The sequence below is a fragment of the Pleurodeles waltl genome, chromosome 6 (genome assembly GCF_031143425.1).
Source record: "Pleurodeles waltl isolate 20211129_DDA chromosome 6, aPleWal1.hap1.20221129, whole genome shotgun sequence".
Lineage (NCBI taxonomy): Eukaryota > Metazoa > Chordata > Amphibia > Caudata > Salamandridae > Pleurodeles > Pleurodeles waltl.
In genome coordinates, this window is record NC_090445.1 from 76,147,214 (window position 1) to 76,435,571 (window position 288,358).

At 44.2% G+C, this 288,358-nt stretch overlaps 1 protein-coding gene across 1 annotated transcript; it reads right to left on the reverse strand.

The window, feature by feature from the left end:
- Window positions 1–77,036: 77,036 nt before the first annotated feature.
- On the reverse strand, window positions 77,037–211,911 carry LOC138301862 (E3 ubiquitin-protein ligase TRIM39-like). Its single transcript, XM_069242354.1, has 8 exons — window positions 211,203–211,911; window positions 200,018–200,113; window positions 157,586–157,816; window positions 123,774–123,796; window positions 123,052–123,164; window positions 120,930–120,956; window positions 93,155–93,727; window positions 77,037–77,844 (listed from the first exon to the last, which is right to left on the reverse strand). The coding sequence occupies exons 1-7, from the start codon at window positions 211,614–211,616 to the stop codon at window positions 93,183–93,185; spliced, it is 1,449 nt and encodes a 482-aa protein (XP_069098455.1). The 5' UTR covers window positions 211,617–211,911; the 3' UTR covers window positions 77,037–77,844; window positions 93,155–93,182.
- Between the last annotated feature and the right edge of the window lie 76,447 nt (window positions 211,912–288,358).

A 288,358-nucleotide genomic window follows, 5' to 3' on the forward strand; every position in this document is an offset into this window, starting at 1 on the left:
TGCCATGGCAGTTCAGGACTGTTCAGCTGTGCTTTGCCATGGCGGTCTCTGGACTGTTCAGCGGTGCTTTGCCATGGCGGTCTTTGCCCTGTTCAGCGGTGCTTTGCCATGGCGGTTCAGGACTGTTCAGCGGTGTTTTGCCATGGCGGTCTCTGGACTGTTCAGCGGTGCTTTGACATGGCGGTCTTTGCCCTGTTCAGCGGTGCTTTGCCATGGCGGTTCAGGACTGTTCAGCGGTGCTTTGCCATGGCGGTTCAGGACTGTTCAGCGGTGCTTTGACATGTCGGTCTTTGCCCTGTTCAGCGGTGCTTTGCCATGGTGGTCTTTGCCCTGTTCAGCGGTGCTTTGCCATGGCAGTCTCTGGACTGTTCAGCGGTGCTTTGACATGGCGGTCTTTGCCCTGTTCAGCGGTGCTTTGCCATGGCGGTCTGTGCCCTGTTCAGCGGTGCTTTGCCATGGCGGTTCAGGACTGTTCAGCGGTGCTTTGCCATGGCGGTCTCTGGACTGTTCAGCGGTGCTTTGCCATGGCGGTCTTTGCCCTGTTCAGCGGTGCTTTGCCATGGCGGTTCAGGACTGTTCAGCGGTGCTTTGCCATGGCGGTCTGTGCCCTGTTCAGCGATGCTTTGCCATGGCGGCTCAGGACTGTTCAGTGGTGCTTTGCCATGGCGGTCTGTGCCCTGTTCAGCGGTGCTTTGCCATGGCGGTTCAGGACTGTTCAGCGGTGCTTTGCCATGGCGGTCTCTGGACTGTTCAGCGGTGCTTTGCCATGGCGGTCTTTGCCCTGTTCAGCAGTGCTTTGCCATGGCGGTTCAGGACTGTTCAGCGGTGCTTTGCCATGGCGGTTCAGGACTCTTCAGTGGTGCTTTGCCATGGCGGTCTCTGGACTGTTCAGCGGTGCTTTGCCATGGCGGTCTTTGGACTGTTCAGAGGTGCTTTGCCATGGCGGTCTTTGCCCTGTTCAGCGGTGCTTTGCCATGGCTGTTCAGGACTGTTCAGCGGTGCTTTGCCATGGCGGTCTCTGGACTGTTCAGCGGTGCTTTGACATGGCGGTCTTTGCCCTGTTCAGCGGTGCTTTGCCATGGCGGTTCAGGACTGTTCAGTGGTGCTTTGCCACGGCGGTTCAGGACTGTTCAGCGGTGCTTTGACATGGCGGTCTTTGCCCTGTTCAGCGGTGCTTTGCCATGGCAGTCTTTGCCCTGTTCAGCGGTGCTTTGCCATGGCGGTTCAGGACTGTTCAGCGGTGCTTTGCCATGGCGGTCTGTGCCCTGTTCAGCGGTGCTTTGCCATGGCGGCTCAGGACTGTTCAGCGGTGCTTTGCCATGGCAGTCTGTGCCCTGTTCAGCGGTGCTTTGCCATGGCGGTTCAGGACTGTTCAGCGGTGCTTTGCCATGGCGGTTCAGGACTGTTCAGCGGTGCTTTTAACATGGCGGTCTTTGCCCTGTTTAGCGGTGCTTTGCCATGACGGTCTTTGCCCTGTTCAGCGGTGCTTTGCCATGGCGGTTCAGGACTGTTCAGCGGTGCTTTGACATGGCGGTCTTTGCCCTGTTCAGCGGTGCTTTGCCATGGCGGTCTGTGCCCTGTTCAGCGGTGCTTTGACATGGCGGTTCTGATAAGGACATTGGTGTGTGGCATGACGTTCTATACACTGGACATTGGTGTGTGGCATGACGTCTTCTACACTGGACATTGGTGTGTGGCATGACGTTTTATCATTGCCCAGCTGGGCTGTGGCAGCCGGAGCCCTCCAGGGCACTGACTCCGGTGGTGGGCTCCCCGCCCAGTGACGATACTTGGGCCCTCCTGGGCTGTGACTCTGGCGGTGGTCTCCTGACCAGTGACGATACTTGGACCCTCCTGGGCTGTGACTCTGGCGGTGGGCTCCTGACCAGTGACGATAGTGGGGCCCTCCTGGGCACTGACTCCGGCGGTGGCGGTGGTCTCCTGACCAGTGACGATAGTGGGGCCCTCCTGGGCTGTGACTCTGGCGGTGGTCTCCTGACCAGTGACGATAGTGGGGCCCTCCTGGGCACTGACTCCGGCGGTGGAGGTGGTCTCCTGACCAGTGACGATAGTGGGGCCCTCCTGGGCTGTGACTCTGGCTGTGGTCTCCTGACCAGTGACAATACTTTGGCCCTCCTGGGCAATGACTCCGGCGGTGGCGGTGGTCTCTGGACCAGTGACGATAGTGGGGCCCTCCTGGGCTGTGACTCTGGCGGTGGCCTCCTGACCAGTGACGATACTTGGGCCCTCCTGGGCTGTGACTATGGCGGTGGTCTCTGGACCAGTAACGACGGTGCTGGCGGTTGTGTCTCGACCGCCGGAAATGATGGCGCACTTCTCCGCCGTGACACTCACAACAGGCTGGGCAGACTTCCTCTGGCCCTTCCCCACCTTTGGTGGAGTCACAGCTGACTCTCCAATCCCCTTTGAACCCATGTCAGTTGTTTTGCCACCAGGAGTCTTAACACGGTCCCGTCATCCACTCTCCAATTTTAGAGCCTTTACAGGGGGTGGGCTGCCAGTGCCTTGGCTCCGGGTCCTACTGCCTGCCCTGGTGGACAGTGCACTCCAAAAACCTTGAACAGGCACCACTGGTATTGGAGGCTTTTTGGCTGAGGCGCTACGACGGGGACTGATGAATTGGAGGGGGATGGGGGCAAAAAGGTAAACTTTACAGAGGGACAGTTTCTGACGAACAGTGGGATGGGTAGCTGGAGGGGGTCTGGGAGTGGAGGAAGAGGAGGTGGTTGTCGGAGGTGTCACTTTAGGTGTTTTGGGTGCAGGTGCAGGTACTGGAGGCTGTTGTGAGGTGGATGGATGTTGGGTGAGTGATTGGCGGCGTTTGTGTACTTTGGGAGGGGGTGTCACAGACACACTGGGAGAGGACACAGGGGACGTGTAAATGGCAGTGGAGGTGATGAGTGCAGGTGAGCGGCTTGTGGTGCTGGGTGTCCCGGTGCGATTCATGGTGCCTGTAGATGTGGTGCATGCAGGTGTGTGTGTAGACGACACTGGGAAGGGAGGAGGGAGAAGAGGAGGAGGGGGACACAGTGGAGGCAGTGGAGGTTGTTGTGTCTGTATGTGGCTGAGGCTTGAGTGAGTGCTTGTGGTGTGTGTGGTGCCTATGTTTGCTTGAGCTACTTGTGTGTGTTGACTTGTGTGCATGCTGGTCTGTAGGTGTGCTTGGGATGGGCTGGGGTACAGAAGATTGGGTCTGGGTGGAGGAAGTTGGAGGGGGGAGACTAGACATAGGGACAATTGCTGCCATCAGTGCTGAGGCCAAAGATTGCAGGGTTCGCTGAAGGACAGCCTGACCAGAATGAATGCCCTCCAGGAATGCATTGCCGTGTTGCAACTCTCGTTCTACACCCTGGATGGCATTCACAATGGTAGACTGCCCAACAGTGAGTGACCTGAGGAGGTCAATGGCCTCCTCACTGAGGGCAGCAGGGGTGACTGGGGCAGGGCCTGAGGTGCCTGGGGCGAAGGTGATGCCCACCCTCCTGGGTGAGCGGGCACGGGGAGAATGCTGAGGGGCTGCTGGGAGGGCGGTGCTGGTAGGGGAGGTGGCGGCTGTACCTGTAGAGGTGGGGGGCACAGATGGTGCCGCCACCACAAGGGAGCCCACATCGTCAAACGAGTCCGTGTCGCTGCTTGGTGATCCAGTGGCCAACGTGAAGCTCCCCTCGCCCTCCGTCCCACTGGTGCATTCAGAGTCCGTGGTGTGGCCCTCCATGGCCATGTGGGATGCAGCTCCCTCGTGCTCCGGTGCCACTCTACCTCCGCCTGTTGATGCTGATGTACAAAAGGACAGGGAGAGCAGACAAAGTGGGGGAGACAGAAGAAAGAGGGTTTTAGTGCATGGCATACCACTACCGTTGGCGGACAAGACAAACGCAGCTGCCCCCTGCATTACGCCGTGCTCCTGCCCTCTGCACATGCAATTTCTGGGATATGGCCTATATGGCAATGGTGGACATCGGCGCACATGGATGCCACAGGGGCAACTATACCTCGACTTGGCACTCTGCTGAGGTGGGGTAGAGTGCCACATGGCCTACATTACGGAGGGGCCTTGCCTACCGAACTCGCCCTGGCCTAGGGACACCCACAGCCCACCTCCACCACCCAGACACCTCCACTGCACGCAAAGTCCGCAGAATGAGGTTGTACTCACCCCCTTGTGTCTGCTGTGATGCCCTCAAGCGCCCATCCAACTCCGGGTAGGCCACCGCCAGGATCCGGAACATCAGGGGGGTCATGGTGTGACGGGAACCCCCCACGTTGGGAGGCCATCCCCAGCTGAGCCTCCGCCGTCTTCTTGCTGCAGCGGCGACTGTCCTCCCATCTCTTACGGCAGTGGGTGCCCCGCCTCTGGTGGGCCCCCAGGGTCCGGACCTCCTTGGCGATGGCACGCCAAATGTCCCTCTTCTGGTGGGCGCTGACCTACATGACATGCACAAGGAAAGAGGAACAGTCATTACCAACTGCACCGTCGTTGTGAGTGGCCCCCTCCCTACTCTGGCCATGTGGCCCATTCATTCCCATGCATTAATGTTCTATGGACTCTGCCCCCTTCCCTCTTCCAACCAGCCCTCTCCACCCAGGCCTAGCCCATCCAACGTGCTCCCTGTGTACTAACCTGTTGGTCTGGAGGACCGTAGAGTAGCGTGTACTGGGGAGGGCCCTGTCTACCAGTTTCTCCATCTCCTGTGCTGTGAAGGCAGGGGCCCTTTCCCCAGACGCAGCAGCCATTGTCGCTTCCAGACCGAGGTCACAGCAGCACTTGCAGTGTAGGTCCTCTCCTGTCGAAGGTCAGGTATCTAGTGATTGAACAGATAGAAAATGGCGGTCACGTCTGCGGCGGTCACGTCCGCGGCGGTGCGCATCATCACAGCCGGCGCACCTGTTCATTGGCTCCTGGGACCCATAGGGTCCAATGTTAACCAATGCAGCATTGCGCCGCGGTCTACGACCGCCTACCGCGACGGTGTGTGACGCCAGCGCTGTTACCCCACAATCCCATTGTCCCACTTTAGAGGTCAGGCAGCCGCCATTTCAGGGGCCCACATGGCTTCATTTACTACTGCGTCACACATAGCTAGGCCTACACTCAACACACATACAGGAAGGGTTTTGTGAGTGGTGTAGTCTTGTGTGTGTCTGTGGGTACATACCTGGAGGAATTATGACTGGTTCTTCGCTGTTGTCCTTCGTAGGCACCGTCTGCTGGGACATATGAGAAGATGGCGGAATCCTCCGGTGTACCAACCGCTGGTGGACCTGTTGACAATGGAAGAGCGACATGTCATCGTAACCTACTGGTTTGACCGTACCACAATCCAGGAACTATGTACCCAGTTGGAGCCAGACCTGATGTCACCAATCCGCCATCCGACTGGAATCCCCCTTGACGTGCAGGTGCTGTCAGTGCTCCATTTCCTTGCAAGTGGGTCTTTTCAGACAACTGTGGCCATGGCATCAGGGATGTCCCAGCCTATGTTTTCCAACGTGTTGTCCAGAGGGTTGTCTGCCCTGCTGAAACACGTAAGGAGATACATCATTTTCCCTGAGGTGGAGGATTTGCCTACAGTGAAAGGTGACGTCTATGCCCTTGGACATATCCCCAACGTCATAGGTGCTATTGATGGTACCCATGTAGCTCTGGTCCCTCCCCACAGGAGTGAACAGGTGTACAGGAACAGGAAGAGTTATCATTCCATGAATGTCCAGATGGTCTGTTTGGCAGACCAGTACATCTCGCAGGTAAATGCTATGTTCCCTGACTCAGTGCATGACGCCTACATCCTGCGGAATAGCAGCATCCCTGATATGATGGGTCAACTCCAGAGGCACCGTGTATGGCTATTGGGGGACTCTGGTTACCCCAACCTTTTGTGGCTATTGACCCCAGTGAGGAATCCCAGGACCAGGGTAGAGGAACGGTACAATGAGGCCCATGGGCGGACTAGGAGGGTGATCGAACGCACCTTCGGCCTCCTGAAGGCCAGGTTCAGGTGCCTCCATATGACAGGTGGATCCCTATTTTACTCACCGAAGAAGGTGTGCGACATCATCATCGCCTGCTCCATGCTCCATAATTTGGCTTTGCGACGCCAGGTGCCTTTTCTGCAGGAGGATGATCCAGATGCCGGTGTTGTAGCAGCTGTGGAGCCTGTGGAGCCTGTGGACAGTGATGAGGATGAAGCTGATGAAGAAGACAACGACAACAGGGAGTCAGTCATACAGCAATATTTCCAATGAGACACAGGTGAGAACATTTTCATTTTTAGCATCACATTAACTTTCACACGTCTACCTCTATCCTGTTTTTCGATTTGAGTCAACATTTGGTAACTGAGTTGTACCCTTCCATTACAGTTTCACAGGTGTGGTTACCTACGTGTCAACTGCTTGCATCCTTCAAGGGCTTGTGATGTGTGACATAGGTATGTTAGCTTTAGAATGGTACACCCATTATGACTCTGTCATTGATAATACATTTTTACGTAATCACAGACTGACTCCAGATTGTTTTGTGTTTCAAGGGTGTTTATTGAAGTGCTCAGAAATGGGAGTGGGTTGTAAAATGAGGATGGGTGATGGTGGAGGAATGTCCATGGCAGAGTCCAGTCTATTAGTCTCACAGGTGCACTGCCCATCTGGGCATAGGAAGTGGAGCTGGGGCAGTTAAAGTATGGACAGGGTAACAAAGTGGGATGGTGGGGGGACAATCAGGGTGGTCTCATTTCCTGGCGGGGGTCTTGCCATCTTGCTCTGTCCTGTTCCTGGATCTCAGGGACCGCTTGTGTGGTGGTTGTCCATCTGCAGGGGGTGGGGTGCTGGTGTGTTGGTCCTGTGGCGGGCGTCCTGTCCACTAGCGCCGGCGGAGGTGGTGGGCATTTCATCGTCCTGGCTAGTGTCAGGGGCCCCTTGGAGTGCCATGGTGTCCCTCAAGGTCGTCTGTATGTCCTTCAGCACCCCTACGATGGTGCCCAGGGCGGAGCTGATGGTCCTGAGCTCCTCCCTGAATCCCAAATACAGTTGCAGGGTCTCCTGCAACTTGTCCAGGACCGTCGCCATCGTCTCCTGGAAGTGGTGGTATGCTCCCATGATGGAGGATAGGGCCTCGTGGAGAGTGGGTTCCCTTGGCCTGTCCGCCCCCTGTCGCACAGCAGCCCTCCCAGTTCCCCTGTGTTCCTGTGCCTCCGTCCCCTGGACTGTGTGCCCACTACCACTGCCCCCAGGTCCCTGTTGTTGTTGGGGTGGTGGGTTACCCTGGGTGCCCTGTAGTGGTGGACACACCGCTGATTGACCTGTCCTGGGTAGGGAGGTTTGGGCCCACTGGGTGGGTGCTGTGCTGGTGTTACCAGAGGGTGGAAGGTCGGTGTTGGTCTGTGCCTGTGCAAGGGGAACCGACAGTCCCGAGGCCCACGATGGTCCGGGCTGGTCATCAGGATCCAGTAGGGGAGAGCTGCTCTCGTCACTGTGGGCCTCATCTGGGGGTGGAGTGGTGTTGTCTGGACCCTCTGGTGTGGTGACGGTCCTTCGGGTTCCTGCAGGGGCATAAGAGCATGATTATTGCATGTGTGTGTGCAATGGTGTGCAATGGGTGGGTGTTTGTGTACCCCTGTGCAAGCATTCCTGTGTGTGGGTTTGTGTGGTGATGGTTGGGGGGTGTACTGGGTATGTGCAGTGGGCATGCTTTAGTGAGGGGTGTCCATGCTTAGTTGTGTCATGCAGGGCTTGGTGTTGGGATGGGTGGTTTGTGTCATGGGTACATTAGTGAGGAGTTGTAGTGATAGGGGAGGGTGTGAGGGAGGGTGTGTGTGATAGCATGCAGGTAGGGTGGGGGATATGCTAGTTAAGAATTGACTTACCAGTGTCCCATCCTCCACCGACTCCTGCGAGGCCCACAGGATGCAAGATGGTCAAGACTTGCTCCTCCCATGTTGTTAGTTGTGGGGGAGGAGGTGGGGGTCCGCCGCCAGTCCGCTGTACCACGATGTTGTGCCTGGAGACCGTTGAACACCCTCCCCTGTAGGTCGTTCCACCTCTTCCTGATGTCCTCCCTATTTCTTGGGTGCTGTCCCACAGTGTTCACCCTGTCCACTATTCTGCGCCATAACTCCATCTTCCTGGCTATTGATGTGTGCTGTACCTGTGAGCCAAATAGCTGTGGCTCTACCCGGACGATTTCCTCGACCATGACCCTGAGCTCCTCCTCGGAGAAGCGGGGGTGTCTTTGGCGTGCCATGGGGTGGTGTGGTGATGTGTGGGGTGGTGTATGTGGTGATGGTTGTGGTGAGTGTAGAGGTGTGTGGTGTTTTGTGTGTGGATGTTGTGTGGGTGATGGTGTTGTGTGCCTCTGTGTAGTGGGGTTGTCTATTCTGTGCTCTCTCTCTGTTGCCTTCGTGTCTAATTTCTGGTCGTAGGGGTTTGTGGGTGATGTGGGTGTGTGTTTTATATTGTATTGGGTGTGTGGGAGTGTTGTTTGTATGTGTATCAGGTGTGTGTATTTATAATTGTCCAATGTGGCGGTGTTTTGGAGATGTGTGTGTATTTTGAGCGCGGCGGTGTGTACCGCCAATGGAATACCGCGGTTGAAAGACTGCCGCGTGGATTCGTGGGTCATAATAGCATGGGCGTGTTTCTGTTGGCGTGGAGGTGGAGGATTTGTTTCCGCCAGTTTATCACTGACCTTTGGTGTGGCGGTGTTGTGTGGGTGTCTGAATTTCGGCGGATTCCAAGATGTGGGTCATAATAGCTGTGGCGTAATGCCGCGGCGGCGGCGGTGTATTGGCGGTCTTCTGCGCGGCGGAAAGCGCCTTTTACCGCCAATGTTGTAATGACCCCCCTAGTGTTGCAGTACTTATTGTTATGGTACTCAGTTTGGGTTTTTGGTAATGCAGTGTTAGTAATTGTGCCAACAGTTATTATTATCCAAGAAGAGTGCCTGAGCATCCCAGTGTTCTTCTACCGCTCCTGTGCCCATATCAGAAAGAGAGATTCAGTTTCAAGGAAGGTGAGTCCACTAACTCTACTATCACTCTGTCAACAACTACCTGCCCCCCGAAGATACAGGGTGCCTGGCTGGACCGGCAAGATGTGGCAGTGTTTTGTCTCTTTCTCTTCCACTCCCCCTTTCTTTTTGTGACACCTGCCGGGGTTTCTGTGTCCACCATGAAGTGCCGAGAGGTGTTCCAGGAGGTTGGGGGGCATACCATAACCCCTGCGGACATTCTGCTTTTCAGGTGAGTGGCCCCGTCTCAACATAAAGCCAAGCCACAGCATACAGGGCTGCCTGGGCGATGGATTCTTCAATGGGTACTTACAAAGGTTTAGTACAGGCTTTACCAGCTGATCAGGATGCTCCATCTTTATTAGATTTAACTAGGGCCTAGCAGGATTACAGAAGCAAGTTTCCTTAAACCAAGAGAACCTGGAATTGCACACTGAACTACAGCGGTATAAACCACAAGACACCCCCTGGGGAGGAGTCAAACTAAAACAAAGATCTCCAGTACTACAGGCCCCTCGGTTTTATCCGTCTAATCATGTTCCTAGACCTGATTCAGGCCCAACGACTTCCACCACACAACCCAGGTAATGGTCACAACACCAACCCCTGTGCCCTTAGCTCCTCCAGAAAGGTTATTTGGAGATAGTGCCAAGTTCAACATTTTAAATAACCAGTGCCAGCCACAGTTTTTGTGTCGGGCAGCTGCATTCCCCAACGATGCTGCAAAGGTAGTTTTTATTATTTCTTATTTGGGAGGCAATCCAGCTAATTGGTCTATTCCGCTGGTGGAGCGCAATGACCCTATACTGTATGATTTCAACCGGTTCAAGGAAGCCTTGCGGAAACTGTTCGCCAAACACCTCTTCGTGCAAGGCAGTGACAATGAGTTGCTGAATTTGCGCCAGGGAAACAAGGATCTACTGTCCTATATCACCTCTTTCAATCAGTTGGTGGCAGAGACTGAGTGGCCCGAGGAGGAGAGGACCTCCCTCTTCTAACGTGGCCTTCAGGACGATCTCAAGGATGTTCTAGCCCAAATTGTGGAACCTCCTACAGAGTGTTCCAAGTTCATTGACCTGGTGGTACGATTGGATCACCGCTTGAGTGAACGTTAGGGAGAAAAATTCCGGGGTGGCACACGCTTAGTGGTGCTCAAAACTGAGAAAAAGGAGTCCTCCATTCCCACTCATGATACACCTGAGCCCATGCAAATTGGCAGTGTGCGGGGCCCACTATCTAAGGAAGAGAAAGAATGTAGGAAAAATTGAAACTGGGTTTATACTGCGGTAAGGCAGGGCATTTTGCTCCGGAATGTCCTAGCAAGCCTACTGCTCCAAAGAAAGCCATCAGAGCGGTAACAGGGCCTGAATTCTCTCTTCCTGACCAGGCGGAAAACTAATTGGTTCGATAACTTCTGAGACCATTTTATTGAGCGCTTCTTTCAATATGGTCACACATCTTCTGGCTAATACCACCAGCTTAGTACCTCGACATCTAACTCTTATTGTGACGTTAGTGTTGTCCCCTCAGGTTCGTAAGGTCATTCCCATATTGCTTGACTCTGGGGCTACCGGAAACTTTTTAGACTTGGGTTTGGCTAAATACCCTAAATATTACGACTGTCAGAAAAGACGTCCCTGAACCAGTCAGAGCTGTGGATGGCTGAGAATTGTCCTCCGGGCTTATCGTTTATCAAACAACACCCTTGTCCATGCTTTGTGCAAACAACCATACATAACAGATTCAGTTTGACCTCATAGATACCCCAGTATTTTGAGCCATTTGGGGATACCCTGGCTTCAGTTACACAATCCCAAAATTGACTGTGCAGCAAGGACAATGACATTAGACTCTAAACATTGCTGCCACTCCTGTTACCAAGACAAACCATTACTAGTGACACCCTTGCATTGTGGGTCAACACATAGTACGGCTATCAAGCCGGACGACACACTGGCCATTCCTGCACTGTATAAAGACTTCCATGATGTCTTTAGTGAACAGAAGGCCACCCAACTGCCGCCACATAGGTCATACGATTGTCGTATAGACTCGATCACAGGGGCAACGCTATCGTGTAGTAGGGTATATGCTCCTTCTGAGCCTGAGAATCGATACCTGCGAGACTACCTGGATAATCTATTGGCTAAGGGTTTCATTCGTCACTCAACGTCACCAGTCTTTGTTCTTCATGTCCAAGAAGAATCGCGAGCTGCGCACCTGTATAGATTATCGCGCAGTGAACAAAGTGACCATAAAAAAATCGGTATCCACTTCCGTTGATCCCGGTACTTTTAGATCAGGTACGTCAGTTGACCATTTATACGAAACGCGACCTCCAGGCGCCTACCACTTGATCCGAGTGATGAAGGGGAATGAGTGGAAGACGGCGTCCCAAACTAAATTCAGACTCTTCGAGTACACAGTGATGCCCTTCGAGTTGTGTAACGCTCCTGCAGTGTTTCAATTTTTCATCAATTAAGTGCTGCAGGAGTTTCTGGATATCTGTGTAGTGGTATACATAGACAACATTTTGATCTATTTGTCTTCCACTGAGGAACATATAGGGCATGTAAGAGCGGCTTTACAACAGCTCTGTGAGAATCATCTCTTCGCCAAGCTGGAAAAATGTGTTTTTCATGCTACAACTGTAGAATTCCTGGGATATGTGATCACTCCCGATGGAATTGCCATGGATAGGTCCAAGGTACAGGCCATCCTGGATTGGGTAGCCCCAAGATCCATCAAGGAAGCGCAACAGTTTTTGGGCTTTGCAAATTTTTATCGGAGATTTATACCCCACTTTTCTACTGTGGTATCACCCATAACTCGTCTCCTACGAAAGGAGGTTAAGTTCCTCTGGGATGCAGAAGCTGAGGAACCTTCCAACATCTTAAAAACACATTCACTGAAGCACCCATTCTCCATCATCCCGACCCGGCTCAGCCATTTTTCGTAGAAGCAGACACTTCACAAATGGCAGTGGGTGGTGTCTTGTCCCAACAAGATCCTGAGTTTGGGCCTTTCCATCCAGTAGCTTACTTCTCAAAGAAATTGCTACCCGCAGAGCAAAATTACATGGTGGCAGAGCGGGAACTTCTGGCCATCAAGCTTGCCTTCCAGGAATGGCGTCACCACCTACTAGGAGCTAGACACACCGTAACTATTTACATAGATCACCGTAATTTACAGTTTTTTCAAGCGACCAAGGCCCTGACACCTCGCCAATTACCCTGGCTTCTATTCTTTAACGAGATTGACTTCGTAATCACCTATAAGCCCGGTGCTACACAACAAAAGGCAGACACGTTCTCTAGGATGGGTTTCTCCTCTGATGTTGCGCTAGAACCAGTCAGAAGCATTATACCCCCAGAAAAAATTGTGGCTGTGTGCACTTCCCAAGAGTTCCTTGAGAAAATACGGGTAGCCCAACACAAGGTTCCCTGTTCAACTGATGTGTATGAAAAAGAGGGCTTAGTATACCATGCTGATCAGTTGTACATCCCTACCAAAGAATTACGGGATACAGTGTTACATTGGGGACATGAAAAAGAAAAAGATGTTAGACCTCTGTTAAAGATGGTTTTGGTGGCCCGCCTTGTGGCTCAGAACAGGAGACCAGCTACGCTAGCCCTTGGAGTCATCTCTGAAGTTCAGGGTGCAGGTGGTAATGCAGGACTCTACAGCAGGACTGGCCTCTAAAACTTCCAAGCAGGCTCCAGGCAACAAAGCAGTCCCCCAGGCACAACAGAAGTCTGGTAGAGTGCACAGCAGGTCACAGAAGCAGGCAATCCACTAAAAGCCCATATATAGGTCCAGTAGTGAACTGAGGAGAGGGTTTCAGAGCCCTGTTTGAACTCCCTGGTGCCTTGCACCTAGAAGTTGTGTAAAATTTCCAGAAGGGTTCACTGAAGTTCCAGGAATGTTCTGCCTCCCCTGCCCTGGCTCCTCGCTGGCTGTACTGAAAATATAGGGTCATTAAGCCTGTTGTGTTGCAAAAGAGTTCAGCCCATTCAGCTACAAGTGTGGCTGTGCTTAGCTCCTCCCCCATCAAGTCAGTTAATGGCCCATTCAGGCTCTGCTAATCCCACTATTGTGTGACTGTCTGGGGTGAATTCACAAAGTCCCAACTGTCAGTTTCACCCAGTCATGTGACCTAGGCAGACTGCAGGCACAGAGGGCTAAGGGCAGGAAAATACAATTTCTAAAAGTGTCATTTTCAAATTTGTAATGAAAAATCTGACCTTACTATTAAAGAGGGTTTTTGATTACATGTTCCTAGATACCAAACATGATATATCTACAACCTCTTATTTACGCATTACAACTGAATCCCCAATGTTCCCCTACGGAGAGGTAGGCCTCACAGTAGTGAAAAAACAACTTTGAGGGTTTTTCAGTACTAAGACATGTAAAACCTAAATGTACATGTCCTACATTTTAATTACACAGCACCCTGCCCTGTAGGCTACCTAGAGCCTACCTTAGGACTGACTTATATGTAATTAAAGAGAGTTAAAGGCCTGGCAAGGGGTTTTAATAGCCAAGCCAACATGGCAGTGGGGCACTGCTTTCAGGCTGCAATAGCAGGCCTGGGAAACGTAAGTGGGTGGCACAATAAGTGCTGCAGGCCCACTGGTAGCATTTAATGTACAAGCCCTGGGTATATGGCATACCACTCTACAAGGGACTTACATGTAAATTAAATATGCCGATTAGGTAAATGCCAATTAAACCATGTTTTAGGGGAGAAAGCATAAGCATTTTAACACTGGTTAGCAGTGGTAAAGTTCACAGAGTCCTAAAGCCAACAAGCACAAATCCAGCATGAATTAGGAGGAGGAAGGCAAAATGTTTGGGGGCGACCCTGTAGATGGGGCCATTTCCAACAACTATCCACGCCCAGATATCAATGTAACCTACCATTCTCAACAGTGTATTCCCACGATTATAAAGAGGCCCAAAACATGTTTGAAAATACCCCTCTAACACAAACACTTGCTCGTTTTGAAAGTAGTCCTCTCATGTTTGAAGATTCACCTAATACTCAGAAGCTGATGTTAAATGAGAGAAATGTTCATGGCTCAGAAATGCTACATACCCTCAAGATTTCTTTTTCTTTTTTTTTTAAATCAATCTTACAATTATTGAATAAAACAACCTTTCATTCTGACCATGTACTGGTACTGGAGTTCTTATCTGGAATCCTTTTGGTAATAATACTGATTTCTTTAAGAGCTCCTTAACTAACACTAGCCCCTCTTGGAGTCATCAGCAAACTAATTGAGAGTAAAGTCAAAAGTGACAACGACAAAGAAGCTCCAGTAAAAAAAAACATCCATAGGCAAATGCAGAAAAAAGAAAAAGTGTCTGGTCTTGATCAAATTTATTCTCTCAGAAATCTTTTCCCCTCAATGGCTCCTATCATCACAGAGCAGAAAGTTGAGCCATAGTTGCCTTCTACCTCTTCACAGCTGGTAATATAAATTATTTTTTCCATAATATTTGCTGCAGGAACACAAAAGGGTGTTCAGATCCCAAAGGGAGTTCAGAAAAAGTAATAGGTTTCAGCACAAGTGGAGCTGAAATCCCTTCCAAGAAATGAAAAAAAAGAAAATGCAGTGCGAGCACCAGATCCCCCCAAAATTGTAGGCGGATTAGGTTTCCTTGGGTTGTAATAAAATCTTCAAATCAAAAACCCAACAATAATTCTCATTCGGGTGCGCCTGGCACCTCGGCTCGGTAATAGTGATGGTAGCTCTTGTAAAAACAAAGATACCTGAAATTAATCTGCCAATGATAAAATCTAGTGATAATACTTTGAACTCAATAGCTGCACCCTTTACAACTGAGTAAGTATCAAAGAGCTCATCTGGGCCGATTATATATAACTTGGCAGTCCAGATATGGCACCTTTCTTCAAATGGATTACAAACTGACCATAGGCATCAATCAAAGGACCAATAAGATCTATCATGCACGGATGATTGTTGCTTCATCTTTGCAGGGGTTGCTGGGCCTTTAAATAGGATAAAGAAACTGAAGATATAACATATGTTTCCTCCATTGAAATCCGTTTCCTCTAGGAAGATTTTTAGAGTTCTTTTCCTTGATATCAGAGACCTGTCATACAGAGGAGTGACTTTTTGGTTCTACTTAATTCCTGAAATTATTTGGAAACATTAAGATTTTTAGAAAGAATTAGTGTGATGCATTATTGGTAAAAGGTTTAAATAACTCTTTGGTGCATAAAAAAGAGGTAGCGTAGTCTGATGGGCTGGTGTTGAAATTGGGGGATGGAGAATTTCTCTGAAACTGGCTGGTCTAGCCAAAACAATGCAGTTCCTAAGGTGGTGGAACTCTCAGGACCATACAAATTTATAAGAACTGTAGCAAATAATTTAGCGTCCCAGGTCTCAAATTAGAAGCACGTCTGATCATGGCTTCTAGTATCATTGGTATCCTGTAATATGGACAGGCTGGACTCATTGAAACTAAAGATCTTGAGGTTACAAAAACCTTCCGTTATTTGTCTTCAAGAAACATGGACTACTGCTGATTTCAAGGTAGAATCTTATATTTCCCATTGCCCAGCCTCCCATGCTTCTCAGGACCATTCAGAAGGAGGGAGGGGGTGGCCATCTTCCTGCGTCTTTGTACAGTTTTAAGTGATATAAGGAAATGTTTTATATATCCTGTAATAGTACACTTAAATATATCTACGCATGAGCAACTGTTGCATTTTATTTCTCACCCTCCTCTACAGATATGTTTTATGATGTTTACATTTTTAAGGGATTTTTACCTGTGTTTTAAAACGTGTGTGCTGCTTTATTAAGTGATTAGCTGGGATGAGTACAGATGAGTACAGATGTATTATTATATTATTATGTATTCTGTTGTTGACCTCATCAGAGATCTGTATCAATAAACATTTGAAATTTAAAAGAAAATGTTGTAGCCACCAGTATAGGATTTATTCCCTTGCCATGGATAAAAGAAAAATAGTTTGAGAAGCAGGGGAGGGATACCCTGACGCCTAGGCACTTGTGAGTGGGACCCAGAGTGGGCCAAAATTAGAAAATAAAATTGTACTACAGAACTCCCACTGGACCAAACATGGCTCTTCTATGAGGTACCATGGCAATCTAGCAGCTGCTCAAGCATCCACCCCATGGTTGTGCAGTACCATGCAAGCTTCACTGTGGAAAGCTTGCAGGTTACTGCAGTATCACAAGAGTGTAGCTTGAGTGCCAGTACCATGGTACCTTGTTTTTACAAAAATAATAAAATATGTGTAGAAGTCTGCAGGGATTGGCTTCCAACAAGGGATTGTGCTTGGGTTCTGCCCAGAGGCCAGGCTCTGTTGCCAACCCCAAACACACAAAAGATGATAGGAGATTGCTTGCAATAAATCTAGCCATTGGCAATAGCTTAGGGTGGCATTCCAAACCATCGTTCCTTTATCCACTATGCCATCCTAGATTAGACTCAGGCATACGCAAGTTGGTCTTGACAATGCTCCCATAGGAACAGTCCAGCCTGTCTGCCAACCACCCGTCCTTATGGTTGCATTGGGGTTGACCTGGGGCCTGGTCAGAAGCCAGAGTCAGTGGGGGGAAGCAACCTTCATGTAGTGTGGCTCTATCTTGGGAGCCCGAGCAGGGTTGGGCGCATGGCTTTCCCAGAGGCCAAGCCCTGTGGGCACCACTCACTGCACACAGCCGAAGGCCGTGAAAATCAGGGAATTAGCTTCCCACAATTGGGTTGAGCTCAGGGCCTGACTCGAGGTTTAGCCCAGTGACCAACCCCGCTGTGCTCCGCTGAAGGCAGTAAACAGTGGAAAGTTGATTAAGTAATATTAAAATAAAACAGAAATTCATTGAAAACAAAACAATGTTTAAAGTGAGGTTATAGGTAGCTTTGGTGATAAATTCATAGCTTACATTGAAAAACCACTAGAAGTTCACTTAAAAACAAGGGTTAAAGTGACATTTTAGTTAAAATAACATTAAAATAACCTATCATTTATACACCAAGAGCTAAGTAGAACTTGTGTCTCCATCATGCACTGCTTTTCATTTCACAATTTACATCAGATATGCCCTGTTAAATTACATCATTGATGACATCACTGATGACTTTGTCCATTCATTGTTACAACATCCTATAGGGTTTGTGGGATCGAAGTAATTCAACATGGTACAGCTGTGGCCAATGTTATGTCCACCTCGATGAAATGACCTTCTTAAAGACTTCACATGAACCACGATTTTAAGTAAAGAAGTTGATAGATATGTGTTTGACACTGAAAATACACCTTTTGCCTGCACAGCACTGTAGTTTGGTACAATCCACTACACACATGTCTGATGGCATACAATCTCAAAGACATGCTTAAAATGCCAGTGTGAGATAAACCAGCTCCAAGTAAGACACTGCTACATTCTACATTATTCAACAATCTGCAGTGCCCCAAAGTCTTCAACAAGGTTTTGGAAAGAAATAAACATCTTCACTACACAGAATGTGCCTATATTACTGTTTTGCTAATATTTAAAATGGACACTAACCCAGATATCTACTGGTGGGTAATCTGTTGTCAACAGAAGCTTTGGCCTTTCACCCACATCTTTTAGAGCAGGCTTTGGCTATATGCTACAACGTACCTTGAAACATTCTTCTGCAACCCACTTCAGGTGCGCTCAGTCTTCACCTTCTTTAACATGGAGTAATACTTGCACCCTAAACTTGAGTGATTTGGAAATGGTGCACCATATCGATTTCACCATGCACAACCACCCTGGCTACCATCACTTACACTACTTCCAAGGAATGCACCCACACATGTTCAGAAAGTAACTCTATGCTGTATAGGACTCTGGTGTTAAGTGATACCATCAATGATCTAATTTATAATGTCATCAGTGATGCCATTAACATGTATTGAGAGATGTAATATGTGAGGTGATAAGCAGTACATTGTGGGGGTTCAAACTTATAATTAGCTCAGCAAATTCTAACAGGTGAATCTCAGTGTGTGTTCAGTTTTAAACATTAGCTTTATGTTACTTCAACACCCTACTATACCATCACTTTAATCTTTAGGCTTTTCAGTGAATTCCTAGAGTTTTTTTTAAAGAAAGCTAAGCTCTTAGCTCAGCGATTTTGCCTTTTGCTTGTCAATGAATAGGTCATATAATTCAATCCTGATAGCACCTAAGAGCCCTGCACCTCCCTCTGGGTTCCCAGTTTCTGTCAAACTCGCTCACAAATGGCCACCCTCACTGAACTTTCCTATGTGGCATCAGAGGCTGGGTCACATGCCTAATGTCACCAGCTTAGGGCAGCTGATCCCTTGCACAGTCACACAGCCCCAAACCCTCCTACAATATATACTGTGTTATGCATGACCATATACAACAGTTAAATCACATAAAGGCTACAGTCAGAGTGTGCAAAAGTTAAGACTTGTGCATGAAGCTACAGTTAGGACAAAACCTGTTGATAGTCTACATGGGAAACAAACATTCCAGAGATTGTGTTTTCGAACAAAAGCTTTGTATGCTTAACTAATCTATGAAGGGATGCAGAATGTTTTAGTGGGTCACCCATTTCTGAAAATATTTGCAGGTCAGTCAAAAGTTCTTTTCTGCTCTTTGTTCAGAATGCTTCAAAGGAAGGTGAAGGATTTTATAACTGTTCTGGCAACAGCATGTTGCTCAGTGCAGCCCCAATCTGAGAGTTCAGTTAGCATTTATTTTTACGTAGAGCAACTCTCGGTAGTCTATTGCCTCATCTCCTTGCCTTTCTAAGTTTCTGTGCTCTCTCTCATCTCTCCACATAACTCTGTATCTGAGCAGAGACCTCTCCCCTTTCCTAAAAATGGATCTCATAATCCTGCAAGAAGCACACAGCAACTAAGTCCCAGGATCCTGACAAGCACTCGGTGTCGAGTGGCTCCCCAATCGAAATGTGCACAGATATTAAATATTTTGAAGCCCTTCCTAATTCATTCACTGTCACAAACACAGGCCAACCCTTAGAAAACAATCTCAACGAATACTCTCCAAAGATAAATGGCTGCATCTCCCAGAAGCCATTAAAAACACAAACCTAGCATCTGAAGGTGTATTTAATTCAGAAGGCCGACAACATTGTCCTATAGAAAACCCAGTTTATCCAAAGAAAGAAAGAAAAAGAGAAAAGGGATATAGACCGAGAAAGGGAGGACAAAAATAGGAAGAAAGAGACTGAAAGGAGAAGAGAATAGGGAAAAAAAAGAAATAAGATCAGAAAGCAAGGAGAAAAAAGAAAAAAACAAATTTTATTAAAAGACGCCCATTAAAACAATAGATGCAGTTCAGCCCATGCTGTACGGATCCTTAGACAAAACTCACAGAAAATTCTTGAACATTCGTTTTCCCAAAAGTTGGGAAAAAGCAATCGGTTTCACAGGAAAAAAGAAAAAGGACAATGCATAAGGAAAAGAAAGATACAAAACAAAAGGCAAAACAAGAAAGCAAGGAAGTAGACAAAGAAGGAAATAGAGAAAAAGTGTTAGGAAGAAAGGAAAGAAAGAAAATACACTAGAAGTTAAGAAAAGAATGCTAAACGGACAAAGAATGAGAGAAAAGAAGGAAAGGACAAAAGAATAACAACGAAAAAGCAAGCTAGAGAAAGAAAAGAGAAATGGAGTAACTGAGAAATAAAGAATGAATAATAAAGAAAGATTTTTGAGAGGAGGGTAGGCTGCAGGGTCCTGCACTGCCAGCTTTGCACCTCACAGAACTGACAGGCAGTTATGTGCAAGCTACTCAGAAACAACCACTGAGCAACATGTAGTGCACAATCGACCTGTCGGAGACCCCTGTACTAAACACACGCTTCAACATACGCAGCCACATATATGAACACATGCTCAGACATACACATGCATGCACATCCACACAAGCAACCTCTCACCTGCTAGCCAGCACCTCTAGAACTGGTGTCTCCAATCACCCTCCTCCTCACTTACTTTATCAGGTCTGTTCCTCTTTCCAGTCTAGTGCTCCGATGATCTGGGCTTAGGACCACAAGTGAGGCAGGGCTGCATGGCAGTGGTCTTGTGCTTGTGGGAGCGTAGGACACATCTGGTTCCAGAGCCCTAATGTAAGCCCTCTGAAGAGCTTGCAGGACAGCCCAGGTTACCTTCTCACATTTGGGCTCCAGGCTCTATTTTCATTTATGTTTTTCACAAACACTTTCAAACGTTCAGGTGCATGACAATAAAGTAAAGGGGCACAGCTCCTGCTACGTAAACTGCACCTGGCCCAATAACGTAGATGAACCAAGCCTAGATGTTCAGAAGATGGCAGCACAGAGACAGATGATGGGTGCTTGGTGGAGTTTCATATGTGCACCGGATGCTGAGAATGCAGCCTGGCACGATTTCCTCAGATACCAGGGGTAAGAGTTAGGGTACAGCAGATAATTAACTTTAGATACCGGGGGTAAGAGGTAGGTTAGAGCAGATAATTAATTTTAGATACCAGGGGTAAGAGTTAGGGTACAGCAGATAACTAACTTTAGATACCAAGTGTACGAGTTAGGGTACAGCAGATAATTGACTTTAGATACCAGGGGTAAGACTTAGGGTACAGCAGATAATTAACTTTAGATAACAGGGGTAAGAGGTGCAGTACACCAGATAATTGACTTTAGATACCAGGGGTAAGAGGTAGAGTACAACAGATAATTAACTTTAAATACCAGGTAAGAGTTAGTTACAGCAGATGATTAACTCTAGATACCAGGGGTAAGCGTTAGGGTACAGCAGATAATTAACTTTAGATACCAGGGGCAAGAGTTAGGTTACAGAAGATATTTAACTCTAGATACCAGGGGTAAGAGTTAGGGTACAGCAGATCATTAACTTGAAATATCAGGGTAAGAGTTAGGTTACAGCAGATAATTAACTCTGAATACCAGGGGTAAGACTTAGGATACAGCAGATAAGTAACTTTAGATACCAGGGGTAAGAGTTAGGGTACAGCAGATAATTAACTCTAGATACCAGGGGTAAGAGTTAGGGTACAGCGGATAATTAACTCTAGATACCAGGGGTAAGAGTTAGGGTACAGCAGACAATTAACATTAGATACCAGGGGTAAGCGTTAGAGTACAACAGATAATTAACTTTAGATAACAGGGGTAAGAGTTAGGGTACAGCAAATAATTAACTTTAGATACCAGGGGTAAGAGGTACGTTACAGCAGATAATTAACTTTAGATACCAGGGGTAAGAGTTAGGGTACAGCAGATAATTAACTTTAGATACCAGGGGTAAGAGTTAGGGTACAGCAGATAATTAACTTTAGATATCAGGGGTAAGAATTATGGTACAGCAGATAATTAACTTTATATACCATGGGTAAGAGGTAGAGTACAACAGATAATTAACTTTAAATACGAGGGTAAGAGTTAGGTTACGGCAGATAATTAACTCTAGATACCAGGGGTAAGAGTTAGGGTATAGCAGATAATTAACTTTAGATACCAGGGATAAAAGGTAGGTTACAGCAGATAATTAACTCTAGATACTAGGGGTAAGAGTTAGGGTACATCAGATACTTAACTTGAAATACCAGGGTAAGAGTTAGGTTACAGCAGATAATTAACTCTAGATACCAGAGGTAAGAGTTAGGGTACAGCAGATAATTAACTCTAGATACCAGGGGTAAGAGTTAGGGTATAGCAGATAATTAACTTTAGATACCAGGGATAAAAGGTAGGTTACAGCAGATAATTAACTCTAGATACTAGGGCTAAGAGTTAGGGTGCAGCAGGTAATTAACTTGAAATACCAGGGTAAGAGTTCAGTTACAGCAGATAATTAACTCTAGATACCAGGGGTAAGTGTTAGGGTACAGTAGATAATTAACTCTAGATACCAGGGGTAAGAGTTAGGGTACAGCAGAAAATTAACTTTAGATACCAGGGGTAAGAGGTAGGTTACAGCAGATAATTAACTCTAGATACTAGGGTAAGAGTTAGGGTACAGCAGATAATTAACTTGAAATACCAGGGTAAGAGTTAGGTTACAGCAGATAATTAACTCTAGATACCAGAGGTAAGAGTTAGGTACAGCATATAATTAACTCTAGATACCAGGGGTAAGAGTTAGGGTATAGCAGATAATTAACTTTAGATACCAGGGATAAAAGGTAGGTTACAGCAGATAATTAACTCTAGATACTAGGGGAAGAGTTAGGGTACAGCAGATAATTAACTTGAAATACCAGGGTAAGAGTTCAGTTACAGCAGATAATTAACTCTAGATACCAGGGGTAAGTGTTAGGGTACAGTAGATAATTAACTCTAGATACCAGGGGTAAGAGTTAGGGTACAGCAGATAATTAACTTTAGATACCAGGGGTAAGAGGTAGGTTACAGCAGATAATTAACTCTAGATACTAGGGTAAGAGTTAGGGTACAGCAGATAATTAACTTGAAATACCAGGGTAAGAGTTAGGTTACAGCAGATAATTAACTCTAGATACCAGAGGTAAGAGTTAGGTACAGCAGATGATTAACTCTAGATACAAGGGGTAAGAGTTAGGGTATAGCAGATAATTAACTTTAGATACCAGGGATAAAAGGTAGGTTACAGCAGATAATTAACTCTAGATACGAGAGGTAAGAGTTAGAATGTAGCAGATAATTAACTTTAGATACCAGGGGTAAGAGTTACAGTACAGCAGAAAATTAACGTTAGATACCAGGGGTAAGCGTTAGAATACAACAGATAATTAACTTTCGGTACCATGGGTAAGAGTTAGGTACAGCAGATAAATAACTTTTAATACCGGGGGCAAGAGGTATGTTACAGCAGATAATTAACTTTAGATACCAGGGGTAAGAGTTAGGGTACAGCAGATAATTAACTTTAGATACCAGGGGTAAGAGTTAGGGTACAGCAGATAATTAACTTTAGATATCAGGGGTAAGTCTTAGTCTTAGGGTACAGCAGATAATTAACTTTAGATATCAGGGGTAAGAATTATGGTACAGCAGATAATTAACTTTATATACCATGGGTAAGAGGTAGAATACAACAGATAATTAACTTTAAATACGAGGGTAAGAGTTAGGTTACGGCAGATAATTAACTCTAGATACCAGGGGTAAGAGTTAGGGTATAGCAGATAATTAACTTTAGATATCAGGGATAAAAGGTAGGTTACAGCAGATAATTAACTCTAGATACTAGGGGTAAGAGTTAGGGTACATCAGATACTTAACTTGAAATACCAGGGTAAGAGTTAGGTTACAGCAGATAATTAACTCTAGATACCAGAGGTAAGAGTTAGGGTACAGCAGATAATTAACTCTAGATACCAGGGGTAAGAGTTAGGGTATAGCAGATAATTAACTTTAGATACCAGGGATAAAAGGTAGGTTACAGCAGATAATTAACTCTAGATACTAGGGGTAAGAGTTAGGGTGCAGCAGGTAATTAACTTGAAATACCAGGGTAAGAGTTCAGTTACAGCAGATAATTAACTCTAGATACCAGGGGTAAGTGTTAGGGTACAGTAGATAATTAACTCTAGATACCAGGGGTAAGAGTTAGGGTACAGCAGATAATTAACTTTAGATACCAGGGGTAAGAGGTAGGTTACAGCAGATAATTAACTCTAGATACTAGGGCAAGAGTTAGGGTACAGCAGATAATTAACTTGAAATACCAGGGTAAGAGTTAGGGTACAGCAGATAATTAACTCTAGATACCAGAGGTAAGAGTTAGGTACAGCAGATAATTAACTCTAGATACCAGGGGTAAGAGTTAGGGTATAGCAGATAATTAACTTTAGATACCAGGGATAAAAGGTAGGTTACAGCAGATAATTAACTCTAGATACTAGGGAAAGAGTTACAGTACAGCAGAAAATTAACGTTAGATACCAGGGGTAAGCGTTAGAATACAACAGATAATTAACTTTCGGTACTGATGAAGCAGAAAATGAAGGTTTTGATTTATTGAAGCGTAAACGTAGTGTGAAATAATCATGTGTGACTTTAACCGAACTAATAAAAATTGTACGGGGACAAAATGTGCCCTCAGAGTAGTTTGCCATCATTTATACGCGAGCTTTATATAACGTGGTGTATTAGAATTGCACTAATCCGACATAATCATAAACGTGTACTACGATTTGCTTGTTTGAATTGCTTTAGCTTAGCATGACTTTAGCGGAGGCTTTGGCCTAGTTGCCCGGTCTCACGGTTTAGATGCTCGTATTTTTCCACTGTGCTAATAAACGTGTATTTTTGCTTGAAGCTGTACTTTTCCACAGAAACCGTTCACATGCTTATCTTAAAGTTTCGTGCCAGCCTAGCATATTTTCTCCTTACTTCAAGGTCGATTTGCAGGTGCGGACAATGGAGGCTCTGAAAGTGAGCTAATTGGTAGACAATGTTGCAACTTGCGTACCCATCTCCAAGGATAATGTATGCTTAAGTAAAAGGCTTGAGAACTGTCGTTTTTGATTGGTCAATTTGAAGCTAACCTATGAACCCTCCAATGGAAGACCCTACTGGACTTGAACTGTTGTCTATAAAACCCAGGTGCACGAGAGGAAACGCTCTCTCTATCATCGGACATCCCGCCATTTTGACTTCGTAGCTATTATGGCCCACTTTGCTGCTACGCCATTTTAAGAGACTTTGATTTTTTCTCTAATCGAGAGAAAGAGACTTTAAATGATTCTTGCCCTAGAGACTTTAACTTTGATTTGTCCCTTTGCATGAAGTAGTAGTTTTACCTTGCCGCCGTGAGGCAATTGCCCCGTCCACCCCTGCCCCTTTGTCCCGTCCCGTGCTGATCGAAACGGTACCCATGCTGACCGAAGAACGGTACCTGTGAGACGAAAACTTCCTTGATTGCTGATCGTAATTGGTAAATATGAAAGGAAAATTGTAAAATTGCATTGTGTTCCTTTTAGGTAACCAACTGCTGATTTTGACAAGGTCCCTAGCTAGGAGTTTTCTAAATTAATGTTGCTAAATTGTTTTCGCATGAAGTCCCACATGCCGATGCTAATTTGAGGACAGATGAGGATTCCATATGTTGCACGATGCAATTTGAGATCTTGTTATGCTGACTAAATGTATGCGATTAGTTCATTACAGATTATCGTATTAGTGATTTGCATTGCTATTATCGAATGCCTTGTGGTTCAAATGCTACATAGACTGCACTTGTTTCGCCGTTATGGACAGCTATTAATGTTCATTTACGTTTATCATTTGGTGTTGAGACACATATATATTGTGCTAGCTTTGCTAATATAGGGAAATAAAATTCACTAACTTTGAATAAACTGGTGTGGTTATTCCTGACTGAAAGGTCAGGGTTCGCCGAAATGTATTCTGGATTAATTGTTAAGTGTTATGTCGAACGAGGTATTGCTTATGTTCGTTATTGATTATTGATTTGATGCAATTGATTGATTAAGAGTACAGAGAGTTCCCACTTAGTCAAAAGATTCATCGGCCTAAAGAGCGTCCGAATACAGGTGAAATTATTAGTACGGACCGCTCTATCAGTAGATGGTAGCAGAGGATGGTTTCGTCTTTTGGGACCCTGTATTCTTAAAGTACATGGTGTTGAATTAACGGTTACGCATTTTTGAGACCCCATTCGAGAAGTTAAGTTAGATTTTTCTTGGGTAAAACAGATTGACAGAATGATGATGGGCTAGGTCCACCGCGACTTTCCTGGGATCTCGGAGCTTGCGAATGGAGAGAATGGAGGTGTGGAATCGGCGTTGGCGGTACTAGTGATGGTATGAGTGAAGTTAGGGTTTTGCGCTTGCACAGCTTATTGCCGCAGATTGTGTGAGAAGGTTGCGAGGATTTTTTTTTCTTTTTTAGAGGATAGCGGAGGTGCGACTCCGAGTGTAGAAGTAGTGAAGTCGTCGAACTTCATAGAGATAGCGGAGGTGCGACTCCGAGTGTGAGAGTAGGGAAGTCGTCGAACTTCATGTGCGTGTGGCGCTTCGTGCATAAAAAGGTCCACGTGGTTGTTGTTGTTGAGACGGGCCCTGCGAGGTCAAGAGACTCCGGAGTATGTTGATCCATGTTGTGGTCTGGGCGGTTTAGTAGGTTGATCGGGCGTGGTCAACGAGTCGGTACGTGTGTTAGGGAGTGAAAGGAACTTCGACTTCGGGCTTTGACAAGATTCTAAGTGCACTAGAACAGATCATTGACAAGTTGAGAGTAGGTCTGCGGGTCAGATTTGCTTGCGAACGTGGGGACTGAGAAAGACGGAATAGCGGCCGAGGCTAGTGAAAGGTCCCTAAGGTCCTGAAGCGACTGTGTTACCCTTCCTGTAGTAAACCGACAGATCTGTTTTATTTTTTGGTAGCTCGCGATACATGCCAGAAGTTGTTACGAAAAGAGGTGAATGAAGGAGGACTAGCCGCGAGGCTTTGTCAGCCGCAGTGTGTGTGTGTGTGAGTGTGACGTCACTAGGAGCCGCGCTGGGATAGGTTGGTTGTAGAGAAGGGTAGCGCACGGATTGGACACAGTCCGTGGGGCTCGATTGGAAGGGGAAAGGCAAGCGAAGAGTATTCCGGGAATTAAAGTCACCTATTGATTACAAACTTTGTTAAATAAAAGACGAGAAAATGAAATTCTTTAAAGCATTTAGGAGTGCGATGAAGGGGGAGTCTTACATTAAAGCGAGCGTAGGAGAGGAGACGCCGCCCGAAGGTACACCAGCTTACATTGTAATGGAAGAGAAGGGGGTAGCTCCGTGCCTTTGGCTAAAGCAATGGCACAAGTTGACAGAGAAACATGGGAGCGTAGCGTTCCCGATACATGGGACATTCAATATAAGGATTCTAGAGAATTTGAGATTCACGATGTACGACATGAAGGTGCCTCCAAGGCCGGCACAGTTTGAGGCTCTAGCGATTTGGGAACTAATGGCCAGACAGCAACAGCAGAAGAAGTTTGAGACCAGGATGAGAAAGGTAGAGAAGACACTAGCGGACGCTAGGTGGGATAATGCACAGAAGGTGTGGAGGTCAGATGTATTGCAGGGGATAAAATTGTTTCCCGCAATTACTAAGGAAGAAGAGGAGACAGGTAAGAAAGCTACCTGTAAGACAGACAGGAAGTGTTCCAAGGGTAGAGAGGACGAGGAAAAGTTGAGAAGAGAAGAGGAGTTAGAGGATGAGGAGTTAATAATGCAATTGCTGAACGACCGTCCACCACCTTATGCGGAGGATGGACAAGGTCCAAGTACCAGTTCTGCCCCTCCGGCATCGGTACAGAACAGTGAAACCCAGAGTTCAGGAGCATCATCGGGATCTAAGGACCCGAGTTTATTGTTCACCCCGCAGATACCGCAGGTTAGGAGAATATATCCAGATGTGCCCGTGTTGAAACCAGCAGAAAATTATCAGCCGCAGATGCCAGGGTATTACAGCAGCGACAATAGTACAGGAATGATTATGGACCCAACTGTAAGGGGAGGACAGAATGGTTATAACCAAACAATGGGACAAGTTGAATCAACTCAGTTTATGCTGCCCCAGAAGCAGATGCAGGGAGGAAACGCACATGCTCAGATGACGGGGAGTCAGATGGGCATGCCGGCAATGATGACCCATGGTGTGGGCATGAACATGCCACAGAACATGGGAAATGGACAAAACCCAGACGCGATATCACTACCCATTACTGTAGGTCCACCGGTACCTCTGTATAGTCAGCCTAACTTGGGTCCGAGCAGTCAGGGATCAATGCTGCAGAATGGGACCGAAAGGAGGTGCATAGAAAACACTCCAGGGATAACTCCGATAGCGGCTCAGCCAACTGGGTCTGGGTCCTTGATGGAGTTTAGTCCCGTATGTGCTCAGTCAACACTGGTGAGGTCGAGCCCCCCACTGATAATACCTCTAACATCGAACACTGAAAAGTTACCTCAACCATCAATGGCAGTCGATGTGAACGCCACGGTGATGGGGGTGAATGCACAACAGTTGACACAATGGTTCAACAGTCTGAATTCCACACAAAATTCAGCCAGTGGGAAAGGAGAAGACTATATGAATAGGGTCAGGTTGAACATGGAAGCACAAGAATTGGTGGAAGGGACCATGGGTGTGAACAGGTTAGAGTCCTACACGGAAGAAGAGCTGAGGTATCTATGTCCCAGGATTACGAAGGAAGTGAACAAGGTACATAAGAGTCTGCAAGAAGCAGCGGACAGAAACGGGGTTGACATAGACAAGACAAAACACTTGAGCAGAAGCTACAGGTTGGATTTTGGGGCCACAGATTTTGAACACATGAGGTCAGCAGGCATGAAGGCGCACCTTAGAGAATTGTTGCAGAGTGCACAAGTGTGGAGGTGTTTAGACAAGTGGGAAAGCAGGTGGGTAAAGAGAAAGGAAAAGAGGAGGGACAGCGCTACAGAGCACAATGAGAAAAGACCACAGAGCAGCGAGACAGTAACCATGTTACCAATGAGGGAGACAGCAGGGGGAAAATTAGTACATGTACCATGGCACAGAAGCGACATTCAGTCTTTTACGGACGACTTTCCCAAACTGAGGGAGAAACCGATTGAATGGTATCAACAGACTGATAGGTTTGTGAAGCTTGCAAAATGTCTCTGGGAAGACCTGAATACTCTCTTTGAGATTGTGGTTCCAGCAGATTTGTGGGAGGATTGCAAAAGAGCGGTAGGTTGGCCGACAAGTGAACCAGAGAGAGACAGGGAGACGGGCGCACCATCACCTATGGTGATGGGCTTGTACTATAAGGTGATTGAGCATTTGAAAACGAAGGTTCCTGCGAAAAACGTGGATTGGCAGAAGATTGATCGAACTGCCCAAGAGACTAAAGAATCGATTCATAGTTACTATGAGAGGTTGTTGAAGGCGTTCAAGAATTACAGTGGCACGGAAACAATTGAGGCGAAGGACATGCTCCATTTTGTGTTTAGATTTGTGGAAGGGCTGAGGCCAGAGATAAGTCAGATGATAAAGTCGCATTTGATTTGTTGGCAATCGAAACCGATTGATGAGGTGTTGAATTATGCGAAATACTGTAGCGACGAAATCGAAGTGAAACAGAAAAAGTTGAAAGAGAAGGTGATGATGATGCAGCTTAAGGCAGCTCAAACAGGTTTGCAAGGTTTGCAGGGTTTGCAAGGGATGCAAGGGTTCCAACAGCAGGTACCGCAACCGCAGCCGCAGTTGCAGGGAAACATGGCGTTTCAGCCACAGGCCAGAGGCAGAGGCAGAGGCAGAGGCAGAGGAGGTTTTGCGAATAATGGTCCGGATTTGAACACTGTTGTGACGGGTGTGCAGGCAATGAAGAAGGTGATGCCGTGCCACGTGTGCGGAATAGTCGGTCATTGGAAACGCGAGTGCCCGATGGTGGTGCAGGAAGGTGCAGGTGCAGGTGCAGGTGTAGGTGTTGGTCAGCAAAACAATGATGTCAATGCATTTCAGACAATGAGGGGACCGAAACTGAGAGGTCCAAGCCCAAATTTTCAGACCGTAAATCAATTGCAGGGATTGCAACCTATGCAGCCGCAGCAGATGCAGATGCCTCGTATGCAGATGACGCAAATGCAGCCGATGCAACAGCAGTTACCTATGGTACCTAATCAGCAAATGCAAATACCCTTGGCACCAATGAGTCAGCAGCAAGTGATGGTTCCTCCACAGGTCTCGGGTCAGGTAATGAGCACAAATGGCACCGTACAACAGTTCCCATTACACAGTGAGAGTGGAATAAACAACGTATGGGAGAGTGAAAGTTCAGGAGAAGAAGGAGATTGTGTGCTTGCGGCATCCTTGGAAGTTGATCAAAGGGGTCCGTACGTAGAAGGAAGAGTAATGGGTCATCGTGTCTCGTTCTTGGTTGACACGGGAGCCACCCGTTCAACAGTTAAGAGCAGTGAAGTACCAAATTTGCCACTCTCAGGGAGGACAGTTCAAGTGGTGGGAGTAGCAAACAGACATCTGACGAACACAATTACAGATCCGGTACCAGTCAGCATCGGTAACTATCAAGGGGTACATCAGTTTGTGGTATGTGACTCAAGCCCGATAGCACTGTTAGGGAGAGACCTATTGTGCAAATTGGGTTGTTCGATCATGTGTTCGAACGAAGGAATAACAATCCAGACGAGCAGTGATGGGGAAGAAGAGGACAGTGTAGAGGGGGATGAGGTGGAAACTGTCGATGAAGAGTATCCTCTGATTTGTCTTTTCCCGATGATAACTGAAGAGGACATCCCGGCTGAATTACGGGAAACAGTCGGAAGGGAAGTGTGGGATATGACAGGGAAAGAGGTGGGATTGATGAAAGGAGTGGAACCAGTGAAAGTGGCTGTAAAGCCCAATGCAATCTTTCCCCAGACCCCACAATACCACATGCCACAAGATACCCTCATGAAAGTCGCTCAACTCATTGACGAATTTGTAAAGCAGGGGGTACTGAAAGAAGTGTTAAGCAGTCCATGTAATTCACCAATAATGGGACTAATAAAGCCGAGTGGAAAGGTCCGACTCGTGCAGGATTTGAGGAAAATAAATGACATCATAGTCAAGTGCTGCCCTGTCGTACCGAATCCAGCTGTGATAATGTTTTAAATTCCTTGCGATGCCGAATGGTTCTCAGTCATCGATTTGTCACAAGCATTCTTTTCTGTGCCTCTTCATGAGGACAGCCAATTCCTCTTTTGTTTCAAATTCCTAGACAGAGTATACAGTTGGTGTCGAATTCCTCAAGGGTTTTCTGAGTCACCGTCAATCTTCAATCAAATTCTAAAGAAAGATTTGGAAGAATTAGAATTGCCATTCGAGTCAACCCTAGTACAGTACATCGATGACTTACTGGTTGCATCAAAGACAGAAAGTGGCTGCACAGCCGATACCATTGCTCTGTTGAATCATTTGGGAAGGAATGGACATAAGGTGTCTCCTTCCAAATTGCAGTTCTGCCAGAAGAAGGTGAAATACTTGGGTCACCAGATAGAGAAAGGGTCACGGAGAATAATGAAGGAAAGAATAAGAAGCGTACTTCAAATGAGTCCACCAAAGACAAGGAGGGAGGTGAGGAAGTTTTTGGGAATGGTGGGTTATTGTCGCCAGTGGATTCCCAACTTCTCAACTCTAGCAAAGCCTTTACTGAAATTGACCAAGAAGGATGCCTTGGATGAAATTGAGCTGAAAGGAGATGAGATGGATGCTTTTGTTGAACTGAAGGAATGCATGTGTAGGGCTCCAGCTTTAGGTATGCCTGACTACACGAAGCCTTTCACATTGTTTTGTCATGAACGTGATGCATGTTCTCTGTCTGTCTTGACCCAAGCCCATGGTGGCGTAAACAGACCAGTAGCGTATTTTTCAGCTACTTTGGATCCGGTCGCAGCAGCACTCCCAGGGTGTTTGCGCGCCGTAGCAGCAGTTGGTATCAGCCTCACTCAGAGTGAAGGAATAGTGATGGGACACCCAGTAAAAGTCATGGTCCCTCACTCAGTTGAGATACTTTTGACCCGCTCCCGAACGCAGCAAATGACTGGAGCAAGACTCACAAGGTATGAAACGATAATTCTGGGCTCACCGAATGTGCAGCTGAAAAGGTGCACTACGTTGAATCCAGCAACCTTGCTTCCTGGAGAAAATGCCGAAATTGAGAACGCTGAAGACGTCGAGCATGACTGCCTTCAGGTGACTGAATTTTGCACAAAACCTCGACCGGACATCAAGGATACCAAGCTTGATGAAAATGACCAAATTCTTTTTGTAGATGGTTCATGTCTAAGAGACGGGATGGGGATTTTAAAAGCAGGATATGCTGTATGTACTGTAACAGGGGTCTTGGAAGCGGGATGGCTTCAAGGAGTCTATTCTGCACAAGTAGCAGAACTTGTAGCCCTTACAAGAGCATGTCAACTGTCTGCATTGATGAAAGTCACCATTTACACGGATAGTCAATACGGGTTTGGGATTGTGCATGATTTTGGACAACTATGGTCACAAAGAGGTTTCCTGACTTCTTCAGGATCCCCAGTGAAAAACGGGGAGAGAATAAGGGAATTGTTACACGCCATTCAAGTGCCAGCCGAAGTTGCAGTGGTAAAGTGTAGTGCCCATGCAAAAGGACAGGACTATGTGTCTCTGGGAAATGCATATGCGGATCAAGTCGCAAGATTTTGTGCCTTGAACTGTATATTACTCAGGGATGATTGGAATACGATAAATGAGCCAGAACTCGAACCGGCTGAAGCATTTGCCTTGAAGGTCGTAGATACAATAGATGAACTAAAAGCATTACAAAATAATGTCAGGGAGGATGAAAGAGAGTCCTGGATTAAATCACAATGTATAAAGAGACAAGACGAGTTATGGGTTTCACATGAGGGAAAATTTGTTTTGCCAAATGGTCTCTTATCACAGCTTGCGCGGTTCTATCATGGGCAGGCTCACCTAGGGAGAGATGCCATGATAAGATTGTTCAAAACTGATTGGTTTAACCCCAGATTTCGTCAAGCTGCAGAAGCAGTTTGCCATCGATGTGTCACTTGCCAGCAGATGAACCCAGGAAAGGGAACAGTTGTGAACTCGAGCCACATTGGTAGGGCAAGCGGGCCTTTTAGTCGTATGCAGATGGACTTCATTGAGATGCCTGTGCATGGAGGTCTAAAGTATGTGTTGGTGATTGTGTGCATTTTTAGTCACTGGATTGAGGCATACCCCACACGTAGAAATGACAGCCTTACAGTTGGCAAGCTATTGTTGAGAGAGTTAATACCACGTTTCGGATTCCCGATCTCTTTAGAATCAGATAGGGGAAGTCACTTCAATAACGAGGTGATAAAGTTACTTTGCGAAGCGCTGAACATTGAGCAAAAGCTGCACTGTAGCTATCGCCCTGAAGCATCAGGACTGGTGGAGCAGATGAATGGTACACTGAAATCAAGAATGGCGAAAATATGTGCATCGACAAATTTGAAATGGCCTGACGCATTGCCCTTAGTGCTAATGTCAATGAGAAACACTCCTGATAGAAAGACTGGATTGTCTCCGCATGAAATTCTCATGGGCAGGGCTATGAGACTTCCTGCAGTTCCCGCAAACGCGCTTTTGAATATTACAGATGATATGGTGTTAGACTACTGCAAAGGACTGGCTGACGTGGTTCGCTCTTTTTCTCACCAGGTGGAAGCGACCACCTTGCCACCGATCCAAGGTCCAGGACACGCACTGAAAGCAGGTGACTGGGTCGTGGTAAAGAAGCACGTGAGAAAGTTGTGTCTGGAACCCCGTTGGAAAGGCCCTTTCCAAGTGATCCTGACGACAACTACCGCTGTGAAGTGTGCGGGGGTTCCCAACTGGATTCACGCCAGTCACACAAAGAAGGTGTTGTGTCCCACAGATGAGGAAGTTGAAGCGCTGAAACTACCAGTGCCTGACAAAGCAGTGCTGAGTGCTGAGACAGAACAGAACCGAACTGAAAGCGAACAGGCAGAAACTGGAGAAAAAGAGATATTCTCTGAAGACGAAGACACCAACTCGCTTGGGGAAGACCAAGGAGAAAGTTCAGACAGCGACGCAGAAGCTGAAGGTGACAAACAACCTGAAGCAGCTGAGGGTAGCAAAAAGCCTGAAGCAGCCGAAGGTGACAAGGAGCCTGAAGCAGCTGAAAGTGATAAAGAGCCTGACGAAAGTAACGGTGACGAAGGGCTCGAAAAAGTTGAAAAAGCAGGAGAGCCTGATCAGAGGAGGGCTTTCCCAGAAGCAGACGATACAGAGAAGGAAAAGGAGAACGTGATTGATTCCCCGGAAGGAGGGGACGAGGCAGAACAGAACGAAAAGGTTCAAGCTTCCACAGAAAAGATTGCAAGTCCATCAAATGGACACGGTGCAAAGAGGAGACTGAGTATATCACCAATAAAAGAAAGGGGTAAAGAAAGTTTGAACGAAGGAGGAAGGCCAAAAGTGAAAGAGAAAAGAAAGGAAGTGACTGTCGTGGAACAATCGTCAAGTGAGGAAAAAGACTTGACAAAAGAGGAAAGTGCCAGCGAGGCAGAGTCGAAAAGAGAAGCAAAATTGAAAAGGAAAAGGATACCAAACAGGAGATATTCCGGTCCTGAATGGGCATATGCAGTCAATGACGATTGGACTGACGAGTTTGTATCTCTAAGCATCGAGAACGAAGAAGAAGAAGAGATACCAATAGAAAAGAAAAGTTTCATAGACTCTGTCGATTGAAAGAATAGTAAATGATATTGCTTGCTACAATCTAACGTGAAAGAAACAACCAGCTGAGACATTGCTAAACCGGATGAGACTTGCTAAACAGATAAAGACTGTGTTATTGCCGAATTGAGACAAATGCTGCTAACCGATAAGTGACTGGCCTCTTGAAGAAGACGGTGTGAACATTGCGCTCGTTCAGCTTTGAATTGCTAAATAGTTTCATTTATAGGTGCTTCTAGCTCTCTGATTCTATACAGATCATGACTAGGTACGCTACGCAAAACAATAGAAAGAAATATTGTAAATATGTGTGTATAGGCTTGGTAATTACATGTGTACTAATAATAATGGCAATTGTGCTTGAATGCATGGAAAGGGTGAGAGTGAGAATATTGAGACTTCTACTTTTGCTCCTGTTACTGTCACTGAACTAACACCATTGAAAAGACTAGCATTGGATGAGAGGCTCTTGCACGATAAGAAAGAGCTTTCGTATAACGTTTTCTATCGCTTGCTAACAGAATATGTTGAGACTATGGATGCGAAAGATTGTTATGTGTGTACACAGATACCGACATCAGTAAAGGAAGGGGTAATTTATCACCACATGCCTCTTACATATGGGATTACATGTAGTATAGTAATGTCTAGGTTTTATGGTCAAACTAACATACAGTATTTTTATTCGAATTATGATGTTACTTTTGCTTATGTTCCTATAATAGCGCAGCTAAGCCAGATTGCTAAAGATTGGGATGCTAAAATAATGAGGGAATTTTTCGAGCCAATGCAACCTTTTGAAACGGCTCATGCTCATAGGGAGAACCTTACTTGCTCAGTCTCTGCAGTAGAAATAAGCTTTTTAGATCGCACAGATGATAGAAGGGCACAAATGAAGGCGAAATTAGAAAAAGAGCTACATAAGAGGACTTCAGTAGATAACTATGATTTTGCTGCTATAAAGACCCAAGGGAAAATAGCTTTAGATGCTTGGCATGTAGGGAAATTTTGTATATATCGAGGTGAATCATATTACGACAATATTTTTGTGGGAGCGAGTGAGTGTAAACATACGTTTATTTTTAAGGCCAAATGGACATTCATGATGAACGGACTTGACCCTGTCATTCCAGGTGTATATTACATTTGTGGGTATAATGCCTATTATCGTCTTCCAAAGGGATGGTGGGGGAGATGTTATTTGGGTATAGTATTCCCAAAGGTTTATCAACTGGATGACGTATCGATGATTCAAAAGACATCTGGATCCCATCGTATCCAGAAAAGAGAGACCGCAGCTGCTGTGGTAGGGGATATATTTGGAGCCATGATTCCTTCATTGGGAGTTGTGTTGAATTCCATCAAGATACGAAAGTTGTCTACTATAGTGGATAACATGTTGACAAAGTTTTCAGGTGCTATAATCCTGATAGATGCTGAACTTGCAGCGGAAAGAGCTATGACTCTTCAAAATAGGCTTGCTTTAGACATTCTTTTAGCAAAGGATGGTGGTGTTTGCAAAATGCTTGGTGCACGACACTGTTGTACCTATATACCTGACAATAGTGTGAAAATTAAAACTATGCTTGCTAATCTAACAAAAGAGAGTGCAGATTTGAAGGAACTGAAAGAACCAGGAGTGTTGGAGAAGGTTGGAAAGGGACTTGCTTCAGTGGGACATTGGATTGGGGGAATTTGGAATGGAATACTATTGAAAATAATAGAAGGAATATTATTAGTAATAATTTGTGTATTTGGAATTTGGGGAATAAAAAGGGGAATAATAATGATTATGGAAAGAATTAAAAGAAGAAAAGAAGAGAAAATTATGAAAAGAATGGCAGAAGAATACAAAGCGCAAACTAGGGGAACCAAAAGAAAATGGGAACAGACAGAATTTTAATGGAATAAAATTTGTGGGCATGATTTGGTGTGATGACAAGTAGTCATCAGAGGAGGGATTGATGAAGCAGAAAATGAAGGTTTTGATTTATTGAAGCGTAAACGTAGTGTGAAATAATCATGTGTGACTTTAACCGAACTAATAAAAATTGTACGGGGACAAAATGTGCCCTCAGAATAGTTTGCCATCATTTATACGCGAGCTTTATATAACGTGGTGTATTAGAATTGCACTAATCCGACATAATCATAAACGTGTACTACGATTTGCTTGTTTGAATTGCTTTAGCTTAGCATGACTTTAGCGGAAGCTTTGGCCTAGTTGCCCGGTCTCACGGTTTAGATGCTCGTATTTTTACACTGTGCTAATAAACGTGTATTTTTGCTTGAAGCTGTACTTTTCCACAGAAACCGTTCACATGCTTATCTTAAGGTTTCGTGCCAGCCTAGCATATTTTCTCCTTACTTCAAGGTCGATTTGCAGGTGCGGACAATGGAGGCTCTGAAAGTGAGCTAATTGGTAGACAATGTTGCAACTTGCGTACCCATCTCCAAGGATAATGTATGCTTAAGTAAAAGGCTTGAGAACTGTCGTTTTTGATTGGTCAATTTGAAGCTAACCTATGAACCCTCCAATGGAAGACCCTACTGGACTTGAACTGTTGTCTATAAAACCCAGGTGCACGAGAGGAAACGCTCTCTCTATCATCGGACATCCCGCCATTTTGACTTCGTAGCTATTATGGCCCACTTTGCTGCTACGCCATTTTAAGAGACTTTGATTTTTTCTCTAATCGAGAGAAAGAGACTTTAAATGATTCTTGCCCTAGAGACTTTAACTTTGATTTGTCCCTTTGCATGAAGTAGTAGTTTTACCTTGCCGCCGTGAGGCAATTGCCCCGTCCACCCCTGCCCCTTTGTCCCGTCCCGTGCTGATCGAAATGGTACCCATGCTGACCGAAGAACGGTACCTGTGAGACGAAAACTTCCTTGATTGCTGATCGTAATTGGTAAATATGAAAGGAAAATTGTAAAATTGCATTGTGTTCCTTTTAGGTAACCAACTGCTGATTTTGACAAGGTCCCTAGCTAGGAGTTTTCTAAATTAATGTTACTAAATTGTTTTCGCATGAAGTCCCACATGCCGATGCTAATTTGAGGACAGATGAGGATTCCATATGTTGCACGATGCAATTTGAGATCTTGTTATGCTGACTAAATGTATGCGATTAGTTCATTACAGATTATCGTATTAGTGATTTGCATTGCTATTATCGAATGCCTTGTGGTTCAAATGCTACATAGACTGCACTTGTTTCGCCGTTATGGACAGCTATTAATGTTCATTTACGTTTATCATTTGGTGTTGAGACACATATATATTGTGCTAGCTTTGCTAATATAGGGAAATAAAATTCACTAACTTTGAATAAACTGGTGTGGTTATTCCTGACTGAAAGGTCAGGGTTCGCCGAAATGTATTCTGGATTAATTGTTAAGTGTTATGTCGAACGAGGTATTGCTTATGTTCGTTATTGATTATTGATTTGATGCAATTGATTGATTAAGAGTACAGAGAGTTCCCACTTAGTCAAAAGATTCATCGGCCTAAAGAGCGTCCGAATACAGGTGAAATTATTAGTACGGATCGCTCTATCAGTACCATGGGTAAGAGTTAGGTACAGCAGATAATTAACTTTTAATACCAAGGGCAAGAGGTATGTTACAGCAGATAATTAACTTTAGATACCAGGGGTAAGAGTTAGGGTACAGCAGATAATTAACTTTAGATACCAGGGGTAAGAGTTAGGGTACAGCAGATAATTAACTTTAGATATCAGGGGTAAGTCTTAGTCTTAGGGTACAGCAGATAATTAACTTTAGATACCATGGATAAGAGGTGGAGTACAACAGATAATTAACTTTAGATACCAGGGGTAAGAGGTAGAGTACAACAGATAATTAACTTTAAATACCAGGGTAAGAGTTCAGTTACAGCAGATAATTAACTCTAGATACCAGGGGTAAGTGTTAGGGTACAGTAGATAATTAACTCTAGATACCAGAGGTAAAAGTTAGGGTACATCAGCTAATTAACTTTAGATACCAGGGGTAAGAGGTAGGTTACAGCAGATAATTAACTCTAGATACTAGGGTAAGAGTTAGGGTACAGCAGATAATTAACTTGAAATACTAGGGTAAGAGTTGGGTTACAGCAGATAATTAACTCTAGATACCAAGGGTAAGAGTTAGGATACAGCAGATAATTAACTTTAGATACCAGGGGTAAGAATTAGGGTGCAGCAGATATTTAACATTAGATACCAGGGGTAATTGTTAAGGTACAGCAGATAATTAGCTCTATATACCCGGGGTAAGAGTAAGGGTACAGCAGATAGTTAACGTTAGATACCAGGGGTAAGCATTAGAGTACAACAGATAATTTACTTTAGATACCAGGGGTAAGAGGTAGGTTACAGCAGATAATTAACCATAGATAACAGGGGTAAGAGGTAGGGTACAGTAGATAATTCACTTTATATACCAGGGGTAAGAGTTAGGGTACAGTAGATAATTAACTTTAGATACAAGGGGTAAGAGGTAGGTTACAGCAGATAATTAACTCTAGATACCAGGGGTAAGAGTTAGGGTACAGCAGATGATTAACCTTAGACACCAGGGTTAAGAGTTAGAGTGCAACAGATAATTAACTTTCTTCAGACTTTTTCCAGCTTCTCCTGTTGGGGTGTCAGCAAGGTACCTGTGCTGACCGCTACCTGTTACTGAACTAGAGAGCCAACAAACTGCACTACTTGCACATGTTCAGCACACCCTTCTCTCGAGTCAGTGGGAGACCTATCTGAAGCTGAAAACAACTATCTGATTCTTTTATAATTGGTTTGCTGAGAAGCAGTAGAGAGACATCTGCGCAGTACAATACTATCACAGACACTGAAGCATATGATTCATTACTATCAGTTGCATTTTCATGCATGCGTTTTTTTGATCTTCAGTTTTTTTTATCTATAGTATTAATAAAAGAGGTTATATGTATGAAATTGGTAGATTTGAACACGTGCATTATACATCTGTCTTTAATTACTAACATGTATGGCCCCGGCCACAGAAGACAGATCATATTGTCTTTAGGCTATCATTGAGGCGTGATTGAGGATGGATAATGTAGGACATCCAATCACCATAATCGCGACTGATCAAAGACTTAAACTGGAAATTGTTCTTGCTTCCGCATTTATCAATCTCTGTAGGGGATTACCTGGTACAAGGGTCTCTCCTAACTGAAAAATGTACCAGGGCAATGACATATATTCAAGAAGCCATTCCTTTTTTTTATTATCATAGTCCATGTTTAGTAACACATGTTTTAACATGTATAGCCCTAGAAGTTGAAGTCAATGCTTCTAAAAGATCATGGTGTACAAGACATCTTTACCTTCTCTTGGATTTCAGTAATTTCTGGTGGCGGTACAGAATCTGCTGATATGTAGATGGTTCATGGCATTTCAGTGGTGCAATCTTATGGTCTGGTTTAGGCTGGGTAGTCGTACCCCAAGTCTGCCTGTGTTACCTCGCTAACCCAAGAGAGAACTGTTAGCATCAGAAGCCTGCATGGCTGTTACTACTTTGGGACCAAAATCTCTGTAATGGCAGAACACACTAGCTATTGTAGGATGCTGAAACTGCTGCCACAAATGAGGGGACGGAGAATGTCACACAAAGTACATGGACATTTCTACTACTATTAATTTTAAATATCCATGACATTCCGGGAGTTTTCACCTACGAGTTCAAAGCTATTATATTGAGGGGCATATTTAAGAAAAGTGGTGCTGTACTGTATGCAGCGCCACTTGTCTTGCACCCTCTACCGCCACCATGTGCGAGCCGCATTTAAAATATGGCGCACCATAGCGCAAGGGGCAATAGGCTCATTTTCATGACGCTATTGATGTACTCTGCAGGAGTAGCGCCAAAATATTGGTGCAAAGGGGCCCATTATAAATAATGGAAGCCTGCTTTTAACGCCAGCTCTGAGCAGGTGTTAAAAGTGCTGTAAAAGATTACCTCAGGAAATCTGTTCAATTTCCTTGCACCATTTTTTCAGCCCCCCTAACAAGGGAACACCCCCTTTGTATACATTATGTCTGGCGCAGGCATCATGTAGTGCAAAGGGTTACAAAGTGGCGTAATGCATGCATTGCGCCACTTTTTAAATGTGGCGTGAGGATTTTGGCTTTGTTGGGCCACATTAGCCATTTGAAGGCCATCATGGTTTTATGTGGAGGGTCTGCACAATAGTGGTGATGCCAAAATGACCACTGATCCCATGCGGCTGCCATCTGTCTTTTTTCAAGTGCCATTACCACCCACCTCTGAATCAATCTTAAGGGTTAAAGTTGAGGTTGTGTTGCATCTCTTGTGTAAATAAGTTCTGATCTGCCATCTCCCTGGCCTCCATTGTTGCGAATCCTGCATCAGACCTCAATGAGGAGCAAATACCATTTGAACTGTAGCCCCACACAACCAATTGAACATTCCTGCAAGAGTGCTGTTACATAGATTACTAACAGCTCCATAAAGGTTCTGGGATGTAGTGGTAGTGATTAATGAGTTAAACACCCAAGGATCACTAGAAACAGGATACATATGCATTTTGACATTTATTTTAAAATAGTTATTTTAAAAATCGTGAATCTAGTGCACATAACATCACGGAAGATAACATTTAAAAGCAGCTAATCATTTCATGAACAGTGAAAACAACAGGGAAAATTTGTAACATCATTCTCCCAACGTGTAGCCCCACTCTCACCCCACCCCCACTGTGCTATCTGTAGGCACTATGGTAGCTCTAGCAGAATCAAAAAATATGCAGAGTTTCAGAGGTGGTGCACAAGGTTTAATAACAAGGTTTATTATCTGTTTGCAATAACAAGGTTTATTATCTATTTGAAATAGGTTGCCAGCTATTCTGAGCACAGAGGCAAGGAGATGATTGTGTCTGTTCGACAATAAAACAATACTATCCTGGCACCAGGCAGTGCACCCAGAGCCTCGCATGAGTACAGCAGCTTCGGTTAAAGCAGGTCATCTGGATGTGCACTCTTGGTGAAGTTTCTCAATGGCCAGTCATATATGAAAAGAGTCATCCCTAGGGAGTACTGGATGATGCTCCTGGTGATGGGGGTTCTCGGTTCTTCACACAGTCCATTAGCGTTTCCGAGCCCTGGCTATATCTGGTAATACTCGTCCACATCTAGCTTCTCGGAGTAGCACTGCTCTTTCAGTTCTCTTTCCATGCACCCACTTGGGGACCCCCTGAGGCCTTCCAATTCCTGGTAATTTCCCACTTTGCAAGAATAAAGATTAGATCCTGAAACCTGTTTGTGGCTTTGGTTTTGGTGGTGTGTGGGAACCAGCTCAGTAAACAGTATTCTGGATTGCATGAGACCTCTCTGTCGATAACCACTGCAAGTACACCAGTGACTTCCTCCCAGTAGGCAGTGAGTATCGAGCAAATCCAGAACATATGTATGAATTCTGCCCCCCTTCTCCATACCTCAGGCATGTTGCACCCACTAAATTAAATTATCTATTTATTCTTCCGGAAGGGAAGTACGCCTTATGTAGTATGTGGAAATTTATGACTTTAAACCGGGCGTTCCTAGATATTTTGGGCCCCCTTACAAATATGTCCACTCAGTCTCTTCCCAGTGTGTTAATTATTTTATTTATTTATTTGCAGAGTTTTATGTAGAGCAAACATGACCCTTTAGGGTGTCAGAGTGCTGTACAAGTATCAGGTCATACATAAAGGAGAAAATACAAATCACACTATTAAAAACCAATACATCAAAGCCTTTTGGAAGAGCCATGATCCCAAGGAGTCCACATGAAAAAGATCCAGCTGAATGACTATAGATGATTAGAGAAGGAATCTATTCATCAGAATCATCTTCACATCCTTTTTGAAGGGGGTGTAGGAGGGGTTTGTCCTAGTTTCTGGAGATAGAGTGCCAATATTCTAGGGGCTAGACCAGAGAAGGATCGGTTGTATGCCTTTTTTTTTAAAACTTCTGTGGCTTCAGCAGTAGGGAGTTAGAATTTCTTGAAGAACGACTACTTCCAGACAGTTCAACTTTGTTGGCCAGGTAGACAGGAGAGCTGTAATGAAGGGCCTTATGGGACATACAAGCTATCGGTAGCTGGATTCTGGCTTCAAAGGGGAGCCATTTTAGATGGTTGAGGTCAGGCGTAATGTGGTTGAATCTTCTGGATCCTGTGGTGAGCCTGGAAGCAGAAATCAATATCGCTCTTAGAGGAGCCAACTTTACTTTGGTTAAACCAGCAAGAGTAGTGCTTCCATTATCCAAATGGGAGATAACCACAGATTGGACTGCTAACTGCCTTAATATGCTTAGATGACAGTTGGCTCCCCTAGTAGTGGCACTGATATGATTTTGCATATTCAGGTGTTTGTCCCAAGTAATACCTAGTGATCTTGTGGAATCTATCACGGGAGGGGAACAGTTGAGACCAGTGAGCTGCTTGAGGTATTCTTCTATGTGGGCAGAGTGATTGTGCAGAGTGATCAAAAGGAGTTCAGTTTTGAGGGCGTTGAGCAGAAGGTGATTGCGTGTCAGACATTGTTGGGTTTTCTGTAGGGTGCAATTGAGCAGTTTGATATCATCATGGGAGGCGATTTTCAAATACAGTTGTGTGTCATCAGTGCACATGTGGTAGTTAATGTTAGAGGGATTCAAAAGATCGGTAAGACTTTCCATGAGCAAGTTGAATAAAGTGGGTGAAAGTGTGGATCGTTGGAGAACACCAATCAAGACTGGTGTGATGTCCAATAGGGTTTGATTGACCATGATTCTATTTTGTGCTCTGTTATGAATTAAACCATTTTAAGACGGGACCAGATACCCCCCTCCTTTATTAAGAAGGTCTATCAAACTATCATGTTTGACCATAATGAAAGCTGAGGAGAGATCAAGTGGAATAAGCAGACAGGCTTCATTCTGTCATTCTCAGGGTGCCATCAACAATGTGTGTTTCACCAGTTTTAGTGCTATCAAATCAAATCAAATCATTAACATTTATAAAGCGCGCTACTCACCCGTGCGGGTCTCAAGGCGCTAGGGGGGAAAGGGGGGGTTATCGCTGCTCGAACAGCCAAGTCTTTAGGAGTCTCCGGAAAGCGGAGTGGTCCTGGGTGGTCCTGAGGCTGGTGGGGAGGGAGTTCCAGGTCTTGGCCGCCAGGAAGGAGAAAGATCTCCCACCCGCCGTGGAGTGGCGGGTGCGAGGGACGGCAGCAAGTGCGAGGCCAGCGGAGCGGAGGGGGCGGGTGGGGACGTAGAAGCTGAGGCGTCTGTTGAGGTATTCCGGTCCCTTGTTGTGGAGGGCTTTGTGTGCGTGGGTGAGAAGACGGAAGGTGATCCTTTTGCTGACTGGGAGCCAATGCAGGTGTCTCAGGTGGGCGGAGATGTGGCTGTTGCGGGGTACGTCGAGGATGAGGCGGGCCGAGGCGTTTTGGATGCGTTGCAGGCGGTTTTGGAGTTTGGCTGTGGTCCCGGCGTAGAGGGTGTTGCCGTAGTCCAGGCGGCTCGTGACGAGGGCGTGGGTCACGGTTTTTCTGGTAGAATGACCCGTTCTGAAGCCTGATCGATGCCGATCAAGGAGTTGAAATTGTTCAATGTGGTTACATAAATGTATGTGTACATATTTCTCTAAAAGCTTTGCTAGAGTAGGGATGTTGGTGCTAGGGTGGTATTTGTTGAGATCTGATAGGTCCACATGTATTTATTTTTTTAGAATAAGGGTGAACTGTCCTATCTTTAAGCGATCAGGAAAAATGCCTGAGAAAGAGATACATTGACAATCGTGGTCCAGAAAGAGAGTATGGAAGGGCCAAGCTGTTTGATGAGCTTGGCAGGTTGGGGGTCATTGAAGTGGTTGGAGGGTTTTATAGATGTTAGTATTTTGAATAAAGCTGCATTATCAGGTATTTTGAAGGTACTCTAAGCTGTCACGATTTGCTCCCTGTGCTCTAAAGCCCACCACTAGGAGGCTGAATTTTGGGACTTTCCAATACTCTAATAAGGCCATCTCCTACATACATATTCTGACTTCCAGCCATTCGGACCCTCTTTGGAAACTACCATCCATTCCCAATCCATGCAGGGTTACGTGGAAGCCGGCCTGCTCTTGCTTGGAACTCCAATACCTATAATTCCCTAGTCACTGCTTTGTGTCTACTCCTAAAGGCCAAGAATGGGTGGAGGAATTCAGCACACCTGTGGCTGGCTGCTGCTGACCTGCTCACACCTGATGCATGTGATTACTGTGAGCTCATTTAAACCTCAGCTCCTTTCAGTCCTGTGTTGGTCATTGTAGCTGCTTTCTGGTGAAACAGACCCTTGTTTCCTGAAATTTCTGAGCTGTGGTTATCCCTTGTTTTCTGAAGTTTCAGGGCCTTAGTTATTCCTCACTTGTTTCCTGAGCTTTTGTTATTCTTATTTCCTGAGTTCTTGAGCTAGTTATTCCATGTTCCTGTTCCTGAGCTGTAGCTATCCTTGTACCTGTTCCTGAGCTGTAGCAAATCCTTGTTTCTGAACTAGCACTCCCTGCAGTACTACTTGTCTCCTGAGCCACAACTATTCCTTGTTACTTGTATTTTTGCTGCCTGCAGTGTTTCCTGGTTTCTTTGATTCCTGCACCAGCACTCCTTGTGCTCCCTTGAAGCCTCTCCTTCTTTAGTTTCCTTTTCCCAATCATTGCCTTTCTTTCCATTTCTTTGTTCCAGTTCGTGCTTTGCTGTTTTCCTAATGTCGTGCTTTTAGTTTCCTTGCATGTTTCTTGCTTCTGCCAAGTGTGCCCTTTGTTTCCCCCTTTTTCCTGTTAAGCACTCCTCCTTGCTAGTTGCTCATCTATTGTGGATGTATTTAGTTCTACTCCCTTGCTGTTAAAGCCTTGTGTATTCCTGTTTGATCACAGGGATCCGTGAGCTCAGCTGATAACCTAGGTGGTGTTTTTTTGTCCACTGTGAGTATTGTCTTTCAGTTACTTTTTTAACATCTCCATATGGATCAGCTATACAGACCCTGCCTTTGCATGTTTATCCAATATATGGGTATTAGCAGTCAGAATCTGTAAGAGCAATTGTGGCTGAGGAACTTACTGAGCATCAGTTTTACAGTGTGGAGCTCCTGAGGGCTTTACCCCACATTCCCTTTATTGTTTATCTTCTTGTGTGTATATATACATCTATATCCTGCACTTTCGTCCTGGGTGCCACATTGCCTCTTGAATGTCTGTTCTTTCGGAGCCTTATCTCTCTTATTCCCTTGAATAGAGGTTCCCTTTTGGATCTCCTCTTACTCTCTGTAATCTTGGGCAGCTTTATACCAGTATTCTGCTTCCTTTGTCTTTCCTGCCACCAGTCTAGCCAACACCCCCAACAGTTTCTGAAGCAAGTAGCCTTGTTTTTAGTAGTATATCCAGAAAGAGGAGCTCTAGCCTGGTGCTGTACAGGAAGAAAACTGGTCTGGGCCTGGGGTAGCAGAAGCTGTGAAGCGAGAAGCAACTCTGATTCAATCCTCTTATTTTTTTATTTTTTATTTTTTTATTGTTAGAACACACAGCGGGTTACATGTTTGCAACACAAAAAACATGAGTACATCAATGTTGTCATACAGGAGAGAAAACGCATTCTAATCAATAATAATCATAGTTTGTACTTTGAGAGATCTCATATAAGATTCCTTATTTAGCTAACATATTCTCGGGGCCCAAGAGCCATGCAGAAAAGGGTGCCCAAGCTCTAGTGAGTCTTTTACCGGCCGCGGCTCCTTTTAGTTCATACAAGCTATTCTCCAAGTGATACATAGATAAAAGCCGTGAAAGCCATTGATTAAATCGTGGGGGGTCTACATCACACCACAAAGATGCTATGCAGCTGCGAAATACCGACATTGCTATGAACAGGAAGTATCTATCTCGACTATTACAGACTGAATGATCAACTCCCAGCAAAACCATTTGAGGTGTCAAATAGATAGCCTGTTTCAAGGTTTTCTTCAATATATCGGATATCCCGGTAATCAAACTTTCCAGTTTTTCACATTCAAAGAACATATGACAGAGATCTGCTTTCGGGCAACCACATCGTGGACACATGATTCCCACCGTTTTACCCCAGCTCGCAATCTTAGCAGGTGTGTAATATAGATTATACAATACCATAAAATGTTGAGCTTGCGGGCCCGCAGACAATAAAACAGTCCGTGCCATTTCCATGGACTCACAAATCTCTGTCTCTTTAGCTCCAACCCGTCCTTCCCATTTTTTGACAAGTAAAGCCAGGTCATCCTGTATAACGTTTAAAAGCAATGGATACAGGTTTTTAATGCCGCAGCTAGTGGGGTGTTGTGAAGCTTCCATTAGCTTAATCTTGTCTGTGTGCCAACCTTGGGTCATACTAGTTAGTAAAAAGGCTCTAATCTGTAAAAAAAAATTAAAATCTCTTTTTTCCAGCGCGAATTCCACGCTCAGTTCCTCAAATGATTTGAAGTGGCTGCCAGAATGGAAAAGGTCCCCGACTTTAAGAATGCCATGATTACTCCACCTCAAACAATAGTGGTCTTCAAATATCGCTGGAAACGTAGGAGTAATCCACAGGGGAGTGTAGTAGCAGATTCGTCCTATACCTATCTTACGCTTAACCTGAGTCCATACCTTAAATGCAGCATAAATTACCTTAAATTTAACCTTTTTGTAGTAGCTGGGTTCCAGAATCCGCAGAAAGACTGCATCTGCTTCTTTACCCAAAATCAGGGTATATATCGAAGGGAGAACATCTTGCCCGGATCTATCCGTAACATAAAGTGTCTGTGCATACTGCAGCACTGCTGCCAGATAATAAAGTTTAAAATTGGGATGTGCCCACCCCCCTTTCTCTCTTGGAAGAGTCATATCGTGAAAAGCCCGGCGCAGCTTTGTTTAGGACCAAATGAAACTATTAACCAATCCTTCTATTAGTTTGAACCAGTCTTGCCCAATCTCTAGGGGGATTGTTCTAAAAAGATAGAGTACTTTGGGTAAAAACACCATTTTAATCACGTTGCAGCGTCCCATGAGTGACAAGAGTAGATTGTTAATGCGAGCGAGATCTTTCCTAGTCTTCGTTAAGATCGGGCCATGTTTATTTTCACCACTTCGTCAAGGTTTGCTGTGAGTTTAACACCTAAATATTGTACCTGTGTCAGTACCTGTTCATCCTTAAAATCTACTGATTCATTCACCAACATTTGGCATTTACTTTTGTTCAACAAGTAGCCAGATCTTTTCCCAAACTGCAGGGCTTCCTGCTCTATTTCCAATATAGCAGTCCTGGGGTCAATGGTCACCACCGCAATATCGTCAGCATATATTAAGATCTTAGTACACCCCCCTCTCAATGAGACTGGAATGATCTGATCATTCCTGATCATTCTCCTGATCAGGGGGTCAATATATAGCGCGAAAAGCAATGGTGAACACGGGCACCCTTGTCGCGTACCTCTCTGAATACTGATTGAGGTCGACTTTAGCCCGGCAACTTGTATCGTAGCCGTTGGTTTGTGGTAGAGCTGTTGAACTGCTTTAACAAACCCAGGGCCGATGTTGTTTTTACGCAGGACGGCCCATAAAAAGGGCCAATGAACCCGATCGAAGGCTTTTTCTGCATCTAACAAGATTACTGCCATGGGAAGCTTGACTGTTGCACTGACGTCAAGTAACATGACGACTCGTCTTATATGATCTGCCGTGCTCTTCCCCGGGATAAAGCCATGCTGCCATGGAGATACTAAACCTGAGATTACCAAACTCAGGCGGCTAGCAAGTATTTTAGCATACATTTTGGCATCGCTATTAATTAGAGAGATTGGGCGATATGAACCAGGCTGAGTGGGTTCCTTGTCCTTTTTCAGAAAGACTACTATCTTAGCCTCCCCCCAGGAGGCCGGTTGAGGAGCCCCTGCTTGTACTTTGACAAATAGGTTAAGCAACTGTTTACATATCTCCACAAAAAAAACTTTATAGAATTCTAGTGGAATTAAATCCCCCCCTGCCGCCTTCCCGCTTGCCAGGGCGCGAGTTGCTGTATCCAATTCTTCCAATGTCATAGGTGCTTCTAGAGCTGCCTTATCTTCCTCTCTTAACTGGTCTGGTATCTCATTGCCCATAGCATCGATCCCTTCCTCTTCTTGGGGCTGTTCTTCCTGAGTATATAATTTTTGATAGAATCGTCTAAAGACTTCCATGATCTCTGGACCGTTGTGTACCATCCGGCCCTCTTCATTCACTAAACTTTTAATGCTCCCAAATACCTGCTTTTGTCTAATTCTTAAGGCCAGCTGTTGGCCCACTTTGCCACTATACTCATAGCATTTCTGGCGATATACTAAGAATTTTGCAGCAACCTTATCCATAAAAATCTTGGTGGCTTCTGCCTTAATGATATTCACCTCACACAGAATGTCTGAGATCTCTACTCCGCTGCAGATCACCTCCCCTAGTCGCTGCTCTGCTATAACCAACTTTGTCTGAACTAATTTTAACTGATCCATGCGTATTTTCTCCTTTCTTAACCCATAACTCAGGGTTTCTCCTCTGACAGCAGCTTTAAATGTATCCCAAACTATCTGGCAAGAAGCAGAACCCTGATTTATCTTAAAAAATTCCGGGATCCATTCTTTCATTTTTTGGATATACCCTGGATCGGCTAATAGTGCCCTATCAAATGTCCAAGATCTAGGCTGCAGGCCCTTTCTCCCAATCTCCATAGCCAAAACCAATGGGTTATGGTCTGATATGCTTCTAGGAAGTCTGTTGACCCTTATTTGGTTTTGTAAAGAGGCTGTCACAAAAAAAGTAGTCTAACCTGACTAGCTTCTTATGCGGGGCAGAGAAAAAGGTGAACCCTGAATCCTGCGGGCAACACAACTGCCAGGCGTCGATCAAGCCATGATTAATGGCCAATGACTGAAGTGCCCTAAAAACTTTATTCTTTCTACCCAGGTAGAGTGTTTGTTCCTGAATGGCTTCTTTATTATCTAAATGTATATTGAAATCTCCACACATTATAATAGGCGTTGCCCAAGTCGTAAGTTCTAAATTAAGCGATTCCAGTATCTCTGGATCATCTGTGTTGGATTCATAAATAGAACATAGAGTAAACCTTAGCCCCTTAACCGAACATTCCAACAGAACCAGCCTGCCGAGTTTATCAGCAAATTGTTTATGTATAACCAAAGTTCTGATCCGAGTTAATATCGCGACCCCGCTAGTCGTTGTATGTTGTTGTGTAAAAACCGCTAGATTCCACCCATAAAACTCCATTAGCTGCTTTTGTGTACCTGGAATATGTGTTTCCTGCATACAAATAATATCGACATTCCATGACTTAAAAACCTCTCCTACAAGCTGCTGCTTTTTGTTGTTATTGAGCCCACAGACGTTCACTGTGGCAATACGTGTTTCACTTTCCTGCCCCATTTTTATGGATGTTGAACCTTCTAGCTCCCCTGTATGCCCCATTCAATTTTGCTGCTTTCACGACCTGCCCCCTTTCCCACTGATAAGAGCCATCCCCACTCCCCCTGCTGTGTGTCCCATTATCCTTTTTATCCCTGAGACCCCCCCGCCCTCCTCTAACCCACCCCCCAACCCTTACCCCTACAAATGGAATCGCCAGGCTCCTGAGCCTGTAAGATGGTATTTGCCAGTCCCGTTAGCCCACCCATACGTAAAACACCTTCACACATCTGTGGCTTGCCAATCCGTACCCGCGGCCCCTCGTCTTCACCCTCCCAATCAAAACCCTTGGCCAAAAACAATTTTTAAAAAAGGCAAAAAAGAGATACATAGATACAAAGAGAGAAAAATAGGGGAGTAGAAAACGGAGAGAAGGGGGAGTTTGCCTACCCCAAATCAGTATCACATACATTTACATATAAACGGCTATTTACGGCAATCCATCCCCCCCCTTCTCCCGTACCCCCTGCACTTGGCCGGTTTTCAGTTGCTGTACATATTCCCCTGCCTTAATTTCTGAGAGAAAAAATCTTGTAGTTGTTTTATAAACAACTTTTAGACGTGCAGGGCTTAACAAGAAGGCTTCCGCCCCCAACTCTTGGAATTGAGCAATCATCTGCCTGAGTCGCCACCGTCTCTCTACAGTGGCATGTGCAAAGTCTGGCCTGCTAAAGAATGATACACCTTCCACCATCACCTTTGAATTGGGGCGAGCCTTTTCAAACACAGCCTGTCTTAATAAAAAATTACCAAAATACACTATAATAGCCCGTGGATAGCTCTGGTCTCTACCAGTAGAAGTCGAGGCTTGTTTTTTCCTCATTAACGGAAAACGGTGTGCTCTCTGAATCTCCTTTTCCCAATCCCACCCGATCAGGTCTGGAAATGCTTTCTCGAAAAGTGAAACTATGTAGGCCCTAGTATCCTGCCCCTCGAGGTCCTCCGCTATACCCAAAATCCTCAAATGATTCCGCCGCTGGCGGTTTTCCACATCTTCCAGTTTCCATTGAATATCCGAGATATGCTGCCCTTGTGTCGTCATCTGTGCTGTTGCTGCTCTAACTTCAGTTTCCAACTCCTCGGTTCGAGTCTCCATGGTGGCAATGCGTACACCAATGTCCTGGTAGGATTTAACCACTTTTTTAATGGATAGTTGTAGCTGTCTGTTTGCTGCTTTCATTTTCCTGCTCTCCCTCTGAGCCTGTTCATGATTCTGAACCATTGTCCTGTAAATGAGATCCAACGAGGGAGGCTCTGCAGGGCCACCCATAGGAGGGGGCACTAGAATACTGCAGGCCGAATCGCTTTTCGAGAAAAAGCCTGTTGGGTAGCCGTATAATCCCACTGCATTTCACCATCCTCCTCTTGAGGCTTAAGCGGGTCTCTCCTAAACTTGGCCCCTGAACTACTCCTAGCCTCAGTTTGCTCGACTGATTTTATTCTGCATGTTGAGTAGTTAGATACCCAGATACTTGCTGCGGAGCTGCTCTCAATAACTGAATCTGTTAAAGGAATTTCCTCATCTAAATCTGAGTCCCTAGACTGATCGGAGAGAGAAAAAAAGCTTTCTGCTGTATCGAATGGCCCCTGGTCACTGTTTGGTGGTTTTGCCTCTTTCCCCCTCTGGACTGAAGCTGGTGGGATAGTCTCATATATCGTTGAGCACTTGGCCATACCCTCAGCCTGTTGCAGGTTTAACTTGCTGCTTAAGGCGTGAGGTTGTACTTCACATTTCTCTGGATTAGACTCCTGAGGCCCCTGATTTGACTCTTTGGGTTCCTGCTGAGATAGCTTATCACACCCCACCAGGGGGCGGACCACCACCTCCCCACTATTTCCTGGACTTATACTAATAGTCTATCGGCTGGGTGGCTCCCTCCCCCCTGCATCGCATATAGGAGTGAGTATTTCAAGAGATATAGGTGCAACAGGTACCTGCTCATCATCGACTCCTGGCACGCTGGATTGCGGGTCACATGCTGCCTTTTCCGTGGACCTTTGCTTAAGCCGCATCATGCTAGTAAATATTGTTGGAACCGAGTTCCTTGCATCTTTTTCCATATCAGTTGTTTTCTGCAGGCCCCCTTTCACATGCAAATTGCTGTGCTCTTTCAGACCGGGTACCGGTAGCTTTTTGTCCTTTCTGGTTCCGCCTGGGTCTTGGTTCTGCCGTGCCCGTACGGAGCGAGGGGTCCTGTTCAACTTCGGCGCCATCCGGACGTCCCGCATGCCAACTACTATTGCCAGGAAACGGCGGGGTTCGCGCACGGTCGGAAAGAAAAGGAGCGCGGTCCTAGGGCGAGCGCCGCGCTCGCATCTTCTTGCGGGGCCCTCCGGTGCTTGCGCCCATGATCCTTGCGGGAGCCACCAGAAAGCCGTAGAGCGCCCGCAGCGGTCCGTGCTGCAGGCGCGCGGCATCCGCGGCTTTTGCGGGTGAATGGAAGCCGCGTGCAGTCTGGGGATGGGCTAGAGCGGTAGTGGCGATCAGCCGGAAAATCCGTCCGCCATCTTGGATTCCCCTCTTTGTTTTTTCAATGAAATAGGCTGATAACTCCGTTTGGCAAGGATCTAGTATCCACTGAGTGTTGGATAGATTTGCATTTACTTGTTTGATAATTTCAAATAGGTTTTGTGTCTGTTTGTGTTATTGTCTAATTGCTTCCTGGAGTATTCAGCTTTGGAAATTTGGATGTGTTTGTTGTACGCACTTCTTATTGACCTTAGGTGCTTGAGATGTGTGATGGAGGGAGAGCTTCTCTATGATCTCTCGGCAAGCCTTAATTTGTGTCTTTCCTCATTAAGACTCCTGTTGGACCAGGGATTTGAGTGTTGTATCTATATTCTTTTTAACTGCTTCTGTGCAGTCGTATCATGTAAGTCAGACATGGATTGTGTGTAATGTTCAGTAAAATCATTCAAATTTGTTATGTTTGTGGGAGGCTGTAGGATGATGTTGCTAGCCCAGGTTAAATCAGACAGATTAATATTTTTCAAGTCTCTGGACCAATGTTTGTATTTGCTTGGTTAGCCCTTTCTAGTTGTCATCTTCTCCAGGATCAGGAAAGAGATATGGAAGTGGTCTGACCAGTCACAGGGGGGTTATGGATTGAAGTTGAATAGTCTTGATTTTTTAGAAGATTAGATCAAGGGTGAAGCCTCTATTGTGTGTTGGGCTAGTGCATGGCTGGGCAAGGTTGAGGTCCTTCAGAAAGGCTTTGAAGGTGTTCAGTAAGGTGTCATTAGAGTAATTCCAATGTATATCGAAGTCCCTGAGGAAGATATAGTTGGTGTGCTGGTTTGAGTTAGAGGAGATGGTCTCCATTATTGTTAAATGAAAGGTAGGTTGCTTCCCAGGTAGTGGTAAATCGTGTGGAGTTTGCATACTATCTTGTCATTGCTCCATATTGTGATACCTAGGTATTCACAAGAGGTCATTGGTATAGTTTGTGAAAATTTCAGAGTGACCATGGAGCGTTAAATGCATGCAAAGCCCCACCAGCTCTTCTATTTCTGTGCCGTATTCAGTTGCATCACCATCAACTTTTCTTTCAGCTTTTTCTGCTTCAATTCAATGTCTTTGGTACATTCCCTTGCATACCGCAAGAGCTCATCAATGGGTTTGTTCTGCCAACACATCAGGTGCTGCCGAATCATTTTGCTAATGTCTGGCTTCAGTACCTGCACAAACCTGAACAAAAAAGGACCCATATCCTTCGGCTTTATGTTCTCTGTAACACTATGCTGTTTGAAAGCTTGTAACAATCTCTCATAATATGCATGAATACACTCTTTGGTTTCCTGTGATGTCCTGACAATTTTCTACCAATCAATATCTTTCTGTGACACTTTGTTCTTCAGGAATTCAATTACCTTATAATACTTGTTCATTGCCCCTTCAGATGGCACCACTGTTACTGGATCTTTCTGATGTTCACATTCAGGCCAATCAACACTTCTTTTGTACTCAGCCCACAAGTCAGCTGGAACCACAATGTCAAAGTATTCAAATCTTCCCACAGGCATTTTGAAAGTTTCACAAATCTCTCTGTCTGCTTATAGCACTGCACTGGCTTCTTACCTAATCTTGGGTAATCATCAGTGAATGACAATATTGCACTCCTACTCCAGGGTACACGCGCATAATCTCCACCTGGTATTTCTCTTATAGGCATCATTTTTACATTGTCCTCATCTTGATTTGCTCCTGCCGGGGACAAATTCTGCTTAGCTTTTGTCTGATCCATCTTCTTTGCCCATCTGCCTTCTTATTTATCGAACGTTCCCCATGTTTGAATGAATGTAATTAATTCCTTAACCTATAATGAAAATGCAAATGATCTCATGTTAATAATGTCTTTGGTGCTAAACTCTACTCTGTAACTTCTCTTTAGGGGTTTAGATTTTAATAAGTCCACTTCTTATTGCTCAGCCAATTCTGCTAACTTATCATAAGCCTGTCCTGCTCCTTGAGTAATGCCCTTACACATGAATCGCAATTCATCTTCTGTGTACGTTTCCAATTGAGCCATGTCTAATGTTCCCAAAATTAATTTGTTTAATTCTAATTTCAATCTTAGTACATTCACTGTCCGGTCTCTCTCTAGTGTCTCTTTAGAGCTAACGTTGCCATTTGTCGCCATTATTGATTGTTTATGTGCAGGAAGGAACACCTTCCTGCACCTAAACAAACATTCACATCAACAAAGCCACCCTTGCACTATGGTGCAAGGATGCCTTGTTGGCGCTAGGCAGCTAAATTAGCGCCAGCGCTAGGGAAAACACAGGTGTGTGCTGTATTTTAGTAAATACGGCACATCCCTGAGTTTCTAAAGTATTGCAGCGCTGCCAATTTTGGCACAGCACCACTTTATCATAAATATGCCCCAAAATGTCTAAATGTGTAATTATTTTAGAGGTGCCGAACTCATCCTAATTCCCTTTATTTTATGAAAATTATTTTTTTTTTATTTTTCTGATTGTTACAAATATCACTTGTGATTTCTGTTTTTTCACAAGCGATCAAAAGCACAGGTCCCTTACAATAATGTTAACAGTTGCAGCTTAACAGATTAACTTAATGCTTGGTATGCACTATGCAGAGGAACATAAAGGGGGAACTCTTTACACATGCACTAGATACAGAGAATGGAGTCTGCTGCTGGTTCCACTGAGACAAGGAGCAATGGACATGCTGAATAGCCAGAGCACAGCAGATTGGTAACTTTGGGTCTGTTGTACAAAGGGGTTTTGTCGTCACAACGCCTCCAATTCTCAAAACAGAGGGCCATATTTACAAGGCCCATGGTGCATGGTGGTGCAGCAAGTACCTTGCTGCTCCACCCTAAGCCGTCGAGAAAGTGCAAAAATGCACTGTATCTACAAGATACCATGCATTTCTGTCCTCTCCGCCTGCACTGATGGACAAATTGCTGTCATGCACCAACGCAGGCACCCTTGCACCATGGTGCAAAGGTACCTGCATTGTGGGGATGATTGTTTTTGTGCAGGAAGGAACACCTTCCTGCACAAAAACAATCAATGGAGGTGATTTCCTTCTTCTATGTGTGCTGCAAAATGCAGCACACATAGAAAGATGAAACTACGGGGAGAAATAAAGCTATTTCTCTTTTTCACTTTGCCCCTCCTGGGGTGGCGTAGGCTTTTGACTCATTCCAAGCTTTACAAAACATTGTAAATCTGGGAATGCGTCAAAATCCATGGATGTTGCCTAGGAAAGCCTCCCTGAAGCAAAGACAATGCAGCGGCTTGCGCTGCGTTGCCTTACTCCATGTCTACAAGCCAATGTCAAGCCACACAAAGGGGCTTTGCATTGCCTTGTAGATATGGGCGTACAGCCTGCACCACAGATGCATCACAAAACGTGACGCACTGGCAGTGCAGACTGCTTGTAAACACGGGCCACAATGTGTGGCCACAAACCTTTATTTTAGACTTTGTGATTTGGAATGGAGTATGGCCACAGTCACAAACCATTGATCACTTACAGATGCCACAGTTGGGGTGGTAGCTCATTCATGAGTAGAAAGCTGTCCCAGTGGTTAAGCTTCCCCTTCGGTATATTGTGACTGTTGGCTTCAGCATGAGGTGGCATTTATTAATTTATTCAGGGGACAATTACAAGCTAAACCTGACTTCATTCCTAGCAGAAAATATTTTTAAATAAAATGAAAATGACTACAGTGGGGCATATTTACCATTAGTTCACGCAACACAACACACCAAGGCAACTTGCTGTGTTGTATGAGAGGGATAGCACAGAAATGTGCCATATTTACAAACATATGAAGCATTTCTGCTCTCTCCTTGTGCTGGCGCACTCTTTGCTGCCTAGTTATGCAGGTAGATTTGTTTTTTTTGTGGAAGGGACATCTTCTAGCACAAAAATAACCCTTAACAGCATTTCCCTCTTTTCACGAGTGCTGCAGAATGCATAATTGGATGGTATCAATTTGTCTAATATATAGTTTGCATATTCATGGAGCCATGTTTATATGAGGCATATCAAATCTAAATGTTTGCCAGAATTTCATAATCTCTACGCTGTGTTTGTATGTATATTGAACTTTGCATAAAAGGGCTTTAATGATGTTGTCCTGCCTGCCTGATATTTCCTGCGATTTACAAATTTAAATGCAGTGAGTGGACAAATCTCAGTCTGACCTGTACAGAGAGTCAGACTGTAACATTGTCTTGGTGGCCGCAAAGGAAGGAAAATAAGTAATATTGGCTAAGAAGCTATTGTCGAGAGTAATAGTACAGGCCAGACAAGAAGGTACCTTTAACACTGTTGACCTTCTCTTATGGCACAAAGAGCGTATGGGTGCAGACAGGATTGCCTACGACACAACACTGATGTGGACACACAGCACCCATGTTTTAAATACCTTTGGATGAAAAAACATTCAACTAGAGTGCTACTTGGAGAAGTGTGAAGAAAAATCTAAGATGGCGCTGCCTGATACAATAGTAGCAGCAAACTCGGGAAAACAGATCCGACTTGTTGAAAAAGTTTGAGCAGAAAGACAAGAACTAAATAAAGCGAAATACATTAGAAAACAAATCAGACAAATCAAAAGCTTTGCCAATCAAAAGAGTCAAATTGACTAAAAAGCCAAAACTGTGAACAAAGCAACAGGCAAACTAAAGATGTGATGATAAACATCCTGGGTAACGGACAGCAGACCAATCATAAGCTATTGTAGCAGGGAGCTTAACAATTTCTGCTGGCTAATTAATAGTCATTAGTTATGCAACCTCCTGCAAATTAACATTTTGTAATTCAACAATGCAAAAAACAAAGAGCAGGTCATAAATCTGTCAGTGGGGGAAAACCACTAAGCTGCGACCAGGTCATTAAGTACACCCTGGGACCTTATTTGTGGTACTTTGCATCTTGTTGTTTGCATGAGAACTGTGCTGGCAGTTATTTGTTACTGACCTTCTAAACCATTGGTGACCCCACTAAGGTGCAGCGGCAGCCAGGGCAACGGGAAAGCCGCCGTGGCATGGCGTGACTTAAAGGATTTCAGTAACACAGAGGTCCCAGGTTCATAGAAATAACAGGCAATTTCAATAGGTCAAAATACTGTCAAAAAAAAACAAAAAGGCTCTTGTAGTGAGCGGAACATGGTTTGGACAATCAAATAACCTTGGTTGATTCCCTACTGTTACTGAGTGGGAATACCGTTATGTGGTGGTTTGGTAAAACTGTCTATCAAATGAACACTAGGGTGGAAAAGTTTTGATGGAAACAGTGTTATATTTCTTTATATATATGTGGAATTTTGATAGGCATAATTGATGGAAGTGTTTAAAGGGTGTTTCTAATACAGTGTTTCCAATGCTTTTTAGTGCTATGAGCCAATTTTTAGAACACACTTTCACGACCTACCTAGCTTTAATGGATATGCAGCAGGTGAAATTGTTTAATGCAATAACAACAATGGTTTGTAGACATAGCTTTGACCACATCCTTCGACACTGGACGGTGGCCAAGATATTGATCTGCCCATGAAAGTGGCAGATGGGGAACTGCACTGGAGTTTGGAGCTGAAACATTTTTCAAAGTAGGGTGCTAGACTGTGACATCCATTCACTAAAATCAAAAGGTTTCTGAAAAAATCTTGGTGTTGCTACCAGTGATTTTAGAAAGTTTGAGAAACCCATTCTGCAGTAACATTTGAGACTGATACCATAAATGATGTCACAAAATATGTAATGAGTGATGTCATATGTAAGGTCATAAGTAGTGCATGGCGGGGGTGCAAGTTATAGTTAGGTGAATTTTTGTGTTTAGCTCGAAATGTTGATGTTGTCACTAACATATTCACCTATTACTTCACCTTTAACCTTTGTTTTTTGAGTGAATTTCTACTTAAAAAAAATAAAAATCATATTTTTATCACACCTATAGGTTACTTTAACCTTTGTTTTTTTTAGTGAATACATGAATATATATTGCAGTTTTTCTATAGCGCGAACACAACCCAAGCACATTGGAGCATTTTACGTGAGCACAAGATTACATTACACAAGGTCAGATGAATTTTATTATAAACACAGAGATTAAGTGATTTGTCGAGAATCAAAGAATGTTGAGCCAACACAGGAGCTTGAACTTACTTCCCCAGATCCAAAGTTGGTAGCTCTGGCTGTTAGGCCACATCCACAATTCTCCCTTTACTTGTGAAAGTCATACACAAGTGGTATGGTTGTGTGTGATCACGTATAGTCAGCACATGGTCGGTTGGAATAGATTTCTGAAGTTAAAAACAAGAGCATCAAATACAGTCACCAGGAGTCTAGCTTGGGAATACTTGCAAGGATTTGTTTTAAAATTGGACTTGGGGACATTGTTCAGCACCTTTGTACTGGTGCACAATCAGGACTTATCATTTTAAATATTTGTTACACACAGACAAGGACTTTCATGACCCATCAAAAATCGGCTCACAACCCCGCATTTGCACCCCGACCCCCTGTTTAGGAAACGTTGTTCTAATACAGTGGATACATTTTTATAAGTACAACTGGCACTATAAATATGTCCAAGCATTCTCTCGGTGTAAATCAACCCTGATTTATGGTGGAGTCAGGACACTCTCTCTTTCGCAATATACCCTGAGATCCGGCAAGATTTCTTAGCAATTCCAGGGTCTATGCCTTCTCAGCTACAATGAGCAATACGGGGTGCTTGTAAAGATCCCAGTGGCTGCACTAATGAAGGAGGTGAGAAACAATGGTAAGAGTAAGGGATTGTGTTTAAATGAAGAAGATGCATCTTCACCTCAAGGAACAAAAAGAAACAGCACCAGTGAGACAAATCCGTAACTCATATACATGCTTCATCTGAGGAACTTCCAAAGTTAATGCAGATTACTTTTCCTCAGGATACATCTCTATAAAAGCCTCCAAGGCTTCTTTTGTAGACATCATATCACCACTGGCATTAAACACGTCTGCTGCATTAGCCGCAAGGGATAATATAAGTCTATGAATGCCTTTGATACTTCCTTGTTGATGTCTTCCTCAATGGCACTGCAGACCGCATCATGCCTAGTACCACTAATAATGCAGCATATGTCACTGCTCTGGGTGCCAGTCTCCGGGGGTGTCCAGGAAGTGGATACTCTTAAAGTGAATGTAGAGAAGAGCAAGTTTAAGATGTCGCTCAGTGACCGCCTGTTTAGAGGTATGCTCCCTAGACGACTTATCGTGTATACATTCTGGCCCTTATATAATGTAGTTATGTGTGGGGGATGAACGTAGGAGTTCACTGTAGGCAGCTGCTGCCTATTGAGGAGAGCCTACAGCAATATCCTACCTGCTTGGTGAATAAACTGAGGTTTTCTGAGAGATTCCCTAAACTGCCTTCCAGAAACACGAGTCATCCTTTCTCAAGCTCATTTTGGCCGTCAGACAAAAGCCATATTTAGATGCAGCACTGTGTTATCAAACATAGAGAAAATCTTGTTATATGTTCTGCACAAGTGGAAACTAACCTATGTACTATTGGTGCAACCCGTTTCACGTTTGCGCCTAGGAGGAAAACTAGGTGGCACAAAACACACTCTACTGCCAATATCCTTTTATTTGGAGTTGCCACAATGTCAGTTGTATTCCAGGATTCTGGAACACACTCGCCCATGGCCATACTTTGAACTTAGAAGCCACTTCACTAACCTTCTATAGCAAGGGACATAATCCATATTCCACTGTTCCTTTACTGTTGTCAAGAATAGTATTAAACAAACTTAGCTTTCTCTAATTGAATACCATATTAAAGAGTTAATGCCAGACATAAGAAGCTTAAAAACATGCTTAATTGACCTATTAATGATTTTAGTTGTGTAATATTTTTCTGGTATTAACAGAGCCAGATAAAATGCAGAACAGGACTGCCAGATTTAAAAATTTGACCATTGTTTTCCCTTTTGGACCAATTTTGATCTGGTCTGTTTTTGCTAACCTGAATAGAACGGTACCTTAACCAGTTTCTCACTGTACTCCGACTCCTAGGTTATTTGGTCATTGTTGATTTCCACTCCTCCAGCATCAGGCGGACATCTGGTCTGTATTTTTTTTTTTTTTTTTTTTTGCATTAGCGGCTTCAGAACCAGTCACCTCTAGGTTTTCAGCAACCCACTCCTTGAACTCGGTGATCCATACTAAGTTTTGTAGATTTGTCTCATGCAATGTGTGTGCAGACCGTAGAGCTCTTAACAGAGAGGAATTAATTTCATCCTAAAACATTTTTTTGCACAACAATTATGGCTGCCAGAGTTGGCTACTGATCTGGTTTGTTCACGGTCGCCTGACTAGATGCACATCTCATCTCTCTGAGGTAGCAGGCTGAGAAGTCCCAAAAAAGTGCAATGGATTTCCAATCTCAATCAGTGTAGCTTCCTCATTTAAGGTGAGGGCAGTATTTTCCCATCAGATTTGTTCGACAGGAGAGTGACTGATCATCTGCATGACAAGTTGCATTCACTAATGCCTTCTTTAAGTACAAATCAAACTTTTGGCTACCTTGGCATACCGCTCAATATCCTTAATCTGCTGCAGATCAATTATTGGTTGGAGATCAGCTTAAAAGATGAGGTGTGGTTAGTTACTTCGCCAAGGATGTGCTGGCTGCCGCTCTGCTGTTCGAGGTATTTTGAGACGTGTGACCTTACATGGCCACAAGCTTAAATTTCAACAGATCTATTTTCTTCCTTGGTGCTGGATTGACTGTTGTCTCCCCCGCCCCCCAACATGGTATCTTCAGAGATTTTTCACCTACAGGTGCCGGTGATTGTTGCAAGTGCTGCGGCATCTGTCTTTGATCTGTGATGTTGCTCTTCTTCAACATGAAGCTCAAAGCTGGTCATTGCACCTCCCAGTAAATATATAGGTTGTAGCTTATACTTCAGCCTCTGACAGCCGTGCACAGACCTGAGGGCTAACGTGAAGTACAGTGTGTGTGTGTGTGTGTGTGTGTGTGTGTGTGTGTGTGTGTGTGTGTGTGTATATATATATATATATATATATATATACACACTCTTATTTGTTTGAACTTAATTATATAGTATTAAAAAAAGCAATAAAAACAGACTAAAACTTATAAAAAATCTCAGACTGAAACACGATACTTCGCAACAAGGAATCAAGTGTGGCATGTAGGTTAACACCTGTACAGTATGAGATATCGAGTCAGAACAAGTTGCTTTCTCCAGATTACGCCTAGGTGAAATAATGGGGGCAATCTTGTTGCAACAGCAGTCAGCTCTCATGCTAAATTAATAGTGTGTGCGTGCAGAGATGGTAATAGCAGCATTGTTGTACAGTACGCTGGAGCACCATCCCACGATCATCGGCTTCCTTTTCCATATGTCTGCCACGGCTACAACATTGTCTTTTTGGAGGATTATTCAGGACTGGAAATGGTCACATGTAAGAGAAGCACAGAGCTAGAGTTAGGTCCGGGGTTTCACCAGGATTCTGCAAACCTGGCTATCTGTTCCACTAGGGTGATGGGCAGACACACAGAAACCAAGGGAAGCTGTTATGTGCATCCTGGAGCCCAGTAACTATCTAAGCAACAGGTAAATTAGCTTCTCGTGCTGCCCCAGCCTTCCAGGGACAATTTAGGCTTTACAACAGTGGCATTACACTAGAGTTAATGGGGTGTCAGATGCGGTCCCTGCCCAGGTGCCATGCAGGTAATGTTTCTCAATTACTTTAAGAACAAGTTGCTTAGTGCAACCCTGAGCTTTTCTTCTCCTCTATGTGTTTTCCCAGTAGCCTCGTCCTTAAAACCACAGTGATCGCTTTAGATTACTCTTAATCCTCCAGATGCACAGTGCTAGATTCTGCTGCAGCGAGTTTGCACCCAGAATACATCTTCATTCCCCATAGTGGATTTATGCCGCCCAAGCAATAGATGGGATGAGAGTGGAAAGCAAGTAAATAAAATGGTGGGAACATGTAATTTTACCTGTATTATAAGGGAGGGGTCTTCTGCCCCTCTCCCTCAAAGGATGTCCAGTCCTTCCTAAATGTGCTCATCCACCAAACTGTGTGCAGTGTAAGCTATGAGTGGATCCATGTACTGTGTATATAAGGTTGCCTGCAAGAGCACGGTACCTGAAGCACAAGATGGTAGTTACCTGCTTAAAGACGAAGGCCGGCCTGGTCTTCCTCATCGTTGAAGCAGGCCATGCCCCTTTCTCCAGTTTCAGATAAATACTGGTCCTCAGATTCCATAACTTTGTATGCATTCTGGACTCAGAGAAGGTCCTCTCTAGTATCAGCCAAGTGTTGCCAATAAAGCATCAACAGAAGTCTGTTGCTATTTCCTAAAAGCTGGGAATAAGCCTAGGAGTCGAGTACAGCACCTCCTGTGCTTGTGTGAGGACGATGTGGACTATGTGACAAAAGGGAAGAATTATGTTCGGGAGAACTAGGACGCATGTCTGTCAATACGTACTTCTGTTAATGTGTATGAACTATGATGAGAAAGAACATGGCTGTGAGTTACATTTTTCTATCAGATTTGAACTTGGTTCATTGTAACAAACACACTATTTTCTGATGTTGAAAACATCACTGAAGTGAGGAAATCACAGAACTCGCACTGAATCCTTAGAAGAATTTATTGGGGTGAGAGAGCGTAGTTTAAATACTACATATACTAAAAGTGAAATGTTTAATGATGCTGCATAGAAAACGACAATAATTAGTGTTCTGCTTAAATATGCATTTGAATTACGATTATAATGTGTGAGGTCACCAATATACGTGAACTAACAATAATGAGTAAGAACTGTTCATGTTATGGTTTTATATTAACATTTACGATATTGCATTTGTATTAAAATCTTATAGGCCTTAAGTTAGAGTGAGTTGTAGAATTAGCTGCCTAGCTCTCATATTAAAGCATTTTTCTCTGTTTTTCAGTGTGCTGACTCGCAAAGGGCCATGACCCTGCATTTTTTCCTTTTCTTCATTTCATGTATCAACCTAAATTCCATTCTCACTCGCATGCTCGTTTTTTAGAATGAGTTATGTACCAAAGTTGAAACAAAAGTAGATTAATGTAATGTACAAGGACGTTTAACCATGGACAAAGGAAACTCATGACCCAAGACGACGTGCCAAGGAGTGAAGTAACCCCGGATGTGCCACCTCCGAAGGCGTCAATTATGAAGACCAATCAAAATGTTATGGATTATCATGGGGTAACAATTGAGATTACCTAATGCTTAATTTGATAGGTTAAAGTTAGTGGGGTATAGTAAATGTCCAATAGAATTTTGGGGAAGGTATCACGAAAAAGGGATAAAAACCCATGTCACAGAAGGGTCGTTAAAACTAGGTAGGGAATGCTGTTGATTTCATCTAGAAACTCTGTCACTCTGTTTGGTAACTTGAGACTTAATAAACCATCCTCACCCATAGTCTGCCCCTTTACGCTTCTCCTCCTTATGAGGGAAGTGTCCCCTGTCTTTTAGACCAAGTTAGACTGATGGCGATTTGACTGATGTCCTGAAGACGAAGACTGATCCTGTGTGCGGACCTAATCCTTGGAGGGTAATTATGACAATGCGATATGTAATTTGTCTGTTTGCTTTTCCTTTCTAGGTACCAACTGCTCATTTTTTGATTAGAGACCATAGTTAGATGTTTTCTAAATTGATGTTCTAAATTATTTTGCATGAAGCCCAACATGCTGATGCTAATTAGTGGATAGGACAGGAGATCACTCTGACTGACGCAAATAAACAAAAGACTGACGTTGCACTATGCTGAACTGAGGCTTACGTGATATTCATTGTATTCTGATCTATGTTTACGCCGTGCTATGTTCTTATGTTTGTGATTCTTGCACTAATGAAATCTTATCGCAGTTGTCATATTGTGACTATGCTCTTATGCTTCTTGGTTTTGAGATTGACTCATCTGCTCGTAGATTGTAATCAATAGGGAATAAAACTCATAAAATTTTACCAAAAGGTGTGTTTATTCATGGCTGAAAGGTCATGGTTGTGTCGACAATTTGATTAATGTCTTTAACCAAAATAAAGTGTATTGTGGTGGTGAATATTGATGATATTATTGATATATTGCTTGACATATTGATCAGTTATCTTGTCCTAAGGTGTCTCACCACTGGGTCACAAGATACATTGGCCTAAAACGAGTCCTAATGTGTATAAATTAACATAAAGGGACGCGTTTACAGTTCTGGTAGCAGAGCGACGGTTTTGGCCCTTGGGGGCCCTAGGACGGAGAATTATTGTTTAATTTGTTTTTCTGTGATAATGCAAATTGGAGGTCTGATGGGTTTCTAAATTTGCTATGACTTTCCCGGGATCTCGGAGCCTGCCTAAGTGAGTTGGGGATGTTCTCGGCCCATGATGTGTGGTTTCGAGTTTTGCGCTTGCTAAGCTTATGCCTTTTGCGGGTGATTGAGAGATTTGTGTGTATTTAGGTCAAAATGTGTATTGTTTAGTAGGAGTAGGCGTACTCCGCAGTATGAGAGTAGGGAAGTCGGCGTACTTCATATGAGTGTGGCGCTTGGTGCTCAAAAATTATCCACGTGGTTGGTTGTTTATGTACGGACCTGTCGTGGTCTAAGACTCCGGAGTATATTGACTAGTGTAGGAGACACTTGAGTTTATGTTGTAATCTGTGCGGTTTAATAGGTCAATCGGGCGTGGTTGACAAGTCAAGTTTGAGTAGATGCATGTGTGAAACCTTCAAAGGAGATTTGGCAAATTCTAAAGTGCACTAGGACGAGCCATTGACAAGTCGAGAGTAGAGTTTGCGGGTCGAATTCTGCTTGCGTATGCAGGAGCTGATAAGGAGAAAGTAGCGGCTGAGGCTTCAAGTGAAATCTCTGTAAAGTTCTGAAGCGAATGTATTACCCTTCCTGTAGTAAACCGACAGATTTGTGTTGTCATTTAAGGTGCTCGCAATAAGTTGCATTAGTTTGTGTGGGTTCAGTGAGGAGTGGACAAGCCGCAAGACTTTGTCAGCTGCAGTGTGTGTGACGTCAGTGGTGCCGCGCTGAGATAGGTCGGTTGTCGAGAGGGGTCGTGCATGGATTGGCTGCCGTCCGCGAGAGGCAATCGGTTGAGAAAGGTGGGTGAAGAGTGTCCTGGGAACTAAGTCACTTCTGATTAAATACAAAACAAGAGAAAACCGCAAAATGAATTTTGTCAAAGTATTTAAGAGCGCTCTGAAAGGAGATGCATATATTATAGCGACTGAGGGGGAACCTACACCACCTGAGGGTACTCCAGCTTATATAGTTATGGAGGAGAAAGGTGTCGCGCCATGTTTATGGATGAAACAGTGGCGCAAATTGACAGAGAAGGAGGGATGTTTGGCATTTCCAGAATATGGAACATTCAATACGAAAGTGCTAGAAAACCTGAGATGGATGTTAAGTACCCAGAAACCACTTCCAAGGCCAGCACAGTACGAAGCTTTAGCAGTTTGGGAACTAATGGCTCTTAAACAGAGGCAAGAAAAGTTTCAAAGAAGGCTGAGAAGGGTAGAAAAATCTTATGCAGAGGCTAGATGGGATGACAAGAGTAAAATGTGGAGAAGGGGAATAGTCGATGGAATAAAATTGTTCCCAGCAATAGCACAGGGGGAAGAAACACAGGGAAAGAAAGCCTCCTGTAAGACAGATAAAGACTCAGGCAATTCTAAAGAGAATAAAAGACCTTGGGAAGAGGAAGATGATTCAGACGATGAGGAATTTATGGATAGGTTACTACATGATCGCCCGCCACCTTATGCAGTGAGCGATAGTACTCCAAGCACTAGCATGGGTCCTGGGAACCAGACGCAGGAAAAGGGAGTTGCTGATACGGTACAGACTAGTGATACGGCTTCGATACAGAATGGTGTCAGTGTACCCACTGCACCAGACATACCGATACAGTTGCAGCCTCCACCGCAGATACAGAGAATCTACCCAGACGTTCCAGTACTTGAGACTACTACAAATCTGATAGTGCCGCTAGACCCGATATACACGAAATCAAAGTTAGTACAGATTGAGTCAACTCCGAAATTATTGTCCCAACCGCAAGCACAGTTGATACCAGGGTACAACCCTGTAGCTGGTCCACCATTAGTACCTGTCCCGGGTGCCTTGGAACAGACCTATGGAGTTATTGCTCTACGAAGTCTGGGATCAGGTCAGACACCTGCTGCCATATCATTACCAATTACTGTCGGTCCACCGGTGCCATTGTATGCGCAGGGTAAAACTGGTGTATGTGATCAGGGAGTGATGACTCAAGACGTGATAAGAGGAGGGTCTATGGGAACTCCCCAGATAATGGCCCCAGGAGAACAAGTGGTTGAACAGCCAAGGTCTTTAATGGACCTTAGTCCAGTAGGAGCACCCATCGAAGCAATGCGTCAAGCAGGATAAGGAGTTTTAACTCCACAGACAATGAGTACAAACACCTCGCATTCACCAATGATACATGCAGGGAACATCTCATTACAGGGTTTCACAGTCCAACAGCTAAATGAATGGTTAGAAAAGACTTATACTTCCCAAAAGGCTGCAGTGGTTACAGTAGAGCAAGAAAAAGAAAAACAAGACGAATACCTGAACTTTGTAAGATTAGGGGCAGAAGCTGCCGAGTTAGTGGAAGGAACAATGGGAGTGAACAGACTGGAGTCGTACACGGAAGCAGAATTAAGATTTCTGTGTCCTAAGATTACCAAGGAGGTAGGCAAGGTGCATCAGAAATTAGCGAACCTGGCAGATAAATACAATATTGATATCGGAAATACTAAACATCTGAAAAGAAGTTACAGATTGGATTTTGACTCCAAAGATTTTGAGCACATGAGGTCTGCGGGAATGAAGGCACATTTGAAAGAATTGTTGCAAAGTGCGCAAGTTTGGGGTGCGCTGGAAAAATGGGAAGGCAGGTGGGCAAAGAAAAGAGATAAGGAGAAGGGTGACAGTCCAGGGTCTAACCAAGCTAAGGCATCCCCCGATGTGGATTCAGTAAAAATATTACCCATGAGAGAGACAGCTGGTGGTGTCTTAGTCCATGTACCGTGGTCCAGAGGAGATATCCTATCTTTTACTAATGATTATCCCAGACTGAGAGAGAAACCGAGTGGTATCAGCAAACAGATAGGTTTGTGAAACTGGTGAAGTGTCTCTGGGAAGACTTGAATACCCTGTTTGAGATCAGTATTACGCCTGATTTGTGGCTCGAGTGCAAGAGAGGGGTAGATTGGCCGACGAAGGAGCCGGCAAGAGATAAGGTGACCGGGGCACCCTCTGAAGAGGTGATGAAGTATTATCATAAGGTGATTGAGTTTTTGAAGCAAAAGGTGTCGCCAAAGGTGACTGATTGGCAGAAAATCGACCGGACCTCTCAAGAGGTTAAGGAATCAACGGGGCCCGAAAATGAGGCACCAAAACCTGAATTTTCAGAACAATCTAGTGCAAATGCAAGGGGTACAGCCCATGCAACATATACAAATGCTGCGTTTTTAGTCAGTGCAAATGCAACCAGTACAACAGCAGATTCCTATGGTACCTAGACAGCAAATGCAATTACCAATGGCTCCGATGGGACAGCAACAGGTGATGGTTCCTCAACAGGTCACAGGTCAGGTAACAAGTCAAAATAATACAGTACAACAATTCCCGTTATGAGGTGAAAATGGAATGAATGAAGAGTGGTCAGATGATAGCTCAGACAGTGAAGAATGCAGGCTCGCAGCATCCTTAGAGGTGGATCAGAGGGGCCCATATGTGGAAGGAAAGGTGATGGGTTATAAGGTCTCATTCCTGGTGGACACGGGAGCCACACGCTCTACAGTCCGAAGTGCAGAGGTTCGGAAATTGCCACTTTCAGGGTGTACCATAAGAGTGGTTGGGGTAGCAAACCAGTATTTGACAAATCTGATTACAGATCCAGTGCAGGTTGAGATCGGCAACTTTCAGGGGCTACAAAGGTTTGTAGTCTGTGACTCGAGTCTGGTATCCCTACTGGGAAGGGACTTGCTGTGCAAGACAAAATGTTCAATTACCTGTTCCAATGACGGAATCGAGGTACAGACAAATAGTGATGATGAGGGAGATGAAGGACAGTTTTTATAGAAGACACAGGAACAACTAATGAAGATTATCCTTTAATTACTCTGTTCCCAATGCTTACCTTGATTGATTTGCCTGTCGAGTTACAAGGGACAGTGACAGAGAAAGTATGGGACCTGACCGGAAAGGAAGTAGGACTAATAAAAGGGGTGGAACCAGTTAAGGTCCAGATAAAGCCAAATGCGGTGTTCCCCCAGGTGCCACAATATCATAGGACACAAGACGTTCTCATCGAAGTATCGCAAATAATTTCAGATTTCCTCAGGCAGAGAGTCCTGAAAGAGGTTTTGAGCAGTCTGTGTAACTCTCCCATAATGGGTTTAAAGAAGCCCTGTGGAAAAGTTCGAATTGTACAGGATTTGAGAAAAATAAATGAAATTGTGGTAAAATGTTGCCCTGTGGTGCCCAATCCAGCAGTAATAATGTTCCAGGTTCCCTGTGATGCGGAATGGTTTACTGTCATAGATTTGTCACAGGCCTTCTTTTCGATACCTCTTCATGAGGATAGCCAATTTTTGTTCAGTTTCAAATTCCTGAATAAGGTATATAGTTGGTGCAGAATTCCTCAAGGGTTTTCTGAGTCACCGTCCCTCTTCAATCAGATATTGAAAAAGGACTTGGAATCCCTGGTACTGCCTTTTAATTCAACTCTTGTGCAGTATATTGACGATTTGCTGATTGCATCCAAAACTAGGGACAGTTGTAAATACGATACCATTGCATTACTGAATCATTTGGGAAAAAATGGGCATAAGGTGTCGCCCAGGAAACTACAATACTGTCAGAAAGAGGTGAAATACTTAGGGCATTTGATCGAAAGAGGTTCCAGGAGAATATCAAAGGAAAGAATAACAGCCATCTTACAAATGAACCCCCCCAACAACAAAAAGAGATGTCAGGATGTTTTTGGGAATGGTGGGTTACTGTCGCCAGTGGATACCCAACTTCTCGATCATTTCAAAACCTTTGATAAAACTGACGGGCAAAGAGATCAACGATGAGCCATTCACCATAACCTTGTCTAAGGAAGAACTTGTGTCATTTATGGAGTTAAGAGAATGCATGTGCAAGGCACCAGTGTTAGGAATGCCTGACTATATGAAACCTTTTCTGTTGTTCTGTCATGAACGTGATGCTTGTTCTCTGTCTGTCTTAACACAGGTCCATGGAAATGCAAATCGCCCTGTAGCATATTTTTCAGCTACCTTGGACCCTGTCGCAGCAGCCTTACCGGGTTGTTTGCGCGCAGTTGCAGCAGTTGGTCAGAGCCTTACACAGTGTGAAGGCATAGTCATGGGATACCCCCTAACAGTAATGGTTCCACATTCAGTTGAATTTTTTTTTGACTCGAACTAAAACTCAGCACATGACAAATGCTCGTCTCACTAGGTATGAGACAATCATATTGGGGTCACCAAATGTTTCTCTTGAACGGTGCACTGTATTGAACCCGGCAACTTTACTTCCTGTTGAAAATACTGAAATAAAAAAAATGAGGAAGAATTTGAACATGATTGTCTTGAGGTAACCGAGCTATGTACCAAACCTCGCCCAGACATTCAGGACACACAGTTGAAAGAAAATGACTGTATCATGTTTGTTCATGGGTCCTGTCTAAGAGATTCTGCTGGAACACTGAGAGCTGGCTATGCGGTATGTACCATAGCTGTTATTGTTGAAGCCTCCTGGCTCGAGAGAGTGTTTTCCGCGCAAGTGGCAGAATTAATTGCCCTTACTAAGGCATGCCACGCAGCTGTGAATCTAAAGGTTACTAACTATACTGACAGCAGATACGCATTTGGAATCGTACATGATTTTGGCCAACTTTGGTCACAGAGAGGTTTCATGACCTCTTCTGGTTCTCCTGTGAAAAATGGTGAACAAATAAAGGATTTGTTACATGCAATTCAGTTACCTCTTGAAATTGCCGAGGTGAAATGCAGTGCTCATATTAGATCACAAGACTTTGTGTCCATGGGAAACGGCTATGCAGATCAAGTCGCAAGGTTTTGCGCATTGAACTGTATATCGTTCAATGAACAATGGGAACTGTTACCGCAAACTGAAAATGACACATGCTTGAACCTTGCATTACGAGCGGTTGACACGTTAGAGGAGTTGAAAACATTACAGAGTCGTGCAAGCAAGGAGGAAAAACGCTCTTGGCAAAGAATGCAATGTGTGCAAAGGGCCGATGATTTGTGGGTCTCAGAGGAAGGGAAATTAGTCTTGCCAAACAGTCTTCTATCTCAATTTGCCAGGCTATACCATGGACAGGCTCACCTTGGAAGAGATGCAATGATCAGGTCATTTAAAATTGATTGGTTCAACCCAAAATTTAGACATGCCGCAGAAGTTACCTGTCACAGGTGCATCATCTGTCAACAGATGAATGCCGGAAAATGAACCGTGGTAACTTTGAGCCACATTGGGAGAGCTGGCGGTCCATTCAGCAAGATGCAAATGGACTTCATTGAAATGCCTGTTTGTGGAGGATTGAAGTACGTGTTGGTGATTGTGTGTGTTTTCAGTCACTGGATTGAGGCATACCCTACACATAGGAATGACAGTCTTACAGTTGCAAAATTATTACTTAGGGAACTGATACCAAGGTTCGGGTTTCCGGTGTCTATAGAGTCAGATAGGGGCAGACACTTCGACAATGAGGTGATTAAACTCCTGTGCGCCGCACTTGACATCGAACAAAAGCTGCATTGTAGCTACCGCCCGAAGCATCAAGACTAGTAGAACAAATGAACGGTACTTTGAAATCGAGAATGGCAAAAATGTGCGCAGCTATCAATCTGAAGTGGCCAGATGCATTGCCCTTAGTGCTGATGTCAATGAGAAACGCCCCAGACAAGAAAACGGGATTATCCCCCGATGAAATCCTCATGGGTAGAGCTATGAGATTACCAGCAGTACCTGCAAATGCTCTAGTGAATATTACAGTTGATATGGTGTTGGATTACTGCAAGGGTTTGGCTGATGTGATTCGCTCTTTCTCTCACCAGGTGGAAGCTAACACATTGCCACCGATTGGCAATCCAGGCCACTCTCTACAAGCTGGTGACTGGATGGTTGTCAAGAAGCACGTGAGAAAGTCGTGTCTGGAACCACGTTGGAAAGGGCCATATCAAGTAATTTTGACAACTACTACTGCTGTAAAGTGTGCAGGAGTCCCAAACTGGATACATGCCAGTCATACAAAAAAGGTAACATGTCATGCCGAAGAGGAACTTGAAGTTTCCGGCACAACAGCCTCAAGAAGAGAAGTCTCAGGGCCAGAAAACAGTCAAGAAGGAACTAAGACTGCCGGAGAGCCCACTGAGAACAGCCTCGTCCCTCAAGCAGTGAATGAGTTTGAGAGAGGTGACAGAGTGCCTATCTCAGTAGAGGCAGCAGGAGAACTAAATCAAGGAGAGGTTCTCCCAGAAGCAGACAGATACGGGTTAGAACTCGAACCCGGTACAGACCCAGAAGAAGAAGAAGGAGAAATAATAGAGAGAAATCAGAGCGTGCCAGAGTCTCTTGAGCCAGCTGCAGGTCCATCAAGCGAAAACACCATATCACAAGAGGAGGGTGCTGTCCAACGTCCTGAAAAGACACACCAAAAGAAGACGCATAAGGGTGATAACTGGCCAGAGAAAACACTCTTCAAAATAAGAGACACACCAAACGAAACAATAACAGAAGAGAACGACACTTCTCGAGTGGAAGACTTAAGCGAAGGAGAACAACAAGGCGAACAAAGGCTGAAAAGAAAGAGTCGCAAACAGGAGATATACAGGTCCTGGATGGGCGTATGCTAAAACATCTGAGTGTCAACAAGAATTCCTAGCATTCTGTTTCGATCGAGAAGTACCAGGCCAGTATTATGGTACCTGAACTAATTTAAAGAAAAAGTTTGGTCAAAAATTGAAATCTGAAAATTGAAAGAGAGACTATATAAATAACCGAAAGTGACACTAGAACCGGAATTGACTTTGAGAAACCTGATTATGACAAACTGCTAATCTGATTTGACAAAAGGGGTCCTGGAGAGAGTGAAGACGCTGTAAATACACGCAGAAAACAAGAGAATATTCCAAATCATCCTTAAGTTGATTGTTAGTCTATCTGATTCTATACAGACATGGCTTATAATAGAAGTAGTAACAAGGGAAGTAAGGTGTGTGGTTGGTTAGGACTTATAATAGGTGTTGTGTGTGCAATAATAATTGTGGGAGTGATTGTGGGAATGCCATGGATAGAGAAAGAGACCATTAATGCTACTTCAAAACCTGAAACTACAACACTAACACCATGGGAAAGATTTGAGCAGGATGCAAGACACTTGCATGAGGGAACTAATTCAAAGGGGGAACTTTCTACTAATGTCTTCTAACGCTTACTAAATGAGTATGGGGAAACTATGGATGCGAAAGATTGTTGTGTGTACTAAGATTCCTTCATCTGTGCAGGAGGGAGTTACTTATCATAGCCTCCCCCTAACTTATGGGATTAGTTGCAGCTTGCTATTAACAAGGTTTTATAATCAAGAGCATGTGCAATATTTCTATTCAAATCTGGATGTTGTGTTTTCATTTGAGCCTGTGATTGAATTCCTGAATAAGTTAGCGAAGGAACATGATATAAAAATAGTTAGAGGATTCTTTGAGCCAACACTTACATTTGGAACTGCTTATGCACATCGCAATAATTTGACTTGCTTATTATCACCTGTTGAGAAAAGCTTTTTAGATCACACTGATGATAGACGCAAAGCATTGAAGGAGAGATTAGAAAAAGGATTAGAAAAACGCACATATGCAAATGATTATGCTTACACTGCAATCAAGACACAAGGCAGACTAGCTATAGATGCATTACATGTAGGTAGGCTTTGTATATATAGGCCGAAATCTGAGCAGGACAATTTGTTTGTGGGAACGAGTGAGTGTAGACATGTGTTTTTGTTTCAGAGTAAATGGACTTTTATGTTGAATGGACACGATCCAGCGATCCCCGGGATCTATTACATCTGTGGGCTTAATGCTTATTACCGTCTCCCTAAGGGATGGTATGGGACATGTTATTTGGGAATAGTTTTCCCAAAGATTTACCAGATTGATGACTTAAAGCAAATACCTAAAACGTCTGAATTACAACATCCTAGACAAAAACGAGAATCAGTGGCTGCTGTCATTGGTGATATATTTGGAGCAATAATCCCTTCAGTGGGGGTTATCTTGAATTCTATGAAAATCCAAAATTTGTCTACTATTGTGGATAACATGCTGACAAATTTTACAGGGGCTATACTCCTGATGGATACTGAACTTACTGCAGAAAGAGCTAGGACTCTTCAAAATCGGCTTGCTTTAGACATTCTTTTAGCAAAGAGTGGAGGGGTCTGCAAAATGCTCAATGAGCATCATTGTTGCTCATTCATTCCGGATAATAGTAAAAAGATTAGAGGTATGCTTACTAACCTTACTAGAGACAGTACAGATTTGAAGGACTTGAATGAACCCGGAGTGTGGGAAAAGTTTGGAAAAGGAATTGCCAGAGTTGGGAGCTGATTTACCAATATTTGGAATGGGGTGCTTGCAAAAATATTAATGGGTCTACTAATTGTTTTGGCCTGTTTATTAGGATTGTGGGGGGCATGCAAAATCAAAGACAAAATCAAGAGAAACTGGACTAAAAGAACCAGAAGAAACGAAGAAAGTGAAAGGGAGAAAATGTTCAATGAAATTTGGGAAAGTTCACATAAAGGGCAAGATGTTGAAATGCGCATTATAAGCAAGGTGAAAAATTAAAGGTGAAAGGTCAAAGGGAAAGGTTGGTGTGATGACGAGCGTCATCAGAGGAGGGACAGAGCGTAGTTTAAATACTACATATACTAAAAGTGAAATGTTTAATGATGCTGCATAGAAAACGACAATAATTAGTGTTCTGCTTAAATATGCATTTGAATTACGATTATAATGTGTGAGGTCACCAATATACGTGAACTAACAATAATGAGTAAGAACTGTTCATGTTATGGTTTTATATTAACATTTACGATATTGCATTTGTATTAAAATCTTATAGGCCTTAAGTTAGAGTGAGTTGTAGAATTAGCTGCCTAGCTCTCATATTAAAGCATTTTTCTCTGTTTTTCAGTGTGCTGACTCGCAAAGGGCCATGACCCTGCATTTTTTCCTTTTCTTCATTTCATGTATCAACCTAAATTCCATTCTCACTCGCATGCTCGTTTTTTAGAATGAGTTATGTACCAAAGTTGAAACAAAAGTAGATTAATGTAATGTACAAGGACGTTTAACCATGGACAAAGGAAACTCATGACCCAAGACGACGTGCCAAGGAGTGAAGTAACCCCGGATGTGCCACCTCCGAAGGCGTCAATTATGAAGACCAATCAAAATGTTATGGATTATCATGGGGTAACAATTGAGATTACCTAATGCTTAATTTGATAGGTTAAAGTTAGTGGGGTATAGTAAATGTCCAATAGAATTTTGGGGAAGGTATCACGAAAAAGGGATAAAAACCCATGTCACAGAAGGGTCGTTAAAACTAGGTAGGGAATGCTGTTGATTTCATCTAGAAACTCTGTCACTCTGTTTGGTAACTTGAGACTTAATAAACCATCCTCACCCATAGTCTGCCCCTTTACGCTTCTCCTCCTTATGAGGGAAGTGTCCCCTGTCTTTTAGACCAAGTTAGACTGATGGCGATTTGACTGATGTCCTGAAGACGAAGACTGATCCTGTGTGCAGACCTAATCCTTGGAGGGTAATTATGACAATGCGATATGTAATTTGTCTGTTTGCTTTTCCTTTCTAGGTACCAACTGCTCATTTTTTGATTAGAGACCATAGTTAGATGTTTTCTAAATTGATGTTCTAAATTATTTTGCATGAAGCCCAACATGCTGATGCTAATTAGTGGATAGGACAGGAGATCACTCTGACTGACGCAAATAAACAAAAGACTGACGTTGCACTATGCTGAACTGAGGCTTACGTGATATTCATTGTATTCTGATCTATGTTTACGCCGTGCTATGTTCTTATGTTTGTGATTCTTGCACTAATGAAATCTTATCGCAGTTGTCATATTGTGACTATGCTCTTATGCTTCTTGGTTTTGAGATTGACTCATCTGCTCGTAGATTGTAATCAATAGGGAATAAAACTCATAAAATTTTACCAAAAGGTGTGTTTATTCATGGCTGAAAGGTCATGGTTGTGTCGACAATTTGATTAATGTCTTTAACCAAAATAAAGTGTATTGTGGTGGTGAATATTGATGATATTATTGATATATTGCTTGACATATTGATCAGTTATCTTGTCCTAAGGTGTCTCACCACTGGGTCACAAGATTCATTGGCCTAAAACGAGTCCTAATGTGTATAAATTAACATAAAAGGACGCGTTTACAGGGGCACAGCAAGAGCATCCTGTCTTCAGGCCCGACATCCCGTAACTGACAGAACAGAACATACTTAACCCTCTACCCACAAAGTAGTCCATGATATCACAAAATCGTGCAGCACAACCCAGTCACCACAAACATCATCTGAACATTGCTGTTCATGAAGATAATGGCAGGTTAGAACTGAAGTTACAAATGTAAAGTTATTAATTATAAGGTTGCTTTACTTTACCTACCTCTAAACCGAGTGATCTTGAGGTGGTCTTTACTTATCAGTATTCTAATTAGTCTTATGCATGTATTGTATGTTGTTTTGTATGTTCCCTTGAGAAGGGCGAGATTGTAAGCTTTTATTAGTTCTTCTGAAAATGTCCATTAAGACCTGTCTAACCCAAGGAAAATGTCTAAATTCTTATAACCAGCCTCCTCCCACTCAAACATACTGCAAGTATTCCATATTAGCCTTTGAATCGAAACGCAACTCTGAAAAATTAGAGCCTTGAATATTTATATTCCATGTGTTCTACAATGTAGGGCTCAGGTTCATGATTCTTTAGGTCGAACCTGCACAAGCTCTGGTTTTTGGTCTTACATTGCGCTCATTGTCTGTTTGATGTCACTTGGAACTCTAAGGTGAAAAACCTCATGTTATTATCAGCTACACTTTTATGTTGTCCTGGAGTGGAAGGGAGCAGCGTTTGAGTTCCATTACTGGTCTCGTGTGAACAAAGCTCTGTTTCTTCATCAAACTCAGGTACATTTTAATTAATTTAACTCTTGACTGCCCAGAAGTGGACACTTGTTGTCTCGATCACTGTTTCCATTTTTGTCGTGTTTGTTAAACTCAGCTACTCGGCTATTGCACTGCACTGAAAGCCATCATGTGGGATCTATTTAGAACAGACAGAGGGGAAATAGACCTACGCAAATTCAGATATTCTTAAAAAGAAAATATATCCCTGAAAAAGTACCAGAAATAGCAGTGCTGTAGGTAAAACACCATATCACCACAGAATTGGGGAGAAATCAAATAGGATAACAAAAAGGAAAATACAGAATACTCATTACTCCTTGCAGTAAGAATAACCACCAATTGATGAAATGCAGAAGGTAGAATAAACTTTTTTTTATTGTTTTACCTTAATTCAAAGTGAAAAAGTGCTAAAGTACAAAAACAGTGGGAGCAAACCCAGTCCACCACATTTCATCCAAATGCATTAGCTTTGTCAAAGTCATGTGATAGAGCTCACTAGTTGCTTAATTTGTCATGTGCCAAAAATGTACAGAATTTTCCCATTTAGAGAATCAAACAATATGTAGACATATAATATAAAAATATACAGCACTTCATCTTTAATAAAAATTTAAAATATATATTAAGAAAAAATAAACACTTCAAGTTGCATAATACATGCTGTTCCCTGCAACACACCAGACAAAATTGGCACTTTGATAGGAAACTTTTTTTTTATATTCCAATATAATCATATGTGTATAAATACAACCTCTTACTCAACTTCAACAATAATCTGGAATTGAAAGTGCCAAATCCAATATAATTGAACATGGAGCAAAGTTATTACTATGATGCAGAGCCACCTTCATTTAAAGTTCTACCATATGCCTACAGTGATTATTAATAGCAAACACACTCCATTAGAATTCATAGAAAGTATACATTTCAACTGAATGAAAAAAATACTCCACTAAAGACACAAATTCTTAATTTACAAAAAGGAAATTCATAATTTACAAAAAAGGAAAAAGAAACAGGAAGAATCAATTTGACCAGGAGACTCAGTTACAATATCATCCTGTGTTTTTCTTGTAATAAATAATTCAGTCCATCATTTGTATTAAATCCAATATGTTTTGGAGTAGATAACATTTTTATTCTAATAGTCACAACTGCAGCGATCCATTTCCACCACTGGGACGATTTTGGGTGCAGACTCCTGCAAAAGTAAGAGCATTATGAGCATTATTGAGGTAGGACTTAAATTGTGCAGCAAGTTGATACCTTTTATCATCTCTTCAAATGGAGCTAATATGTTTAGTAGTCCTTAGTCCCAATTGTTGAGTAGTTCTCCCCATGTATAGAATTTGCAGGGTCACTGGAGAACATACAGCACGTTACAGTATGTTAACGCACAATTCAAATTCATTAAAATTTTATTTTTTTTGCATTAGGCCCTACGGCTATATCAAATTTATGGACACCAAAAATCACACAGTATAATTACCACATTTGTAATAAATGTTGTCAAGCTATGTTGATCTGCAATTAGGTGATAGAAATATGTTGTTAGTCTTTTCATAAGAAATCCGCTTTCATGTATGTGATACTAGGATCTGTAGGTAAAAAAATAAAATTGTATAGGATGAGCCATTAATATCTTCCAATACATCTTTAAACTTCCATGCAATCTAAAAATCCCCGTACAGTATCATTGTAAATCAGGATGGCTCATTCTCTTGATACTTTTGTATGCTGCATATTTTGGTTTTCAAAAATAATTTCTGTCTATCCTTGAGTCAATTTTATGACTGGCTTTCTAAATTATTTTATTGGAGTATCCTTTCTTAAAGAAGACAGAGTCATCAGCTACCTTAAGATATTCTTCAATACATGTACAATTACACTTTGCACATAAAAATTATCGATATGGAATAGCTCTAATTATGATCTGATTGTTGTTCATCAGGGCTACATATTGAAGAGGTCTGTCCTCTAAGGAAGTCCAAACTAGAAAATGATTATCAATATATCAGATCCACTTAAGCATGTTCTTCCAGCTCAGAGCCCCAGGCATAAGTCTTCACAAACTAACCAATCATTACGTTGATGCAGGAAGGTACAACAGTACTGCAGAACAGTGCTGGAATACGGATGCAGTAGATGCTGCCAAACCCCTGTATCATTTGGTAGTAGTTTACATGACAAATGGAAATGCTGATGCAAAATAAAGCATAATTATGTAAATGTGGCATCTTTAATGGTTTATTTTTGCAGCTTCTGGTGTGAAATCACATTTCAGTGTAGTTCAGGGAATAAGTTCATGCTTTGATCACGTAGATCTGTCTCCATTTGTCTATCTCTAAAGTGAAGCTTTAAATTAGTGGCAATCTTGTCTGTGTTGGGTAAAGGATGAAAGAAGGATGTTGTGTCAATGGCTAGACCGCACATGTAAAAAAGCACAAGTAGCTTACGGTCTAACTCTTACAAATATTTCTAGATTTTGATCAACATTTGAAATAATAATGGTCAATTTCAAAGCGTTCTCGGAAGACTTGTAATGGAGTCAAAACCAATATAAATTACCTGTATTTTGTTTAATACGCAAGCCTACAACTACTATATATTGTTGCTTATTTAATATCTTATTGTTTCTGTTCAAATTCATAAAATTACAGCTCCCATCAGAGGCAACGATAGTACATTAATGGCATACAGTGTCAGTCATCTGCACTCTGATGTGGTGCTATTTTAATGTTTGATCTTGGAATGACCATGTTTGTTTCCAAAACTATTTTTTTTAAACTACGCAATTCCCTTTTTTTGAGTTACAAATTTTGAATGTTGATAAAAATATCTATACTGAAGTATTTGCCTCTCCCTCTAATGTATTTTAGGTGCTTACATAACCGGCAAAAGAAACAACTGAACTGTGACACCATATTTGTCCACCCAAATACTAATTAGGGGTCCTCTAGTGGTACTTTTGGTGTCGGTGGCAGCTTGCCCGTTTGGGTGTTTTGGCATCTCCCACCTTTTTTCCATTTCAATTCGAGAATGTGAAACCGAACTGTGAACAGAGTCAGACTCACAGAATAAAATAAAAGACCAACTGTGCCTGTCGGCTAGGTTGGTGAGACAACTGGACAAGCTGACGTACATTTTGCAGATTTAGAACACTAGCAGGCAGTGCTCTGTTTCTGGGGATGCGGGGCATCAAAGGACCATCACTGATCACTAAAGGAGTGCTGCCTGTGAGCATTCTTCACCACTTGCAAGACAGCACAGAACAGTACCTAATCAGGCCCTGCACTGTCAATCATACTGTATGCGTCACACCAGAATTGCCTAGTAGTGGGGAAATATGACCGGGCTGAACAGCCCATGGATCATCTGAGGCTCTGGGAGGGAGACCGAGAGAGACCGGTGAAGTAGAGAGGCCAATGCAGACTTCACCAGAAGGGACGTAAACAAAACAAAATGATGGAGATGGAGGAGGAGGAGGAGGAGAAGACAAAAGTGGATTGGGGTGATAGTTGTCAGTGAGGTGTGCGCACCCCTTTGAAGTATCTGTATGCAGCTGGTAGTCACAGCCTCTGCATCTTCTGCTGGAGACACGAAACTGCCGGACAGACTGCACACCACGGACAAGGCATGTCTCTGACAGTGACTTGAGTAACCACAGAAAGTCTGGTGCTAGTTATGGAAGTGATGAGCAGAGGAAGGTGGCCCTGAATGTATTTTCATCATGAGCTGAATCATCCTTCTCACCAAAGTGGCAGGCTTCATCAAAGGGCATGTTCAGAGAGTCTTAGCCATCACTGGGAAAACTGGTGGCATGAATCCTATGGCAACACAATCCTTAGTGTCTGAGCCTGACCCCAAGCTATATGCAGCGCCGCTCTGACTATCCTGTACACTCTAGTCATAGGAGTTCCTGAAGTCCACACTCAAAATCTCACTTGCTATACACCAGATGGTATTTGTGTAGTGTTCCAACAGGTACACAGTGTTCAAGGACTTAAGAGAATAACCAGAGGATGAAAAAACTCATGCCCAATCTTATGGGACTGTTAGTCAGAGCCTTAATAAGTAAACTTACAAGGAGACGCGTCTAGGTCGACAAACCTTTGGACCGTGTTTGGAGACTTTCCAGTACGAAATATTTTCTCACATCATCAACCAACAATATCAATAAATAATCAAGGACAATCACTAATTAATGAACATTCAATAAGAATCGAAAATTGAACGCACCATCACCTTTCAGTCATGAATAACCACACCAGTTTAATTGAGTGTTAGGATATTTATTTCCCTATTTAGTTGCAATCTGATATCATGTCTATTAATCTCAATAGCAATAAACTCAGCAGAAAACACTACCGATCAGCAATCAGAGCACATCTTAATAAACGCATAGACTATATTCATTCAATATTTATGCACATCATTAATATGAATCAACTTAGCAGCGTCTCATTAGTACATGAATCAACAAAGCAAGATCTCAATCATTTGTCTATTTGCACAAGGTATTAGTGAACGCCTTAACTAACCTCAAATTAGCATTAGCATGTTGGGCTTCATGCAAAACATTTAGTGAACACGAACTTAGAAAAAAACATCTAAACTAAGGCCTCTATCAAAATAGCAGTTGGTACCTAGAAAGAAAAGGCAAACAGACAATCACAACTTGCATCGGATAGTTACCAATCCAACAGATCAGCAAGCAGCGTCAGTATTCGTCCTCAGGACATCAGTCGTTTCACCGTCAGCAGAGATAGGACGGGGCAAAGTCTTTAGCATTAAGGCAAAGCAAAGTCTCTTTCAAGACTCATAAGATAGCATAGCTAGGGAACGGTCACTTCCCTCGGGTAGAGGAGAAGTTAGCATCAGGCAAGGATGGGGTAGAGGATGGGTTTAAAGTATTTCAGAATAAACTCAGGAGAGTAGACAAAAGTGTCCGGAAAAGCGGCTCGAGTGGAACGGGGAAATAGCAGAAGAGACGAAGGGATGATTTCTTCTTGGGTCACATTGTTAAATCAAAAGTTTATTATTCAAAAGAGAACATAAGAATCAAGCATGACCCAACAATCAACAACTGCAACAGGCAAGGGTGACACACCTCAGCTAAAAAGTGGGGCCCCATATCGTCAAAGAAGATCCTCTGCCTGTGTTCTTGGAATGTAAATGGCCTCCTTTCTAAAGCTTTGGACCATGACTTCATCCAATACATCAGCACCTTTGACATTATACTAATGCAGGAAACTTGGCTGGATGACCATTCCACTTGTAGTGCTATATGTGCTTCATCACCCCAGCAACCAGGAAGGCTAAGTATGGTCACCCGCAAGGTGGCCTGGCCACTTACGCCTCTTTGGCACTAACAGTCAAAGTCACCCCTTTGCTCTCCACTTGCTTCTACCAATATTGTGAGAATTACCGCCATGATGAGTATGCCCACAGCAGAGATAGTTCTCGTAAACACTTACCTTCACCCCAAACTAAAATCTAGTGATGCCAATAACCTAGTGCTCTACTCAAGAGTTATATAAGCAGCGGTGGTATAGCCGATATGGCCGATATCGTCTCAGGCGATTTCAATTTGCATCTACTAGGATCCTCCACAGACGAAACCTCAAATGCCCTTTCCAGTGCTTGTGACTTTCCTATATAGGGGGTCAACAAACACGGCCGTCTCACAAAGATCAGCAGGTCTTTGCTCAGTGGCTTGGAATTGTTACAGCAAAGATCCCTGAACAGCAGATTTATTGAGGACTAGCCTCCAGTAGCAAAATACTTTTCTACCACAGCCTCTACCACAACTGACTACACGTTTGTCACCCTTCCACTATTCAAACAAGTAGCCTCCTACCATCTAGGCAACAGGAGCAAGAGCGACCACTGCCCACGGGAAATATCTATCATCCTGGGGATAACCAAAATTGAGAAAATGAGTACTGCACATATAATCACTTTCACAACAAACTGCAAATGGGTCAAATGTGGGCAATCAAACATGGATCTTGTCACCGAAGTAGCAATGGATCTTGCACTTATATTAGAAACAATGACAGCAAAGTGCAGAAATGGGAACAACTCACAACCAGGCTTAGTGGAATTTTTGCGGAGCCAATCACAGACAGGCGACTGGCACCTCCCTCAGCCTTAACACACTTGGCACATGCCCACAGGACAGCACTATGATACTCAGAGAAAAATTAACTCCAATGTAATGAGTCTCCGTGGCAACCCTGGCAATCCAGAGCTTCTGGCAACCTTAAGGCACCACAGTCAGTCACTTAACAAGCTCAAATGGGCAATCAACAGGAGTCACAGTGAAGACTTGTGGGCCAGGCTACACTCGGACGCAAGGAGAAATGACAGCGTGCGCTTCTGGCATACAATATGCAACCTTACGTGCCCATATCACGGCGACATTACATCGCATATACAAGAAGCTGTCTGAGCCCAACATCTTGGAGTCAATTCCTATGGCCAGACATCATTACGCATGGCCACACAAAGCATGACTTTGCCAGGAACTCTTCTCCTACACAGGCCCTCATTAAAGACCGCGCTTACACTACTCACTGACTCAGTTACTATTAAAAAATCAGATAGCTAAGGGCAGCAGAGAGGGCGCCCCCCGGGCCCCAACAGACTTCCGCCTGCAGTCTTCAAGCATAACAGCCCCTCCTGGGAAAAGATTTTTGAACATCTCTACCTGGAAATAGGTCTGACAGGAACAATCCCACAGTCCTGGAAGGGGTCCATAATCTCCACCATCTTTAAAACTGGGGACAGGTTTGCTCCCTAATACCTATCGTCTGATTGCCTTAATTGACAATGACGCAAAAGTACTTTGCAGGTCTGCTATTGGATCATCTGCGTGCATGAACTACTGAAAAAGGAATATTCCCCATGATCCAAACAGGATTTTCTAAACAGACTGGCACCATCACAAACATCATGGCCATTGCCCTCTTAATCGACAAAGCTACAACACTGAAACGTCAGCTCCATCTATGCTTTGTTGACTTCAAGGCTGCATTTGACCAGGTGGACAGGAATCTGTTGTGGAAGAAGCTTGAAACCTGGGGGCTCACATATCCACTCCTACGCCTGTTAATAGCCCTTCACTCGGATACATGGGTCCAGATAAAATTGGGTACAAGCACTCATCTTTCAAGGCGGATACCCACTACCAAAGGTTTAAAACAGGGTTTTGTTTTGGCCCCCACACTGTTCAATCTATATTTAGCAGACATGGTGGGCTCACTCACCCTCACAAACTTGCACCCCCCAAAAATCGGGGACCTGGAACTACCGTGCCTTATGTACGCTGAAGACGTCGTACTGATCAGTCATACAGAAATAGGCCTTCAGAGACTATTAAACACTACTCAATATTACTCAGCCACTAATGCCTTGACATGGACAAGGAAAAACATGAACATTGTCAATTAGATCTAAGGCACCCTCGGGAGCATGGTTTTGGGGTAACACACGACTTGCTCAAACAGACAAATATAAATATGTTGGAGTCGTAATCGACAAATCAGGGAACTTTGTGCATCAAAGAAAAAGCCTAATAGGAAAAAGTCTGGCCATAGCGCTATCCCTAAAAAGACTAAACACTTATCTGAATGGGCCTTCATACACCCCCCTCCTAAAAGTGCTAAAAGCCAAGCTCCTGCCCACAATAACATACAGGAGCTAAGTACAAAGAGGCAGGGATTTAGACATCTTAAACCACGATGTCAGCAAAGTCTACCGGAAGATCTTCAACATCCCCAGATTCACCTCTCCCGCCCAACTGAGACAGGAGTTTGGCCTACTGAACCAATCCCTGGAACAATGCGGTACATATATAAACTTCTGGAGCAAAGCATGTGGTGCCACCCCAGACACTCTCAATTACTATGTGGCAAGAGCTCGAACGTAAGAACACCTCCCCATTCAGAATCCACTTAGACGATTCACTTAAGACCGGGCTCACTGACCTTTGGAGGATCCCAATCCCACACAGCGCCTTTAAGGAAGAAGTTGGGAAATCAATTAGGCTTTAGTCACTGCTGGAGGACAAAGCAGCCTTCTCACAGAGGTCTCATGCATGAATGACTTTGCTCACCTACATGTCTCTGGCACCACAGTCATACCTAGGCCAGGGTTTCTCGAGACGAACAAAGGAGCAATTCTTAAAGTATCGTCTTGGTCTTTTACTACTTGCTTCAAATGCAGCCCCTTGGCTGAAGGACGTAACCAAGTCTATCTGCCGCCTGTTTGGCGAGGACACAGAAGTTATCCTGCCTGTCCCGTGCTCATATAACCGTCTTGCACTGGAATTAAAATCCGTTATAAAGAACAAATTCAACAAAAAAGGCATACGGACATGCAGACAAGCAGTGATGGCATGCTTCGCACCTGGTGACCTGCAGCTGAACTGTGCCTTAGTGAAGTTTTTATCACTGTTGACGCAAAAGCAATATTTAACATAATAGCACTATCCTCCCTGTGACTCACGAGCTCATACGGAGCACATATCAAAATGACTTGAGAATGTGCATAACCCTTTGATGATGATTAGCAATGCATTTCAAAAGTTATTTCTTCTTTTTACTTTTTTTTTTAACCTTTGTTATGGTTTTAAGTAACTAAACAATAAACCTTTGCTACTACTACTACTACTACTTATGCGAGCAAGCGGTTGAATGTTGGTTCTTTGGTTGTAGCGCTAGACAATGTAAAACACAAATCAACCTAGCACGATTAACACTCAATAGCAAGGGTTTCTCTGCTACGATATTTTTAGACATTCCTTTAGAAGTATCGGATGTATTCGAAATCTGGACGTTAGAGTAAATGTCTTTAGTGTGCCAAATAAATGCTTGTCGTTCTCGTTTGTTTGTACTCGTGGTGCCCAGTTCTTACTGAACTTTTTAAGTAAAATTACTTTTAAGTCAAAGGTGACTTAAGAGCCCTCCGATTTGAAAAAAGGGTATCTTGCGCTGTGTGCACACTGCTCCTGCAGGGAGCACTCGGGCAAATGGTGGATGAGGTGCAGGAATGACAGGAATTCACAGACCGCAGAAAACTCCACTTCCTGCTCCTTTCAAACAAGGGAGCTGAGCCAGGAGAGCTCCTGAGGGATGGAGGAGGAGGAGAGTGAGGAGGTGGAGGGGTCAAACCTGAAAGAGGGCCTGGAGCACCGGCTAAAGAGGGCACTAGCAACTTTTCCATCCCATTCCCAATCCGGGTTGTACTAAAGAGTACCTCTCAAATTGCCACTCTTTCCAGATTAATAAAAGTTTGCTTCATAGTTTGCATAGGGAGCTTAGTGTTTTTGTGAGATAGGGGCCACTGTTAAAGCCAATTAAGTGTTCTAGGGCATTAGCTTTCTATATGATCCCCGTTTGTCTGACATGTTTCTGCACACAGCCCCAGGGAAGCAGGCTTTGCTGCAGCAGTTTGCTTCATGCAAAAAAAAAACAAAAAAAAAGTCTTGGCGCCTGTTCCCTCCGTGCCTACAAAAAAATAAAAGATGGTGAGAGGCTAGAAAGTCCTTCCCATGGACGACCTTGAAGCAACAGGGTTCAGGACCCTTGATAATGATACTGATCAGGTCAGACATACTACTGGGTTGAACAATTAAGTCACTCAATAGCAATTGTGTACCCAAACCAGCCTGAACAAGAGCTGTGCTGAGCTGCATCTGCACATAGCCCCAGAGAAGCAGGCTCTGCCGCCGCAGCTTGCTTCAAGCAAAACAACAAAAAAAAAATGTGGGCATCAGTTCTCCCCAAGGCTACAAAAACTCTACTAACACTCAGAGCAAAAAGAAACCGGTTTTCAAAGATCACATTGGATGAGCATAAAAAATTAACAGGCAACACAATCACAGGCAGGGATAGCGTCAGATGAGCACATAGCAGATAAAAGATTTATAGGCAACAGCAAACACGGGCAGGAAACTAAGAAAAAAATAGTCCCCCAAATGAACAAAAACATAGAAGCGTAAACCTACCTTTAATTGGGAGGTGCTCTGTGGAAGGAAACAAAACACAAAAAGGAGGGACAAAAAGAATGATTAACCAATAGCAAGCAAGCATAAGGACAATCAAAGGGATTTAGAAAAAGGCAACAAGTGGGACGTAAGCCAACAGAGTGGATACAGCATGTTTTGAAGAAACAGTGCATGAGCTGCCTAGGCTTGACCTAAAAAAAAAGGACTTCAGTCCTTCTGTGGAACTATCTTTGGGACAAGGTAACACGAAGGGAGTCATGTTGAAGTCTATACTCCTATATATTAATTGTATAGAACAGTGGTTCCCAACCTGTGGTCCAGGGACCCCTAGGGGTCCCCAAAGCCTCCTCAGGGGGTCAGCGCCTGCTTAGAAAATTAAATAATATAAACAGATTAGGGCCCCAGAATTCAGTAATGACTCAGTGGGGGTCGTCGGAGTCCAATAATGATTCAGTGGGGTTCCCCGGGTTCCAGTAATGATAAAGTGGGGGTCAACATAAGTCAAAAGGTTGGGAACCACTGGTATGGAATGACATGGGGCAAGCTCTTGCCAAAGTAGACTCTGGATATATAATCAGAGTTGGGACTGGCACCACTGGAACTTGGGCCTGCAACAAAGCAAGGTTACCTAGAACAGCTTGTGCAAAGGCATTGAGGTGTGGTCTGTCACCGGCAAAAGAATAGCCTGAGGCCTAATAAGGCCAGATGACACCAGGGAAGTCCAACTGGAGGCCCTAACAGATTCCGGGGGGACGAAAGACACACCAGAGAGATCCAAACCACTTTAAAAAGCTTCAGCATGGTTTCCTTGAAAGCTTTACACTGCTTTGGAGTTGGATGTGGCCAAGGAAACTCACTGTGCATTATTTCCAGTTCCAGAATGGCCTCCAAGCCAGGTGACAAAGCCAAAGTCAGCGCTTAGGATAGCCACCTATTTGACTTTTCCCTAAAGTGTGAGCATTGGGGAGGCATCTAGCTTCGCTTGGACATCTCTTGTTTGTGTACTTACCCAAGAATGACTAATGTGACCAGCAAAGACCTCACAGCTTGGAGATGGACAGATCCCTACTCTTGTGTTCTGCAAGGTTGAGTGTACCTGGTGGCCTTCAGCTGCATCAAGGAGCATTCCTTCCAGTACCTGCAGATGTTGTTAGTGCAGAGGCTCCTCAAATACTAAAATAGATGTTGTATTAGTCAATGAATTACATCTACCATGTCGTTTTGTGAAGAGAGTTCCCTGTAGAGTCTTGGGAAAGTTGGGGAAAACACTGAACAAGCAAAGTGGAAGCTGAGCTCTGAATGCAGCTTGAAGGATGATGAAAAAGAGGAACTGACATCAAAGCAATGGGGCAGTGATGAGTGGCTGTGCTATGCCATCTTGTGGTGGGACAGAAATTGGTGGTGCCATCTGCTGAAATGCAGGAGCTATTGCAGTATGTTCCAGATCCAGTCTAGGGAGACTCACCCAATACACATCAGAGACATCTATTATGAGTCTGTAGTAACTTGGGTTTCTCCACTTTGCCACAATCCTGTTATCATTTCCCCACTGTTTGAGATAGCCCAGCATTACTAGCAAGTTGCTGAACCCCCCTGAACGTGCAACTTATGCTCCAGCATACCATCTTGATTTCGGCATTATTAAAGCGGTCCACTGCTGCATGCAGCTCTTCAGTTCTAGGGACTATTGGATTCCCAACACACAGATTGTTCCATCACTTAAAGGAAAATGTTACTTACCCGGTAAGCATCTGTTCATAGTGTGTAGTGCTGTAAATTCACATACTCCTGCTATCTGGTGTTGGGCTCGGACGCTTAAAGTTGTTTTTCTACAAAAAAGTCACTAGGGTCACAAGATGTAGTGTGGCTCCTCTTTGAGTGTATGGCGCATGGGCACCAATAACATGTTAGATTGTTTTCACACAGTGGGCAAGAATATGTAAAGAACGTCAACTTAAGTGTTGTGCTTCAAGTGCAATACGCAGTGAAATACAGTAATTAAGAGATCTGCAAAAGACAGACTTCCAGGGGAGAAAGGCTGGCACATGTGAATCTACAGCACCACTTGGTACGAACAGATGCTTACAGAGTAAGTAAGATTTTCGTTTGTAGCATGTGTGGCTGGAAAACAAACTTGCTTACCAAATACTGTAAAGCTGTGCCCTTTAGAAGCTGTGGCTAGCGTCTGGTTGATACAGATGTCTGAAACAAGGTTCTTAGCCCCGTCTGGCCCACCACAGCCTGCTGACACAATGTCCACACAATATGGCTTGGTAAAGGTGTGTAGTGTTGACTAAGTGACTGACTTTTCCACTACAGGGATGTTCCCTTGGAAGGCCATGGACGCACCCTTTTTGCAAGTGGAAAGCGCTCTGGGTGGAGCAGGTAGAACCCCCCTTTGCTTTATGGCAGCAGGTTTAAATATATTTGACTATCTACCCAGCTATGCATGCATTGGAGATGGGAGGCCCTCTCATGGGCTTTGCAAAGGAGATTAAAGGGCTGGTTTGATTTATGCAATAGCTTGGTTCTATCAATGTAGTACATAAGAGTTTTTGCAACATCTAATGTTTTCAATCTCTTTACTCCAACACAATGTTGTTAAGGAATAAAGACTGGCAACGATATGGCTTTAGTGAAGGTGGGAGGATCACACCATCTTAAGGAGGAGATTAGGACTGACATGTCCTTGTGAATATGAATACAGGGCTCCTAAAGGGCGAGCCCTTGCAGTTTATTAATGTGTCTAAGTGAGGTAATGGCCATCAAGAAAGCCACCTACAAGGAAAGACACTGAAGGGGGCATGAGTGCAGATGTTCAAAGGGTGGGGCCTTAAGACTGGAGGATAATACCGCAATTCTACACAGGAGCAGGAGACACTCTAGTAGATCTAACCACTGAAGTTTGAGCAGATCACGATATTGGAGGGACAAACTGAGCTATCTTTGGGGTGCCCCAAGGTTGGAAGTACTTGTCTAGGACTTGAGTTGGGTTTCCACTTATGGACTTGTTGATGCATCCTTATGAGAAGGTCTGCAAAGTTCTTATCCCCAACCCCTGGGAGATGTTCCAATGTTCCCCATGAACTGAATGCCAGGGTGGAGAATCAAATGCCAAATCCCCGGGGCTAACTTAGATAGCTGAGGAGAGTGTGTGCAGACTTGCTTCTGTATGATGGTCATGTTATCACTGGTCTGTATTGTGACCCATTCTCATCATTGGACCATGCCACCGTACGAGGTCACTGACTTGCAGCCTCTAAACCTAAGAAAGGGACCTCTAATCTCCGGTTCCATGTGGGTTGTATCATCATCCAGAGGCCTGCAAACTACTGAAAAGCGGTACCACTACTGTATGAATCTAGTGTCACGACAAGCCCCATATTCAAGAGGTATGCCTAGATGTGAGTCTCACGATCACTGTGTAACAGGACCGGGGTTGCATGTGTTCTTGTTTAGAGGGCACCTGGCCTTGCACTTCGTGCTGGTTTGCCCATTGGAGCAGGACCAAAGCTGGACTGAATATGGCTTGTTGCTCTCCGAAGTGGCATAGTGGCCAAAAAACACAATGGCCTTGAATGTGCGCCAGAGTAATTACCAGTCGCCGATATTAATTAAGCATTCCACCCATCACTTTTTCGTTTTCCTCAGTGCAATAGTCCATCCCTGCCACAAATCTTGGACCGCCATAGCTGGCCTCAAGAAGGGAGCTGTACCACAGCTCCCACAGAAGGCAGCTGTGAAGGAGTCCGATAAGCCAATCCCTTTTTAACACTTAGAAAACAAAAGCATATGCAAGTTAGCTCGAAGACTTTGCCTCACTTTTAACATTATCATCTTTAACCAGTGGATAAGTGAGCAGTAATCAAGTCTATGCAATAACCTTCTGCAATTTCTTTTTGAATTATAGTATCCTATATGCAAGAGGCAATACACTATTTTAGCAAAAATCATGAACCAATTTATGCATGAGTAATGTATACTAACAAGATTAAGGGGGTTATTCTAACTTTGGAGGAGTGTTAATCCGTCCCAAAAGTGACTGTAAAGTGACGGATATACCACCAGCCGTATTACGAGTTCCATAGGATATAATGGACTCGTAATACAGCTGGTGGTAAATCAGTCACTTTTCTGTCACTTTTGGGACGGATTAACACCTCCTCCAAAGTTAGAATAACCCCCTAAGTATCTTGTGTCTTTGTGAGATTCCCTAAGGTGAGTTTTTACAGTGGCTGAAACACATTAATTCCTAGGAATCTACTGTCTTTCTTTGATGGGTATACATTTTTCCTACCTGATCCAGTAGTAACTCCAAGTACGTTTCTTACCCTCACAATACATCCCATGTAATAACTGTGCTTTATTGGGAAAGGTCAGATCAATGGGCTCTGTACTTCAGTGTTGCCAAAACTTGGCATTCTTAGGTTGGACCGTAGCTCCACTTCTCCACAAATAACTCTCCAACCTAGGAATGCAGTTGGCTCACCATAGTTTCTGCTTGCTGGGGCATGAGACACAAGCGTGCATCTAGGCGGGCTCAGCTTTGAGACTCCTCCCGGAAGAAGTCTGTGAGAGGAACCTGGGTGCGCTCTGAACTTCTGAGCTACCACAGGAGCCACGTATCTGAAGGCTTCTTTAGGGAAACTGGAAATAAAGACATTTCCTGGCTTTAACCCCTCACTGCTGGCAGGCACACATCTTACCCTTACCAAACTCTCAACTCTTCAACTGGTAAACATTCTTCTGCCCCAAAACCAGCACCAGCCGCAACAGATCTCACTCTACTCTGACACATTCTCATCACCAGAGACAAAACCTTATTTTGTGCCTGGATCCCTGATCAGACAGAAATTCAGTTACGCACACATACGCATCGCTCCCACGCTACACATGAAAGTGTCAGGATTACCAACCTCATGAGGGTTACACACAGTTCCTTTACTATGTCAGAAGTGACAGTAAACTACATTAAACTGTATATAATAGTGACTACTTATGAATAAGTACCTCCAATCCTACATTTTAGGGATATTGTAAGTCACAAATGAATGCCATGACGTTCCAGACAGGGCCTGCTTTAGGGCGGGGCGAGCAGTGAGGCCGCACCGGGTGCTGACATGAATTGTGGGGCGCTGACCTAGGGGGTGGGGGGAATAACGCTGTGTTTAGAATTATCTTAGAAACTTGCAATTTAAAAACACAAATGCTGAAAAGTTCCTTGTGCGTCCAGCCTACAGGAAGCAATTAAAATGTCAAGATACCTCTTGTGATTAATGTTCCTGCTAGGGGGAGGGATGGGAGTTTTGACTAGAGGCAGCTTTGACTCACCACAAACTAGCGTAGCGGGTTAATATGCCTTCTGCAAAGAACAGAACTATGTTTTATGTGGATAGCTGAGTGGATTAGTAAAGTCAGCATTTACAAGTGCTTTAAAATGAATGAATGTGTGTGAAAGGGGGGGATATGGAAAGATGAGGGGCACATTTACCGGGTGGTAGTGAGGGAATCTGAAGAGGAGGTCATGGGGTGGAGGACGGGCCGCCAAAAAAGACCAACGCACAGGACGCCACCAGCGCTAAAGCCGGCCCTGCTTACAAAGGCAGATATTTAACTTGCGATATGCTTACAGTGAATGATTAAGTGTACTCTTTGCGTATCCTTTTTGCTTGACCTGTTCTCAGCTATTTTCCTTTCCCTGTCTTTCTCTCCCCCCCACCTCCAGAGGTTTGGCACTGTTTTCTCCATTCCACCATATCCAATGCTGTTAGGCCTCTCACTGTAAAATACCCCCGTCTCGTACCCAAATATATTTATCATACTCCACCCCTCTGTCCCTCGACAGCGCCCCTTCTCCCGTTAAAACCACCTTTCCCAAAAGATGCCAAATGGCACCAGGACATGGAGTTACCTTTAGCTACCCCTATGTTTTGAGCCAGTTTGACTCTGCATTCTCTTCTTCTTGAGATATTAAAACTAAACTGCATGTCCCACAGTGAAATTTGCTGTTAGATTCCAAAAAGGACTGGCAGAAATATCACACAAGACAATTATTCCTGTTTTAGAGTCCTCCACACCTCTCCGTGTCTTGCTCACCCGTCACATTCCTTTCTGATTACTTACCACTAGTTTGTTTTTCTCACTTGGGCCAACCGGGAAAGATTTTAGGACGGGCTCCCTCTATTCCTTCCTCTATTCCCTTGAATGATTTTTTTCTGCATCAACTACTGCTAGTAGGGCAAATAAACTCTGCTTTTGTGGTCACCTACTTTCTTACCTCAGAACTTCTGAGAGAAGGCAGCAGTCCGCTCTTGGCCTGCACGCAGGACAAGGTCCTAGTGATCCCACTGCTCATTTGTAAAGACAATATACACAGATCACGTACCCAATGTTAGTGACAGTAAGTTACATTATACACAGCTCCTTTGTCTGATGACTGTGGTAAGATTACAGCCTCTATACCGGGTACAGGGGGCAGCCCTCCACTCGGCTACCTTACCTGATATTGCCAACAGACTTGCCCGCTCTCAGTCCCATCTGGTCACAAGTAAGATCCGCACTGCTCCTGAATTTCTTCTTCCATCAATGACACTTTGACTAAAGACTCGCCGCAGGGTTGGGGGGAAAGAGGCCCCCATGAAGGTGAAGAGCAGAGACCGGTCATCCACATTGTACACTGAGAGCCTGCCCGCCTCATAGTCCAGGAAGAGACCCACAGCCCTGGGGGGCACACGTGGGGTCAGGAGGGTAGACGGGGAGGTGAGAGCTTTGTATTTACCATTTCTGAGCCACACTGTCCAGAACCCATTCTCAGGTAATAGTTTAATCTTCCCGTTCCTGCTCACAGACGCAGTACACACACCCAATGTCCAGCAAGGTTTGTCGCCCACCTCCAACTCCCAGTAATGCCTCCCTGAGCTCAGCCTCCCTCTCCCCATGAGAAATATGACAGGGCTGGGTTTCTGAGGTGTATCTGGCAGTTCTGGTGTTTCGTCTCGAAGCCTCACGCTCCTTCCATCTTCAGACAGTATGAGTTCCTGGTAAGCAGTATCAGCATCCAGCGTTCCCCCAGCTGTAAAACAGAGAGAAGCAGAGATCATAGCTCAACCAATCACAATAGAAATCAGGACTCAACATCCAATCAAAGCAGCTATCAGAGTTCAGCAAGCAGACAAACGCTGCACCAAATACCACTTACTTAACCAGAAAGCACTCACAGCAAGCTAACGACAAGAGCGTAAAACCTCAAAGTTGTAGATATTCACATTTTGACCAAATAGGAGACATTATCTAAAAAGAAAAATCACAGCATTCCCCACACTTCGACTTCTCGCCCAGTTCTTTATTTGTGGATTTTGTTTAATCAAATCACGAAAAACATTATCTAGGGCTGAAAATGTTAGTAGAAGGCAAACACCATATTAGCACTTGGATGTAAATCAGGAGGACGGTTTGATGTTTCATAAAATAATACCAACAGAATACTAGATTCAAGTAACAAAAGTAAAGGAGGACTCCACGTTTATTATGAAAATAATGAATATACATACAGATTGGCAATTATAGGATTTTACAAAATACATGTTAAAGAATGCTCAAAAAGATAGATAAAGCCCGTCAGCACTCCCTTTTTCTGTCCAAACATGCCTTTAGTCAACTACATTTCCCCAGTTTCCCAGTGCAGCAATATTTTCCTCGCCCAAACTCTTCACTATAACCACTTTGTAGGTCTTGCTCTGCTGACAATAATACAGTTTTCCAGGAAAAAACACGCATTGTTTAAAAAAAGAAGAACAATTCATGGGTGAACAAATGGCACAAACAAATGGACTCTGGCTTATGGCGCCCATGGCTAAATGACTGTCCTTAGTTTAGGTCTCTCTGTTATTTATCTTTTTTGATGCTTTTTAATGTTAAATTAATCAGTGTTACAAGCATCAATTTACGGGTTGTAAAACATTGTGAAAACCTTTTTAAGTTTTTTCACAGTGTCGATATCGAGTCAGACCTATTTTTAACATTGCAATTGATATGACCATTTATTTTTAGTGGACTAATATCTCATACACTAGTAAATATTAATTGCATGTTATCACATTATTACTTATATCAAAGGGGAGAGACCAGGTCTTTCGGAGGGCCTCACTTCCTGAAATTCGCCTAGGCAAACCTATTATTTTTTTTCTAAGTACTCTAACCCACTATGGTTTTATTACAGTGGCATCCATCATCGAGTCCTCGCTACAGACAAAGGAGTGCATATAGACGGGCTCAGCTTTGAGACTCCTCCCGGAAGAAGTCTGTGAGAGGAACCTGGGTGCGCTCTGAACTTCTGAGCTACCACAGGAGCCACGTATCTGAAGGCTTCTTTAGGGACACTGGGAATAAAGACATCTCCTGGCTTTAATCCCCCACTGATGGCAGGCACAAAACCTACTCTAAACATTCTCCTGCCCCTCAGCATCTGTGGCAACAGATATCACTCTAATTCAGGACTATGATTATGCTGCTCTTTTTATGCTTAATTTTTTTTACAGCAGCCAATCAAAAGACTTTATTCAAAAAACTACATTACCTAGTAAAACATACTGATCACATGACCAAATATAGAGTATCCCCCCTATAAAACCTGGCGACATGAATACACGTCCTCTTTCTTTGCTGCTCCGCAGCCAGTTAAGTCACGATTTTTTTCCTTGCTTAATTATTTGCGTGTGATTTGTTTCGGGCCTTTGGATCGCGCTGTCAATCGTGCTGTGTTAGCATAACCTTGATAATTTTCTTGTTCTCAGGAGGAGCGCTATGGCCTCCATTATTTCTTGTGGAGCGGGAGGGAGCTGATCGCGGCCACGATCTTGGTTGGCCGCAATCCAAACGTTCTAGTCCTTCGGGACTTTCTGCAACGCGCGCGCATGTGCGTTAATGCCGCGTATATTTCAAAGCGGTCAGGAGGCTTGGCAGACCGTCGGGCGGTGCGCTTCACCACTTTCTGTATTATTATTCAGCCCAAGTGTGTCTGTTCCCTCCTCTCTGCAGTTTGTTGGCTCCTGATGCCCTGGGACATCCGAGTGTGTCCAGTGTAGTAAAATCTGGCATAGGCTCTGCCTAGAGCGTTTGCAGGTGTCACATTTTCAAGCATAGCACGCCTGCAGGGGCCACACTCCACCTTGATCATAGCTTTTGGCTATTTTTTTAATCAAAATTTCTGGGTGATTCTACCTTGATCAGGCATTGTGGCCCAATAGCAATATGACCCTTATGAGGAATATGGAGGCGAAGATCAAGAGTTTGGACCTTCGTTTGAAGACAGCTCATCGAGGCGCTCGATTCTAATGTGCAGCTCTCAGTCAATAAGGCCTAGGCTAAGGCTTTAGGCCCTCTGACACCTCATCTTAAGGGTTTTGCGTGCCAGCAAGGCTGGCTTCCACCTCTTCCCGCCACAGAGTCCATTCCTCAATCGGCCAATCCATCTGGGGGCAAGGCTAGAGGGAAGTCAAATGGGAAACGTTGGCACTCTGATGCCTTCAAACAATTTTCAACTTTTATCATGGAAGAATATGGATATAGCCATTCAGAGCCCCAGGTTTCAACTTCAGATGATGCTTTCAATTATCCAGACCCAGTGGGGTCAGACTCTACTGGTGACTCATCAGATAGGAATCAGGATGACGCTCCGGGCCCTAGTAAGAAAAAGTGTCAGGATCACGGATCGGACCCCGGTCCAAGTCCTCCTAAGGTTATTACTTTTGATCCCACCGAGATTGTGCACCCCAGGTCCACCAATTGGTCTACCCTGCTGGAGGTCGCTAATTATGCCCAATCTCATCTCCAGCAGGGCTTCGACAGAGGTCAGGGCGAGGCTCCGCTCTGAATGCCCCAGACCGGACCTGGCCAGAAAAGTCTTAGATACTCCAGAGGTGGACCCGACAATGGTAAACTTAATGAATAAGTGGGCCAAAGACCCCAAAAAGGGTCTCGACAGAGCCTGGCGGTCATGCCAGGTTAAGTTACTAGATATGTCAGGACCTCTAACCAAGATCCTAGAACTTGGGTTTCAGGCTAAATACTCTGGTGCAGCTGTCAACCCAGACATCTTGATCGGTTGGGCACAACGCACAGTCTGCCTGTTGGGTAACACCAATGTGTCAATGTCAATAGAGAGACAGAGATCTATCCTGATGCGCATTGACCCTATACTTAATGACTTGGCGTCCTCCAAATCTGGTCCTGTGGCACAGGGTCTCCTTTTCGGAGGTCCTTTTGTTAAGGATTTGGCAAAATTTGCAGCAACCTATAATACCCCAGATAAGGCACATTTGTTGCTGAAAAAGGTCTTTTGCAATACCCTTTTTGGAAGGTCCAGATGATTTACGGCCCATTCGTCAGGCTGTGGATTCTACCAGGGTCCCCCACAAGAGAATTTCGACCGCTCCCACAGCAACTGGCAAGACCAGTCAGCTGACCAGATATTCTACCCCTCCCGTCCTCATGGAGGACGTCAACAGTTCTGCAGGGGCTATGGCAGAGGCCAAAAGAGAGGCTTCCAGGTGTCAGGATACTCAGGTAAGCATTTTACCTTGTTCAGAACTGATATGGGGGGGGGGGGAGGATTCAATACTTTGTGAACAATTGGATACGGCTGACCCAGGATCCCTGGGTTCTAAAATCCGTTTGGGGATACAAACTGGAATTTTACAGTTCCCCGGTTCAGGGCTCTCTTCCCCTGTTTTTTTCCCCTACATGATCAAAATCTCATAACAGAGGAGATTCTCGTGCTGCTCCAGAAGGATGCAATCCGCCTGGCAAGTCCACATCCATAGGGTTTCGTCAGCTCCATTTTCTTGGTCAACAAACGGGGAGAAGGTTCTCGTTGAGTGCTCAAACTCAAGAACTTCAACTCTTAGGTAGTCTATAGGCACTTCAAGATGGAAGGTATCCATCTCCTCAGAGACCTACTTCAAGAGGGTGACTGGATGGTCCGTCTGGATCTAAAGGACGCTTATCTGTTGGTTCCTATTTTTGCTCCCCAGAGGCGCTTTCTGCAGTTATTCTGGCAGGAGCAATGCTACGAGTACAAGGTCCTTCCTTTCGGTCTCTCATCTGCCCCATGGTGCTTCACCAAACTGATGAGGCCAGTGGTGGAAGCGGTTCGTGCCAGAAGCATTCAATTAATAGTCTACCTCGAAGATCTTATTCGGATGGCCTGGGACCCTCTTACGGTTACGCAACACCTGTCATGGACAGTGTCAGGATTCGGGACCAGCGCGGTCGCAAACCATGGTGCGGTTCCAGCAATGCCCCCCACGAAGATCTCCTGAAAAAGGTACTCATATGTGGTGCCATCTCATACCACAGATCGCGCTCTTCTCGCCATCCATGTGGTAAGTCTCATCTGCCTGGTGGCCGTACTTGATGGTGGCTACATTGCCCCCTTTCTAAAGCGCTCTCATTCACTGGGACTTCAATTCCCAGAAGCCTTCAGCAGTAGCCATTTCTAAGGGTGTGGCTGCTCTATAAATACCAGCCACACCCAGGTTCCAGTGCTTACTATTTTGGAACCTTCCAGTAGTTAAGATCATCGCTGATTTCCCTCTTCTGCCTGAACCAAGGATTCCTGTTTTAGCGAGTTGGACAAACTCGCTCCCAGTGAGTTCGTTCCGACGGGGCTTCCCCACCGGCCTTTCCAAGTTCCTTGTTGAATAGAGATAATTTGTTTCCGCTTCTCATTTGATCTTCGGAGACGAGCGGCTTGCTGTTACTTAGTTTCCGCTTCCCCTCGGACTCTGGAGATTAGCGGCTTCAGTGAAGATAATAAGTATCAAGGCTATTCTAACTTTGTTTCATTATTATTACGCTGCAATTACTCTGCGATAATTTTCATTGTAAGGTTGTGATGTTAACCATTTATTATCAGACTCATAATTGTGTGTGTGTGTGTATAATTTTAAGAGAAATTATATGCTATTGTTGAATGCTTATTTGAACGTTCTTTTGCACATTAAGAAGATCGTGTATTACTTTCTAAAAGAAAACTGAATGTTATTTTGTGGCTGAGTTGCTAATTTGATTTCCGCTCAAGAAAGAATTGTATTATTCCTTTTGAGCTTCTGGCATACGCTCTTGACAATAATGTTTGGTGATTATAATTCACAGTAATGGTTTTGGTCTGGAGTGCCATTATTTGGATTTTTGTCCATCTCTAGGGAATTTTAATTTATTGCTGTTAAATTGTTAATACTAACACAAGCAAGAGTGTTCCATTGTAGGACGTTTTATATATATGATAATTATTGATATTTTTTTCTTTGCAAATAACAATCTTCCTTTTCAGATCACTCTCCTAGCTGTTCCCTTCCTAATTCTCCCTCCCCCCCGCCTGGCCACTCCAATCATCAGTGCTATAACGGCATCTGAGTTGGTGTTGCCGGGAGGTGGGCCCTTGATTAGCGACGCACAGATCCCGAGGAATTGGGCCGTGACAGACAGTTCAACTGTTTGTTTGTAATCAATCAACCAAAGTCCTGTCTAGTCCCATCCCAGCTGATGGAATTCTTGGAGTTCCAGATAGATTCTGTCTTGTCCCGACTGATCCTTCCTCAACAAAAGATTCAGAACATCAAGAGGGAGTTGAGGTCTGCTTTACAAGCCCAGACAATATCTTTGAGATCAGTGGCTTGGACTGTAGGTCTTTTGGCCTCATCCATCCAGGCAACATTCCCGGATCCCCTTCATTACAGAACACTTCAGCGTCTGAAGATTTGGCACCTGCAGAAGGGATTAGCGTATGCTGACCAGATTCAGCTGTCACAGGAGGCCCGGATGGAGATTAATTGGTGGTTGAATCACATGGAAGCCTGGAATGGCAGGGCGATTTTTGGCAAAGCCCCGGAAGTCATTCTAGAATCGGATGCCAGCAGGTGGGGCTGGGGTGCCAGGTGCGGCTCCCTCTCTATGGGAGGTCATTGGTCGGAGTCAGAGCTTCAACTCCACTTCAACTGCATGGAACTGCTGGCCGTCTCTTTTGCGACCAAGAGCCTTGTCCCCTGTCAGGACAGATTGTTGCATTCTGTTGAGAATGGACAACATTTCGGTGGTACGTTATGTCAACAGACTGGGGGGTACGAGATCTTGGATGCTACAGAGAGATCCAAGGATCTATGGCATTATTGTCTTCAACATTGGATCTCTCTCATATTGAAATATCTGCCGGGGTCCACAAATGCGGTGATGGACTGGTACTCCCGTCATCTGCGGGATTTCAATGATTGGAGATTACACCCACGTACCTTTGCTCTTCTCAAACGTTTTTGGGGTCCATATTCAGTGGATCTGTTTGCGTATCGGCTCTACTGACATATTCCTGCCTTTTTCAGTTGGCATCCTGATCCAGAGGCGCTAGCGATGGACGAGTTCTTACAGGATTGGTCCACCCTCATTGGTTATGCCTTTCCACCTTTCAGCATGATTCCCAGGGTCCTCGCCCAGGTACGTCTTCAGAAGGTGGACCTGGTGTTGGTGACATCTCTGTAGAGGGCTCAAACATGGTTCCCCTTGATTCTGGAGATGTCATTCAATTCCTCATCATCAGAATCTGTTGCTGGACCCAGTAGGCCTTCCGCATCCGCTGATTCTCTTGGAACAATTACGGTTGGTGGCCTGGAAGGTTTCAGGGGTAGATGGAAAGTGCAAGGCATTTCATCACAAGCTTCGGCGTACATCGAACAATCTTGGTCCAACAGTACACACAAACGATATGCTTCGGCATGGCAGAGATGGGCTAATTGGTGTGGCAAAAGGGGTATGGATCCCTCCCAGGCAGAGGTGTGTTTTATAATAAATGTACTGTCCTCTTTAGCTGAAGTAGGGCTTGCTTATTTAGATCAGTGAATAACTTCAGATCCGCTATTTCGGCAGGTCATATCCAGCTTATTGGTAAACCTGTTGGAGAAGATCCTTTAGTGTGCAAATTACTCAGGGGCATTCGATTTTACACGCCTCCTCAGCCAAAATATACTTCTTTATGGGATGTAGATATTGTACTTAGATTTTTTAAGTCTTGGCCTGATAATCAATATTTGTCATGCAAACAGTTATCGAGCATGTTGACTATGTTATTATGCCTGATTTCCTGTAAACAGGTCTCAGATGCGTGAGCCTTGGATCTCAAGGGTAGACTTTTTTTCTCCAGAGGGAATATCTTTTTCTGTGTCCAGGAGAACCAAAACTAATACGAGTTTGATTTCTTATCCGTGTTTTCCCTAGGATTATAAGTTCTGTGTGGTACAGTCTCTTAAGGCTTATGGGGAGGCTACCTGCGAGTTCCGTTTAGACCCTCAGGGGCAATTGCTCATTGCCTTGCAAAAGCCATTTAAACCGGTTTCCTCTGCCACTCTGGCCAGATGGATGCATTGGTTACTCTCTGAAGACTGTATTGATGTTTTAGTGTTTGGCACTCACTCTGCAAGAGGCGCTATGGCTTCAAAATCTTTTTCTCTAGGTTCCAGTTTGAATGAAATCATGAAGGCAGCAGATTGGTCTTCTGAGTCTACTTTTAAGTCTTTTTACTACCAACCAATTGTGGATAAAGCATCAGTGGTGGTTGCACAGCTTTGAAGAAGCATAATCGGAGCCTCCGGTCCTGACATAGAATATAGAAGTTTCTAGCTATTGCGTCAAGAATTTTCAATTCCATTAAGGACACGGAGTCGAGGATAATCCCACCAAAAGGAAATGTTTACATACATCGTAAGGTGTAAGTATAACATTTCAAGTTCTTTGAGTGTTGCAAGTGTTAAGTCCCCCCCCCGCCAACCCCCTTCCCCCTTTGTTATGGCATTTATGTATGGGATTCTTTTGGGGAGTAGTTTTTATGGCTTTTCCTCTATTTATTCTAGGCAATGAGCAGAAACAAACTTGAAGTTTGTAATGGGAGTTCTTTATTTTCCTCGCAGTCCTTCAGTATGGAGTCAGTTTTCCATGATTTCAAGAGGATCTGGTTGGGCCTGGTTTGGGCCTCCGTCGGTTAAGGATGTCTAAGACTCTGGGACTGTTCGTGTTTGTTTATCTCACTTGAGGCTTTTCTGAGTATTCAGTTTCAAAGAAAGAGGACTTGTATTTATGTTGCCAGGTTTTATAGGGGGGAATACTTTATGGTTGGTCATGTGATCAGTATGTTTTACTGGGTAATGTAGTTTTTAGAATAAAGTCTTTTTATTGCCTGCTGTAAAAAATAAAGCATAGTAAGAGAAGCATAATCCTCACCTCCATGTCCTTAATAGAATTGAAAATTCTTGACGCGATAGCTAGAAAAGTTTATATCCTACTCCCAAATGTAAAATTGTCTCAGGGTACCCAAATTCACTAGTCCAGCTTTTTTTCCCCATACCCCCAACAGGTTTAAAAAAAAAAAAAAAAGGTTTGGAGGCTGTTAGAGCAAATTATGAACTCCGCTTCAAAGAACAGTTTCATCCTCGATATGCTCGCACTGGGTCAATTGGATTTCATCAGAAGTAGATATTACAGCCCCTACTAATATTTTCTTTTCTTAAAGTAGTAAGTATATTCCTCTAGTTAACACACTTAAAGGAAACTTAGATTATGGTGAAGTTGGGAATGTGTAACTAGAGATTAGTTTTGTGTTTCAATATCACTCTTGATCAGTTACAGTTTAAATACTTTAGGCCACATTCACAATCTGCACTTTTTAATACATATAGTAGCAGTACTCGTAATACAAAAAGCTATTCGCAAACCTACAGGCTTCTATTATCTTTTCCACACAAAGATCTCCACCACGTGTTAGGAGATTTGCTCATAAGTAGGTATACAATATAGTATTAAATGTGGGTGGAATCTTGTTGAGTGACTGGTAAATGGGTATATACTTACTCCTAAAATGGAGAGGTTAAGGAGTAAGAAGGGATTTATAAATGGATAAGAAGGGGTTTAAGAACATTGCTATTCATATACTGCAATTCTAAAAATTAGTATGGCTAAAAAGGCTCCTAAACAGTTGTAAATATCCTCTAGCTCAGCCTTGGAGTAACTCAAGCACTGCACATGGCCAATCTCAGGCACTGCAACTCAATCCCATAGAAAATAATGGAGTAAGGGACTATAAATGCCACCCCCCACCCCCCCAAATAGAATATCATGTTATTAAATAGCATTATTTCAAATTTTAAATTGTAGATATTATTTTAGTTTAAAGTTTAATAATTTGTTACTTAATATTTATATTACATGATTATAAAATATAAAACTAATTTCAAATGATATTAAACTTTAAAACTTTGGTTTAAACATTTTAATTAATTCTGTACATAATCGTTTTAATATGTATGAAAAAAAAATTCTGTATGAATACAATTTTTTCAAGTTTAGAAAATGTATCTAATTTTTCCTGTACTTTGCGACAGGTGGCTTCTTCCTATATGTGAAAGGTTTGCACTTGGAAATGGTGAATAGCCAAAGAGTATAAAAGTTAGAGAAAGATGTGAAGAGGCCCCTTTGTGTTTCTCTATTACAATTGTCTTTTTACTCTCGACTGTCCTTCCTTTTTTTTAATGATGAATTTTCATTACTATTGAATTAGATAAAACTGAAACGTGTTTGCAGACATATTAGGAGTTGTTTATTTAGATGTGTGTACTCTTTGTTGCAATAGCCACACAGCGACAGGTGGACACTATGCTTGCGAAGAAAGTGGAGGGCTGTGGACACGAATGGGAGTTTTATGTCCAGAGAGATGAAGGCTGTGCATGGTTGCTTTTCACAGATTAGTGCTGTGCGAATGTATGATGGAACAACGAATGCTGCAACCACGCATGCCTGAACAACGCGGTCGGAACAACGACCGCGTTGTCACCACAAATGCCTTTACTACGCATTCCTTTACCAGGATTTTTTGTTGTAAAAGCATGCCTAGTAAAGGCATGTGTGGGAAAGGCGTGCGTGGTTATAGCATGCGACCCCCCCACCTGCCTTAAGGCCGAGAAGTACCCCACCCATAATACTAAAACTACCCCAACCCACCACCCCTAAAACAAAACTACCCTGGATACCTCCCCACCAACCCTGAGCCCTAAACCCTTCCCAGAGCTCACCCACCCACCCAAAAACCAAACTACCCCGATCCCTCCCACCCCCAAAAACCAAACTACCCCAATCCCTCCCACCCCCAAAAAACAAACTACCCCAATCCCTCCCACCCCCAAATAAAAAAGTACCCTGCCCCTACACCCCCAAAGCCACCGCCCCTAAAAACAGAGCTGCCCCAATCCCCCGCCCCTAAAAACCAGCTCTACCCAAATACCCCCTGTTAGAAATGGGTTCTATGGTTGGCAGTCAGGTTACCCCGTGTCCAAGCAAGGATCCTCACTCTAGTCAGGGTAAGTCACACACAATCCAAATTATCCTGTGCCCACCCTCTGGTAGCTTGGCACTGAGCAGTCAGGTTTTACACATTGCCTTCTAAGTTAAGTACTTGTGCAATAAACCATACAGTAACACAATATAGCACCACAAAAAATACACCACACAGTGTTTAGAAAAAAAAAATATATCATATTTATCTGGATATTTGCAGGTCAAAACGATCAAAAGATGCAATAAGAAAATGTAAAGTTATCACTGAAAAGTGATATAAAGTGTCTTAAGTCTTGTCAAAGCAAACAAAGTCTCTTTCAAGCACAAAGTACCTGGTTCGCGTGAAAAATCTCCGCAAAGGGCCGCAGAGGAGGAGAAGCGGGGAAACAAAGGGGTGTGCGTCGATTTCTCAGGCCGCACACGGTCGATGCGTTGTTTAGTTTCCACGCAGGGATGGCTGAGCATCGATTTCCGGTGCTCGGTCGTGGATCCTCTTGGGGTTGTGGGGTTTTCAGACGCCCCGGGATCTGTGCGTGGAATCCTGGGCTTGTGACAAGCTCTGCGTCGTTCCGGTGGGCGGTGCAGGGACATTTCTCCCTCACGGCAGGCGCTGCGTCGATTTTCCCTCTGGAAGTCTGGCGCCGTCGTCCCAGGTCAGCTGTGCGTCGATCTGGTGGGCCGTGCGTCGAAGTTCCGGTCGCACCGCAGGCGCCGTGTCGATCTTTTCCTTGCGAAGTCGAGCGCATCATCCTGGTTCGACGTACAGGAATTTTTCAACGCAGGACAGGCTGTGCGTCGTTTTTGGCAAGCTGTGCATCGAATTGTTGCCGCACAAGGAGTCCAGTTGCAAGAGAGAAGTCTTTTTGGTCCTGAGACTTCAGGGATCAGGAGGCAAGCTCTATCCAAGCCCTTGGAGAGCACTTCTTCACCACAGCCAGGGAGCAGCAAGGCAGCAGGGCAACAGCAAGGCAGCAGTCCTTCACAGAAAGCAGTCAGGTGTGTCCTTTTGGCAGCCAGGCAGTTCTTCTTGGCAGGATGCAGGTTCTGGTTACAAGTTTCTTCTCCAGGAAGTGTCTGAGGTGGTAGGGCAGAGGCCCCGTTTTTATACCAAATGTGCCTTTTGAAGTGGGGGAGACTTCAAAGAGTGGCTTAGAAGTGCACCAGGTCCCCTTTCATTTCAATCCTGTCTGCCAGGGTCCCAGTAGGGGGTGTGGCAGTCCTTTGTGTGAGTGCAGGCCCTCCACCCTCCCAGCCCAGGAAGACCCATTCAAAATGCAGATGTATGCAAGTGAGGCTGAGTATCCTGTGTTTGGGGTGTGTCTGAGTGAATGCACAAGGAGCTGTCAACTGAACCCAGCCAGACGTGGATTGTAAGGCACAGAAAGATTTAAGTGCAGAGAAATGCTCACTTTCTAAAAGTGGCATTTCTAAAACAGTAATATTAAATCCAACTTTACCAGTCAGCAGGATTTTGTATTACCATTCTGGCCATACTAAATATGGCCTTCCTACTCCTTTCAGATCAGCAGCTACCACTTCAACAACGTATGAGGGCAGCCCCAATGTTAGCCTATGAAGGGAGCAGGCCTGACAGTAGTGTAAAAACTAATTTAGGAGTTTTACACTACCAGGACATGTAGACTACACAGGTACATGTCCTGCCTTTCACCCACACAGCACCCTGCCCTAGGGGTACCTAGGGCACACCTTAGGGGTGACTTAGATGTAGAAAAAGGGGAGTTTTAGGCTTGGCAACTACTTTTAAATGCCAAGTCGAATTGGCAGTGAAACTGCACACACAGGCCATGCAATGGCAGGCCTGAGACAAGGTTAAGGGGCTACTTAAGTGGGTGGCACAATCAGTGCTGCAGGCCCACTAGTAGCATTTAATCTACAGGCCCTGGGCGCATGTAGTGCACAGTACTAGGGACTAAAGTAAATTAAATAGTCCAATTGGGTATGATCCAATGTTACCATGTTTAAAGGGAGAGAGCATATGCACTTTAGCACTGGTTAGCAGTGGTAAAGTGCGCAGAGTCTAAAAACCAGCAAAAACAGTGTCCAAAAAGTGGAGGGAGGCAGGCAAAAAGTTAGGGGTGACCACCCTAAGGCTGTCCGGTCTAACACCCCCTCAAACAAACTACCCTGACCTCCACCACCCAAAACCCTTAATCCACCCCCACCCCTAAAAACTACCCTCAACCCTGCCCCAGCCCCACTTACCTGACTGCGTCGTCCTCTCCCGATGCACTCTCCCTTTTTCTCTGCCTTAACCACGCATGTGCGTTGTTCAGCACATGCATGGTTAAGGCAGAGAAAAAGGGAGTCGTAGTTAACGCAAGCGTGGTTCCGCAATGTACCAATGTACAATGTACAATGTAGGTCGTTGTTCCGGAGTCGTCGTTCCGGATGTTCCCTGTGCTGTGCAGTTAGTACATAGCTGCTCAAAGTTGAGGGACATTTTACTCCATAGATATATAGGTGGGATATAGAATGAAGCAGAGAGTTAATGGCAATGAAGAGTAGATGCCCGTGTGAAGAGATGTGCAGACAGTAGCTCATTGGGGACTGCCCATTGATTGGAGGGCGTGAGTAGAGAAGGGAATTGATCACAGAAGGTATAATGACTGTAAATGAAGTAGAGGTATGTGTTGATTGAAGGACTTCATCACAATGTTGGCTGGTTAGCATGTAGATGGATGTTCGGGGACAATAAGGCTGAGCAGAGTGGATTATTGAACAAGTAGAAACTGCAAAAAAAGATGTAGGGACATAGAGGGGACTTTAGCCTTCAAAGGGAGCTTAGGGCTCTGCACAGCTAAGTGTTGCACAGGAATTGAGACTGTGCACATATTGGGAAGAGGGGCTAACAAAAGGATTGTACAGTGCTGTGTCCAGAATGATGAGCTGTGCAGCTAGCAGAGAACATTCCTGAACATAGAGGACTCTACTTTGAGTTGAGGACTGTGCAGATTGTGGTGGGCCGTGAAGCGCAAAGTGTTGTTAAGAGGTTAACCAAAGGAGAAGTGTTCACAGGTTTGAGGGCTGGGTAGAGTGCAGGTTTTACAGTGTACGCAGCCATGTGCAAAGTGAGGATCTGCATAGTGTGGAGAACAGTCAAAGGTGTGGAGAAGTGTGCATCAGGCAGAGCAGCGAATAATGAGGATATGTTGTAGGTGCATGCCGTCTCTACAAGATGGTGCAAATGGTGAATAGCTGGGAGGAATGTGTATGCTTAATTAAGTGTATGGCTGGGTATATGCATAGAATGGGGGTGCAGAGCGTGGCCTTTGGGAGCTGTGATGCGGTGGAAATGGACTGCAGGCCACAGAGTTAAGTAATTGGTAAAGAGAGGTGGGAGGGGCAGAAAGTTGAGATCTGTTTAGAGAGAATTGGTCTGTTCAGAGAGTTGAGGGATGTGTAGAGTTGAAGATTCTTCAGTGGTGTAGATTGCACTATACAAAGTGGACTGTGTTGTACATGGAAGGGTAGGTAGAAAGTGGGTCTTGTGAAGAGAGTATTCATGTACAGAGTGGAGTATAGTACTGTGCAAATGGGAGTGCACACCAAAGTGTATACTAATTAGTGAGATGTGCATAGAGTCGAAAACTGTGAGGGGGTGGTTGCACAGAGATACGTAAATAGTGCACACAAAAATGAAGGGCTTTCTGAACCGTGTGGCTGTTCAGAGTGCCCTACTAGCCGATGGGTGAGCAAAAATGTCCCACTGTGCAGTTGGTATCCAGAGTGTGATGGATATGCTGGGAGTACAGAGCTGTTTAGACTTGATATTGAGATGCTTACAAAAATAGTATGCTTAGAGTGCCTACCTGGTGGAACCTTAGAGAGATGTGAAAAATGCAGGACTGTGCAGAGCAGCAGATTGGCACGGGAGGGTGAGCAGCGGGCTAAGCAGAGAGTTCAGGACTACGCAAAGAATGGAATCTAAAGGCTTTACAAAAATTCAAGGAGGTGCAGGCTAGAAGCATGTGTTGGGGAACTGAAGAGTACAAATGATTTTGAGGAGTCGCAGACTCAGAAGAATGTGTCTCCTTTGAGCTGTCTGTGGGCAAGGCATTTAGTCCCTGTACAGTGAAAATGGAACAGGAAGCTTAGTTCTGCCGTCAATTGGTCAAATATTGAGCATAGTCAGTTTTTACATTATTTTCCTTCTGGAATCATTCATGGTCAGCATCCATTCATTCTGCAAGAAGCCAAATGAGGATACAAAGCCTGAGGGCAAGTAGCAGCCCCCCTGGCCTACCTATTAAAATTAAATATAAGCTTGTGGCTATTGGTCACACAGACAGCAGCTGCTACGGAGGGTGAAATATCAAACATAAAAGATCATGGGAGAGTGGTTGCAATAAGTCTGGCAATCACTTCGGGTGGCATCTAAACCCATCGTTATTTTGCCCACCATGCCACCTCAGTCTGCAATCAGCCATATGCAAATCAATCTTGATCCCACTTTAATAGGTACAGAGTCCATTTCGAACTGCCTAGCCTGGTTCTCCCTAAACTGAAACAAGCAACCCAAAACCGGTTTCTCCCCGATTAGGGCTCATCAGTCAGGTGTAGCTTTGCTCCAGTGACACATTCTGCATGGGGCCCACATCAGGACGTACCATTGGCCACTTAGGGCTTAACACCAAACACACAAAAGGTGACGGGGAGGAATGCTTGCATTAAGCCTAACCACTGGCAATCGCTCAGGTAGCAGCCAGACCCATCATTCTTCTGCCTGCTATGCCACCACAGCTTGGACCCAGGCTCATGCAAATCAGCCTTGACCTTGCTACAACAGGAATAGTCCAGCCAGAACTGCCAATGTGGTCATCCCTTAACAGGACACAAGCACATCTTGCTAAATTCACAGATCTCTGCTGCAGGGGGGGGGGGGTCAAGCCTTGCTCTACTGACTTTAATTAAAACAGAATCAAAGAAAAAAAACGTACACACTTACATTATCCTTAAGCGGGCTATTTCGCCATGTTATTACTCATGATCAAAACTCCATGTTGCTCCATTGTACTGTAGGAGGATCAAACCACCCAAACCTCTCGAAGAGCAATCCTGGGTCGGACACAAATACATTCACCCAGCCAGACACCTACAAATTCGGTGTTCGATATTTTTTTCTATTCTGTGGATTTAATAACCTAAATATGGAAACTTCTCTTAATCCACGATTTGTTGCATAATGTGTAAATTTCACACAAACAAATAAATTTTAACTGCAAATGGTCAACAATTATTGAAAATGCTTCACTGTACTGTACTAGCACAATACATGCCACATGGAAAACGGGATTGACTGAACCCCACCCGACACATGACACCCTGCAGATGCATCTCACATATGAGAGTGGGCAGAAGCAAATCCCTTGGCTTTACAAAACCATGGTCTTTATGACCATGGCACCCATACGCCGGGCCAGGACCATGGGGGAGGCACTGAACAGATGACAGACAAAGATGGACCACCACATTGCGATCCACCCGATGGGTAACCAGAAATACTAGGTACACATATACTCTACTCAACTACCTCCACACTACATCACAGACTGAATGTCATACAGAGGTTCCCCTCCATCGGAGGATGCTGAGTTTCTGCATATGGTATGGAGATGCCTGACAGTAGTTGACGTCTGGCATAAAGTTACTTAAGACCGAGAGTGCACCACAAGGCATTTGCATATTTGGGAATTGCAAAGGTACATTCTGGGCCTGGCTTACAGGTCATCAGCCCAAACAGTTGACTCTAGATTCATAGACTAGAGGTGAATGTTATGCATTGGTGATTGCCAGATGGACATCCACCCCCCATAATGAATGGAAGACAGAATTCATAAAGTGGACAACAGCTGAAGAATCTGTGCTACAAATTGAGAAGCAAAGAGGGCTGCAAAGATGACCACTAACAGACGACTGGGCTCGGTTAGGCACACTACCAGGGGCAGGAGGATAAGACCAATAGAAACATAACACCTTCATAACTAACACTCCTTGAAGAACTATGGTGAACGGTAGAACCATGGGTGATGCAGGACACTGCAGACAATCAGACTCAAACTGGAGGATAGGAGGGAGATGTGGCTTATAATACAGACAAGTAATAGCAGCTGGATAGGACTGCTTGAGATTAAAGTTTTTTTGGCACCGTTAATCAAACGTCCAGACACCATGATAGGTTATTAGAATATGCACTCATTGAATGTTGTAATACTCTACACTGAAGATCCCGAGTCTGCAACCAATAATGTAAGAATATAACACCAGAATATAAGGCTGTTATGATATTCACTAATGTAACATGACGAACAACCGGAAATGTTAAAACTTAATACAAAACTATTATTTTTTTTTACAGGGATTTAGTACTGCAACACTCAATTTTGGGAAAGTTAGTGTGTTACATTTCAGCTGTGGATTCTTGTATTGGGGTATTGAGGGAGGCCATTTTGTCTAGCTGGCACTAATACCCTTACTGATGGATAGCAGGAAACGTTTTTGTTTGCAGCAGGAAACACGTATGTTACATATTTGAGTGGGAGGCAGAGTGAGGGCTGCTTACACCTCTGCCTTAAAAAGGTTTTGCTTTTTTTTTTCCCCCCCAGATACTTTAGGAGGGCACTTACGGTGCTTCCTGGTGAGACATGTACATAATAAAATGTGATTTACAATACTGTGAAGTACAACTATTTATTTATTTATTGGAAAGGGCTACTTCTAGAGAACTCTGTGTGAGCAAAAAGTAATGCAGATGCTGGAATAAAATTCAAAATATAAACTGTCCTATCCAAAAGTGAAAGGACACAGGTTTTATAATAAGAATTGTTTGACTCTGTTGATGGGCAGCTGCTCTGCAAGGAATTGATGGGAAACACCAGGGATAAGCAATATGGCAAGAGTGGCACCCTTTAAGTCTAAATGGACAGAGAAAACAAGGGTGCAACTGCAGCTGGCACTACAAAAATGTGGGTGGAAAGTGTCATATAAAAAAATATTGATACCATCCTCCCTTCTCCATCATCCCCTGCAGTAGTCCAGCAGAAACGTAGAGATATATTATAAGCAACAAAAAAAAAAAGAAATGGTGCTGTATTTTACATTTTTTAAAACCTTATCATTTAAAAAGGGATCACCCATTTTCTGTAGGAAAAACCATGAAAAACAGTGTCAATGCATTGCATGTGTAGCAAGGGTCACAAGGAAAGTCAAATCTAACTGGTCTGGATATTTGTTTAGGGGTGTGTATGGCAATTTGGCCATTGTTTGGCGATGGCTTGTGTGCAGTTCCCCATCTCTTCTAAAAAGAAAATTCCATAATGATTCAAAATCTTCAGTTACAACAATATGTAAGCTAAGAGTAGGGCTTATTTGCTGAACACAGTGCTTTAGTAAAGCTAAGCTGTACCTAGTTAGAAGATTGTTATTAAAAGGAGTCAGAAGATGTAATTTGTTTTGCAATTGGGGGCCTGAAAAGCTTACACTGCAAAATATAGCACATTTCATCTTTTTGACTGATTTTCATGAAATGTAACCCCCACCTGAGATAATGGGTAATGGCAAAGGGGGAATTCTGTATTGTTGATGAAACACTAGAGGGTGAATATGTGATATCCAAAACAGTGAATTAAATAGTGCATTAATTAAATGTTACAAGAAGTATGTTGGGATTAGCCCTAGAGCTGGATGCCCACTGTATCTCTGCGCCAGACACTAATACTAGTACAAAATGTTGACTTTGTGTTTAAGACTGATGTCCCATGTATTTCAGGAGGTTTGAATAGGAATTGAACTTAGACAGTGCAGTGGTTAAGCAGTCAATGATTCTGTAAGTCAAAGGTACGTTCAGACTGTGACTGCTGCCTGGAGTGAGGCTTAATGGCTGCGGTGCTCATGCTGGGCAAAGCAAGCAACGGCAGCCAGGACAAACTTCATTTTCTAGAGCACCAGGTGGTTCTCGAGATGTGTAAAAGTAGCAGCCATCTTAAGTCATTGGGTTTAAGTTAATCATGTTTCAGAGCATTACTTGCTAGGTAATCAATACATTAGTTGCTGCAGCTGGAACCCTTGATGCCAGGAGTTAGGTTTCATTGCTTCTTCATCCCAAAGTGATTAAGACTATATTAAAGAATGCTGGAAAACGTTAGAGATGATGTAGTTGATAATTTAGTGTTGTCCCTTATGTCACAGAAGTCACTAATATGGGACAATATCAGCACTATGTTAACCAAAGTACTTATAGTTTGAATGTAGAAAGATGTATTGAAAAGCTAAATTTAAATGTGCATTTGTTTAAACTCGTGTTAGAAACCCTAGTGCAACTGCTTATAAATCAAATGTTTTAAGATTTAATTGATACTATGATATAATTTAGGTATTAGACTAACCTATTAAAACGATTTTGAATTTCCAATGATTAGTGATTTAAATGTATGGAAAAATAGAGAAATGCAGTTCTGCATTATACTGATTGAAATGTATTAACAGTCTTAGTTTTAAAGTGACTGTAACATGAATATTAATGAAGCATTAAAGTCAAATTTACACGTTTGCATATTAAAATGTGTTTATTAGAACCTATTATTTAAACGTATTGTTTTAACTCACTTGTATTAGCCTAAGTGAGGCCTCCTTTGCCTGTATTTGGTGACTGTGCAGGAAATGCGGATTCATTCTCATAATGTCGGAGCAAATCCGATTGTCGTATTAACTTTGATATGTCTTTGACCAGTTGGACATTGGTCACTCCGTCAAAAAGTCTTCCCGATTCCGAAGATGAGGAGCTGAGCCCCTTTCCCTGTATCCTGAATGCTGAGCTCCTTGGAGAGCTATCTCCCTCTCTGCTGTTCCCCTTTGCGATGCACCACTAAGAAGTAACAATTTTTTCCCTAACTCCTGCAGAATACTGTTGATTGAGCTTCTGACATGCTGATGATTTCCCTTTTTACCTATCTTTTGCCCACCTTAGCTAGTAACTTGTAGCCCAAGACTACATTTTCCCAAATTCTTTTTGCCTTTTGCCCCCATGTGTTCCTCCACACACGTTATTCCTTAATTTGGCAATAGTATTGTTTCCCCTGTGCTCAGCTAAATCATAACTCTGTTATTTTGAAATTGACTGATGCTTGTCAAGTCTGAGCAACACTTGACTTCTATGTCACAAATAAGCTTATTAATGTTTTCTATTCTTCTTATTAAATGCTTAGTTTTATAAATGTTAGTTTGCCTGAATTTATTTCATCACCTTGGGCAACCCTTGGTGATTTTGTATCTTTATAATTTTGTCTTGAGAGTGGTCTACATGGCTTTGAGCTTGAGTTTGTAATAAACCCCTAAACTTTATTCCTGATGGGAGTTTTCCTTGTATGGACAAATTGGTCATACTGTTTAACTTAATTAGTTTGTAATTACATTGAGTTGCATGATTCTACCACATCCTGTTGCATGGTCCAAAGATCCGTCGACCTGAAGTGGAGCATTTGATTCCTGTGAAGGATGGAAATACTCTAGCAGATCCTAAGAGTCTGATTTAGAGTTTGGTAGATGGGTTGCTCCATCACAAGCTTGACAGAAATCCCATCCGCCATAGAGTATATTAGACTTGTAATGCGGTGGTCTAGATCTACTTCATGGTTCTGCTAACTCATCCACTAATTCTAAATCAGGCCCCTCAGGATTTAGAATAATATATCAACATTATGTTGGAATCTTTTTTTGGGTTATAAACTCTTTACTCAAGTGATCTTGTTTTAAATTACAAGCTCCATGCTATAATAATCTGGTTTGGGAATACAAACACTGTATTGGAGTCATCTTGTTTAAAATTACAAACGCTATGTTAGAGTAATCCTTTTTGGCATATGAATGTTACTGCACAGACTTCATTTACTTTAATCGCATGTGATTTTACCCATGGTGGGGAAGTGAATGCATATTATCCAAAGTGAAATCCTAATATTAATGTGTATTGATTATGTTGCAGATAATGAACCAGGTGCTTTAAGGATTATTCAAATCGCAGATTTGACTCCTAAACTGGCGAAGGTAGTTATACGTACTAGAGAATGTCTTACACTTCAGATTTTTCTATGCAGTAATGCTAAAAGTTGTTGCTCTCTTTCTGCTTTATGATTTCAGAGTTGACGGCAACCTCAGAATGAGAATGCAGAAATTATCACATGTATCCTATGATATTGTATAATTAGTGAATTATAACCTTGTTGACCAAAACCTAAAAGAGTATTTTCTCAATGTAGATATCTATGTCTCTAAAGTGTAGGTTGAGTTCAGCGGGAAGAACAGATGAGCTAAAGATATCTGGTATCCATGTTTCTCTCTTGACCCATTCCCCTTTCTCCTGATCTACTGATGATCAGCATTGGGTTCAGAGAAATGAGGATATTCTCATTCCTCCTGTTTGATCAGGATAGCCAGGTTAATGGCACCTTAACAGAATCTTATTTCAAGGAAAGATTATGTGTGTAAAGAATTTCACCATGTCAAATATTGGTAGGAATAGAACATAATCAAACAGCCAGTATTTTTTTTGCATCTTGCATCTTTAAGAAAACCAAAGTGTGTGCATTTCTTTACAACCTGAAAATCCAACAGATTTATATAGTAAAGTAGAAAAAATGATTTATTAACCAACACTGGGTCTTTAAACCACCAAATAGTTCCACAAAACCTCAATAAATCACCTATTACAGTGTCATCATGCCACCACAGTAAATACATCAAAGAGCACACAGTAACCCTCAATTACATGCTATATTTCCTGGCACAAAATAGTTTTAACACAAAAGGCCGACTTCATGCCTCATCATCAGCGTCCTATGAGAACACAAAAGGCACAATGTAAACATCCACAAAATGCCATGGCCTTGATAGACAAACCATCCAGCCAACTACAAATCATGAAAAACACAAAATAAGCGGCATAATAAAAGCTCTCTCTCTCTGTGCTATGTCCTATTGTATTTTGATGAATTGATACAAGTCCTCCAAACAGCTAAAGGTGCCTACAACCAGAATTAGTGCGGGATTAGTTTACTAAGACTAAGAGTACATTTGTGCTTAAGAACATATGTTTTTAAATTTGATAGATTAATAGAAGACACAGACACAAACACAATCATGACATCCATCCAATCAGTGGCTCTTACAGATCCCTGCTCCCTCACATGTACAACCGGAGAACAGCACCAATCAGCACCAACCTCACACACATCATCAACACACCCATCAACTCTGCCACATTCCCTGAAGACTAGAAGCATACTGTGGATTAAAAAAAAAAAAACACAACAAAAAAAAACACCCTCAAGGCAGCCAACAATGACATCCAGACCATCCTAGACAGAGGAGAGACAGCAGCCCTCATCCTGCTCGACCTCTCTGCAACATTTAACATAGTCTCCCACAACATACTCATCAGAAGACTCCATGTGATTGGCATTCAAGGACCCCCACTCAAATAATTCTGCTCCTTCCTCCTAGGAAGGATCCAAAAAGTCAGACTGCCACCCTTCATATCAGAGTCCAAGAACCTGATCTGCAGAATCCCCCAAGGATCGTTTTCTCATGTGTTTGCTGGTGGTGCCTGCATAGTGTGGGCTGTCAAGATGACTGGTGATGATGGCCTGCATAACAGCTTTTCTGGTGACGATTGGGAGCCATTTGAAGTTTCTGCAGAGCATGTGGAGTGTGTGGAAGGAAGCTGAGGAGACGGCATTGACCTATTGTATCATGGAGAGATTGCTGTCCAGGATGATGTAGTGGTTCTGGGCGTGGTCTTTTGGTGTGCGGGTGGGTCCGAGCTCCAATGGCCTCCAGGTGTCATTCCAGGGGAAGGTGGGGCTGCCGAAAATCAGCAGTTTTTTTTTTTCCGTGTTGAGCTTCAGGCAGTTGTCCTTCATCTAGGTGGAGATGTTTTTCATGCAGTTGTGGAAGTTGGGCTTCGTGGTGGTGGGGTCGGCTGAGAGCAAAAGGACGAGCGGGGTGTCATCAGCGTAGGAAATGAAGTAGATGTTGTGGATTCTGGTAATGTCTGCTACTAGAGTCCTGTAGATGTTGTAGAACGTAGGGCTGAGGGATGCCGCAGATGGTGCATTTGGGTTGTGAGGTGAAGGGGTGAGGCAGATTCTTTGGGTGTGCCCAGTGAGGAAAGAGGCATTCCTTTTCAGGGGGTCGTCTTTGATTCTGATCTGGTGTAGTCGGTTAACAAGTGTGTGGTGGGAGACGGTGTTGAATGCTGTGGAGAGCTCGAGGAAGATCAGGGCAGCAGATTGTACTATGTCCAGTAGGGAGCAGATGCCACCTGTCGCAGTGATCAGGGTTCGTGTCAGAGCTGTGGTTGGCTCTATATCCTGATTGGGAGGGATCTAGCAGTTTGTTTCTCTCCAGGTGTTCAGGGAGTTGGAGGTTGATGGCTTTCTCCAGGATTTTTTTCTTTTTCTTTTTACAGTAAATGGAAGCAGCGAGTAGGTAGTTCTGGAGGTTGCTCGGAGGGGTCCATGCATCAAGAAAAGTGGCTGTGGTGATGGAGGCATTGAGGATGGTGGTGACCTGGTGGCCGATCCCTCCTGAATGGATGGGGTCTAAGAGGGCCATAGCTTTTGGTATGCTGAGCGGTTCCCATACATTGAGCGGGTGTTTACTGGCTGTGTTAGTGATGTAGGGAAGCTGAGGGGGTGGGGGTACAGGTGGGTTGGGGATCGAAGTTTCTGTATAGGGTGGCTATCTTGCTGTGGTCTGCTAGAGCATCGCAGAGTTCCTACGAGGCAGGAATCGAGTTCAGTGGCTAGGTCGGAGGTGTACTCTGACAATGGTGAAGAGTTCCTTGGTCTGGTTGGTGCTGGCCTCAATGCAGCTTGCCAGAGCCTCCCTTTTCGTGTCTCAGTAGGTGGTGATAGATGTTGAGGCCCAACTTGAAGGCGCCTCGGTCGGTGTCACTTCTGCTAGTGTGCCATCTTCTTTCTAGGTTTTAATTTGGATTCTGCTCTTTCTCCTGAGAAGTATCTAAAAAAGCAGACTGCCACCCTTCACATCGGAGTCCAAGAACCTGTCCGTGGCACTCCCTTATCAGCTGGGTTGGTGGCTCATGATCAGAGGCCTGTGGCTTCTCTCCCAGTCTCCCCTGTACCCATGGAGGCGGGGTCAGGTGGACACATCTGTGATGTTTGGGCTGCTCTTGATTGTCAGGCAACGCATTGAGTGCAGCCGCATTGAAAGGTACGGGAGAAAGTCATGCGGCGACAATCTCCCCGAGCAGCAGGAGCCGCACACCATGCTCACACTGTGCCAATCTGCACCACAAATGAAGCGCTCACCATGAAACCGACTTGTCCAGAGGTGAGAGGTGAAAGGAAGGTGAGAAGTGATGTGATCCCGATGTAAACTTTTGGCAAGCGCTCATATACGATGAGAAGGAGAAGTGTCTACTGTGCTTGGCACGTGGAGGAGGCACATCCCACGCACAATGTTGAAATACATTGGGGGCAGTCCCTCACGGCCCCAGAGGACACACAGTGCTCCCCATGCATTAGAGAAGGAAGAATGTTAAGCGCTTACCATGCTCTAAATGGCACAAAGTAACAATATAAACCATACAATAAGCGCTATAATTGTACAAGTAAAGTAACAATATAAAGAGCTCACCCTGCACAAAAATTGCTGGGACAGGGGCAGCAACCAATGCTCACCACACGCTGGGCCCCCGGGAGAACACTTGGGAGTGGGAGTGGAACACAAGGCAGGCAGACCACCACAACCAAACCTGCAGTCTTAAGGGCGTTCTCTCCTTGCAGCGCCACAGTATCCTTGCAGAACAGAGTTAGGGAGCAACTGGCAGCAGGGCAACAAGCAGAAAAGCAACCGAGTGAGTCCTTTAGGCCACCCTGCAAGTAGCCGGCAGCCCAGCAACAGCAGAAGGGCAGTTAAGATGAGGTCTTTGTGCAGTGCAGCATTCATTCTGACAGAGGTTCAGTTCCAGTTCCAAACGTGCTCTAAAAAAACAAGGGGTAAGATCCCCTGTACTTAGACTCCAAAATGTCTGATGTAAGGGGATGACTTCAAAGGAACCCTTTCAAGTGTAACACAAACCCCTTTCAACCAAGCTCTGGCTCCGGACATCAGCACAGGGTAAATCAGCCCTTTATGTGAAGGCAGGACACAACCTATTGACATGAAAGGTGTGAACAACCTCGTCCCTCTCCTAGCCCAGGATGACTATCAGTATGCAGATGGATGCAGATGCCTCTCTTGTCACACCCAGCCCCTCCTGTGTTGTGGCTGTCTGGAAAGTATGCACAAAGTGTAGCTGTCACTCAGCCCTAGACGTGGATTGAGGCAAGGCTGCAAAGCATTAGAGTTATAAGCACAGCGAAATGCCTACTTTCTATAAGTGGCATTTCTAAAATAGTAATGTAAAATCCAACTACACCAGTAAGCAGGATTTCTCACTGCCATTCCAAACATGTGCAAGCTACCCCTTTCAGATCACAAATTACCACTTAAAATTATAGCAGGGAATTCCCAATTCTAGCCTATTGGAGGAGCTGCCCTCACAATAGTGAAAAACGAGATAGGTTTTGTGTCACTACTAGGAGAGGTAAAAAAAATTGACATGTCCTACATTTTACATGCACAGACCCCTGCCCACAGGGCTACCTACCGCCTACCTTAGGGGCGACGTAGGTGTAGTAAAAGGGGAGTTTAGGTCTTTTCAAGTAGTTTGAAACATGAAGTCAATGTGGCAATAAACTGCACATGCAGGCACTACTGTGGCAGGTCTGAGGCAGGTTTGAAAGGCTACTTCTGTGGGTGGCGCAGTCAGCGCTGCAGGCCCATTAGTAGCATTTAATATACGGGCCCTGGGTATATCCTATACCACATTACAAGGGACTTACAGGGAAGGTAAATATGCCAAACAGGTGTATGCCAATCATACCATATTTTAGGGAAGAGAGCACAGACACCTTTGCACTTATTAGCAGTGGTAAGGTGCCCAGAGGCCTAAAGCCAAGGACAGGAGGAGGAAGACAAAAATGTTTAGGGATAACCCTGCAGAAAGGGCCATTTCCCACACTGGTCTTTGGATACAAGACCTCCCTATGGGATGCCACCTGGTGGCCAACCAATCTAGAACCAACACCAAACGACCATGCCAGAAACCTGGGGAACACCCTGGATAACAAGCTCAATTAGAGGGCAAAAGTCAACGAAGTGACCACTGCCTGCTTCCACATCGTACGCATGTGCCTAACGATCTTCAAATGGCTGCCACTGAACACCAGACGAACAGTCACTGAGGCACTCATCACTAGCAAACTACTACAGTAATGCACTCAAAGCCGGAATCTTTAAGCTGCTCACAGACCATGCAAAAGGCTGCTGCAAGACTCATCCCCAAACTTCCCATGCCACACCCACATATGTCCTCACCTCAGAGAGCTCCTCTGGCTCCCCATCAACCAAAGCCTTGTACAACATCGAACCAGTATGCCCGAACAACCGAATACAGTTCCAATAGACACCTACGCTCAGCCTCAATCTTACTTGCAAACACCCCCGCAATTCACAAAAGCACAGGAGGAGAGGGTGAGGTCTCCTACATCGCACCCCAAACTTGGAATAGACTCCCTTCTAACAGAGCATCCTCTAGAATTCTTTGAGTTCACAAGAGACTGAAGGCCTGGCTTTTTGAATAACCATGCAAGGACATCTCACCTTTACTCCTGCTCAATCACCTGGATACCCTCACAGTTGATTAGCGCACTCTCAAAATAGACATAACATAACAATACATTTTCCAGAAATTAAAAAAAATAAAGATAGTGCACTTCCCAGGAGAGGTCCCACAAATGAGTGATCCACAAAACCAAATTAATGTTGAAAAATATCCTGGTTGTGGAAGACAGAGGCCTATATTCCATTGTGTCCAAGTTACCTACAATGAAACTCAAAATTGATCTGGACAAAGGTCACCTTAGTTATGTTGTGCATTGTCTGAATGGGTCTAGAGAAAAACAAGTGGTTCTCATTTCTGCAGTGGATCTCCAAAATAATTGTTGTAGTCAGTGAAGGGATCTTGATGAATTTGCAGCAAGTCGATAGATGCAGCCTCTGCAGTTGATCATTGCACAGCTCATGCACTGATTAGTCAGGGAGAAATACATCCTCATAGGCCACCGCTATGTGTCATGGGACAGACACAGAGGTGGCAACTCTTACTGTTGGTTATTACACATCCAGACTTCCATCTGGTCCTTCAGGTCCAAGATTCCATCTCCTGTGAACTTTATAATTCCTAATAAAGACTCTCACCCTACTGGCTGGTGCCGAGCTCTGATCTTTATTCACAACAGAAAGGTGTCTCTAATACAATATTGTGAGCAGTCAGGTACACGGAAGGAACTGGTTAGTTAAATGACCAAACACCCCCTGAGAAGCAGGAGCATATGTACAAGCCAATAGCATCAATCAAGTGATTATTGGCAGGTCGAGATTTGTGTGTTGACATTTTATATTTTAAGGTTTCCGCTTCAGGATTGTGACTGGATACCAAAAATAAAGAGCCTTTATGTGGCACTGCTGATGATCAATTACTCAACCACTGTGACTGATAAAAACAGGCAGCTTTCCCAATCATAACAGAAAAACCATGAGATGCACTTTATTGCTGAAGCATGAACAATATCAGAACAGGCATGGAGTCCATCCTTCTTGCAACAGAGACCCTCTGATATGCTACATACTGCTAACAAATGTGCAATATAACACAGAATGTGCTCAGAGACATCTGGGTACAGTTCAATGCAAATAATTGTACACCATAAAGAAGTGAAAGAGAATTAAGAGATGAATGAAAAAGGAAAACTGTCCTTAATTACCTGCAAAGCTGCGGGCCCATCTCCACTCTAGAAAAACAACACAGGAAATACAAAATAAATAGAGTATAAACACACACATAAAATACAATAATAGTTTGAAAAACAACCTTATGAAAATGTCTATCACTTTAACACCATCTCCCACTCCACCACCAACTCTCATACTAACAGTTAACCACTGCTCAATCAATCCTAAACCTAACTAATCCATAAATCTAACACGTCTACCTCTATTTTTATACCCATTCCGAAACCAATACCTGACCTAACCCCATCCTTTACCATAACATCTACTTTACGCCCACCCCTAATGCAAACCTATCTTGAGCTTATCCCTGACCGCAAATTTAGCCCTTAACCAGGACACAGCCATCACCAATATCAATAAACTATTAAAGATCTCCTGAATTACATTTTTGCCCAACAAGTATACAAACCATATTTCTTTTTTAACACATTTATCTTTACATTTTTTAAACAAAAAAAACGAAATAAAAAAATTACTACATTTATGGCACAACATTTATGTGCCATGATGATTTGCATTTTACTGCAAACCCTGAGCAGGAAATAATACTATTGTACATCATATACAAGAGTCTGCAAAGCAGAGCACCCACATGCTTCCAGAACAAGATTCAAGGCACCCATCCCCCATCACTATCCACTCAGTCCAAGCAAACTTCCATGTAGTTCCTAGAACCTGGTGAAAAAGCAGGAGCCAGATGTTTCATGCCATAGTCCACATCCCTAAACTACGGTAGCCTGCAACTGGACAACCTCTATGCCTCTAGCCTATTCTTGTATTCTATGGGTGTTAGTAGAATAAAAAAAAGGTGAGGGGCAAGGCCCGTTATAGTGTTCTACAGAGCTAGGTCTGGATTTCTCTACCTTAATGTCACGTTGAGCACTGATGTTTAAGTAAATATTAGACTGTCTTTCCAAGCCCCCACTTCTGTCTACCAATCTGCTACTAGCTGATGCTCCTGACTTGTGCTCAACAGACACAACCACTTAATGCACATAAGTTTTATACTTCACCAAGACATCAATGCTGCACATGACATTTAGGTAAAGAAATCCAACCATGATCTGTAGCATGCTATAACAGACTCCTCCACGCCCCTCCCTTTTACCTTTCCACCAACATCCACACAACAAGACTATATATATCTGTCACAACTGTGCTGCCTTTTTTTTTTTAAGGCACAATGTGAACTTATCACTGTTTACAGAGCTCACGGCATGTTTGTGGGAGAACAACGTTGCACCATACTCACAAAACTAATCTGTATAACTGGCACATAAAAGTCAGCCTTCAGAAACCTGCAGGCCTACTGCCACACAGGGTGAAACATGTGTTGGCTACATCAATATATAGTTTCTTGCGCAAGAACTATATCGTAACAGAATGAAATAGAGACTGTTGTAAAGCACAGCTGTGACTTAAGTTCTAAAAAAAAAAAAAAAAAAAATATATATTTATAAATCAAAAGAATTGTATCCAACTCAAATCTTTTTCTACACAGTACATTTACATTTACAAGAGGAGGGACCTAACCCTCAAAAACAGCCTTACAAATACTAATTTAATATTAGGCTATTCCTAGAAGTTATGATAAAGGCCATATGGTGTCATCCTCTTAGTATAAGTGTCTTAATCAGGCTCTAACAAAAATAGATCCTACGTAGTTTTCATATGAACTGAAGTCAAATATCACTTTTGATTGATAAAAACCAGGTCCATTGCATGGCTGATATTGGCATTTAAAATACACATCCCCTAAATACCTGCTGAAAAAAAGATATAATCGGAGAAGCTGAGTCAGATACTGATATGCATGCATTCAATACAACACATTACAATGGGCCCACTTGACCTTATCTTTTTGAGGCTGGAACCCCGAGGACCATCACATTGGGAATAAAATATATTAGATATATTTTACAGAACTTGAAAGTGAAGTCTAATGACTATATTAAGTGTATTTTTGAGTGTCTTAGAAGCCACAAATACATACACAATTTCCAACTTGATAGTTTGGTTATCTGGCAAATATGTGCAATTAAAGTTTACTAGGCATACTTTAAAATTACTTTAACCATGTTTATGGTTACTCACCAAGTGATTTGATTATCTTGATCTGCAAGTCAGCTCCATCTTCCACGTCTGTCTTCTCTTCTTTCTCCATAAAGATATCATAATCTGTATGCTGAACATTTGCATTTTCACACCTTGGATAGAGACAAGTAGGGAGGCTATTAAATTTCCATCTATTCAAAACGTAATAGCAGTACAGAGCAATCCTCAATGGTGTTCAATGAATGATAGGAAGTTGAAATCGAAAAAGAGGTACACAGGAGACAAATAAGGAATGAAATGCCTGGGGGTACAAACAGACAGGCAGTCTATGCTTTGAGATAATGGAAGAATGAGAGATCTCCCATGATAAAGGATTGGACAGGGGCATAGTACTGTGATGTACAGACAAGGAGTGCACCTGGGTTGATAATTAAACTGACAGATATTCCAAGCGGAAGATTTAAGAAGAAATAGCTACGGTAAAATAAGAAAAGAAAAATCAGAAAGGCACAGATTGTTAACAATGTGGCTAGTAAGTAAAGAAGCAATGAGAACAAGTAGCCACAAATAAGAGATTATATAATATAGCTTGCTGGAAAGGGTTATACTGGTTGTTAAAGACCCTGAACCTAATTGGTGAAGGACTATAATGAAGGCGAAGGCCTTTAACAACCGGTGCAGCTGGAGGGCGAAGGCCTATTATGCTATTAGAACAATCCACCACGGACTGTAGAATGTTCCAAATTAAAAATGAGTCATACCTGCTTAATGTACTCTTTGTATTCTGGAGAGATAAACACAAATAGGTCAACTAAGAGATTATATACACAGTAAAATTAGTATTTTTGGAAACAATTATAGACATGTACAATTAATTACAAACATCAACAAATATGTACAAATATTAACACATCTTATTACTGACCTTCACTTACAACAACTTGACCAACAAATGAAAGCATTCAACACAACAGGATTCTAGAACAACATCAAAATACATCATTATAACGAGGGTGATAAATGGTTCTTAAAATTAAAATTAGTTCTGTTAAAGAAGGAGAAGAGATGATTTGCCATTTGCTTCTTGACAAAGGATCAGCAACAATTTAGCTCTTGCCAGGCAAATGCTTGATTTGGAAGTCATACAAGCAAAGGATAGTAAGACAGCACAGGCATCTAACCAAGGAAAGGGCCGCTTATTATATTTAACAATAAACTTTGCCCAAGCCAGAGTTACAAAAGATCTCCATTATAGCCCTCTTAAGGGTCAAGAATTCCAACTATTCGGAGACAGTCAGCAGCCAGTTGAAAAAAGCAACACACCAAGCATCTTTGTTTTCTCTGTAGTACAGGATGCTTTATTTTGCATCAACATGTAATTCATAGGGTAACTTCAGGACTGCCTAGATACATGCTTTGCTAGTCAAAAATTGTTTGATTACTTGACTGAATGCTTAAGTTATAGTTACTTTAGGACATGAGTTAGATTTACTTGAGATAAAAATAACTAGTGGATTTCTGTTTTTTGTTTAGTTTAAAACGTTAACTTATAACTGACATTCACCTAAATATTATGTCCCTTTAACCTTTGTTTTTACTAATTAGAACTATATATTTTTTTAGTGAAAAAAACAAGTTAAAGAGATATTATATAGTTAGGCCTGTAATAATATAAAAACAATGGTCTTAAAACAAAAAGCACACTGACATTTACCAGATATAGTGTACTGAGCTGACTATAACTACAACTGCTTATGACCTATCATTGTTATCACTTATGACATGTTAAATTACATCTTTGATGATATCACTGATGACATCTCCAATGACCCGCCACAAGAGTCAGGGGTATGGGTATCCCCAACCTGCCCACTTGATTACTTATTTTTTGGTTAATTTCATAACACGGGGTCAAGCTGGTGGCAACATTTCTGTTGATGTTGCACCCAAGTCCTGGTGCACTGAAGTAGCTGATGGGAAAAAAAAAAATAGCTTGCAGCAAATTAAAATTATTTTTTTAATTGGTGTTACAGCGGGCATACAGCAAGACTCTTGCGTGACCAACCGTCCAGATATTACTAACCTTTGGACCTTACTTTCTCAAAAAGAGCTGAACAGATTTACACCAATTCACAAAAGGCACATTTCTCAAGTACAGATCTAGCTTTCTGACAAATTTGGTTTAATTCTGTTGAGATCTTCTTTGCCCTAAATGCTTTTTGAAATTCCTATGGGAAATTGCATGGGGAAAACGCATCTGGGATCCCCCATTTTTTTGGCCCCTGCTTGACAGATCACCCCAAAACTCTCCAGGAAAGAGTTGAGGTGGATGAACATTTTAATTTTTCGTCAAATGGTGTGAAACTTATTAACAAAACAAAAAACATTCTTCCTTTGGAAAATTTATACACACACACACACACATATATATTACCTACTGGCGGTTGCCAGTGGGCTGTTATAGTTAGGACCTAATTTCAATAGGAAGAGCGTTTTTTGATTTGCAAATAAATTTGGCGCCGGCTTGATCAATCTTCACAAAATTTTCAAAAGGTATACTTCAGTCGGTTCAGCCGCTGTCTTGAAAGTTTTGGGATGAGCTGTCAAGTGGGGGCCAAGAAAAAAGGGGGGCCCCTAAACATGTTTCCCCACTCATTTTACCATAAGGATTTTGAACACGACTACAGCCTGAACCACTGGACGGAATTACACCAAATTGGCAGAAAGCTAGCTCGTGGTCTTGAAAGCACACTTTTTGTCATGTGTAAATCCGTTCAGTGGTTTTAAAGATATTAAAGGGCAAAAAATATAGATATCTAAGGATGCAGATAAACCGCAGATCTACCGCGGGTCGATCAGCAGATCCATGCACCACAAAAAGAAACTGATTGACTGGCCTCAACCTGACTAGGAAACTGCGGCCGCCATTTTGTTTTTATCAGGAACCGGTTCCCGGGGCTGAAATGTAGGGGGCAATGGACATGATCAACTGATATTGAACGCAGTTACAACATGAATATCAATGAATTTTAACGTGAAAGTATCCCGACAATTGCATTTATTGAATCACTCACATGTTTGCAATTTAGAGGAATGGATGTGCGACGGATATGATCAGCCTCTGTGTAAGCCTTTTCAGCTGTTACTTATGTTTATCTACAAATACCAGCATACTTCTTGTTATTCCTGATGGCGGAAATCACTATGAAGAAGACGGAAGTCGAAATGCGTCAGTGGTGCCATGAATGCCTAATACTTACAGGAATAAATGCTTTGCTGTTTCCAATCCCCGGGAGTGCAGCGTTTTCCCTTTGCATTTATAATTAGGAGCTTGGTCCTTTGCTCCGACGCAGCACCGGCAGTTAGACACATTGCTGTTTAGGACCATATACACACACACACAACTTTTTTATAGTGCTACTTTTTGTCTAGTTTGGGCATGGAAAGTTTTGGGGTAATCTGTCAAGTGAAGGCCAAGAAAAATAGGGGGGGTCCCAAAACACAAAATCCCTATGCATTTTCCATAAACCTCTTTATAATAGCACTACTGGAAAAACAGACTGCTGAACAGAATTACACCAGATTTGGCAGGAGAGTAGACCTTTGTCCAGAAAGTTAACTTTTAATGATTTGGTGTAAATCCATTCAGTAGTTTTGGAGATATTAGGTTCCAAAAATATTTGTATACCTGGATGGTTGTGTTGGAGTGTAGTTTTATAATCAAAATTAACATGAAATGTTTGGCCTAGTCTTGCAAGGCCTCATGCAGAAGCTGTATTTAAGTTCAATGGAAAATGCTGACAAAATTAACTAACCGTTAACTGCTCATTGTTTTAGTAAAAATACTTGTTGGAAATGGCCCTTTTTGCAGGGTTATCCCCAAACCTTTTGCCTTCTTCCTCCTATTTGTTGAGGTCTGTTTTTGCTGGTTTGCAATGCTAAAGTGCAAGTGCTTCCTAAAGAAATTGTACTATTGATTGGTTTATCCATGATTGGCATATTTGATTTACTAGTAAAGTGCACTAGAGGTGCCCAGGGCCTGTAAATCAAATGCTACTAGTGGGCCTGCAGCACTGGTTGTGCCACCCACATTACTAACCCTGTAAACATGGCTCAGATCTGCCACTGCAGTGTCTGTGTGTGTGTGTACAGTTTTAAACTGCCAATTCGACTTGGCAAGCGTACCCACTTGCCAGGCCTCAATCTTCACTTTTACTACATGTAAGGCACCCCTAAGTTAGGCCCTAGGTAGCCCCATGGGCAGGGTGCAGTGTATGTTTAAGGTAGGACATATACTAGTGTGGTTTATATGTCCCAACAGTGAAATACTGCCAAATTCGGTTTTCACTGTGCAAGGCCTATCTCTCTCATAGGTTAACATAGGGGCTGCCTTTAAACATCCTTAAAGCGCAGATTCCCTTTGAGAGCAGATAAAAATTTGGAGTTTGGGGTCTCTGAACTCACAATTTAAAAATACATCTTTTAGTGAAGTTGGTTTTTAAATTGTCTGTTTGAAAATGCCACTTTTAGAAAGTAGGCATTTTTTTGCTTATACCATTCTGTGACTCTGCCTGTTTGTGGATTGTCGATCTGGGTCAGTTTGACAGTTGGGCTGTTCACACCTCTCACCTTGACGGTGACACAAAGGGGGCTGGGGTGTAGCCTGCATATCTTGATTAGCCATCTGTGTTGGAGGGGAGGGGAGGAGTGGTCACTCACACCTGAAAGGAGTGTGCCTGCCCTCACACAATGCTGTCTCCAACCCCCTGGTGAGTGTCTGGGACCTGGCCTGGAAAAGGAAGGATCTTGCAAAAACTTGAGACTTTGTTTCAAGTTTGCCAACTTCAAAGGCAGAACTGGGTATAAGAAGAGCCTTAGACTTTTAGAATCTTTCTGGAATTAAGAGGAACCTCTGCCCAGGAGAAGAGCTGAAGAACGAGTACATTCCCTTTGCTGTGTTGCTTTGCTAGACTGGCTTGCAGTTGCTGCTTCTGCCTGAAAAGAGTGCAAAGGGTGAACTTTGCTGTGTGTCCTGCTTGAGAAAATTCTCCAAGGGCTTGGAGTAGAGCTTGCCTATTGTTGGAAGTCTCTGGGACTCCAAAGACTTCAGTTTCCTTGACTTGCAGCACTGGGAAATGTGTGTTTTGGGCTGTTAAAGAGGAGAAACCACTGCGACGCCGCCAACGATGCCGCTGGCCTGCACCGTGACCTTCCGATGCCACACGGAGTCGCATTCCCCGATGACGATGCTCTTGCTGACACCGGCGCCGCTGCCTGCACTGTGGCCTGTGGACACCGCTCGTGAGGTACACGAGGCACCGTCCCATCCCGCACCGCAACCTCGGTCCACCGACGGCAGCACCATCGACTCCTGTGTCGTCACCAGGCATCCTGTCTGCACCGTGGCCTGTGGACACCGCTCGTGAGGGTCAAAAGCACCGTCCCGTCCCGCACCGCTGGCTTGGGCCTACTGACAACAGCACTTCAGCAATGACGCTGCCTGCACCATGACCTGTGGAAACCGCATGTCGCACCGCCCGCTTCACACCACAGCCCTTGTCTCGCCGACACCACTGGACGTCGTCACCAAGCCGCTACCTGCACTGTGATCTGTGGGCATCGCACCTCCCGCTTCGCACCGCAGCCCCGACGCCAACCACGCTGGAGCACCTGACTTTATCAGCCTGGAGTTCGATCTGTAACACGTGTGACCTCAAGGGCCCAAACAACTCCAGCACTGACTCCAGAACCAACACCGCAACATCAGGGTCGCCGCTCTGAAGAGCTCACCGCGAGGATCACGACGCCCTGCAAATCCAAGGTACTGTTTATGGGTCTTCCCAACACCGTAGCTGGCCCGCAACTCTGCAGCCGGCCTGAACTGTTGGTTTTGTTGATCACGACGCTGTGATAGCCCCAGGTGGAGCTATCGACTTCAAAGAACTGTACTTTTGAGTAAATCTTGCAGAATTCATATTTTTCTTACTGTATGTTGGATTTTTATCGTATTTGGTCTTGTTTCATATAGATAGATATTGGCTATTTTTCTAAAACTGGTGTGGTGTCCTTTTGTAGTGTTTTCACTTATTACTGTGTGTTATGTGCAAATGCTTTACACATTGCTTCTGAGGTAAGCCTGACTGCTTGTGCCAAGCTACCAAGGGGGTGAGCAGGGGTTATCTGAGTGGGTATCTCCCTTATCCTGACTAGAGTGTGGGTCCCTACTTGGACAGGGTGCAAACCGACTGCCAACTAGAGACCCCATTTCTAACAATGCTTAGTTGATGTTTTCTATGAGAATCGACAGACAGGAGATGAAGCTACTAGTAATGTATCATTTTTGTGTATAACATGGATAAGATGTACTTTTCCAGGACGTGAACAATGAAGACACCGACTGGAGAAGATGCAGCAACATTTTTGATACCTGACGAGCCAGATGATGAGAACATCGTAAAGCGAACCAATCAACGACATGTGAACTGTGAAATATTAGAATTCATAGATTTAGAATAGTAAAACTATTGGATAGAGTCATAACGTATGATTAATTGACCAATTGGAAACTGGGGGACAGCCTCGGTAACTTTGATATAACAATGTGACAGAGGGAAAAGAGATCAGATGTTAGGGGAAGGTATTGCGAGAGCAGACCTTATATTGAAATTGCGACACTGCAGAGGTGATTTGAGATTCTGTCATTGGGCTCATACTCTCTGACTGAGAGCCGGATGTGATTCTGATCGACTGATGACCAGACGACGAAGGCTGACTCTGTTGCTAACCCATACGTGGATAGGTAGATATGACAATGTGACTGAAATTATATTTTTGTGCCTTTCCTTTCTAGGTACCAACTTTGCTGTCTAAATAGCATTCTTGGCTAGATGGTTTCTAAATTCTTGTTCCTAAATTGTTTTGCATGAAGTCCGACTTGCTGATGCTAATCTGGGTTAGATGAGGTTTTCCTTACATGACAATGTGACAGATTACAGAGACAAATGATTGACGGACAGTTCTGCTGAACTTTATGAATAGGATTGAGTTATTGTGTTTGATCTTCTTATTGACTTGTGCCAATGCTTTAGAATGTATTCTGAAGCAAGCTTTGATTAGATAATGTTCGTGGCATCTTCTGGCTAATTAATGCTAATCTCATGATTTAGTATTGTAACAAAGAGGGAAATAAAACTACTAAAAACGTATATTAAGGTGTGGTTATTCATGGCTGAAAAGTCATGGTGTGATGCTTATTGCTTTTACTGATTAATGCTTTATCTAAAGGTTATTGAATTTGTGCATTGATTAATGTGTACATTGGTCACATCATAGCTAGGATACTCCATGCGAATCAAAAGGTTCATCGACCTATACGCATCACCTTGTAATTAAGGACCGACGCACTAGCAGTTTTTGGTAGCAGCTTGATGGTTAGTTTCCTTGGATGAGGTGATGACCAATGGTTATGGCAGTAGTTTAAGTTGGGTTAGTAATTCATTAGTATTGAGATTTGGATTTTGTTTTTCAAAATGGCAATTGTAGCAAGAATGATGTTCCCTTAAGCCCAGAAATGACTTTCCCAGATCCTGGATCCTGCTAGTTGTGTTGGGTATGTTCTCGGCACTTTAGTGATCATGCGAGAGAGATAGGTTGCACTTGCACAGCTTATGCAAATCGTAGGTGAATTGTGACGTATGTGAGGGAAGTAGGGAGTCTGCGTACTCCAGAGGAAGTTTTAGTAGGAGTGTGCGAACTACACAGTACGAGAGTAGGGAAGTCATCGAACTTCACATATGTGTGGCACTTTATGGTCACAAATTGTCCACGTGGTTGTTGATGTACGGACCCTGTGTGGTCCAAGACTCCGGAGTATACTGAAAAGTGTAGGAGACACTTGGTTATATGTTGTAATCTGTTTGGGTTAGTAGGTTGATCGGGCATGGTTAACAAGTCAGTGCGTGAGTTAAACTGTGGGAGAGATTTATTTCGACTGAGATTTGGCGAGTACTATGTGCACCAGGACAGACCCATTGATCAGTTGAGAGTAAAATTTGCGGGTCAAATTTTGCTTGCGAATCAGGAAGACCGAGAAAGAGCTGCATGAGTGAAAGGGCCATCAGTGAAAATCCATAAGGTTTCTCAAGCGATTGCGTTACCCTTCCTGTAGTAAACCAGCAGATTTGTTTTTGGGTTTTGCTTTTTTTGATTAGTGCTCACAATAATTTGCATTAGTTTTGGAGTGTATTGGAGTTTCGGAGGATGAGCCGCAAGACTGTTGTCCGCAGTACGTGTGAGTGTGACATCATTTGAACCGTGCTGGAATAGGTTGGTTAGTGAGAAGGGTCGTGCACGGATTGGCAGCCGTCCATGAGAGGCAATTGGTTGAGACCGTGGGTGAAAGGAATCTTGGGAGTAAAAGTCATTTCCTGATTTGAATTGAATACACAAACAGTAGAAAGATGAAGTTTTTTTTAAAGCATTTAGGAGTGCTCTAAAGGGAGATACGTATATTAAAGTGACTGTAGAGGAGCCTACCCACCCGGAAAATTCTCCAGCTTATATTGTGATGGAGGAGTGAGGTGTTGCGCCATGTCTTTGGCTAAAGCAATGGTGCAAATTGACAGAGAAACAGGGAGTTTTAACGTTTCCTGAGCATGGAACATTTAATTTGAGAATCTTGAATCAGTTGCAGATGGAGCTGTATGAAACAAGGCCCCTTCCGAGACCAGCACAGTTTGAGGCATTAGCGTTTTGGGAGCTGATAGCAAGACAACAGCAGGAAATAAAATTTAAAAGGAGAGTAAGAAAGGTAAAGAAGTCTCTAGCAGAAGCGAGATGGGGTTGGGAACAAAAGAAGTGGAGAACAGGGACACTGCAGGATGTTAAGTTGTTTCCTGCTATTACACAGGAAGATGGGACGGGAGGGAAGAAAGCGACTAGCAAAAGTGATAAGAGTTCTTCTGGGAGTAAAGAGGCAAAAAGGGCTTCCGTGGTGGAAGAGGAATCAGATGACGAGGATCTTATTACTCAGATACTGAGAGACCGACCCCCACCATATGTGGTGCATGAGGGGGGGTCCGAGTACTAGCGCTGATCCAACGGCCCCGGCACAGGCAATGGGGACAGTGAGTCCAGTGCAAGCTAATGATGGACAGACACAGGGTGTGCAGGGTAATCCTAATGTGTTGACTGCTTCAGTGGTCCAAGCACAGTTGCATCCACCACCAATACAGAGAATTTATCCTGAAGTGACGATTCTTGAGCCAACTTTGAACTTAGTGGTGCCTATGGAGCAAGTGGTTCCAAGACCATTGTTGATCCAGACTTAGCTGACTCCGATCTTGAGGCCCCAGGCACAGCCACAAGGTATGCAGAGGTTTACACCAATGACAGGGACACAGTCAGATTTGACTCCGGTAATGAATCAGAGTATGGGAGTTACTCTTCCACAGAATACAGGTGCTAGAGCATCCCCAGATGCCATATCGCTGCTGATTACTGTTGGTCCAGCTGTACCATTATTTGCGCAGAAGAAACCAATCACAGGAGAGAAGGGCGAGATGTCTCAGAGTCTAGAGGGTCAGACTTTTGATGAATCAAGGTACTTAATGGATCTCAGTCCACTTGTTGCACTTCCCAATTCTGTAAATGGTCAGAGTGCAGGTCAGAGCTAAAAGTTGTTGACTCCGCAGACTCCAAGTGCAGTGGTACAGCAGGTGCCATCACTAAATACGAGTAACATTTTGTTACAGGGATTGACAGCACAGCAGCTGAATGAGTGGCTAGACAAGTTGAGAACTCCACAGAATGCTTCCAAGAGTGAAGATCAGATCGATTGTGTTAGGTTGAGTGTGGAAGCAACTGAGTTGATTGAGGGAATAATAGGGGTGAACAGGTTAGAGTCTTACACAGAAGCAGAGCTGAGAAACTTGTGTCCGAGAATTACTAGAGAGGTGGGCAAAATACATCAGAGATTGGCACATTTGGCAGAAAAACATGACATAGAGATTGAGAAAACGAACTATTTGAAAAGGAGCTACAGGTTAGATTTTGAGGCAAAAGATTTTGAACACATGAGGTCAGCCTGAATGAAAGCACACCTTAAAGAATTACTGCAGAGTGCTCAGGTTTGGAGACGCACTGGAGAAATGGGAAGGCAGATGGGTAAAAAAACAAGATAAAAGGAAACGAGATTCTCAAGAAGGGTCTGAAAATGTACAAAGATCCAGTAAAGATTTTACCAATGAGAGAAATTCCAGGAGGGCAGTTTGTTCATGTACCTTGGCATAGGAGTGATATTCTCTCATTCACAAATGATTATCCAAAATTTTGGGAGAAACCAGTTGAGTTGTATCAGCAGACAGACAGGTTTGTGTAGCTTTCAAAATGCCTATGGAAGACCTAAATACCTTATTGGAAATAGTGGTTCCAGTGGATTTGTGGGTTGAGAGGAAGAGAGCAGAGAGCAGTGGATTGGCCAACGAGAACCAGAAAGGGATAGAAGCACATGTGCACCATCCCCTGAAGTAATAAAGCATTATTATAAGGTGAAAACGAGAATTTTTCCTAAAAATATTTATTGGCAGAGAATTGATAGGATAGTGCAGGTGGTAAGGGAGTTGATACATGCGTATTATGAGAGACTGTTGAAAGCGTTCAAGGAGTACAGTGGCACGAAGCAATTGAGCCGAAAGATATGTTGCATTTTGTGTTCAGGTTCGTGGAAGGACTGAGACCTGAAATAGGTCAGATGATTAAAAGTCATTTGATTTGCTGGCAAACAAAGCAGATTGATGAGGTGTTGCAGTATGCGAAATACTGTAGTGACGAGATTGAGGTGAAGCAGAAATAAGTTGAAGGAAAAGGCAATGGTGATACATATTGAGGCAGCTCAAACAGGAGTACAGGGTACTTTTGTGCAACAGATATCACAGCAGCAGGGAACTGTTATTTTCCAACCTCAGATGAGAGGTAGGGGTTGTGGAGTTAATATGAATCGCAGTCCAGATTTGAATACTGTAGTGGTTCAGAATGATGTGCAAGGAATGAAGAAGATGTTACTGTGTCACATTTGCGGAGCCGTGGGACATTTGAAGCAGAAATGTCCGACGGTGGTGCAGGAGGTGTTGTTCAGCAGAATGGTGATGTCAATACATTTCAAAATGTAAGAGTACCAAGGATGAGAGGTCCTAATCCACATTTTCAGAATAACATGAATCAGATCCAAAATTTTCAACCCATGCAGCAGGTGGAAATGCCGCGTGCACAGATGACACAGTTGCAACCAATGCAGCACCAGGTTCCTATGGTACCTAGACAGGAAATGCAGATACCTCAAGCCCTGATCGAGCAGCAATAGATTATGCTTACTCAACAGGTCACGGGTCAGAGACAAGACAGAAGTAGTGACACAGTGCACCAATTCCCGTTATACAGTAAAAATTAAATAAATGATGAATGGATGAGCGATAGTTCAGACGGGGAGCCATGTGTGCTTGCAGCTTCCTTAGAAGTAGATCAGCGAGGACCCTATGTAAGAGGGAAGGTGATGGGTCACAAGGTTTCATTCTTGGTGGACATAGGAGCTACACACTTGACCATGAGAAGTGCAGAAATTCCGAATTTGCCACTTTCAGGAAGAACGGTTCAGGTTGTAGGAGTAGCGAATAAGCATTTGACAAATCAGATTACAGATCCAGTGCAAGTTGAGATTGGCGACTTCCAGGGACTGCATACGTTTATAGTATGTGATTCAAGTCCAGTATCTCTACTGGGAAGGGACTTATTGTGCAAAACAAAATGTTAAATTACTTGTTCAACTACTGGAATTGAGATTCAGACAAACAGCGATGATGAAGAAGATCCAGCTCAACAGACTGAGGCCCTCATTACGACTTCAGCATTTCCGTCCGCTGGCCCAGCGGAAAAGTCACATCAACATTGCAGCCGGCTCATAATAGAGCTGTCAGCTATGTTGATGTGCAGTGGGTGCAGCAGCACCCATCGCGCATTTCACTGCCCGAAATTCGGGAAGTGAAATGCGCAATGGGGCTGTGCCTGGGGGCTCCTGCACTGCCCATGCCAAGAGCATGGGCATTGCAGAGACCCCCAGGGGCACCCAGAGTCCCCCTTACCACCAGCCTTTCCATGGCGGTATTTACCGGCATGGACAGGCTGGCAGTTGGGGACTCATAATTCCCAGGGCAGCGGTGCTTGCACTGCTGCCCTGGGGATTATGACGGCCTAGCTGAAGCCTGGAGGTCAAGTGGAAGGGCCAGCGGTATGGCCATGGCTAATTTTTCCACGGTCATAATACACTGGCGGAACACCGCCAGCCTGTTGGCAGTGTTACCACCATTGTACCGCCGGCCGCCAGGGTCATAACGAGGCCCTGAGTGTGAAAATACAAATGAAGAATACCCATTGATATGAGTTTTTTCTGATGTTTCTGTGAAAGAGCTTCATTCTGATTTGCAGGGAACAGTGCAAGAAACTGTGTGGGATCTGACAGGAAAAGAAGTGGATTTGATCAAGGGAGTGGAACCGATTAAGGTTACTTTGAAGCCGAATGTAGTGTTTCCACAGCTTCCACAGTTCAATATGACACAAGATGTCTTGATGAAAGTGGCGATTTCGTGAAGCAGGGAGTCTTGAAAGAAGTGCTGAGCAGCCCATGTAATTCACTGATAATGGGTTTGAAGAAGCCATGTGGGAAGGTGCGAATTGTTCAGGATTTGAGAAAAGTAAAATGACATGGTGGTCTAGTGTGTCCCATAGTGCCAAATCCAGCAGAAATAAATATTTCAGATTCCATGTGATGCAGAATGGTTCACAGTGGTTGATTTGTCACAAGCATTCTTTTCTTCATGCCTCTTCATGAAGATAGTCAGTTTCTCTTTAGTTTCAAATTCCTACACAGAATCTACAGCTGGTGTAGACTTCCTCAAGGGTATATGGAGTCCTTGTTTAATTAGATCTTGAAAAATAATTTGGAGTCATTGGAATTACCGTTTAAATTGACTCTGGTGCAGTACATTGATGATTTGTTGATTGCATCCAAGACAAGGGACGAGTGTAAGTACAACTCGATTGCCCTGTTGAATCATTTGGGGAACTTTTTTCATAAAGTGTCACCGCTGAAGTTGCACTACTGTCAGAAGGTAGTAAAAGTACTTGGGTCACCAAATGGAGAAAGGGTCGAGGAAAATATCCAGAGAAAAGATCACAATGATATCTCTCTGTGAAGTCGGAGGACTTCTCTGCAGTGTAAAGATGTTCCTGGGAATGGTAGGTTATTGTCGACAGTGGAATCCGAATTTTTCTGAGATTTCAAAGCCATTGCAGAAGCTGACACATAAGGATGTCACCGATCCCATAACATTAGACCAGGAACAGATGAAGGCATTCACAGAGTTGAGGGAGAGTTTGTGCAGAGCTCCAGTGTTGGGTATGCCAGATTACACGAAACATTCAAATTTTTTTGTCATGAGCGTGATGCATGTTCATTGTCTGTCTTGACTCAGGTCCATGGAGGTGCTCATCGCCCAGTAGCATATTTTCCACCTATCTTGGACCCAGTTTCAGCAGCCTTACCAGGTTGTTTGCGTGCAGTAGGTCAGAGCCTTTCACAATGTGAAGGAGTGGTGATGGGATATCCCCTGACAGTAATGGTCCCTCACTCGTTTGAGATTTTACTGACAAGGAATAAAACGCAATACTTGATTGGTGCCAAACTGACAAGGTATGAGACGAGCATTTTAGGTGCTCCTAATGTGACACTGAAAAGATGTACAGTGCTGAACCCGGCAACTTTACGTCCAAGTGATACTACTGAAACTGAAAAAGAGGAAGACATCGAGCATGATTGTTTTGAAGTGATTGAGTTGTGCACAAAACAGAGACCTGACATTAGAGATACCCGATCGGAAGAAAAAGACCAAATTGTCTTTGTTGATGGTTCTTGTCTCAGAGACAGTACATGAACATTAAGAGCAGGATATGCCATGTGCACAATTACAGGTACCTTAGAAGCCTCCTGGCTTCGAGGAGTATATTCTGCACAAGTAGCAGAGTTAGTAGCTCTTACTAAGGCGTGCCATGTTTCTGCTAGATTGAGAGTCACTATCTATACAGATAGCCAATATGGATTTGGAATTGTTCATGATTTTGGTCAATTGTGGTCACAAAGAGGTTTCCTGACCTCTACTGGTTCACCAGTGAGAAATGGGAAGTGAATAAAAGAGTTGCTGTACGCAATACAATTGCCTGAAGAGATTGCAGTGGTGAAATGCTGTGCACATCTAAAATCACAAGACTATGTGCCACTGGGGAATGGATACGTGGATCAAGTCGCAAGGTTTTGGACATTGAACTGTATATCGTTCAAGGACAAATGGGAGTGGTTATCTGAAGAAGGCACTACATGTTTGAGTTTTGCATTAAGGGTGATTGAAACGGGGCGTGGCCAACATGGCGACCGGGATGGTCGCATAATATCCAGCTCCGATCCCGGCCCGAGTTTATCATCCTAACACAGGCGCCTGCACCCTCAAGTGTGCGAGGCGCCGCCAGCTCTTACCGGGGCACCGACATCGCTTCACCCAAACCAGACTGCGGCACTTCGGAAGTGCGGAGCGAGCTGCGGTCTCGGGAGAGGCCGACGTGTGCCACGGAGGCAGAGGCTCGCTTGCTGGGCCCATCGGGGCGTGACGCCGTCCCGCACCACAGCGGCTGTGGCGGGGGCCGCGGACGTGCTCCCAGCGTGCTGCTGATTTATCCGACTGCCAGAGGGGAGGCGCTAACTCCGGTGGAGGTGAGACTGCGCCTGCCCCTAATTCGAGGCCGTGCGCCTGGAGCGGCCACCCGCTCCAGGGGTTGCTCTCTGCCAGATACAGGCTGCGCTCCCAAGGAGGGCCGGCTTGCTGCCCTCGCCCCGCATGTTCTGTCCCGCTGGGACACGCGGCCACTTTGAGCTCTCGGGGCTACCACGCAGGCTGAAACCGCGCTCCCCACGGAAGCGGGTGTGGCCTCTCTGGTGCCCCTAACCTGTGATTCTGCACCCAAGGCGACCGGCTGAATACGCCCCAGGGCACTCTGCAGACATTCCCTCGTGGACCAAGCCCAGACCAGTAAGCAGCTAAGCAGTAAGGGGGAAGTACAAGTGGAGAAAAAAAAAAAAAAAAAGAAAGAAAAGACAGGACCACCAAAGATTAAGAAAACCGAGACCTACCAGTCCCAGCCTCCAAGCAGCAGCACAGCAATAAAACACACAAAAGGGCATGACACTGTATCCTCCTGTGGCGCTTCACCGGCGGCACTAATCAAGCAGCAGCACTCCCAGCAGTGCTCTCAGACTTAAAAGCCTTGAGGCTCTCCACTATAAAGTGAGTACACTATACAAGCAAAGTACCCCTACCCAGTCCTCACTATTCCAAACAGCGCTAACAGGCCCCAAGCTGTGGGCCATACTCCTCTGCAACAACACGCAACCCTGACAGACACGGTGCTTTGGTACCCGAGTGCGTAGAAACTTATCTACCTGATACGTAGCGAGTTTCCCACTTTAAAGGAACAAACCTCTGCAGCCCTAACCAATTGTAGCTACTCAAAAGACAATTGTTGACAGCAATACCGTCACATAAATAATTAATGGGCAAACCAAAGACCCCACGCGCACCTTCTGGGAAAATGGATGCTGGTGCCCCACCCCCACCTGCGGAAGCCTTGGCCACACAACAAGCACTACAAAAGATGGAAATAACACTCCAAACACACACAACGCAATTTGAAAAGATTTTACAAGCCATATTAGACACTAAAATCACTCTGGAAGCAAAAATAGGCTCGGTAATCGAAGATGTTAACCTATTGCGTACAAACCAACACGCGTTAGCTGAAAAGGTCGCAGGTTTGGAAAAAGATACGTCACACTTCTCCCCAGCAGTAACCAAACTCCAATCACAAATGGGGGCTGTAACAGCAGAGTTGGAGACACTGAAGCGCAGAGCTGAAGACACGGAAGGAAGATCCAGACGTAACCATATCCGCTTCGTGGGATTTCCCGAGCGTGCTGAGGGCCCGTGCGCAGAACTGTTCATTGAGCAATGGCTAATAGAAACAGTACTGACAATGTCCCAAAGTTCTTCTCAGTAGAACGTACCCATAGGGTTCCCGGAAAACCCTTGCCACCCGGCGCTCAGCCTCGCCCACTAATAACAAGACTCCTCAATTACCGTGATAGGGACCTCATATTGCAACTGTTTCGTAAAGAAGGCCCAATGCGCTTCGAAGGAGCAGACATATCAGCCTACCCGGACTTTACAGCGGAGGTACAGAAAAAGCGCAATTCATTTTTCCAGGTCAAAGAGCCACTAAGAAACCACAACATCAAATACGCTTGGCTGTTCCCGGCCAAACTTCAAATACAGGATGACACCCGCACTCTCTTTTTTACCTCACCAGAAGATGCATGGACTTGGATACACGCAAAGGGACTCGCTGACCCGTTAAATGCAAGAAACCCCATAGACAAAAAACACCCCCCTAGAGACAAACGCAAATCCCGTAGGCAACAAGACACTAAACCTACCCCTGAACAGTCCCGCGCGGAACGCTCTCTACTACTGCAGACTACATCCCTCTTCGCCAATACATCTCCGGGGTCCATGTTGACGCAATCGGGACTGGAGTCCGAGCTAGGGGTACATTCTGACTCTACGGATTCCACCTGCGGCCCCAACCTTACTCCATGGACAGCAGATGACATTTGCTAATGCATACCAGTCTCGGACACAACGGTACAGGACATCCTACAGAAGAGGCCAATAACTCACCGACCCGGAGATGGATACCATTTGAGGCGGCGACTTTAATTGCGTATTAGACATTCACAGAGACCGCTCTATCCCTCCGTTGGACAACACCCTAGCTAAACGCGCATCACTTGAACTCGCAGAGTGGCCTTCCAATAATATGCTAAGAGAAATTTGGAGAACTGGCCACCCTACACACCGCGAATACTCTTTCTACTCCCCAGTGCATAAATTATACACTAGAATAGAAATGATATTCGCATCAAAGGACATAATTCCAAAAATAACCACATCGGGCTACCTGGCTCGCACCATATCCGATCATAACCCACTCCAAGCTACCCTGAGAATGGGCCGCACACTCAGGTGCATTCCCACATGGCGTTTACAACCAGATGCCCTCATAGATCCTCCTTTTCATGCTGAACCGGCTAAATGCTTATCGGATTACTTTGCTTTAAATAAAAACACAACAACAGCGCGCGCCATGGAATGGGACGCTCACAAAGTGGTTATACGCGGCCACTGCCTTGCAGCTTCGCTGGGGGTCAAAAGAAAGCTTTATAGGGAACTACTAGAGTTAGAATCTAAACTGCGCAAGGCGGAGACTGAGGCCACTACTAGCGTGACCTCGTTTGAAACACTAAACTCGCTGAAATCTGACTACAGAGAAGCTGATGCCAGACTCAGCAGACATGACTACAGACATTTTAAAGCCCGGCAGCACGCAGAAGGCGACAGATCGGGCAAACTACTAGCATGGTTGGTGCGCCAACCACTACAGTACTCACCTATAGGTGCGATTAGAACACACTCAGGAGAAGTGATTAACACTCAAGCTGGAATGAATAAGTCCTTTCACACATATTATCGTTCCCTATACCAGCCCACTAGCCCGCCAAATGAGCAACAACTGTCTGAACAACTGTCATTGATTCCCCAAAATATGAATGTCATTGATAGCGCAGCCACTCTAGATGGTCCCATTATAAGTGAAGAACTACGCTTAGCTCTTTCTCAAATGGCACGTGGCAAAACCCCTGGTTCAGACGGACTACCAATGGAATATTATAGCTCACTATTCGCCCATCTCCTGCAGCCTTTGATCGAGGTATTTAATGAGGCACGAAATAGAAAACAGTTACCAGACTCCATGTGTGAAGCATTGATAGTGGTACTGCCAAAACCGGGACGCGATCCACTTGATGTCAAATCCTACAGACCACTCTCCCTGTTAAATACTGACTGTAAACTCCTGAGGAAACTCCTAGCAAACAGGCTACTCCCTTATTTATCAGACTTAATCCATCATGATCAATCTAGATTTGTACCAGGGAGGAACACTTTTCTAAACATAAGACGCCTAATCCGTATATTACACAGCACCACAGAAGTCGAGGCAGTGGCTGTGGCATTAGACATAGAGAAGGCGTTTGATGCTCTCGGATGGGAGTATCTCTTCCGCACGCTGGAGGCGTTCAGCTTTCAAAACGGTTTCATCAGCTGGGTTGCCACACTATACGCAAAACCAACAGCTCGCGTCAAAACGGGCCAAATGATATCAGAGGCGTTACCCATCGGTAGAGGCACCAGACAAGGATGCCCTCTATCCCCTTTATTATTTGCAATAGCTATGGAGCCATTGGCAATCAAACTCCGTAGCTGCGCAAGCAGATGGGGCATCCAAGAATCCAACATATACCATATTATTTCCTTATATGTGGATGATGCTTTAATATACTTGCGTAACTACACCTCCTCCCTCACAGAAGTTATACAAATCCTGGATAACTTCGCTCTATCCTCTGGCCTATGCGTTAATTGGGCGAAATCATGTATTTTCCTGCTTACCCGTATACCTGCTGAGCAGCAAATGTCATTACCATTACACCAACTGGCATGGGCATATCAGACCTTTAAATATTTGGGGATTCAGGTATACCACTCCATGACAGACCTACGGGAGGGCAACCTTGATAGGCTGCTACGCTCAACTCGTGGATCTATGGCATTTTGGAGCTCCCTCCCACTATCACCAATGGGCCGCACGGCCATAGCTAAAATGTTAATATTACCTAGATTCTTATACTATTTCATGGCGCTCCCGATATCCCTGCCACGCTCGTTTTTTCATAAACTACACTCCCTGCTAACAGATTTGTTGTGGGGCAGGGATAGACGGAGGGTAGCACTAGCCATTACACAATATCCACAGGGGGAAGGTGGGCTCGGCATGCCGAACTTTTAATTATATTACGCAGCAGCCCAACTCCAATGGGTAGCCACGTGACTTAGCGAACCGCCCACCCGAGAGTGTACAGCGATAATGTCTTATACGGCACCACAAACGATACTGACATCACTTATGTCCAGACCTCCTTACCTATCTAATAAAAATCCCCTATTAGAAACAGCCAGACACTGCTGGCGGAGATATGTCCAGGGCAAAACCCTAACTCCCCCTTACTCGCCTGCAATACCTTTGGCTCAGGTACCAGGTGTCCAGGATCTCTCCCATCACCATGATATACGGGTAACCAAGGCATTGAACATGGGGGACCTGTACTCGAGCTCTAAAGCAAGCACTTTTGCAGAGCTTGTATCTACCGATATCATGCAACCTGGGGCCTTCTTACCATTTAACGCCATTAACAAACTTCTACAAAACCTTTGGGGGCGCAACACAAATGAACCTGACGAATCCCCTCTACTCACCTCATTACTCACTATAGGAAACACAAAGGGCAGCATTACTAAATTATATAAAATACTTCTAACAGATACCTGTACTACTCTGACCCAAGTCAAAAGCCGCTGGGATGGGGTTCTCTCCACACCAGTCGACCAGAAGTCCTGGGAAGCTGTCCTCTCTTCGATTAAATCCGTATCCCGTAACATCAGACTGAGATACACTCAATTCAATTACATCCACCAAGCATATCTATCTCCTTCTCGTATCAACAAAATATACCCAAACTCTAAACCAGAATGCCCTAGATGTGCTACCCCGCCGCTAATTTCTACCATATGGTTTGGGAATGCCACATAATAAATACTGGTTGGTGCCGCATAACCAAAACAGTAGCAGACATAATAGATAACACGCTTACACCCCCACCGGAATCCTGCTTGCTGGGTATACGGTACCGGGGCAAGAATGAAAAACATACTCACAAGTTTATAGATCTTGCGTTTGTAATATACAAGCGATTGATCGCTACACTCTGGAAAGCCCCTAATGCCTCCCCCTATTCCGCCTGGCTCGCAGCCTTACACAGCTCCACACTAGCGGAGGCTCACACTCTAAGACAGCTGCAACTCAGAGGCCAGATACAAGAGGGTGCCGAACACTGGGACCACTTTGTAGTACAAATAGAGTCTAGAGATGATAAATACCCCCCTTGAAATACGTGGCATGAACAAAATGCCCTTCAAGTAAATACTTAGCAATCACGACAAGGAACATATCACATTTGGCGTGACACTCCAGCTGATCTCGGCATATTAACCCGAAAACATACAATCGGATAATAAGCGCAACTTCACCCAGATGCGAACACGCAAGCCGATAGTGGCTGCTGATGCTCTGTTAACCCTGCCCTCGCCCCATTACAAACCATATAACACGCAAGCAAAGCACTAACATACTTCACGTCCACATAGCTGAATGTTACCGCAACCACTTAGAATACCATTAAATATACTTAAGCAAAACTACAGATATGCCTATTGTTATAAAATGTAGCAAGTTAAGTTGTTTGTCAGTACATTAAACTGTAACCGTACTGTATAGAAACTACAAGTATGTGTAGAGGCACATGAAAAGAGAAAAATGTTTACTCTCTTACTAATTCAAGGGAAATGTACTGCTGTTCATGTGTTGTGTTTAATAAACAGATTTTTTTTTAAAAGGGTGATTGAAACATTAGAAGAATTGAAAACTTTGCAGAGTAATGTTGACAAGGAAGAAAAACGTTCTTGGATCAAGATGAAATGTGTTCAATGGCAGGATGAGTTATGGATCAGATGGTTTTGCCAAATAGTTTGCTGTCACAAATGGCAAGGTACTACCATGGTCAGGCACACATTCTGAGGGATGCCATAGTTGGTCTGTTTAAAATGTATTGGTTTAACCCTAAGTTTAGGCAGGAAACTGAAGCAGTATGCCATTGCTGTGTCATTTGTCAGCAACTAAATGAGGGGAAAGGGACCGTGAGGAATTTGAGCCACACTGGAAGAGCAAGAGGTCCATTCAGCAGAATGTAATTGGATTTCATTGAGATGCCTGCATGTGGAGGTTTGAAATATGTGTTGGTGATTGTGTGCATTTTTAGTCACTGGATTGAAGCGTACCCCACAAGAAGGAATGATAGCCTCACAGTAGCAAAGCTGTTGCTTAGAGAGTTGATACCACGTTTCGGATTTCCGATCTCTTTAGAATCAGATAGGGGAACGCACTTCAATAACGAAGTGATTAAACTTTTGTGTGCAGCACTGAACATTGAGCAGAAGTTGCACTGTAGCTCCCGCCCTGAAGCATCAGGATTAGTGGAGCAGATGAATGGTACCTTGAAATCAAGAATTGCAAAAATGTGTGCAGCTACAAATTTGAAGTGGCCAGATGCATTGCCTTTGGTGTTAATGTCAATGAGGAATACACCTGACAGGAAGACAGGATTGTCACCCCACAAGACCTTCATGGGCAGAGCAGTGAGGTTGCCAGCAGTTCCAGCCAATGCACTTGTCAATATTACAGATGGTATGGTGTTGGATTACTTCAAGGGTCTGGCTGATGTGGTTCGCTCTTTCTCTCAGCAAGTGGAGGCCACCACACGGCCACCAATACATGATCCAGGGCACAACCTGAGAGCCAGCGACTGGGTTGTTGTCTGACATGTTCGCAAGACGTGTTTGGAGCCACGTTGGAGAGGGCCGTACCAGGTGATCTTGACGACTACGACAGCTGTGAAGTGTGCAGGGATCCCGAACTGGATTCTCACAAGTCACACGAAGAAAGTGGCATGTCCCCAGTGGATCATGAAGAAGCGTTGTTGAGAGCAACAACAACTGTGAAGCAAGTTGAAGTACCAGAACCAGAAAAAGAACAAAGAGAACCTGAAATTGAACCAGAGCTTGTGGATGATTGTTCTATCACCCCTGTAAGAGATGAAGGTGAAGAGCTACAGGAGGGTGCGGAAGAATCTATATCGACTGATGCTACAGGAGAACCTATCTCAACTGATGCAGCTGGAGAGCCTAGCACAACAGGGGTTCTCTCAGAAGTAGACAATTCCGAGAAACAAATCGAACAAGAGCTAGACCAAGAAGGGGAGGGAGTTGAGCTGGATCAGAGTCAAAGTGTTCCGACTTCTTGAGCCTGTTGCAGGTCCATTGAGAGAAAACACCATAGAGAAAGAAAAAGAGAAGAGTTCAATACTGAAGAGAATATTGACAGATGGTACAAGAAAGGGAGATAATTTGCCTGAAAAGCAAGTAGAGAAAAGAAAAGAATCGGTCATTGATCAGACAATAGTGGAAGAAGTAGATACAAGGAGAAAAGAAGAATTGAGTGAAGAAGAGTTGAGTGGTGATTGAAATTTAAAGAGAAAGAGAATAAAAAAGTCCAAGATCTGCAGGTCCTGAATGGGCATATGCAAATACAAACGAATGGCAACACAAGTTAATGTCTTTGTTTTGATAGAGAAGTTCCAAATCAGTACTTTGAGGTAACCTGAAAGATCGAGGAGCTGAACTGTTGAAGCAATCTGAGAAATATCTTTTGAAAAAGAGACTGTAAAAATAAACCAGAAAATACATTGATAACCTGATTGGACGTTGAAACCTGGATGTGACAAGCTGCTAATCGATTTTGACAAGGAGAAGAGTTCTGAGAAGTGAAACTGAATTGCTGAAGGAAGAGATTGTTAATTTTTTATTTTTGTTGCAAGTTTTCCTTAAGTTACTTATGCTTTCTGATTCTTTACAGATCATAGCTGATCTTGATAAGCAGGTTAGAGATGCTAGGCGATGTAAATATATGAGCATGGGTTTGGCAATTATGTGTGGAAATATGTGTATAGTGTTGATTGTGGGTATGTCTGATCTTGATGCGAAAGGAGCCAACCACACTTCTGCTTTTGAGACTACCACACTAACGGCTTTGGAGAAGTTTCAATTAGATGAGAAATATTTGCATGATTATACTAATGCTCAAGGAGAACTTTCTTCTAACGGGCCACCGACCACGGGAGCACCGCCAACAGGCTGGCGGTGCTCCCACGAGCATTCTGACTGCTTCTGACCGCATTCTGACCGCGCGGTCAGAAGCGGAAAGTCGGCGGTCTCCCGCCGACTTTCTGCTGCTCGGGGGAATCCTCCATGGCTGCGGAGCGCGCTCCGCAGCCATGGGGATTCTGACACCCCCCACCGCCATCCTGTTCCTGGCGGGTCTCCCGCCAGGAACAGGATGGCGGTAGGGGGTGCCGCGGGGCCCCTGCAGTGCCCATGCCTATGGCATGGGCACTGCAGGGGCCCCCGTAAGAGGGCCCCGCAAAGTATTTCAGTGTCTGCCATGCAGAAACTGAAATACGCGACGGGTGCAAACTGCACCCGTCGCACCCCTGCAACTACGCCGGCTCAATTCTGAGCCGGCATCCTCGTTGCAGGGGCATTTCCTCTGGGCCGGCGGGCGCTCTTTTGGAGAGCGCCCGCCGGCCCAGAGGAAATGTTAGAATGGCCGCCGCGGTCTTGTGACCGCGGTGCGGTCATTTGGCGGCGGAACCTTGGCAGACGGCCTCCGCCGTCCGCCAAGGTTAAAATCAGGCCCTTAGTCATCAGAGGAGGGATTGTTAACACAAATGTCTTAATTAGAAGTTATTAGTGAATGTTTATGTATATTGAATAATGAATTTGATAGAAAATGAATAACGCAGAAAAATAATGTGCATGTTTGAAATTGTGACCTCGGAGAATGGCCACCAGTATCCACGAAATGTACTAAATGAGTGATTAACATATAAAATATTGAAAATGAATTAGTATCAATGTAGTAATATATCATATTAAGAGTTATAACCGATGTTCCTTGCTTATTAATGTAGGCCTTAACTTAGCGAGTGTCTTGGCCTAGTCTTGCAAAGCCTCATGCAGAAACTGTATTTCTTAACGTTCAATGGAAAATGCTGACAAAATGAACTAACCGTGAACTGCTCATTGTTTTAGTAAAAATGCTTAGTCAATGTTTTCTATGAGAACCGACGGACAGGAGATGGAGCTACTAGTAATGTATCATTTTTGTGTATAACATGCATGAGATGTACTTTTCCAGGACGCAAACAATGAAGACACTGACTGGAGAAGAAGATGCAACATTTTTGATACCTGACGAGCCAGATGTTGAGAACATCGCAATTCGAACCAATCAACGACATTTGAACTATGAAATATTAGAATTCATAGATTTAGAATAGTAAAACTATTGGATAGAGTCATAACGTATGATTAATTGACCAATTGGAAATTGGGGGACAGTCTGGGTAACTTTGATATAACAACGTGACAGAGGGAAAAGAGAGGGGGAAAGGATTGTGATAGCAGACCTTATATTGAAATTGCGAGACCGCAGAGGTGATTCGAGATTCTGTCATTGGGCTCATGCTCTCTGACTGAGAGCCTGATGTGATGCTGATCGACTGATGACGAAGACTGACTCTGTTGTTGACCCATACCGTGGATAGGTAGATACGACAATGTGACTGAAATTATATTTGTGTGCCTTTCCTTTCTAGGTACCAACTGCGCGGTCTAAATAGCATTCTTAGCTAGATGTTTTCTAAGTTCTTGTTCCTAAATTGTTTTGCATGAAGTCCCACATGCTGATGCTAATCTGGGTTAGATGAGGTTTTCCTTACATGACGATGTGACAGATTATAGAGACAAATGATTGACGGACAGTTCTGCTGAACTTTATGACTAGGATTGCGTTATTGAGTTATTGTGTTTGATCTTCTTATCGACTTGTGCCAATGCTTTAGAATGTATTCTGACACAAACTTTGATTAGATTATGTTCGTGGCATCTTCTGGCTATTTAATGCTGTTGCACGTAATTGAATTAATCTCATGACTAAGTATTGTAACAAAGAGGGAAATAAAACTACTCAAAACGTGCATTAAGGTGTGGTTATTCTGGCTGGTCATGGTGTGATGTTTATTGCTTTTACTGATTAATTGATTAATGCTTTATCCAATGGTTATTGAATTTGTGCACGGATTACTGTGTACACTGGTCACATCATAAATAGGATCATCCATGCGAATCAAAAGGTTAATCGACCTATACGCGCCACCTTGTAAGTTTAATTATTAAGGTCCGACGCGCTAGCAACACCAAATAAACAGCAGGCTTTCTAAATACAGTCCTAACTTTTTGTCAAACTTGGGGTCATTCGATTCAGCGTTTTGCTGTAGCAGACAACAAACTTTCCTTTGCAAAGTATCATTGGAAACATCACACTTTTGGGATCTCCATATCTCCCAGGGCAACAGCCCCGACTCTTCAGTGTTCCCCTTCCTGGTGATCCTACTCCTGACCTGCTGCATAGTGACATGAAGGATGGCACTGTGGGAGCAGTCCAATTAGACCCTGAGGTAATGAATGAGCAGCCGAAGGAATGTTGATAGGGGCTGGCCAGTTTCTTTTTTTTTTTTTACTGGCTCTTGGTTTAACGCATGTCTACGTCAAAGAGACAGACACAGGTGACAGTTTGCCAGTGCAGGGCAGAACATACCAGATGTCAGACCAGGTTTAGGGATGGATTAAAATGGATTTGCCAAGATGTTGCACCTGGGGTTCACTGATAAATCTAGTCTTGTGGTACGAGTACCCAAGCAAGGTTCTACTGACTTGCACTTTTGTTTGGACTACTGAGCCCTCATTGAGGTGTCAAATAGAGATGTCCGTCCTATTCGAGAGGGGATCAGCTCATCAGTCAGTTAGCTGCAAGGTACTTGAACACCTTTGATCTGACAAGTGGGTACTGGCAGATTGCCGGAGCACCAAGTGCCAAGATGACAATTATTTTCTACACCAAAGAGTTTATTTCAGTTTAAAATAATGATCCTGACGAACAAGTTACTTGCAGGGCTGAATGAAATGTGTGGCATACCTAGATGATATTGGTGGGTTTAGCAATTCATGGTAGGAGCACATGAGCAACTATGGACGGGTGTTTGCTAGGATACGAGAGGCAAAACTGACTATCAAGTGTCAGATGGGGGAAGTCCTCTGTAGTCTATTTTGAGCATAAGGTGCGTAACGGGCAGATTTGCCTGTTGGATTTCAAAATCTAGTCTGTGATGAAGTGGGAGGTGCCCACTACTCACCAGGTATTACAGGAACTTTGTGGCAAACTACTGAAGCATAGTTGCCGCATTGACTTAATTGACCTCCACTTTTGTAAACTCATCTCTTCCCAAGCAGAGACCCCTTTCATTTCAGTACAAAAACATGTGTTATTGGACATGTAACGAGTGACGAATTGTGATTCCAACACATGGATGTTCCAGAAATATTATTATGTTCTGTAAATGTGGCATGTAGTTATGATAATCAAGCTCATTCAAAAACACATTCAGTGACTGTTTAGTTTAAAAGTTATTCCAGTGGTGTCATAAATATTAAGACCGTTCCTCTTCATAAATCTATTACATTACTCACTTGCTTTTAGGCTTCTTTCCTTTTGTTTTAGTAGAAAGTTTGAGGGTCTTCAAGATATGCAGGACAGGTTCAGTTTTTAGCTACGGTTTCCATTTTTGTTGACCGGTCTCCACTTTAGTTTGTGGTCAGCATTTTGTTCATCGTTTGTAGAAATTTTGAAAGTGGTATTCATTTGTAAACATCCTTTAGCCTGAATTGTTACACTCATATGCAACAAGTCTAATACATCCTCAAAACCTAAATCTCACAGTTTTAGAAGACAACACTTCAAGTAAACATGAACAAAAGAGGATGCAAATATTTAAGGATTTTATTTTACATCGGTGACATAGTATAGCATGTACAATAAACACATTTTGATACTGAAATGAAAAGGGTCCCTGCACTGGAAGACATGAGTTTACGACACCACAAAGCAGCTCAGAAAGGTGATCTGGACTGAGACGTGTCAGAAAGCATTTGAAGAACTGAAGAAGGCACTATGCAATTCACGTGTACTGAAAGCACCCGACTACAGTCAGCCTCTCATTGTACAAACTGATGACACTTTCCAAGGGGATGGAGCTATGTTATCTTAACCGGATGACAAAAGAAAACAGTGTCCGGTGGCCTTTATTAGTAGGAGGTTGTTACCCAGGGAGAGGAACCAGGTCGGCGTTTTAGAAGGAACTGTCATTTTCACCTAACTATAATGTCACTTTAAACTTTGTTTTTTCAGTGAATTTCTGAGTTTTCCTTAAATGTAAATTAAGATATTTTACCAGACCTAACTGTGATGTCACTTTAACCTTGGTATATTTTCAGTGACTTTCTATTTTTTTTCAAAAATAAAGTAATATGTGATTACCATTCCCAACAGCCTTTGGCCGTGCACAGCGTAATATTGCAGCAGGACCTGGTCTGTTCTGAAGTAGAGAAATGTATTCACCAGACCCAATGTTTGTGGACGTTTTAGGGTACCATTTAATCGTATGTGCTAATAACAGGTGAAGACAAATCTATTTAGTGAGGACAAAGGGGTAAACAAACATTTACTTATACAGTAATGAAATATACGTGAACTACAGTAAATACTGTGTACAATAACCTTGTGCTATTTTAGGAATCCTGTTAGAAAGAACATGAGCAAAGACCACACCACTGAGCAATACCCACGAAGTAGCAAAACAGCGAGCTATGGAACATGGCAAAGTGTGACTTAATGCTAAACCCCAAACCGGAAACCTGAAGAAATGTTCACTCTTCAAACACTTTGGGGGAATAGTACAATCTCTGCATTCTGTGGGGGCAAAACCTTTTGCTTACACCACACGTCTTGCTCATAGGAAAATAATATATTTCCTTAGTTAAATGGAACATCTCTCCAATCACTGAATTTTCTTTACAGTGGTCAATCCTAAGAACGGGTTAATTTTCAGGGCTGTTGAACACAAATGGCTGGACAGGGATGATACAGAGCTATGAATATTATTAGAATTTTAATACTGACCACATCAGACAAGTTTACATGTTTGTTTTAAATATAAACTTTTCAGTTTCTGTGCGCTGGGCTACACACAGGAGAGCTACTTGCGGGAAGCTCAAGAGCTACTAGTAGCTCACTAGCTACTCGTTAGGGGCCCCTTCTAGTCTTTCTGCTGAGCGTCTCTGGTTGTGTGTTCTCAGTGGCCTGTGGGATGAGTGTTTGTCCTAAATCTGCTCGGTTTGTATGCATTCTCAAACCTCAAAGTGATGAAAAAAAAGATTCCTCTTCCCCTGGGGAGACATTGCTGTAGAGTACTTTTGATGTTATGACCTTCAGTCACTGCACTGCTCTGGCCCACGTCATGTTCCTTAACTGTGGCCTCCACTTCCAGATAGACAGATCTTACCTTCACTCTTTAATCTCAACAATCACACACAGCTCTGTATGGGCTGAAGTGTTTTGACCTTTGTTCTGGGCATCCAATGCGGAGACTCAGGACCATCCTCTGTCCCTGAAGAGGTTGCCGTTGCTATATACAGCACTTGGCATGCATTATATCTATGGAACAGGCAGTTCCCAAAATATAAACAGCACAGCTTCAAATATTCACTTCTTATAATTCTAGGACTGGGAGGTCAAAACAAACATTTTCAGGAGGACAACTGAGGCAAGTACTAGCAACATGAAATAGTTAATAAAATAAACCCTCCCCAAGAACAGAGGAGAGCTAGCAGAATCTTTGGACCAGAAGATTGATGAGATTCCAAATACTGACCCCCTAGAGCTCCGGAATCATGAATCATTAGGCTGGTTTTCAACTTTTGGGCTTATGAAGATGGATTATATTACAAGGTGTCTTTTAGAAGCTTGAAGTTTAAAAAGTGTCCTTGTCATACTATGTAGCAAATCAATCTAATGTATAAAGAGATAGAAAAAAATATGATAGCTGTGCCTTTGCAGCAATTTTCAACTATCATATCCATGCTCTTGTGCACTGCCTTACCAGGAGAGTTTCTGCAGGGGGTTATCAAGATACCTTAGAGTTGAATTTGGTTTTCTGTTACAGTGCAGCAATAAGCTTACACTACTCGTATTGATTTTGTGTTATTGTTCTCTATGGAAAGAAGAAAGAAGAACAAATATTACCATTAAAATTATTATTTCTGCCTCAAAAGCATGTGGCTCTGTTTCATTGAAAAAAAGATATAGGATGCATTACGAGTGCTTTGAACATTTAAAACTCAAAACTTTGCAGAATAGAAAAACCGATAAAATGGATTTTCTTCAGTAAGTTTTTCTTCAGGCTTCTGGAGTGAACCCAAAAAAGTGACTTTTCCCAGACTACAAATCCCCCGCCTACAATGGAAGATGTACTGGAAGAAATGTAATCTTTGAGCAAATTTTGTTGAAATCAATACTGCTATGCAATTTAAGGAAAATAAACAGCCTTGTCAAGAGTGTCAGATACAGAATAAACAATTAGAGAAATGAAGATACTATGTAGAAAATCAATCTAATGTATAAAGAGATAGTTTGTATTTTCTGAATCTTCCATATGTTTTTCTAAAGGGACAATTTAAGCGTTTGTGGCATTCTGGAAGGTTTCAATGGTGACTGTATAGTTGTATTTCAATAATTAAATTGTCTTAAAATTGTGAGCACTATTGTCTGAAAAGCCTTACTTCTACTAATATATCTAACCCAGGCGACTTAAATATTATCTTCATTAAATTCACTGACTTGATGGCTGTAATCCCTGCTGCAAGTCAGAAAAAAAACTGTATTAGCCGAGTCATAAGGTTTCTAATTTTCTCTTTCATGATTTCTATCCATTGTTGAGGTCAATGACTGCTAGATTTGGTCTTCTACTTATCTGTTCATTAACAGATATCAAGAAGGACAATGGTACTACTTTTGAAGCCCCTGCAAAATTGCAAGATTTTATTTATCTTCACAAAGTCATGTATATTGACAGAAGTGGTGTTTGTTGAGATCTTTTCAATTGTTCTTTTCCTGCACTAATGTGTAAATTGTTCACTTAATACTCTTGGAAGATCTTTTCTATTTCTTATTTCAATATTTTTCTTTGTTATGCTACTTACATTATAGAACAGATGTGTTCTTTTGTCTTCTCCAGTTTGTAATTTGTGATAGGTGGACAGGATGCCTTCAAATGTAAATGTTTTATCTTCTTCCTAAGGGAATGGAGATTGTTTGTCCTAGTGTTTCATCTTCCCCTCATGATAGAAGTCTTTAAAAAAAAAAAAAAAAAAAACTATATTTTGGTTTTGTGCTTTGTTTTATTTGCTTGGTATTTGTCAGATGGTTATGGTAATGTGTAACCTTCTCATATATAACTGGTATATGAAAGGCTTTAAAACTCTTGGCAACCCGAAAAATAATACCATCAAGTTTTGCCACATTGGAAGACTATATTGTTTATTATAGGACACCCATTTATCACATGAGGAAGTTACAGAGGTTACCTAGTTTGGGGACAATTTTTCTTTGAAAAAAGTTGATGTATCCTAGTAACAACTTTATTTTTGGGGTTATTACAATCAACTAATAAATTACTTTTAGACAAGAATTCCAAATCTAAATTTGTCCTTTGACCTTTAGAATAGTTTTCTGCATAGAGCTTCAATCAACTCATGATGGCTGCTAACTCCGATCTAAGAGAATGTACATTTTACAATCTAATAATTCCCAATGAAGAATTAGACTGATACAAAGAACTAACTCAACCTGTGGTCCACTTTTGCCTGGTGCTATTTTGATATAGGTCTAAGTTCCAGTTGCTTTGTAAGGGAAAGCCAAGTTAAATCAATGGAGGTTTAATAACACCTTATTGCACGATCATTTGAGAGGCTTATTTTACTTTTTATATAAATCGAAAAATAAATGTTATCCAGGCATCTTTAAAGTGCATGCCGGGGGTTTTATTATTACCCTTAAAACGAGATGAACTTCGATAAAAAGGCCTTTGCTATTCTTGATAACATTAAAAATTTGGAACATTCTTTCTGTACGTTCCATAATAACTGGGTATGTTCAATAATAATTAAAGCAAGGATGGAATTCAATAAGAAATCAACAAAGTGTTTTGTTTTTTAAGTTAATGAAAAATACTACCTTGCTCAAAACAGATCTGGTAAATCTTTGGCTAACTTCTAAACATTAAAAAGACAGGCTGCATTTTAAGAGTGTTGTAAATTATAAGGGGGAGAAAGTATGTAAAGACACAAATCTATTGAGTTGTTTTGCAGACTACTATGAAATCTCTGTAGGTGACATTCTTTTAGACAGTTACTATTCCACATTAAAGAGAAAGATTGAGAATGCCATTACTTTTTCCTCATCTCATTTGAAAATTATATTGATTTAATTAAGACATCCCGCCCTGAATAATCTTCTAAAGGGCAGCTGATAGTTTGTTAAGTTTTATTGACAGTTTTCCAAGCTTCTAGGCCCCATATTGTTCAAACTTGCGAATTATTTTCTACTAATTGGAAGGTCCCTTTTTCAAGTTGTAGGACACAATTCCATTTGAGCAGATCTGTTGAAATCCCTGCCAGTCTTGAACACAGATAGGTGGGAAGGTGAATATTGCATTGACTGTAGAAAATGGTCAAAAACTGGGAAGGTATTGTAACAGAAAGACCAGATTGGACCTCTCTCTTTGGATAAATTGTCATAGGTGGGGGACAGAACAGGAAAACCTTGACACGGGGGGAATGGTACTCCACTGCACAGACTGTAGAGTAGAGAACAGACCATGGGTAAGTATCCAGTATAATCCAGGTTAAGCAAAATAAGCATATTAGCAAAGTACGCTTACTGATTTCAGCAGCAGATGTTATGCTGTGCCCCCAGCAATCCAGGACACCAGACAGAAACCCTAGGACACCACCATAAACCAGCAAGGAGCTGAAGGGGTAAGCAGGAGAGAGTATCGAGCACAACCAATATACATTTTAATAAATCTAATTACAACAATAAGATTAAAATTCATGGTACAGTGATATTTTAGAAAGACTAAATGTCTAGAGTCATAGGTCTGATTTCTTAACTTGAAAAATAAGACTTATCTCATCATCTATGACTTGATGTAAGCATTAGACCTTTCAAAAAATTGTAAGGGTCAACATTTTAATTTTTTTTTTTTCTGTTGAATGTTGTTAAAGAGTATGTACCTGATGTCCTGGTAGATTATGTGAAAGGAAGTATACCTACTGCCCTGGAGGTTTTAGGGAACACCTCAAACATTGAGCTGTATATGCAAGGGATTTCAATTTTGTTTGGCCAATTCTGACATGCAAAGATATGGCCCAAGATCCATGCTACTTCTCTCTTCTTTTACTATATTCTGATTTTTTTTATGTGACAGACGCTCTTGGTCTTAATTGTGCTCCAATAGGAAGAGTCCAGCCTGAACTGCCAGGCCAGGTCCACCCTGAACAGGAACACATGAAACCCAAGACCGTGTTTGCCCTGATTGCAGCTGTTCATTTTCATTGGAGCGTCTGTCTGGGTCCAGAATGAAGTGCCATGGTTTGGGATACAGTCTAGGTAATTACTGCTGATCACTTTTTGTGTACTTAAATGCAACTCACTAAAACAGAGGTTTTACATAATCATCAATTGTGGTCCCACTCCAAAGGTCATAACATTCATATGTTTCATCTATTTTCAAAAATAGAGACTTTTTGGTTGGAGATGTGACAGAAAATTACCAAGGGATGTGAAAGTTTTGTACCTCTTAAAACTGACAATATCCTTTGGGAGGTGTTCACGATATTTGGCCTGAATTACAACTACAAGTCACTTTGGTTAATATTGAATTAGTTTGTGGACTATAAGTAATAACATCGAACTACATTAATAATATTTCTCATGTTGCATGGTGGAATGTGGTTTGTCACAAGTATCAGTGAAATAGAATACTTTTGGCAGAATTCCTAATCCGGATACTTCTCAACAGAGGAGGTGATGTTCTAACTCTCTGGGAAAAATAAAAACTCAATTTTGTGCAGTCGAGTTCCACTACAGTGGAAGGCTAGTACGCTATTCTTATATCTTTTAGATGTGCCAATCACCAAGTGTCCACAATGAACCTGTTTCACTACATCCATTTAACAATAGAACTCAGGGAGGTTAAATTGCATCTTTTATTCCTTGCATGAAGCCAACATTGCAATGTCCTCTCCATTATTTGCTTATAAATAAATACAGGGTGAAAGAGCTCTTGAAATCAACAGCATATAATTATTGATCCACATATAAAACTTGTATTTTTAAACATGCATTACCTGTGGGCTGAGCAGTCAGACCACAATAAAAAATAATGTTTTCACAGCTAACTACTTTTATACTTGTCACCAATGCAAAAGTGAATATAGACATCTGCAAAGTGCAGTACACGGGTCGACATTGCGAATGAAAGGTCATCGAGACAGTACCTGAAAGAGGTTCACCCACATCAACCAATGACTGAAGAAAGCTGTTCAAGAGTCCTTTTCATTTGTTTTGTGATGTTGGTATTGTGTCTGTAAACCAACCTAAACAGACACATGTAAAAATCTTTATGCGAATCACAGGCCCAAACCATTCCTTCCTGCTTCGTTACATCTTTTTCTGTTAAGGTTTAGCCGTTATTTTAGAGTGAAAATCTGTGACACTCCTTTGGGGTGGGCCAACTCCACTTCATGGTTATGTAAAGAACAACTGAGTGTCAAGTTTCAAAGACTTTTTGGTAACCCCCCTTAGAATAGGTTGATGTGTATCTACAGCAACTCCATAGCCATTACATTTTGATTCAAATAAGTCCAAACCCAACCTGTATTCTAATGAGGAGAGGTAAATAGGCTTCTCACTAATATGTTTTTGAATCTGTAACAAAATATATCAAATGAAGCGAAAACTGGGAATATTTGGGTCGTGGTTGTATACAAAAAGAAAGGACTGTGCCCTCTTTGATTTATTGCAACGTCTGACATTATAGGGCCAATTCACAGAAGCATGTTAGAATAAGTTAAAAAAAGAAAAAAAAAAGTACTACTTCTATTCAAAAATGCTTTGTGAACTGGCTGCAAGGTCTATAAGATATCACAAATTAGCGTACGTTTTAACTTGCAGCCCTTGCTAGCTTCAATTGAGTTAACTGTGTTTATGTACTCAATAGCAATGGTTTGTAAAAGAAAGCTCTTGACAGGAAACAAGGTGTCATGTTAAAATTAAGTGATATAGAAACCACAAGTAGCACACAAACAAAATCCCATTGGCACTCTCAAATGATAAAACATACACTCTTTCGCAATAACATTGACACTAGGCACTGGCACTCACATGGTGGATCAGTGCTGCCTAGTTTATATATTTTTAAGACTATTTGGAGTAGTGCAGGCACCTAGAGGACAGTGTTAGGATTATATTTGCATCCCTGCAGTGCAGGGAAGGCCTGCATAGAAAAGGGTTGTATTTTCTTTTTACAGCATGTAACGCCACATTATGCAGTAAATACTCCTCAGTTGTTGTGATACGAAGGTACGCTGTTATAGTTCTATAATCCTTTTCTTACCTTCAGTAACTCCACATCTTGCTGATGACACTTTAAACTGATCTCAGTGGTCAGGCTCCGGAGGGCGATTTGTTTTTCTTCTAATCTGGTCACTTTCTGCTCGATGCTCTGTAAACTCTTCTTTTCTTTCTCCTTCAGATTGTGGAGGTGACACGATTTTTCCTCCTCCAAAAACTGCTGGAGCTTCTCAAACTCATTAGTGATTCGCTCTTCTTGGCTCTTAAACTGGTCCTGCAATATAAAAATAAATCACATATTCAGAAATATGCGATTAATCAAATGACTGTAGGTCGAATCAGTTGCCGCTGACCCGCGCCGCTCCTTTCCAGCATTGCTGCAGGCACAGCTCCCAGACTGCCCTGCGCCAATCCTGACCCTGCTCAAGGCAGATGTTGAGCACTCTCCATCAGTGCACGTCACCCTGTGACCCCCGCCCCTTTCAGAATGAAAGGATAAACAGTTTATTATCCTTTTGTTCTGAAAGCTTTGCAGCTTCTGCTGCTGGAGAGGGGGGGTGGACACTTCTCTGCCCCTGTGGAGGAGCTGCCCCTGGGTCGAACCCAAAAGACTGCAGGGTATTCATCCACTTGGTGATTGTATATGTCATATCAGGGCATTGGGCTTCCAATCGGAGAGCACAAGGCAGAGGGAGTCGTCCTTTTCCTCATATGGACATTTCCTATACTGCTATTTGATGCGTTGGCGGAAGATGTAAGAATGGAATGATTTTACAGCAATCTTTGACATATATTTATGGGAAAGTATTTCCCCCTCTCATTTGTCTTAAATTGCACTGTGGCAAGTTGGAGATCAGGGATTGATCTTAAGGTGTGTAAGGTTGTCTACGTAGTGAAGAAGTTGGGAGATGCTCTGTAGAAGCTGCTGTAGGCTGTGGGCAGCAGGCTCTGGCAGCCTGTGGTGGGTTGGACTCTGGGCCTGGCAGTAGTTCAGGTTTTGTGCCCACCCCCCACTGAACATGTCCAAAAGCCATGTACAGCAGTGGTTGACCGTAAATAAGACTAAGTGAAAGGAACAGCTGGATGTGGTATATGATCAAAGAACTCCAGAAATAACTGAAAAAAACTAAAGCGAAGTTATGGTTTGTTTCGGTCATATGGTTATAAGCCCTTAACATATTTTAAAAAACACTCAGAGAAAAAAAAAACACACACACACACACCTATTTGCTGTGTGCTGCGTAAACCTATACCATTTTGTCTACTTATGTTAAATATAGTTGTACAAATTGTGCCAATTCTGATGTGTTTACAACACTAGCAACTTTGATGCGAGAATTCACAGAAAGAATACTCAGCGTCTTGAAGTTTACATTTCGGAAGGTTTTTTTTGTATTTCTCAAGACCACTTTGTATACTTGAAATGCTTTTACTGTTTACGTTCTGTCATGTGTCTTCTACCTGTGACTGTGTGCAAAAAAAAGATTAAGTGTCCATGTTGTAGGTAGGAATTTAGTTTTAGATGTTCAGCAGCAGCAAGGGTGAACTTATGTTTTGAGAAGGACGACACTTGTACGTTGAATAGGAGAAGGACTTTATTGTGGTACATCCTATGCAACACCTGGCAGACTCAACCCCCAAATACTATGTTTCAGAATACCCACAGTCATATTCAGATGTCACTATGCAACAGTCTCCAGGTGACATCACACTACTGTACTATTCTCATTACAACATATCACCCTGTTTCCAGAAAAACAAACTAATAAAATATACAACATAGAAGAATGGAATTTATATAACTACAAAGAAAACTTAAAAAATGTAGTATTGACATAAGATAATAATACATTCCAACACATCTTTGCTAGACTAGATCAATATATATTATTTAGCGATTTGAATACGGATTATTTACTTTATATATTGACTATCAATTTCATACATAATCCTGTAAACGTTTGGGAAGCTTTCTAAATCGGCGGGAAACATTTTGGTTTTGAACATACCAACTCTCACTCTCATTAGAGCATGGCACTAAACTAATTTCTGCGACTTCTACAATTCACTTTCTAACAATACTTTGTTTCCCTTGACTTCAATGATTTGTTTAGGACATGAACATTTTGAATGGCCCTTCTTCTGGCTTTCCACGTATACTGTGGCCCACTCTCCCACCTTAAAGCCATGTGTCATCACTACCCTTTGATTATGTCTCTGCACATATTCATGATAATCAGTAGCTACATTTCTTTAAAATTTCTAATCTATTTTTTTTTTCTGGATGTTCCCTCAATCCATGCAGGAACAGCAGTGATGCTCCCTACTCTACCCTTAAGTACATAAAACATTTTCCCTAGGATGCTACATAGCAGTTCTGTTATGCTTGATACCCTCCATGCTTAAGAAATTGAAAGACATTACATGACTGGTTTTGATTTCCTTCATAAATTCCACTTCTGGACTTTTTGAAAAGTCGTCCATTAACACAATGGCATATCTACTATCCTGACCCTAACAATAAAAAGGTCCATAAAAGTCAATTGCTAATTTTTTCCACACTCTTGGTGGCAGGCATGAAGAGAGTCTCAGTGACAGTATGAGATATGTGGCTGCAAGTGCATAGCATACAATTCCTCACAAACCTATCAATATCATGATCCATTCCCAGGCCACCAAAAATCAATCCGGGCATTGTGTTTCATTGCAGATATTCTAATACAAACCTTGCGTTTTATTGCAGATATTCTGCGTTTCTTCAATAATGCTCTTAATACATGTACTTTTTCCGTAAAGGTTAAACAGATTTCAATATTCTAACAACCCTAGGAAGGATATCAACTGCTCCTTATCTTGTGGCTCTGGTGCCCTTTCTATTGCTTCAACTAGCTTCACCTTAGGGCATACCCTATCATCTGCAGGAATAAAACCAAAGTACGCAACTTCATCAACTGCAAATGTACATTTCTCCAACACAATAGTTAGTCCTGCATGTTTTGATCTTCGTAGTACATCTCAACTTGGCATCATGCTGACTCTTGTCAGCTCCCCACACCAATATATTTACTTGGTAAAACAAGACATTAGACAGCCCACTCAATACATTTTGCATCACCCTGTAGAATACAGAAGATGCTGATGCAAATCCAAAAGGCATGTGAACAAATTGTAATGCCCCTTCAGGTGTAATAAATGATGTCAAGTGCTTAGAATCAGAATACAAACATATTTGGTGGTATGCACTGGATAAATCTAGCATGGTATAAAATTTTGCTCCTCTCACACACATCAGTATTCCATTTATGTGGGGAAGCGGATGACGATCCACCCAAATACGATCATTTAAGTCCCTTAAATCCACATACAGCCGTAATTTTGCATTAGCCTTCTTGGCTAGCACTAAAGGACTAAGCTATTTTGAGGCTTTAATGGGCCCAATGACCCTGTACTGTATAAACACCCTAACCCAGCTTTTAACTGCTAACTTTGGTACAACATTCTGTCTTAAAATAATGCAGTGTTCAAATTCCTTTAAACAACCTAGTTTATCTTGAAAAAGTTTTGGAAATTTAAATCTCCACTCTTCTACTTATTTTTGATCTGTCAATAACTCTTGGTCAGGATGGTTCGGATTTAATATTATCCCAAAAGCCTTTGATCTCTTCATTCCAATGGAGTTTTCCCTCTTTCCACGACATACACTCTGTAGTGTGCAATTCTAGTTTTACATATCAACTCTGCAATAAAGTATCCCAACATTGGACGTTAAACTCCACAGTATTGTTCAGGTTCTATACCTGTGGGAATCCAGAACCTTTGATGCTTTTCCATACATTTTTGTCAATTAACAAACAGTGAAAAATAATCAGACCACATTTGTAATTTTACACCAGTAGCTTCAGGTTCACATTTTAGAAGATGATATGCCTCCCAGTTAATATTACTATTTTCTTTGTCAACATCACACACTACTAGCACCTCTACACCATCTAAATCTGTGTCAGCATCAGGATATCCATCCCTTGATCTTTCATCCCTCACTAAACACACTCTTGTATTATTTGGCACTACTCTTTAGTCTTTACACACTCTTGAAAAATGACCTACCCATTTGGCTTCTATTGCTGGGCAAATATTTGATTCTTCTAACTGTCTGGTACTGAAACACTGGTAACACTTGATCTTATGCGCTATTCATTTGTTCTCTACATTTTGTTATGACTGGTTTTCTGTCCAACACTGCGTAAGGCATTCACTGTTTTATTTGCAGAACTATCAAATTAATCTTTATGTTACTCTAGATTCAGTTCTTTTATATAGTGAGAAGTGTTTTCGATTCGATATGCTATTTGAATTGATTTTTCTAACAAAGGATCTTTTAACCCTAATAATATTTCTTGAATCATGGTATATTACTTGTTCTATTTATCATTTGATGTCTTATATATTCTTCATGTAAATCTTTGAACTTACATGAGGCAGCTAGTGTTTGTAGCACTGAAATATATTACTCAGTCGACTTACCGGGTAGTTGCACTTGTGAGAAGAATTTGTGTCTCTCTACTACAATAATAGTTTTTTTTTTTTTAACCACAATTTTCTGATAATGCTCCAATACCTCTCATGTACCCATCATCCTGTCCTTCATCAGCCTCAATTCTTCATCTTCACTGCCCTCTCATACTGGCATTGTGTTATTTTCCTCCTTTGCCCTTCTGACTGGAGGAGGCTATTTTTAAATCCTTTGCCACCTTTCAAAATGCTAATTTCCTTCTTGCTTCAAAAACATCAGCCCCAATGTCCTCCAAGTATGTCTCAAAAGATTCCCTCTGATCTTTCTGCACCATACCAAGCAATCCTGGTCCTTGCAGGAATGGGGGAGGAGGTACAGTGGTTTGAACAGCCATTATAATAGGAAAAGCACAATGCTATAGTATAACAATAAATCAAACAATAAAAGTAGCCACCGTTGTCTCATAGGCTAAAACAATACAGTAAACTGAAATAATAAAAGTGGTCACTGTTGTCTTGTTGAACATTGAAACTGCCTTACTTACTGTCTGCTTTGAAAATAATTAATGCCCACTCTGCTAGCTAGCACAGGTAATGTATAGTCTCCTTTCTTTATACTTTGTGTTTTCCTTCCTTAAAAAGCTTGCTTGGATGGATGGTCCTTCTTTACTTTTTACTGCTCGTGTATAACAGGCAGCCTGTATTCCTACCTCACTTGCAGCATTCGATCAGCACAGCAGGATACTCCCAAGCCTTTCCAGCAGCTTCCTGCCACATCCACTTCAGGACAGTAGCACCACCCTCCGCACTGCTGTTCCTCGTGGATGTCCAGGTCCGCGGCCAGCTCGAGGTAAGATTTCATAGTTTTTTTTTATTTTATTTTTTTATGAACAACTTTATTGATTTTATAAACAGTGATATAAACTGCACGTAGGGTACTACGAGGTATATGTCAAATACAGTTCGTGCTGCACACACTACATCCATGAGATGACAAAAATCACTCGGTGACAGGAAATATCAAGAAAACATAAGCATTGCCCTTGCACATACTTGAACCCACCTGGCCCAGCGATTTGGCCCAAACTTGCTCTTATTTTGCTGGACAACCTCTTGCTTTGTATATAATTTTTCTTGCATCACACACCAGTCAAGCCCCTTACACCATTGTGTCAGGGCTAAGACTCTTCCATTTCATTGCAATGTTGCTCTTGGCTAGGACGATAGCTGTGCCCAGGAATGCTTTGGCCACCCGGGTGCCTCCAGGGCCCTCGAATACTCCCAAACAGCAGGACCAAGAGGGTGTCTGGGACCTCCCAACCCAGGACATGAGTGAGCTCCTGCACTAGCTTTGTGCAGTATTAGTGGATTACAATACAGGACCATACCATGTGGTAAAAGTCAGCTGGGGATTCTGAGCAGCGGGGGCGGCCAGGGAGAAAACCTGAAGCCTGATAGGAGTAAGGTAGGTGCAACTTAGGTAGTATGCTTGGGTTATTCTCAACCTGGAGGAGATGGTTATGACCCGGGGGGCTATAATGGCATTGTAAAAAAATATCTTCCAGGTCCCAGCATGATCTAAGGTAATCAAGGGTCTCTACAGCATTAATAATGAAGGTGCAGTAAATCTGCAAGATTCCTCCTTTCCCCAGTGCTGCTATCAGGACTTTGTCTTCTATCAGGTTAAACTCTGATAGGGAAACCTCCTGGGGGATGTGGATCATGAGTGCATGTCAGAGTTACAAGTATTTGCAAAATTGTGTGGAATGCAATAAATAGTTGCCCTGTAGCATAAGGGAGACCCCGACCAGATGTCTCCCAGCTGTGTGATACCTATGTGATCCCATTTCTGGAAGCTCTCCAGTTTAGCCACCTCTCTAATTCAGGTATCATGCCACAATGGGGTCTGAGAGGTGAGCCCCAGTCGATAGGCCAGGTCTGGCCAGTCCCCAGAAAACCAGTCATTGATCACTATGTGTTGGGCCGCTAAATAATATAAGTAAAGATTAGCTGCCCCCAGGCCCCTGTCACAGGGTGTACATTGGCAATGAACTAGAGTCAGACGAGGCCTGTAGTTGCTTCAGAGAAACGCAGTGGCAAGTTTATCAAGGGTCCGGAACCAGTGGTGTGGCAAATGAATCAGAAGCTTCTAGAAGACATATAGGAATCTAGTGGGATCATCATTTGTATAGGGCGATCCTCCCAATTAAGTTCAGTGGGAGGGATTGCCAGCAGAAGAGGTGTACTTTTGCCTTACTGGTCAGGGTGTTTAGGGACCGGGTGAGCTCTGGACGGAGTGTCACCAAAATCCCTAGGTAGCAGAAACTAAGGCAACAGACATGAATCTCAGACTGCCATGCCGCACACTCGCGGGACTCATTCAGTGGTACCAAGACCAACTTGGCCGGGTTGACCTGTAAACTTGAAGCTTCACCAAAAAGCTGGAGGACCCAGATCCAGCGAGGGTTCGTCATCATGGGGTCCAACAGAAATAGTAGGACAATGTGCACATAAAAATGCACTCCCCTGGAGCACCATGTGAACCTGGCGTGAAACACTATGGAATCCCTGGTGTGCCAAAAAGAGATAGTAGATCCCCTTTAGATGAGTCTCCTGAAGTAGTAGGTTGTCAGGAAGAAAGTGGCAGGAGTATTGCAAAACTGCAGTGTGTTTGACTCTGTCTAGGAACCCATTGAGGTTCCAGGAGAGTAACCACATAGTCCCTAGGTTAAAGAATGTGGAGGCCATAGTGTTGTGCAAAAAAGAGTGTAGTCCAGAGTAAGCAGGCTATGGGCCATGTAACGTGAAGAGGGACTGGTGAGGTGTCACCCTGATCGTGTCATGAGAGCAGAAGTAAGATTTGGTTGAGTATTGTATCCTTGAAGGTTGTATCTACAACCTGAATAAAGGAAAAAAACACAGTACAAACATCACAGTCACAGTAAATGACTCCCTCCAACCACAGTCCCCTAACTCCATACTTCACACAGAGAAGCATCTGCCGCCTTCACAGACTCTTTTTAAGTTCTAAACCGTAATTCATGCAGAGCTTTCACACGCTTGACTACTGGTTGAATGTCTATGCCAGCACAAGCCTGCAATGTTTCCTTTAATGCACGCACCTTCATTACAATGGCCTCATTGGTCTTCATGCTCCTTGCGCTCACAGAATGGTGCATTAAGCTTGCGTTGTAAAAACTGACACACACTAAGTTAACAGTATGACTCAAGCAGCCAGGCTCTGCACTGTAAATTAACTTTCCAAAAGTCAAATTCCAAGCCAATCAAGTACTGACTTGGCTTCCCTCATCCCGCCAAGGCTCCTGGCAAAAGGTAGTCCGCCCATTCATACAACTTCTACACTCAAGATACATGGGTTGACATCACACTACTATTCTCATTACAACACTATGTTGTCAATCTTGTTACTCAGAGATTGTTTTACATTTGTTTAATAAATGTGCTCAGACTTCTGGAACAAGTGAACAGATTTACTTTGACTGCTCGTGGACAAAGGCTTTGCTCTACTGGGTTTGGCTGTAAATAGATTAGGTGCAAGGCATACATGATCAAAGAACCCATTAATTCGCGGAAAAAGTAAAGGGTAATGAAAATGTCACTTACCCAGTGTACATCTGTTCGTGGCATCAGTCGCAGTAGATTCGCATGTTCTGCAATAGCTCGCCATCTGGTGTTGGGCCGGAGTGTTACAAGTTGTTTTTCTTCGAAGAAGTCTTTCGAGTCACGGGACCGAGTGACTCCTCCTTTTGTCTCCATTGCGCATGGGCGTCGACTCCATCCTCGATTGTTTTTCCCCGCAGAGGGTGAGGTAGGAGTTGAATTGTAGTAATAGTGCCCATGCAATGGAGTGACTAAGTATGCACTTATTTAAGGTTGAGATGATACATATATAAATAATTGACGGTAACTTCCAAACTGCTACAGGCTCCCGGGGAGGCGGGTGGGCACATGCGAATCTACTGCGACTGATGCCACGAACAGATGTACACTGGGTAAGTGACATTTTCAGTTCGATGGCATCTGTCGCTGTAGATACGCATGTTCTGCAATAGACTAGTAAGCAGTTATTTCCCCAAAAGCGGTGGATCAGCCTGTAGGAGTGGAAGTAGTCTGAAATAATGTCCTTAATACAGCTTGACCTACTGTGGCTTGTTGTGCGGATAACACGTCTACACAGTAGTGCTTGGTGAATGTGTGAGGCGTAGACCATGTGGCTGCCTTACATATTTCTTGCATTGGGATGTTTCCTAGAAAGGCCATGGTAGCACCTTTCTTTCTGGTTGAGTGTGCCCTTGGTGTAATGGGCAGCTGTCGTTTAGCTTTAAGGTAGCAGATTTGGATGCATTTAACTATCCATCTGGCTATACCTTGTTTTGAAATTGGGTTTCCTGCATGAGGTTTTTGAAATGCAATAAAGAGTTGTTTAGGCTTTCTGATGTTCTTTGTTCTGTCAATGTAATACATTAATGCTCTTTTGACATCTAATGTATGTAGTGCCCTTTCAGCTACGGTATCTGGCTGTGGAAAGAACACCGGAAGTTCCACTGTTTGATTTAGATGGAACGGTGAAATAACCTTTGGCAAAAATTTAGGATTGGTCCTTAGGACGACTTTATTTTTGTGTAGTTGTATAAAAGGTTCCTGTATAGTAAACGCCTGAATCTCGCTTACTCTTCTCAGGGAAGTAATGGCGATGAGAAATGCCACCTTCCAGGTTAGGAACTGTATGTCGCAGGAGTGCATGGGTTCAAAAGGTGGACCCATAAGTCTAGTTAGGACAACATTTAGGTTCCATGAAGGAACAGGTAGTGTTCTTGGTGGTATAATTCTCCTAAGGCCCTCCATGAATGCTTTAATGACTGGTATTTTATATAGGGAAGTTGAATAGGTAGTCTGCAGGTATGCAGATATTGCTGCAAGGTGAATCTTAATGGAAGAGAAAGCTAGGTTAGATTTTTGTAAGTGAAGCAAGTAACCCACTACATGTTCTGGAGTTGTGTGTAATGGTTGTATTTGATTAATATGGCAGTAGCAAACAAACCTCTTCCATTTACTTGCATAGCAGTGCCTGGTGGATGGCCTTCTTGCTTGTTTTATGACTTCCATACATTCTTGGGTAAGTTGTAAGTGCCCGAATTCTAGGATTTCAGGAGCCAGATTGCTAGATTCAGCGATGCTGGATCTGGGTGTCTGATCCTTTGGTTGTGCTGTGTCAACAGATCTGGCCTGTTGGGCAATTTGATGCAGGGTACCACTGATAGGTCTAGCAGCGTTGTGTACCAGGGTTGCCTTGCCCAAGTTGGTGCTATCAATATGAGTTTGAGTTTGCTTTGAGTGAGTTTGTTTACCAGGTAAGGAAGGAGAGGGAGAGGAGGAAAAGCGTAAGCAAATATCCCTGACCAGTTCATCCATAGGGCATTGCCTTGGGATTGTTTGTGTGGGTATCTGGATGCGAAGTTTTGGCATTTTGCGTTCTCCCTTGTCGCAAACAAGTCTATCTGAGGTGTTCCCCAGAGTTTGAAATAAGTGTTCAGTATTTGGGGGTGAATTTCCCATTCGTGGACCTGTTGGTGATCTCGAGAGAGATTGTCTGCGAGTTGATTTTGTATCCCTGGTATAAACTGTGCAATTAGGCGAATTTGGTTGTGAATTGCCCAATGCCAAATTTTTTGTGCTAACATGCTTAACTGCGTGGAGTGCGTCCCTCCCTGCTTGTTTAGATAATACATTGTTGTCATGTTGTCTGTTTTGACGAGAATGTATTTGTGAACTATTATTGGTTGGAAAGCTTTTAGTGCTTGAAAAACTGCAAGAAGTTCTAGGTGATTGATATGCAGTTTTGTTTGATGTACGTTCCATTGTCCTTGTATGCTGTGTTGATCGAGGTGTGCTCCCCACCCTGTCATGGAAGCATCTGTTGTTATTACGTATTGTGGCACTGGGTCTTGGAAAGGCCGCCCCTTGTTTAAATTTATGTTGTTCCACCACAGAAGCGAGAGGTAAGTTTGGCGGTCTATTAACACCAGATCTAGAAGGTGACCCTGTGCTTGAGACCACTGTGATGCTAGGCATTGTTGTAAGGGCCTCATGTGCAGTCTTGCGTTTGGGACAATGGCTATGCATGATGACATCATGCCTAGGAGTTGTAATACCATCTTTTCTTGTATCTTTTGTGTTGGATACATGCGTTGTATGATGGTGTTGAAATTTTGAATTCTTTGTGGACTTGGAGTGGCTACTCCTTTTGATGTGTCTATTATGGCTCCCAGGTATTGTTGTACCTTGCGTGGCCGAATTTTGGATTTTGTGAAATTGACGGTGAACCCTAGTTTGAAGAGGGTTTGTATGATATGATTTGTGTGATTTGAGCACTCTATTAACGAATGGGCCTTGATTAGCCAGTCGTCTAGATATGGGAACACATGTATTTGCTGCCTTCTGATGTGTGCAGCGACTACCGCTAGACATTTGGTAAAGACTCTTGGTGCGGTTGTTAATCCGAAAGGCAGTACCTTGAATTGGTAATGTATTCCTTTGAATACAAACCTTAGGTATTTCCTGTGCGATGGGTGAATTGGTATATGGAAATAAGCATCCTTGAGGTCTAAAGTTGCCATGTAGTCGTGCAGCTTTAGCAATGGCAATACTTCTTGTAGTGTGACCATGTGGAAGTGGTCTGATTTGATGAAAGTGTTGACTACTCTGAGGTCTAGGATTGGTCTCAGTGTTTTGTCCTTCTTTGGTATCAGAAAGTACAGTGAGTAAACTCCTGTGTTTATTTGTGTGTTTGGCACTAATTCGATTGCATTCTTTTGCAATAGTGCCTGCACTTCTATCTCTAGGAGATTGGAATGGTGTGTTGTTAAATTTTGTGCTTTTGGTGGTATGTTTGGAGGGAACTGTAGAAATTCTATGCAGTAACCATGTTGGATAATTGCTAGAACCCAAGTGTCTGTAGTGATTTTCTCCCATGCTCTGTAATAATGACCTATTCGTCCCCCCACTGGTGTTGTGTGGAGGGGGTGAGTGACATGTGAGTCACTGTTTAGTAGTAGGGGTTTTGGGGCTTTGGAATCTTCCTCTATTTCTAGGGAATTGCCCTCCTCTATATTGTCCCCGAAAACCTCCTCTATACTGTCCTTGGTAACTGGACGGTGTGGCTTGTGAGGTGCTGGCTTGTGTGCTTTGACCCCGAAACCCCCCTCGAAAGGGCGTTTTACGGAATGAGCTGTAATTCCCTCTGCTCTGCGGGGAGTAGAGTGCGCCCATGGCTTTGGCAGTGTCCGTATCTTTTTTGAGTTTCTCAATCGCTGTGTCCACTTCTGGACCGAACAGTTCTTTTTCATTAAAAGGCATATTGAGAACTGCTTGTTGAATCTCTGGTTTAAATCCAGACGTTCGGAGCCATGCATGCCTTCTGATAGTTACAGATGTATTAATTGTCCGTGCAGCTGTATCTGCAGCGTCCATGGAGGAGCGGATCTGGTTGTTGGAGATGGCCTGTCCCTCCTCAACCACTTGTTTTGCCCTATTTTGGAAGTCTTTGGGCAGATGTTCAATGAGATGTTGCATCTCGTCCCAGTGGGCTCTGTCATAGCGCGCAAGTAGTGCCTGGGAGTTCGCGATGCGCCACTGGTTTGCAGCTTGTGCTGCGACTCTTTTACCAGCTGCATCAAACTTGCGGCTTTCTTTATCTGGGGGTGGTGCATCTCCAGATGTGTGAGAGTTGGCCCTTTTCCTAGCTGCTCCTACAACAACAGAGTCTGGTGGCAGCTGTGTTGTGATGAAAGCCGGGTCTGTAGGAGGCGGCTTATACTTTTTTTCCACCCTTGGTGTGATTGCCCTACTTTTGACCGGGTCCTTAAATATGTCTTTTGCGTGCCGGAGCATACCAGGGAGCATAGGCAGGCTTTGGTAGGAGCTGTGGGTGGAGGAGAGTGTGTTGAACAAGAAATCATCCTCGACCTGTTCTGAGTGGAGGCTTACGTTGTGAAATTGTGCTGCTCTAGCCACCACCTGAGAGTACGCGGTGCTGTCTTCTGGTGGAGATGGTTTTGTAGGGTATGCCTCTGGGCTGTTATCTGACACTGGGGCGTCGTATAGGTCCCATGCGTCCTGGTCTTGGTCACCCTGGCTCATGGTGGTGTGAGCTGGGGAGTGTGATGGCGTTTGTGCTGGTGAAACGTTAATCACGGGCGGAGGAGAGGGTGGTGGTGTAACTCTTTTCACCACTTTTGGTTGTGGTGCTTGTTCCGTCTGGAACTCCAACCTTCTCTTTCTCCTAATGGGGGGAAGGGTGCTTATTTTTCCTGTCCCCTGCTGAATGAAGATACGCTTTTGCGTATGGTCCGCATCAGTTGCTTGTAGCTCTTCCTCAAACCTATGCTTCTGCATTTGGGAGGTTAGCGAGTGCTCTTCTGTATAAGAGCCTGAAGCTGGGTCGCTTGCAGTTTGTTTCGGCGTCGAAACTTTGTCTGCGTGTTTTTTCGGCTCCGAGGTGACTTTTTTCCTTTTCGGGGCCGAAACCTCTCGGCGTCGATCTGTTTCGGTGCCGCTGTCTCGGCGTTGAGCCGTGTCCACACCGGCATCTCGGTGTCGAGGCTTGTCTCCAGCACTTTCTCGGTCCCGAGAAGGCTGCGTGCCGGTGTCTCGACCGGAGTCGGACGATCTCGGCACTGTTTGGGCCTTTTTCGGTGCCGATGGTCGGTCACCGATTTTATGGGTTGAGCCATGGCCTGGTGGCAGTGGCGTCCCCTGGGCCTTGTAAATGTTTCTTTGTGTGGTTTTCGACGTCTTACTCACGGTTTGTGTATCGTCGAATCCTTCGGAGTCTGAGTCTTGGATCGAGAAGGTACCTTCCTCTTCCTGTTCCTCGAACTCCCGTCGGGCTGTCGGTGCGGACGCCATTTGAAGTCTTCTAGCTCGACGGTCTCGGAGTGTTTTTCGGGACCGGAACGCACGACAGGCCTCGCAGGTGTCTTCGCTGTGCTCAGGTGACAGGCACAGGTTGCAGACCAAGTGTTGGTCTGTGTAGGGGTATTTATTGTGGCATTTGGGGCAGAAACGGAACGGGGTCCGTTCCATCGGCGTTCTTCAGCACGCGGTCGGGCCGACCAGGCCCCGACGGAGGATCGAAAAATTACCCCGAAGGGCACCGGAGCTCTTCGATCTTCGATGCGGTGTTGAATGTAAGTATGCCGATCCCGAACGCAACAATACCGACGAAAATCTTCCGAAATTAACTATTTTTTCTGTTCCGAAACTCGGAGCGACAGGAACACGTCCGAACCCGATGGCGGAAAAAAAACAATCGAGGATGGAGTCGACGCCCATGCGCAATGGAGACAAAAGGAGGAGTCACTCGGTCCCGTGACTCGAAAGACTTCTTCGAAGAAAAACAACTTGTAACACTCCGGCCCAACACCAGATGGCGAGCTATTGCAGAACATGCGTATCTACAGCGACAGATGCCATCGAACAGAGAAGTTATGGTTTGCTTTGGTTATACGTCCTTAACGTACATGTAAACAAACCTCAAATTCACTGAAAAAGAGAGTTAAAGCATATTTATGGTTACAAACAAAACCTGAAAAACAAATTTGCCAGTTATGGTAGATATGCCAACCATAACTTAGGCCCCTTGTCATGTACTTACGCCCACGCATGACACTGCTCATGACATGTTTAGTGGAATCATTGATGAAATCACTAATGATAATATCTAGAGCAACCAATACACTATCTTTAGGTAGGAATGTTTAGGACAGTGTTTCTATAACAACCCAATTTTTAGAACAACACCTTTTGTTGGGGGTCAGGTGAGGGGCACAACCCGCTCCCCACACAAGCATATAACTTCCACACAACATCAATTAATCCAATACCTTAACATAAGGCCTTGTACATTTGGTCACCGTACTGTTCCTCCTAGGTCCCCTTCTTATCACATTTACAACCCCCTTCAGTAGGTCATCCTCCACCAAAGCAGCTTCCCATTCTTCTCTCGAAATGGCCCGGTCGAGATATTCCATGTCATCACCAGCAATGACCACCACTTCCTCACACTCTGCCTCAGTGTCACTTACATCAGGTAAGTGAGACAAACAAGTCAGCTATGCGATTCCTCCAACCATGCACATATTCCATAACGTCATTAAATCTCTGAAGTCTGGCCGTTAGCATCCTCTGGTTCTAAAAATGTTAACAATGCTTATGGTCAGTCTTGAGGACTATGTTAAGTCCCTAAATGTAACTGAGGAAATACTCAGTACCCCAAGCAGCAGCAAGTGCTTTCAGTTCGATGACCAAGGAGGTATTGTCAGAGCAGGCGAAAGAACGGGAAGCATATGCCATAGTTTTATCTACATGCCTGTGTACTTTGGAAAGAACCACTCTCTAATTGCAATTGCACTTGCATCGACTAACTACAGTCTACTTATTCACATCAAAAGGAGATACGATTCCTGCACCAGCAATAGTGGTTTTCATGTCAAATGTCTCTCTTTGGGTCTCACAAGCCTTCACTTTGCATAAAAGGGCATGTGGGCCCTCTGCTCCAGCTGCAAAATCGAGGACAAACTAAATAGTATTCTATTTGCCCCATGAACGATGTATGTTGTTGTTTGTCAGTTAGGCTTTTTGCATTATTAGTGGCTGTCACAAGACTGTACTTGGCCTTGGCCCCCTCTGCTGTGATAGGATGAATGCAGGTTCTTACAGGAAGAGGTAGACTAAGGCAGCATCCGTCCTGCCACTGACAATTTGTCCTAAACCCGTTTCAAGGCCAGGTAATGCTCTCCTCAATAGTGCTGCCAAGGACCAAAATGTCATCTTGAAAAAAAAATGAAAAAAAAAAAAAAGCTGAAACGAAGGTGAATGAATTGGAAAACACCCTCTGTTGTGGAGAAAGCATTGAGTGCTTTTTAATCCTGATGTAAAACAATTTGATGGTAAGCACTCCTCAAATCTAACTTTGAGAAATACTTGCAATCCTTAAGCATCAGCATCATCTAATTTATGTTTTGGAGGAGAAAGCAGTGTGTGCCAATGTTCCAGTTAAGGCAGTGCATGCTTACACTGGAGAAAGCCATTCTGCTACCTAAACAACTTCAATAACGCCCTCCACAACAATTTGTTTTGAGGACCTCCTTCAACTCCTTTAAGGACACAGGGATTCATCTGGCGTTGTGCCTTGCTTCCTTTTTAAGACTATCATTATCAGACCAACTCAAATGTGTAGGAAATATTTTAATACAAAAATGCCAACCACCTAAAACATGCAACATGCTTGGACATCGACACAGATCTCTAAAAATCAAGAGTCCCATCAAATCAGGTGGGATGGCCATCCTATTTACTATAGTCTTTTGCCATACACAACCTACTCTCCTATGAGTTTGGTTGTAATAAACTCCAATTTAAAACAAGCATTTGCAATGCAATAGGGTCTCGCATTTCTCCGAGTTACAGGTATTAGCAGTTGTAAACTCCCAACTGGACTTTTCTTGCCACATTAAAATGGAAAAAAACAGCGCGATCGCGCTGCTACAGTTCACTCGTAGTGAAACCTACCGGCAAAAGTCCAATTATGTACGTAACCGGCAAAAGTCCAATTAACTATGTAACAGGGTCGATGTCATGCAAAGCGCTGGACATCTGCCAAGCAAGATCGTGCTGCGAAAAAAAATGATAAAAAGTAGTCCACAAACCTGACAGGAAACAGCGAGCCTCGCAGGTTTTCAGTACTTGGTCGCTGCGCTCGAGGAGGGCTAACCACTGGGAAAGGCAGGACGTAAGCATGCCTTCCACTAATGAAAGCAAGCAGATTTTGAAAGGCAAGCCCACAAACCAATGAAAGACACTAATGTAACACGGACGGTGCTCCGAGCCCTTTTCTATCTACTGAAGCGTCTTGCAAGCGAAACGCATGCACACGCAGGCTCAACCCTAAAAAAGACCTGGATAGAGATCTTGAAATCAAATTGTTCAAAGCAACATTGTATTTACAAGTGCTCTTCAAGGAAATCATTCACTTGGTAAGCCCAACTCTAGACCCACCGCTCACCCATTCCAAGGGGAAGCAGTAAGGAACAGTCATCAATAGCCTCTTGGAGGTTAAAATTTACAAGACCTGTAAATATATTAACAGTGCATCCCTTTCTCGCATTCACATGTCCATCCAGCAGCACACCCAAATAGTCCTCCTTCAACATCTACGCTGACCCTGTCAAAATGTATCCAGTCCGAAAAAAGACACACCATCATACAGTGGCAAAGTCATCTTCTCTTCAGTAGTGACGTACATAAGCCGATATGAACATCGTCAATGGGTTCCTAATGTGAGGACCCTTTTTGGATGCTCTGAAGGCTGGACAAACCAAGCTCCTCCTGAAGAAGGCCAACAAGGACTTTGTAGTTATTGTGATCTATGCCTAAAAATGCATCAGCCTTTCTTTCAGGCAAATAATTGAAATGGCAGTTGTCCATTGGCTTCACAGAAAAAACGTACTCTTCAGCACAAATATCAGTCCAGACAGCAATCAGAGTCTTCTTGTCCTGCTTGACCACTATGACAAATTTGCCACAATAGTACTCCAAATGGAATTCAAGGGTGTCTCCCTGCAAGGGTTTGAGTTCTACCTGAAGAGCAGAGCCCAGCTGCTCCATTTGAGGTTCTTTCGAAGTGAGCCTCTCCCCATAGGATTCAGCATCTTGCAAGACTCCGTCCTCTTGACAACCATTTTTGCATGCACAAGAAACAACTGGGGCTGCCACTGGTAGACAAATATGTCAGCATCCACAAGGGCATGGAAATTAACCAGCTTTACCCAAAAGGTCTGGCCAGGCCACCACCTGGGTCTCCCTCCATACCTTGATGTCCAAAGCTGACCTCAAGTCGAACCTACTATAAGGTGGAATTTACATCAATGCCAGCACCAACAGAAATGACTACAGATAAAACGCTGTTCACTTTTTTTAATATGCCAAATTGTATTGATTTTAGTGTAAAGTGAAAATTAACATACACAGCGGTCACATTTAAATATTTCATGTATCAGCAAGTCCTACCCTGCACCACCCTCCAGTTCAGTTCAGCCCATAAAAATTCCACAATTTGCCCCCAGACATTGCAATTCTGGCACAGCCTGATAAATGGGCTCTTCCATTTCAGAACACAGGTCCATCACCTTGCGCCATATTGCCATTGTGGGTGACGAGAAAGGGATGGCTGAGTGATGTCTCTTTTCGTGACCAGAGCTCCCACCCACACCAACAGCCGCTCACCTCAATTCCCACTCTCGTCCTCCACGAGCCCCTGTGGGCCGTCAGGTCTACTAGACATTCAAACACCTCGGTCAGTATATGAAAAATGGCCTTCCAGAATCAAGATATTATAGGGCAAGACCAGACCACACCATACGAAAGAAATCAGCATCAGCTTCCCCACATCATGGACAGGATCACTTCGGGCCCTCCAAAACTTCATCAGGGATAAATAAGTTGCAAGAAGATAGTTTATCTGAACCAGGCATAACCCGGAGGATATCCCCAGTTCCCTTGCTCAAACACCTCCCATTCTATAGTGATGTTTGTAGTGTAATGTTTATGTCCCACCCTGTCCATCGCAAAATACTTCTCCACATTTGAAAGACCCTTCTGGCCATCTCTGAGAGGGAGACCGGGATCGGTGTGGCATAGGGCATGTCAATAATATTATCTACAAGTATTAATCTGACCTCTGTCTGCAATGCTGGGTCTTCCCAACTTCCCTGAAGCCAATCATTCAACAGCACGAGTGGTCTGGCCCAGTTGTATATCTACTGCCGCCATCCCCTGTGAAAGGTAGATTGAACACATTTCCCAAATGCAGTGCACGGGACCAGTTTGACCCAGAGTTAGGCTTGTATTATGGTTTGGAGTCCCTGGAACCATCTCATCAGAATCACGTGGGTAATTCTGTAGGACGTAAAGGAAGCAGGGTAGTAGCAGCATTTTAAACAGTGCCACGCTATGAGGATATTAAGGTGCAGTTGCATCCATTTTCCCAGGTCCGCAACCATTCGGGTCATTAAGAGGGCCAGGTTCAAGGACCACGTTAAATCGGGCAAAAGAGCAATATACAGGCCCAGGCACTTGAAAACTTAATCTACATTTTGGGATGTGGGCCTGTCAGCTCTTCTGGTCTCTTGTGGTGCCAGTCAGCGGTACCAGCAGACTAATTAGCCTGTAGAATAGAGGCCTGTCCATAGAAGTTGAACATTGTAAGGATGCACCCTTTTACTTGTGCATCATATCTAACCCTGGTCACCAAGGGCTCAATTGCCAGAGCACATAATAGGGGGTGGGAAAGTGACAGGGGACAACCAGGCCTGGTGCCCTGGTCCTGTGGGGAAGGAGTAGAATAGGACACAGTTGGCCCGTATTTGTGCCCCTGGGGTTCCTTTATAGAAGTTGCACAAATGCTACAAATTTGAAGCTGCACCCCGTTTGATGCAACACTTCCCATAGAAAATCCCAGTCTAAGGTGTTGAATGCTTTCTCAAAATCAATCATCAGGAATGCATTCCCACCCACCAGATGCTCCCTCTACACCACCACCGCCTGCACCCTGTGAATACAATGCTGGGCCCTGTGGTGATGAAAGATGCCACTTGATCTACATGTATATAGGTTGGGATGATCTGAAGTAGTCTGTCAGCCAGGATGTACGCATAGATCTTAAACTCATTGTTAATCTGTGAGATTAGGTTGTATGAAGCACACTGATCTGGCTTTCCTCTATCCTTAGGAACAACAATTATGATTGCCAAATCTAGGTCTGCAGGAATCCAGTTGTTGGCTATCGCCCTGTTAAACTTGTCCAGCAGCAGCAGCACGACCGGCTCCCTGAAATTTCTGGTAATAGTCAATAAGAAACCCCTCAGGGCCAGAGTGCATCTCGGAGAATGTGCAGTACTAATTTCATCAACTGGTCGAATTCCACCTGTGCCAATGCTAACATGGTTGGCAGGGGCAAGTCTGCAATTGAAGGAGTCATGGATTCCCTGGGAGAGTGCTTCTGTTTTGCATGCAAGGCCGTAAAGTAGTCCGCTAAGGCCGTGGCAATTTCTAGAGCTCCTTCTGCTCTACATCCCGTCAACTCCCTCATGCCCGAAATCATCCGCTCTACTGTACCGTGTGTGGCCAGCCTGTGAGACAATTTGCTCAATTTGTCTCCCCATTCATAAATTCTACTATGCATGGTGATCCAGCATTGGTGTGCTTCTTTGAGGCAGAGCTGCCTCAGTGAGATCCCATCAAGCGGCAGTTTGTGCCCTTCCTATGCTTCATCAGCACCATCTCGTTTTGATTTGAACATGTGGGTCTCTAGGTCCATAATCTCCCATGTGGTCTGCCAGTACTGTGCCCTGAAATGGAACAGTGCCACCCACCTCATGCATGATTTACCAGCCCTCCACAGGGTGCTGGGGGACTTCACTGACCCCTTATTAAGCTCTATAAAGCTATCTAATTTGCATAACAGGTGGTAGGCCATCTTCTCGTTTGCGAGGTGCCAAGCACAGAGTCTTCAGATTGGTCTAAGCGCAGGACCGGGGTATCGCATTTCTAGCGCCACTGGGGAATGGTCGGTGAGCCCCGGGGCAGCATGTAGGCTCTGGTAATCAGGGTTAGGTCAGCGGCCAGGAGGAAGAAGAGATATACCAGTGGAAGTGCTTTATGGGCTGCAGCGGTCTGTGTTTAAGCCCTCTACTGCGGGTGCTAGACTCGCCACGCCTCACAAGGGCCGATAGCGGAGGCCCAGGTTGCTAACAGGGTTCTCGGCACCTGCTCTCTCAATGAAGACTTCAAGCAGTCTTCATGTGGGGCCATGGCTAGATTAAAGTCCCTTCCTATGACTGTATGCCCATAGGATAGCTTTAGTAGGACATCTTGCAGATGTCTTGGAGACCATTTAGTGTCTCTCCTGTTAGCTTTGGGGAACATAGACACTCACCAAATAATATCTCTGCCCGGCAATTGCCTCCTCTACTATCACATATCTGCCCTATGGGTCTGATGTTGTCTGTCACCACCACAATAGAGTGTACCAAGCAGGGTTGTCCTGGAGCCCTCTTGCCATTTTGATACATAGATGTAGATGTGTGTCTATGTATCAAAATGACATGGGAACCCCAGTAAAACCCTGCATTGTACACTCTAACGTAACCATATCTAGACAGTAGTAGGCATCCGGTTCCCATCAGGTGGGTTTCTTCGAACAGCAGGCCATCCGGTCCCTGCCTTTTAACCAGGCCTAAGACTGATGCGAACCAGCAGCCCACTGAAATTCCATGTCATGATCTGGAACTCAGGCACTGGGTGGGTAATAGGACATTTGTTGGAGGCTGGGACATATTGCCTGGGTCTCATCCCTCAAAAAGGAATGAATGAAAGAAAGAGGTTCTTATATAGAGCATAGCTACTCAGAGTGTCCCAGTGCATAGGCAACTAGAGATGGAAAAGAAGCAAAAAACAACAGGAGTCCTACAAAAAAAATCTTTGCAACTCTTTCTTAAATTTTGATTCTTCCACGATGGACCTCAGATGACCAGATATCTGATTCCACATGCTGGGGTCCTTGACTGTAAAAGAGGAGGATCCTCTGCACTGTTTTATTATTTTTATTTTTAATTAAAATCGAGGAAGAGTAGACCAGCACTACTGGAGTGCAGAGACCTGCCTGGCCTGTATTCCTTGATTGTCTAATTTAGGTACATGGGTCCTTTGTTGTGGAGGGCGTGATCTGTCCGTGTCAGAGCCTTGCACATGGTGCTTTGCCAGATCGGCAACTAGTGCAGTTTCTCCGGTAGCTGAAATACTGATGCATGCTTAAGTATTTTGTAGAGTAGGTGGACTGCCATGTTCCAAACTACTTGCAAAAGCTGGACCAAATATTCAGGAAGACCAAAGTACAGAACGTTGGCATAATCCAGTCTAGAGGGAATCAGTGCCATGACCACAGTGACTTGTGTATTATGAGGAACTAACTACCTCCTAACTCCTGAGAGAACCATTGCACTGAATGGGCTTGAGTAACTTTCCTAAAGACTGTAATAGGGGCCACAGAATTGGCCACCTTCATGAGCCAGAATCCAATAGCGATGTCACCCTCAGTGACTAAATCTGTCATATGAGGTTTAGACTCTATCAGGGACCTCCTAAGGTCTGCAGTAGACAACGTGCTCCAACATATATTCCCATTCTTCACATGGGGGTGGGGTGTCTGGTTCCCTTAGGCAATCAAAATGCTAGGAGAATGGGGGTGAAAACATAATGGTCCAACCAGGGCACCTGGCGTTGAGTCTCACACTGTATCAATGGGTTGGATAAAATGCCATCTATGGCATGTCCAGCCCGTATTGGCTCAAACTAAATTGAAAGAGACCATCGTTCCACGTCTGGCCCTCTGTAACACGCCTGCCTTCCTGAGTGGACACTGGAACCTGGATAAGCTAAACCCAAACCCATATTCCTGTAAATGCTACAGTGTCAACTGCGGCCAACAGGGCCAGAACTATACCATATTACGCTCCACAACAATGCCCTCTCACACAATTCCATCCTAGAAGCATCTGTCGCCCAGACATTACCATACCCAACAAACTGGGTGCCAGGCCCAGCTCTTCCCAACCGCAGCATCGCTCTTGTTCCTGTATTTTGAGAGCCTTCTTTTTGCTTTTCCCTCATTCTCGCCGTTTCCTCCTTGCTTTTTCCCACTTTTATATGTGCCTTCTCTGTGCTTTTACCTTGTTTTCACTGCTTTCTCCTGGCTTTCGCCCCTATTTTTTGTGCAGTCTCCCCACACAACTCTGGACCATCACTTCACTCCTTGAATTTCAAAGGGCCCTCAAGACCTGGATGGTCGAATGAGCCTCCGAGAACTGCAAGTGTGTGGATAACCAGTCGGGTGATTAGCCGCACTTTACAAATCCTGATTGATTGATTGAGATGTGACAGGCTACCAAATGGTAGAATTGTCTTTATTGGCTATGGCTCTAAAGTGTTGAAGAATTATTTTATGTACCTGTAGTTTGGTGCTCCCAACGTATATCTTAGGGCAGCTGCATTTTAAAATGTAAATGACGTATTCACTTTTGCAGTCATATCTGCCTTTTATTGTATGTATGGTTCTGTCTCCTTGCCTGATGGTTTTAATATTCGCCCCATTTTTACATGCATGTAAAAATGGGGAGAATATTAAACACTTTAGAGCCATAGCCAATAAAGACAATTCTTATCCAGTTGCTAGACATGTGCATGAGGTCCATGGTACACGGAAAACAGACTATTTGAGACTTGAGAAACAGTATGAAACCTCGTTGAGGAAAGTACGAGAAAGCTACGAACTCTTTGATATCTTTCCGTGGGAAACCGTACACATCACATTTACTGCAATTTCACTATAATTCTAAAGGTTGTTACAATAAGGATGCAAAAAGTTTAAAGACGATTACCAAAGGTAAACAAAGCAATTAAGTGAAAAAACAGCAAACCCGGCACTCGGAGCTGGGATGCGGCTATAATTAAACACAGAGTACACAGTAAAACCATTTCACAAGATCCGAGAAGCTGCACGCAATGTAAATAACGTGGACAGGAGAAAGTGAAGGACTGATCGAGATCGTTTGTCTCATTTGTCTATGGGAAATCAAAAATAACGTATTCACAAGAAACTCATTGCATTTTAAAAGTTTTCAACTTGGTTTAATCAATGAAAAGTTTCAGCAAATGATTCAAGAAAACTTAATGACCATTAGAGAAACGCATAAGGACGTCGACTTATGAACTGAGGAGTTACTAGAAGGAAATATTGAGAATAAGCTATAGGTGAAAAGTTGTTTTTTAGACATATGGGGACAGGGCAAATTTAATACGTATACGTTGTACATAGAAAATGGCCAACAAAAATACAAATGTTTATGAAAACAGAAAACTAAGAGCAGAATTAGCTTTTGCCAAATGTACCATGAATGAAAAAGATCAAACAACTAGGGGGGAATACCCAGCAGGAAGTATTGACATTCATGGCTTATTTAAAGAATTAGAAAGATTAAAAAAGAAAGAACTCAACAAATGGTGGGAGTGTGAATCACTCAATAAATATTTGGAAGCAGACAGAGTACCCAGGGGTTTAAGGATTTTTATTATGCCTACTTATGACGACCCCAATCGAGAACTTTTAAAAGAATGGGCAGCCCATAATGCAGCCTGTTCTGCAGGAATGATGAGAATATTGATCAAGTACGCCCAAATTGAGAGAGAGAAAGTATTAGAGAAAATTGACGAAGTCAGTAAACAAATTGAAGCGATCTCTGACAAAAAGTTAGTTGAGTCATTGAGTAATACCATGGAAGAACGATTGACCAAAGTTGAGGAAGAAATTATTTCAAAGAAATCATGGAAATTTAACAGAGATACATTTGATTACGAGACGGGACAAATATACACATTTGCAAGGAAATTTGATTATTGGAGGCAATTAAAAGTGAAGGAATCAGTGAGCCAAATTCAAAACATTGTGAGAAGGAAATCCAACGTAGGGATGCGTGAGAGTTTTGACACAGATTTTGAAGAATCATCAAGAACAAGGTCTCACACTACACTACAAGAAGAGTTTGATTTTTTAAGGAAGGACTGGAGAACAAATCACAGACCTTGGAGGGGAGGAACCCGAACAAGAGGCAGAGGCAGAAAAGAAGAGGAGGTAAAAGGAACCCACACCGACAAAGGAAACAAGAGGACTCGAAGCAACAAACGGTACTAATAGATGAAATACGGTGGTTAACTTGTCAGACATTTCATTAGATGAGGAGGACAAAGCCAACTTATCGCTAGGCCTCTCGTACTGTCAACCTAGTGATTTTGATTATGTGCAAAGTCGTATAGATTTATTTCTATTTATACGCAAATTAAAACTGTTAAAAATACATATAGCCAAAAGTAAAAGGACAGCAATACAAGGGGAACCAACAGAAGGGACAAGTACTAATATAGAGAGATCAACCAGTCATAATTTATTAGTTAAAAATGTTTCGTTGATGAGTGACCTATGGGAACTGGAAGACAGTTCAATGAAGGAAATCAATGAAGAACAACTCATTGGAAGATTAGAGTCAGAAGGTGTGTGTTTAGATAAAGAAGGGGCATTAGGCCTCAAACCTAAATCCAGAACTGTCCCTTCACCCAGTGGAGACATGATTGATCAATTCTCAGAAACATTGATTAAAGAATTAAAAATTCTGAGAGCCCATTCGTTAAAGAAACTGAAAAATAAGAACAGTGGATATTACAAAACATTGAACAAACTTTCTAAGAATCCAGAAATTGTAGTGAGAGGCTCTGATAAAGGAGGAAATATTGTAATTTGGTCGACCAAGCAGTACATGGAAGAGGCGTACAAACAGTTGAATGACATAAAATGCTACAAAATAATTGATTTAGAGTATGTTGAGAATCTCAAAAAACAATTTGATTTAGAATTGATACAATGGTGTGAAAGAAGTCTTATTAGTCAACAAGAGTACAGCTTTTTGAAAGTAGATTTTCCCAATTTAATTGACACCAAAGATTCATAAGGATGTACTCAAACCTCCCGGGAGACCCATAGTGTCCATTCAAGGCAGTTTGTTTGAATTTGTATCACAATACATAGACAAGTTTTTACAACCGCTAGTCAAGAATTTATCTTCTTATTTGCAAGACAGTGGTGATTTCTTAAGAAGGATTTTCGATGTAGGCTGGGAAAGTGAATTTCTCTTGAGGACGCTGGATGTAACAGCATTGTACACAAGTATACCACATGAATTGGGTATTCAGGCGGTAGAGTATTTTTTTAAAATGAGATCCATCAATTTTTACCAACATAGTAAAATGCTGAGCCAGATGATACGATGGTGTTTGCAACATAACATGTTCTTTTTCAATAACGAGATATTCGAGCAAGTATGCGGTACAGCAATGGGAACCTGCTTTGCTCCAAGCTACGCAAACCTATTCATGGGTTGGTGGGAAGAACAGATATTAAGTAACTTTCCTTTAGAAAAATGGAGTGACAACATCATCTTGTGGCTCAGATAAATCGATGATATTTTTGTAATTTGGAAAGGTGATCATAGTACTGCCAGCAATTTCATCAAAGAGATAAACATGAATGAATGCAACTTGAGGTTTACTGGTAAAATTGATAAGTCAGAAGTTGAATTTCTCGATATCAAAGTACGCATTGAAAATAACAAAATAGAGACAACATTGTTTAGAAAAGTTACAGCAGGGAACAGCATTTTACATGCTAAAAGTTGTCATCCCCAACCTTTGAAAAACAACGTTCCTTTTGGAGAATTCTTGAGAGCAAAAAGGATTTGTAGTAAAGAGGATGATTATCTAAAAGTACAAGCAGCTATGATTGAGAGATTAAAACAGAGAGGATATGCTAGCGAGATATTACAACAAAGTGCCGTTAGAGCTAAATCCCGTTCCAGGGACCAGTTGGTTTTCACTTCAGAACAAAAGGGCAACGATTTGAACAAGAAAAGTGATACCCATAAGGACACAGCCAATGTGAGATATATAACCACTTTCAACACGGCACATGAATCCATAAGAAAGATGTTACAGAAGCATTGGCATATGTTAAAAAGTGATCCTGTTATAGGTACAAATCTGAAAAAGAGACCCATGATAACGTATAGAAAAGGGATATCCATGAGAAGTGTTCTGGTGAAAAGTGACGTACGGCAAGGTAAAATTTCTCAAAGTAGTTGGCTCACATCCTTAAATGGATTTTTCAAATGTGCTAAATGCAAAGCATGTAAAAAAATGGGGAGAATATTAAAACCATCAGGCAAGGAGACAGAACCATACATACAATAAAAGGCAGATATGACTGCAAAAGTGAATACGTCATTTACATTTTAAAATGCAGCTGCTCTAAGATATACGTTGGGAGCACCAAACTACAGGTACATAAAAGAATTCTTCAACACTTTAGAGCCATAGCCAATAAAGACAATTCTTATCCAGTTGCTAGACATGTGCATGAGGTCCATGGTGGCAGAATAGAAGATGTTAAATATAGTGTAATTGATGGGATAAGGAAAGATGTTCGTGGAGGGGATAGGGAGAAAAACTTGAGAAAGTTAGAGTCCAGATATATCCTGTCATTTGATTCAAGAGAACCAGTGGGATTGAACTCCAGCAAAGAATTATATATCCATTTGAGTTAATATATGTAGTCAAGATTATTTTCCCTCCACAATATAGTTATTCCCCCCTAAAAAAGTATATATAAAAGTATAACGCACAAAAAAGGTTTTTTCCACCTATGAGATATGGTAGGCATAACAGTAAAAAACCATCATATTTGTCAAATGAGTGGGGGGATGTGGACATACTTCACGATATGGTGCTTTCCCTCGGAATCTCTAACATGCCTGAAGATATATTTTGAGATTCAATAGTATATCTTTCGTTCCTTGTAGTTCAATGATTCGTGGTTATTATTATTCATTATTTATTTTATTCATTATTCCATTGCTGATATCAATCATAATTATTTTTCATAATTATTTGTCATTTTTTCTTATTTTGAGAATGGGTTTTTTAACAGATGACCAAAATGTTTGTAGCAATGTGATTTATGATTTATTATTTTGGGTCTCATATATATTGCACAAGTATAAGTATATGTATATCTAATTATTACAGTGTTGCTTTAAATGAATTGCGTGTAACATGTCAAACAAGATATATAAAGGGGGCCAAAATGGCAGCCCCACAGGTTGAGAAATGCGGAGACGCCGAAACACGTTCCTGTGTTGATTGAATTAAATCCGACTTACACATTCACGGAGTGCCGGTTGCCTTATTGATGTATAAGGTATTGTTATATATATATATATATATATATATATATATATATATATATATATATATATATACACACACACACACATTCTGCTAGAACACATGGTACTTATATAGCCAATAAGGAAACGATAGTTAGTCTTGTATCTAGTGAAATAGTCATACAGTCACTTGTGTATTCACCAATGCAGATACTAATATACCAAACCATACACCAGGGATCACACGGATTGATTCAATAACACCATCAGTGACACACTGATGCACACACCGACACTCCTAGGGACACAGTTATCTGTACACTGACACACCTTTGCACACTTATGTATAGACCAACATCCCCAGATGCGTACTAATGAGTAGAGCGACACACCCTGGCATGCACTGAGACAACCAGGTGGAACTGAGCATTGACTGAGCCACCCAGGTGCACTGTAATGCATACTCTATAATACATAGGTGACAGTGATCCATACACTGACAAATCCAGGGACACACTGACATATACACTGAGAAATTTGGGTATGCAGTAATGGATGTAGTGGGGCACAGAGATGAACTGATCTCTAGACAGGCACACACTGACGTATACAGTGATACATTCCGACACAATCTCTTACATATACTGATACATCAAAGGCTGCAATTATGCATCTGACAGCAATGGGCACATATTGTAGCATGCAGTAAAGTGGACACCGATGTATTCAGAGAATCATTCAGATGTACAGTGATGTATGCACTGAGACACCCAGGGAGAGAGAGAGATGGATAGAGTGACACTCACACACCTAGGAAAACAAACTACCACACACAAGCACACACTGATGCATACACTGACATAGCCAGCCCCGCATGATTGCATACATGGACACACTCAGATGCACACTGATGTATAGATTAATACATCCAGAGACACATTAATACACACACTACCTGGGTCTCTCAGTATATGCATCAGTGTGCATCTCGGTGTGGTAGACACTAATGCAGAAACTAACAAAGCCAGTTATACAATAATACTTCAATTTGTAGGAAAGTACCCTCTTTTTACCATGGTTACCCCTATTTTCTGCTTGATGTCAGTGCGCTGGACTGTGTTCACTGGGATCCTGCTAACCTGGACCCTGGTGATTATGCTTTCTCTCCTCTAAATGTGGTTGTTGCAGACTGGTAATCCAGTATTTCACCCACAATTGACATACTAGTGCCCCCTTATAAGTCCCTAGCATATGGTACTTAGGTACCCAGGGCATTGGGGTTGCAGGGGATCCCTATGGGCTGCAGCATATATATTGCCACACATAGGGAGCCCATGCAAAGGCTTCTGCAGGACTGCCACCTCAGCCTGCGTGAAAAGGTGCATGCACCCTTTCACTGCCATTTACACTGCACCAGGTCACTTATAAGTCACCCCTATAGCAGGCCCTCCAGCCGAGGGCAGGGTGCAAAGCACCTGTGTGTGAGGACACCCCTGCAGTAGCAGAGGTGCCACCCATGACCTCCAGGACCATTTTCCTGGACTTCGTGAATGCGGAGATGTCAGATTACACGTGTACTGCCTATGTCCAGCTACATAATGGTAACTCGGAACAGGCATTTTTGCAACCATTGGTTGTATGATCCCATGCACTCTGAGGGCTCCTTAGAGGACCCCCTCCAGTACTGCCATCACAGTCTTCTGAGGTTTTCCAGGCAGCCCCAGCTGCTGCCACCTCACAGACAGGTTTCTGCCCTCCTGTTGCTTGAAAGGCTCAAGCTCAGGAAGGCAGAACAAAGGATGTCCTTTGGGAGATGGGTGTTACACCCTCTCCCTTTGGAAATAGGTGTTACAGGCTTGAGAGGGGTAGCCTCCCCAAGCCACTGGAAATGCTTTGAAGGGCACATTTGGTGCCCTCCTTGCATAATCCAGTCTACACTGGTTCAGGTCCCAGGTCCCCCCCCCCCCCCCCCAAGTCCCTGCTCGGGTGTGAAACTGGAAAAAGGAAAGGGAAGTGACCACTCATCTGTCCATCACCACCCCAGAGGTGGTGCTCAGAGCTCCTCCAGAGGGTCCCTGGGTTTGCCATCTTGGATTCTAAGTTGGCAGGGAACTCTGGGAGCATCTGAGTGGCCAGTGCCAGCAGGTGACTTCAGAACTCTCCCCTGATAGGTGCTTAACTGTGTAGATGACCAATTCCCCTTTCAGGGCTATTTAGGGTCTCACCTTTGGGTGGTTCACCAGATTCAGATTGCAAGACTCCAGCAGGAATCCTCTGCATCCTCCACTTCAGCTTCTCACAGAAGAAACTGCATCTGGACCCTCCAGGAACTCTACAAACTGCAACAAAGAAGCAAAACACCTTCTGCAACATTGTATCTTCAGCTTCCACCAGCAAATGCAACTGTTTCCTGGAAGTGCATCCTCCGAGGACAGCCAGTCTTCAGCCTGCACCAGACGAGCAAAGGAATCTCCCTTGGGGTGAAGAAGTCACTCCCCTGCTTCATCAGGCACCTACTGCAACAACGACCAGCTGCGTGGATCCCCTCTCCTGCTGAGCTGCATGGATCCTGCATCACGGGTGGAGGACTGAAGTAGTCCCAACGGTCCAGACGTCCTACTATCCAACTGTGGTGGAGGTAAGAGCTTGCCTCCCCACACAAGACAGTACCCCTGTGCACTGTGTGTTTTGCAGTGGCCAAGGCTTGTTGGCATCCTTCTACAAAAGTCCTTTGTGCATCTTGCAGCTCCAGCCCCCAGCACTCTATCCTGCGATGCACAGCTTCCTGAGTGGTTCTCCAGCAGCATGGAAGCCTTTGTCGTAGTGCTGCGTGGGCCTCTTTTGATCCTTCCTTTGTTCCCATGCTGTGGGACTACTGTGCGTGCTGCCTGGTCTCTGTGGGCTCTCTGAGTGGCTGAGAGCCCCCTTCGACTCACCCTCCTGGGTAGAGTCCACCTGGTCCTTCCTGGTCAGCACGATTTTCTGCTAACCACGAGCTTTGCGTGTGCCAAAGCTTGTTGGCAGACTCCAGCGACGTAAACCAGACTGCAATCCTCTATCCAGCGTGGGACATCACTTGCACCAACCAGGAACCCAACCCAGTCTTCCTGGGTGCAATACTGACTGTTCTTCACTGGTGGTTCTTCTTTTGCACTTTCATCCTGTTCTCCCTGGACTCTGCCGTGCTTCTCTGACTTGGTCCCCTTCTTCCACAGGTTTTCAGGTCCAGAAATCCACAGTTGGTGTCTTGCAGTCTCTTCTGGTTCTTGCATAATCTTCTTTCTCATATCTGTGTGTGTTCTGGGAAAGTTACTATGTTTTACTCCTCCTTTCCTGGGCACTGGGATGGGTTCTAGTACTTACCTTTGGGGTTTTCTAGTACTCCCAGCTCCCCTCTACACACTATACTTGCCTAGGTGGGAAACCGACATTCGCATTCCTCTTTCTTAGTATATGATTTGTGTTACCCCTTTTCTAACTATTGTGATTTTCACTAATTGCACTGTTTTCTAACTGTTTTTACACCTGTTGTTGCACATTAGTGTATATAATTTGTGTAGTACTTACCTCCTAAGGGAGTATAGTCTCTATGGTATTGTTGGCATTTGTGTCACCAACACCGAGTATTTTCTTTTATGTGCTTGAGTACTGTGTGACTACAGTGGCATTGCATGAGCTTTGCAAGTCTCCTAGATGAGCATTGGCTGCTCATCCACAGCTACCTCTAGAGAGCCTGGCTTCTAGACACTGTCTACACTACACTAATAAGGGATACCTGGACCTGGTATAAGTAACATAGGTACCCAGTACAAACCAGGCCAGCTTCCTACACCATTCAAGAATACAGGTAGACACTATCATATACATTGACATACCCATGATCACATTTACACATACACTAACACACTCAGGGGCACAATTATGGATAGCTTGAGACACCTAGACAGAAACTGATAAATAAACCGATACATGGAAATGAAAAGTTATATGTGCACTCAAACAGGTATGGAAACACTGATGAGTTTAAAAAAAAAAAAAAAACAGTTTGATTCAGTGGTGGTTCTAACAATAACTGTTTTTTGGTAGTTTTTGATAGAACAAGTTTTTCATTTTTTGTATTTATTTTTTCAGAAACTTTTGCAACCACAAGATTATGGCAGATGCTGCAGGATGTTACCATTTTACCTAATTTGGTGCACGTGGCTGGCATACTGATATTCTGAGCAGTAGCTTGGCTAGATGATGATGCACCAGGTTCTGCCTCGAAATGGGTCAGTTCTTTTTCTCTCATCATTCGTTGGTATGTCTGTTCGTGGATTGCACACAGATGTTTCCACATACTCGACGTTCCGTGATATCTTTGATGTACCACAAGAGAGATTTTTTTTCCACAGTGGTTGCATTTCACAATTCTTTCGCTGACTTTTCTTTTCCCCCTACATGGTACGGTAATCATTTTCCATACATCACTCTTTTTTCTAGATGAAGAAGGCCCCTGTTGATAATCATCTTCTTCAGGAATAGCTTGAGACTCTCCAGGTGGTGGTGGAGCACTCCATTCAGCCATTCTGGAAACTTATGAAGCAGAAGGATCACAGATGAGATGCTTCTCCCTCAAGAGGTAGCAGAAGAATAACTGTTTTAGAGAGAGGCCCTACCAAACCAAAACCAACCTAGGTGTGGTTCAAAAGTAACCAATGAAATGTCAGATTGCTCTTCACAAATCAAGCAGATCCGCGGGTCCGAACTGGAGTTGCGGTTCCACGAAAATTGTAATAGAAGCTTTGTGTTCTATTTTAAAAAAATGAAATATGTTTGTGAGTTGTAAGTATGTGGAGTCTTCTGTTTGTATGGGAAAGAATGGGGTGCATATTTTTTTTCTCCACAAAAAAAATTACAATATATTGCAAATCTGCAGATTCATTCCGGTTACGTATCAGAACGGAAATCATATAGCTTTGCGGCTCTGCTTATATGGAATCGCAGATGGTGCTGCGGTTCCAACATTAATTTTTAGAAAAAATAATATTTACAATACTATTTTAGAACTGTGCAAATGCTGAATAAAGTAAACAGCATCAGCAGCACTTTTATAAGAAGGATTGGGCCTCTTCAATTAAATTTCAACACTGTACAAGGTTTGTGCATTTCATTGTGGCAGAGATGAAAGGATTTCTAATACATTTCTCCTCAGACATCTTGGGTTAATATCTAAGTATGTATAAGAAATTAATTATAATTACGTAAAAAACCCAAACATTATAGACAAGTTATAGTTTTAAAACACACTTGAACCTTGGAAGTTCCGTAAAAATAAAAAAGGTTAAAGGGACATTAGAGTTAGGAAACAGAATAAAAAAATAAAAATAAAATAAAAAAAACACTTGGAAATTCACTGAAAAAAAACAAAAGTTTACAGGGACGTTATAGTTAGGTTCTGAATTTACTTGTGCAAAACCGTAGAAATTCAGCAGTTATAGTTACCTGAGCTAACTATAAGTTGCGAGCCCATTACATCACTCCTGACATGTTTGTTATATACAGCATATAGAACGTGTTTATAATGTGGCTTTCTAGGACCGAATTAAAAAATCCTGTAAATCCATGTCATCGGAATGAAGACATGCTTTTTGGTTTTTCACCACTTCCAAAATGGAATGCTGTAACCACTGAAGGTATAACTTTCCCACACTGTAAGTTGTGACAATCCCAGAGTGTTCATCTGCAATTAGAGGGGGTCTGGTCTATTTATTCTAAAACCAGTCAAGTTGCTCAAAAAACATGCCTGACAGCCATTAGTATCCAATGACCACACTAGCCAACAATCTGGATTGGCATATGAAGGATTTTATGTACCAATCTGTACCATGTTATTGAGCTGTTCTTCTGTGTTGCTGGTGAATATTTGCCAATTTTCAATGCGTGCAAATGTTGGAATGTACGGTGTGTTCAAATCCTTGATCTTGGCCAAGCCTAGACAGGATGTTTGCTGTACAGTCTTGTTCAGAAAAATAATTTGTCTTGGTATGAGACATGCTCTAAACAAAGCTTTAGTGCCTTGTCAATCTTTCATTCTCCAACTAGATTTAAAATCAATAGTGTCTTTCCAGAGGTCATACCCTTGTATTGACAACTATGGAATAAAGGAGGCTGAATAAATTAGTAAGACACTGGGAGTAAGGGGTTGTTGCCAGAAAAATATGCAAACTTTTGTTGGTGTGTTTTGGAGCTGCCCAAAGGTGGTGTCGGGTAATGTTCCCATTGTGTGCAATTAAATACTGCACACACAGTACTTGCTCTGTGTAAGTAATGGTGTGCATTGTGATAACAAAACATTTCATCATAACTAGATGTACCACTATACATATCTTCACTCTCAAATATAATATAATGTTCAAGCTCAGACAGCATCAGTCTTCCTATCTAACTATCCCAATCATCAGGGATGCTGCCACGGGTGATCACATCACTTAACAATAATTTAAATACATACGGAATCTGCAATGTCTCTGTAGGACCGAAAATATCAAATGGCACCTTATCTGAAACAGTGCCATCTGCAGGCGGGGGGTCCTGGATTTAGGTACAGCATGGTGTGCAAGCTGACAGTACGGCCGTCATAGTGTTACACTGCCTGCAGCCCCTACCAAACAGTCTGGGACGCTGCGGACCCCCACAACCTCCCCTGGAAAATATTTCTCCGGACGTCCATAACAAGGACTGCAGAAATGCCCACAAGGGACAGTTCTCCTGACATTGTGTGATGAAGAATGAGGTTCAATTCATCAGTTACCAGTTCAACAGTAGATTGTTCTGGGAGACAGGGTACATTTAGGAGCATAAAGAATACGGACACAAAACCATTCCAAAGGAAAAGCAACAAGATGGAAATCCATAATGTAAATCAATGGTGAAACAAAATATGTATTTTTGAGACTAATAATAAGTACATGAGTTCCATGCAACAGTCCAAGGAAAAGTCATCAATGTTTGGCAAAAACAGGGAAATCACAGGGCATTGTTGAACTGGCTGATCGTTCTAATGACGGATCATAGTAGACAATTTTGTGAATTTGTGTGAAGGGTTTGTATGGTGTTTCTACTTGTGACTGCATGTAGTAGAACTTGTCAGAAAACACCTGTTGGGAACAGAAACAGAAATTTGCACTGCTCCCTTTGAGGCTTCATCGGCCAGTAAACTCCCTGCAACGTGTATTCCTACATGTTGGTGGCTCAGTGGGTGTATACAATGAGCCTGCAGCAAACTTGCTTTAAGAAGTGCCATCTTTTCCAAAAGCAACTTGTGCTTGATAGTGCAACCCTTTGAGTCTATTAATCCATTCTGGCTCCAATAATGTAAATATTCATAAGACTGGACACAATAATATGAATTGCACACTAAAGGCCTCATTACGAGTGTGGTGGCCCATAGGGGCAGTGCAGGGGACCTCCTGCCCAGCACCCTCACAATGTTCATTGAATATTGCGAGGGTGTTGGTGCACCCTGCTGGCTACAGCATTCCTGCCGGCTCAATTACGAGCCGAAGACAATGCTGTAGCCCGTTTCCCGGTAGGCCAGCAGGCACTAAGGTTTCCATCCATCGACCTTGCGGGAAACTCTTAACTCTGGTGGGGAGGTCCCCACGAAGTAGGCGGCCACCCTGTCAGGAGTTTGGCAGACGGGCTTTCCCGTCCAAACTCAAAATGAGGCCCCGAGTGTGGGCTTCGCGATCCATATTATTTAGTGCCAGAATGAGAGCTTTAAATTGAGCCAGCTATGCAGTGCAATCTCCTTGGGACTGTGAAAATATTTTTTGAGGCTGAATTCTCCATCCCTCATTTCACCTCTTACTGCAGCAAAGGCTGCAGAGTATTTATGTTTTGCTCCAACTGGGGGCTAGTCAGAACCATCAGTGTAGACAAAGAAGTTGTACTCCTCTCGAGGCATAATTTCACGGGACACAGGGCATTTTTGTTCATATTGTAAGTAAGCTTGTATTTGTAATGTTGAATTGAAGACAGTCTCCGTCTGTAGCAGTTAGTCAAGTGGCCCACTGTATCCATCTTGGATATAAGGCTTTTGCCTTTGGAATTCTGGCCTTTGTGAAGCCTCTAAGGTTGGGATGGGAGCCACGACAATATACGTTTTTCCTGGGCCAATAATCTTTCCTTCGTCACAGCTGTCTGTACTGCAGTCAGTATTTTATCGTTAGGTGCAAAACGCATTTCAACATTGAAGTGGAAATGCAATTGGTACAGTGTCACCCTCATTGAAAGTGACATGTGTATCCATTAGTCCTCACATTTAAGTGGATCACCAAATTTGTGGTGTTGACAAGGGTTTGTAAGTCTTTTCATGCTAGCAAGTCAGTCTGTACGGAATGGAAGATCTGTATGTGGTCTGCTGCCCGAAAGTGTGCTTGAGAAGTCTGGATGGCTCATAAAACAGCTTTACCCAATGTGCATAATCTAGTTTAGATGTTCTTCCAAAATTTAGGATGCCTAAAAGTGATTCAAGTTTTAAATTGGGTTCAGTGGTTGTGAGAGTACCCATTTCTCCAGAAAATGTGGTGATAAGCTTTAGGCTTTCTTTGAAAGTTTGCATCCTAAGAACCGGACACTGAGAAAGGCAATTTTCGATTTCTGGAAGTTGAATTTGTAGCCTGTGTCAGCAAATCCCACACCACTCTGATCTACTCTTGCTAGATGGGTTTCTGAGTCATCAGTTGTAAGATTTAGGTCATCGATACAGGACAATGCTTCTTGGTCAAAACTTTGTAACACTCCTGTTACATGGGCAGAGAACAAACGTGGGCTTTTCTTATACCCTTGTGGCAAACAACAAAATTGTTTTTAGGACCCAAGGGTGGTAAATACTGTTAAGTACCAGATTTCAGGTGCTATGTGATGGCAGAAAAAGCCATTTGAAATGTTATTTTGTATGGTTTGCGTACTATGTTATTTGTTAGTTCTGTGCTGTGTGCATTCTGTACTGCAAATATGCACGTGTGACTGTTTAGTTGTCTATGGTCTAATGCTAGCCTACATGAATAGTCTGGTTTTGCTACTAGAAACAAGGGATTATTCATTAGTGAAATAGAAGGCTCAGTGATGCCTCTGTATTCAAGTTGTATTCAAATTTCTCTGACTGTGTTTTGCCTCATGTTTAATGGGGTATTGTGGTTGGTTGCACTTGTGGGCTAGATCTTATGGGTATTGTGTGAGGGCAAATCCTCATCCCAGCCAACATGGCTGCAATATGAAACCGGAGCCTATGCAAGAGCCCAATCCGTGGCAAACACGTATTTCACGGCTTCAAAAACAAGGGCGGAGAAAGACGAATGTATCACAGTTTCCCCTAGTGGTACTCTACCTACAAATTCAGGTGGCCAATCCTTTTCAGCCAAGAGACTGTCATAGCCAAATGTCAGGTTCTCCCAAAGAGAACCTTAAAGGTGTGGGGTTTATCACCTTCAATTATTGCATTAATAGTTACTGGACTAATTGATGGCATTGCTAAATGCAATTGTGAAGCTTGAGCACCCCTCTCTGGGTTTATTGTTATGGTTCATGTAATGATGATTACAGTTCACATACCGAATAGTGTCACCCACCTCTAAAACCTAACCAAACCATTGTAAAGTGTAAAGCGTGAGCAGCTCCACAGCAGTGAGTGCGGTTAACCCTGGATATGGTGTGTAAACGGCTAAGACTGGCCATGTTGCCCTGGCATTGCTAAGGGGGCCTAGCCTAACATTTGCTAATGGATGTGAGAGAGCGACCAGGAACCAATGTGTGGGTTACAGAAATGAAAGTGCAATTTCTAAATCTTCATAAGCTCTTTAAATGTTAGGAATTGCTGCATGAGTGTATGTGTGAACATTTCCTCTCTTGGTGTCTGCAGCCGGAAATGTTACCGATCAATAGAATACCTCTGTTTTATGTGCTTCTTGGGCCTCTACCACAAAGTTAACACCCCCTTCTGTAAGAGGAAGCCCATGGTGTTCTGACATGTGTTACTACATATCTGCAGTTTTGTGGTATAACCACTGGTGCTGTTAGCCATTTTAATGAATGGAATTCACAGAAGATTAACTATAGTTTAGGGCTGGGTGCGCTCCACTACGAGGCAAGGTGGATCCTAGGAGAAGGTGACCACAGGCACATCCATTCAGCTGGACATGGTGTCTGACCTGGCACTGAATATACTAATGGTTACTGCAATGTGTCTAGATTGTTTGCGCCTTGTTATATTTTCAAATTGATGGATGTTCACAAATATTTTTATACTATATTGTTTATTGTTGCATGCACTCAAATACTTTTATAGACTAGTGCTTAATATGGTGTAGTGGGTATATAAAAAGATGCTCTTAATTGTCACACTGTGCTTCCCTTTTTACTGTGAGAAGTATATAAACAAAGCTGTTTCTTTCAACAGGTTTACATCCACAAATTGCACGGTAAAATCCTCAACCTGTTGTAACCCTTAAACTCCTGCATGAAAACCTGACCTTCCAATCACTTATGTTTTTTTTAAATCAACCTCTGCTTCTTTCTACCTTCTGTCTCCCTCATCTGTGTACGTTACTCTAAAAATCTCATAGCTATCTGCCTTAAGGCACTTTAGAAACCATAACAATTTTAATTCCAGCTAGTAATTGTGCTTCATGTAGCCCCTCTAATAATCACATCAAACGAAACAAGCCCCACACAGCATGCAAACTAACTCCAATAACCAAAGGACTGACTACTAACTAGGCTCTGAGTAGCGTGCCACTCACCATAAAGCGCTTTGACACCTCATCAAGGGTAGTAAGCACTATACAAATACTATATACTAGGGTGATCCTTTGAAAGGTTCAAGTTTGAATAACATACAGACAAAAAATAGGGGTTCCTATTTTAGTAGAGTAGGATTTTTCCCCCGATATGACACCATGGATGTCTCAATTAAAGATGATTAGAGGCTTTGGGCACACTTAAGAACATTATTCAGGAGCAGTTGTGGCTCCTGGGTGTAACAGGGGAGGGGTGGTGCCTGGGCGGTTGGTGGGGGGGGGGGGGGCAGGACGGGGGGAATTAATAAAATATATTTGAAAAAAATAACACTTACCTCCTCCGTCGCAATGCTCCTCTTCTTCGTCATCACTGCAGACACAGGGCTCCCAGCCTGCCCTGCGCCAATCAAAGAAGTGTCAGGATTGGCTAAGAGCACTCAGTCAGGGCAACACTTGCTGGGCTGGAGACAGCCTTTTGCGCAGGTGTGTTTGGCCGGCCCAAGACGGCCGGCCATACACACATGTGCTCTGAGGGGAGTGCACTGGGCACTCCCCTTACTGCTCGTGACCCCAATGCCCCGCCCCTTTCACAAGGAAAGGATAATAAACATGGTTTATTATCCTTTTCTTGGGAAAGGAATTGCAGTGGTTGCTGCTGGTGGGGGGAGGAGAGGGTGACACTCCTCCGCCCTAGCGGAGGAGCCACCACTGTTCAGTAGACCCATTAAATATGTACCTGACCCATAACGTTGGTATCGCCATGTTGTATGGTTCCAACTGATTTTTTTTTTTTTTTAAAGACTGTGCACTTGGGCAACATAAGTATCAACACTATGGGGACTACGTTCACTCTTACCACCAGAATATGTTGGCTTGATTCCTGCCTAACTCACAGGGCGTCTTCTGAACCTGTAAACCCTTAAAGGTCCCTTATAGCGTCTGCAACCTTAGAACATGATATGGAAACAGATCTCCGCCTTTCGTTGTTAACTCAGGCAGGCCCAAAGGGAGACACAAGAAATACACCAACTGGCAACTCAAAGTATTTATTAAAGCTATTGGATTCTTGTATAAAATGCATGTGCTGCTATGATTAGTACAAGAAAACAAAGCATTGTAACCAGCAATACAAGGATGATGAAGAAGATTAAGAATTCAACCATTACAACTGTTGCATTAATTATATGAATACATATAATTGTACACCTACCTAGCACTACCTATCCTAGAGAGTATAGGGTGATGTGATTCTGCCAGATACCTTAGAGTGGTCCAACTCCCCACTTACCTGTGTGCCTGTTTCATCCAGAAGACAGTCTGGTATACAACAAGCCCCGTCATTTGCAAGATGGTGATGAGTCAGCTGGGTCGGAATTCAGACAAAGGGAGAAAACGACATACAATGGAAACGCTCCTGTGCAGAACAAAAGCTTGGGGTAGTTTTTATAATAAAAGCTGTATCCATTTGCACTAGGTCTCGTTTTAGCTGGTTATTGTTTATTTTATCCATTCAGAGCTGTCACCGAACAGACAACAACAAACAAGGGCAATCTGCACTGTGTACTTGGGCCTTGGACAAATTGTACAATGGTATTGTTAGGAATGGGGTATATAGTTGGCAGAGGTATGTACCCTGCCCAAGTAGAGACCACAATCCTAGTTAGGGTAAGTCACAACACAATCCAAATTATCCTATGCTCAACCTCTGTAAGCTTCGCACTGAGCAGTCCGGCTTAACTTAGAAGGTAATGTGCAAGTATTTGTGCAATAATTCATACACTAATACAGTGAAAACAACACTAAAATACACCACACAGGTTTAGAAAAATAGATAATATGTCTCTGAATAAAATAAGGTCAAAACGACAAAAATCCAACAAGCACAAGTCGAAATATCACTTTTTCAAGGTTTCAAAGAGTCTCAATACTTAAGAAACTGTGCTTTTAACACACAGTACCTGGGTTGCGTCAAAAATACGACACATGGGGACCACAGAGGAGGAGATACGTGGAAAAATAGGGTCATGCAATGGAATTTCCAGTGCAGCACAGATTATGCATAGTTTATTTCCACTCAGGAGCACAGTCTTGGTTCTTCACTGTGATGCGGGGATATTTTGATGCCCAAGAACAATGCGTTGTAAATCCTTGACATGCTGGTAGAAGGCACAGGGTCGTTCCAGTAGGCAATGCGGTAACTTTTCTGCCGCAAGGCGGGCGATGTGTCAAATTTTCAGTCCAGAAGCCGGTGCTGCGTCGTTCTGGTCGGCGGTGCAGTGATTTTCCAGCCACAGTGCGGGTGTTGAGTCAATTTCTGCAGGCGCTGCATCGATTTTCCTACGCAAGAGGATTTTAAGAAGAGATGAAGTCTTTGTTGGCCCGAGACTTCAGAAACAGAAGCAAGCTCAATCCAAGCCCTTGGAGAGCACTTTTGGGGAAGGCAGAGTCCTTCCAACAGAGTCAAAGGCCTGCAGGGCAGCAGTCCTTCTCAGCAAAGCAGTCCATATGAGTCCTTTAGGCAGCCAGGCAGTTCCTCTGACAGAGTGCAGGTGTACGTCCAGACATGTCTGATTTGATGGGGTCAGAGACCCAGTTTTTATACCCAAAAATGCCTTTGAAGTGGGGGAGACTTCAAAGAGTGGTTTTGAAGTGCAGAATTTCCACTTTCAGTCCAGTCCTGTCTGTCAAGATCCCTGTGGGGGTCTATCAGTCCTTTGTGTGAGGGCAGGCCACTGGCCTCGGAAGTGTAAGAGAGAGCTCCATCACCCTTCCTGCCCTGGGAGTACCATTCAGAATGCAGATGTGTCCTGGGTTTAAGGCTGTCTGGCTGGAATGCACAAGGGGAGCTATCAACCAGCACAGACCAGACGCAGATTGGAGACAGGCTGAAAGGCACAGATGGAAGTGCAGAGAAAAGCCCTCTTTCTAAGAGTGGCATTTCTAAAATAGTAATATTAAATCCAACTTCACCAGTAAACCAGATTTTCTATTACCATTCTGGACATACTGAACCTGACAAGATCAGAATCTAACACTCATAATTATAAAGGGGCAGATCTAATGCTAGTCTATGAGAGGAGCAGGCCTCAGAGTAGTGTTGAATGAATTTGTGAGTTTTTCACTACCAGGACATGTAAAACACATAAGTGCATGTCTTGACTTTTACTTACATAGCACATGTGATGCACTTTACTAGGGGCTTACAAGTAAATTAAATATGCCAATTGGGTATGAGCCAATGTTACCCTGTTTTTAGGGAGAGAGCACATCCACTTTTGCATTGGTTAGCAGTAGTAAAGTGTCCAGAGTCCTAAAGCCTGCAAAAATGAGGTCAGAAAAAGAAAAGGAGGAAGGCAAAAGGTTTGTAGTGACCCTTCAGAGAGGCCATTTGCCAACAGGTAGTATAATGTGCTTACCAAGAAAATGTATTTGTAAGCAAACCCTTTCTGGGTACAAACACACAAGCAAATGAATGCTCAAAAGTCATTGTTTAAAAAGGATGTCAACTTTAAACATGAACACGTACAAATCGGAGCGTGTGTGCACTGGCCCCATTAACCTCATGAGAGTCTGAGTGCAAGTTTATAGACCTAGCATTACTCTTAGCCAATCACCAAACCTCCAGGAACTGAGGTCCACAATAGTTCCATTGATATTAAGTTGGAAGATTGAAACTGTGAAATGAGTAGAGACTAAGAGAAATACATTCAGAACTGTAAGTAAAAACCCATGACGTTGCAGACACATCAGGCATGAGAGGAACCGTTACCAGAGTTTACCAAAAACAATTACCGCTCCACCATAAAACATTGGAGCAAAAGACAACCGTAAAGTCTCATCACTCATGTACAGCCATTACAAACCAGCATAAGGATAAGAACAGCTCCAGCATCAAGGAGCAAAGACATGGTGAATCCTCTATGAAAGAAGAGTAACCATGCACCTCTAACAACCTATAGTTACTGTCTTCATATGTAACAGCTATAAACGCAAAGTTGTTTTATTAACACGAGACTGCGAAGAAACTTAAGTTGTGATTACAAATATGCTGGTTCAAAATGTTAATATAAATATTGTCAAACAAATAACAATAATAATCATAGTGGGTATGTTGTTAAGTCGGGTTCCAGGAGTTGATGGCCTTTACATACTATTCAAATAAAAACTCTGGAAAATTACTGGGTCCCAGGTATGGCCAACAGCCAACAATGGAGTTTAAGCAAGCCAAGGTATGGAGACTTCTGTTCACAGAACTGATATTTCCATCACTGTTTTTACCTTCAGCTGTCTCAGGTTTGTTTCTTCTTTGCGCTGCACTGTACGAAGTTCCTCCCGCCTTTTCATCAAAGAGTCTATATAACTCAGACACTTCGCCTAGAGTAAATAAAGATTGTGTCTTCAAAGTGTTACAGATATTGTTTTACAATAACAATGCAATAAGTGTTATCATCCTTTAGTTGTTCAGACAAATACTCAATATTTCTCTTTTGATAACATTGCTGAAGTCTGTTGCAAACCAGAGACAATTCCAAAAAGTAAAAAATGAAGATACCCCTAAAAAGTTATCATGGTAATCTATCACACTTATCAGGTAGTAACTATGATGGTATTCTCTCTTAATAGTTTGAATTATATGACTTTATGTACTGTTGTGCATTTTTCTTTTTTTTTTTGTTGAAACAGTGTTTTCTTTATTGAATGCGAATACCTGCTCCCGATTTGTAGACTCGATGCCACCAGTTACTGTGTAGGACCTCAGTGTACACTGCGAGCCTGCCACCAGCAACATCTCACAGTGCTGCTTAACCTGGAAATATCCTGACCACATGCGGATACCTCCTGCCCCTCTAGCACTGGCACAGCCTCAGAGCACTGCTGATATAAGCCATGACACTCTACTTTTCCTGTCCCCTAGCATCTTCAGAGCACTCCTAGTGTATGTAGCTGCTGGATACGCCTCTTGCAGCCTCATAATGCATTTCCGGTGTATGCTGGAGCTCCCTCACCCTCCCACATCACCTCCAGACTCACCTTTTCAAATAAGACTTACACAAAAGCCATGACTGCAAAAGTCACTACAGACACTCAGATACCCCTATGTAGACTTATCTGTTTTATCTTGTTAGGAGTTTGGGTGTGTGCACTGCTTTTTGCAGTCATGGTGTTCATGGAAGTGTTAGTTGTAGATGTATCTTACAGTATCTGGAGTTTTGTGCTAGGTTCTTTATTGGTTAATTTGTGGTTGTTCCATTTGTTCGGTGTGTGTGTCTCCATTTCATTTCATAAGAAAGGGGATGTGTGGTGTTACGCAGGCCTGGATGCGATGTGTTCCTGGCATGTAGTTAGCAGTGGGATCAAGGCTGAGCTGGAAATTATATTGGATCTTCATGGCCTCGTTTGTACAGCTATCTTACGTGGAATAAACCCTTGCCTAACCCTATTTTAAAACATATGGTAGCTGTGCAATTCCACAGAGAGGTGCCCGGATATCAGGTAAAGTGATCTAATGCAGATTCATAACAAACTCAGGTCGGAAATGGGTATGCTGCTTGAAAGAAATTAGATTATGTTTTAGCGTGGATGACTACCTAACTCAAAGAATACTAACAAGCATTTTCAGGATGAATCCTTGAAGACCCTGGATTTTCCAGAGCTTAGCCATGCCACAGAGTCACAGGGTACATTAAAGGCAACATTTAAAGTATTTATGCAATACCAAAACAGTAATAAAGTTGAAAAGCAACACAATAAAAAAATAGATTAAAATTAAATTACCAAAACAACAATACCAATAAAGGGACCCAGAGATATGAAATTTTAATGTTTTACGTAGGAATATCGCCAAGAAGCGCATTGTGCCAATGATAGCCCATGTTGTCAGTAGACCAGAGCCTAGACACAGTTTGACACTGACTCCAATGGGGCACAGGTCCGATAGCGCAACTAGGTTTGCCCTGATGAAAGATTTTACCTTTCAATTTGAGTCCTTTGAGTCCCAATCCACCACAGGGGTTCGCTTGTAAGGCCTCCCACAAACTCAGGGAGGGACTTGGAGACACACAGGGTGTTCAGGAGAGTCAAACAGCAGGGTCCAGTTGGACAAAAAGGCCTCTTGAAGCTTGTGGTGTCCCGGTCACCTTAAAAGTAGGTCAGCCCCTGGAGTCCAATTTTTTGACCTATGGTACAAAGAAGAGCAGGTCCCATTCAGTAGGACCAGCTTTTTAAGGTCCAGGAGTTTTCAGAGGTGGGTCCTGGTGCTAGTCAATGTTTGGAAAGGACTCCTTGGCTTGTGCGTGTTTGTGTGCCAGTAACTGTATCCCTGATACATGCATAGACAGAAGTCTGGTTGAACAAAGTAGGGTTCCCCAGCAACCAGACAGTAGCTACACAAGCATTGTGTTTGCATTCCTAGTGTTGTACGTAAACCCAGGCAGACCTATTAAAACAGGATTTGACGAACAAGCCAGATTTGACATGGTAATGTCAAAAAGAGGTTCTTCCATTGGAGTCTGGCTTGATGAGGGGGGGTGCAAATGAAGGGCCCTACCCAGGTATCAGCTAACATTTGCTATCACAGGGGAGTCCTCTTTTAGGCCCAAGCCACTGGTCATCCTGTAAAGGGAACAACAACACCTCTACACAAACAAGCCTTTGTTCCCAGCTCTGGGAGGAGTTGTCACACCTCTTCAAATGCTAATTACTGGTTGATAGAAGTGGAAGGGCAGATGCAAATAGGCCTCCAGAGACTTTAGGAGGGCCGGGTAAAGGCAACTTTATAAAAGTACATTTCCTTTAATATTTAGCAGAAATTAGACTTTACAATTAAATTGTTTTGAAATAACTATAATAGTTATTCAATTTTGTTCTAGCCCTTTCCTACCAAAATTAGCATTATCAAATTGCTAAATTGTCTTGTGATCATGGAATTGCCACACCAACTACGCTTCAGTGGATTTATTAGATGTAGGTAACACCAACCGCCATGAGCAGTTTCTCTCTCAGTGTCATCCTCCAAATGTCAACCACTAGAGTTCCACCACCCACCACATTCTCTTACTATGTATTCACTTCTAGAAGGCTAGAACACATTCCAACCTAACAGGTCCAAAAGATCATAACACAAATGTAATAATGTAACTCAATGTTTTCCTATGGAACAACCAGCCTTGCTACAGTGAAAATGACTTGTGGGGCTTTTTGACTGTAAGGACATGTTTACATTAAATTCTTACATGTCCTACTTTTAAAAACAATGCACCCTGCCATATAGAGAAAAAGGCCTACAAAGGAGTGACTCAAATATTTAAAAAGAAGGTTTTGACCTGCCAAAAGGGGTTATTTTGATAGATCGTATTACGGTTTAAAACTGCAACAGCCAGACAACAAATAGTATGGTTGCAGTCATGTTTGTACTGTCACTGTAGTGGATGACACAAAAGGTGCTGCAGTTCAAAAGTGGGATTTAACTTACAGGCTTTGGGTACCCTTTGTACCATATGCTAGAAACTTACAGATAAGTTAAACATGCCAATCAGGTTTATGCCAATTTCACCATGGTGAAAGGGGGCGCAAAGGCATTTTATCACTGGTTAGCAGGGTAAAGTACAGAGCTCCACAGCCAGCACACATTTAGGGTCCAGCAAAAGGTGAAAAATCTGGGTTGACCCCACAGAAAGGGTAAATTTCCTACACTACTGAAACTCACTGACAGCATGAGAAGTAAAAGCACAATGGTGACTATGACAAGAAACAACTCCAGTAGGACTCACAATGTGTCTATTTTCAAAAACTGAAAGATATTCCGGATCCAGGGCCATTTCTGGTGTCAAAGAATATGTATGAGTCAGAGCACAAAAGCTGTGCTACTGCAGATTCAATCCAAAAGAATCAAACTTGGGATTTAGACCAGATAGTGAAACAGCTTTCACAATCTAGCCATTCTCGAGTCCAAACCAGCAGCAGTGCACCCTGGGACATTGTGTTCTCTGGTGCTCACCAGCATTTGAAGTCCACTGGGGAAACCTATTAATCACATAAGTGACTAGGTAAAATACTAAAAAACAAGCATTTGCTCCAGCAGGAATGTATTCATTTTGGAGGAGGCATGTTCTGGCAGGCTGAGGCAGAGCCCTAGCAGGGCAGAACCTACCACTCCCATCTGGGGTGGGTGAATACACTCAACGTATAAGCTGAGCTCACCCTTGGGTAGATTGGCATAAAGCCGTCAGGATTATTACAGGGGCAATGTGTAAAGCGTTGGAACAGCACTACCACACAACAAATACACTGAATGTCACAAAAGAGACTTCACACAAGGTGTATGTAAATAAAGTTTGTATTCAACACACATTAATTAACACGTCATGAAAATCATGTAAACCTGGGCATAAATTACATTTAGAAATATCACTAGCAGTACTAGGCCCACCTGTGTTAAAACAACATTACCAGTATGTACACGTGAAAAAAATACTTTCCCTCCCAGCACCCTCATGCGGTATCAACACGCTGCCTGCACGAGTCCCAATTCAATGCCACACAATTCTAGGATGCACCCCAGTTCACAATGATAGCAGCAATGTGTACATACCGAGAACAGCAGCACTTTTAAGATAGTTCCATGGCCTAGGCCGCACAGGTAAAACCCAATGTCAACCATGATGGTCCTCAGACCAAGAAACAACATGTACGCCACAGCGCTGTGTGGTGTAGTCAATCACAGCGAGTAACTCCCACTCACTGCCTATGCACTGCTATGTGGTGCCACTGACATCAGGCAGGTTAGTATAACACGCACTCATCTCACACTCGTTCCAAGCACCTTAATACGGTGCACTGATATCTGGCAGGCTAATGGTCACAGCACTCAGAGACCCTCCCCCCACCCTCTTTGGGTCCAAATCATCCTACATCCATCCACCAAACAGTTCCTACTAGCCGCCCCCTCACTAGCTGGTGATGATAGCACCCTTACACCCCTGGATACTAAGCCACTTGCGGCTGAAATTAAACTTATTCAGGAACCCCGGGGCAAAGGTGGAGGGTAAGCAAAAAGATAACAGCTGATCAGGCAATAGTTGACAAATGGAGATCTAGCCACCACTTGGGGAGTTACCTCAGTGGTCTCCACATCCTGCCTTCTGGTGCGGTCCCCGGTCTGCGAAGCAGGGGAGGGGGCTTCACTCTGGGACACACGCTGTTCACAGTGACACCCAGCCCAGCCAGGCGCTCCAATATAAAGATAGTTACCAAATCCACACCTCCCTGGTAGGTGGCACAACGTCTGGGGCGCGATGACTTGAGTCACACCAGACAGATCTGGACACACGAACAGTTACCAATGCCGCAGCTCCCTGGAATGAGGCAGCACGTCTGGTGCGAGAGGACTTGAATCACACCAGACAGATCTAATCACACACTGAAAGTTACCAATGTTGTATCCCCCTGGAATGAGGCACAACGTCTGGTGTGCAATGACTTGAGTCACATCAGACAAATCTGGTCACATATATACACACAAGGAGACACTAAGTTCAGGGATGCTGCACGAGGTAAAATACAACACTACTCTGGGTACGCCCCCACATCAGAGGGTCGCTACTAGTGAATTGGACACCGCATGCAATGAGCATGCAGTTGGGTGTTGCACAAGAGAAATGCGGTACATACAACAAAGACAGACCACACAGGATAGTGCAACCGGTGAATCTGCTAACTACCAATGAGATGCTTATGCCTGCCGTGGCCAACAAGCCCTTGGAGAGCACACTTCAGCAACCATTTTGCCCAGGCCAGTCGTGATGCAGGAAGAGTGTGCAGTCCCTTCCGAGGGCAGTAATTACTCTTTGCGCACAACAGGTTCTTCTGGCAGTGTGCACCATGTTCCTGCAAGTGTATCTCTTCTTTGCTGCAGTGGGGCACCAGGAGTTACACTATAGTGTGCCTTTGGAGTTGGGGTGGTTTAGAGGGTTCCCCTTTCAACCACAGACACCTGTGTCCTGTCTTCCACGGGACTGTGGAATGCAGATCTTAATCTTTAGTGGGGCCATGATCGGGCTCCGAGAGGCCAAGTGCAAGAACCTCTCCCTCCAATCTATCCAGCCAGGCCCACAAATGGCAGAAGTCTTAGTTCCAGTTGTGTGCCCAAGTTTTAGAGCCATCGTTGGGGAATGCACAGATGTGCTCCTCCATCCCCCAGTGTGGACTCGAGTCAAATTAAAAAGCACACAATGTGTTTTAGGGCCGAGAAATGTCCGCTTTCTAGAACTGGTATTTATCCATGATTGATAAAACCACCTTTACCATAGAAAGGGGTTTGTCAAGACAAATTCAATAATAGTAAACAACATGAGACTGCTCTGCTGCAATCCGCTGTCGCAGCTTGGAGTAACTGTAACACTTTTCCCATGTTAACCTATGGGCAGAGCAGCTCTCCTATGCAGTGAACACACACATGGATACTCATCACTCTCCGAGAACACATGGCGTTTCGCACATACAAGCCTGCATTGGCAGGCGGGACACGTTTAAAAAGCACAACATGCGCACATGCTAGTTATGTGTTTAAGCACCATAAGCCACACCTAGGCCTGCGTCACTTCCCAACATATGTAAGAAGGTTCTGTACACTTTCCCACTGTACTTACAGTAGGAAATGAGCCCTGGGCCCCAAGGCCACTAAAGGGGAAGTGGGGGTAAATGGGCAAAACCTACTAGCAAAAGCAACAAGCATTTGAAATGCAATGGGTCTCGCATTTGCTCAAGTTAGAACTATTTGTGTTGTAAATTACTAACTGGACTTTTCTTGCTACACAAACTAAAATAAAAAGTAAAACAGTTTCACATAAGCGAGCTGATTCAATACGCTGCCGTGAGCGTGACAGACACACACAAAAAAAAAAAAGAAGAAGTTGGCTCCCAGTTAAAGTTATCGGCAAACGTGCAATTATCCATATAACAGGGTTAGTCTTCAAGGCAGTAACAAAAATGCCCCAAGGAGGGACAAACGTAAAGCATTTACCAACGAATATAAAGGATTTTTGAAGGGCAAGCCCATGAACGAGTGATAGTGATGGGCGTATGGGGGGCGTGGTTAAAAGCCCGGATACATAACAACACGTCGGAAAAGCAGTGCTTGTGCACTGCTATGCCCGACCTAATGAGGCGGAAAGCAGCAGAAACTACTCAGAAAGACAGGATTAGAGGAGGAGAAGGCAGTGAGAATGAGGCAGAAAACAGCAGAGTGATGCAGCTGCAAAGGAGAGCTGATCTGGAACCTGGCTCTTGCTGCCACTTCTCAGAAATCCAGTTGCGTACTCTGTCTGCTCTTGAACTGGCTTGGTCATCTCACTTTTATCCGGCCTGATAGAGTGGAGCTTACACTTCATTTTATAGTATTTGGCTACAGGAAGGGGCAATGCGAGGGATGTTTAGCTTAACGGGTCTCTTCCTGTACCAGTTACTTGTTTAGACCTTGACCATTGCACAATTATGAGACAGACTGTGTAAATTGACTGTTGCAACCCACCCATTGGTTCTCTCATTTCATGTGCCCTTACTGCAGCCATTATATAAATCTGTAGTATTGTTTAAAGTTACTAGATTGAACAGGGTTGTGAAATTGATTTTCATTACAGCTTGACAAAAAATGCACTTGAGAGATTAAATGTGCAGGTATTAGTATTTGCTTGATTTTATTTTCCAAACACAAATTAAATATTACTACATTTATAAGTTCGAACCAAATACAATATTCAGATATCTAATTATCCCTATAAATTCTATCAGTAGCCGTCTCACTTCTTCATACAAGGAAAAAGCAAAGCAAAAATCACAAAGAGGAGACTGGGATTAAATCTTAAATTTTGCAAATTCTACAGTTATTACTTTTTCTGTACCTGGGTGTACATTCGATACAACTTCTTATGTCCTGATTCTGTCTACAAGAGTTTCATGGGATGAGAATATATTTAATGGTTACTTATTTGGACTGTACACGACTCTGTTTTCATGTCAAAACCGGTTGTGATAATTAGTCTCAGTGGAGGTGCCAGATTTATCAAGAAAAGATCAACTCATGTGAGAACGCACCACAAATTAAAAAGCATACCAGTGCCAGGTTACCCACCGGTAACAGTACTTTCGGGTTAGGACTGAAGGCATATTGGTGAAGGAATGTAGCATAACCGCAAAACAATCTCGAAATATATATATATTTTTTTGGTACGTATTGATTTCCACTGCTTTCCTACAGCAATAAAGTGCAAATGGGAAAGGAAAACACAACCCACACTTGTAGAATATCAAAATATAAAAAAGAAAAAAAAAAAAGGAAGGAGTACCTCAATAACGAAGGGAGCAGCGGACGGGCACTAATTAACCTAAATGAATTAGTGCTTGATCATTGCGCCACAGATGAGACCGGAAATTATGCCAGTCTGAACTGGACGAATTACAAGGCTTAAAAGAAGAGTGCCACGAAAGCCAACAAATGGTGAGCGACTAGCGGGCTCCGAGCCCTTTTCTAACTACTAGAGCGTCTCGCAAGCGATACGCATGCACTAGCGCATGCTATCGTAGGTTCGACCCTATAAAGGTTTGGGGAAACACCACTTCAGCCTGTCAAGCCTAACAATTCATAAGAATTAAGGGCCTGATTACAACTTTGGAGGAGGTGTTAATCCATCCCAAATGTGACGGATATACCACCAGCCGTATTACGAGTTCCATAGGATATAATGGACTCGTAATACGGCTGGTGGTATAGCCGTCACTTTACCGTCACTTTTGGGATGGATTAACACCTCCTCCAAAGTTGTAATCAGGCCCTAAGTCTTTTTTTTTATATAACTAAATGATTCTTTGACAAGGGCCTATATAATCTATCAAACAAACACCCACAAATTGAAGAATAAATTTGTGTGCAACTGAAATTCATCAAAAACAAATCCTCTACGGGGGGAGTGGAGAGCAGAGATGCAAGATGGATGCTTAATACAAATGCTTTGAGCCACGGCTATTATGCCGAAATAAAACATCCTGTCGCAAAGTGGATCAACAAAAATAAATGCACGTAGCAGGAAAGCAAAGCATTTGACTATAAAACTCAGCTATTGGAAATTGAATAGAAGTCGCCACTGCTGGGAAGCTTGATGGATAGGGGCTCAACTCTGCCCCACTACCTACATCTGGTCTAGTGAGAAGGAAGAAAGATGGTTGCAATCTCAGCAGATACATGAACTGGGAGATGTAGGACCCGAAAAGGTCAGCAGAAGGGGCATATGGAGGGCAGCTGACCTGCAGCGGTGCTCCTGCAAGGAGCGAGCACTGATGATTGGTACTGATGACTGGTACGTGGGACAGGAGATCCAAGGCATTAAGGCCTGTGAACTGCAGGACTATAACAGAGAATGGAGAAAAGAGTCAAAGGGAGCCGTATCAGGGGCCTTCCTGAGAGGGGGGAGGTGCATGACGGGTGACCGGAGTAAGTGCGGCTGAGGCTCATGTTTCATAGTCCCAGGAATAATTCAGTGCTGACCAACAGGCAGGTGGAGATCCTGTTTATTGGGCAGAGGTGTCTCAGTTGAGCAAAATGCAGAGACCTCCGTTGAGGCCCTCCTTGGCCAACAACTTAATATTCAGAGGCCCTATTTCGGGAAATAAGCAAGAACCCTGCAGGGTGTTAAGCTCAGGCTAAAGAGAATGAAATGAGGAACGGATACATAGTGAATGTGGGTGGGGGAAGATCTGAAAGAGGGGTATGGAGGGAGCTCATGGACTACAGTCTTGAAAGGATGCCCCTACCTCCCAGCTCACAAGCACTGAAAAACTAAGGGGATACAGCTGGGGCTAAAATAAATGACCATGAAATGATAAAGTACATTTACACCAAGACCTAGCAGCAGGTCCCTGTCACATTATACCATAAAAGAAGGGTGCAATACATTCTATAAAGGTAATTTTTAATGCGACAATATGGGAGGTAGATAGGAAAACAAGACCTACTCACCAGAATAAATTGGACAAGTATGCCTTCATGAGGGACAGCAATCACAGGACCGAGAGCACAAGATTCAGTTTATCAGAAAGTGCAGTGGGGACATTTCAAAACCAATGCTGCAATAACTATTGGAAGCAGTCAGAATCGAGAACTGTGGTTGAGCACATGATAGACACTGGCAATTGATATTAATGTCAGAGTGCATCTCGCAGGGTCGCAGACAGAGTGGGACATATGTAGCAAGGCCTCGGCGACCAGGCAAAGGATTTGAACAAACGTGAAGGCAGACATAGCCAAATTATAGCACAAAATGGTTCTTCTAGTAGCAAGGACAGAGGATGTGGAAAGCAGGACACAACATAATAATATATGGATTGCAGGTGTGCCAAAACGCACGGAGGGGCCCTTAGTGGAATAGTTTTTTGAAAATGTATTAATTGAAAAATGTGCAGCTTATGGCCGCTCCAAATTGTTTTCGGTAGAATGAAACTGCAGAGTACCGTTTCTGTTGCCTACAACTGGTGCAAGGTCCATGGAAATTATAGAAGTCTACTGAATTTCCGAGACCACGTCGTTTAGCAGGGAGACAAATGCAAAAATCGTTTTGAGATCGAGGACTAGGTTCTTTACTTTCCTGATTTTACACTCCACTGAAAAGTCAAAGTAGAATATTTGCCAATGGCAAGTGCGAACCTATAAAGTTCTACATTATATAGATGATGCTGTTCCCAGCCAGACTCAGAGTTCTTGGCATGTCTTCCAGTAACTTTACCACGGATCCAAGTCACACTAAAACAACATCTAAAAACAAGTTCTCGGCTTCACGTTATCCCCGGAGCACTAATGCTTGGTGATACGTCCTCCCTACTTACCTATTCAGCATTAGTTGAAATGTTTTGTTTGCCGGCCTACCTAAAGGGCTCCGGTACCCTACTGGGTCCGGTTTACGGTATGTAAGTCTCCAAATACAAAAATAACATTATCATCATTATTCTAGCCCACAAAAGACCAGCTGCGTGAAAGTGTCAATCACCTCAGTAACAAATAGTATGTTTTGGTCTAAGAACCCCTTTACTCCAGTCTCCCACAGCAAACCGAGGCCCGCTTCACCCTACCCCCGCACGGTAAGAAAACCTACCTGGTAGATTGGCTTACTAAGGTATGTTAGTGACTCTTGCCTAGTTCTTCTGACGAGACTGGATTGGGGAGGAGGGTGAGCCTGGCCCCCTCCCCTGTTGCGTAGACCGCTAGCACACATACCTTGTGCTCCTGGGCAGCCTCTCGAATTGGGGAGCGCCAGGTAGCCTGGCCCCACTCCCTGTTGCCACACCTCTATAGCACACGGGCCATGTACTTCTGGGCGCCTTTGCATGGAAACCCTTGCCCCCGTACACACACCTGGCCAGTCTCTCAAATGAAGCGTGGTTCCACCCCTGCCCCAGGCCAGCTCTATAGCACACATACCTTGTGCTCCTGGGCAGCCTCGCGAATGGGGACCACCATGTGCTCTTTGTGATCACGTGACACGCTGCAGACCATACAGATGGTCTCCTGGTCATCTTCACAGAACAGTTTCAGTCTCTCTTCGTGTTTTCTGCACAGATTCGGATCCTGGGGGGTCGCACTCGGTACGTCAAGATGTTTTAGGGTGTCCACCATGTTTGCCAGTCTATTGTTAGGTCGGAGTCTCCTGCGTTGACAGGTGTCCCTGCACTCAGGGCAGGGAAAGTCTGTCTGCAAGTCTTTCCAGTACTGAGAGATACAGAACAGACAGAAGATGTGTCCACAGTCCACAGAAACGGGGTTCGTGAAATATTCCAGACATATGGAGCAGGTGGCCTCCTCCTTCAGGCTCAGGAGCTGGTTTGCTGTAGCCATGTCCCTACTGAGATACACGAGCTTCGTTTCCCAGCTTGTGAGGTGTAGTGTACCTGTCTCCTTATACACCCTCCCACCTTCACTACTGCTGCACACGCAGACCTGTCTGCAACAGAGCAAGGAGTGTCTGTGGCTGAGCTGGGAGCGCCTGCAGCGGAGCTGAGGTACCTGGATCTATAACCCGGGACCGTCTGCAGGTGAGCGGGGAGTTTCAGTCCGTGCCTTCGGCGTTTCGGAGCAAGGACTTTATGCAGTTATTCAGTTGCAAGAGTAGATAGGTCTTTAATTTAGGTGTTTGAATTGCGTACTGGGATTTGTAGTCCATCTAACTCATTATGAAACCAGGACCACAAGTCCCAGAATGAAAAGAAAAAGTAAATTCCCGGCTTGGGCTGCTCCTCACGTATGAAACTTTGTATAAAGACGCCATGACCCCGGAAGGCCTAGCACTGACCTGGGAGTGTTCACTGTTTGCATAAGAGTATCTGAACCTGTATTAGGGGTGTGCACACCTGAGAGTGTCGGAATTAGTGCTGCGAGTGACGCCGTCATGAGGTGGGAGCGCCCGTAACAGAGCAGGGATTTATCTACGGCGGAGTTGGGAGCATTATCAGTTTACCTGGGAAAATCTGCGACTTTGCCGGGTGGTACGGGTTACCCGAGAATGTTCGAGTCTGTGCTGGGGGCGTCTGCCCCTGGCAGTGTCCGAGTCTGTGCCTATGAGTACCTGCATCAAGAGGAGGGAGTTGTTGCAGCTGGGCAAGGATGTTAAGCTCTACGTTTTTTACGAAGCACACACAGCACGCGGGCATTAATTGGGGAAGTAAAACTACAAGTTCCAGAATGCAAAGCGTTGTTATGTAAATAGGTCAGGCTGCAAATATCACGCAAGGCATGAGGGCTATTATCACCAGTGCACAAGTTCATAATAGTGTAGGGCCTAACTAGCGTATGCGGTTCGCAATTACGTCACATCCAGTGACATCACAATAACTTCACATCCTAGCCAACATTTAAGTAGGATCTGCCCTATATCACAGTCGAGCTGAAATACAGTCTTTGCCTATGTAATGTACTAATGTCAATATATGTATACAATGTGTTCATATTTTACCCAAACATGCGTGTACTATACTTATTGTCCGTGAACGCAAACGAGTTGTTAGGCAGCCCTGTAGCACTTGGTAATAGATGTCAGTCAAGAGATAAAAAATGGTTCACTCCAGGGCCGTTCTTTAAAAAAAAGGAAGTGCTGCCCGATTGATAAAGGGTTAAGAACACCCAGAGAGTTTGGTAATTGTAAGAGAGAAATATTCTGTGAAATAACCACTTTTTTTGAAGACTTTGAAAGTGTGAGCGCGCTTTTTGTCTGTGTATGTACAAATTCCTGCTGAAATCCGACTGACATCTCACGATACCCGACTAAAAGCACCTGTACCCAACTATTTATAAGAAAATACATTTATTAAGGGGGTGTAACACCCCAAACACCCCTGAAGCTACGCCCCTGCTCATTACAAGTCTATGCGATGTACACATTGTTTGCACATGGGAACAGACATCGAGGTGGGGGACGATGTGACAAGAACACGTTTCAACCTCCGTGGCCTAGGGAAGTAGGGGGTGGGGTCAGGCGCCTCCTGTCTAAACATAGTGCACTTGCGTCCACCACCGATTTGTGCCCATCTTGTCAGTCCTGGCTCTGTAGTTGTGACTTGTGGGTTCTGTAGTTTGATTGAGGTGTAGTGGTTTGAGTACCTGCAGCATTAACTGTACCTGCCTCAGAGAAGAGAACATCTGCAAGGTAACGTGGGGGCGTTTGCCTTTGAGATGTCAGCGTCATTAACTTACCTGACAGCGTCTGAATCCTAAAATGGGAAACCAATGATGATCAAACATCGGGAAAGCCCATAAATATGGATAATTGCTAAATGAATTTGCTTCATCACTGATTCTGTCTTTATGTTTGCATAATTAGATAAATGCGAGACTGTGTAAATACTTGGATGGATGAGTGGTGCACTGGGTAGTGATTGACTGTATGGGACGTTAAAAGGTGAGTACATGAATGGGTGGATAAATAAGTGTATGCCCGTGGCGTAACGAAACTTAAGGTCCTCCCCTTGCAAAGTACCAACAGGGCCTCCCCGGGACCCAGTCAGGGGCCCTTCCGCCCCTGCACAGTGTTCTACGCTGAGGGGGCCCCCTGGAGCTCGCACCTCACCCCGCACCGCGGGGCCTTTGCTACACTACTGGTGTGTGCATGGATGAATGGTTTATTATAAGAGTACATGGATGATGGCTAGATGAGTTAGCGAGTGCATCAATGGATGCAAAAAGGATACACCAATCTCATAGGGCAAGCATTTCACCACAGCCTGCATAATGCTATGGGTGTCCACCATCATGCGAAGGATCCCACATGACATGTAATAAGGAGCTAATTCCCCTTACCTGTTACATCCATCTGTACATGCATGCAAAGGATGATGCGCAGTACATCAAAAGCACACACTAAGCACAGACCACCGTATCATTAACATCCTATAACAGGCATAGTTCAATGCATCTCCTCCCTAGACAGCTAAGAAGGATTCCATTTGACTGCACTTCCTTCCTATTGGGTTGTTGGTTGAGGGGGTGTGAGCCCTTCTCAAGCAACAGCCATAATCCTTGTCAGGGTGAACTATAAAAGTCACTAAATTAACCTGTGCTTAACCCTCTGGTAGCTTGGCACTAAAGCAATCAGGCTAAACTTGGAGGCAATGTGTAAAGTATGAATGCAGCAAACAGTAATAAAGTGAAAACACAAGAGAAACCCCACACCAGTTTAGAAAAATAGAGCAGAAATGAAAACTATTTGACGCTAAAATGACATAATCAAATCAATAGAACGAGAGTTATGAATTTTACATTTTTTAAAGTGAAATCTAGCTCCTAAAAGATCACAACCCCAGCTGCGGGCATTTAGTCGCATGAGACCATGGCAGTCAAAAGTTATGGCCAGCCGCAATGGAGCGTGGTTCGGATACATGAGGAGGACTGGGCACGGTCTCAGTTTACTTTTGGACTAAGAAGACATTTTGAAGAAAGGTGTCTGCAAATGTAAAGTTTAGCAGGGCAAGGCAGCTGGCGGTGTCTGAGGAGGAGGCATCATTGTCAAGGAGATGCTGGACGAGGTCACAGTGAAGATTTATTTGTTTGGACGCATCTCTTTTCTGGAAGTCGAAGATCTCTAGCAGGATGAGGCTGCAGGCTGTAGTAGACAAGAGTTCCACAAGGTCGGATATCCCTTCTGCATAGGGGTAGCAGCTCTGAAGTCAAGCCAACCAGCAAAGCATCTTGGGCGAATCAGCCAACTGGTAGATATCGTTCTCCTCTCAGTTCTCAGAGCACTTTTTGGAAGAAAATGTTCTAAGTCCCACATTTTGGATTTGGGCTATCTGGGCACCTTTAGCACCACTTCAAAGTGCTCAGGACTAAAGGGCCACCACCTGAATTGTCAGGACTCACTCAGGCTGGGTCCAGGTGCGAGTTCAAGATGGTTGGAGTCTTTTCTGTCCCTGAGGCTCTGATCAGGAAGCCAGACAACTAGCCCTTTGAGTCACTCTGGAAGTCCTGGGTTCAAGCAGCAGTGCAAGTCCAAAGCGCAGGGCAGTCCTCTGAGGACCCAGGGCAGTCTTTGAAAGAGGGCAGTCCTCTTGGAGCAGCAGGACAGTCCTCTGAAGTACACACAGGTGACAGGCAGCAGGGCAGTCCTCTGGGAGTTCTCCACAGGTCCAGAAGTGAACTGAAGAGTGGGTCTGAGAGCCCTGTTGTTATATCTGATGCATGCTTTCAAGTGGGAGAAGCATCTTGATGTTTCCCTTTACATAATTGTCTGGAATTTCCTGCCTCCCTGCCCTGGTCCCAAGATGCCTGGAAACATAATAGCCTAGTGTGGCGTTCTTTGTGTGTGCTGCGGCAGTGTCTCTGAAGTGGGGCTGTGCACAGCTCGACCACAACTCCATCCTACCAGAGTGGCCCATTCTGCTAATACCCAGTCCCTCTGTCATGTGGCTGTCTGAAAGGAATACACATAGGCTAACTGCCGCTCACACCTAGTCATGTGACCTAGGAACAGGTTGCAGGTAGCAAATGGTTAGGACAAGAAGATGCCAATTTTCTAAAAGTGGCATTTTCAGACTTGTGACTTAAACTCCGACTTTACCATTAAAGAGGATTTTTAATTACAATTCTTTGGACACCAAACATGACATTTCTACTTGCTCCAAAGCAAACGTTATCACTTAAATGTCATATGGTAACTGTTAGAAATGGGGTTTTTGGTTGGCAGTCAGGTTGCCCTCTGTCCAAGCAAGAACCCTCACTCTAGTCAGGGTAAGTCACACACAATCCAAAATCAGCCTGTGCTCACCCTCCGGTAGCTTGGCACGAGCAGTCAGGCTTAACTTAGAAGGCAATGTGTAAAGCATTTGTGCAATAAATCATACAACACCATAGTATAACACCACAAAAATACACCACACAGTGTTTAGAAAAATATAGAATATTTATCTGGGTAATTGTAGGTCAAAACGATCAAAGTTGCAGTACGAATTTGTAAAGATATCACTGAAAAGTGATATTAAGTGTCTTTAAGTCTTTAAAAAGCAATAAAGTGTCTTTCAAGCACAGAGTACCTGGTTTCTGGTGGGAAATCTCCTCAGAGGGCCACAGGAGAAGAGATGCGTGGAAACAGGGGTGTGTGCGTCGATTTCTCCTCAGCACACACAGACTTGCGTCGTTCTTTTCCACGCGGGGAAGTCGGGCGTCGTTTTCCGGCGCGCAGACAGTCTCTTTTTGTGGATCGCGGGGATTACCAGATGTCCCGGGTCTGTGCGTGGATTCTCCTGCTTATTTTCCGGCTGCGCGTCGTTCTGCGGGGCTGCGCGTCGAAGTTTCGATCTCACGGTAGGCTCGCGTCGATTTCTCCTTGGAAGTCGGGCGGCGTTGTCCTTGCGAGGCCGTGCGTCAAAGTTTCGCACTCACGGTAGGCGTCGCGTCGATTTCTCCTGGAAAGTCGGGCGGCTTTGTCCTTGTGAGGTTGTGCGTCGAAGTCTCGATCGTCCCGAGGGCGTCGCGTTGATCAGCGTCGGTGTGCGGCGTTTTTCTTGCCGCGAAACAAGCTGTGCGTCGAAATTTTCGGCGCACGGAGCGTCCAAGTGAAAGGAAGAAGTCTTTTTGGTCCTGAGACTTCAAGGAACAGGAGGCAAGCTCTATCCAAGCCCTTGGAGAGCACTTTCACAGCCAGACAAGAGTTCAGCAAGGCAGCAGGGCAACAGCAAGACAGCAGTCCTTTGTAGAAAGCAGACAGGTGAGTCCTTTGAGCAGCCAGGCAGTTCTTCTTGGAAGGATGTAGTTTCTGGTTCAGGTTTCTTCTCCAGCAAGTGTCTGATGAGGTAGGGCAGAGGCCCTGTTTTATACTAAGTTGTGCCTTTGAAGTGGGGGTGACTTCAAAGAGTCTCTAAGAAATGCACCAAGTTCCCTTTCAGCTCAATCCTGTCTGCCAGAGTCCCAGTAGGGGGTGTGGCAGTCCTTTGTGTGAGGGCAGGCCCTCCACCCTCCCAGCCCAGGAAGACCCATTCAAAATGCAGATGTATGCAAGTGAGGCTGAGTACCCTGTGTTTGGGGTGTGTCTGAGTGAATGCACAAGGAGCTGTCAACTAAACCTAGCCAGACGTGGATTGAAGGGCACAACAAGATTTTAGTGCAAAGAAATGCTCACTTTCTAAAAGTGGCATTTCTAGAATAGTAATATTAAATCCGACTTCAACAGTCAGCAGGATTTTGTATTACCATTCTGGCCATACTAAATATGACCTTCCTGCTCCTTTCAGATCAGCAGCTGCCACTTCAACAGTGTATGAGGGCAGCCCCAATGTTAGCCTATGAAAGGAGCAGGCCTCACAGTAGTGTAAAAACAAATTTAGGAGTTTCACACTACCAGGACATATAACTACACAGGTACATGTCCTGCCTTTTACCTACACCGCACCCTGCTCTAGGGGTTACCTAGGGCACACATTAGGGATGACTTATATGTAGTAAAAGGGGAGTTCTAGGCTTGGCAAGTACTTTTAAATGCCAAGTCGAAGTGGCAGTGAAACTGCACACACAGGCCTTGCAATGGCAGGCCCGAGACAGGGTTAAGGGGCTACTGAGGTGGGTGGCACAACCAGTGCTGCAGGCCCACTAGTAGCATTTAATCTACCAGCCCTAGGCACATGTAGTGCACTCTACCAGGGACTTACAAGTAAATTAAATAGTCAATCATGGATAAACCAATCAGTAGTACAATTTACCCAGAGAGCATATGCACTTTAGCACTGGTTAGCAGTGGTAAAGTGCCCAGAGGTCAAAAGCCAACAACAACAGGTCAGAAAAAATAGGAGGAAGGAGGCAAAAAGTTTGGGGATGTCCCCGTCAAAAAGCCAGGTCCAACATGACCCCCTACCAGCCTAAAGCCAGGGGAGAACAATCACTATCCTGATGTACTTCCCTGTTTGAGGCGACAGAACAAGGACCCAGGCCCACAACAGCAGGGGCATGCTCCAGTTCTTCGCCTTCCTGACTCCAATTGGATCACTCTGTCCATACTCTCAGGGCCCACTAAGCCAACCCATGGGGAACCTTTCTCCTTACCTGCGGATCCCATCTGTGCAGCACCTAACCTTACTTTGCTCACAGATGTATCCCAGGAGCAGGATAGTACCACCATGACCAACACAGTGGTGTTGCCCACTCTACCCCTGGGGTGTGACACTTGTCCTCTCCCCAGGGATAACTCTGTCCACCCGGACAGCAAGCCACAGTGATTACTGACAGCTGCCAGGGATGAGAGCCAGGCCCCAGGCCTCTCAAAGCTCTCCAACCACTGTGGCTGTGGAGAGTGGGGGGCGGTAGCCCCAGGTGCTGGGCACCCTTTAACCACTCTCCCTTCCACCAGGTCAGGGATGACAGCCTGAACCTGGTCCTCCCCTCTGGGGCTTTGTACCCTCCCTCCTGGAGCGGTACCCCCAGAGTCCAACATGGTCAGGGTGCTTACAGAAGTCACCCCGTACCATTCCTCCACCAGTGCAGGGCTGTTAACCTGCAACTGGCCCTCCAACCTGGGGCCTGTACCTTCAGGTTGGACTAGGGCCCGGGGTGAGGCTTCCCTCCCCCTGCCCTCCCTTCTGGGGTCCAGCACCCTCCAACTAGGAGTGGCCTCCTCAGAAGACAACATGGTAGGGGCACTGTTATCAGTAGCCCCTCCCTCCAGGTCCGGGGGGACACCCTGAACCTGGTCTTCCAGCCCAGGGTCTGTACCCTCAGACTGGATCACTGCCTGGCAAACCAGGACTTCCTGGGAGGCACACCTACCCCCCACCAGGTCAGAGTTTAACCTCTGCACCTGCCCATTCAACTCAGAGTCACCACCCTGAAGTTGAACAATTGCCTGGCACGCCAGGACTTCCTGGGGGGCACACTGATCCTCCACCAGGTCAGAGTTTAACCTCTGCACCTGACCATTCAACTCAGAGTCACCACCCTGAAGTTGAACAATTGCCTGGCACGCCAGGACTTCCTGGAGGGCACACTGACCCTCCACCAGGTCAGAGTTTAACCTCTGAACTGGGCCATTCAACTCAGAGTCACCACCCTGAAGTTGAACAATTGCCTGGCGCACCAGGACTTTCTGGGAGGCACACCTACCTCCCACCAGGTCAGAGTTTAACCTCTGAGCCTGGTTCCCCAACCCAGGGTCACCACCCTGAGGTTGGGCAATTGCCTGGCACGCCAGGACTTTCTGGGGGGCACACCTACCCCCCACCAGGTCAGAGTTTAACCTCTGAACCTGGTCATCCAACCCAGAGTCAACACCCTGAGGTTGGACAATTGCCTGGCACAGCAGGGCTTCTTGGGAGGCACACCTACCTCCCACCAGGTCAGAGTTTAACCTCTGAACCTGGGTATCCAACCCAGAGTCACCACCCTGAGGTTGAACAATTGCCTGGCACGCCAGGACTTTCTGGGGGGCACACCTACCCCCCACCAGGTCAGAGTTTAACCTCTGAACCCGGTTATCCAACCCAGAGTCAGCACTCTGAGGTGGAACAATTGCCTGGCACGCCAGGACTTTCTGGAGGGCACACTGACCCTCCACCAGGTCAGAGTTTAACCTCTGAACTGGGCCATTCAACTCAGAGTCACCACCCTGAAGTTGAACAATCGCCTGGCACGCCAGGACTTCCTGGAGGGCACACTGACCCTCCACCAGGTCAGAGTTTAACCTCTGAACCTGGTTCTCCAACCTAGGGTCACCATCCTGAGGTTGGACAACTGCCTGGTACACCAGGGCTGTCTGGGGGGCACACCTACCCCCCACCAGGTCAGAGGTTAACCTCTGAACCTGGATATCCAACCCAGAGTCACCACCCTGAGGTTGAACCATTGCCTGGCAGGCCAGGACTTTCAGGGAGGCACACCTACCTCCCACCAGGTCAGAGTTTAACCTCTGAGCCTGGTTCTCCAACCCAGGGTCACCACCCTGAGGTTGAACCATTGCCTGGTATACCAGGACTTTCTGGGGGGCACACCTACCCCCCACCAGGTCAGAGTTTGACCTCTGAACCTGGTTAGCCAACCCAGAGTCACCACCCTGAGGTTGGGCAATTGCCTGGCACAGCAGGACTTCTTGGGAGGCACACCTACCTCCCACCCGGTTAGAGTTTGACCTCTTCACCTGGTAAGCCAACCCAGAGTCACCACCCTGAGGTTGAACCATTGCCTGGCATTCCAGGACTTTCTGGGGGGCACATCTACCCCCCACCAGGTCAAAGTTTAACCTCTGAACCTGGTTATCCAACCCAGAGTCACCACCCTGAGGTTGAATCTTTGCCTGGCATGCCAGGACTTCCTGGGGGGCACTCTCACCCCCCACAAGGGACACACCGTCCCCAAGGGCCACACAAGAGTCTGGTTGGCGCAGGTCTCCCGACCTCTGCCCATCCGGCAGAGTCTGGGTTTCCCCCAAACCAGAAACAGTCTCACCTGGGTCATTCCTGGGGGGCTCTGCTCTCAGAGCTGACCCCTGACTTTCAAGATCCTCCACTGGGGTCTGCCACCCCCTCTCAACCCTATGTCCGGACTTCTGCACCCCCTCACTAGGAGTGGTACTGCCAGACACCAGAACTGTTGGGATGTTGTCTACAGTCATCCCCCCAAGTTCTTCTGACACTGTGGGGCTTCCCTCAAAAGGTGGCCCTACGGTACAGGTTAGGCTCTGAGACCTACCTGGGACACTACAATCCTCTCCCACCTCACTTGGTCGGGAACCACCTAGACCACTCCCTTCAGGAGCACCCCCAAATGCCTCTTCAGGCTCTCTGGTACTCACCCAAAAGTCTGCCTCCACTGTAAGTTCCCTGGGGTCAGAGAACTCACACTCCACCTGGTGTTGGCGTAGCTCTGGAAAATAAGGACCAGACATATGCTCTCCAGCAATTACATCACTCTGCCCTTCACATGTATTAACCACAGTACCCTTCACCCAACCACCCAGTAACTCAGCCTTGAAAAAGCACTCTATGTCACCCTCTTGAGACTGGTGAGACAGTATCTGCCTGTCCCTGACACTCAACCCATACTCTTCTGGGATGTCTCTACACTCTATATCCAGGACGTCCACCAGGGGGGAACCCTTTTCTCTGTCACTCTCTGCTAGAGTCAGTAAAGTGTCCCTCCCCCCAGTAGGAATATGACTCCCTGTGCCAGTTCCCCAATCCTTCTCAGGGACCCTGTACATAACGGGAACTACCTCATACTCTTGAACCACCTGGGGTGTGTCAACTCCCTTCTTCAAGTTGGGCACCACATCTCTGGGCTTGTGCCCTTCTTCAGCAGTACTGGATGCAAGATTTTTGCTGCCACCATCTGAACTGGACTCAGCCCTTCCGGCCTCCAGTTTCAGCTCTTTACAGCTCAGCTCTTGAGCTGCAATCTTTTCTTCTTCCAGGGCTAAAAGTCTTTTTGCCTCAACCTCTGCAAGATACTCCTCTAATTGTTGCTCCTGTCGCCTTTGACTTCGGAGCCATTCATCTATTTCTGGGTCACTGTCCAACTCTGAGTAGCCTTCCTCCTCATCTGAGTAGTCTTCCTCCTCATCTGAGGGGTACTTAGTCATTTGGTTTCTTGCTGTCTCTCTCTCTGCCCATCTTTCCTCCCCCCAGACTATGTAGTGATGGAGCATCTCCGCTTTAGTAGATCTCCTTGCTACAGGAAGGCCCCATTGTCTGCAAAGCTTCCTTAGGTCAGCCTTAGTGAGGTGGTCAGTACGAACAAAGAATGAGTAGGTAAGCAATCCCATTCTGATAAGATCTTACTAGCAAAAACCAAAATCCAAAGTCCAAAATATCAATAGTATATCCAGGAGGACATCAGAGAACCAAAAGCCAAAAAAGATGAAAAATCAAGTTGACCTTCAACTGTGGGTAGGTAGTGAAATACTTAGCTACTGTATGTCACTGCACAAACACAAGTCCTATCCTCACCGCTGATCACCAATGTTAGAAATGGGGTTTTTGGTTGGCAGTCAGGTTGCCCTCTGTCCAAGCAAGAACCCTCACTCTAGTCAGGGTAAGTCACACACAATCCAAAATCAGCCTGTGCTCACCCTCCGGTAGCTTGGCACGAGCAGTCAGGCTTAACTTAGAAGGCAATGTGTAAAGCATTTGTGCAATAAATCATACAACACCATAGTATAACACCACAAAAATACACCACACAGTGTTTAGAAAAATATAGAATATTTATCTGGGTAATTGTAGGTCAAAACGATCAAAGTTGCAGTACGAATTTGTAAAGATATCACTGAAAAGTGATATTAAGTGTCTTTAAGTCTTTAAAAAGCAATAAAGTGTCTTTCAAGCACAGAGTACCTGGTTTCTGGTGGGAAATCTCCTCAGAGGGCCACAGGAGAAGAGATGCGTGGAAACAGGGGTGTGTGCGTCGATTTCTCCTCAGCACACACAGACTTGCGTCGTTCTTTTCCACGCGGGGAAGTCGGGCGTCGTTTTCCGGCGCGCAGACAGTCTCTTTTTGTGGATCGCGGGGATTACCAGATGTCCCGGGTCTGTGCGTGGATTCTCCTGCTTATTTTCCGGCTGCGCGTCGTTCTGCGGGGCTGCGCGTCGAAGTTTCGATCTCACGGTAGGCGTCGCGTCGATTTCTCCTTGGAAGTCGGGCGGCGTTGTCCTTGCGAGGCCGTGCGTCAAAGTTTCGCACTCACGGTAGGCGTCGCGTCGATTTCTCCTGGAAAGTCGGGCGGCTTTGTCCTTGCGAGGTTGTGCGTCGAAGTCTCGATCGTCCCGAGGGCGTCGCGTTGATCAGCGTCGGTGTGCGGCGTTTTTCTTGCCGCGAAACAAGCTGTGCGTCGAAATTTTCGGCGCACGGAGCGTCCAAGTGAAAGGAAGAAGTCTTTTTGGTCCTGAGACTTCAAGGAACAGGAGGCAAGCTCTATCCAAGCCCTTGGAGAGCACTTTCACAGCCAGACAAGAGTTCAGCAAGGCAGCAGGGCAACAGCAAGACAGCAGTCCTTTGTAGAAAGCAGACAGGTGAGTCCTTTGAGCAGCCAGGCAGTTCTTCTTGGAAGGATGTAGTTTCTGGTTCAGGTTTCTTCTCCAGCAAGTGTCTGATGAGGTAGGGCAGAGGCCCTGTTTTATACTAAGTTGTGCCTTTGAAGTGGGGGTGACTTCAAAGAGTCTCTAAGAAATGCACCAAGTTCCCTTTCAGCTCAATCCTGTCTGCCAGAGTCCCAGTAGGGGGTGTGGCAGTCCTTTGTGTGAGGGCAGGCCCTCCACCCTCCCAGCCCAGGAAGACCCATTCAAAATGCAGATGTATGCAAGTGAGGCTGAGTACCCTGTGTTTGGGGTGTGTCTGAGTGAATGCACAAGGAGCTGTCAACTAAACCTAGCCAGACGTGGATTGAAGGGCACAACAAGATTTTAGTGCAAAGAAATGCTCACTTTCTAAAAGTGGCATTTCTAGAATAGTAATATTAAATCCGACTTCAACAGTCAGCAGGATTTTGTATTACCATTCTGGCCATACTAAATATGACCTTCCTGCTCCTTTCAGATCAGCAGCTGCCACTTCAACAGTGTATGAGGGCAGCCCCAATGTTAGCCTATGAAAGGAGCAGGCCTCACAGTAGTGTAAAAACAAATTTAGGAGTTTCACACTACCAGGACATATAACTACACAGGTACATGTCCTGCCTTTTACCTACACCGCACCCTGCTCTAGGGGTTACCTAGGGCACACATTAGGGATGACTTATATGTAGTAAAAGGGGAGTTCTAGGCTTGGCAAGTACTTTTAAATGCCAAGTCGAAGTGGCAGTGAAACTGCACACACAGGCCTTGCAATGGCAGGCCCGAGACAGGGTTAAGGGGCTACTGAGGTGGGTGGCACAACCAGTGCTGCAGGCCCACTAGTAGCATTTAATCTACCAGCCCTAGGCACATGTAGTGCACTCTACCAGGGACTTACAAGTAAATTAAATAGTCAATCATGGATAAACCAATCAGTAGTACAATTTACCCAGAGAGCATATGCACTTTAGCACTGGTTAGCAGTGGTAAAGTGCCCAGAGGTCAAAAGCCAACAACAACAGGTCAGAAAAAATAGGAGGAAGGAGGCAAAAAGTTTGGGGATGTCCCCGTCAAAAAGCCAGGTCCAACAGTAACCCAATGTTATCCTATGGGAGAAGCAGGCCTCACAAAAATGAAAAATGTACCAGGACATGTACAACGCAATGCAACTTGTTGATTACACTGCACCCTGGCCTATATGCTATGTGGGGAGTATTCAGGGGGTGGCTAATATGTATTAAAAAGTGTGTTTTAGGCTTTGCAAAAGCTTTATTTTGCCAAGTTGAACTGACAGTTTAAACTGCACTGAGACCGCAAATGGCAGTCCTGAGCAACGTTTAAGGGGCCACTTACGTGGGTGGCACAATAAGTGCTGCAGGTCCATTAGTAGCATTTCATTTACCAGCCCTGGATATGTGGTATACCACTTTACTAGGAAGTTACAGTAAATTACTCCTGCCAATCAGGTGCAAGGGAGTTTTACCATATTTTAGATAGTGAGCACAAAAACTTTAGCACTGGTTAGCAATTGTAAGGTGCACAGAGTACTAAGGCCAACAAAACAGAAAATGTCTAACAAGTGTCAACTGAAGACAGTTGCGCAATGCAATAGTAGACTAGTCCACTGGAACAAGGCACCACGAAAACTAACACAACACCACATATTTTTTCACAAAGGAGTTCACTGTAACATCAACTACGATTCCTAGGTCACAATTGTCTTCACTTATTGTGAGTTTTGTATAGTGCTATGTTGCACTTCTTCAATACTTCTCAGTTGGCAGTGTACAAATTGGTGAAGTGACATGCCAGTGAAGGCTAATCTCAAGGCTTGAGCCAGATGTTCTTTGATTGCAACCCTTGGTCTTTCATGAATTTAATTCGAAATCACGTCTGGAAAGTTCTCACCTCAAATGTTTTCTGAATCCTAAATGGTGAGGTTCAGATCTCAAGAAAGGGGAGAGGGTATTCCACAATTTAAAGCCTGGAGCCCCCATGTTTACTCCTCGTGAATGATCATTGATGGATAAAGTGGGCTGAAAATGAGTGGAGGTTTCGGGCAGGGGTGCAGTGTGCAGCCATTGTCTGCACGTACTCTAAGCCTGTGCCCCAATAAGCCTTGTAGACAGGACAGAGAACACTGAATAACTCATTATAAAATATGTAACCATGTTGCATCTCTTGAGAGCACCAAAAAGTGTACTCTATATAAACAAAATATAAATATATTAAGATATAAACAAAATAGGCAAATATCAACTATGTGATCTTTTTATGTTGTCGGAGAGGATATATTACAAAAACTACTAAGTATATTAAAATGTGTTTGTCAATAGTGTCTGGGATAACTGGAATAGCCACACAGTGTCTCTGCCCACTGAGCCAGTGTGCAGCTAACACGTTATTGTGTAACAATGTTCTGGTACGGCCAAGAATAGATATAGCAATCCATCTCTGTGTCAAAATATGCCAGGGCAGACCACACACAAGCCGCCTTTCTTTACGCCTTCTTGGTGTATCACTGGAGGCTAAACCCTGGATTCTTAAACTTCTTCAGAACCTGAAGAAAATGATAATTGTCTTCTTTAATTATTATTCTGGTGGATACTGGACACTCTATCTACCTGCAGATTCCTCACCTCATGTATCTCCCCAACCTCCACACTAGATCTGGAAAATGTACACCACCTCTCCTCTGAGAGGTGGCACCAATGCAGCTGTGGCACCTCCCCCACCTCTCTTCGCTCACTCCCTGGATGTGACATAACGGAGCCATACATGGTGTCTTCCTGCGCTCTGATATCAAAAGTACCGAAACAAGGCACCAGTACCACTGCCCACCTCAGGACACTAAATAACAACTGTGACATAGAAATGGGCAGGAAAAAAAAAAAGTCAGACACCTAGACAGTAAAGCCTAATACAGCAGTACCAGTGGTCTGGCAAATAAGCGGCTGATGGCAACGATCTAATGACAGCAAAACTCACTCAAAAATAACAAAAGCAGAATGTCTTCTCAACCACCCAAGGTTAAAATGAAATAGAAGCGCCAGGTGAGCAAAAGTCCAACCACAAATTGTTTGAAACATGCCAAATGATGCTGTTGTTAATGTGCTCTGACCTATTATTTGAAAAAAGTGATAGCATATGACAATAAGAAATCAACTTAAGCAGTCTGTTCTCAGGATACAGTAGATTCAAGTGTACTCTCTCAAATAAGACAGCAAAGTACTGTGGGAGAGGCACCCCTTCTGTACACAGAACAGAAAAGCGGCATGCCAAGGAATGAACCCCCACTTGCATGGTGTGTCCCCGCTGTAACTAGACAGAATGTGCAGAAGTGAGGCACGAAGGTTAGAGCGGCAGACCCTGATGTAGAGATCTGGCCCGGGACCAGGGTTCAATTCCTGCCTTGGCAGGTCTTGGGCTCAATTCCCTTGGACCAGATAATTCTTGCCTTGGTGCCTAATCTAATTAATGGGACCCTCTCTGTAACTCTGGGCAATAGCTTGCTTAATCTCCACAACGGCCCTGTCAGCGCTTGGATGCCTGGTTTCACCCTGGGGCTGTCCAGGAGTGGGCGCCTCACAGGGAAAAGCCAGGAGGGATTCCACAGCGGTATGTGTACAGCGCCTTGAGACCCTAACGGGTGAGTAGTGCGCTATACAAGTGCAAAGTTTACAGTTTACAGAAGGATAAACCCAGTAGTTCTGGGGGCGTGATTGAAGAATAGCACTAAACTTAGAGCAGGAATCCAATGGCATTGTAGACTTCAATAAATTGAAAGCCTCGGCAAAACAAATAGAAGCTTCCGATCCTAAAATGAGACCAAAATGAGGTTATCCCTTAAGAATACCTGACTACTAGTATAAGTGTATCGTTAAGAGGGTAAAACTGTGCGCCCTGGAAGGGGAACGGGAAAAAGGAACAAGCTGAAAAAGGTCCAACTCAAGCAGAATTTACCTAAGACAGGAACTCCTAAAAGAATTAGGACATGGTCCCCAAAAACACGAAGAAGAAGGCTGATGAGCACAGCATCACGAGCATGGAATATCCTTCACACCAACACCACATTCAAGTGCAGACGCACGAGACCAGAGCAAATAGGATGATCCCAAAAGGGCCTCTGAAGCTGCTTCAGACAGACCCTGAGTTACGACACTCCCCATTTGCACTATCAAATATGGACATACTTGTGAATGTTTAACAGAAGTGCAACTCTTATGCGGCCTAGTCCTCGACGACAAGGATTCTTGTCCGTGCATCCTCCACAATTTATGCATAGAAGTCAGTGAGAGTTATAGCATGTAGTAGGCATAAAATTAATAAATATGTGTATCTACTGGTTGGTAGTCGTTCACATTTTTCTTCAGCCCACAACAGCATACGGCATGTGGCAGTGGGTCAGCCTGTTTCAGCTATTTGCTATCCTAACTGTGAGTGATGACATTCTGCTCTTTCACAAGCAGCACATATGCACACATAATAGTCTCCTACAGTGCCAGTGAGTTACATGGCAATGCATGCCTTTTGAGACCCAAAAATATTTTGCCAGGAGCCATTTTTTAAATATATTGCTGAGGGCCAAACATCGCCCCCAAAAACAGAATTTTACAAACCCCATAACAAAAAGAATCTTTCACAAAGCTAAAGGTTCACAGACAAGGCAAGACCTATTGGATTTTACAAAGTTTGTCTAGATAGAGCCTCATACTGCACAGCTAAATAGCAGCCATGCAGTATAAGGTTTTGTTGAAAATGGGGTCACTAGTTGGCAGAAATAGGGACCACAATCCTAGTCAGGGGGAGTCCCACACAATCCAAATTATCCTGTGTCCACCCTCTGGTAGCTTGGCACTGAGCAGTCAGGCTTAACTTAGAAGGCAATGTGTAAAGTATTTGTGCAATAAATCATACAGTAACACAGTGAAAACACCACAAAAATAAACCACACAGGTTTAGAAAAATATATGCTAATTATCTGGTTACATTTAAGGTCAAAATGATAAAGATTCAATACGCGCAAGTTGAAATATCACTTTTGCATTATTAGAAATCAATAGTTGTCTCTTGTTAGCACAAAGCACCTGGTTTGTGTAAAAACTAACACGTACGGAGACTGCAGAGGAGGAGATGCGTGGAAAAATAGGATGTGCGTCGGATTTTCCAGCACAACACAGACAATGCATTGTTTCTTTTCACGCTACAAGAGCTTTACGTCAAATTCTGGCGTGAAGGCTTGGTTCCTGACTGCGATGCAGGGATCTTTTTGATGCCCAGGGATGATGTGTGGAAATCCAGGGAGTGCAGGATGAAGTCACAGGCTTGGCGTCAACACGGTAGGTGCACAGCAGGCGCTACGTCGATTCTTAACTCGGGAAGTCGGGCTGCGTTATTCCGGTTTGGCTGTGCATTGATCTGGTAGGGCAGTGTGTTGAATTTCAGGCCGCAAGGCAGGTGCTGCATCGATTCTTCACTCGGAAGTCGGGCTGCATCATTCCGGTTCGGCTGCGCGTCTGATTTCTTGCCGCAAGATGGGCTGTGCTTCATTTCCAGCAGACTGCATCGATTTTCGGTGCACAAGAAGTTCCTTGAAGAGATTACGTCTTTTTTAGCCCTGAGACTTCAGAAAACAGGAGGCAAGCACAATCCTAGCCCTTGGAGAGCACTTCTCAGCAAAGCCAGAGGGCAGCCTGGCAACAGCAGGGCAGCAGTCCTTCACAGCAAAGCAGTCCAGATGAGTCCTTTGGGCAGCCAGGCAGTTCCTCTTGACAGGTTGCAGGTTCAGGTCCAGAAGTGTCTGAGATAGTGGGGTCAGAGACCCAGTTTATATACCCAAAATGCCTTTGAAGTGGGGGAGACTTCAAAAGAGTGGCTTTGAAGTGCACAAGTTCCCCTTTCAGTACCATCCTTTCTGCCAGGGCCCCAGTAGGGGGCTTGGCAGACCATTGTGTGAGGGCAGGTCACTAGCCTTTGAAATGTGTCATGCTCCTCCACCCTTCCAGCCTAGGAAGACCCATTCAGTATGCAGATGAGAGCAGGTGTGACTGAGTATACTTTGTTTGTGGTTGTCTGGGGGAAGAGCACAAGGGAGCTCTCAACCAGCCCAGCCCAGACGTGGATTAGAGACAGGCTGTACGGCACAGGTGGATTTTAGTGCACAGAAATGCTCACTTTCTAAAAGTGGCATTGTGATGCTATTAATTGTGTTTGACCAATGGCTTTGTGTTTCACCACTGCGCATATTAGTTGCTCAATGTTCACCAGTAGCACATTATATGTTTTGTTCAGTTTAGCCGCCTATTGGCTTTGACATGGCATTAGCCATTACTTTCTGTATTCAGTTTAGCCGCCTATTGGCTTTGACATTGCATTAGACATTACATTCTGTATTCAGTTCAGCTGCCTATTGGATTTGACATGATATTAGACATTACATTTTGTATTCAGCTCAGCTGCCTATTGGCTTTGACATGACATTAGACATTACATTTGATATTTAGGTTAGCTGCCTATTGCCTTTAACGTGGAGTTAGACATTGCAGTTGAGAATCCAAGCTGTGTTTTTCCACAAGATGAACCAAGATGTTTTCTTCACACCAGACTAGACCTGATAAGAGAGAGTACATTTGGTGTTTTCCTTTCTGCTCAGGCTTGGGAGGAGGAGAAGTCTAGGAGATCTGGCCAGTCTCCAAAGGCTTGCGTAGTTTTCCTGAGTCTGAGAGGAGGGGGCACGCTTTTGTAAGGATGACTCGGGGCTTCAGAGATTTAGATTAGAATCTGCTTGACTTCGGGCTGGAACTTGGTGCCAGTTGCCAGTCTCCCGTGTGGGTAGATAATCTCTTTCTCGCAGTTGACCGGAGTCATCAACTTGCAGACCCCAGAAAGATGAAGCTGTAAATAGTTCTCAGACGGTGAAGAATTTAATTTGTTTTGCTTTGCATTCAATATCTTTTATATATATAACCTGCTGTGTACATTGCAACTGAGAAGTACTGTGATATATTTTGTTTTCATTTCTGCGATACTTTTACTCATTTGAACGTGTGCTTGAAATCTATTAATTTGTCTCTCAAGAACTTGTGGGTGGGGAAGTATTAACAATAAAGGTCTTCTTTGAACTCAGAAGTGCATTCCAGATATGTTCCGTAAACTCTGATACAAGATAAGTAGGAAGGCAGAACATTTTGGTACCAGAAGTGGGGTAGAGTCGAATTATAGATTTCTACGTGCACAATTTAAAAGTGTACTTGTTTTTTTTGTTGTTTGGAGAATTACAGAAGCACGGCAGACCATGTTTGAAAATACATGTGTAGTTAAACTGCCTGATGGTGCTGTGAGAAACATGTTTTCTTGTTGTGATGAAGCATATTTAGAAAATGTGCCTTTTGGAAGTAATGATGTTCCTTTTGTTTTTGACAGAAGGGTTTGGATACTTTTATCTGCTTATAGAGAAATGCAGGAGAAATGTAGGCAGTTGGAACATGAAAATAAGAATTTACGTGAGCAAATTAGCCAGAACACCTTAATGCAAGATAATGCTGAAAGTTATAAAAATGCTGTTTTAGAAGAATCTGTCTTTTCCCATTCCAGTAATGAGGGGGTTAAGACAGCTGTGAGCTACTCTGAGCCTTCGTGTGAGCCAGGTTTATTGGCAGTCAAAGTGCATTCCCTAACTGATAACACGGAGAACGACGGAGCTCAGAATGTGATTTACGAGTTACCGTTGCAAAATGAAGTAAAACGAAAGATTTTAGAGTTTACTGTTTGCACTAAGCAAGAGACACCGAGTTTCATTAGCTTGTTTGATTTTTGGAAACAGAATAGCCCTCATCTGAGTGAAATCCTAACACTTTGGTATATGGTCACAAGGAAAAATTATATGCAGCTGCGCGCTTGTGATTTGGCAAATGAAATAATGCAGACTTTAGGTTTCTGCGCAATGCAAGAGGGAAACACTGATGTACATGTAAATCAGGAACAGGGGAAGAAAAGAGTGCCCCTAGCTAGGATCAGACACTGGATCTGGTACCTGCAAGACAGGGCTAGAGTACCACAGGTAAAAGAGTCACCAGTGAAATTGAGTGCACCATTTGAATTCGTGTCCACTGAAGATAAAAAGCTTGTTTGTTTGACTAATGATTCATTGACTGAAATGTTGTTTTCTGGCACAGGAGAAGGAACAGCGTTGTACAATGTGTGTCAGATTTTAAAGCAAGAGCTGCGTGAGATGTGTCATTTTTATGCTGATTCTTGATCATTGCCAATGGTTTAGTTGTTTGGTTTTCCACATGGCTTGCACCTAACTGGTTCAATTCCCTTGCAGATGTTAATGAGAAATTCAGAGAGAGAAGTGTTCACCCAGAATTCTGACTTAGTGGGGATGGCTAAGTGGGTGCACCAGAAATGTGAACAGCTGGGAGAAAAAGCCACTTACAGGTGGGCAGAGATGAGAGAGATTCACATTCCCCTAGATTTGATAAAAACTGTGTAGCACGCACAAGAGCAATCTGTCCCACAAGCAGTCACAGAGCAGTTGGAGAGAGGAAAGTTACCAGGACAGAAATGGCAAATTGATCAGGTTTTAGGGGGAGTGATTGTTGCTGATTACCAAGGAGAAATCAAAATTATGCTGATACCTAGAAAATAATTTGATTAATTCATACAAATTGGAGACAGAATGGCCCAAATTGACAAAAGTGCAGTGAATGGAGGTTTGGTAAAGAATTAGTCTGCCCCAGCCCTTCTGACAGTGCAAGAAAAGGGAAGCTGTGGTGCAGCAAATAAAAACCTCAGTGTGAGGTGTGGGTTGAAGCCCCAAGGGACCCTCCAGAACCTGCAGAAATTATAACAAAGGGCCCCAAAAACGTCCTGCTGATTATAAAACAGGGAAAAGAGGAAGGGTACATTTCAAATGACAAATGTTATTTGCAAGAAAAGTCATACTTTTTTCTTTTGCTGATCCTACCACATTTCGCTACTGTCCCTGAGTGTGCTGTGTGGTCCCCCTTCGGGTGTGTGCGTGTGGGGTCGGGGAAGGGACCGAACCCCCAACCTGAACCTGACTGAGTACAGTACAAGCACCATGGATCCATTTTGCGCAAATGGCGCCTTCAGTTCAAGTTCAACTTGTTTGATTGCATTCTTCCACTGGAACTAAGCAACCTTAACAGCTAACTGTCTGTGTTTTGTTCATGTGGAATTACCTTCCAGCAAACCTTTCAGGTGGACCGTGCACCTTTACATGGGTAGAACTCATGCTACATCAAATTGCTATTTTAGAGACACTACAAGTTCATTCAGAGTTTAAAAGTTTCAGTCTTTTCTGTGTAGATGTATCTGATGTGAAAGGTTATGAGATCTATATGTTAATCCACTTCCATTGCTTTACAGTGATTGCTTTGATCATTCAAATCTGATTTGCTGATAATGTTTTTTTTTTTTTTTGTGCTGATGTTTTTTTTGTTTTTGTTTGAAACAAGAGATATGTGAAACAAAAATTCATTGGTCATAGGGTGGAATGTGATGCTATTAATTGTGTTTGACCAATGACTTTGTGTTTCACCACTGCGCATATTAGTTGCTCAATGTTCACCAGTAGCACATTATATGTTTTGTTCAGTTTAGCCGCCTATTGGCTTTGACATGGCATTAGCCATTACTTTCTGTATTCAGTTTAGCCGCCTATTGGCTTTGACATGGCATTAGACATTACATTCTGTATTCAGTTCAGCTGCCTATTGGCTTTGACATGATATTAGACATTACATTCTGTATTCAGCTTAGCTGCCTATTGGCTTTGACATGATATTAGACATTACATTTTGTATTCAGCACACAAAAAAAGGGAGCACACTGCCTCACACTCCAGCATAAAATAGCCCCTATGCATCATGGTAAATGCAGTCATTTGATTTAAAGATAGAGAAATTTTTCAAAAAGTCTTTCACCTTAAGTAGGTGCAGCAAGTGCTGTATCTCTGGACACGTGTTTCTGGCTTTCGGCCGTCATCAGCAGAGAGAAAATATATCTGAAGGGGTTGCTTGAAGTGCCGCCGAATGTCTTCACAGGTTTTTGTACCACTCAGTAGGCGAACAGGTGCATCACCAGAGCTCGTCAGCTCGTAGGCTCACGGGAGCCGTCAATTAGACACACAAAAAAAGGGAGCACACTGCCTCACACTCCAGCATAAAATAGCCCCTATGCATCATGGTAAATGCAGTCATTTGATTTAAAGATAGAGAAATTTTTCAAAAAGTCTTTCACCTTAAGTAGGTGCAGCAAGTGCTGTATCTCTGGACACGTGTTTCTGGCTTTCGGCCGTCATCAGCAGAGAGAAAATATATCTGAAGGGGTTGCTTGAAGTGCCGCCGAATGTCTTCACAGGTTTTTGTACCACTCAGTAGGCGAACAGGTGCATCACCAGAGCTCGTCAGCTCGTAGGCTCACGGGAGCCGTCAATTAGACACACAAAAAAAGGGAGCACACTGCCTCACACTCCAGCATAAAATAGCCCCTATGCATCATGGTAAATGCAGTCATTTGATTTAAAGATAGAGAAATTTTTCAAAAAGTCTTTCACCTTAAGTAGGTGCAGCAAGTGCTGTATCTCTGGACACGTGTTTCTGGCTTTCGGCCGTCATCAGCAGAGAGAAAATATATCTGAAGGGGTTGCTTGAAGTGCCGCCGAATGTCTTCACAGGTTTTTGTACCACTCAGTAGGCGAACAGGTGCATCACCAGAGCTCGTCAGCTCGTAGGCTCACGGGAGCCGTCAATTAGACACACAAAAAAAGGGAGCACACTGCCTCACACTCCAGCATAAAATAGCCCCTATGCATCATGGTAAATGCAGTCATTTGATTTAAAGATAGAGAAATTTTTCAAAAAGTCTTTCACCTTAAGTAGGTGCAGCAAGTGCTGTATCTCTGGACACGTGTTTCTGGCTTTCGGCCGTCATCAGCAGAGAGAAAATATATCTGAAGGGGTTGCTTGAAGTGCCGCCGAATGTCTTCACAGGTTTTTGTACCACTCAGTAGGCGAACAGGTGCATCACCAGAGCTCGTCAGCTCGTAGGCTCACGGGAGCCGTCAATTAGACACACAAAAAAAGGGAGCACACTGCCTCACACTCCAGCATTACACTGTGTCGAATGACGGCTCCCTTGAGCTAACGGGCTGACGAGCCTTGGTGAGGCACCTGCGCACCAGAGTGGTACATAAACCTGAGAAGACGTTTGGTGGCATTTCAAGCAACCCCACAAAATATGCTGCTCTCTGCTGATGACGGGCAAAACCCAGAAACACGTGTCCAGAGATACACAGCACTTGCTGCACCTACTAAGGTGAAAGACTTTGATTACTTTTGTTAATGTGAAACGAATCTGACAGCATTTATCAAGATGCATTGGGGCCAACTTTTTGCTGGAGTGTGAGGCAGTGTGCTCCCTTTTTTTTTACACTGTGTCGAATGACGGCTCCCTTGAGCTAACGGGCTGACGAGCCTTGGTGAGGCACCTGCGCACCAGAGTGGTACATAAACCTGAGAAGACGTTTGGTGGCATTTCAAGCAACCCCACAAAATATGCTGCTCTCTGCTGATGACGGGCAAAACCCAGAAACACGTGTCCAGAGATACACAGCACTTGCTGCACCTACTAAGGTGAAAGACTTTGATTACTTTTGTTAATGTGAAACGAATCTGACAGCATTTATCAAGATGCATTGGGGCCAACTTTTTGCTGGAGTGTGAGGCAGTGTGCTCCCTTTTTTTTTACACTGTGTCGAATGACGGCTCCCTTGAGCTAACGGGCTGACGAGCCTTGGTGAGGCACCTGCGCACCAGAGTGGTACATAAACCTGAGAAGACGTTTGGTGGCATTTCAAGCAACCCCACAAAATATGCTGCTCTCTGCTGATGACGGGCAAAACCCAGAAACACGTGTCCAGAGATACACAGCACTTGCTGCACCTACTAAGGTGAAAGACTTTGATTACTTTTGTTAATGTGAAACGAATCTGACAGCATTTATCAAGATGCATTGGGGCCAACTTTTTGCTGGAGTGTGAGGCAGTGTGCTCCCTTTTTTTTTACACTGTGTCGAATGACGGCTCCCTTGAGCTAACGGGCTGACGAGCCTTGGTGAGGCACCTGCGCACCAGAGTGGTACATAAACCTGAGAAGACGTTTGGTGGCATTTCAAGCAACCCCACAAAATATGCTGCTCTCTGCTGATGACGGGCAAAACCCAGAAACACGTGTCCAGAGATACACAGCACTTGCTGCACCTACTAAGGTGAAAGACTTTGATTACTTTTGTTAATGTGAAACGAATCTGACAGCATTTATCAAGATGCATTGGGGCCAACTTTTTGCTGGAGTGTGAGGCAGTGTGCTCCCTTTTTTTTTACACTGTGTCGAATGACGGCTCCCTTGAGCTAACGGGCTGACGAGCCTTGGTGAGGCACCTGCGCACCAGAGTGGTACATAAACCTGAGAAGACGTTTGGTGGCATTTCAAGCAACCCCACAAAATATGCTGCTCTCTGCTGATGACGGGCAAAACCCAGAAACACGTGTCCAGAGATACACAGCACTTGCTGCACCTACTAAGGTGAAAGACTTTGATTACTTTTGTTAATGTGAAACGAATCTGACAGCATTTATCAAGATGCATTGGGGCCAACTTTTTGCTGGAGTGTGAGGCAGTGTGCTCCCTTTTTTTTTTACACTGTGTCGAATGACGGCTCCCTTGAGCTAACGGGCTGACGAGCCTTGGTGAGGCACCTGCGCACCAGAGTGGTACATAAACCTGAGAAGACGTTTGGTGGCATTTCAAGCAACCCCACAAAATATGCTGCTCTCTGCTGATGACGGGCAAAACCCAGAAACACGTGTCCAGAGATACACAGCACTTGCTGCACCTACTAAGGTGAAAGACTTTGATTACTTTTGTTAATGTGAAACGAATCTGACAGCATTTATCAAGATGCATTGGGGCCAACTTTTTGCTGGAGTGTGAGGCAGTGTGCTCCCTTTTTTTTTACACTGTGTCGAATGACGGCTCCCTTGAGCTAACGGGCTGACGAGCCTTGGTGAGGCACCTGCGCACCAGAGTGGTACATAAACCTGAGAAGACGTTTGGTGGCATTTCAAGCAACCCCACAAAATATGCTGCTCTCTGCTGATGACGGGCAAAACCCAGAAACACGTGTCCAGAGATACACAGCACTTGCTGCACCTACTAAGGTGAAAGACTTTGATTACTTTTGTTAATGTGAAACGAATCTGACAGCATTTATCAAGATGCATTGGGGCCAACTTTTTGCTGGAGTGTGAGGCAGTGTGCTCCCTTTTTTTTTACACTGTGTCGAATGACGGCTCCCTTGAGCTAACGGGCTGACGAGCCTTGGTGAGGCACCTGCGCACCAGAGTGGTACATAAACCTGAGAAGACGTTTGGTGGCATTTCAAGCAACCCCACAAAATATGCTGCTCTCTGCTGATGACGGGCAAAACCCAGAAACACGTGTCCAGAGATACACAGCACTTGCTGCACCTACTAAGGTGAAAGACTTTGATTACTTTTGTTAATGTGAAACGAATCTGACAGCATTTATCAAGATGCATTGGGGCCAACTTTTTGCTGGAGTGTGAGGCAGTGTGCTCCCTTTTTTTTTTACACTGTGTCGAATGACGGCTCCCTTGAGCTAACGGGCTGACGAGCCTTGGTGAGGCACCTGCGCACCAGAGTGGTACATAAACCTGAGAAGACGTTTGGTGGCATTTCAAGCAACCCCACAAAATATGCTGCTCTCTGCTGATGACGGGCAAAACCCAGAAACACGTGTCCAGAGATACACAGCACTTGCTGCACCTACTAAGGTGAAAGACTTTGATTACTTTTGTTAATGTGAAACGAATCTGACAGCATTTATCAAGATGCATTGGGGCCAACTTTTTGCTGGAGTGTGAGGCAGTGTGCTCCCTTTTTTTTTTACACTGTGTCGAATGACGGCTCCCTTGAGCTAACGGGCTGACGAGCCTTGGTGAGGCACCTGCGCACCAGAGTGGTACATAAACCTGAGAAGACGTTTGGTGGCATTTCAAGCAACCCCACAAAATATGCTGCTCTCTGCTGATGACGGGCAAAACCCAGAAACACGTGTCCAGAGATACACAGCACTTGCTGCACCTACTAAGGTGAAAGACTTTGATTACTTTTGTTAATGTGAAACGAATCTGACAGCATTTATCAAGATGCATTGGGGCCAACTTTTTGCTGGAGTGTGAGGCAGTGTGCTCCCTTTTTTTTTACACTGTGTCGAATGACGGCTCCCTTGAGCTAACGGGCTGACGAGCCTTGGTGAGGCACCTGCGCACCAGAGTGGTACATAAACCTGAGAAGACGTTTGGTGGCATTTCAAGCAACCCCACAAAATATGCTGCTCTCTGCTGATGACGGGCAAAACCCAGAAACACGTGTCCAGAGATACACAGCACTTGCTGCACCTACTAAGGTGAAAGACTTTGATTACTTTTGTTAATGTGAAACGAATCTGACAGCATTTATCAAGATGCATTGGGGCCAACTTTTTGCTGGAGTGTGAGGCAGTGTGCTCCCTTTTTTTTTACACTGTGTCGAATGACGGCTCCCTTGAGCTAACGGGCTGACGAGCCTTGGTGAGGCACCTGCGCACCAGAGTGGTACATAAACCTGAGAAGACGTTTGGTGGCATTTCAAGCAACCCCACAAAATATGCTGCTCTCTGCTGATGACGGGCAAAACCCAGAAACACGTGTCCAGAGATACACAGCACTTGCTGCACCTACTAAGGTGAAAGACTTTGATTACTTTTGTTAATGTGAAACGAATCTGACAGCATTTATCAAGATGCATTGGGGCCAACTTTTTGCTGGAGTGTGAGGCAGTGTGCTCCCTTTTTTTTTACACTGTGTCGAATGACGGCTCCCTTGAGCTAACGGGCTGACGAGCCTTGGTGAGGCACCTGCGCACCAGAGTGGTACATAAACCTGAGAAGACGTTTGGTGGCATTTCAAGCAACCCCACAAAATATGCTGCTCTCTGCTGATGACGGGCAAAACCCAGAAACACGTGTCCAGAGATACACAGCACTTGCTGCACCTACTAAGGTGAAAGACTTTGATTACTTTTGTTAATGTGAAACGAATCTGACAGCATTTATCAAGATGCATTGGGGCCAACTTTTTGCTGGAGTGTGAGGCAGTGTGCTCCCTTTTTTTTTACACTGTGTCGAATGACGGCTCCCTTGAGCTAACGGGCTGACGAGCCTTGGTGAGGCACCTGCGCACCAGAGTGGTACATAAACCTGAGAAGACGTTTGGTGGCATTTCAAGCAACCCCACAAAATATGCTGCTCTCTGCTGATGACGGGCAAAACCCAGAAACACGTGTCCAGAGATACACAGCACTTGCTGCACCTACTAAGGTGAAAGACTTTGATTACTTTTGTTAATGTGAAACGAATCTGACAGCATTTATCAAGATGCATTGGGGCCAACTTTTTGCTGGAGTGTGAGGCAGTGTGCTCCCTTTTTTTTTACACTGTGTCGAATGACGGCTCCCTTGAGCTAACGGGCTGACGAGCCTTGGTGAGGCACCTGCGCACCAGAGTGGTACATAAACCTGAGAAGACGTTTGGTGGCATTTCAAGCAACCCCACAAAATATGCTGCTCTCTGCTGATGACGGGCAAAACCCAGAAACACGTGTCCAGAGATACACAGCACTTGCTGCACCTACTAAGGTGAAAGACTTTGATTACTTTTGTTAATGTGAAACGAATCTGACAGCATTTATCAAGATGCATTGGGGCCAACTTTTTGCTGGAGTGTGAGGCAGTGTGCTCCCTTTTTTTTTACACTGTGTCGAATGACGGCTCCCTTGAGCTAACGGGCTGACGAGCCTTGGTGAGGCACCTGCGCACCAGAGTGGTACATAAACCTGAGAAGACGTTTGGTGGCATTTCAAGCAACCCCACAAAATATGCTGCTCTCTGCTGATGACGGGCAAAACCCAGAAACACGTGTCCAGAGATACACAGCACTTGCTGCACCTACTAAGGTGAAAGACTTTGATTACTTTTGTTAATGTGAAACGAATCTGACAGCATTTATCAAGATGCATTGGGGCCAACTTTTTGCTGGAGTGTGAGGCAGTGTGCTCCCTTTTTTTTTTACACTGTGTCGAATGACGGCTCCCTTGAGCTAACGGGCTGACGAGCCTTGGTGAGGCACCTGCGCACCAGAGTGGTACATAAACCTGAGAAGACGTTTGGTGGCATTTCAAGCAACCCCACAAAATATGCTGCTCTCTGCTGATGACGGGCAAAACCCAGAAACACGTGTCCAGAGATACACAGCACTTGCTGCACCTACTAAGGTGAAAGACTTTGATTACTTTTGTTAATGTGAAACGAATCTGACAGCATTTATCAAGATGCATTGGGGCCAACTTTTTGCTGGAGTGTGAGGCAGTGTGCTCCCTTTTTTTTTACACTGTGTCGAATGACGGCTCCCTTGAGCTAACGGGCTGACGAGCCTTGGTGAGGCACCTGCGCACCAGAGTGGTACATAAACCTGAGAAGACGTTTGGTGGCATTTCAAGCAACCCCACAAAATATGCTGCTCTCTGCTGATGACGGGCAAAACCCAGAAACACGTGTCCAGAGATACACAGCACTTGCTGCACCTACTAAGGTGAAAGACTTTGATTACTTTTGTTAATGTGAAACGAATCTGACAGCATTTATCAAGATGCATTGGGGCCAACTTTTTGCTGGAGTGTGAGGCAGTGTGCTCCCTTTTTTTTTACACTGTGTCGAATGACGGCTCCCTTGAGCTAACGGGCTGACGAGCCTTGGTGAGGCACCTGCGCACCAGAGTGGTACATAAACCTGAGAAGACGTTTGGTGGCATTTCAAGCAACCCCACAAAATATGCTGCTCTCTGCTGATGACGGGCAAAACCCAGAAACACGTGTCCAGAGATACACAGCACTTGCTGCACCTACTAAGGTGAAAGACTTTGATTACTTTTGTTAATGTGAAACGAATCTGACAGCATTTATCAAGATGCATTGGGGCCAACTTTTTGCTGGAGTGTGAGGCAGTGTGCTCCCTTTTTTTTTACACTGTGTCGAATGACGGCTCCCTTGAGCTAACGGGCTGACGAGCCTTGGTGAGGCACCTGCGCACCAGAGTGGTACATAAACCTGAGAAGACGTTTGGTGGCATTTCAAGCAACCCCACAAAATATGCTGCTCTCTGCTGATGACGGGCAAAACCCAGAAACACGTGTCCAGAGATACACAGCACTTGCTGCACCTACTAAGGTGAAAGACTTTGATTACTTTTGTTAATGTGAAACGAATCTGACAGCATTTATCAAGATGCATTGGGGCCAACTTTTTGCTGGAGTGTGAGGCAGTGTGCTCCCTTTTTTTTTACACTGTGTCGAATGACGGCTCCCTTGAGCTAACGGGCTGACGAGCCTTGGTGAGGCACCTGCGCACCAGAGTGGTACATAAACCTGAGAAGACGTTTGGTGGCATTTCAAGCAACCCCACAAAATATGCTGCTCTCTGCTGATGACGGGCAAAACCCAGAAACACGTGTCCAGAGATACACAGCACTTGCTGCACCTACTAAGGTGAAAGACTTTGATTACTTTTGTTAATGTGAAACGAATCTGACAGCATTTATCAAGATGCATTGGGGCCAACTTTTTGCTGGAGTGTGAGGCAGTGTGCTCCCTTTTTTTTTACACTGTGTCGAATGACGGCTCCCTTGAGCTAACGGGCTGACGAGCCTTGGTGAGGCACCTGCGCACCAGAGTGGTACATAAACCTGAGAAGACGTTTGGTGGCATTTCAAGCAACCCCACAAAATATGCTGCTCTCTGCTGATGACGGGCAAAACCCAGAAACACGTGTCCAGAGATACACAGCACTTGCTGCACCTACTAAGGTGAAAGACTTTGATAACTTTTGTTAATGTGAAACGAATCTGACAGCATTTATCAAGATGCATTGGGGCCAACTTTTTGCTGGAGTGTGAGGCAGTGTGCTCCCTTTTTTTTTACACTGTGTCGAATGACGGCTCCCTTGAGCTAACGGGCTGACGAGCCTTGGTGAGGCACCTGCGCACCAGAGTGGTACATAAACCTGAGAAGACGTTTGGTGGCATTTCAAGCAACCCCACAAAATATGCTGCTCTCTGCTGATGACGGGCAAAACCCAGAAACACGTGTCCAGAGATACACAGCACTTGCTGCACCTACTAAGGTGAAAGACTTTGATTACTTTTGTTAATGTGAAACGAATCTGACAGCATTTATCAAGATGCATTGGGGCCAACTTTTTGCTGGAGTGTGAGGCAGTGTGCTCCCTTTTTTTTTTTACACTGTGTCGAATGACGGCTCCCTTGAGCTAACGGGCTGACGAGCCTTGGTGAGGCACCTGCGCACCAGAGTGGTACATAAACCTGAGAAGACGTTTGGTGGCATTTCAAGCAACCCCACAAAATATGCTGCTCTCTGCTGATGACGGGCAAAACCCAGAAACACGTGTCCAGAGATACACAGCACTTGCTGCACCTACTAAGGTGAAAGACTTTGATTACTTTTGTTAATGTGAAACGAATCTGACAGCATTTATCAAGATGCATTGGGGCCAACTTTTTGCTGGAGTGTGAGGCAGTGTGCTCCCTTTTTTTTTACACTGTGTCGAATGACGGCTCCCTTGAGCTAACGGGCTGACGAGCCTTGGTGAGGCACCTGCGCACCAGAGTGGTACATAAACCTGAGAAGACGTTTGGTGGCATTTCAAGCAACCCCACAAAATATGCTGCTCTCTGCTGATGACGGGCAAAACCCAGAAACACGTGTCCAGAGATACACAGCACTTGCTGCACCTACTAAGGTGAAAGACTTTGATTACTTTTGTTAATGTGAAACGAATCTGACAGCATTTATCAAGATGCATTGGGGCCAACTTTTTGCTGGAGTGTGAGGCAGTGTGCTCCCTTTTTTTTTACACTGTGTCGAATGACGGCTCCCTTGAGCTAACGGGCTGACGAGCCTTGGTGAGGCACCTGCGCACCAGAGTGGTACATAAACCTGAGAAGACGTTTGGTGGCATTTCAAGCAACCCCACAAAATATGCTGCTCTCTGCTGATGACGGGCAAAACCCAGAAACACGTGTCCAGAGATACACAGCACTTGCTGCACCTACTAAGGTGAAAGACTTTGATTACTTTTGTTAATGTGAAACGAATCTGACAGCATTTATCAAGATGCATTGGGGCCAACTTTTTGCTGGAGTGTGAGGCAGTGTGCTTCCTTTTTTTTTTTACACTGTGTCGAATGACGGCTCCCTTGAGCTAACGGGCTGACGAGCCTTGGTGAGGCACCTGCGCACCAGAGTGGTACATAAACCTGAGAAGACGTTTGGTGGCATTTCAAGCAACCCCACAAAATATGCTGCTCTCTGCTGATGACGGGCAAAACCCAGAAACACGTGTCCAGAGATACACAGCACTTGCTGCACCTACTAAGGTGAAAGACTTTGATTACTTTTGTTAATGTGAAACGAATCTGACAGCATTTATCAAGATGCATTGGGGCCAACTTTTTGCTGGAGTGTGAGGCAGTGTGCTCCCTTTTTTTTTACACTGTGTCGAATGACGGCTCCCTTGAGCTAACGGGCTGACGAGCCTTGGTGAGGCACCTGCGCACCAGAGTGGTACATAAACCTGAGAAGACGTTTGGTGGCATTTCAAGCAACCCCACAAAATATGCTGCTCTCTGCTGATGACGGGCAAAACCCAGAAACACGTGTCCAGAGATACACAGCACTTGCTGCACCTACTAAGGTGAAAGACTTTGATTACTTTTGTTAATGTGAAACGAATCTGACAGCATTTATCAAGATGCATTGGGGCCAACTTTTTGCTGGAGTGTGAGGCAGTGTGCTCCCTTTTTTTTTACACTGTGTCGAATGACGGCTCCCTTGAGCTAACGGGCTGACGAGCCTTGGTGAGGCACCTGCGCACCAGAGTGGTACATAAACCTGAGAAGACGTTTGGTGGCATTTCAAGCAACCCCACAAAATATGCTGCTCTCTGCTGATGACGGGCAAAACCCAGAAACACGTGTCCAGAGATACACAGCACTTGCTGCACCTACTAAGGTGAAAGACTTTGATTACTTTTGTTAATGTGAAACGAATCTGACAGCATTTATCAAGATGCATTGGGGCCAACTTTTTGCTGGAGTGTGAGGCAGTGTGCTCCCTTTTTTTTTACACTGTGTCGAATGACGGCTCCCTTGAGCTAACGGGCTGACGAGCCTTGGTGAGGCACCTGCGCACCAGAGTGGTACATAAACCTGAGAAGACGTTTGGTGGCATTTCAAGCAACCCCACAAAATATGCTGCTCTCTGCTGATGACGGGCAAAACCCAGAAACACGTGTCCAGAGATACACAGCACTTGCTGCACCTACTAAGGTGAAAGACTTTGATTACTTTTGTTAATGTGAAACGAATCTGACAGCATTTATCAAGATGCATTGGGGCCAACTTTTTGCTGGAGTGTGAGGCAGTGTGCTCCCTTTTTTTTTACACTGTGTCGAATGACGGCTCCCTTGAGCTAACGGGCTGACGAGCCTTGGTGAGGCACCTGCGCACCAGAGTGGTACATAAACCTGAGAAGACGTTTGGTGGCATTTCAAGCAGCCCCACAAAATATGCTGCTCTCTGCTGATGACGGGCAAAACCCAGAAACACGTGTCCAGAGATACACAGCACTTGCTGCACCTACTAAGGTGAAAGACTTTGATTACTTTTGTTAATGTGAAACGAATCTGACAGCATTTATCAAGATGCATTGGGGCCAACTTTTTGCTGGAGTGTGAGGCAGTGTGCTCCCTTTTTTTTTACACTGTGTCGAATGACGGCTCCCTTGAGCTAACGGGCTGACGAGCCTTGGTGAGGCACCTGCGCACCAGAGTGGTACATAAACCTGAGAAGACGTTTGGTGGCATTTCAAGCAACCCCACAAAATATGCTGCTCTCTGCTGATGACGGGCAAAACCCAGAAACACGTGTCCAGAGATACACAGCACTTGCTGCACCTACTAAGGTGAAAGACTTTGATTACTTTTGTTAATGTGAAACGAATCTGACAGCATTTATCAAGATGCATTGGGGCCAACTTTTTGCTGGAGTGTGAGGCACTGTGCTCCCTTTTTTTTTACACTGTGTCGAATGACGGCTCCCTTGAGCTAACGGGCTGACGAGCCTTGGTGAGGCACCTGCGCACCAGAGTGGTACATAAACCTGAGAAGACGTTTGGTGGCATTTCAAGCAACCCCACAAAATATGCTGCTCTCTGCTGATGACGGGCAAAACCCAGAAACACGTGTCCAGAGATACACAGCACTTGCTGCACCTACTAAGGTGAAAGACTTTGATTACTTTTGTTAATGTGAAACGAATCTGACAGCATTTATCAAGATGCATTGGGGCCAACTTTTTGCTGGAGTGTGAGGCAGTGTGCTCCCTTTTTTTTTACACTGTGTCGAATGACGGCTCCCTTGAGCTAACGGGCTGACGAGCCTTGGTGAGGCACCTGCGCACCAGAGTGGTACATAAACCTGAGAAGACGTTTGGTGGCATTTCAAGCAACCCCACAAAATATGCTGCTCTCTGCTGATGACGGGCAAAACCCAGAAACACGTGTCCAGAGATACACAGCACTTGCTGCACCTACTAAGGTGAAAGACTTTGATTACTTTTGTTAATGTGAAACGAATCTGACAGCATTTATCAAGATGCATTGGGGCCAACTTTTTGCTGGAGTGTGAGGCAGTGTGCTCCCTTTTTTTTACACTGTGTCGAATGACGGCTCCCTTGAGCTAACGGGCTGACGAGCCTTGGTGAGGCACCTGCGCACCAGAGTGGTACATAAACCTGAGAAGACGTTTGGTGGCATTTCAAGCAACCCCACAAAATATGCTGCTCTCTGCTGATGACGGGCAAAACCCAGAAACACGTGTCCAGAGATACACAGCACTTGCTGCACCTACTAAGGTGAAAGACTTTGATTACTTTTGTTAATGTGAAACGAATCTGACAGCATTTATCAAGATGCATTGGGGCCAACTTTTTGCTGGAGTGTGAGGCAGTGTGCTCCCTTTTTTTTTACACTGTGTCGAATGACGGCTCCCTTGAGCTAACGGGCTGACGAGCCTTGGTGAGGCACCTGCGCACCAGAGTGGTACATAAACCTGAGAAGACGTTTGGTGGCATTTCAAGCAACCCCACAAAATATGCTGCTCTCTGCTGATGACGGGCAAAACCCAGAAACACGTGTCCAGAGATACACAGCACTTGCTGCACCTACTAAGGTGAAAGACTTTGATTACTTTTGTTAATGTGAAACGAATCTGACAGCATTTATCAAGATGCATTGGGGCCAACTTTTTGCTGGAGTGTGAGGCAGTGTGCTCCCTTTTTTTTTACACTGTGTCGAATGACGGCTCCCTTGAGCTAACGGGCTGACGAGCCTTGGTGAGGCACCTGCGCACCAGAGTGGTACATAAACCTGAGAAGACGTTTGGTGGCATTTCAAGCAACCCCACAAAATATGCTGCTCTCTGCTGATGACGGGCAAAACCCAGAAACACGTGTCCAGAGATACACAGCACTTGCTGCACCTACTAAGGTGAAAGACTTTGATTACTTTTGTTAATGTGAAACGAATCTGACAGCATTTATCAAGATGCATTGGGGCCAACTTTTTGCTGGAGTGTGAGGCAGTGTGCTCCCTTTTTTTTTACACTGTGTCGAATGACGGCTCCCTTGAGCTAACGGGCTGACGAGCCTTGGTGAGGCACCTGCGCACCAGAGTGGTACATAAACCTGAGAAGACGTTTGGTGGCATTTCAAGCAACCCCACAAAATATGCTGCTCTCTGCTGATGACGGGCAAAACCCAGAAACACGTGTCCAGAGATACACAGCACTTGCTGCACCTACTAAGGTGAAAGACTTTGATTACTTTTGTTAATGTGAAACGAATCTGACAGCATTTATCAAGATGCATTGGGGCCAACTTTTTGCTGGAGTGTGAGGCAGTGTGCTCCCTTTTTTTTTACACTGTGTCGAATGACGGCTCCCTTGAGCTAACGGGCTGAGGAGCCTTGGTGAGGCACCTGCGCACCAGAGTGGTACATAAACCTGAGAAGACGTTTGGTGGCATTTCAAGCAACCCCACAAAATATGCTGCTCTCTGCTGATGACGGGCAAAACCCAGAAACACGTGTCCAGAGATACACAGCACTTGCTGCACCTACTAAGGTGAAAGACTTTGATTACTTTTGTTAATGTGAAACGAATCTGACAGCATTTATCAAGATGCATTGGGGCCAACTTTTTGCTGGAGTGTGAGGCAGTGTGCTCCCTTTTTTTTTACACTGTGTCGAATGACGGCTCCCTTGAGCTAACGGGCTGACGAGCCTTGGTGAGGCACCTGCGCACCAGAGTGGTACATAAACCTGAGAAGACGTTTGGTGGCATTTCAAGCAACCCCACAAAATATGCTGCTCTCTGCTGATGACGGGCAAAACCCAGAAACACGTGTCCAGAGATACACAGCACTTGCTGCACCTACTAAGGTGAAAGACTTTGATTACTTTTGTTAATGTGAAACGAATCTGACAGCATTTATCAAGATGCATTGGGGCCAACTTTTTGCTGGAGTGTGAGGCAGTGTGCTCCCTTTTTTTTTACACTGTGTCGAATGACGGCTCCCTTGAGCTAACGGGCTGACGAGCCTTGGTGAGGCACCTGCGCACCAGAGTGGTACATAAACCTGAGAAGACGTTTGGTGGCATTTCAAGCAACCCCACAAAATATGCTGCTCTCTGCTGATGACGGGCAAAACCCAGAAACACGTGTCCAGAGATACACAGCACTTGCTGCACCTACTAAGGTGAAAGACTTTGATTACTTTTGTTAATGTGAAACGAATCTGACAGCATTTATCAAGATGCATTGGGGCCAACTTTTTGCTGGAGTGTGAGGCAGTGTGCTCCCTTTTTTTTTACACTGTGTCGAATGACGGCTCCCTTGAGCTAACGGGCTGACGAGCCTTGGTGAGGCACCTGCGCACCAGAGTGGTACATAAACCTGAGAAGACGTTTGGTGGCATTTCAAGCAACCCCACAAAATATGCTGCTCTCTGCTGATGACGGGCAAAACCCAGAAACACGTGTCCAGAGATACACAGCACTTGCTGCACCTACTAAGGTGAAAGACTTTGATTACTTTTGTTAATGTGAAACGAATCTGACAGCATTTATCAAGATGCATTGGGGCCAACTTTTTGCTGGAGTGTGAGGCAGTGTGCTCCCTTTTTTTTTTTTTACACATTTTGTATTCAGCTCAGCTGCCTATTGGCTTTGACATGACATTAGACATTACATTTGATATTTAGGTTAGCTGCCTATTGCCTTTAACGTGGAGTTAGACATTGCAGTTGAGAATCCAAGCTGTGTTTTTCCAGACTAGACTTGATAAGAGAGAGTAAATTTGGTGTTTTCCTTTCTGCTCAGGCTTGGGAAGAGGAGAAGTCTAGGAGATCTGGCCAGTCTCCAAAGGCTTGCGTAGTTTTCCCGAGTCTGAGAGGAGGGGGCACGCTTTTGTAAGGATGACTCGGGGCTTCAGAGATTTAGATTCGAATCTGCTTGACTTCGGGCTGGAACTTGGTGCCAGTTGCCAGTCTCCCGTGTGGGTAGATAATCTCTTTCTCGCAGTTGACCGGAGTCATCAACTTGCAGACCCCAGAAAGATGAAGCTGTAAATAGTTCTCACACGGTGAAGAATTTAATTTGTTTTGCTTTGCATTCAATATCTTATATATATATGCTGTGTACATTGCAACTGAGAAGTACTGTGATATATTTTGTTTTCATTGCTGCAATACTTTTACTCATTTGAACGTGTGCTTGAAATCTATTAATTCGTCTCTCAAGAACTTGTGGGTGGGGAAGTATTAACAACAATAAAGGTCTTCTTTGAACTCAGAAGTGCATTCCAGATATGTTCTGTAAGCTCTGATACGAGATAAGTAGGAAGGCAGAACAGGCATTTATACAATAGTAATATAAAATCCAAGTTCACCAATAAGCAGGATTACCATTCTGGCCATACTTAATATGACCTGTTTACCTCTTTCTGATCAGAATCTACCACTCAAACAGTATATGAGGGTAGCCCTAGTGCTAGCCTATGAAAGGAGCAGGCCTCACAGTAGTTTAAAACGATTTTAGGAGTTTTCCACTACCAGGTACCTGTCCTGCCTTTTGCCTACATTGCACCCTGCCCCATGCATTACCTAGGGCCTACCTTGTGGGTGACGTATATGTAGAAAAAGGGGAGTTCAAGGCTTGGCAAGTACTTTTAAATGTCAAGTCAAAGTGGCAGTGAAAACTGCACACACAGGCCTTGCAATGGCAGGCCTGGGACATGGTTAAGGGGCTACTTATGTGGGTGGCACAATCAGTGCTACAGGCCCGCTAGTAGCATTCAATTTACAGGCCCGGGGCACATGTAGTGCACTTTACTAGGGACGTATAGATACATTAAATATGCCAGTTGGGTATGAGTCAATGTTAAAATGTTTAAGGGAGAGAGCATATGCACTTTAGCACTGGTTAGCAGTGGTAAAATGTGCAGAGTCCTAAAACCAGCAAGAACAGTGTCAGAAAAGTGGTGGGAGGGAGGCAAAAAAAGTTGGGGGATGACTACCCTAAGGCTGTCAGGTCTAACAGGTGTTATCTAAAAAAACATTGCAAAGCACTGCACTACACCGGACATATCAGGACACAAGGAAAAGGCCTTGCGCTCGAGCTTGTGACCAAGTGCCATGTTCCATAATATAGAAATGCTCTATACAGAATCAGAAAATCAAGATAAATCTTGGCATAGAGTCTGCCTGTAATATTAATAATGCTTTTAATAATGATAACCTGTTTTCTAGTTAGCGCTTCATTCTGTACTTCTGCCATTGTACATAGCGTGTTACTGTTAATGGTAGACAATTTACCAAACTTGGGATTAGAGAAGGGTGAGTCAGCGTTGCCAGGATTCATGGAAGTGACTTCCAGATAATCCAATGTTTCAGCCACATCTTTCAACAGCAAAATTTTAACTCACTGAGCTATTCTGCAGAAGCATTGTGTGGAGAAGGGTGGCATAGAAGTAGCAAGGTAGTATGTGCCAAAATTGTGAAGTACCAGGTTTTCAGGATGAAGGTGGCATACCGAGGGTGTAGCAATCATAGTCTGAATCATCTACTTCCAGACCATGCATGCCTCTAAGGCTGTGATGACTTACTCAAGTAGGTCACAGGAGTTAGACACTTAGATTCAGTATGCCGGAGTAAATAACACTTGATAAAATCAGTGTCCAGACAGTGATTTATTTTAGAAGATGAAAATAACTATATTTATATGTTTCACTAAGCAGTGTTATGGTTCCTTTGTGCTAGACACTACATTTTTGTTAGCATTCACCCAATGGCAAATGTTATCCTATGGGGACTTATTTCATACTGCCTTTGGGAGTTTCGTAAGCCCTCAGGTCTCTAGTTTTTAGCAGTACATAACTGTTGCAACACTGGGTCTTAATTTGAGCAATAGATATAAATGCAGTGATCCTGGGTCCAAGCCTGGTCCTTGGATACCATTGTGATACCATGGGGTGAAATGAAAGTTGTGACCATTAAAAGTAGAAGACTGCAAGAATAAAAAGGGTCACCCTAAAATGTGGAGTCCAAAATCCCCAAACAGCTAGAACCCCATCCATAAAAGTAGTGTGTCCTGCCACTGGTCTCAGTGATGTTCAGGTGAACGTGTGTTCTGCCACCATTGTCCGGTTACAGACATGGTCCACAGTGAACTGGACACCTGGGGCATGTTAAGGACCCCATTTTTCTCCGTTTTCAATTGATCAATAGAGTGGTTCAGCTCCCTCTGTTGAACCCAAAACATGCATTTCCTTAATTATCCTGTATCTTTGGGTCTGCCAGTCACTGTCAAGATTTCGCAGGGTGGGGTACACGTGACCAGGAACACCCACAATATTTCCTAGTGGCACCAGCCACATCCAGGAACTGGTCAGTTTGTGGATAGCTTTAGGCTAGGCTCTGACTTCAACCAGAAATACGTCTCTAACTCAAAGCTAGAAAGATGGTTGAGGGCAACCTACTCTAGCTATCAAAACCAGAGCCTATGCATGGGAGTATGAAATCCGGCGGTCTCCTGGTTCCTCTGTGACTGAAGAAGGGATGATACAGTTACCCTTCAAGGTCCAGGATGAGTTGGGGGAAGGTGCAGACTCACCCTTACATCAATAAGTAATGTAACAGTTTTAAGACCTGAATGTTCTTGAGAGATGTTTTTACGAAGGTCATCCAGTCTGCTGAGCTTTTGCAGGTGTTCCCGGGGATTAGGTCGTTCTACTAAGCAGGTGCAGTCCAGCTCCCCAGCAGGCAAGCAGGCCCTACTTCTTTCCACAGATCACAGCAGCAAGTCGACTCTATAGGGTTCCCATACTGAAGACAAGTAAGGAAGGAGAATAGCAATCCAGCAGACATCCTATCTTAGGACAGAGTCTTCTCTCCTGCTCTGGTGTGCACATGTCAGTGTCCATATGTCAAAGAAGGAACCATATACAATACTTGTACTTAGGTGGTGGTGAAGATCAGAGCCACAAGATCTGCCACATTAAAAATTTATGTAGTCTGCTCTAGTCCGGAAGGAGAATGCTGTCCCCTTTGCTGGTTAGATCACTTGCTCCTGAGCCAACAGTTCAGTCAAACCAATTTTCTCTGGTCAAAATGGTACTTGAATTATCTTCAGATTGAGGCCTGCATCTCCACCGATTGCTAAAGGAGATGAGCGCAACAAAAGAATTAGGGATGGATGAGTTTTCCTTTATCTGTATGGTCATCGGTTCCCTGATCTCAGCAAACAAAGTGTTATTGGCTAAAGTTAATATACGTTAAAACCAGTTTTACGATTGCCCTTGGTCACGTACTGTGCAGGAAATTTGGGGTTCTATTGTTATGCTATCAGATATTTTTTTCATGCTAATATTTCCGATAACATCGATTTTGAAGACTGGCATTGATTGGTCAGTGTGAGGACGTTGCAGAGGTACAGGTGTGCAGTAATTCGATAGTAGTATAGGATTTGGGATCCCATGTGGTGAGCTGGAATCGATGTTCACCAATGACAGAGCTGTTTTTCTATCAAGCTTAGCACTCCGTAGAACTGATGTTGAAATGTATCCAGTCTGAGTTGATAATTGTGACAAATTATGCTTCAAAATACAACATTTGGCACAGATTTTCGACACATTCTTATTCTTAATTCTTATGTTACATTTTAATCCTTTCCAGTTTATGCAAATCGTACTCCATTGTTCTCTGAAATGTACCTATTGCCCCAATTTTCCCCAAAACCCACTTTGAGGTAAACCATGATTTCAGTATGAATGTGTGTTTAATTCTATCCAATTTTTCACTAATGTTGCTGATCAGTGTGTTTTGATGCACAATTTACTACAACTTTTGACAGGCACGCCGGGAAGAGAACCCTTAGATCCACTATAAAGTTATTTTCATGTATTTGTCCAATTTTGAACTAGGCTTGTAACTCAGTGGGGTATATATGCACAACTGGACCTTGATTTTCACTACTTCAGACCCTCTATGAAGTTGTCTTTAATTTATTTTAAACAATGGATGAACACACACAGGCAGCCACGTTTGAATGGGTTGAAAGTCCGTTTAAAGAAGGCCATCATGTATGCATATGTGCACACTCATAGGCAGCCAGCTGTGTATTGGATTATGCCCCATCAAAATGCCCACCACAGTGCTCTACGAGAGGCGGCAAAGACCAAGTAGCAGTGTCTGTAAGGGTGCTGAGCCCTCATAATAAATTACTAAAGTGTTAAAAAAATAAGGTGACATCGGCACAACAGTCCTGGGCACTGAAGAAGACAACTTTTTTGGGCGGAAGTGCTTTTTTTTTTTTTACACTGTCAGAATACCATCGCTTACAGTGGTGGGAGCCAGTGGCTCAAGTTGGCTGCCTCATTGCCTCATTGAAAGACATCATTGAAGACCACTGGATGAAGAAGGCAGGCTGACAGCTTCATAAGTAAATATATGTGCAGGTGTAGTAAAATCCAAAGGTCTTGGTTAATGCCAGACCTACTGACAACTCCTTATTAAAAACACACTCTTAATATTTACCTTTATTGGATATGTATCTAACCTCAGCGACAATCCCTTTTCCTAAGTAGCATCAAATTTGTGTAACTTTTCAAAACGTTCTATGTATTTAAGATGCTCTACAGTGCTTTAATACCACCTACTGATCACGTCATAGCACTGAACGTAGAGAGTTCAGCCACTATCTACTGAGGAAGTAAGGGCACAACAAGTAGTATCTCAGTAGCAAAAAAGCAGTCTCTGTGGTCACAGCTCTGCCAATCCTTCTACATATGCACAATGAATTGCCATGGAGATTAGTCGATAGCTGTGTTTAAAAGTTCAGAACCCGTCTCTCTAAAACCTCCCTTCATATTATTATCACAGCAACCAGTCCCCTCAAAATAGGTACTCCCGGCTGCGATAATGGAGGAAGGAGCGGGCCCAGAGTATTGAGTCAAGTACCCGGGGGCTCAAGACGAGGTTCAGAGGTATGCCAAGACGCCTCTCCAGGAGCAGGCCGAAAACTTGGCGCTGACCGACTGAACAAAGCAAAAACAAAGCAAAAACAACACCTGACACGCTGAGAACTCAGTCCGAGTTTTGCCCTGGTGCAGCCACTTCGTCATCGTCACTGCAGATGCTGAAAGGTTTTGACAATCCGTCAACAGAAGAGTGGAAAATGTCGAGGTGTGGATGCAGCAGGTATCAACCAGCAGTGGAAGGGCATATGATGACCCAGAAACTCCTTAAAGCCGAAAGGGGGCATCGGAAAGAGCTGGAGGGGGCCAGGGTCTGTGCAGAAATTCTGACATCTAAGCAATGTCATGACTAGGTGCTGGAAAAACCTGGAGCATGTGTGGAAACACGGGCCACGGGATTGGAGCAGAGCATTAACCCAGCATCGGGACAGAGCCCAACCAGCAGGAGTCAAGTCTGAAGACTATGTTGAGGTTGGAGTCAAGGGACAACCCTAAACAGGAAGCCTCACCTGACATCGAGAGCAATGCCAGATCTTTCGGAATATAGACCAAGAAATACGCAGCCTGCTTTGGAATGGGGGGATCTCCCTGGCTAAGCTACAAAGTAGTGTTTATGATGGGGGGTTGGTGATCCCAGATATCAGAAAGTATTATTGGGCTGCAAACCTCCTAACAATCAATGAGTGGAATAGTGCGGACGAACAAGACCCAGCATACTGAGTGGAGAGGAGCACAATCGGTAGGGGAGGTCCGGAGGCGCTATTGGGCGATGTTAAACGATAAAGACTACTCCCCAAGGATAGTCACAGAACCTATCCCGGAGAAAGGGATCTCAGCGATCTATAAGAAACTAATGTATAATGCTCCAGATGTAATGGGAGGTGTGAGGGAAGCTTGGTCTGAGGACTTAGGGGCTCTAGATGACGAGGAATTGGCGGAGGGCTTGAAGGAACCTAGAGAAATAGGCATAACGGCGTGCTTTTGATTGATCCAACTGCAACAACTCTATAGGTCCTACTACACCAGGACACTACTACACAAAATTGGAAGGGCAACTTCACCATTATGCCTGAGGGGTTGTGCTGAAGGGGCCACCTTTTTCCACACTGTATGGGGATGCCCCTTGATACAGAGGTACTGGTCCAAAGTGAGTCCAGCGATACCAAGGGTCGTGGAACTAAGGGTAACCCTAGAAGCTAAGACATTACTGTTGGGGATACAGGGGGATGTCTTGTGGCCAAGATATTGAGGGATCTGGTTAAAACTAGCACTATGAATTGCAAAACAAAATATCGCCAGGGCATGGGGCAGACCAGAGGTTGGAGAACTGTGTGTGTGCGAAAAGGACTTAGGTGGTCATTATGAGCATGGCGGTAACTACCAACAACAGGCTGGCAGTCCAGATCGCCAAATAATGAAGCCAATGATAAACAAGTAGCGGTCCATCCACACACCGCCATCTCTGCAGTCCCGATGAGGATGGAGGAGGCCGCCCACAGGCTGGCGGAAAGGCCCTACCCGCCCACCAAATAATGAAACACAAGACCACCATCAGTTCCGGGGCGGAAACCACCGCCAGGCAAAGATTGGCGTAAACTAACAATATAAAAAGACACACTCACCGGAGTTCGAACAGAAGCACAAAGGACACGAGCACAGTGGTGAAGATACAAAACAAGGGAGAACTTTGTCAATAACTGAATATATGTACATCTCTTGCCCACACACACTCTCATCAAGGTCACAAACCTACACGCAGCACCTACAACATACGTCATTACTGTGCCCCTGACCAGTGGCCATTACCCCAGAATACACCTCATAACCCACATAAAACACGGACCTGATACACTGTGTGGAGTACACCCATGAGAGACCATGCCCAGCCAATGCACTTACAAGTCCAAGAGGCCACAAAGCATACCAGATGACCCCCCCCCCAAGGGCCTATTGAGACAGCCCAAACTAGCCCTCACACCATTCAAGGGACTTTGAGGGGTCAGGACTGCAGGAACACACCTGTCCAAGTGCCTGGCACTAGAATGCATACATATCATAGCACCAACAAACATCCATCTTAGAAGTATCACAACAGTGTTGCTACTCACCCCCTTGTGGCTGCTGTGCTGCCTTCAAGAACCCATCCAAATCCAGATAGGCTACCAATAGAATGCGGGCCATTAGGGGGGGTCAGGGTCTGATGGGAACCCCTTCCTCATTGGGAGGCCTTCCCCAGCTGGGCCTCTCTGGTCTGCCTGGCCCAGCGCCTCAGGTCCTCTCACCGCTTCCTGCAGTGGGGGCTCCACCGGTTGTAGACCCTCAGGGTCCACACCTCCTTGGCGATGGCTTGCCACAGGCCTTTCTTTTTATGGGCGCTGACCTGCATGGGACACACAGAGCAAATAAAACAGACGTCAGTATGTGTGCACCGATTACAGATGAACATGTCGTTCCCTATGGAACGGCTATTGTTGAAAGGCAGGTTATCAACTCATATACAGTACATGCCAGACAGTCTACGGCTGGGCAGGCACACATCGAACCCACATGTATACAGGCATCTGCCACAATCACACACATTTAAGGATGACAGATGTCAACTCACCTGCTCCTCTGGTCGCCCATACAACTTTGGCATACAGGGGTAGGACCCCATCCACCAGCTTCTCCAGCTCCTCAGTGGTGAAGGCCGGGGCCCGTTCTCCTGTGACCTGCGCCATCTCAGGGACCAGAGTCAGGACACAGCAGCACATGCAGTGGAGTACTAGCCTTCACGGGAATCAGGAGTCAAGTGTCAAGGCTTTGACAAAATGGCATAAGTACCGCAGCGGTGTGCTCCATCACCGCCGGCGGCAATCATGATTGGCCCAGGTTCCCCATTGACAACCATGTAATCCAATGATCTGGTGCACGGCGGTGAACACCACCTTCCGCCATGTTGACTAACACCAGCGGAATGATGTCACTTCCACTCTCTCATACCTGGATAGCAGGAGGCTGTCATTTTGCTACCACCACGTCAACATAGCCTGGTCAGGGGCCTCAAAATCTCCACCCTGAGTCGCTTGCTGACATGAGTCTAGGATCCTCACATGTACCCATCTTTGGAATTGTGTCCACACTGGGATGCCATTATGACAGTTAACTCCGCACACATATGCGTGATGGTGTACTTCATACTTTGCGTCTGTGTGTGTTACCTATGTGTCGCACTTACTAAGATACAGTGACATCATGTGATGCAAGTGTATGTTTACCCCCAATATGTGTTCTTTCGTTCCCCCATAAGTACAGACCCATGTGGTGAGGGAGGGCCCCATCTGTTTACAGACCCCTGGTTGATTTGGAAACTATGGAGAAACGTAACATCACTGTCACCTACAGACTCAATAGAACTACTGTCCAAGACCTCTGTGCATTAATGGATCCTGTACTGAAACAGGCTAATCGGAATCAGCATGCCATCTCTACAACTGTGCAAGTGCTATCTGTACTCCATTTTTTGGGTTTAGGCTCATTTCACGTGAAAGTGGGCATGGGTATCACAGCCAATGTTCAGACTCATCCTGTCAAGATTCCTGGATGCCTTCGTCCAACACCTGCAAACATATGTCCAGTTCCCCCAAAGGGCTGAACTTCCTGCTTTCAAGTCAGGATTTTATGCCTTTGATTACATCCCCCATGTGACAGGTGCCATTGATGGAACCCATATAGCTCTCACACCCCCAAGAGTGAATGAACAGGTGTACAGGAATCGGAAGAACTATCAATCCATGAATATACAATTGGTGTGTACTGCTGACCAGTACATATCACAAGTCAATGCCAGGTTCCGAGGTTCAGTCAATGATTCCTTTGGCCTGAGAAACATTAGTGTACCACACTTGATGGAACAACTACAGGGGGACAGAGGATGGCTCATAGGTGAGTGTGTAGTCCACTGGATCTGTACATAGCTGGCAGCCAGGCTACGTGAATGGCTATGTAAATATAAAGTCAGTTTAAGGTCCTCTTTCACCCGCTTTTGCAGGTGATTCTGGCTACCCCAACTTGCAATGGCTCCTGACACCTGTGAGGAATCCCAGAACAGATGCAGAGAGGAATTATAATGAGGCCCATGGACGTACTAGGAGGGTGACTGAGCGTACTATAGGTCTCCTGAAGGCTAGATTTCTTTGCCTGCATCTCTCTGGGGGATCCCTGTGCTATGTCTCTGACAAGGTGTGTAAGATAGTGGTGGCCTGCTGCATAACTTGGCTGTAAGGAAAGCTATCCCCCTTCTGGAGGAGGAGGATGCGGTCCAGCCTGGCCAGCAACCTCAGAGAGGGAATGAGAGTGATGTTGAGGAAGAAGAGGGGGAAGATATCAACTCCAGGAACAAGCCGATCCGCCTACACTTCCAGTGACTATAAGGTACAGTTCAATGATGCTGAGGTGTTCACTGCATAGTTTCAGTCTGACTCATGTAATTGGTAATGTGGTGTCTATAGACAGTGACACTTTTAACTGATGACTGATGTGGCATGTGAAAGGTAACCCAATATCATGTACAGTGTGACAAACCTCAGACACTACAGTGCATTGGATCCCCTCCTGCAATAAAGGTATGAATATGAAATTGGCTGGTTAATGCATACACACTCACAATTGATATCTCATATTGACGAGGAACATACGATTTGGGCGCATAGGTGTATTTATTAAACGCCAAAATATACATTTTCGTGGGACAGTGATAGGGAGGGGGCACATGGTGCACATCTATACTCGGGTACATATGCTCAGCTGTTGGTGGCACTGAGTTTTGGTCCATGTGGCCATTGGTAGATGGTGTGATGGCAGTGGCATGTCAACAGGGGAGCACAGTGGCACACAAGGGAGACAGTTCAGGGCAGAGTCACTTCCTAGCGGTGGGCTTGGTCTTGGCTGGTGTTTCAGTGGCATGTCAGGTCTAAGGGCATGTTTGCGTGGCTGGAGCTGGGCTGCAGGGGTAGGGGTGCTGGTTTCTTGTGAGTCCTCTGGCAGTGCCACCAGTCCAGTAGCTGCTGCAGATGTAGAGGGCAGGTCAGTGTCCTGGCTAGTGGTGGGGGCTGGGTGAAGGACTCAGGCTGGCTGTGGTACTGGTGCTGCAGCACCCTTGCAATGGAGGCCATGGTGGCATTGAGCTGTTTCCATAGCTCCATGGGCTCCTGGTGGTGTGCTACCTGCAGCCTCTGATTCTGCTCATAGGTAGCCAGGATCTGGCCCATCCTGTCCTGGGTATGGTGATATGCTCCTCTGACCTCAGATACTAACTCCTGGGCTGCTGCATCCATCCTTTGGCCAACCCCTGGGCCACTGATGCCCTCCCACTGGCTCTAGCCCCCCTGTGCCTGTGTCCCCTGCACATGCTGGCAGTCCCACTTGCAGTTGGCCCTTCAAATCCTGCCTGGTGGTGGGCTGAGACTCTGGCCTCTGTACATGTGGGCCGCCAGTCCGTGGCCAGGAGACACTGGTGTGGGGTCGTTTGGCCAGAACTGATGATGGTGGCTGGGTGGTATGGCTGTCAGTGGTATCCTGAGTGGGGCTGCTGGAGGGTGACAGTCCAGGACTGTGTCAATGTCCATTCATCCCTCTGCACTCTCCTGAGTGGGGCCTCTGTCTTCATGTGGGGGACTGGCACTCCTTGGCGTTTCCGTTCGGTTGGCATGGGTGGTGGTGCCTGTGGGGGGGGGGAATGGACATGTGGGTGTCGGGTATATTTTCGGCAATTGATGCACTGCTCTGCAATATTTTGGTGCTTATATTCCCCTGTTGTGGCATGCAAGATCCCTTCGTGTACATTTCTTTGCATTTTATATGGGGGGTGGAGGTGCATTGTGGATGCTGTGGTGTCCGTGGGAATCCAAGCAGGGATAAATGACTATGCACAGGGGGCAGGATGGAAGTCTGTTTGTGTGATGGTGGGCATGCAGGGTAGTTGGATGTGGGTTTTGTGGACTGGCTGGGGATGGGTATCATGGTGGCAGTGAGGGGGTGGGGTGATAGATGCATTATAGGTGGGGTGAATGTTTAGGTATTGTAGTTGACTTACCCGAGTCCAGTCCTCCAGTGAGGCCCTCCAGGTGCAGGATAGCCAGGACCTTCTCCTCCCAGTCGGTGTATTCGGGGGTGTAGGTGGGGGACCACCACCAGTCTTTTGTACGGCGATGTTGTGCCCAGATGACATTGACTGAACCTTCCAGTGCAGGTCGTTCCATCTCTTTTGAATGTCGTCCCTTGTGCGTGGATGGTTTCCCACTGTGTTGACCTTGTTGATTATTGTCTGTCATAGCTCCATCTTCCTGGCCACGGGTGTTTGCTGCACCTGTGCCCCGAATAGTTGTGGCTCGACCCTGAATATTTCATCCATCATGGTCCTTAGCTCCCTATCTGTGAAGTGGGGTGCCATGGTGTGTTGTGGGTGTATTGGTGAGGGTGCTGTTGTGTGTGTGTGGCTTATTGATGTGTTTGGGGTTTGTATGTGTTTTGGTGGTGTATTTTTGTGTGTGACTTGGGTAATGTTGGGTTCAGTGCATGCGTGTTGTGTTGGCGATCTCAGTGGTGCTATTGGTGCTGCAAAGGATTGTGGGGTGTGTGTGTGTTTTATATTGTTGTGGATGTGTGTGGGTTTCAAACTTGCCAATGTGTGCATTTGTTGTTGGTGGGTCCCATTGCTGGCCGTGGCGGTCCGTACCGCCAGTGGTCGTTCGGCTTCCACTCTCCGCCACGCTGATTTGTGCTTCATTATTTGGTGGGCGGTGGCTTTGTCTGCATGGCGGTGGCGGAGTCGGGTGTGTTACCTTCCCGCCATTGTAGGCCCTGGTGGTGAGTGGAGGTTTCAGGATTTTTTGAGGTTTGTCTTTCTGGCATCATTATTTGGCAGTGACCTGTCTACCACCACTGACGGTCTTCTGTTCACTATCACCACAGTGGTTGGCGGTGATTACTGCCAAGTTCATAATGAGGGCTTTAGATTGGTGCCAGAGGGCAGTTTGGGTGAAGCATGCCACAGTAAGTTGTGGGTGAGACATCCTCTCCAATGGGCTACAGTGATTGAGAAAAACTAATACAAAAAAAGCGCTACTGTAGGTCAACTCTCCCAACTTGAGCACAATTTGTGATAATATTTACCATACAGGAGGATGTGCTTGAGTGTTAACCCTCTTCCTCTCTTTTTTGTGAGTTTATGGAGATGAGAGCATATCTGATCCGCATTGAAGGAAACTGGCATCAGAACGCCTGGTGGGGTCATATGTTGCTCTGTGACATCACATCCAGGGAAGTACCAGAGACAACCTAAAGCTAAGTCACAACCTTTTGGCACAGGACAGCTGTTGCAAAATGTGTAAGATCCAATCCGGCATCTTTGGGAGAGCCACAAGGTGAGGGATTTACAGGCGTCCATAAGAGCTGTGCAGATAAAAGGTACTGCACGCTTTACAGATGATGGCAATGTGGAAGATTGATACGTAATTTACCTCTTACAGGCTTGCCATATTAAGTAGCATGGACATATCTGAAGCACACTGAGCATCCTACTGCAAGTAGAAGCTGGGCGCACTTGAGCAGCACCCCACGGCAGCAGCATGGCACATCATAGCATCTCTTTGATGGTGTCTTTTTTCCATCACAGACGTTTCGGCAAGTTATAAACTAGCAGAGGAACAAAGATGTCCACTATATTCTCTTCTGGTATGTACAATGGTTTATTTGTACTTGTGGATTTTCAGTGGTAAATCTTCTTAGTGAGAAACGGTGTATCAGATTATCACTCTAATAATACTACTGCTAATATGCTAATAATATTAATTCAATATGTATGATTATTGTTGTTATTGTTTTGTTATATTATTCATCAGCATCAATATTGTCTTTATCATCATTATAATGAGGGGACGACAAGCAGTTTCTGGTGATTGTTTTAGCTACATTTTAAGGCACGCATATAACTTTTCCAGTCCCATACTCAAATCCCAGCACTTGCAGGGATGGTTACAGCTGGACTGGGAACCAAATACCGCCCTGGCAAAAGTGTTAAAGCCCACCTGCTTCCTTTCTCTCTCTCTCTCTTTTTCCATTCATCCATTCCATTCTATGTTTCTCTCCTTTCATCTTCTTCTCTCACATCTCTCTATCACTCTCTCTTCCCCCTTGGACTGCTGGAGAATGTGATAGAAGCAGTTGAAGAGACTATGGGCCTTATTACGAGCCTAGTCTGATGACCCCCCAGGGTCATTAGACTAGGGCGATCTGGCAGTCCTAATCTGCCAGGGCAGCACTGCCCTGGGGATTATGACCCCTCCTGTCCGCCAGTGGTTTCATGGCGGTAACCCTGCCATGAAAGGCTGGCAGAGATGGGGTGCAGGGTGCCCCGGGGGGGCCTTGCACTGCGCATGCACTCGAACACACACGAAGTCCAGCTTGGCTCATTAACCTTTTCTAGTTCCAGAGGTGATTGACCCTCCCCCCCCCCCCACCTGCAGCAGCTGCTGCAAAACCTTTACAAGAAAATGATAATAAACTATGTTTATTATCATTTTCTTGTAAAGGGGTGGGGCCCAGGCGGTGACGAGCACAAAGGGGGAGTACTGTGCACTCCCCCTCAGTGCGCATGGATGTTTGGCCTGCCGGCTCGGTAATTTCTCATTCTATGTCCTCTAGACAGTGCTGCAGCTGCTTCTCTGGTCCCAGTGGTATTTCCTCATTCTTAGTTCCCTAGACAGTGCTGCAGCTACTTTTGTGGTTTCGTTGGTAATTCCTCATTCTAAGTCCTAGGCTTTCTAGGCACACTAGGCTCTCTCCAACCCAGCAACACAGGCAGAGACATTCAGACTGCCTCAGAGCACCTTGGCTGGGCACTCCGGCCAGCAGCATGAAAGCAGTTTTAGGAGTGGACGCAGGGCAGGCTGGGAGTCTGTGCCTGCAATGGAGGAGAGGAATGGAGCGGCGCGGATGAGAGCGGCGCCAAAAGGTACCTTTAAAAAAAAAAAAAAAAAAATGATTGGCCCCTATTCCCCCCTGCCCCCTACCACACGCCGCGCCACCCCTTTTTCCTCCCATTAGCCGCTTTTGTCCAGTTCCCAATTTACCTGCAGTATGCCTCAGGGGTCATCCCTTTTGCCATTACTTTTTAATGTTTACATTCAACCTTAAATTCAAGGTCTTTCCCAGCATAGCTGTAGGTTTGATATTTACACAGATGATGCAGAACTTCTTCTCTGGCTTGAGGGCACCCCTAACGGTCACCAGAAGTTTCAGACTACAATGAAGTTCAGCTGCAACTAGATGGATAATAATTATCTGAAGCTCAATGAGGAAAAGTGAGCTTGCCATTCTGAATAACTGGACTGACCTCTGGGCCAACACCTATTGGCCTCTAGAGACGGGTGCCCCCCTAACTACTAGGCCTTCAAGGTAAGAGCCTGGGGATAGTGGTCACTAATTAGCTTTGTATGACCACCCAGATAGTCATGGTCATCTTGGGCTTCTAATACAAAAGAAGTCCCTTTGCTTTCCTTAGAGGCACTAAAGTCCATTATTTCAGCAGTCATATTGGCCCGCCTGGACTATAACAACTCTAGGCCTTCCCGTGGTCTCTCTGTCAAAACTGAATGTAATTCAAGGGGAGCCACCTTATAAATATAGCATAACATACCTGATGTATGATGACGGATAGAAATCATTGTCTTGCCCCATATATATTTTTATTTTTTGTCTCATGAAGGGATTGTGAGACACAAATCTAGATAAGGCTTGTTTGAGAGCCAAGAATGGGCTTCTGCATTTAGTACTTTCTAAATCTTAATTGGTTTCCAGACATGCAGTTGCTCCATCCCATTTATAGGTGGGAACACACTGGGTTTTCGGCAGTGGGGCCACACTGCGGACTCCACTGATGCAAAATCTTGACCAGGAGGTCTGTCCGCGAGAGTGTCACTAGGTCACAGTGACCCCAGCCTATTTTGGGCAGAGCTAACAGTGCTGATTTTTGGGTCGAGCCTAGGCAGCGTGCTTTTGCTGTCTGCAAGACATGCTGTATTCAGTCTGTGGACTTTAACCACACCCACTCTTGCCATTCATTCTTTGTTGTGCTTGTCTTAAATGCTTCTTTTTCATTGGGGCATTTTTTCTAAATGTCCCTCTTTTGTGTGCTTAGTTCCCTCCGAAGCGATTTCACTAAAGAACATTTATCATACTGCATTCACACACGTTCACGCTTCCTCCTGTTACAGCGTGTGATGGACCCTCCTCCCGTCTGGGCATTGCAACTTTAGTGTTCTTTTGGCTGTCCATAGCAATGTGTTCACGCCACATCAGTAAAAACACCATGTTTAGAAAGGCACCAAAGGTTTCTGTTTTCATTTGTTCTTGTGCCTATGCTCGGGCATACTTAATTAATGTTTTCCAAACCACTTTTCCCTCCACTCCTGTTTTAGAAATAATTGGTTCTGTGTGCGTGTTTTGCACCCTCCAGCAGACACACACTCATCCTCTTTCAGTCTTCCTCATTCTAAGGTCCTCCAAACAGTGCTGCAGCTGCTTCTCTGGTCCCAGTGGTAAATCCTCATTCTTAATCCTATAGGCAGTGCTGCTAGCTGCTTCTCTGGTCCTGGTGGTAATTCCTCATTCTAAGTCCTCTAGGCAGTGCTGCTAACTGCTTCTCTGGTCAAGTCAGAAATTCCTCATTCTGTGTCCTCTAGGCAATGCTGGAAGCTGCTTCTCTGGTCCCATAAGTAATTTCTCATTCTAAGTCCTCTAGGCCGTGCTGGTAGCTGCTTCTCTGGTCTCAGTGGTAATTCCTCATTCTTAGCCCCCTAGACAGTGCTGCTAGCTGCTTCTTTGGTCCCAGTGGTAATTTCTCATTCTTAGTCCCCTAGACAGTGCTGCAGCTACTTCTCTGGTCCCACTGGTAATTCCTCATTCTAAGTCCTCTCAGCTTTGCTGCAAGCTGCTTCTCTGGTCCCAGTAGTAATTCCTTATACTAGATTTTATAGGCAGTGCTGATAGCTGGGTCTGTGGTCCCAGTGGTAATTCCTCATTCAAAGGTATCTACACAGTGCTGCTAGGTGCGTCTCTGGTCCCACTGGTAATTCCTCATTCTTAGTCCTGTAAACAATGCTGCAGCTACTTCTCTGATCGCAGTGGTAATTCCTCGTCCTAAATCCTCTAGACAGTGTTGCAGCTGCTTCTCTGGTCCCAGTGGTAATTCCTAATTCTTAGTCCCATAGACAATGCTGCAACTGCTTCTTTGGTCACTTCGGTAATTCCTCACTCTAAGTTCTCTAGGCAAAGTTGCTAACTGTAGGAAAGTACCCTCTTTTTGGCATGGTTACCCCCACTTTTTGCCTGTTGTCAGTATGTTTTGACTATGTGCACTGGGATCCTGCTAACCAGGATCCCAGTGACTGTGCTCTCTCCCTTTAAACTTGGTTACTTGGACCACAAACACCCCACATTTGGCATACTGGTGCCTCCTTATATGTCCCTAGAACATGGTACCCAGGTACTGAGGCATCAGGGGTTCCCCTTGGGCTGCAGCATGTATTATGCCACCGAGGGGAGCCCATATAAAATGTGTATGCAGGCCTACCATTGCAGCCTGCATGAAAACGTGCATGCACCCTTTCACTTCAGGTTACTACACCAGGTCACTGTAGGTCACCCCTATGGTAGGCCCTCCTAGCCCATAGGGCGGGATTCAAGAACCTGTGTGCCCCCACAGACTCCATCTCCATTTTCCTGGGCTTTGTGAGTGCAGGGACGCCATTTCACGCGTGTACAGGAAATAGGTCCCTACCTATGTCCAGCTACATAATGGTAACTCCGAACCTAGGCATGTTTGTTATCAAACATGTCAGAATTGTACCCCAACACTGTTGCCAGTATTTAATGTACGATTTCATGCACTCTGGGGGCTCCTTACAGGACCCCCAGCATTGCTCCTACCAGCTTTCTGGGGGTTTTCCAGGCAGTCCAACCTGTTGCCACCCTTCAGACTGGGTTCTGCCCTCCTGTTGCTTGACCAGCTCAAGCCCAGGAAGGCAGAACAAAGGATTCCCTTTGGGAGAGCGGGGTAACACCGTCTCCGTTTGGAAATAGGTGTTACATGGCTTGGGAGGAGTAGCCTCCCCAAGCCACTGGTATGCTTTGAAGGGCACATTCGGTGCCCTCCATGCATAAGCCAGTCTGCACCGGTTGAGGGATCTCCAGTTCCTGCTCTGGCATGAAACTAGACAGTGGAAAGGGGAGTAACCACTCCCCTGTCCATCACTACCCTAGGTCTGGTGCCCGGAGCTCCTCCAGATGGCCCCTTGATTCTGTCATCTTGAATCCAAGGTAATCAGAGGCTTCTGGGAGCATCTGAGTGGTCAGGTCAGGCAGGCAACATCACAGCCCCTTCCTAATAAGTGGTCTCCTGCCTAGGGGACCAATCCCCCTTCCAGGACTATTTAGGGTCTCCCGCTTGGGTGGGTCCTCAGATTCGATGTGCAAGATTCCAGCAGTACTCCTCTGCAACATTTACTTCACTTCTGACCTGTGGAACCGCAACTGGACTCCACAGGACCCTACAATCTGCAGCTACAGCGACGACTCTGCTCTGAAACATTGTGTCTCCGGCTCCTTCCCGCAATTGAAACATTTCTGTGGCTGTGCATCCTCTGAGGGTGGCAATTCTTCAGTCTGGACAAGAAGCAAGAAGGAATCTCCTTTGGAGTTAAGGATTCAATTCCCTGCATCAGCAGGCACCAACTGCAACGATGACCGGCTGCATGGATTTCCTCTCATCCTGAGAGGAGTGGATCCTGCATCACGGGTGATGATCTGGAGTGGTCCCCTTGGTCCTCTCTGCCAGCTGTCCATCTTTGGCGAAGGTAGGTCCTTGCCTTCCCACGTAGGACAGTACCCCCGTGCACCGTATCTCTTGCAACTATGAAGACTTGTTGGCATCTCCTCCAAGGGATCTTCAGGCTCTGTGTAGCCCCAGCCCCCAGCACTCTTCCCTGTGTCGCACTGCCCTTGCGTGCTTCTCTGGCGATGTGGGACCTCTCTTCAGGTGTGCTGCCTGGGCCTCTCTGCAACTCCTGGGCTCCTTGGCTGTGGGTCTTCTGTCGGGACTGCCTCTTCTTCTTTGGACTCTCTGCACTTCTGAGGGTCGCCTGGGATTCCCTCATGGGTTGAGTCCCTCTGGATCTTGCTGGTCCCCGGCAGCTCAACTTTTCCACCAACTACGACATTTGCCTTTTTCTAGACCTGTTGGTATTTTTCCACACCACAGACTGACTACAGTCCTTCATCTGGCGTGGGACATTGACTGCATCACCCAGGAACCCTTCATATGCTCCAGTGCTGCATTGCTGACTGTCTTCGTCTCACCGTCGACCAAATTCTGCATCCACAGACTGGTGGTAGTGGCTCCTGCCACCACCGGACACTCAAACGTGAGCTTCTTCTCCCAGGATCCACCTTTGGTTTCTTGCAGTCTTGTCTGGGTCTTGCAATATCCTTCTCTGAAGTCCTTTGGGTTGGCTTGGATAGAATCAGTAACTTACCAATTCTCTCCTGGTCACTGGGGGGCACTCTGGTACTTACCTTGTGGGTTTCCTAGTTCCTCCAGCTCCCCTCTACCAATCCCACTTCCTTAGGTAAGGACCCGACTTTCGCATTCCACTTTCTTAGTATATGGTTTGGTCCCCCCTTAGCCTTCAGTATTGTCTATTGCTTTTCACTGTTTTCTATTACTTTGTATGCCTATTTCTGATTGCTATTGTACATACATAGTGTGTTTACTTACCTCCTAGTGGAGTATTGCCCATCTGGTATTTTTAGTACTTGAGTCACTAAAATAAAGAACCCTTAGTTTTGTAACACTGTGTGGTTCTTTCATGTGTGTAAGTGCCGTGTGACTACAGTGGTATTGCATAAGCTTTGCATGTCTCCTAGATAAGTCGTGGCTGCTCATCCACAGCTAGAGAGCCTGGCTTGTAGACACTGACTACACTTCACTAATAAAGGGGATACCTGGACCTAGTTTAAGGTGATAATACCATAGGTACTCACCACACACCAGGCCAGCTTCCTACACTAGCTCACTAGCTCCTTCTCTGGTCCTAGTGGTAATTCCTCATTTGTTTGTCCTGTAGACAATGCTGCAGCTGCTTCTCTAGTCCCGTCGGTAACTACTCCAATCTAAGTCCTCTTGGCAGTGCTGTAGCTCTGACTCTGTTCCCAGTGGTAATTCCCCATTCTTAGTCCTCTAGACCGTGCTGCAGCTGCATCTCTGTTCATACATCCAACACACTCAAAACCTAAACACATAGGTAAAAGACATTGTCGTTTAAAACATCAATAGATCTAACTCTCACAAATGCAAGACCTATTGCTATGTAAGTGCTTGTTCTCATCTGGGATTGCCTTGCGAGTTGTGGCAGTTTTGAGAAGACAGACAGAATCATTTCCCTGGTGCTCATGGAGAAAACCTTCTGCGAGTCTCTGAACAATTTTATTTTGGCTCAGTAAAATGAAATACCACTTGCGGTTTTTCATTTTGCAGACAAAAAAGAATGTAGAGAGGTCTACATCAACTTTGCATCTCGCTCAGCATAAAGCATGCATTAAGTGCATCGACTGCACTGGTCGGCAATATTCCCACTGGGGAGGGTGGATTTAAGGACCTTTACCTCTCCATTGGGCAAACGGACTGCTCACTAGCATATAAATGACACCCTATACATTGCATAGGATGTAATTAATATGCATCTAATATTTATTTGGATTTAATTATAGTAAGTATTACAAACAATATGACCCTTATTATGAGTGGCCAGGAAAATGAGACAGCATTTCCCCAGCCCTGCAGTTACTACTACCGGGGTCCCCAGTAACTCCATTATGTGTTGATTCCTTTGAGTCCACCAAGAAATGAGGAATTACTGTGGGAATCCGTAGCTGCTGGTCCAATATCCCCAGTAATTGTTCTTTTTTTGCAGCCTTTCATAGAGATTTAAAAAAATATATATAATTCTGATGGAATCAATAAATGCAGTTACTGGCACCATCAAAATTGAGAAGCCACTTGTAAAGAAGATCCATATAATTTTCCAAGTGCTATATGGAAAACTGGGCCAAAAAATATTCAAGCCATGATCAGCAACAATCATTTCAGACCTGTAGTATCTAGCAACACAACACACATCTTTATCAAATTGATGTTCAGATAAAGGGTTCCTCTAAAAATACAGGTTCCAACCAATCATAAAGCTCCTGCACACAAGTATACCTCTAGACTAGGCGACTACTTTCAGCCCTACCACACTGATCCTGTAGTATTGCCTTAGCTCCCACCCAAGGGGATGTTTTGCCGTGGAGACACCCATGCAAGCATCGGCTCAGGTGCAAGTGCACTGTTTGGTTAAGTAGTTGATCCTCCAATGTGGGGGACTCACAGGTAAGTTCTTATTATAAGTTTCTAAGTTCATGTTATCTGTCCATATGGAGAACTGTTCGGCATTGCTGCACTAGTGCAATGTTCATGGGTACATTGCAGCAGTATCATGTGTTCCTGGGCAGCTGAGGCCCTGGGTCATTAGCGGCATTCTTGGCTGCAGAAGTGGTGACATCTGGATGCACAGCTTTTTGGTGACTGCAGGCAGGCCCCTCAAGTCCAGAAAGCATGCTGGTTCTCCAAGTTGACATTGCTTCAGGTAGTGTGTGAAATGAGCCACATAAGGAGGCCGGGTCACACCTCTCAGCTTGAGTCGGCTTCGGACACAGTCCCGAACACATGTCAGCTTATTCTGGGTGTTGGACCTGGCTTTTTGACAGGGTCATCCCCAAACGTTTTGCCTCCTTCCTCCTATTTTTTCTGACCTGTTGTTGTTGCCGTTTGACCTCTGGGCACTTTACCACTGCTAACCAGTGCTAAAGTGCATATGCTCTCTGTGTAAATGGTACTATTGATTGGTTTATCCATGATTGGCTATTTAATTTACTTATAAGTCCCTAGTAGAGTGCACTATATGTGCCTAGGGCCTGTAGATTAAATGCTGCTAGTGGGCCTGCAGCACTGGTTATGCCACCCACTTCAGTAGCCCCTTAACCCTGTCTCAGGCCTGCCATTGCAAGGCCTGTGTGTGCAGTTTCACTGCCACATCGACTTGGCATTTAAAAGTACTTGCCAAGCCTAGAACTCACCTTTTTCTACATATAAGTCATCCCTAATGTGTGCCCTAGGTAACCCCTAGAGCAGGGTGCTGTGTAGGTAAAAGGCAGGACATGTACCTGTGTAGTTATATGTCCTGGTAGTGTAAAACTCCTAAATTCGTTTTTACACTACTGTGAGGCCTGCTCCCTTCATAGGCTAACATTGGGGCTGCCCTCATACACTGTTGAAGTGGCAGCTGCTGATCTGAAAGGAGCAGGAAGGTCATATTTAGTATGGCCAGAATGGTAATATAAAGTCCTGCTGACTGGTGAAGTCGGATTTAATATTACTATTCTAGAAATGCCACTTTTAGAAAGTGAGCATTTCTTTGCACTAAAATCTTGTTGTGCCCTTCAATCCACGTCTGGCTAGGTTTAGTTGACAGCTCCTTGTGCATTCACTCAGACACACCCCAAACACAGGGTACTCAGCCTCACTTGCATACATCTGCATTTTGAATGGGTCTTCCTGGGCTGGGAGGGTGGAGGGCCTGCCCTCACACAAAGGACTGCCACACCCCCTACTGGGACTCTGGCAGACAGGATTGAACTGAAAGGGGGCCTGGTGCATTTCTTAGACACTCTTTGAAGTCACCCCCACTTCAAAGGCACAACTTAGTATAAAACAGGGCCTCTGCCCTACCTCATCAGACACTTGCTGGAGAAGAAACCTGAACCAGAAACTACATCCTGCCAAGAAGAACTGCCTGGCTGCTCAAAGGACTCACCTGTCTGCTTTTCTACAAAGGACTGCTGCCTTGCTGTTGGCCTGCTGCCTTGCTGAACTGCCTGGCTGCTCAAAGGACTCACCTGTCTGCTTTTCTACAAAGGACTGCTGCCTTGCTGTTGGCCTGCTGCCTTGCTGAACTCTTGTCTGGCTGTAAAAGTGCTCTCCAAGGGCTTGGATAGAGCTTGCCTCCTGTTCCCTGAAGTCTTAGGACCAAAAAGACTTTTCTCTTCCACTTGGACGCTCCGTGCGCCGAAATTTTCGACGCACAGCTTGTTCCACAGCAAGAAAAACGCCGCACACCGACGCTGATCGACGCGACGCCTTCGGAACGACCGAAACTTTGACGCACGGCCTCGCAAGGACAACGCCGCCCGACTTCCCAGGAGAAATCGACGCAACGCCTGCCGTGAGATCGAAACTTTGACGCACGGCCTCGCAAGGACAACGCCGCCCGACTTCCCAGGAGAAATCGACGCGACGCCTGGCGTGAAATCAAAACTTTGACGCACGGCCTCGCAAGGACAATGCCGCCCGACTCCCCAGGAGAAATCGACGCGACGCCTGCCGTGAGATCGAAACTTCGACGCGCAGCCCCGCAGAACGATGCGCAGCCGGAAAACAAGCAGGAAAATCCACGCACAGACCCGGGACATCTGGTACTCCCCGCGAACCACGGAAAAAGACTCAAGTCCGTGTGTGCTGAGGAGAAATCGACGCACACACCAGTTTTCCACGTACCTCTTCTCCTGTGGCCCTCTAAGGAGATTTTCCACCAGAAATCAGGTACTTTGTGTTTGAAAGAGACTTTCTTTACTTTCTAAAGACTTAAGACACTTTATATCACTTTTCAGTGATATCTTTACAAATTCATATTGCAACTTTGATCGTTTTGACCTGAAGATACGCAGATAAATATTATATATTTTTCTAAACACTGTGTGGTGTATTTTTGTGGTGTTATGCTATGGTGTTGTATGATTTATTGCACAAATGCTTTACACATTGCCTTCTAAGTTAAGCCTGACTGCTCGTGCCAAGCTACGGGAGGGTGAGCACAGGCTGATTTTGGATTGTGTGTGACTTACCCTGACTAGAGTGAGGGTTCTTGCTTGGACAGAGGGCAACCTGACTGCCAACCAAAAACCCCATTTCTAACACTGGGTATTCCACTTACCAGAAAAACAACTGGGCTTCTTCTGCTGGACAGTCTCTCCTTCTACATGCCCAGGCACAATCCTTCACTCTCTGTGCAGGCAGGAAGGATTTGAGGCTCTCGGCAGACCCATAACTTCTGTAGACCCATACCTTCTGCAGACCCATAACTTCTGCAAGTTGGGCAGACTTCATGTGATGTCCCTTACCTCTTGGAGACACCAGCCCTGGTCTTACAGCAACTCTTTAAGTACTCGCCCCTCCCTTCTTTGATCAAGAAGAACCTGAACTAGGAAAAAGGGAAGTCCCACTTATATAATCATTTTCCAGATGGAGGATGAGGATTCACTGTATAAGGTCCTGGCTGCAGTTTGATGTGGTTCCCTTTCAAATGTCTGTAGTGCACACACTCTTCTGTGCAAGGTGATGATTGTCACCGTAGGTAGTGATAATGCTGGGTCTCATTAGAAGTTCCAAAGCATGGGCCTAATAAAGTGTGAAGTCTCTGCATCTGTGTGTCATCTGCCTTCCTTGCATGGCCATCAGAGAAAGACAAAAGACCAAGCCACACCTAGAAACATCCTAACCTTTAATAACAGAATCGGCTAACTCACTCCCTCTCCCATACCATCCATCTATTAGCATTGCTTAGGAAGGATTAATCAACAGTCCCTTGCTAAAAGAGTCCTCACAGAATTTCTAAAAGTAACCCTATGCCTATTCTTTTTTGCTTAAGTGTCTTGGTTTTCATCCTCCAGGCATAGAAATGTAGGCAATACACTTCCATTGTCCAGGAAATCCCTATCCACCCTCAATCTTGTATCATACTAAACTAGGGGAAACCAAAAATGGATCACACTATTTCCAACAATCCTACTCCTATTATACAGAGTTCTGCTATCACACCTGCACCACACATCCACCATGCATGCACTTGAGAAGCACACACCATGCCAGCGCTATGGTCTGCGTGTTACGACTCAGCTGAATTTTTATGAGTGGGAATGGTAGGTTGCACTCCTCCTCAAACACAAAAAGATCTGCTCAGGGCTATGAATTTCCAAAAATCGGTATGCTGACACCACAGTATGTGAACAACACAGGACAGGGATGGCAGTTCCAAATCTTTATAGAGGGATTGTTTGGTGTGCCCCTACAGGGCACAGAAAAGGCCGGGACCTGGCTTTGCAATGGACAGGCTTAGGCCTTAGCGCATACACCGGATTGATGTGCTAACAGGGCCAAAACTATGTCAGGATACCAGTATTATGTGCAATTGTTTCACTCATGCAGTGGTACATACCCATATATCATGCAAGGGATGTCTCAACAGATGATAAGAATCATATTTACTAAGAAAAGCAAGCACAGAATATTAGTGTCAGTGAAGTTTTTATGGGGATTAGAGGCCCCAAGAAGTGCAGCTGGAAGGGAAAAAAGGGTGAGTGCAAGAAAAGTATTAAAGGGATTCCAAACTCCGGGGAAAGGCAAATAAGGCAATCAATTAGCGAGAACGAGACAGAATACAAAAAGGGGAAATACAATAAAAGAAAATCTGAATCCAGGATGGGGGAAACAGGATAGTTGGCCTTCTGTCATTGACAGAGAGTTGAGATCGCAGCTGTGCTGTTACCAGGAGTCACTGTGTTCAAGTCAAGATTCAGTGAATCAGGGAAACTGAGTGTTAAAGTGAAAGGAGAGATCAAGGATAGATATGGATTTATTGCATAATGTAAAGTATTCCAAAAAGATTTTTAAAATGCTACAGGGATAGACTGACAAATCAGACTGGAGGGGCAGCTTGTACAGGAAGTGATGAGCTAACAGATGAGGGGACTAGGTACAAGCCAGGCCAAGCCCTTATGGCCCGAAGAGACCCAAAAAGGGAAAGCCATTAACCCAGTAGCCCTTTCAGTTAAACACCTCAGTGAGAAGTAGATTTACAAACATGCAATGGTGAAAATTTCTCTCCAAGAAATGTTTGAGGCATGTAATTGAAGTGGGCCAGCAATAGTAATGCATCTGGGAGAGAATACCAAAAAAGGTCACTGAGATCCGTAAACGTTCGACCTTAAGTATACTTTTAGTATACTTCTTATGACTTCAAGCGATTTAATTTGTTGATTGCAGAATCCTTTAAAAATTCTTGCTTGCTAGTGATCAGTTCTGCCTTTTTCTCCCTCCTTTTTCTGTTTCAGAGCAGTGACCAACTTCTGTATTATTCCACTATGGTTTCTTTATCTGTTGTGACAGACTATTTTTGCTATACCTTTAATGCTCTCCTTTCACTGTGGGTGTTTTAACCTGGTAGCTGCCTGCATTTTATTGCAGCATTCCGTTCCTCCCATCTCCTCCCATGTCGCTGACATTTGTTTTGGCTTTCTTTCAGTGCTGTCCTCGTTTACCCCTGGCTCTTAAAATAAGCTTATTTTAAAAAAGAAAGACCCAGTCGTTTAGCTCACTGCTCACGAAAGCCACAATATGCCTTTTCTGGTAGAATGTAGCTAAACATAGAAGCAATCATGTGAAGCTTGCTTAGCCTTGCATTGCATCCCAAGTCTCTATCTCCATGGCCCCTCCCGCCAGCACGCATGACATCGCACACAGGGCATTGCTTATTTCCTTTATTGAGACCATAAATCTTCTCAGGCTGCTCTGCTTGTTGAAATGCGAGGCAAGAATGCTTGCATCACTTTTCATTCTGTTAAAATAAAATATTTTTCCAGCCTTATTTTTCAATTCCTGTTCAGATGTTTACACAACGCGAGGTAATGCAGTCATCTTCTCGTCTCTCCTCATTTCTTGCCCCTGTCAACATTCCTCCCTTTGTATTTCTGTACTTTACCCATACATTTGTTTCATGTTTCTCTATGAATCTCTCTCAAATTGATCAGTGGCTATCATCTATATTCTCTCTGTCCTTTTCTATATTTCATGTCTTATTCCCATGTTATTTTCATCCTTGCCCTTATAGCATGCTATACAGCGCTGCAGGCAGCCAACCAATTCCTGCTATCCACAATCAACAATCCTCTGCCTGTTAGCGAATGCATGCACTGAAAGTGTTGAAACCATTAATCTAGACCTGGGACTAATCTGACCCAGTCGTCTGCTTTTGGGTTGTTCCTGCAAGAGGCTAATGGCGGCTGTGGTGCTTTGAATCAGCTTGCTTATGTTAACTGTTTTACGTTTAATTTTCAATTTACAATACTAACAGAACTAACTGGAGCAAATGCGAGACCCATTGCATTGCATTGCAAATGCTTGTTGTACAGTGTTGTCACTTGGCTAATACTTGGTTGCAGTGTGCTGAGTGTAATAATCTGTCACTACGTAGAACAGCCATTTGAAAGAATTTGCACAATATTTGCCTAATACATTTTAATGAGGCAATATTCTTTCTGCGGATCACTCCGAATGCCGCAATGCCCAGCAGTTGCATTCACAAAATGGTGAAATTGTGGTTCCTGACCATTAAAGGGGCGGGGAATTCAGTTATAATAGTTTAGGAAATGCCAAAGCATGAAGGTATAAAAGGGGAGTGCAATTGCAGCGGACAGTCTCTAAGTGGAAGCTCTCCTACGAGCAGAAATCCCACTTTGCAAGTAGATACTGCCCCCTTCGAATATAAAATTAATGGTTTGTGACTGCAGTTATGGATTGATACATATTCTTGTGAAAAGCAAGGAAGTGGTGGACACCACTGTCGCATGTCCTTTTCATTGTGATTCGCAAGGAGCCACCATGGTGTCTTTGTAGGACAGTGACAACTGTAGTTCTGACACCCTTATACTTGCAGAAAGAAAAAAATCTCAAATAATCCCTTCTAGGGAGAACACCAAATGTTATCCAGTTATCAGAACAGGTCCTCCTACAGAATCTTTAAAAAAAAAAAAAGTGAAAAGTTTATAATTTCAGCAAACTGCTTGATATAATACATGACCCTATAATTTATCAGACAAGGTCCTCTGAGGGATTTAGCTTAGATTCCAAAGTGACACCCAATCTGGGCCCATCTGCAGGAAATCAGAAGTGCAAAACAATTCTGCATATTACATACAATTTTAAAATTGTAAGCGTTATGGTCTGAGTAGTGTATAAATTATAATAAAAATTAAATGTGGGTACTGAAAGTCTCAAATCTATTTTAGTACAATGCAGCTGTGGTTTTTTACTCTCAAAGCCTGATATTGCGTGCACCATACGCTTTGCAAGTGCAAAACTCTTTCATACATAAGTTCCTAAGTGAATAATTTAGGGATTAGTTAGACAGATTTAAAGTTTGACACCTCTTTAGTTGCCAACCCTCTCAAAAGAGGCTCCAGCTTTAGGGGAAAAAATTCAATGAATAATATTCACGATATACTGGGAATATGTTTTGACTGGGTAGTAGGGAAATATGTGGACTTGTGACCAGGACCACACCAGCAGACATGACTGCAATAACCGAAATCACTTGTGAGAATGGTGTAGGAGAAAACCCACTAAAGTACAACAAAAGTCTAAAAAAGGTTTTCCCTATGTCAGGAAAACTACGGGCCTCGTTATGATTTTGGTGGTCCCACTGCGGTAACGCCAAAGCCGCAGGGAGAGGATGCTGCCGTTATACCGGCGTCAACCCCCACCCTTCCATTCATATCACGCGTGAACAAGGCTGTTGAGCCGAAATGCGTTGCTGGGGCTGGATATAAGCATTTGTACACTTGAATACTACTACAATGGATCATTCCTGAGTGCTCGTTTTACTCCCATGAGTTACTTTTACCTGTAAAATACTTTTTGTTGGAAAGCCTTCTAGGGTAAAGGTATTTATATTTCAACAAAATACATTTTATATTTTATTTATATATATATATATATCACCCAAGTCCCCGTCTCTCCTCTCATCAAAGACCGGGACCCAAAGAGACAAACTGCATGGCTCCAGAGAAGTAGCATATTCTTTACTGTAAATTAATCAGCATGCAGGACAACAATATATATAGAATAGTTATTTATACCTTTTAACCAACAACCCCTGAACCCTAACAATTCCCTTACCACCCAAAAACCCATAACCCTAAAAATTCCCTTACCAGCTAAAAACCCATGCCCAACCTAACAATTCCCTTATCACCCAAAAGCCTACACCCACCCTAAACCCTAAAAATTCTCTTACCACCAAAATTGTATACCCACCCTAAAACCCCAAAATACTGTGTGCGTATGTATTTATATATTACCTAATGGTAGTCCCCAGTAGGTGGTTATATTTCTGACCTAGTTTCTATAGAAAGAGCATTTTTTTGCTTGACGAATCTTGACGAAATGTTCAAAACGTATACTTTACTAAGTTCAGCTTCTGTCTTGAAAGTTTCAGGGTGATCGGTCAAGTGTAGGCAAGAAAAAGGGGGAGGGTCCCAAAATATGTTTTCCCCATTAATTTTTTCCTTTTCCATATGCCCTCTAGACACGCCTACAGCCCGAACCACTGAACGGAATTACACCAAATTTGGCACCACACTAGACTCTGTTCTGCAGATCACACTTTTAGTGAGTTGGTGCGAATCCATTCAACAGAAATTTAAGGCCAGAAAATATAGATATATATAGGGACGTGGATCCTCTGCTGATTTGCCGCGGATCCACGTGCCACAGAAAGAATCTGACTGACTGCCTGCAACCTGAGAGAAATGTTGTGGCTGCTATTTTCTTTTCTCGGTAAATGGTTCTCGGGGCTGAAATGTGGGGCAATTGAGTTGATGGGGTCAGGGTACAGGTTCCCTGACTCTATGGGAGTGATACAGTTGTGGTGATGGGACAAATACTGCCTTTGAAATGCGGAAAATGATTTTTTTTACGCTTCATGAGATCCACAGATCCACTCGCAGGGCCCAGCGCGGGCCTGGTGTGAATCCTCAGATGGATCCGTGGTGCTCAGAAAAGGTCCCCAAAAAAATAAAAGAGTAAATTCTAACAGAGACACTCTCACTTTCAGTATTACACACAAAGAGACACTCTCATGCCCAGTCTGACATGCAGGCAGACACTGTCACACCCACTCTCAAACCTACAGCGATGCTGTCATATGTACACAAACACTCTTACACTTACTCTGACACTCAGTGACACTCTCACATCCACCTCCACATCCAGGCAGACTCTTTCATACTCCCTCTCACACCCAGACACAGACTTTCACGCTCAGTGTCAAACTAACATAGAGACTCTTACATGATGTCAAACCCAGAGTTGCAATCTGACACTCATCCTCACACACCAGACAGCTACTCTCACAATCAGCCTGACATCCAGGCAGACACTGTTACAAGCACTCTCACACCTACAGAACAGTCTCACACCCACTGTTGCATCCAAAATAAAAGTGTTTTTTTCCTTTTATGAGATCCGCTGAGCCATTCCCGGGTCCGAGCGAGATTTTGAAAAAAAGGAAGTATATAAATAGAAATGTATATGGGTAATAAATTGCCTCTGAAAAGAGCCTTTGTGTTTATGATGTGTAGGTGATTGCTACACAAGATAGAGGATACAGTCTCTGAAGTTATGCAGGAAAAGATTGTTGCCTTTAACTGTTAGGTAAACTCAATCAATTCTGTATATACCCTGCATATCAAATTGTAAGCTGTTGTGGTATATAGAAATCATGTTATGGTCCCTGAGGAATGCAGAAACAGTTTTATTGACATGTTTGCTGGATTTCTCTATTTGTGGGCAGAAATGAGTTGACCAGTTCCACCACTGTCTTTGGCAAACATTTGAAAAAACCAAGGCACTGTGTGGGAAGTGTCATTAATTTTCCAAAGCTTTCTTTCATTAGTATTTCCAAAACAACTCATGTGACTACACCTAGGTGATTGCCACCACAGTGTACAATCATAAGGCCTGGATGTTGGCAGTCCTTACTAGTTTCAACCAGAGGAAGTAATTGATGCCACTTTAACCCTCTATGGCCATTCCAAGTAATATCCATATTAGACAAACCTAGGTCCCTGTCAATACCACTTCTTATTGCACTCTCTGGAGATGGCTGCAGCTGACTGAGGCTGTCATGAAATGGTAATCAGCTGAAATGGATGGTAGTAGGTACAGACTGGAAGAAGTGATTCCATTGGCTGTTATAGATATTTTTTTGGGTGAAGGTAGGTAGTGAGGTTTTGTGAATTGTAAGTATATGTTGGATTGGGTTTAGAAAAATTGCAAAACAGTAAAATAACTGATATGTTTAGTCTGAAAGATTCCAAAATAACTGATATGTTTAGTCTGAAAGATTCCACCACACCTGCTAAATGTGGCATGAAAATAACCATGCTCTAGTCAGAAACTGTTATGAACTTGTGACCTGTGCAGCAGAATGTTGCAGACTGTGTAACCATGGTAACAGAGCTAGGGGATCATGAGGGGAAAGGGAATAGAAAAAGACTAGAATGTAAGTTTGTTTTACCATATATATATATATATATATATATATATATATATATATATATATATATATGCAGTAATGATTCATAATGGCTATTTAATGTTATGACTTGGTTTTGTGTTCTAAAAAAGTATTTATATGGATGTGTTTTATTTTTAGAAGATCCAAAAATAATTTTCAAACTTCCCCGTGGGTGCGCGGATCCACCAGTGAATTTACACATAACGGCACGCTGAGCGCCACAGTGGATCCACAGATCTGGTGAAACTCACATGGTATTGGCCAACCTTTCAGGAGCACGGCAAAGGGTTAACTATACAAACCATTGAGAAGCGGTAGAACAGTGTATTAACATGAAAGGGAGATTCGAATTGGTTTACTGCCTGAGTAACCTTGAAAGGAGAGTTGAAGAGGTTGCCATTACTGGCAACAGGTTGCCTGATATGAGAGTGGACTTCCATTCTTGTGGTTGGTTTAATGAGTTTTGTTCAGTGAGAAGAAATGCTAACTAATATTGAAAGAGAAACGTGTAGCACAAGAAAGAGAATCATCAGGTATGTGTAGTGAAATGTACTTTATTTTACAAAGTGTTAGTACATGAATAAATTACTATTAGTTTGAAGAAAGTGAGCAGTGTGTTCATAACATGCTATAAAAGATCTAAATACAAGGTTTGTGATTTCTGTAAAGGAATTATATAATGAATTCATTATTTTGAAAAGGTATTCAACTGAAGTTGGATAAGGATGTTTTCAGTTTCAATCAATATATTAAAGTGATGAGTAATTTGATGGTTAAAAATGGTGCATTGAGTTAAAAAATGTTTGTGTTTTATACAGAAATGGGTATGCATAAAAGCAATGTTGAATTAATGCAGAGAGTCACACATGTATGGAGAGATGATAGAGGTTATTTCACTATGAGCTAGACGTCGATATGAGTGAAGTATAATATTTCAAAAGCTAAGAAAAAAGATTGGGTGAGAGCAGCTTGAAATGTTTTTTGCTGTAGAAGGTGAAGGGGCCATATATACTGTACTTGCTATATTAAGGTACATGTATACTGTCTAATGTATACTGTTACGGAAATCGAAAATAATACATATATAAAGGGAGACATACTCATTTAGAGACATTAACAACCACTTGTATATTGATGTAGACAGAGAATGTAAGTACATAGGCTGCTGTAAGAGATGGATTTAAAATGTAATATACTGAATGCAATATGTATTTTTGTATTTTGATAATATAGATTCTTAATTATATAAACTGTGGTTTAAATATGGTCTAGGGTACTAACTGTGAGCATAGGTACACAGTTATATTTGTAAGTACACTTGGCATTAGAAAATGTGTTTAAGTAGGTATATACTGTGAGAAAAGTCACCCTTTAAGTGAGATGCATGTAGACTATAGAAAATAATGCATTTTTATTAAAAGATGAAGCATGCTGTTCTGAGTTTTACTAACTGAGATGAAAGGTTGTAGAGGCTATGCTAGGTATATATGAGCCCTCTACTAGAACATATGTTAATTATATAGCTAATAAGGAAAAGATACAGTCAGTCTCGTATCTAGTGAAATAGTCATAAAGGGCCAGATGTAGCAAAGGGTTTTTCCCATTCTGTGTCAATGGGAAAATGTGTTCGTACATATGGCCCAAAGTCACTTGTGTATTCCTCAATGCAGATACTAATATACCAAGGCATACCCAGGGATCACACTGATAGATTCAATAACACAATCATGGGCACACTGATGCATATACTGAGGCCCTTAGGCACACACTGATCTGTACACTGACACACCTTTGCATACTGTGATGTATAGGCTAACATCCCCAGAGGCATACTAATGAGTAGAGTGATACACCCTGGCATGCATTGAGACAACTAGATGGAACTGATGCATTGACTGAGACATCCAGGTGCACTGTACTACATACACTATATTAGCTAGGTGACAGTAATATACACTGACACATCCCGGGATACACTGCCATATACACTGAGACACTAAGGTATGCAGTAATGCATGTAGTGGGACACAGAGATACACTCTTATCTATATACTGAGAGAGCCAGGCTCTCTGATGTATACCGTGATACAGCCATACAGACTCTCTTACATATACTGATACATCCAGGGATGCAATTATGCATCTACCGACAGATCCAGGCACATATTGGTGCATCCAGTAATTCAGCCAAGTGGACACTTATGTATTCATAGAATCATTCAGATGTACAGTGATGTATACACAGACACTCAGGGGGAGAGAGATGGATAGAGTGACACTCACACACCTAGGACTACACTGATGTATAAACTACCACACACAAGCACACACTGATGCATACACTGACATAGCCAGGCAGAAACACATGCATACACTAACACAGACATGTACAAACTTATGGAATCACTGATACAGCCGTACAGATACTACACCCAAATGCAAAATGATGCATGCAGTGACAAACTCAGGCCCACATGATTGCATACACTGACACACTCAGATGCACACTGATGTATAGATTAATCCATGCAGGGACATATTAATACACACACTAACACACCGAGGAACTCACTGATGCATATACTGAGAGACCCCGACAGACACAGATGCAGTTATATAGTAATGCTTCTATTCAAACATACAGGTAGACACTATCATACACTGACATACCAAGGATCAGAATTACATATACACTAACACACCCAGGGACACAATTATAGATAGATTGAGACACCTAGAGAGAAACTGATAAATAAACTTATACATGGAAATGAAAAGTTATATATGCCCTGACACAGGTGTGAAAATATTGGTGAGTAATAGAGACTCGAACACAGCTCTTTGTTTGATTCAGTGGTGGTTCTAACAAGATCGTTTTTGATAGAACAAGTTTTTATTATTATTTTTTTTTTTTCAGAAAACATATAGGAAACTTGGGAAAAACTTAAATACAATACCTTTGAATTATGAAAGCACAACAGTGTGCAATAACAGCTAATTTGAAGAAAAAACATGTGAAACAAAATTAGCAATGGTGGTGTTTGACCTGCAAAAAGGAGTTGTTGACATTTTAAACTTTTGCAACCACAAGATTATGGCAGATGCTGCAGGATGTTACCATTTGACCTAATTCGGTGCATGTGGCTGGCATATTGATATTCTGAGCAGCAGCTTGGCTAGATGATGATGTACCAGGTTCTGTATTGGAATGTGTCAGTTCTTTTTCTCTCATCATTTGTCGGTATGCCATTTGTGGCTTGTGCGCAGGTACTCGATGTTATGTGGCTGTATTTCTTTGATGTACCACGATAGAGAATCTTTTCACAGAGCTTGCATAACACAATTCTTGCACTGACTTTTCCCCCACTATATATGGTAAAAAATGTCCATACATCACTGTCTTTTCTAGATGAAGAAGGCACCTTCAGGAATATCTTGAGACTCTCCAGGTGATAGTGGAGCACTCCCTTCAACCATTCTGGAAACTTCTGTAGCAGGATGATCACAGCTGAGATGCTTCTCCCTCAAGAGGTAGCAGAATAATAACTGTTTTAGGGAGTGGCCCTACCCAAAACTAGGTGTGGTTCAAAAGTAAGCAATGAAATGCCAGATTGCTCTTTATACATTGAGCGGCTCCGTGGTTCCGAACTGGAGTCATGGTTCCACGAAAATTGTAATATAAATGTTGTGTTGTATTGTTAATAAATAAGATATGATTGTGAGTTGTAAATATATTGAGTCTTCTGTTTATATGGGAAAGAATGGGGTGTACAATGTACTTTTTTTTATTTTTTTATTATTGCGAATCTGCGGATCCGAACTGTGGATTCATTCCAGTCACATGATCGGAACGGAAACCATAGAGCTTTGCCGCTCTGCTTCTATGGAACTGCAGATGGCGCCGTGGTTCCAAACTGAATTAATAAAATAAAATAAAATAATATTACAATGCTACTTCAGAACTGTGTACATACGGAATAAAGTATAACACAGTAACAGGCAGCACTTTTATAGGAAGGATTGGGCCTCTTCAAATCAATTTGCAACACTGTACAGGGTTTGTGTATTTCATTGTGGCAGAGAGCTTAATGAAAGTATTCCTAACACTTTTTCCTTTAACATTATAATTACCTAAAAAACCCAAACATTAACACAAGTTATAGTTTTAAAGTACACTTAAATAAACCTTAGAAATTCAATACAAATACATAAGGGACATTACAGTTAGGAAATAGAATAAAATAACCTTAGAAATTCAGTAAAAAAAAAAACAAAGGTTACAGGGATGTTATAATTAGTAAACACAATTAAAAAAAACCTTAGAAATTCACAGAAAAAAACAATGGTTACAGAAACGTGCTAGTTAGGAAAAAGAATTTAAAAAAAACCTTAGAAAGTCACTGAAAAAAACAAAGGTTAAATGGACGTTATAATTTAGGTTCTGAATTTACTCGTACAAAACCGCAGATATTCAGCAGTTATAGATACCTGAGCTAACAATAACTTGTGTTCCTGTAATGCACTGCTTATGACCTCACATATTACATCACTCATGACATAGTCAGTGACATCACTGATAACAAATAACCATTTCTTACACTAACCAATAGGGGAAAAGTTCCCAGGGACAGCCCTACCCACGTCTGCAGCAGTTCCTGTTTGCCTGGGAGCAAACAATTCCACATTGCACTTTTCTACCCAAAACAAACATGGCAAAACATTTCTTACCTTGTCTTGTGCAGGGCTCATGTGCCTACCCTGGAGGTGTGGCCATGGAAATAAACAACTCCTCCTCTATGTTCATTCAAAATCGGTACTGTGGAGCATCTCCTTCCACATTATGATTATTGCCTGGCTGGCTAACAGGACAAAAGAGGGGCAGGCTCAGGTGTTACTGTGACAGAGTAGTCCTCGTTGTGGATAATTATGTTCCTGATCACTGCCAAGAAAGCCATCCTTTTAGAGGAACAGAACACTTCCCCATGCCCAAGGACATTGTCTTAGTTCTGGGACCTTATCAAGGAGCTATTCCGCTCCTGGGTGACAGCTGGATGCTCATGCAAATGGGCTTCAAAGGCAAAATGCATAATGGTGACCTTCTCAAAGTACGGTTTGTAAAATATTTATTACAAATCATACTTTACAATGAATTGGGTCTGTAATAAATATTTTTAAAAGTCCAAGAATGAACTTTGTAGCTTTTTCCTAAGCTGAACTATCTCCCAATACTTTCCTGTGGTACAGCTAGTCCTGCTACCGGACTGTAAGGACATTTTACAGTAAGCCTCTACATGTCCTTCTTGTAAATACCATGCAACATGCCTTTATGGGAATTAAGGACTTCTTAGGGGTAACTCAATATTTAAAAGGAGGGTTTAGGCTTGCTAGAAGGGGTTATTTTTACAGGAGTAAGAGTGCAGTCATGTTTTGCACTGTCACTCTAGAGGTAGTACAATGTGTGCTGCTTTAGTGACTTGACATAATTTACAGGCCCTGGGTACACTTTGTGCCATATATTAGGGATTTATAGGTAAGTTAAAATGCCAATTAGGTGCATACCAATTTAACATATTTTAGGGATCAGAGCACATACAATGGGCACTGGGCAGCAGTGTCCCAGCATGTAAAACCCAAAAAAACAGCAATAACATCTAGCAAAAGGGGGGTGATCTCACAAAAAAGGGGCAAAGAGGAGAATTTCCCTACACCCACTCACGCAATATTTCATAATGATACACTTTCTGACACCTGTCATAACCAGACACAGACCGGGTAGGGTATTGCTGTTCTGTTTATCTTTTTTTAAGACTCTTTAAAATAATACAGGGCTTAAGAGGGCAGGTCTTCGGAGGGGTTCCAGTGTCCTGACCAACTGCCTGCACTTATCCTTCTTGAGTTCTCAGAAGTGTGAAACTCCAAACTGCCTGATGGTGCACACATTAAAAATTGGGAAATGCCATTAGTGTGCACGGGGTGTTAGGGCCTCTTCAAGAGAGCTCTATCTTTCTAGGATGCACTATATTAGACACATTAGTTCCATCAAGGAAACTACATGTCCCTTGAAGCCACAGGGCGAGTCAGGTTCTGATGTGTTGCCGGAGGACATTCCAGGTCTTTGGCTGCGAAGTATGAGAAGGAGCACCCTCCACTTCTAGTCTTCTTGATGCAATGGAGGTGTGCTTTTGCCTGGGGTCCAGATGTGTCCGGTGGGTTGGTAGAGGTTGAGGTGGTGGTTGAGGTAAGCTGGACCGGTGTTGTAGAGACCTTTAAAGGCATGGGTGAGTAGCCTGAACTTATATCTTTCCTGGATTGGGAGCCAGTGGAGATTATTTAGGTGTGGAGGGATGTGGTTATTTAAGGATGAGTCTGCCAGCGGCGATCTGGGTGGTTTGGAGTCAGGGCATTTCCATTGTCAAGTGTACTTGTGTTAAGAGCCTATGTGACTGTTCATCTGGTGTTAAGTGGGATCCACTTGACAATCTTGTGTAGTATTCATAGGATGTGGTTAATCTGTTGGAGAGCGATGAAATCCGCAATGTGGTTGCAGAATTCCACTCTGGGGCCTGGAGGATGACAGGCGAGGGTTCCCTTCAGGGTGGCAATGTAGTCCATTCCTATGTTGAAGTGGAGGTGCTCCATGAGATTAGTGTCCAAATCTGTGGAGATGATGCAGTCAATTATGTTTTTGTAGATGATCTCAAGTCCTCTGTCTAGGTTCTGGGTTTGATCCTGGTGTATGATTTTGCAGGCAGGATGACTGCGGCGATGTCTGGGTTGAAGGCTGGGTTGAGCCATGTTTCAGTCAGGAAGAGAAGGTCGGGCGTGATACTGCTGAGGAGGTCCCAGAGTTTGGTGGAATGTTTCCTGAGGGATCAGAGGTTGAGGAGCATGGCAGACAGGCGGTGTGGTGTTGTGCTGGTGGCGTGTGTTAGTTGTCTGGAGGTAGTGGTGTCCGTGTCTGAGGTGTTGCAATGAGTGCAGGAGAAAGGACCTACCATGGTGCTAGGGGATGCATGGCACCAGCATATGGCGTTGCGCTGGATGGTCGTGGGGCTATGGTTCCCGGTGCTGGGCATGGTCCAGGTGCAGATGGGCTTGCCTATGGTGTACCAGCAGCTACACACTACATCACTCTCCTGCTGATTATATCTGCTGGTGCAGTCAGTAGGCCATTTATTGAAGAGCGTTCCTCTAAGGTCTTGGTCCAGTATTTTCAAATATTTACCTACAGGTGATCCCTCCAGTATATGTTGCTGCTGTGTTTTGTTATTCACAAATACATTTCGGAGAATGTGCTCACTATACTAGATCAGACAGTCATCCCTCTTGTGTAGGTATTTCACAAATAAATTGAGAAATATGGATGTGGCCTAATGGCCAGAGATGCCGACCAGGGATCTGGGGTACTATGTTTGAGTCCAGGCATTGGCTCTAGGAAAATTACTTAGGGGCTGATTATTATATGCTGGTAGTAACAGCCCCATTGTCAAGTTTTTTTTTACTGAAAACCCATCTGCCGCCTTGGCTGTCTGCCCGCCGTATGTTGGTGGTCCCATAGGCGAGAGCGTTGTCTCTACCAAGAAACACCACCCTCGTTGATGGCGCGATAGGGAAAAGTGGCTGCTGGCAAGACCCCAGCCACCCGTCCCACTGTGCAGATTTGGATGTGTCTTACTACCAAGCAAAAAGTGGCGGTCTGACCTCCACTTCTGAGTTGGCGGATGGGGGGGAGGGGATTCCACCTCCATTTTCAACTGGACACGACTGGACAACACCTGCCATCGCTGCTGCCCCGTCTGCAGATTTGAAGGTAGGGATGCTGTATTGCCAGGATACATTGGATGGGCACTGCACGAGAGGTAGGGACCACTGCAAACGTATACATGTCACAGGAATTATTTGAAATCACTGTAACATCCATATGTTGAGGAGACAATTATGTCACATGTGGCTTGAACACAATTGCACAATGCGCATATCGCACAGGTACACACATCTCATTGTAGTGTTATTCATTGCCAAATGAATGCTGGCACCACAATGATGGTACAATCACACTTGACAACGGTGTCCATCTGTGCGCATTGCAAGGGGATCTGTACTGGTAGGTTTGTGGTATCTGTTTTGTGTGTGTGTGTGTGTATATTGGCTGGTGGAGGGAGCTGAAGTGGGTAATGTGGTTGTATCTGTGTGTATGTCACCTGCATGTGTTATTGATGTCTTTGTGTTGCCCTTTGGCACATTCAGGCAAGTGTTGTTGTGTAACGGACATTGTCAAGATGTGTGTAGTTGTACTTGTGTGTGAGTTTGTGTCGCTGAATATGTAGTTGTGTCGGTTGTGGTGTATGTGTGGGTGTCGTGTCAACCATGTGTGTGTTGTGTCATGGATGTATCAATTTGTGTTTTAGGCATGTACGGGTTGTGTTGTGTTGGACTTTTAATAGATGATGGTGTGTATGTGGTGTGCTATGTAGTGCAGGGACACATTTGGCTAAGGTTCAGTGTGTATGTGGGTGCGGGGTGTGTCATATACCTCTAATTACCCGTGGCCACCTGGACCCTTCTTGAATTAAATTGCTGATGTGATATTGCAGGTTATAATTAGTTTCACCCACTGTATTATTCTTAGGGACTTCAATATCCATTGGGATTTTATGTCCAACAAAGATTCTTCTACTTTGAGGGATATCCTTTGTCCACTAGTGTTGTCTCAATGGGTTTCAGAGGCCACCCATGATGGAGGGTACTTAATTGATCTAGTGTTCTACAATTTTAGTTTGGCCTCACCTGATCCTATCCCTTTAGCTTGGACTCATCACCATCTGGCACAATTCAGTTGGAATACATCTAGAGTGGGGATTCTAGAATATGATATTGACTGCCCTTTTCCTAAAATCCCGGCTGATAAATTGCAGTGTTTGTTGGAAAGTAACAGGCCTACTCTTTTAGGTTCCTTTCATTCAAGCAGTGAGGAATGTTGTAGTTGGTTACACAGATCTGTGGAGAGTCGTCGTCCTCTCCCTAATCAGTTGCCCATTAGAAATAAGTTCTCGAACCCTGGTTTAATGAAACCCGTAAACTAGAGAAAAAAACGTTGTAAAAGGGTGGAGAGTCTGGAGGAAGACCTGCAGCTCTGAAACTAAAGAACTATACAAAAACGCATTACAAAAATGTCAATTTGATTAGTTCTACTAAGAGAGAGTACCTTGAAAGTAGGATTGATAAGGCAGCGAATAGGCTAAAAGCAATCTTTAAGATTGTAAAGGATTTTTGTGGATCTTGTGGCAGAAGAAAGCCCCCATCTGCTGAGTGGTGTGAGCAACTTGCTACTTTTTTCCACACCAAAATGTTTTAGTATATCCAGCTCTGTCTTTCTTTCACCTTAAGTTTAGCGGCAAATGAGGGTACTGAGTTGTGGTTGCAAAATCTGTCAACTGCTCCTCTGTCCTGTGTGCTGTCTTAATTTAATACAATATCTTTGGAAGACTCCACAAAAGCCATTTTGTGTCTTAAATCGGGCTCTCCCGAGTAACCTTGCACCCCTCAATTCTAGCATTGGGCATCAACACTATTAATCCCATCTTAAATGCATTTCTAAATAAGTGTTTAGTTAATGCAGCAGTCCCTGTATGCTGGAAGAAGGCAAGTATTGTGCCACTGTAAAAAATGCCTAATGTGGATCCTGATGTCCTGAGTAACTATAGATCACTTTCTTTCCT

What these genes read in the sequence shown, in the direction of transcription:
- LOC138301862 (XM_069242354.1), bottom strand. Translation starts at nt 211,616, where the DNA reads ATGGCTACAGCAAACCAGCTCCTGAGCCTGAAGGAGGAGGCCACCTGC. An exon ending in ACAAAGAGTACATTAAGCAG is followed by an intron (nt 123,165 to 123,773) that starts GTATGACTCATT and finishes TCTCTATCCAAG; the next exon opens with GTGTGAAAATGCAAATGTTC. An exon ending in ATGGGCCCGCAGCTTTGCAG is followed by an intron (nt 93,728 to 120,929) that starts GTAATTAAGGAC and finishes TCTGTTTTACAG; the next exon opens with CTGGGGGAACGCTGGATGCT.